General features: G+C 35.4%; 1 protein-coding gene across 1 annotated transcript; it reads left to right on the top strand.

Annotated features, from left to right (window-relative positions):
• Positions 1-24,400: 24,400 nt before the first annotated feature.
• TNNI3K (TNNI3 interacting kinase) lies at positions 24,401-205,390 on the top strand. The gene is given in 18 exon segments (XM_073007904.1): positions 24,401-24,485; positions 27,565-27,673; positions 38,486-38,571; positions 39,707-39,804; positions 59,078-59,188; positions 121,566-121,664; positions 126,174-126,312; positions 131,842-131,986; positions 132,075-132,179; positions 136,113-136,207; positions 136,828-136,977; positions 150,068-150,154; positions 150,708-150,764; positions 151,724-151,816; positions 151,906-151,963; positions 152,090-152,284; positions 152,999-153,103; positions 205,312-205,390. Coding segments are annotated over 18 exon segments (1,896 nt in total).
• Positions 205,391-222,361: the final 16,971 nt, after the last annotated feature.

Genomic DNA, 222,361 nt, shown 5'->3' with positions numbered 1-222,361 from the left:
AGTTATTGGTAAGGCTGTATTTCCTGAGTGCTCTTACCACACTTATGTCTGGATTTTTTTTTACCTAACTGCAGACCCACACTCCTGCAAGTTTTGATACCCTTCTGTTTGACAAAACTCAGTTTCACTTTTGCTTCAGTTTAATCACAGGTCCTTAGAAGATCGGACCTGTGATTGATTTGTCACAAATTGATGTCATATTAACATGTTAATATTAAAATTATTGTTTGGTAAACCAGAAGTGACCATCTGAAGCCCTCAAATATGGTATTTGTGTGTTTATTTTTTCTTTTTCAAGATTCTTTTTAAAGAAAATATATGATAGCTGTTGTTTAACATTTATTTACTTAGAGTGTTCAGAGGATGTTATGTGTTTATTAAGTGCTCACTACTGTATTTTACCTAATCTGAATTTTAACCATAATCCTGCACAATGCATGGATTCCAGTTGCTTTGAAATGGTTCTGTTCACAGGACTTATCAAGGTCTCTTGCTCTGAGATGTATTGCTTGGTGTATAGTAGCACACACATACCACCAATAGTGTACCTAATTCAACTGAAATGACAGTCATATACACAGATATGACCAAGTTCACTTGTGAGCAAGTAACAACTCCATGACTATTGCTGCCTAATAGCTATTATACTATCATTTGTAAGGCACATTCTGTTTTCTGGGATGTCGTAATGTGGAGAAAAAAAGATGAATTAGGAAATGATTCTAACCTAAATGTGTGTTTTAGTAAAAGGATCTAGGCAAAAAAAAAAAAAAAAAGTAAGTCACTCCTAAATTTAATCCCTGAATGTAGTGTACATGATGAGAGAGAAGTATATTTTTGATAAGAAGTGACTAAATTTTGTAACAATCTTAATTTTTCAGGCTTTTCATTTAGTCTCCCAATAAAGATTTGTTTTTTTTTCTGAATTTTATCAGCAATAGAAAAATAAGACCTAAATGGATAAGTTTGAAATTAAACATTTTGTCTCATTTTATAATTATTTTTATAAAATCATAGCACTTACATCATATACTCAGGTGTGTCAAATCCTGCTATTGTTTGTAACTATAATCCATAAACTTATTAATGGTTTAATAACTGTCAACAAGGGCATGAGAAAAATTCAACATTTGGTAATAATCTTTTACCTTAGGCATTTATTCTCTAAGCAAAGCAGAAATAAAAGATATGTATCACTGTGTACTGATTGAAATAAAGCTTTAAAAATCCAAGTGATACTCTGAAATCATCAAAAGTTTGATGGCATGAATCCAGGATTAATTCCCACAACCCCGGATGATCTAGACATCTTCCGTAGCTACGCAGTACTCCTAATGTTAAGATTACCAAATTCAGCAATAAAGCCAAAATCAAAACCGCCTGTTGTCACATATAGCTGTTAAATAAACTACACAAAATCAGAGTTGCTGTTTACATACATCATGATGCCTTCTGGACTTGAGCACCTTGGAGGCTCAGGATTAAGGCACCTCAGTCTAGCCTAGCAGAATTACAATGGAGAGAAACGAAAATTCATTAGTAGCTCAAAACCAGCTAAAGGATTTCAGATGCTCTTTTCCTTGTTCATCTAAATCAAGTCTTCATCTGTGTCAAGAACTAAATTGTTAAAGACCTTTTTAATTTGCTTAGTGCAAGAAAAATAATAGCAACTATATATCTAGTTAAATTGAGTCTTCTGTGCCTCTCAATTTTGTTTAGACAAAGCCTATTTCTATTGAGGTTGAGAAACACAATTCTAATACTTAATAAAATTGTTAACATTCCTTGCATTTAACTTTGTCATATTTTCCTTCCTCCAATACTAGTGTGCCAAATTCTGTAACATAATCACATTCTTCATGCTCCCATTTATCTGTATATACAGAAACTTCTGCTTAGGTTTTTTTTATACGTAATGAAAGTCTAGTCATACCAGTCTGGTTGAAGAATACTAGTTCTGTCCCTGGAAGAGCTGTCTACGTGAGCCATAACAAACCGAACTTGCCACGTCATTCAAACTTGCCAATTTGGCTGTAGTTTAGTAGACGACAACTTTGGGTCAGGTTAATATTTGGGGAAATGGAATAATAAAAGCTGCTGATTTTCCTACTGTATTGATACTTGGAGGATTGGAGGTGTAGAGGGAAGATGCCTGTAAATGAGTGACTATTATCCACTACCTGCACATCAACTTGATTGTTGACACTTATGTCTAAAGATGTTCATCCCAAGAGTATTATTGTGCATGCAAGTAACTGATTGATACTAACAGAGTTAACATTTTATTTTGGGCTGCTTGGATAAATAGTCTATCTTTTTGAAGCCTCTGGCTGCAGGAATCTCTTAGCCATCGCACATATAAATTTCAACCATTCACACAGAGCAATTCATTTCTGATTGCTATAGACTAGTGCAATCCATCTGCTAGTGTCATTTCCTAGCTATCTGTGCCAGAATTATACTCCTTCAATTGTGCTTCAGTGCATCTCTGAAACAATCTAAACTAAAATGTCTATATTCTTTGGCCACTGGCTTATGATGTGTTACTGATATGCTTGTTGAATCTCCAGCCTCCTTAAATGCTTTTTAAAATCTTTGCTACAACCAACACATTGTAGCTAAGTAATCTGCACATGTGAATGATTTTTTTTTAATTTCTTTTCTTACCAGTATCCACTCTTTTCTCTCTGCAGCACATTCAGATGGTTCAAGTGAGTTTTAATTTACCACTTCCTTGTAGGAGAGTGTCACATCGCCCAGAATAGAATTAAAGCATTTACATCCTGAAGCAAAAAAATCTTTTAAAATACAACTATGTCGAAATCAAGTAAGTGTTCATTTCATTTGCAGGTTTAGAAATGTTGCACTGCTTAATGAAGTTTACGTGAGTGGTTTTTTTCCTATTATTTTTAGCCTTGGGGTTTGAGAAAGTAAATTATGTCTGTCAATATGCTGTTCTTTAGAGAAGTTTCAAATATTTCTAGAACTAGAAAACTTGGACTACACAAAGAAATAATTACGAATAGATCAAATTGCCCAAGTTCAGATTTTGAATGTACAGGCACACTGACAAGTCATAAATTAAAAATGCACTAATTATATATCACTGGGATCAATCTTTAATGAAATTGAATAAGAAAGATCATCACTCATTATGACTAGTTAAAGTTGATAGAGCTTCTAATTAAGCATTATCCAGTCGAATAAAGAGCTGTCTATGGAAGCTAGCCTATGAGGAAGGAAGGAGAACGTTTTAGAGTAATTCTTTTTTACTTGTTGCAACAGGTGATTCTTCAATACAAAATAAATATTTACCATGAGTTCAGTGAGAAGAAGCAATTTACAAAATTAGCCATGTTTCTTTTGTCTTCAATTATGTATCTCTAGACTACAAACATGCTGCAATTTTCCATAACATAAAAATAAATAAGCAAAAACAAAAACAATACTTCTCTTAGCCATATTATTTCATCAGGATGTAGTAAGCCTAGTTTCATCTACAATGAAACCTAAGTTGTACTAGCCGTCATAATATACCCAACACTGAATTCTAGATTCAGATATGTACCTCCCTGCTTCGTATCCCTCCCTTACTGGAAAAAAATACATAAGCATCTCTATTTGGAGAGCTCTAATCTCTCTATCAAGTAAGATAATCTTTTTCATCTAGATAAATGACACAGCCATTCACCAAATTGCTCAAGGCAAAAACCTGGAAATTTTCCATGACTCTTCAGGTACTTCCCCTCATCCTTTTCATCCTATTTTCAACAAGTGAAACATATGAAATGAAAAACACATGAATATGAAAAACACAACCAAAACCCATCCACCTCTCTCAACTTGTTGAGCTACCACTGTTTTCTAGACGAATGCAATTTTTTTTTACATCCCATAATGCCTTATTGTATACTGTAATAACAACGATCTGACTTTTATAATTGCACATGAAGGCAAAGTTACAGAAAGCCTACAAAGGAAAGATTTAAAAGATTGGCACTGAGGTGTATGAGGCGTTGAAAGAAAAAGGAATACTGTGGCCATCTCAACCTTGCTTCACTAATTTAGTACTCTTTTTGTATCCCATTTTGCTTCCCTGAAGACTACCTTTTAGGACAAAGATTCATACTACTTTCTGACATTCTACACTTTATTTTCTCCATGAAGTTTTGCCTGGTGATAGTCTGCAATCTCTTTACCACCCACATTGTTGTCTTTTACCTTTTTCATATTTGCTACGTGTAATCAGATGTCTGCTGGAAATTTGCTTTCCCTTTAGATGCAGGCAACGTTAGTTGAACCTCTATTCTAAACCCCATAGATGTCAAAAACTTCTCTCAAATATCTGTGAAATTCCTGAGGATCATATATCTTCATAATTACTTTGGGCTGTAAGCTTCCACTTCTGTTGAGTTAGTTCTGTTTGGGCTTGCATGTGATTTTCTCACAATTCTATGAGCTGAGCACGTATTTTTCACTGTGAGTCTCAAACTTTTCCTCTTTCCCACAATTAGAGCATCACCATATCCCCTCCAGAAAAAGGCCTTCTCACACAAATTTTATGTGTAGCAAATTTCTCTGAATCATTGGAGCTATGGAGGAAGGTGCTGGAAGGAAAGAGAAGGATACATATCAGAGTACAGCATTAAGTAATAATTGTTCGTAGAAATCCTTTGGCATCCTCATCACCAAGACTTTCTTCACTAGCTATTTTTTTTATAATCCAAAATTATATCTAACTTTGTTTCTCTTCCTCAAACCAACTTCTTCCATCCCGTTACGAGATATGCACACATTGTTTACATTGTAGACATATAGCATTTATTTCTTCTTTCTCTTGTGTCATTAGTTTTCGTCCTTTAATGGATTATTCTCATCAGTACACAAATATTCTGTGATTTTTCCAATTAAAAAAAAAAAAAAACAAAACCCTTGACTACACTTCCTTCAGGTATTACTTTATTTCCTTGCTCCTTTTACACTAAAATTTTTAGAATACATTGTCTATCCTTCCATTCTTCAGTTCCCATCTTCCTATTTACTCTTCAACCCAATTCAGGCTTTTAGCAACCCTCTTCATTACCACTACTCCATTAAACTTGTTCTTCTGAAGATTTCCAGAGCTCTCGACTTTGCTAAATCCAGGGGTCATTCTTGGTCTCATCTTCTTGCCCTTTAAACAGCATTTATCTCAATTGATTACTTCTTTGACTTGCATTCTTTACCTGGATTCAAGGAACCCCAATTACTGGTTCTTTTTCTAACTTATTGGTCACTCTTTTTAAGTCTCTTTAACTGATTTCTCCTTATCTTCCTCACCTCGTATCACTAGAAGGTCACAGATATTTGTGTTTGAATTACTCTATCCACATTCACTCCTTTGGAATACCATCCATTCTCATAGCATCTATGTGTTATCAATTCTCAAATCTGTATTTCTCATTATCAAAATGTAACTCTCAAATTGTTAATATATGAATCCATAAATTGTGAACGTGGGTCAGAATTTAATTAATGAGGAAACCAGCAGGATTATGAAGTTGGTTTTATATTGTACCAGATGCTACAAGGAAGAAAATTTATATACAACATTATAAAGAATTTTGTCCAATACTAGAGTACATTTTCTTATGAGATAATAGGCTTAAGCAAAAAATCCAAAAGACAATTTAGCAGGAGTTTTCTCAAGTTCTTATTTTAGATAAGAGGTAGGGCCTGGAGACAGGGAACATAAGGCTGATTCACACTTAAACTATGGCAGAAAATATCCTTTCCAGAGGATGTATGCAGAGTAAATGACTTTAACTTTACTTCATCCTCTCCATTTACATAGGGCATAAACCGAGTAACCATTAACCTCTCTAGAGGGTATTTAAACCCCCGCAAATTCTGTAACGGCGTCCATGAGACCCTATGCTCTGGCCCACTCCCACATTGTAAAGTGTACTTTCATTTTGAATAAAGTTCTTCATTCTTTCTTCGCTTTGTGTGTTTTGTCTAATTATTTGTTCAAAATGCCAAGAACCTGGTCACTGTCCACCGGTAACAGGATTAGCTAATGACTGTGGGTTGAATTTCCTGAAAAGCAGAATCTGAGATGTACTTTAGAATGCAAAATATTCTTAAGGAGGGCCTGTGGGACTAACACTTGTACAAGGAAGGGGAGAGAGCAAAACAGAGAAGAAGAAAGTGAAGCTGAGATGCAATCCCAAAGACAGCCTTATTTGGCTAATCCCAAGAGGAGCTCTGGATACTAGAATAGCACTTCAGTGTTTCCCAAGTTTAACCTGGTTGGCCAGGATTTATACCACACATCAATTATCTTTTCTCAGGTGCCCAATTGATAAGGAATACAATGGACAAGATATCTTTTTAGGAATAAGGCAGTATGTGAAAGGGGACTGACCCGTGAAAGCTCTCTACTGACAGCACTTGCAGTAGCTGAGATAACAAGCTCTTCACTGAAGAAGTGATATGGGTGCCATCACAGTGTTCACCACAGTAACATTATAAAGTCCAACTCAATTCCAAGGTTCAATTTCTATATGTAACTATTTTAATGAAACATTGTCATGTCAAGTTGAATTATGACTTCCAAACTAATAATACAATATTGTACTTATTTTAAGTATACCCAATCCAAGAAGAAACTATACTTTAGTAGATATGTCAATCATTGATTTACAGAAGCTTTTTTTTTTTTGTAATACTGTCACAAATCTACATGATAATCCCTAGTGCCAGATTTTACTTTTGACTAGCTGAGCAAGCTAAAATATTCATAAATTCACATGAAGCCAGATGGCTTCCCACTGAATATGCATTTGAATGATTCCTGTACATTATTTATTCCAAGAAGTGCACAAAATATACCATCATCATAGCAGAGACTCCTAATAAGTTTGTTTCAGAAAGGAGTCAAGGAATAACAGGTGTCCAATGCTAACTATATTTTGCACTGAACCATGATTCTATGTATATTTGAGAATTACTAACAGCAGACTCCATATAGTTATTTTCTATTAGTCTCTGAAATATCAGGAATCTGAAAGAATGAAGGTTCAGCAAGAATGACTAGCATTTTGAGAAAAATAGGACTTAACATGGCTAGCATAACTTCTTAATAATTTGCTTAGTTATCTAAAATATTGAAATGTACAACACAAAATATTAACCATTTTTGTCAAGTCAGTATGTTTTTAGGGATACTTTTTTTTCAGATTAAAATCACAGATGTGAATTTGAAATGAAAATATAACTTAATCATTAAAAGCTTTTTCTCCAACATATTTGGGGAGAGAAGAAATGAAAATAGCATTTTTTTTCTCTTTTAATTCATAAAGTTTTCCTTTCATTTAAATCTGCTATGTCCCTTTTTAAAGTTTTCTGTTCTCTGGACGTCTATCATCATTGCTGTCCCCACCTTCTGTCTTCTCTTTTTTTCCTTCAAATGTAATAATCACTGTTGTTTTCTAAACCATATCTAATAATTCTACTGTCTAAAGTCAGGGTGGATATGCTTCTGATCCTTGTTCTTCAGCGTTATATTGCTATGCTTTCATGTATATCTTTGATTGACTTTGTTTGTTGGTCATTGTCCTTAGCAAAGTTATTTGCCGAGGTTTCCCTTGGCCTAAGATGAATGGACTCTCCTGTAGAGACTTTATATTTGCTTCTATCAGGAGACCAGAGAGGCATTGCCACTTAAGAACTACCTCAGATTAAGTTCAAGAGTGAGCTTCTCTGACTTACTAAGCTCTGTATAAATCCAAAGTGAGTATTTTTGTAGCAATAATTTGTCAGGAACCTTATTTTACTTTCTTTTCCTTCTCTTTTTTCCTTCCTTCTTCTTTTTTTTTATTTCTTCTGCTCTGCTTAACAGCAAGGCAAGCTGCTTGACAATTCATTGGTTTGGAATAAAGGAGGACGTATTTACTTCTAGTTGATCTTTATCCAAAGGCATATTTTTGGGAGGCTTTAGATTAATGTGTCAAGGACACCCTCTAAGAATTTCCGACCTGAGGAAACACTTGGCCACCCTCTGGTTCCTTAGAACCTAAGTTTAAGTGTGCGCTTTTGGCAAATTCCTCAGGGCAAAAACATATTCTATACCAACTATATTTCTTATACAAATAAATATCCACTTATATTTCTGGGTTTAAGCACTTTCCTGAAATGGTTTGTGTATACAACTTTATTGTTTTTAGTTCCTCATTGTTTTTTGTGATTATGACTTTTATACTTAGCATTTAAAATCAGTCAATTATTGTCACTTTTGTGAAACATAACTCTAATTCTGCATTATCTTATCGACTTACTATCCAACATTTTCACTATATTTTAGTTGGTAGAGGGTATGGTATGTTAGTGTAGGGGATAGTACTAGTAGATGATATATTTTATAAGGAATGTTACAGTCATGGAATATAATGATTATGAAAATGCTAAACATATGAAGAAAAAACAGCAAATAAAATAAACATTTAGACCCTTATCCCATTTATCCCCCATCCCATAAGCCACATGATGGAGTAGACAACTCAGCACCTAGCATGATGCCTGCTATGAGATGATAAACCGTGTTAAATCTTTTACAGAGGAGGTCGGAATAAACATAAGCAGACAAAAGTATGTTAAATGTATATTTTTTAAAATAGGAAATAAGCCTACATAATTTCCTTTTAAAAAGTCACCATTTATAGTAGATAGAACACATAGACCAGTGTTAGACCCTCTCTGACTTCAAATTGTCACAATTTGAAGTTAATTATGTGCCAGGATATTTGATCAGCACTAAGAATATCTTATCCCTTGCTCTCAGGGTTCTTCCAGTTTAGTTGAGGATAAGAAAGGAAAAAAAAATTGCAATAATTCCTAGCTAGAGCTACCATAAGTAAGGCTTTCGAATAGTCAGCCAAAGAAACTAACAAAAGCTACGTGATGAGGAAAGATCTCTTAGTCTGGTAGGTAAGAGTTCTCGGTCAATAGGAAGGTCTGAAAGAAACCCAGTCGCAGTGTAGTGTGTCACTTCAGAAATCACATGGAAGTGTAAGAGTGGCTTGGGAAAAGGTCTAAACTTGATTAATTTATAGTATTTTACAAAAATATGCAGGTAACTTCATATTTACGTAAATACGCAGGTACCTTAGAAATTAAACCTCTGACCAAATTATGATTAACAATTTATTTCAAAGAAGGGGAAAGAAGAGAGAAAGTGGTATGTGTTTGTGTGTGTGTATGTAATATGGGAGTGATAGTCCCAGTATTTGGCTACCAAATGACAAAATTGACTTTAGACATTGATGGATAGTAATGAATAGGGAAACAAATAATAATAATTAATGTCTTCCCACAGATCACTTCCTAATAAAACACTATAAATTAAAGGATATGGTGATTTATGTTATAGCTTTGCTTAACGATAAGCAGCACTTACTGAACTGTGTAGAACTGAAACAAGAGAGAACTGGAAAAAAGAAACTTCACAAATGCATTAACACAGTACAAATATTGTACAGAAAAGTATTTACTTTGAACCTGAAAAAACTTAAATTAGATTTTGAAACTTTAGTGTTTAATCCTATATTTTATATTCTCATTAAAACACGTATTTCTTGGAAATGTTTTTGTTTAGACATGAGTAGTTACTTTTGTCTTTACAAGAGTTTTTCCCTATCTGTGCTGAGCTAAAAATTCAGTATACAGCTGGTTTTTTTATTGATACAGTATAGAAACAACATCACATATGATAGTATTATATCAGTCTGATTTAAAGAACTAAAAGAAGGTGTTTATGGAGTAAACTACACTGCATAAACTTTTTTTTCATGGCTCTTAGTAGAAAAATAACAACAGCAACAACCAAAATATGTACACAAATGCACGTTTTATAGTCCATAGTCAGACATTAGCCAAACCAATAAAACAATCTTCAAAGATTTTCATTGCATGAAAACAAAATATAACTTTCTAGTTAAGCATAAAGCTCAACAAAGGAAACATGTAAAAATGAAACAACACTTTAGCTTTGTTCCTAGCACTGCTATTAACTCACCGTGATCTTCATTAAACCAAAAGTCAAATATATGAACAGCAAAGGCCACTGGGCATTGTGAATCTGAAATGGTGTGCTAGAAAGTGTTTTGAAATTTAAAGGAAAAGAAAAAAAAAACCTTCCTGACAGCTGAAAATATGCCTCCTATTCAGTTATGATATCTAAGAAAATTTAATGGAATTATTAAAGGAGCGCTTACAGAATATGTGCAATTACTGTCTTTAGATGGGACAAATATATTTCATAACCGATTTCTTCATTGCCAAGAACAGTTTTATTTCTTTGATCTTTCTTTCGTGATAATGAGGTAGATGTGTACAGGATTGAACATTACATTTCAAATGTAATCCCAACAGACTTGCAACAAGCAAATTTTTTATGTTATTCTTTATAAAATGATGCCTCTGTTTAAACCACTCACTTTCTTCAACATACTATGAATTCATATATAATTTGTGTATTTCTGCCACTTACAGAATACTGGCTTATACCACTCTTCAGGTACTTCTGTCCTCCAATAATTATATTGTGTTTTTGTGTGTTTTTTTCAAGCTTTTCTAAGTTATTTTGGTTTGATTACATGTTTCCTTTTTAACTCTTTTTATCTTTTCTGTTCATAGTTTCTACCATTGCTGCTACTTTATATAATTTCTCTGTCATTTCGTATTTATGGCTTTGCCTAATTTAGCCTCATCAATTTTTAGTCCCCTAAAAAAATCCAAGATGAAATTTAAATTACTTTGATCCCATCAATTTTGTTTAATTTGTTTACTGTGTAAACAAATTTTTTTTTACAAATTTTAATGAACATCATCTTAATAATTTCTCTGTTGTGATAGAATCTAAATTGTGTCCAGATTCTTAATTTATCATATTTTAGATATTAAATTATTAGTTATTTCCCACTAAGATTTTAAAAAATCTACAAGTAGCAAGACTTATTGCAAATCATGCCAGATTCGAAAATCCTTCTGTACTAGCCCATTGTAGCCCTTTCTTCCTCTTCCATAGCATGTGAAGGTTTTTCTGTTTGTTTGTTTGTTTTGCACCAATCATTTGATACTCATCAAAAGTTACTTTGTAAAATAAATTAGATTTTTGAATATCAAATTAGGTTATAAACTCTGTAAGCAAGGGCCCTACCTTATACTTCCTTATAGACAAGCTGTGTCAAAAACCACTTTTTGGAGTTTTATTTTACTTCTAATTCAAGGAACTAACCTCAGCAGATTCTGATTTAGTTGATCATGAGTAGGTTCTTGTAATTGTAGTTTGTAAAATCTCCCTGAAAGTCTGGTTTGTAAGTTATTGCTAGTGCACCAAATCCCTTGTATAAATTACTAATGCTAGCAACTCCAACTAATGCAAAAACCTCTTAAGGATTACATAAACAGGAAGATGAGGAAAACAAAGAGACTGATATTTGTGTGAATTTTCCTTGCATAGAATTTCAAAAGACTGTAGTACCTCTTTTCCAAACTTAGCAATATTTCTCTTACTGAAGTAATGGATTTTATCCAGTTCAATTGGTTCAATCCCTTTCAGCTCAGTTCAATTTTATTCAGTTCAATTCCTTCCAAAACAATTAAATTTATATCTGTACCTATCAGGAACTGTGTTGGGCTATTTCAAATGCAAAGATGCCTGCATTCAAGTTACTTATTGCCTAGGAGGAGGGATAAAAGCATTAATTCTATATTCTGTAGTAAATCCCTTAATAGACACAGATGCTGCATGGATGGCAACTTTCTTAAACTACATATATGTATTCTCTCTATATATATATATTTATATAATGTATTATAATGTATACATGTGTATTATATATAGTGTATATGCACATATATAAAATTATACTATAAACTTACCAAATATAAATATGTTTAGCCTTCAAAATGAAATAGTTACTAACAGCCATCTTTAATAACATTAAATGATGCAGCCCTGAAAGATCATCTCAAGGTGACTTTGTAGATTAGTACATGTCCAGACTCTGTAGAAGAAATGAGTTTTATATAATAAGTCAAAGAGAGAATGTATAGTCTTCAGAGGACCCAAACATAACTATTGTAGTTCGCTAATAAGTTGACTGTTATATAGCTGCACTGAGCATCATGGGCAATAAGAGTTTCAGAAAGATAATGATGGAGTTAATTTGTGAAAACTCCAATGTGATAATATGCATTTATCTCTCATTCTGATGTGCTTAAGGCCTACACAATTTCCAAATGCCTTGATACCCTTTACTACAGGCCTTATCATTTATTTTCTGGCTGTATATATGAACTAGGGAAATATGGGTGATAATTTTAGATAACTATTTGTGTAATCAGACCTAGAACTCAACCTGGGAAACTCTGGTCAGCAGTTAGGAAATTGTAACACTTGGTGAGCCAACTTAAACAAATAGACTCAAGACTTATAATCAAATCCAGTATATTATATTATGATTTAATAAACTTAGGCACCAGAAACATCACAGTTAGAATTGTCTTCGCATCATTTGCTTTGGACCTCAAGAGGGGGTGACCTTAAATTATAAAGTTAGTGGTATGGGAACAATGGGACCCCTGGGCAACATAGAGTGCTTCTAACACCTTTGCATGTACAATTTCCTCTGATCTATAATTCAGAACTTGCCTTTTAGTATTGAGGACAATTTCATTTTTAAAGTTTCTAGCTTGAGCTTAAGTCCATTAATTCACAATTTTTCTTCTCCATTAGTGTGAACTTCATGTGACCAAATTTTGGGTTTAAGAGACAAAGCAGGGTAGGAGATACAATGGGAGCACAAGGACAACATGGCCAAAATGTTTTGTGAAGTTGGTAAAGACTCCTCAGAAGAGCTGACATTTTAATTAAATCCTGAAGCAGGAATATGACTTTCCTGGAGATAAAGGCAAGAATACTAGAGTAATCACTCTCCATATTACCAGACAATTTAGGCTTATTAGTAGTGGGAACTCCCAAAAATGGCTTTCCATGAAAACAAGTGGTCTTGAAATTCATAATAATTATAGTCTACCCTTGATAATCCATGTTGAAGAAGGGGAGTACAGTTGTAAGGAAAACATGAAGTTTTTCACAAATTGTAATTAAAATGTAAATCTTTTTGTATATACTTAGATACTAAACTTGAATTCTGGTTGGGAAGGGTATATTATTTGGATGCCAATAAAATGAGATATAAATCTATGAGGACATATGTTGAATTGGAAGCACTTAACTTGGGTTTATTATTAAAAGTCTGCCTGGCATTGAGGATGCACTCAAATATTACTTACTATAACAAGCCTATAAATAATTGGCTTCAGAAACAATAGTCTCTGCAAAAAGAAATCAGAAATCTGTGTGGCCATACAAACTGCAACTTTCTATTAATTCACTGAATGAAATGTGTCGACCCATTAATGGGGTTATGAATGAAGGTTGAGTTTTTTGTACCCCTAACAGCATTATACTAACTCCTAGCACTCCTTTAAATTTTGTGCAAGATATTAAAGATTATATATGTGAAATTTCAACTGTGAAAAGAGTCAGTCTAGCTCCACAACCAAATATACAATGTATAGAAACAAAATACAATTGAATCAAAGTTAGTGGAGTGCTGAGCTTGCCAATGTGATGAAGGAAGATCATGAACCTTTGCATACACACAAATTGCTGATGCTATTTCTGCCACTGTTATAGAGAATGGTGACAAGGTGGTTAAAAAACATAGTACATGATAACTATAATCACTATTCTGCCATTAAGAAGATATAGGAGAAGATGTACCAAAAATGATGGTAACTATAGACAGACAGCTTACTGAGACTTTCTCTGCTTGGAGGGAATAAGTAAAGTACTGGTCCTATGGAATCACTCATCATGCTAACTCAAGAACTCAAGGATCATACATAAACTCAGAGACATGGTGCTTAGATAATGCTCTTCTGTCTCAGGACATTCCTTTTTTTTTTTTTTTTTTTTTTTTTGAGACAGGGTTTTGCTCTTGTGGCCCAGGCTGGAGTGCAATGGCGTGATTTCGGCTCAGGCATGGCATTTCCCTTAAAGTTGAAGAACTACCGGGACCGATTTTAATTTTGAGGGGCCACACTGTAGCAGACACAGCAACTTCCTGCTTTCTCTATCACTGGAGTTGGCTGCAGTAAGCAACAGGGAATTAGTCACGGAGTCAACAAGGGGGAACCAAGCAAACTTGTCTATCTAATTTTGCTACATAATAGCTACATGTCTATGGATTCTCTAACAACCATATTATATAGTCCCACTTTTCAAATCTTTAAATAATTTGTCCTGCCTATATCAAAATACATTTCTTTTCACTTTGAGGAACAGCCACAGGTAGATAATTGACAAGTGAAAAGAAAATTCTCAAAAAGAAGAGGAAAGAGCAAAGAGGACTTGGTCCTACATCTCAAATACAAGCTCAGTCACAGTAGAATAGGGCACCAGTCAGAGTCATGAGGTACCCTTTCTAGGCTCTAGCTTCAGTACAACATTTCTAAACATACTCTGGGCCAGAAGGGAACCTGCTGCCTTGAAGGGAAGGATCAAGTTTTGGCAGGACTCATCACCTGCTGACTAATGAGCCCTTGGGCCCTGAATAACCAGCAGTGATACTTAGGTTGTATGCTGTGTGCTTTGGGTGAGACTATGAGTCTTGCTGGATTCAGATGAGACTCAGCACTTTTCCAGCTGTCGTAGCTACAGGGAGAGATTCCTTCTACTTGAGAAAAGCAGAGAGAAAATAAAGGGGACTTTGCCTTGCATCTTAGGTATCAGCTCAGTCACAGTCAGGAAGAGCATCAAGCAGGCTCTTAAGATCCCTAATTCCAGGTCTTGGCTCTTGGACAGCATTTTGAGACCTGCCCCAGGCTAGAGATGAGACCATTGCCCTGAAAATTGAGTCCCAGGTCAGGCGACATTCACCACGAGCTGACTTAACAGCCCTTGGGTCTTAAGGGAACATTGGCAGTAGTCTGGCTGTACTCCACGTGGGCCAGTGATGGTAGTGGTCACAGTGTGAGGCTCCTCTCCCTGTGGAAAGAGGAGGGAAGACTGGAGAAGACTGTGTCTCATTGTTTGGTTGCCAGCTCAGTCAAAGTACAATAAAACACCAGGTAGACTTCCAAGGTTTTGACTTTAGTACCTGGCTCCAAGATGGCACCTCTAGACCTGCCCAGGACCTGGAGAATCTTGCCATCCTGAAAAGAAGGACAAAAACCTGATTGGCTTTCCCCCACTGATTGTAGAGCCCAGAGCCTTGAGTGAACATAGGCGGTAGCCAGGTAGAGGTTGCAGTGGCTCTTGAGTAAGACCCAGTGTGAAGCCCCAGTGGTGGCCACAGAGGTGCTTGTGTCACCCCACTTCCAGTTCAGGCAGCTCAGAACAAAGAGAAAGATTTTGTTAGTTTGTGAGAAAGTAAGGGAAGAGAACAAGAGTCTCTGCCTAAAAATTCAGAGAATTCTTCCAGATCTTATCCAAGACTATCAAGGCCAAACCTCCACAAGTCTGCAACAGCCAGAGCATTAATAGGCTTGGGGTGCCCCTGAATGCAGATATGGCTTAGACAACAACACCCAAGTCCTTTGGAATACCTGGAAAGTCTTCCCAAGAAGAAAAAGTACAAACAAGCCCAGACAGCAAAGATGACAATAAACAACTAACTCTTCAATGCCCAAAGATGAATATCCACAAACATCAAAGCTTTTCAGGGAAACATGATGTTGCCAAATGAACTAAATAAAACATGAGTGACCAATCCCTCAGATACAGAGATATTTAATTTTTCAGAGAATTTAAAGTAGCTGTTTTGAGGAAACTCAAAGAAATTCAAGATAACACAGAGAAGAACTCAGGATTCATTCAGATAAATTTAACAAAGAGATTGAAATAATTTTTTAAAAATCAAGTGGAAATTATGGAGTTTAGAAATGCAATTGACATATTGAAGAATGCATGAGAGTCTTTTAATAGCAGAACTGTTCAAACAGAAAAAAGAATTAATGAGCTTGAAGACAGGCTATTTGAAAATACACAGAGGAGACAAAAGACAAAAGAATAAAAAAGAATGAAGCATGCCTACATGATCTAGCAAATAGCCTCAAAAGGAAAAATCTCAGAGTTATTGGCCTTAAAAAGGAGGTAGAGAAGGAGATAGTGATAAAAACTTTATTCAAATGGATAATAGAGAACTTCGCAAATCTAGAGAAACGCATCAATATCAAAGTACAAGAAGGCTGTAGAATACAAAGCAGATTTAACCCAAAGAAGACTACCTCAAGGCATTTAATAATCAAACACCTAAAGTCAAGGATAAAGAATAAAATCCTAAAAGCAGCAAGAGAAAGGAAACAAATAACATATAATGGACCTACAATACATCTGGCTGAAACTGTTCAGTAGAAACCTTACAGGTCAGGAGAGAGTGACATAATATATTTAAAGTTCTGAAGCAAAAAACCTGTTTCCTTACCTTAGCATATCTGGTGAAAATATTCTTCAAACTTGAAGGAGAAATACTTTCCCAGACACATTAAAGCTGAGGAATTCCATCAATACCAGACCTGTCCTATAATAACTACTAAAAGGAGTACTTCAATCAAAAATAAAAGGGAGTTAATGAACAGTAGGAAATCATCTGAAAGTACAAAACTCACTGGTAATAGTAAGTACACACAAAAACACAGAATATTATAACACTGTAACTGTGGTGTGTAAACCACTCTTAAGTAGAAAGACTAAAAGATGAGCCAAACGAAATAACTACAACAACAAATGTTTAAAACATAGACAGTACATTAAGATATAAATAGAAACAACAAAAAATTAAAAGTGCGGGCACAAGTTAAGGTATATAGTTTTTTTTTTTCTCTGTGCTTATTTGTTTATGCAAACAGTGTTGTTATCAGCCTAAAATAATGTGTTATAAGAGGGTATTTGAAAGCCTCATGATAACCTCAAATCGAAACACATGTGTCAGATACACAAAAAATAAAAAGCAAGAAAACAAATCATACCACCAAAGAAAATCACCTTCACTAAATGGGAGGCAGAAAGGAAGACAGGAAGAGAAAATCACAAAGCAACTAGAAAATAAATAATAAAATAGGAACTAAGTCGCTGTTTATCAATAATAATAATGAATATAAATGGACTAAACTCTGGAATCAAAAGACAGACTGACTGAATGGATGGGGGAAATAAAAAGACCCAATGATGTGTTGCCTACAAGAAACATACTTCATCTATAAAGATACATATAGACTGAAAATAAAGGAATGAAAAAAGATATTCCATGCCAATGGAAACCAAAAAAGAGCATGAGTAGCTATACTTTTATCAGAAAAAAATAGATTTCAACACAAAGGCTAAAAAAAGAGTCAAGTCATTACATAATGGTACAGGGGTCAACTCAGCAAGAGGATATAACAATTCTAAATATATATGCACCCAACCCTGGAGCACTCAGGTATATAAAGCAAATTTTGTTAGAAGTAAAGAGAGAGCTAGGCCTCAATACAATAATAGCTGGAGACTTCAACACCCAACTTTTCAGCACTAGATAGATTGTCTAGACAGGAAATCAACAAAGAAGCATGGAACTTTATCTGCACTATGCACCAAATAGACGAGATAGATATTTACAGAACCTTTGGTCAAATGGCTTTGGAATACACATTTTTTTCCCTCAGCACTTGGGTCATTCTCAAAGATAGACCATATCTTAGGTTACAAAACATGCCTTGAAACAGTCATGAAAATTGAAATATTAGCGATCTTATCTGGCCACAATGGAATAAAACTAGAAATCAACATGAGAAATTCTAGAAACTATACAAACACAAGGAAATTAAACAATATGCTTCTGAATATCAGTGGGTCAATAGAAATTAAGAAGGAAATTGAAAGATTTCTTGAAACAAGTGACAGTGGAAACAAAATATACCAAAATCTTTGGGATACAGCAAAAGCAGAACAAGAAGGAAGTTTATAGCTATAAGTGCCTACATCAGAAAAGTAGAAAAACTTCAAATACATAACTTAATGATACACCTTAAAGAACTAGAGAAGCAAAAACAAACCAAAACCAAAATTAGTAGAAAAGAAATAATAAAGCCTAGAGCAGAAAAAAAATGAATCTGAATTAAAACAAAACAAAATGTCAATGAAACAAAAAGGCTTTTTTTAAAAAGATAAACAAAATGTACAATCTTTAGCCAGACTAACTAAGAAAAAAAGAGAAATTATCCAAATAAATAAAATCAAAAATGAAAAAGGAAACAATACAACTGTTGCCACAGAAATTCAGAGGATCATTATTGGCTACTATGAGCAACTATATGCCAATAAATTGGAAAATATAGAAGAAATGAATCAATTTCAAGATACATACAATCTTCCAAAATTTAACTATGAGGAAATCCAAAACCTAAACAGAACAATAACAAGTAAAGAGACCAAAGCAATAATAAAAAGCACCTCCCAGCAAAGAAAAGCCTGGACTCAATAGTTTCTTTGCTAGATTCTACCAAACATTTTTAAAAAGAAATAATACCAATCCTGCTCTAACTTTTCAGAATAATGGAAAAGGAAAGAATACTTCCAAACTCATTCATGAGGCCAGTATATCCTGATACTAAAACCAAAGACCCATCAAAAAATGAAAACTATAGGCCGGTATCAGTGATGAATATTGATGCAAAAACCCTCAATAAAATACGAGGAATCCAAATTCAACAACACATTAAAAAGGCCATTCACCATGACCAAGCAGGATTTGTCTCAGGGATGCAAGAATGGTTCAACATATGCAAATCAATTAATGTACTACATCATATCAACCAAATGAAGTACGAAAATCACATGGACATTTCAACTGATGCTGAAAAAGCATATGCCAAAATTCAACATTTTTCATGATAAAAATCATAAAACTGGATATGGAAGAGACATACTTAAACACAATAAAATCCATCTATGACAAACTCATAGCTAGTATCATTTTAAATGGGGAAATACTGAAAGCCTTTCCTCTAAGATCTGGTACATGACAAGGATGCCCATTTTCACCACTGTTATTCAACATAGCACTGGAAGTCCTAGCTAGAGCAATCAGAGAAGAGAGAGGAAAAAAAAGGACATCCAAATTGAAAAGGAGGAAGTCAAATTATCCTTGTTTACAGATGATATGATCTTATATTTGGATAAACCTAAAGACTCCACAAGAAAATGACTTGAATTGATGAATTTGGTAAAGTTGCAGGATACAAAATCAACATACACAAAAATCAGTAGCATTTCTATATGCCAAGAGCAAACAATCTGAAAAAGAAATCAAGAAATTAATTCCTCTTACAGTAGCTACAGATAAAATTAAATATCTAGGAATTAACCAACTATTGAAAGACCTCTACAATAAAAAATAAAAAACATTGATAAAGGAAATTGAAGAAGATACACAAAAATGAAAAAATTGTCCACGTTTGTGAATTGGAAGAATTAATATTGTTAAAATGTTCATACTACCCAAAGCAATCTACAGACTCAATGCAATCCCTATCAAAATACCAATGATATTATTTAGTGAAATAGAAAAAAAATTTTTTTAATTTTTATGGAACCACAAAAGACCCAGAGTAGCCAAAGCTATCCTATGCAAAAAGAACAAAACTGGAGGAATCACACTGCTTGACTTTAAATTATTCTACAGACCTACAGCATCCAAAATGGCATGCTACCAGCATAAAAACAGACACATAGATGAATGGAACAGAATAGACAACCCAGAGATAAATTCATATGTCTATAATGAACTCATTTTTGACAAGGATGCCAAGTACATACATTGGGAAAAGGACAATGTCTTCAATAAATGATGCTGGAAAAGCTCGGTATCTATATGCAGATGAAAGAAACTAGACCTCTATCTCTTGCCATATAGAAAAATTACATCCAAATGGATTAAAGACTTAACTATAAGACCTCAAACTATGACACTACTAAAAGAAAACATTGGGGAAACTCTCCAGGACATTGAACTGGGCAAAGATTTCTCAAGTAGTATCCCATGAGCACAGGCAACCAAAGCAGAAATAAACATATGGGACCACATGTGTTAAAGAATTTCTGCATAGAAAAGAAACAATCAACAATGTGAAGACAACACACAAAATGGGTGAAAGCATTTGCAAACTACCCATCTGATAGGGATTCATTAATATCCAGGATTTTATAAACAGCTCAGACAACTTTATAGGAAAAACATCTAATAATCTAATTTTAAAATGTGCAAAATGTTTCAAAAGATATTTCTCAAAAGAAGACATACAAATGACAAACAGGCATATGAAAAGGTGCTCAACATAATTTGTAATCAGGAAAATGCAAATCAATACTACAAAGAGATATATTCTCACCTCAGTTAAAATGGCTTACATCAAAAAGGCAATAACAAATGCTGGAAAGAATGTGCAGAAAACGGAATCCTTGTACACTGTTAGTAGGAATGAAAATGAATACAACCACTATGGAGAACAGTTTGCAGGTTCCTCAAAAAACTAAAAATTGAGCTACATATAATCCAGCAATCCCACTGCTGAATTACAGTCCCACTGCTGAATTACATATCCAAAAGAAAACAAATCAGTATATCAAAGAGATCATTTCACTCCTATGTTTGTGGCATCATTGTTCACATTAGCTAAGATTTGAAAGCAACCAAAGTGTCCATCAACAGATGAGTGGAAAAGAAAATGTGGTACACATATGCAATGGAGTACTATTCAGCCATAAAAAAGAATGAGATCCTGTAATTTGCAACAATGTAGATAGTACTGGAGATCATTATGTGAAGTGAAATAAGCCACACACAGAAAGACAAATTTTGCATGTTCTCATTTTTTATGGAGCTTAAAAATAAAAGCAATTGAACTCAAGGAGATAGAGAATACAAGAGTGGCTACCAGAAGCTGGGAAGGGTAGTGGGTGGTGGGGGGTGGGGATGGTTAAGGGGTACAAAAAATAGTTCAAAAGAATGAATAAGACCTAGTGTTTGTTAGCACAACAGGGTGACTATAGTCAGCAATAATTTAATTGTACATTTGAAAATAACTAAAAGTTTCTAGTTTAATTGTTTGTAACAAAACAGATAAATGCTTGATGTGATGGATATTCTATTTGCCCTGATGTGATTACTATGCACTGTATGCCTCTATCAATATGTCTCATGTGACCCTTAAATATATATATCTACTATGTACCCACAAAAATTTAAATTGAAAATTTTTTAAAAAGAAAATAAAAATTGCAAAAAAAAAGGAAAACTCTTATATAAGTAGAACTATTATTTTGGTTTCCCTCCCCCCAATTTTTTGTTTGTTTGTTTATTATATGATTTAGAAACCTCTAATTAGAGAAACCTCTAATTCTAAAAACAGACTTAAAGTTGATTACATTAGATTCTAAATAACATTTTTAAAAATGTTATTTGTCCAAAACAATAATTAGCTATTAATTGAACTATAATTATCACACAATATCATTTTTAAGCTATTTAATTAACTTTTAGGAGGGGTGAAGAAAGACTTAAGAAGGAATGGAAGTGGCCTGAGTCATGAAGTTTAGATTATTTGATGATTTTAATTCCTCCAGTAAACTTTTTCTGATTGAAATTTAGCCTTTAAAAGATGGACTTTCTCATGCCAATCATGTATATCTCATCATAGGACAAATACTGTATTGCAGTTACCTGTTTACTCATGCATCTCTGGCCCCATAAGCTCTGTGTATTTCTTGGTATAATACATATTTCTTTTTTTCTTTTTTTTTATTATTATACTTTAAGTTCTAGGGTACATGTGCATAAGGTGCAGGTTTGTTACATAAATACATATTTCTTAAATGGATAAATGGACTCATCAATCTGTAAAGAGCTAGACTGACAATTCAAAGATGTCATATAAATTTGGAAAAGAAATTTTAGCCAATTACAGAAATGTGACTCTTATCTCTATTTAATCTAGATTATTTAATCAAATTTATTTCATGTTTACCCACCAACAAAAGAAGTTACAGGAAAAACTAAGATCTTTGCATTTGCTATTATACTTTATTGGACACAGAAATAGCAATATTGTTTATTCCTTTTTAAAATATACTCTAGCAGTTAAAGATACTGAGAACACATCTTTAAACACATCTTTAAACACATCTGAGAACACATCTTTAAATTTCTTCATATTATAAATATATATTCATTATAATGTATTCTCAAGTCCTACTCATTTTTGAGGATTGATCTGAATATTACCTCAACATGTTCAGATTCATCATGGTGATTTATAAATCATCCAACATACTATAAACTTAGATATTCTAGTGGAAAAAAAAAGAAAATTGTTTGATAAATAAGACTCTTACAAATTATGCTTTTCTAAATGCAGAAACACATTATTTAAAAGAAAATCAAATAATTGTGTGCAATTGAATAGTTGTATGCATCTTAGGCAGCAGTCAATTTCTTTTTAAAATAATTTTATTTCGACACAAATTATTTAATCTTTATTAAAAATAAGAGAAAAAATAAATATAAACTAACTAGTAATTTGAGCTTCTTATGTTTAAAGCAATGATTAATTTGTCAACCAGATGCAACACATTGAAACTCTATGCTTCCCAAAAACATGGAAATATACTAATGACTCATATACTATGAAGAAATTGTCAAAGTATAAATTAATTCAACTCCTAAATGTGCTAATAACTGTTCCAAGTACATTAGTTTGATTTCATGGGATACATTTTCTTTATCATTTCTCTGTTGGAACCATAAAGGTAGAAGTGTCAAGGTCAATTTTTATGTTTTTCATTTTGAAAGCATCCTTTTAAGTTTTTATGAAGAAATCAGTATAAAATAAATATAAATAGCAGATGTATAAGTGTAGATTGGGATAAATAAATCATATGGACCCCAAATAAAGTAATGCAGAAAGAACATAAGTAAGCTTATTGAAGGAGTGTTAGAATATAACTATTTGTATGCAGAAGTGGTCTGATAAATCAGTTGAAAAGACAGAGGCATTAAAACTAGATTTAGGCAATTCAGTAGAATATCAAATGTAGATGAAACAAAGTAGTTGAAGAAATAATATTTACTAAAAGTGTTCTGACATTTTCTAATGAAGAAACGAGCAAGCATAAAAGAAAGAAACCTTACTATTAATCATGTATTTGAATTGGCTTTTCTTTATAAATTAGTAAATTTCCTTGAATACTTCAAATGCTCTTGTTAATGAATTATTATTTTTGCATTATTTGTTTTATATTTTTCCATAATTTTTAAAATTAATATTTTGTTAGAATTGTTTTAAGTTTACAAAAAAAAGATCAGAAAGTACAGTTACTATATACTCCCCCTACACACACACAATTTTTCTTATTAACATTTATATAGCATATTTGTTAATATTAATGAACCAATATTGATATATGATTTTAACTAAAGTCTATAGTTTATGTTAGTGTTGTGTAGTTCTACGAGTTTTGCCACATGAATAATGTCATGTATCCACCATTACAGTATCATACAGAATATTTCTCTACTCTAAAGATTCCCTGTGCTCCACCTACTCATCTCTTCCTCTCGCTCCTCTACCCGTGTAACCACTGACCTTTTTACTGTTTCTATAGTTTTGCCTTTTCCAAAATGTCATATAGTTGAAATTACACAGTATATAGCCTTATCAGACTGGCTTATTCCACTTAGTGATATACATTTAAAGTTCTTCCATGACTTTTCATGGCTCCTTTCTTTCTACTGCTGAATAATCTTCCATATTTTGGGTATACCACAGTGTGTTTCTCCATTCACTTATGAAGGAATATGTTGGTTGTTTCAATTTTTTGTGAATCACTTTTAGAATATGAGACTATACTTGCATAGCCAAATCATTTATTGCCCCAGGAATTACCACAGGATAGAACTCTTTAAGAATCTGAAATAATCTTTCTTTTGTTTATATTCTACTTATCTCTTTTCTCTTGCATGAAATTCAAAAGAAAAAAAAAATTCTGTTAAGTAGGCATCTCACTTTAAGTAACCTTAAAATAGTGCTTCTTAAATGATGTTCCATGTAGCGTCTACATTAGAATCATCAGAGTAATTTGTTAAAGCTCAGATTCCTGGACTCTACTCTTGATCTACTGAATCAGAATTTCTGGGGATGGAGCCCAGGTTTCTATTTTTTTAAACAAAGCTCCTCATGTTGCCTACCCTCACTAAAGTTTGAAAGCAGACTGCTTTTGTAATCAAGTTGTGTTTTTGATAATGTATGATATAACATGCTTTCTCCACTTTTGGACGTCTCAGGACTGGGGAGAGTAGGATTCAAGTTAGAGTATGTGGCCAACTCTTTATTAGAAAAAAGTAATTTTTACAGAAATGTACTGAGTATCAAGGAAAATATTTTTTGATTCTATGTTGTTTCTTTCCAACATTCTTTGGAAGAGGAATGCAAGGATATTATACTGGACAATTTACTTTTTCCAGCATTTCTTCATCAGGCTGAAGGTACCCAGAAAAAATTACTCTAGTACCTCAAACCATTACCTAGATCCAAATTCTTAAGGGCTTATCGATAAAGATTGTTTCCTTCAAACCAGGAAACAGTTATAGTTCAATAATGGTTAATATTTTGGGTAATATTTTGAGTAATTTTCTGCATTTCTTACATTGCTATCCTTCCATTTTTTTTTCCAGCAAAATGTATTGCGTTAGAATGTGGGGGAGTTCAACTGAGTTCCTGATTGGATTTTCAAACTCGTAGCAGAAATCACACCTTTGAAAGCCAAAACTTTCATTTGTAAAACGGCTTTTTAAGAGAATAAAAGTATTCTTGAAAAGCAAAAGAAAAAATTCTAAAAAGCAGTACATCAGACTTGTGTCCCAAGCAGGAAATTAGAAACACAATGGAAGATGATATAAGACCTAATTTTTCCTCCATATGTAGAAAAGATACATGTACACACACACACACACACACACACACACACACACACACACACACATTGATGGAAGATCTGAGATATTAGAGACAAATAAGAAAAGAGATGAAGAAAAATATAGTTGTCCTCTAGAAGGCTCCCATCTTTGTCCCTCTGGATTCAGAGTATAGAAACCATGACTATTTTAGGAAACCAAGAGGAGAAAGAGCTGGTGCATTATTTCCCAAGGTAAAGCCCTGGGGGATTGCAAGCCTTTTAAAGAAGGCTATCCAGTATGGTCTTCAAGATAAGGAAGAAAGAAGAGATTAAGCAGGAAGGTCCCTGAACAAAACAAAGACTTTCCAAACTGAGAAAATGGGGGTCACATAAGTGCTTAGAGAAAGCTGGTGGAACTGAAGATGTCTGGCCTTCAAACAAGGAGAATGTAGAGTGTATGGACCAAGGTAACTAGATGCCACTGCAGTACAGCAAGTATTAACAGCTGTGGTAGGCATGTACTGATAAAAAGGGAAAAGGAGAATACGTCCAGGTGAGGACAAAGTGTCTATGAAGCCAGATACCTGATGCGCCAACTGTATCTTATCAGTCTGGAAGCCTTACCTCTGAAACTTTGATTACTTTTGCTGAGCAAAAGATGTGCTGAATCCTAACTTTGCCTAAGCATTTATTCAAAAAGAGAGTTATTTGAACATTTAACTATAGAAAATATGAAATCCATATCTGTTAAGTTAAAGCTATATCCTTTGGATGTGAATCTGAAGATTAAAGTTTATACTTTCTAGGTATAAGAAGATTATCTGAAATAAATATACAATGAAAAATTTAATGTTTTCTTTCTAGGTTTCCCGTTTATTCTCCATCATAGCCTGGGTTCTTTATATCAGTAGAAATATGCATACAATATGCACACAAAGAGAAATGTCCCCATAAAGTAAATGGAAAGTGCATGAAAAAGAAATTCTGAAAGACAAATCAATAATATCTAGCTTGGATGTTAGAGTCACATGGTCATAACTGATTCCAGACTTCCAGCGTACTAGCAACTCTGTGTTTTCTCATCCATAATTTGTGAATAATATCTACCTAGCAGCACTGCATGAGATTAAATAATGAAATATATGTAAAGCACTTAGACTAGGGTCTGACACATAGCAAATGCTCAATCTTCTTAATCTTATTGTTTTTGTCATTTATTATTTTATGAATTGCTATTTGTAGAACTTAATGTCTTAGATTCTTATCTATGATTCTTATGGTCAGAATATTCAACAACATTATAAATCTTGGTCTATGTTGAGAATTTCTTCATACAAACATAATTATGTAGCTCTTATATAGGCCAAATTTACATTCATTTCTATTAGTTATATGCCAGAGATTATGAGTTTTTATTATTTATTTATTTATGTAGACACATTCTATTACCACTCTTTACCAACTGACATTATTTTGGCTTAGGAGAAAATGATCTTGAAAGAAGATCTGGGTAGTTTTAATAGCTCTTTTGTGAACTTCAGATGTAACTGAATAACTTTCTAGATTTATCTGTTAAATAAATGGTCCATGAAAGTATGTACGGGTAGATAATTGATGGAAGCAAATAATCCTATTGAAACATTTGCTATTTATTTTTGATACAGTTCTTTTAAACAGACTGATTAGTTCCCTTTATGATTTCACCCTTGAAAGCACACACGATTTTGTTCTTTGTCATTGTTGCATGACATTCCATTTGGCAGTTGGGCTTATTTTTAGCCAGACTATCAAAGTATTTTTCAACTGGGCTGTCACTGCACTTGAACTTGGAATCTTATAACTTGAAGAACTGCCCTGGAGAAAAGAAGAAACTTATAATAAATGGGAAATTATAAATCTAGACCAACCCAAACTTGTACTGGTAATTATTCTAATTATTCTTATTTCCTTAAATGTAACATGGTTCAATTACAGTTACTGATAACTAACAACTCATTGGAATATGTGTTAATTTGTATACAGAAGATAAGGCAGCATGTTATGTGAAAGTCTTTGAAAAACTGAACTCAAATTTTGTTTTCTGAAGATCTTTATAGGAAACAATAAATTTCTTACAAAAATATTACTTTAGTTCCTTGGTATAATGTTACAGAAAAAAACTTGGAATAATGCTGAATGTAGGGATTTTAGAATTATATCTTAAGTATCTAGTATTTAAAACCTAAAAACCGTCTTGCAACTAGAGATTGCTGTAATTAAAATGCAATAAAATCAAATGAAATAAGTCAAATATATTTTTCTATGTAAATATATTATCCAATAACAAATGGATTCTTAATTACTACAATTCAATATGATTGCATTTTAAATATAAACATCTGCATTTTAAACTCACAATCAGTAATTTAAATTAAGTATTGTAGATTCTAGAATAAAAACAGTTTTGATTACTTGTATATTATGATCTGTGTCTACATTTTGCAAAACACAACTATAAATCCATCTCATTTGTTCTTCTTTACTAGATGAATGGAAGAAAAAAGTCAGTGAATCATATGTTATCACAATAGAAAGATTAGAAGATGACCTGCAGATCAAGGAAAAAGAACTGACAGAACTAAGGCATATATTTAGGTAAAGTTGTAAGAGTTATTTCTTTGTATAAGTGTCTACAGTATTCACCTTATTTTTAAAAGTATCTGTGTATTTTTTAAACCTGTAGAACCTCAGACAAAAGCAGTCATGTTCTAAGCCTTAGGATGTCAGATAATCTCTTTTTGACCACTCATATCACTCTCAAAATATAAACATAATGTCTCACCTCCTTAAAAATATGACTTGTAATATGCCATCATTAAAGTTTAAAAATAAGAACCTAAGGGCTAGCCTTTGAATGCAAGCTATTGTTGATCTCAATAATCTTCTCTAGAATTAGATCATTCTTGTAAACCATGCCAGCAATGAAAAGCAAGATTTTTCTTCCCACATAGTGGTTGCATATTGGCCATATTGTTCTCTTTGAACTATGATGGTAAGTCCAATTTTAACAAAGCCTCTGGTCTCTTGACATTGAAAGGCTGTGCCTTAATGGAACTGAGTATCATTCTGCCCCTGAACAATCATATAACAACATATAATATTGCCTCCAGGATTTCAGTAGGTTTTGTTCCATGATAACAAGAGAAAAATAATCTAAGACAGTGTCACAACCTTGGAAGACACAAAATGTTCAGAAAAGAGGAGCAAGACCCTTATATACACAAAAAGCCTTCTGGTTAAATTGAATCTGACATTGAGAAACTAGATGCCCATTAGAGGGTCAGGAAAGTTACCTGCCTGCCTAAGGAAAAGTTCCACATATGCCAATTAGTCATGTTCATTTACAGCTGTGTTACGTAATGAACTCATCACTCCCTCTATTTTACTTAGGAAACAAGTGTAAAGCAATGACCAAATGTCATATCTTTAAAACAAAATTTTAGATACTGTAAACATATAAATATCACATAACTGGCAAACAAAATCATGCATGTATAATATAGTTTATATGAAATTTGTCAGTGGATTTAACAAGGCTTTCACGAGTGTTCAACTTATGGTTCAAAAAATAATTGATTCTCTCTATAGTTTGGCCCAAGATGATGAACCCAACAGTGACACTTGTGATGAGATACCACTGATCTAACTTTTGCAAGTAGTATCACATGCTGAGATATGGAACAACATTTGAAATTCCTATAGAAATATAACTGGTACATTAGTATGGGAGAATTATAAGTATGTATGTGTTTTGTTGGAAAAATATGAATATAGAACTTAATCATAAACATCCAGCTCTTATTGACTTAAATAAATATGCTAAATGAAATGTGATTACATTGAAGAAGTTTTCCTCAACTTTTAAAGGTCAAAGCCTCAGTTATTTAGTATTTTTTTTTAATTTAGAAAGTATTGCACAAATAGGTCAAGGTTAGCTTAAACTAGATGTATCCAAACCTGAATATTAGGCTTAACAATGGATTTAAGATGTAAGGTTCTTTCTCATACCACATCAACAACTACAACCTGTCTTGACAACTGCTATAACGGACTTTTCCTATGTTTCTACTAAACGCAACAAATGTGACCTGTTTTCTCATTAGCATTGGGGGTGAGAGGCAGGAATCTGTGTCAGGGAGCTTACAGTCCAGAATTTGTTCAGTGCCAGCTCATATTCAAGTGTTGTTCCAGATACATCAAATACAAGGCATTATTTATCTATCATATGTAGATTGTTGTCATTTCATGTGTGCCCAATAATATTAACTCTAGTGGATGATAAACTAAGGATTAGAGACAAGGCATTGGGAGTTGTCAAATCACATGGTCAGTAAATTCTGGAATGTGACTTATGTCAAGGTCTGCCCGACTCCATAGATAGCGCTTTTCCTACTATACCCTGCTTACAAAAACAAGATTTAGGACCTGATGTATTCATTGATTTTTTGAATCATTATAGATAAAAAGCATAGTTAAGTAAAGGTGTGTAGGCAACAATGAATGAGTACCATATAAAGTTTAGGAAAAGTGAGAAAAAATAATGTCTTGACCATATTATCTGAGTTGAGTAAGAAAGCTATGCAAATCAATGTAAGAATTTTGGAGTCATACAAACCTGGTTTTAAATGCAGCTTCTTCTATTTATAAGCTGTATGTCCATGGATATGTTTTTTAATCTCCTTAATCCTCATTTCCATCTATAAAATGAGGTGAATAATAATTACATCACAGGATATTTTCAAAATGAGGTAAATTAAATACTAAGTACAGGGCCCAACACATAGTAAGCATTGCATAATTAGAAATTTATATTATCATGATTGATTAGATAAATAACGACAATTTAAAGAACAGAAGCCTTTATCATAAAGTTAGAGTAACAAATAGCTTATTAAAAGTTAGAAAGAATGAAAGTTTTTATGAAGAGGACTATTTCAAAATTAAAATGTAAAGTATTAGCACAGTTTAGGATGATTCCAAAATCTGAAATGTAGCTTTTAATGATTTTGATTGAAAGGGATTTGAAGAATTTTGAGACTAGAGTATTAGAAGGCTCATCAAAATGGCTATCACATTTACTGAGGATAACGGTTAGATATTTTTGGAGAGGAAGACCAGTAACCTGGTCGTGATGACATTAAAGAAGCTACAGAATGTGATGATAAGGAAGTTGAGGAGAGGATTATCCAGTCTAGAATGATGTTTCTGCAAGAACTAGGGGCCTCTTATGTTAATGGAGATGGAGACTGTAGTACTTGCCAAAATTTTAGATTCCATGACTCCACCCTTTATCAAATGAATCAGAATCTCTGGAGATGTCTTCCAAGAACCTGAATGTTTAACAAACTCCCCAGATAAAACTATGCATAATAAAAGTGATACTTCTAAAGTTTGAAAACTATACTTCTAGAAAGATATCCAAGTTGCACTGAGAACTCTTCACCTGAGGTGATATCAGTGAAGGGATGAGGAATATGGGAATAGAAAGTAAGCAACTGATATGGTCTACAGAGAGTCAAGAGAACCAAAAAACAAACAAGCAAAAACAGAATAATATGCTTTTGTCTGATTTCGTCAAGGTAGATAGCATAATCTGGGACAGAAAAGTCAATTGCTTCCAGGGCAGAGTTCTAAGTGTTTTCTTTTCTTTGGAATAAAATGATGGATGAAAGAAAGAAAAGAATAGTGTGCTGAGAATATAAATTGTCTTACTTACTCATTCACCAAATTTTAAAGGTAGTTGGGAAGATCAAACATAATGTTGTATGAAATGACATTTAAATGAGTATCTAGAGCATTATAGCTGCTGAATAAATGTTAGAATCTCATTACTCACCCTTATTTATTTCTCTTATAATATAAAGAGCATTTCTATGATAAGCGATTATGTTATGTTGCCTGACATCAGCCTTTCTCTAAACATTTAGATAGCAAGGAGACTGTATACAATGCCCAAAATGGAACGTTGAACATTAACACTAGCGTCAAAGGTAAAGGATCACTGATGTAAGCAGAGTTTTTCATTTGCTAACCAATTTCTTTATGACATTCCTGGTAGATGCTAATTTCATTCATTATAAGATATTTTTCACCACATAATACACCATTGCTCTATTAGCTCGAATACACAATCTTCCTGACATAGCTTTTACCCACAATATAATAAACAGCAATATAGAACTAAATGTAAGACAGAAAGAGCTAAATAATTATACTGCTTATGCCAATTTATAGCAGCTTTGGAATGGCAGCTTGATGTGGGAAAGAAGGGAAATGGAAATGGAATGTTCTTTCATCTTCTGCTGTAAAGTTGCTACTCACTCACAACTTTGGACATTTGTTTAGGTAATGGATTGGTGGCAGGAAGAAATGAAGAAAAAGAGAAGGCAGGAGGAGAAGGAAAGACAGAAAAGGGCACCTTAGAGTACCATTGTCTGATTATATCCTCCTCGGTGCTGCCTCTAATCTTTATCAACATAATAACACTTACTACATGGTGGTGTTCTTATCCATTTACAGGTCTATCTCCCCACTAGTATATGTGTTCACTAAAGGCAGCGTTTTTTTCTTGTTTAACCTTATTTATATTTGTATTTATTTGTGAAACAAACTAATAACTTAGTGCTTACCATATGCCAGAAATGCTTCTATATATATTTTTGTGCATCAGCGTATATAGTCCTAATGGTGTATATGTAAAGTGCTTTAGCACAGTGTCTGACACATGGCCAAACCTCAGAAATGTTTATTAACACTTAATCATTATTGTTTATGTTAACATCCCTCTGAAGTAAGTGTTGCAATTGCCATGTTATACCTGGAGAAAATGAGGCTACTCAAATTAAACTGGCTTGAACTAGATTAAACAATTTGTATGATTTACCTAGGATTACACCCATCTTTATTTGATTTAAAAATGTATCATATTAATAATCTTGGTTATGAATATTATACAACCTTTTTGAAAAGATTATGGAAGTGATGGCTCTCCACATGTGACTTAAAACGTTTTCATTTAAATTATTTTGTTTCAATAGTTTTTATCATAATACATTTTAAGACTATGCTTTGCTAATTTCATTGTCAAGCCAACTTTGTATCTGCTTAATCTATAATATTATATGTAAAACTATGAGAATATTCCAGAAAAGTTATAATTTTCTTTTTCTTTTTTGAAACGGAGTCTCGCTCTGTTGCCCAGGCTGGGTTGCAGCTGCGCTATCTCAGCTCATTGCAAGCTCCGCCTCCTAGGTTCATGCCATTCTCCTGCCTCAGCTTCCCAAGTAGAGCAGCTGTGACTACAGGCGCCCGCCACGAGGCCCGGCTAATTTTTTTGTATTTTTGGTAGAAACGGGGTTTCACCGTGTTGGCCAGGATGTTCTCAATCTCTGACCTCGTGATCCACTCTCCTCGGCCTCCCAAAGTGCTGGGATTACAGGCATGGACCACCGCGGCCGGTCTAGAAAAGTCATAATTTTTAAACACTATGACATCAACATAATCCAAAACAACCTGTATTTTTTTGGCAATGGGTAGATACATCTTGGTCAGTAATTATAGTGCCTCACTTTAAAACTGACTGGGTTTAATTATGTACAAAAAATGATCAAAAGAATGCTCTGTTCCATTAAAAAGTCAAAATGTATAGAGGAAATGAAAAAACATGTTTTCTGAGATATACCTTTTTGTACCTTTTCTCTCTGAAAAGTTCTGCTGAGGCCTGTTGCTTTCCACTATACTCATCCTTAAATGAATTATCTTCTAAAATTATTTTTAGCACTATAGCCAACTATGAAATCTGGCTATTATAAGATGAATAGCTCTGGAAACTTTTCAAGCTGATCTTATTTAAGAGGAGTAGACCCTTTCTGTCAAACTACTAAGTAGGATATTGAAGGGGAAATGTCATCTTATAATTAACATAGAATGAAAATATTATTTGACATGTTTGGGTAGTGTGTTTTGCTAATTAGCCACAAAACAAAAAATAAGAATCATCAATAACAACAAAAAACCGGAAACCCAAAAGGAAACAAAGAATTCATAATGCCCTAAGCCAGTCTATTTCTCTAATTCGTTTCCTGTTTGTCCAGGTAAAACTATTTATGAACTATAACTTTACAGGAATATCTTGTGAAATCGTTGAGAAACAACTTGACCTCAATCTCTCTCTGTCTCTCTCTCTCTATCTCTCCCTATTGTTCTCCCTCTCCTTCTCCATCTCTAGCTTGCTATCTTTCTATCATTTTCTCTCCCCCTTACTCTTCCTTTCTTCTTCTCTTCCATCCTGTACTTCCATGATTCCTTTCTACTTTCCTATCCCTCTTTGGAAGAGCAAAACAATACAAAAAAAAAAAAAAAGTAAAAATAATCAATATCAATGCCTTACTAGAAATAACTATTATAGCAGTTAATATTTATAACAGTTTTACAAACTCTAACTCATTTACACTTCACAACAATCTTATGAGGTAACAATCATTACATCAATTTTATGATACTTAGCTATTCTTGCTGTATCTGTCACCCTAACTCTGTAATTGTTTATTGTATGAATGGCTGAATAAATGAACATACTTCACAGTATTCGTTTGCAGATTTTATTTGGAAGATATTGAACAAATATATTTCTGGATATTTCTTGGAGATATATATTAGAAACATATCTTATTATTTGTCTGCTTCTATTGCTTGGAGGGCATGGGGCAGGGAAGAATCTGCAATGAATAGGCAAGAAGTTGCAACTAGCCATTTGAAACTTAAATGATCAGTTTGGGAAACTAGACGACCCATAAAAAATCCTTACCTTCTTTCTACATTATTGGCTTTCCCCTAAGTTTCAACCAATGAATTAGCTTTAAAATGTATCTACCTGTCTGAATACCTTGGACAGCAGTGTGTTATTTTTTGGCCAACTGTTCAAATGTTACATTTTAATAAGTTCCCACTTGTGGTCATTCATGTCAGATATCTTCTTGAAAGGATGAGGTCATGAAAAAGAATTTTAATTGGATCACAAAACTGCACACTTTTCTGGGTAAAAGGTAAAGGCTAGGAAAAGAATTCATTATGCTACAAGAAAGAAAGTAACCTTTGGGTACAGAACTATCATTTTTAATGATTAAGAACAGCATTTACTATTAGAAATATATTCATAATAGTGGCTTTATTTTAATTAGGAACTTCATTCATGCCCCAGCATGCACGATGAGCTCATTAGGATATGTTAAGTTACAGTGTGGCATGGCAGGTGATGAAAAATGTAAGGGGAAATTAAAAAATAAATTGAGCTTAGGGTATTAGAATACATAAGTGATGCTCAATTGGCAGTGAATTTGACATACACAGTTACTTTAGAAGAGGCAAAAGAAGAGAAAATGAAATTTCTCTCCTAGGAATGATTGCTTAAATATCTTGAATATTTTAATTACATGTTTCAAAACAGAAACGTTTGACTAGAAGTTAATGGGAAGTGAGAATTAGGATTCAAATATAGCCCCCAAAGTAACTCTCATTTTAAAAATGTACATTCCAGTTATTAAAGTTGAACTAAAAATTGTACTATTAAAATCACATTTGACTGCCAAATATTACAGGAGTCTATTCTCTGTTGATTCATTTTGTTGACATTAGTAGAAGTTGCATGAGTTCAAGGAGGATATAATTCAAAAGGAGAACAAAAGCAACAAGGAGCAGCTCAGTTTAAAGCAAGGAACTCTAGGACTCTATACTGAGTCACTTATAGATGGTAAAGTCTAGTTCAAGATTCAGTTAGCTGAGAAATAATTGTTGAATAAAGAGTCATTAATCTTGCTTTCAATTTTATTTATGTAAATAATAAACATTTACTTAGTGCCTTTCTTTTTAAAAAATCAAGAATGGACCCTGGCATCTTGTATTTTCTGTTTATTCCATGTTCATTTGTTTTGCAAAGCTGATCAGAGTATTAGATATCAGGACTAACACAAAAGTCAATTTCAGGATTTTATCTAGTATGTATATTTCCAGGACTGATGCATTCAAAGGATCCAGGAATTAGTGAGTAGTTTATATCAAGGAGACTCTTGAACACAACCTGAAGTGAGCAAGTGAGCCTTAAGAGCAGAAGTGAGGCATGTAGTAGGTGTTTAGTAGGTGTTGTGCCAGACTTATTGAACGGATCATCAAAGTTAGATCACAGACCCAAGAAAGCAATTGAGTTTACCCTCTCAAATAAAGTGATTTTCATTTCAACTTTAACCTTTTTTCCCTCCTTTGCAGTTTTCATTCTTTGAATATCTCCACTGTTGAAAATACAGTAATATTAAAAGTTTGAGAGGTCAAGTTTAAATAAGAGAATCTCATGTGCAGTTCTGTGTTCTATGTATAATTTAAACTTTTCAGGGCACCTTGATAAATAAAAATTATGAATAGAAAACAGACATCTGAAAGTAAACTCATTTCACTCACACCCAAAATCTCATAGTATCTAAGGAGAAATTCAGGAAAATCCCTCCAAAAAGAAAGGTGGGGAGAAGTAGCATCTGATAAGATACTGGAAAAAAGAATATAATCCCAGTGTATTACAACTTCTGCCTGAAGCAAAGTTCTCTTGTACTCTGACTGGGTCAGATTTCACAGATAAAGGTCTAAACTCTGGTAAGGTACTGTGATATAGTCCCTGGTGAGAAGTGGAGTGATTCTATTAATGAAATCCTTGTCTTTGTCTGAACAAAGACCATTGCCCCAGGAGGGCCGTAGAGAGCCACAGGTAGCCTTTCAAAAGGAATGTAAAGCTAAAATTCTCGACCTCTTGAGGTCCATGATGCTCCCAGGACATTTTTCAGTAGAAATGAGATCATATCCTTGGCCTTACAGGTCAATTTCAAGCTGCCTCCTGCCTATTTAAATCTCTAGCAGCTTTAGAGAGATAGCATAGTCTTTGGTGAGTGAGCCAAAGTCTCATATCACTTGTAAAGTACTTACACTTGAAAGGTACTATAAATTTAGAACATTATCATCAAGGCACCCAGTTAAGAACATCAAAAGCTATTGGAATTTTAAAATAGAAAAAGAAAAAGTGCTATTCTCCAAGGTACTGCTAAAAAGAGAAAGGCTCTAAATCCAGGGTCATTGAAGAACCTCAGTGAAATGCTTTAATTAGAAATGGCAAGTCTTGTGGTTTGTTTTCACAGTCGTGGGAATACAGTATTCTCAAACTTTTTTTACCCTCCCACCTTTCTTGCTTTCTGTGTTTCCCTGCAGCAAAACATGTAGACAGCTTACTAATACTGGAAAACACAACTCAACTTGCTTTGGAAAGCCTTTTGTAGAAGTACAATAAACTCCAGTGTTTATAAATGTTAATAATATAAGCAGGGAGTTTAGAATTTCATGAAGATAGTTAAGAATTTAACTCACTTCTATCAGCAATTTCCCTCAGCTCAAAGAATACTGCAATCAAAATCATTTCTGATGAAAATACCACTGTTTCAAATGTCCACTTACAATAAAATGAGCCTACTTATAAATGATAGAGCTGTTTATGGTATTGCAGTAACTTCACAAAATAACATGATTCTTAGAAATGTGTAGTCTTTGGCTCAGCCAGGCTTTTAAACCCGCGAACCCAGATATATTATGGATGTCTTGGAAGAAAGTAAACTAGGTACTTGGAACACACTTGGAAATGCATTCACAGGTCGCAGAGGTCTTCTTTGTGGTTATGACTTCAGATAGTAGAGGTATTTGGCAGAGCTGAACTCTGCCTTTCAAGCTAGGTAGATTGGATTTTTGTCTTAAAGGTTGTAGGAAATCAGTGTCCATAAATAAAAAGGGAAAGAAAACTGTGACTGGAAACTGAGAATGTTGATGGACAATGAATCAGCTCTGAGCTGCTTTGGCTTTTCTTCCCTGGTCTTTCTATTGTCCAGCAAATGAAACATACTGTAAAACCACAAGAAAGAAAACAAAGTATTGGGTTAGGGGAGGAGAGAGAGGCCTTCTGATCCTAAGAAAAACTATGTAACCAGCAGCCTAAGCAAAACACAGAAGGATGGAAGGATGCACGTTCTTTTGAGCTAACCATAATGAACTTAATGGCAAATAGTGAAAGAGGAAAAAGCTTTGGAGCTCCTATGTAGCAATAAACCCCTGAGAAAATGCAGTTTTTCAGTATATATGTCCAATGTTATATAGCAATACCTGCTATGTTTTGATGTTTTCAAAGTGGAAAAAATCATTTCATCAGTGTGGTAATCCTTGAAAGCCTTGTTCTTATAGTTACACCAGGATTCAAATCTTATCCTGATTCTGCCTCTTACGTAGTTTCTTTTTTTTCCAATTTGAGCAAGTTATTTAACCTCTTTAAGCTTCAATTTCTTCAATTATAAAGTGAGTAAAATAATATATGTGACAATACGCATGACATTGTGCTGTGGTGAGGAATAAGTAAGGTTAAGTGCTTACTACAGTATCTGGCATGTGATATGTAATCAAAAAATGATTATTGCACTGTTGTTAACATTGCCAACTTCACTGTGAATATACAACTTTCTTTGTGAAGTATAACTCTTCGGGTAATTTTAGCATCATTTCTGTTGAGGCTCAGAAAATGACACCTCAAAATGAAAGCCCTACAAGCAGCCTTAGAAGCAAAACTTTCTCTCTGACCTCCTCCTGTCCTCTTGTCTCTGGCCCCTCATTTTCCCCAGAGGATAGCCATAGAGACTAGAATCCTTCTCCCCTCAAGGCAGGTCATAGAAACTAGAACTTACAGAGTTGTTCCTGTATCTTTGAGTCTTCATTCTGAAGGCTCTTATGTCTTGTGTGTCTTGTGCCTTTTAAAACTATGGTCAAATATATTTTATGCCTTTTCTTCTATTAATGTCCCCTTTATCAGTTGATTTCAGCAAACCTTCAGAGAGGCAAAGGGGAAGGTCTTTCTTGTCCCCTATAATTTCATGTCATATTTGACTTTTCTTGGCCTTTTATATTTGACAACAATTTTCTGATTTCTGATTTTCTGATTTTCATAATAATCAATTTTATATATGTATTGTATAAGTATTCCCTACTAACAGTGACTCTCAGGTTCCTAGAATATGTCTGACCTTGGTTTTACTTGTCTTTAAAAAGTGCCACTAAATTCACTATTGTGACACCTATTAGCTGTCAGTGATTCTGGAGCAACTATTGGAAACATAGTGTTATTTCTGGTGACATCATTACAATGTAAAACTACAGAATTTCCTCTCCATTTTAATTCTTCATATAGAGGGTTCAAGATTCTTTCTGTAAGTACAAAATAATCTTAGAAAAAATACATTTCTGAATTGATAGTAACAGAATTTGCATTTATAATTTTCAAATGAAAGACAATATGCTAAAAGATGAATTTTGTGATCATCTGTAAAATGTTTTTTTCAGCTCTGATGAAGCCTTCAGTAAAGTCAATTTAAATTACCGCACTGAAAATGGGCTGTCTCTACTTCATTTATGTTGCATTTGTGGAGGTGAGTAGTTGAAACTTAGTACTTCTTAAACTGGTTATATGTGTATATCATCAGTGACTTGAGCTGCTTAATAGTCTACAAGAGAATTCTATTCATGCTCAATTTTCTCTTCTGCTTTGCTTTTTCCAACCTTGATAATCTCAGTTTAGGCAGTAACTATCAGGCAGAATATTCCAATTGATTTAGCTTTAAATTTAAGCTTCATTGTGTTCCTACCGGAAACCAAGTCACTCAATTTGCTTGGAAATCAAAAATCTCTTTTCAATATTGGGTATGCCAGTCAGGGATTAACTTAAATTCAGAAGCAGTTAAAGATTCCCCAAAATAGCATCAAGCAGTTGCTTCACAATCTTCAACAAGAGTATGTGGAAAAGTGACAAATGCCAAAGATAAAATCTAAAATTAAGGATTGATCAAAGTGAAGATTAAGAGTTTAATCTGGCTTACACTTAATTTGTTTTGTTTATTAATGTATCTCAAGCACTTTGAATGGTGCCTGGCATATAATATCCACTCAGTAAAGTTATTGAATTAATGAATGAACCATTAATATTTATTTTTTTAACCCAAACTAAATTCATTGAACTTAACTTCTTAAAATGGAACAGAAATGTGTGTCAACTCTAACCATATTCCTTAACCATTTCTCCCAAACAAACCAAACAGACTCTACTTAACAGATTGTTCTCTCAACTTTAAATGTGCCTTCCCAACCTTGGTTATATCCTTCATATTTCTTTGATCTAAATAAGCTCTACTGTTAATAATGTTCAGATAAATCCTCTACAACTAGATTTTTTAATTTAAGCTTTTTCACTAATAGTTTATTATGGTGAATCCTCTTATGTGTTTATGTTTCAAAACCATCCGATGATGAGGATACTAAATAAAAAAATCTAAGATGAAGAATCAAAATACACAGCATTTGAATAAAGTTTTATAAACGGAAAAAACGGAAAAGAAATATCCCCTAGTAAGTAAGGTTGCCAATTAATAGAAAACTTTACAAATGGCCTGCAGAACGGCAGCTTGACATTTTTAAACAGCTGTATGGCATTTATCATTAAGTCAAAGAGAGTCTTAAACTCACCCCATCCCCACAACGATTTAGCTTTCTTTCATTTTTCTCTTTAAGGCAACAAATCACATATTCGAACTCTTATGTTAAAAGGGCTCCGCCCATCTCGACTGTCAAGAAATGGATTTACAGCCTTGCATTTGGCAGTTTACAAGGTATGACACTTTAATTGCCATAATCACTGCCTTGGAACTAAGGATAATGTGTATCTTTAGGGTTGGGTTTTTTTTTTTTTTTTTTCCAAATTAATAATCATGGAAAATTTTCAGTGACCAGAGGCATTAGACTACTAAAGGACTTCTTTCTCTTTATTGAACAGATATCTTCTGTATACTAGACACATACTCTTTTTAGTGCTTTCTCTATTTAGCTCATTTAATTCTCACAAGAATCCCACAAGTGAATATGATTATTCCCAAGGTTACGTGGTTAGCCAGGGGTTAGCCAGGATTTAAGACAAGGCAGTCTAGTTCTGTTGCCAAAGTTCCTCATCAGAACACCATGCTGCCTCTGTGCAGAGAGAGATGAGGCTGTACTTAAAGACAAAAGAAGCACATTGAAGCTGTATTTCTTTACTGCAAATTTTTCTTAAAAAACCTTTTTGCTTCAGCTGTTTTTTTTTTCTTATATTAGTCCCTGGCTCCAAACTAATCTCAGCACCTGATAGAATAATAAATAGTGGATTGGACAAACTGGGATACTTACTGTTGGAATTGAACCTTGAGATTTTCATAAATATAAATTTATAAAACATACAAATTATGTAATATACATTGACCATTTTATAATTATAATAACAATTTCTACTTTATATTTGTTATGAGCTAAATATCATACTAAGTTTAATGTACTTTAGTCATTAAAATAACTGCATATTAGGATTTATTTTACAGAAGATGCAATTAAAGAGTAAAGTAGATACCTGGACAATATTAGAATAGTGATTAAAATCAAGTACAGTTGGCTTGTTACTCCCAGAATCTCATTTGTATATTGCGTATTTTGTTCTTTCTCATTTTCATGTGTCTGTGACAGAATTTTATTTCAGTTTTGTGTGTGCAGGTGTGGGAGGAGGGACAACTTTTTGCCTGTATTAGGAACCCCCTGCAATATCTCCCTCCCCCAACTGCTAGAGAGTTTGTCATTGGGAGGAAAGAGGACCTTATTTTCCCATGATTTAGCTTCACAAATTCCTATAATTCATAGTGCAAATACTCTAAAGTTTTCATCTCTTTTCATGCCGAGTCAATGCCTAGTCAATTCTTCTAATTCCTTCTGGGCGAAAGCCTCACTTACGTGCTAAATTGTCTTTAATACCTGTTAATTATCCTGCTAAACTACAAAAGAGTCTGAGTTTCCAGTGTAGGAAACAGCATCTGATGTTGACTTTTCTGCTGAAAGGCAGGAGGTGAAAGTATAAGAGCTTCAAGGAACAGGAAGGTAGTGATGGATAGCCGTGGCACTGTATGAAACCATGAATTCTGAACCTCACCGTCTGGGAGATTTTTTCTGTATTAGTTCATTTTGCTAAGACTTAGCATGACACTGGCACACGAATGGGTTCTGAATGATTTAGTGCTACCATATTTAAAGAAAATATTTCTTCAACCTCTGTTTATAATAACTAAATTTCCATTTTTAGAGTTTTCTTTGCTCTATTTTTATGTTTTCTTCTATTTTAGAGAAGGGTGCATAAACTATAGCTTTTTCATAGCAAGTTTAAATGAAAATTTAGATTCTTAGGAAAAAAAGCAGGCAGAAATATTAAAAGGCCATAATAAAATGCATAGTTATTTTGCAAATTTCTTAACAAAGGTAAAAAACAAATTAAAGTTACTATTTCATTTTAAACACAAAAATAATATAAAGTAGTTGTTCACACTACCAGGCATTAAACCTGGTAATCATTAAATGCATTAAACCTACTCCTAATTATCCCTTGACAGAACTACTCCAGTAAGTATATAATTAATTTTGGGCTCAGTTCCCCACCCCCATATAGTATTAATAACCTTTTAATTTTAATATTATTTCAAACTTAAGAACAATTGCAAGAATAGTATAAGAAACTCCTTATCCAGGTTCATTAACTGTTTGCATTTTGTCCCAATTCCATTATTCTGGTTTTTTTAAAGAAGCATTTGACTGTAAATTGTATACAACATGCACTCTAGCCACTTCAGTCTTCATTTCCTAAGAACAAGAAAATTCACTTATATAACTCCAATGCAATTATAAAATAAAAAAACATTGAGATGATATTAACATCAATATGATATTATAATCTATAGTTCAAATTCAAGTTTTATCAATTGTTCCAATTGTGTCATTTATAGATTATTTTTTCTTGTCTGGGATAGGATTCAATCCACGATCATGCATTTTCAGTTTTCTTATTTCTGTAATCTCCCTCACTCTGAAATAATTTCTCACCCAATCCCTTGTATTTTATTATCTTAGTATTTTTCATGCATACCACTTATTTATACATATTTCTTTGATTTTTTTTTTTTTGGTATTGCAATTGAATTTTATTTTGTTCATAACACTCACAAAATGAATAATGTAACTCTCCCATCCTTTTGTTCACTACATCAAATAGCTCTTTCAATTATACACCCTGGCATGCTAGACCTGACTAATCGTTAGAGGAAAGGGGTCCCGATCCAGGCCCCAGGAGAGGGTTCTTGGATCTCCCTTAAGAAAGAATTCAGGGCGAGTCCACAGTGCAAAGTAAAAGCAAGTTTTTTATGAAAGTGAAGTAGTGAAAAGACAGCTACTCCATCGACGGAGTAGGACGTTCCTGAAAGTAAGAGGAGGAGCGCATCCACCCTAGGTACAATGCTCGTATATTTGGGGAGATGTGTCCTGCTACAAGGGTTTGTGATAACATATTAATTTTCTTAATTACTATATTTTGCAAGAATCGATATTATTATCTTTAAAGCAAAATTAGGAATGCCTTTGTTATACAGATAACAGGATATCTGGACACTCCCAAGTCTGGATCTGTTCAGTAAACATTATTAATTTGTTCCCTTAACCATAAACATCTAGAGGTTAAGAATGCCTAACTTTCTGAGAATGTAACCCAGTAAGTCTCAGACTCATTTTCCTATTTTCCTAGCCCTCACTCAAAATGGAGTAGCTCACTCTGGTTCAAACGCCTCTGACATCATGACTGGATATTTTCTAATGAATAATCTCTGCTTTCGTTAATAAAACCAAAGCAGATATTTAGCTTTTTAATACTACGTGAATGATTAATCCCCATACACCTTTTTGTTTGTTTGTTTTAGTTTGTTGGGTTTTTTACAGGGTTTAGTTTTATTGAGGTTTAATACGTACCGAATACAATTATCAATTTTAAGTCTACAATTGTTAACTTTTGAAAATGTATGTAATCATGTAACCATCATCACAATCATGTTATAGGACATTTCTACTGTACCAAAAAGTTCCCTCATGCCATTTTGCAGTCAATCTCCTTCTCACCTGGTCTCCGGAAACAAGTGTTTTCTATCACTATAGTTTTCTCTTTTCTAGAATTTTAAATAAATTTATTACATCCAGTATGTTTTATTTTCTATATGGTTTCCGGCACTTATCATAATGCTATTGGGATTCACCCATGTTATATATTCAGTAATTAATGTTTTTATTGTGGAATTGTATTCCCTTATATGGATATACCACAATTTGTTTACCATTTACCTGCTGATGGACATTTTTCCAGATTTTGACCATTATAAACAAAGCTGTTTTGAACACTCACATACAGGTACTTGTTTGAACATATGTTTTTATTTCTCCTGGGAAATACCTAAAAGTGGAATTGCTGAGTCACATAATAAGTACATGCTTAATTTTATGAGAAACTACCAAACTGTTTAACAAACTAGCAATTCCTTCCTACATTCCCATCAGCAAGGTATGAGAGTTGTAGTTTTTTCACATCCTTTCCATCTCTTGGTGTGGTCAGTCTTTTCTTTTTTTTTTTTTTTTTTTTTTGGCTATTCTATTGGATGAATTTTAGTATTTCATTATAATTTTAATTTGCATTTCCCTGATGACTAAAGAGGTTTTTATGTGCTTATTAGGAATCTTTTATTTTTTAATGTAGTGTCTGTAACTCTTTTTCCCATTTGTAATTTTGCTTATTATTTTCTTGAATTGTAAGAGAACTTTATTCTAATACAATTCTTTTACTGAATATACTTTTGCAAAAATTTCTCTCAGTCTATGACTTGCCTTTTCATTTTCATAATAGTGTCATTTGAGGAGTAAAAGTTTTCTGCATTTTTTAACTTATGACTGTAGTGATTACAATACACTTATAGATTCTCAACATTTCATAGTCCACCCCCTGTAAATATTGATATACTTCACTTAAAATATAAGAACCTTCCATTAGTATAGTTTCATTTTATCTTCATTCTTTGTGCCATATTGCCATATACATTGCATCTATACATGATAAGAACCTAAATATATTAGAATTTTTGTGTTAAACATTTATATCTTTTAAATAAATTAACAAGAGAGAAAATATGTTTTTCAGAAGTTTGAAAATAATAATCCTATGTATGGTTTTCTCTGTTTAAAGCTCTTTAAGATTTATTGAGTTTTTATACCTGTAAGTTTATGGTTTCATCAAATTCAGAAATTTTGACCATTAGTTTTTCAAATACATATGTTAGATTGTTTGATAATTTTCCACATATCACTGAGTCTGCTTTTTTTCTTCTATCTTCTTTCTTTCTGTTCTCCAAATTAGATTATTTCTACTTATTTGAATTCAAGTTCACAGACCACTTCTCTGCCATCTCCCATCTCATAATCCACCAGTGAATTAATTCATTTTGGTTATTTACTTCTCTGTTCTAGGCTTTTTATTTATTAAGATTAATTAAGATATAATTTCAATTTCTCTGCTATAATGACACATCTGTTATTTCATTTTCCCATATTTTCCTTCAAGTTTTTGAACCTATTATTAGTGACTACTTTAAATGTCCAATCTGCTGTTTTCAACATCTGGATTAGCTCAGTATTTGTTCCCTTTCGTCTTGACTACAGAGCACATTTTTCTGTTTCTTCATATATCAATTAATTTTTATCAAAAGTTAGAAATAATGTATTTTGTGTTATAGGAAATTTTTATCATGTCATCTTCCTTTAAAGAATGTTGAGTCTTTTTTATGTTTGTTTGTTTTTGTTTCATTTTTGGCAGGCAGTTGCATTTCTGGTGGATATATTTCAATCAAATCAGTCTTGATTGGATATTTTGTTAGGCTAAATCTATTTCAGTTTGAACTTAGCCTCCTGGCATACCTCTTTTTTTTTTTTTTTTTTTTTTTTTTTGGGAGACGGAGTCTCGCTCTGTCGCCCAGGCTGGAGTGCAGTGGCCGAATCTCGGCTCACTGCAAGCTCCGCTTCCCAGGTTCACGCCATTCTCCTGCCTCAGCCTCCCGAGTAGCTGAGATTACAGGCGCCCACCACCACGTCTGTCTAATTTTTTGTATTTTTAGTGGAGACGGTTTTTCACTGTGTTAGCCAGGATGGCCTCGATCTCCTGACCTCGTGATCCGCCCGCCTTGGCCTCCCAAAGTACTGGGATTACGGGCGTGAGCCACGGCGCCCAGCTGCCTCTTGGCATAGTCTTATTCTAGCATGTGGTTCACACTCCTGGACATGGTGCTTACTCCTAAAGTATGACTTTTTGGTATGTCACCTGAATTCCCAAGTCTTACTGAGAGACTCAGTAAAGTCTCTTCATTCAGCTGACAGGAGTTCCAAAATCCCCCAGTACTGCATGACCTCCAGTATCACCACCATCCACCTTTTAGCCATAAATCAAGTGATCTTTTCTAGATCTTCCAGAGTCTTTCTCTGTGCTTATGCAGCCCAGCTCAAGGATTCATGATGGATCTCCATGCAGATTTCTGCAGTGCCCTCTCTGTACAGCTGCTGCTTCTCAGTTACCCCGCTCCACAAATACAGCCACTTCATAATATCAGAACTCTCATTTACGCTCTTAACTCAGTGAGTCTTCCTATTATGCTTTGTGGCAGAAAAGTATTTCGGCAGAAAACCATGGAATCACACAATATCCCATGGTTGCCATGGGATATTGTGTGACTTGCTTTATATCTTTCTCTTAAAGGACACAGCTCTTTGCTCGTGTTCTTCAGTGCTTGAGAACAGTTACTTCATATATTTTGTTCCATTTTGTAGATTTTATTTGCAAGTAGAGAAAGTCTATATAAGTTGTTCTGTCATGCCCATATCTACTTTTGCATTGCTTCCAAAATGATCTGAATGAAACAAAAATCTATGCTATCAGTGCTCACTTTAACACTTACTATTGTCATTCATTGCCTATATAATGACATTCAAACTCCTAAATAAGAGACTCAAGATTCCTTAATTTATAACTTTTCTGGAATCACTTTCCATACTCTTTTCCTGTAGTTTCTGCCTGTTCAACCCTAATGGTTTTCAATGTAATGTGCACGAGAATCATATAGTAACTATATGTTTAAAATGAATATTTCCCTTTCTACTTTACTCGCATTTAAATTGGTACATCTAGGGTATTCTAGGAATCTAAATTTTTAACAAACAATCTAGGAATTTTGATGTAAGCAATCTAACTCTACATATTGAGGATTACTGTTCAAGCATGGCAACTCAAATTATGGTCATATGATCAGTAGCATCCACCTCAGCTAAAAGATTTCAGAAATGCTGCTCTCATTTCCTATCCAGTCCTATTCAACCAGTACTATTCAGGGATTTCTAGAGAAACTTAACCAATAGGATTGACGGATCTATCTATCTATCTATCTGTCTGTCTGTCTGTCTGTCTGTCTGTCTGTCTATCTAGAGACATATTTATTATAGGAACTAGCTCACACTATTATGGAGCCCGAAAGTCCCATGATCTTCCATCTATAAGCTGGAGAATCAGGAAAGCCGTTAGTATGATGTGGTACATGTCCAAAGACTTGAGAACCAGGGGAGCCTATAGTGTAAATGCTAGTCTGAGTCTCAAGGCCCCGGAACAAAGATCAGTGATGTCTGAGGGCAGAATATGGATGTCTCAGCTCAAATATAAACAAATTCACCTTCCTTCTACCTTTTAGTTCTATTCAGGCCTTCCAAAGATTAGATGATGTCCACCCATATTGGTGAGGGTGATCTTCTTTACTCAGTCTACTAATGAAAATGCTGGCAGAGCATGGTGGCTCATGCCTGTAACCCCATCACTTTGGGAGGCTGAGGCAGATGGATCACTTGAGCTCAGGAGTTTGAAACTAACAAGGTGAAATCCTGTCTCTACTAAAAATACAAAAATTAGCCTGGTGTGGTGGTGCACGCCTATAGTCCCAGCTACTTGGGAGGCTAAGGTGGTAGAATCACTTGAAGCCAGGAGGTGGAGGTTGCAGTGAGCCAAGATTGTGCCACTGCACTCCAGCTCAGCAATAGAGTAAGACCCTGTCTCAAAAACAAACAAACAAAAAAACTAATGCCTTCTGGAAATACCCTTACAGACACCCAGAAATCATGCTTTACTAGCTATCTAGGCATCCCTTAACCCAATCAAGTTGACACCTAAAATTAAGCATCACAATCAGAATGTATATTTTTTAAAAATCCCAGCTGATGTATTTGTAGACTAAAGTTTGAAGATTGCCATTTTGGATAACTCCATTCTTTAGGCCAAACAGTTCCACACATCTTTATTTTCGTTCTTATAATTTCTTCTGCTTAAATATTTTCTAATTTCTTTTCCTGATGCAAAATTATTGCTTATTTAAAACCAAGATAAATTGAATTTTCTTGAACTCGCAGACAGATATTATTGCACTCTCTTTTGGGTTTCAATTATTAAGTTTATATTATATTTTATTATAGCACTTATAATTATTTATTTGCATATTTCAAATGTTGGTCTGTGAACTTTGGACACTGGGACTAAGTCTTTTTCTTTGATTCCTCAGTATATGGGGCCTGTAAAGGATCCTTAAGAAATATTTGGAAATTAATGAGTGTTCAAACATTAGAAGAAACAATACTTGACATCTGTTGATATTATGTAGCTTAAGAAAGACTGTCAGCTTAGAAGCTAGACCAGTTCTGTTCATATCTCAGTTATGAGACTTGCTAATTATGCATATTTAGGCAAATTGAGTTTTCCTTCTGCTCCTCAATTTTCTAACCTTTAAAATGAAGCAGATGGAATTATCTATTTTATTGTGTAGTTTAGAGTTTTAAGGAAACAAATCATATGCAGTACTTAGCAAAATACCTAGCATATAGTAAGTACTTAATAAAAATTAACCATTATTATTGTTGAACTCTAACTTCGACATTTATTGGAAACTAACATGTTTTTCATTTTGCATAGAAAAATTAAAAGAAATGGATTGGATTTTCTGGATTATTACACTCTAAAGAGATGAGAAAAGGTATCAAAGAAATGGTGTCTATACTTAGATCAATGGACTCCAAACATCTTTTATCATGTAGTCTATAATATTAGCACCCCCAAATGCATACATGTGTTCATAAATTATATACATTAACAAAAAAAATCAGTTAATAGCTTAAGACAAAATCTACTCTTTGGAAGACAATCAGTGTTAAAGTTTGTAACTATACATTTATATTTCAAATAGCCTTTCTGATAATATAAAATATTTTGATAAGTTTATTACAAATATGATTAGATTAGAAAATAGATTTATATGGAGCTCAGATTGGTAGAAAAAAGTACCAGCTTTTTCTTTGCTGCTTCTTACCTTAGTAATATATATGTTGTGTATTTTCTTCACAGGACTCTCTTAAAGATATCTGCTAATTTTGTCTATTCAGTTAAAGTGTCTATTCAGTTAAAATTTGATATTAGAATTTATAAACCCACTTACTTTGGCTCACATAAGCTATGGCACATCCCCAATAACTAAAAATTAAAAAAAAAAAAAAGAGTGAAAGAGAGGCAGCTCTCAGTCCTTTCCTATGTAGAATTTTAAGTATTTGTATATTATACTTTGGGTACTATATGTGACACATGACTAGCTGATATATGAACTGAAGCTGCCAGTGTAAATTTACATGTTAAACATGAAAGAAACTTCATTCATCTTTACATATAAATGTATATAAGTAGATTTTCTAATTCTTTTTGTACCTAATGAATTTTATTACAAGATTCCTGTCACATTTATAATCCCTCTATAGGGCATACTTCTTTAGGTGGTATCTAAATTGTAATCCTAAAATGAAACACAAGACTTTGGGGAAAAAAGTGAGACCTCTGATATAGTTTAGAAGATCTTAATTGAGAAAGCTAATGAACAAAATCCTATTAGCCCATCTAATTTAGCTTTACATGTAACTCTCATTCAATACACAGACAAGTCACTTAATGAAATTTCTTTCATGAGAAAGAAGTAGCATTTTGATTCATTAACATTTTTTTAACATTTCATATGATAAAGGCAAATATTGAATGGTAATGGTCATTTATCCCATCCTATATATTTCTTGCAAGATCTAATTCCAATCATTCAGAAACAGAACTCATTTTATATCGGTGTTACAAAGGGGAAGGACCCGAATGGGGGAAAAAATCGAACTAAACCTATGTTGCGTGGCTTACCAGACCTACGTATTTTTTGTTACATAACTGTGCCCATCAGAAAACTCTGTTTTCTATCAATGGCGATTTGTAGCCTGAATCATTGTATTAATATCTTTTATCTTGACTTTTTTTTTTCCTCTTTAGCACATATATTTGATTGCAAAGTTGAAATTTTGTTTTCAACTATCCTGAAACTAAGACCCTAAGTAAGTGTTTCATACTTTCTAAATGCTATCAATTTAGACCAAGGTTCCACAGCCTTGGCACTACTGACAGTTTGTATTGGGTAATTCTTTGCTGTGGGAGGCTGTCCTGTGCATTATAAAAATGTTTAGTAGCATCCCTGTCCTCTGTTCTCTAGACGACAGCAGCCACTTCCCTCGTGCCAATTGTGAGTACCAATAATATCTCCAGACATCACCCCTGAGAGGCAAAAATCACTCCCAGTTGAGAACCACTGATTTAGAAGACAGATTACAATATTTATTAACTTAAATGGAGATTTTAAATCTAAGTTACTTTTTTATTTGAGCAAATAAAGGTTCCTGATTAAAGATTGCATTTTCCCTAAATGGGAATTTGACGAGACAGTAATAAGAAGAAGTACTTTGAAGAAGGAAAAAAAAACTAAAAAAAAAAAAAAATTCCCACTTTTTGCATATTTAACTAAATTCTCCAGTTAATGATGACTTTTAAACACTTTAATAGTAGATTTTCACTTAAGAAACTAGAGAAAATTTTTACTCATAAATTAGAGCAATCATTAAGATAGCTTGTTTATATGCACATTTCCTTTTAGTAATGAAATATTTCATAGTCTCTTTCTAAATGAACATATTCTCAATAAAATCTTTATAGGATCCTAGCTGAAGATGGTAATTTGTAATTTATGCTTCAATTCTTATACCAGACAGTAGTATTTCCTGGAAAACCTTCCCTGATCCCTCCCAAGTTTGGGTTAGATATTGCTGCATTGTACTCTCTTAGCACCCAGTACTTATTATACTGTGTATGCTACTGTATATTATTACTTAGCTAAATCTTTATATTTTCCTCTATATTAGGGGTCATGATCTCACATATTTTTAAGGATGACATAAGTAAATGAAAGTGTTGGATAATATAACAGACAATGATAAATGGGAACTTAAACTCAAGACTGAATATTTTTGAGATACGAGAGAGTGGCAAAGACTGTGGTAACTTAGAAAACATATGCCTCATGTAAAGGGAATGGTCACTCTTCAGCTTCAGTTAATCATTGTCATGTAACAATGTAGACCCATTATTTCCCTAAATTTCAGAGAATCATAAATGATGTGAAGTTTCCTAATATTTCAATGTTGGCCATTAATGCAGATTTTTAGTTATAAATACTCTACAGGCTGAGCCATATATATTTCCATTCCTCTTGTAGCCTGTTTGTAATCTCTGATAGTAATTATGAGCATCATCAAGGCAGATATCAGATCCAAGTTGCTTATCATCTTATTCTGAGTGCTTAGGACAACCCTTTATGTACACACATTAATAAATCGATGTTTTATAAGTGAAGAATGAAGTTATAGTTCTATGGTAACTGGGGAGAAGAAAAGTATTTCAAGGGAGGTAGAATCAGGTTGACAATGGGCAAAATAGTGTCCTATTTGGGCCACTAGAATAGGAAATTGTCAGATATCTCTTTAAGGGATATTTTAGTAAATTCTGGGGAGAAGAGGATATAAAACTGGGTTGAAAATAAATTGAGTTAGGGAAATGGAGGCTATAAACATTAATTGCTCTTCCAAAAAGTATAAGATTGGGCAATATTTGAGGAATGGCCAGATCAGGAAGGTTACTGAAACAGCATTGTCCTATCTTTTTAAACTCTTTCTCTTTGTATAAACATAAAAGTTCAGAGTTTGTTTAAATATTATTTTTAAACTTTAAAATATATATTACATTATAGCTAAAAACAAATTTTAAAAATTAGAATATTCATTATGCCTTTTCAAGTAGCATGTATTTACTTCCCCCGCCCCACTGCAATAGCTAGAGATTCTTATTATCCTCTTCCTGTTAAATCATCACTATATTATTAAATGAGAGATGATTTAAGGATGTTCAAGGGCCAATTGGAAGCATGCTGCAGGGAGAAAGACATTATGGAAAATGAGAAAATAGAAGAAGGAGGGTTGGCAGAGTTGAGGGTAAAAAATAGGTCTAAAGCAAGAGTACAGATACTCAATCTAAGAGTATGTTACTTCTCTTTCTTTTTTGTTTTCCAAAATGTCAAGCAAAGTCAAGTATTTCCACCACACTGAAACTCTTAAAAACTGATATCTTTTGTGAAAATAAATCCAAAATTATTTCAACAAGAGACGTATAGGTATGAACCTTTGTGAGTGAGCAGTTATTTTCATACTGATTAATGGATACTTTCACTGGGGATGTCTATGATGCATGAGGCAGCTCTAGTCCATTAAATTTTAATGCCTGGAACTAAGTACATTTCATACTGAAGCCCTGAATAGTTCCTTGTCCTAAAGGAAAACTTAATAATATTCTTCAACACCTCCAAAATTGCTTTTTAAAAAAACTGTTTTCCTTAAAAAACACATAAACTTTAACAATTGCTATGCTGGTGAAGAAAAAATATACTTAGAGAAACATATTTTAAAAACATTTATTTATATGTCCCTATTTTATATCCAGAAACTTAGTTTTCTTTCCAAACCAAGTTCAGCTCCTTCTTGGAGTTTGTTATGACACTTCAGAGAATATTAGAGGTGAATAAGATATTACAGAAAAGAATTTAGTCCAACTCTGTAACCCTACAGGTAAAGAAATGTAAGTATTTTATGACTAAACATCTCTTGGGACAGAGTGGGCTGAGTCATAAGGTGAATATTCTCATAGAGGTAGGCCAATCTTGGGGGTGATACATTTAATATGAATATAAGCTTACATACACCTGTAAGTATATTGAGTTTATAAGCATTTGCACATACATTATGTCATTTGATCTTTATTACAACCTTGTAAGATAAGTAAGGTAGGTATTATATTTCTTTTTATACAAATGAGGAATATAAGGTCAGGGCTTATACACGAAAGACAAATTATTAGTAGTTGAAGGATAATGGGGGGGAGGGGGAAATAACATGATGTATTAAGAAAAGCATAATATTAAAAAACAGAAGACCTGATTTCAAATCCCAGTTCAGCCTCAATTTAAAGTTACATTAAAGAAACCACATTTCATGCTATGGAATGTTAATTGGGTTCTCTAAAAACTGGTCTCTGAAAAGAATATAGGAGTACAAGAGATTTATTTAAAGGTGACACCTCTGAAAGGAAAAGGAAGGAAACAGAATTGGTTATGGGGTGCTGTCAGATCCCAATATAGATCTGCTAAAATCTCTGCCAGCCCATTGAGGAGTTCCAGAGGAAAAATTGCCTATGAAAGGAGTGCCACATGGGGTAGAAATGTTGAGTTCCTTCTTTTATCACCACCTTACTCAGTCATTGACTGGGAGTAAGGGCCACCCTAAGAAGAGACTGACCACAGCTCTAACACTGCAGTGGATCTTGAAATAACTGAGAAAGCTGCCAGCGAACCACCATCCTGCCACCCTCTTCATAAAGAGAGGTCTCAGTGGCATATCTATTTTTACCACACGTGAGGAAATGCTCATGATTCTACAATATATGATAAAAGGAAATTACCTATACGTAGAATTAGATCAATAGTGACCATAATAACAATTATTATGTGTCAAGCATTGTACTAAACGCATTACAACACTATCTGATTTAATCCTCACAACAATGCTATGAGAATGATACAATTGTATATTCATATTACAGACAAAAACTTGACAGCTCAAAAGGTTAAGAAACGTGTCACAAATGTAGGAAGTGCCCATCAATATGGAAACACGAGTTTGCTTTGCTGGGGTAGCTTGTGCTCCATCTAGTTGCACAAACACACATACATAGGACAAAGAATGGAAGGGAAAAGTACACACATAAATAATAGTGATTATATGGTAGTACTGTGGGTTATTGAATTATTTATTCATTTTCTTTGTTTTTTACATTTTCTTCTCAGAGGTATTCTGGTTGTCTGTTGAGGCATAACAAACTATCCCAAACTTGGTCCTCTAACAAAACTATTTTCTTATTCTCATGGCTTCTTAGTTCAAAAATTCAGACAGGATGCTGTGTGGATGGCTTGATTCTGTTCCACAATGTTTAGAGCCTCACCTAAGAAAATGTGAATGAATGGGTTTATTCATCAGCTGGTAGACTGGAATTCTCTGGAGGCTTAACACACTGACTGGGATAACTGGAAGGCTGAACTTAGCTAAAACAGTTGATTGGAGAGCCTTCATGAGCGATGTACCTTCTCCATGTGGACTGCATTTTCTTATACCATGGCTGACACAGGTTAGTCAGATTTGTTACATGGTAGATCAGGGCTCGCAAAGCGTGTTTTTCAGCAAACAGGAAGGAAGCCGTGTGGTCTTCTATGCCCTAGCCTTAGAAAAGAAATACTCTGCTCCATGCTATTGGTCACAATCCACCCAGGTTCCAGGGGAAGGGCCACTGAAAGCAAATATCTGTGGGTAGAGTATAGATGAATGCTCATAAAACCACCAGAAAATATATTTTGTCCATAATCAGAAGAAAGTACATTTTTATACATCAGTTTATTTTCTATACTGAAATAGAGTTGAAATTTTTTTTTTTGTTAATAAATACATTTTGAAAATGGATGTGATATGGTAGCAGAGGATTTGAGCTCTGTGACATAGTGGTCGCTTATCTTGACTTTATCCATAGCAATAATCACAGAGCTAACAACAAAGCAGGATATTAAGTAAGCGTTGTTTTAGAGTTTTATGGGTAGTACAGAGTTGCATTTACTACCATTACAACATGTTTTTATCCATTTACATACATTTTGGGAGATCAATTTTCCCTCAAATTCTATTTCTCAAGGATATAGCTGGAGTGCTTTTTTGTCTAAGCCTCGTTCTTCTGCACATGGATTTTCTTCTGTTTAAAAATAATAAATATGATACACATAAATACATTACAAAGAGCTTATTTATCTCACACTTATAGGATGCTTCTGTGTGTCACATTGAATAATAATGCTTTAAATTTAGCTAGAGAGTACATAAAGGAAACTTGCCAGTTCCCACAAGACTCTTCTCTAAGCAAGTCTTAACAGACTTTCTTTTAAAAACATTGCCATTAGATGTTTGTTATATATGGCAAACTGCAAGCAATAAATGAGATCAAACTTAGAGTATTTGAAATGTGCCCAATATTTGCATTTTACAGGAAATTTTTTTCCAGGAGGTGTGTACCATATTGCTGACTCTTAAAATTATTCCATTAGGACAAAATATTCCTGTAGAGTAAGAGACTTATCAGTTAAATACAACAAAAGTATGTCCTCTCAAGTTTTTCCTTGAGACTGGATCAGGAAAACTACTATGGAAATTCAGAAGTGAAGTACTGACTTTGGAGTCCAACAGACCTGGGTTTGCATTCTACCTTTAACACTTACAAACTAAGGTTCAGTTAGCACTTTAAATTCTTTGAGCCTGAGTGACACCGGCTATAAAATAGGGTTAATAATTATTTTCTCTCATAAGTAAATTGTGAAGCTTAAGTGAGAGGATATATATAGAACACTTTTCATGGAACTTGACTTATAGTAAGCAATTTATATGCAGCAATTACTGATTTATGTTTATTATCTTTAGCATAGCTGCATAAAAGTTTTATTTTGGTAGTATTCAGTTAAAAAGTATTTAGACCAATTAGAGGTCAATCTTGAGAAATCCAACGAAGGTATGAAAGGATAAATTATTACTCTTAACTTTTGACCTCACCATTTGCCCTTCTGAAGGAATCCTAATATACTTTAAAAAATTCCACAAATATTGACTGAATAAGAAGAAAATACAAAGATACTTGAGGAAAGGATAAATGTGTGTTTACTAAAACTGCCTAACAGATAAATGTTTCACATGCTCTGTGATTTATATAACATTTATTTTAATTGAGCCTAGTACAGTACTTGGCATAAAATAGACATTCATTAATAAATATTTGTTGAATAAAACAGTATCCCTCTTTCTACTGATTTATACAAGTTATTTATGTATTAAATATGTAAACCATTTGTCAGTTTTATATGTTGTGGATATTTCTCCAACTCATCACTTGCCTTATTGTGTTTTTAACACTTTAATTTGCTCAAATCTATCATATTTTCTCTCTATTTTAAAATATAACTTTATGCTTAAAAAGATCTTCCCTACTACTCTGCATTTAAATTTACGACCATCTGCAGGAAAAATGTTTTAAGGCAATGTTTTTCCTATTTATCTCAAGACTACTCATGCCTTTATCCTTCACTAAGGTTATTGGTAAAGTGAGAGTTAACTCCTGTGAACTGTTTTCTCTGGAGGAGGAATTCTCAGTTTCTGGCAGCCTATCCACGGCCAAACTAGTAGACTTTTCTCATTTCCAGTACTGGTACAGCCTTTTTCCATGTTTTATTCCTCTGTTTGTTTCAGTGCCTAACTCATGAAGCAGAGGGAGTGGAGTTAGAAGGAGGAGGTGAAGGGAAAGGGGAAAGAGAAGCTAAGTGATGAAATCAAATCAATATTTTATTTGGAAGGTACCATTCATTGAGATTATACTGAGCCGCAGACTCCCATGCCCAATAATAACAAATTGTATTGAGTATTGTGGTGCCAGGTACCTTTTAATTGCTTCACAGATATTATCAGAACAATTTTAAGGTGGATATAATTACTCTTTTCCTTTTATATAATCAAGAAAATTTGCAAAGAGGGGTGACAGAACTGCTCCAGTTCACATAGTCATTGTCAGAGCTGAATTTCTAATTAGGGAGGCTAATTCTATGACCTGCATCTTAACCCTGCATTATATGCAGCTCAAATTTAACATGTGAAAATGAAACATTTTACTTCTGCCTCAAAATCTGCTTCTTCCTGGTTCTTCCCTATCTCTCTCTCATTTTATTTCCCTATTGCTTATTGCACTTGGAAAAAAATGTAAATACCCCATACCATGGCCTAGAAGGTTCTGCAAGATTATACATCTTTGACCTCATCTTGAAAACTTTTTTTCACTTGTTTAACCATTCACTCAACGTTGGTCTTGTTGCTGGTCTTCGAACACAACAAACTTATATCTGTCTTACAACTTTTGCACTATTTTTCATATTTTAATGTTTATCCTTGAAATTGTGACTTTCTGCCATTTACCATTTATCTAAAAGGTCACCTCTGCAGTGAAGCTTTCCCTGATTAACCAGTTTAAAATAGCCATCTAATCATTTGTCTGTTTTCATCTCATAGCAGTTGATACTTTAAGCTACTGTATAGCAATTTCTTATTTGTTTAATTTTTGTCTCTTCATTCATATAAACATAGTAAAATATAAGCTCTGTGAGAGCAGGGATTTCACTATCTTTACTCACTGCACTGTCACCACTGCTCAGAAAAGAGTTTAATACACCAGATATGCTCAATAAATACTTGTTTGGCATATAAAGGGTGTATTGAAGAGAGAAATGCATGATCAAAACTGGATGTAGGAAAATGTATCTAATAGTATGGAGGATGGACTGCAGTGGGAAAAACTATTAGTCGAGGAGACTAGTTAGGAAGCTGCATAATATGGAGGATGATGCTAGAAATAAGGAGAAGAAATGTGAGAAGTATAAGTCAGTTAAAACCAGTACAATTCTGAAATTGAGCTGAAGGGACTCCAGGTCCCTTGGAATAAAAAAGTGCCATTCATATAAGTAAGGAATGTTATATGACAAGTCAGCCTGGGAAAATTATAAATGATAATTACAAGAACAATTTCGAATTTTGCATTTGAGATGCCATTAATAGGCCAAATATATGGGACTCAGAGTTAGCAGAGAAGTCAGGACCAAAGCTGCATTTGTCAGATTGTGTAAGAATTACCAAAGTGGGATTTAGGAATGGGAAAGCAGCTTAGGGCTAAATTTCCAAATCATACACTTTTAGAAGACAGTCAGAAACAAAGAATAGGCAACAAAAAGGAATCAAAGAATGTAGTTTTAGGAAAGCAAAGGAGACAAGAATTTTGAGAAGAGAGAGATGATCTAATCATAGAGAGAATGACTACAAAGACACTGGTTTTGATAAATAGTTTACCTTTAGAAATTGAGGAAGTGATTTGAGGAGACTGGTGAGGTCCTTAATGCCTCAGGTGGAAGAAACAGTCATGGTGACTTCTCCTGGTAATACAATGCAAAGAGAAGCGGAAAATAATCTGCCTTAGTGAGGAGTAGTGTGAGAAAAGCAAGATTCAATGTAGAATTAGTATGATGAACTCATTTGACATTTATGTGGAACTTGGGTATACCTACCTAAAGATTGCTAAAGAAATGAGATTGGAACTGTCAACAGATTCAATATCATTTTTTCAGAAGGTTGGAATATGAAGGCAAGAATAGGGATAAAATTAGCTTAGCTTCAGTGGAAAAAAAAAAAAAAAACCTTTTTTTTTTTTATAACGGAGAAAACATAAGTTTATAGTTCAAGCATATAGAGTCAATGCAAGAAGAAAGGTTGAAGATGCAATATTTATTTCACTTTCTTGAGAAAGCAAGTAGAAAAAGGAGAAGATTTGGAAACTATAACATTTATTTTACTATTTGTAGCTCTTTACCAAAGTTTTTTCATTTTTTAGAACTTCTTGAAGGCCTTTATGTAGGTGTGACAGCATTAAAAAATCAAACTTTGTCTTTTAATGGTAAAGTTTTCTTAACAAACAGTATTTGATATTATATGTATGTAAGCCATAAATGCACTGGCCTATCTTATGACTTGACTTTATTGTTACTTGGTGTGTTGATAGACCAAACATTATAGAAGTTGTGGTTTAAATTCCTACTTTGAGGCTTAAACATGGAAATCTTTGTATTATAAAGATTATATACAATACAAAATTACAATATTGAATTACAAAATAAAAAGTCAATGAATGTTAATTGCTATTAATATTATAAATATTATTTCATGTATTTCCAGAGGCAGAAATACAATACAAATAATATTATAAAAAAGTAAGAATAATTGTTGCACAAATTTTTCAAATTTAGAGGCTCAAATAATGGTTCTAACATATTCACTGGTAAAATGAGTCAAGTTAAGAAAGATATTATGAATTAATTGTTCATAGATTTAATGATATTATGTATTAGATAAGAAGAAATTACTGAACTATCATGAAACAGCCTACTGGGCTGCATGCACTTTGTTCAGTACTTGGTTCATGCTCTCTTCTTAGGTGGCATATTTCATCCTCATCTCTAAAAGGAAAAAAAAATAAATCTTTAAACTATTTCTGTAAATTCCTGACCTCACTGGGAGTTAATTCTAGTTGCTGGGAAAGCATATTCATTGGAGGAACCTACATGTAAAACTGAGTTTGTGGTTGCAAGAGTCTCACCATAGGTAATGTCCTGTCTGTCTGTCTTGTTCAAGTGGTAGAAGATTGATTAGAACTGAACACCTTTGTCATTTGGTCCTACATTCCCACCATCTGAGAACTATTCTCTGATATCTAAGGTGCTGTTATGCTAGAAATCACACTTAAGTTTCCTTTAAGCACCTGAACTGGCTGATAGACAATCAATACATCTAGTTGCACAGCTTTTGAACTTGTTACTAGCAGAAAAGTAACACTAAAGATATGTTTCCTTACAGGATAATGCAGAATTGATCACTTCTCTGCTTCACAGTGGAGCTGATATACAGCAGGTTGGATATGGTGGCCTCACTGCCCTCCATGTTGCTACAATAGCTGGCCACCCAGAGGTAAATCATGCCTTTAGCACCTGTGAAAACAAAGATTATTTACTTTTTGGGTTCTTGTTCTTAACTGTTTTCAAATACTGTCTTTGAGACTCTACAGGTTGGTTTATTTTTTAGCTATTGAACACATTCATTTCTTACTGGGGTAAAATTTCGCTGTATAAATGAGCTTTGGGGCGGGGCGCGGTGGCTCACGCCTGTAATCCCAGCCCTTTGGGAGGCTGAGGCGGGCGGATCACGAGGTCAGGAGATCGCGACCATCCTGGCTAACACGGTGAAACCCCGTCTCTACTAAAAATGCAAAAAATTAGCTGGGCGTGGTGGTGGGCACCTGTAGTCCCATCTACTTGGGAGGCTGAGGCAGGAGAATGGCGTGAACCTGGAAGGCGGAGCTTGCAGTGAGCCGACATCCGGCCACTGCACTCCAGCCTGGGCGACTGAGCGAGACTCCGTCTCAAAAAATAAATAAATTAATTAATTAATAATAAATAAATAAATAAATAAGCTTTGGCTAGTCAATTCAGTCAGTTTTCTAACAGTGTATTTAATCATCAGTTAACATAACAATAACATAGCTAGATATACAGAGGCTTTATAGCAGCTCAGTTTCCACAACTTGCCAAGTTAACCTTGGGAAAGTTACTGAATCTCATGACCTCCCTCTTTTCTTCACTTATAAAATAGGAATATTAGTAAGCCTATTATAATAATTAAATTAGATAATTTATATAAATCACTTTATCATTTGCTTAATGCAGAGTAAGGACAAAATGAAAAATCATTCACTCGTTTATCTACTTATGTATTACTTGAATGAATATATATTCACATCCTATTATGCACCAGATACTGTTCTAGGCGCTGGGATGACAGTAGCAAGAAAGTCAGGTGAAATTTTTATTTTGTAGAGTTTAGCTCTAAAGAATAAAATAGACAATAAAGACAAGAAAATATTATATAATTTTAATTAGTAGTAAGTACTATAAAAATAATAAAGTGAGGTAAAATGAAAACAATGAGAAAAGGGGGCACTATTTAAAATAAGCTATACAGAAAAGGCCTCTGAAAGGAGGTGATATAGGAAAACAGATTTAAATGTAATGAGAATGTCAACCATGTAAAAGGAGAGAAAAGAATTTCTAGCTTAAGGAATGGCACTTGCAAGGACCCTGAGGCCTAAAAAAGCTGGGTGAGATTGAGGGACATAATTGAGTCAGAATTTTAGAGTGGAGTGAGCTGGAGGAAGAATGATGGAGACAAGGTCTGGTGAATGGTTCCAAGCCAAATCACACAGTGTTTTAAAGGTCACAGGAAGGACTCTGGATCTTGTCTTAAATTTAAAGTATTAATTTTATATATCCTATTATGGGAAGAACTTCCATTTGCATGATTTGGCTAACTTCACAAATCCTCATGGAATAGTTTTTATTGCCACTGCCATTTGATAGATATAAAACTAAGGCTCTTATATAATAATTGTCTTGACAAATGACAAAGCTATTGAGGAAAAGAATCACGTTTGGAATCCTGATCATTTTACTCAAAATCCCATGATTGTCACACTTTATCAATTGTGGAAACACCAATAGCTCAACAATGTAAAAGATGAGAAGTCTCATATCCTCATTATTAAATAGTTATGTTTCTCCCTTTTAGTGATGTTGCAAATTCAATTATACCTTCTTCACTAATACACATACATATATGCACACAAACTGTGAACAAATAGAGCTGCATATAAAATTATACATGAAGCCTATAAAATAGATGTGATCCATCTCTCTTGACAGTGTCATTTCAAAGGGCTCTTACATACAATAAATATTAAAATATCTCATTGAGAGCAAAATAATTTCCTTCATGTTGACATTTCCACTCCTTTCCATATCACCTTATTTCCTGGAAAATAAATCCTTTTGGTGAGATTCATTGTAAATATAAGTGAGTTTGTGGTACTTGTGAGGAAAGGGGAAATTCCATCAGATTCACTTAAATATAAATGTTTTCCAAAAAAAGAAAGAAAAAACAGAGGCCACTGATAAAGTAAATGAGTGGTAAACATTAAGAAATCTGGGTGAAATAATTTATGAGTTAGACACTAAGTTCTAGCAAAACATGATCAACTTCTTAATGCAGGAAAATGACAGACTATGTCTTCAAAACAAAATGCTTTTTCTCCCTAATGTGTTGATTACATTTGTGAATGATAGCATTACAAAGGCTTCTAAAGCAAAGAGGTTAAGAGCTTAGTTTCTTCATCTTCTATTCAAATAGCTCTGTTTTCTTTCTTTCTAAATCATAATATGGAAGAAAGTATTATATTGATTTTACCAGACTTAGGGCAAACTTCACCAAAGTGTTCCAAATAGATCTCTACTCTTGCCTTGCAATTCTTCATAGGTTTTCTGACTTCCCTCATTAGCTGATATTTGATGACTTTTACAGTCAACAGCTAACACAGCAAAAAGCCAGTATAGATACATTAGCCTTTATTCTCTTCTTCTATGGGGGGGCTAATTAAATTACTGATCAGATAACAAAGAAAAGGGTATCCAAAAATATCTAAAATAATTATATTCAAAATGAATGTATTTGTTGGATTATTCTTTGAAAACTATTAGCATTGACTCTTGACCAATGTGGGAGTTAGGAGCACTGATCACCTGTACATTGAAAATCTATATATACATTTTGACTACCCTAAAACTTAACTATCTATAGCCTACTGCTGATTGGAAGCCTTATTGATAATATAAACAGTCCGTTATCACATATTTTTAATGTTACATGTATCATATACTATATTCTTAAAGTAAGCTAGTGAAAAGAAAATATTATAAAGAAAATCATAAGGAATAGAAAATATATTTACTATTTATTAAGTGGAAGTGGATAATCATAAAGGTCTTCATCGCCATTGCCTTCACATTGAATAGGCTAAGGAGGAGGAGGAAGAGGAGGGGTTGGTTTTGCTGTCACTGGGGAGGCAGAGATGAAAGAAAATCTATGTATATGTGAACTCGCACAGTTCAAACCTGTGTTGTTTAAGAGTCAATTGTAATTGTAGTAAATACTCACTGTCAATATATCTTTACCCATATGTATTAATTCATTTAACGTTTTTGAGCCCCTATTTTATCTATAAATGGTTAGAATATAGAAATATAGGAATGATACAACAAAATAAGACATAGATTTTCCCCCCAAATATTTTGTAATGTAACTGGGCACACAAAATAAATATGCAGAAAAAACATATAAGCAATTCAAAAGTAAAACAGCAATATAGTTATAAGTAAGGAGTAGGAAGGATGAGAGTAGGTTTGATAATTAGGAATACAGGTGTTCCTCAACTTATGATGGGATTATATCTGAGTAGATCTATCATGAGTGGCAAATATCATAATGGAAAGTGCATTTAACACACCTACCCTACTGAACATCATAGCTTAGCCTAGCTGACATTAACTGTGCTCAGAACTCTTACACTAGTCTACGGTTGGGCAAAATCATCTAACAGAATACCTCTTTTATAAGAAAATGCTGAATATCTTATGTAATTTATTGAATACTGTATTAAAAATGAGAAGCAGAATGTTCGTACGGGTACTCAAAGTATAGTTTTCACTGATATGTATCACTTTCATGCCATTGTAAAGTCAAAAAATTGTAAGCTGAACCCTCATAAGTTAGGGATTATCTATAACTAGAAACATAATAATATAGAGAAAATCTCAGAGAACACAAAATTAGAAGAGTTAAGAGTTTAGTGAGGATAGAGATTATATAAGTCCATTTTCACACTGCTAATAAGACATACCTGAGACTGGGCAATTTTCAAAAGAACAAGGTTTAACTGGACTTACAGTTCCACATGGCTGGGGAAGCCTCACAATCATGGCAGAAGGCAAGGAGAAGCAAGTCATATCTTACATGGATGGCATCAGGCAAAGAAAGAATAAATGAGACGCAAAAGCGGAAACCCCTGATCAAACCATCAGATCTCCTGAGACTTATTCACTACCACGAGAACAGTATTGGGGGAACCACCCCTATGATTTGATTATCTCCCACTTTGTCCCTCCCACAACACATGGGGATTATGGGAGTACAATTTAAGATGATATTTGGGTGAGAACACAGAGCCAAACCATATCAGAGATTAATGTGGACTCAAAGAGTTAGGGAAGGAGTTATGAGAGGGGATTTAAAACTGAACTAGTCTTTAAAGAATGATGAGAACTAGACAGCAAAAATAAGAGGGATCTGGCCCAAAAATAGGATGGAAAGAATGAGCTAAGCACATTCAAGGGACAGTGAGTAAAATAACATGAAACAAACTGTGAAGAGTCCCTGTAGGTAAAATTAGGTGTTAAGAATGGACCAGACTAAAGAAACTTGGAGAGTAGAAGTCTAAGGAGTTTAATTCAGTGCAAGAAGCAATTTCTGTGGTTTATAATATATAACATACAAGAATAGGTGGTGTAGTAGATTAAGAGATTAGTAGAATACAGAATTTCTCACTCTTTAAAGAAAGTTAAAAGAACCAATGTGATTCTTTTCCCCCATAGGAAATAGGGAGCTATTGAGAAAATATTTCGGCAAGAGAATAATTGGAGATTTGATAAGTAATGTGTTTAAAAGGATTTCTTTGACTGCATTATTTAGCATGAATTCTAGTGCGATTACATGATGATTAAACAAACAAAGATAAAAGCTTGGGTAAAGGATTCAATTTGGAGGAAAAATCAATTAGCTCCACACATGTTGATTTTCTGATGACATCCAAATTTTCAAGCGGAAATGTTCGTTAATCATTTAAAAACACACAAACGACATTTAATGGACACATTTGGGATTAACATAAATTTTTAGGGATTATATATAGAGGTAATATTTAAAACCATAACAACAGCTTAAAGTTGTATATTGGGCATAATGGATGGTCCAAGGACTGAGCCTAAGAGAATCTCCGCAGAGACCTAAGGAATTATTGAATAGCCACTGAAGGAAACAAAGAATTGCTCAGTGATGTGAAAAGGACTAAGATTATTTTAATATTACAATTAGGAGAGTTTCAAGAGTTAAAGGATCCTGGGTATCAAAAAGGTTAGTGTAGAAAGGTAGAGCACATTGGGATAAAATATACATCGAGTATTTCCTTACTATACTAAAACTTTAGGTGCTTATTCCACTCCTATTTTTTATTATCATGGTTAGCAGGAATAGCAACGGATCAGTGGGTGTTCCGTTTCATTAATAGTCACTATCTTTTATTGCCCACCTTTCTCTGTGAAACAATAGCTGATGCTAAGGCTGACAGGACTCTTTGTCTCCACATATCAAATTCAGACCTTCCATTAGTGTCTCAAGTGTGTTTGTCCTCCCATAATTGTGAATTCTATTAAACAATCTTACAATAAAATTTACATTGACTAGGCAGCTGTCTTCTTCAATAATAGAAGAGAACATGTGCTGCAGATTCCTAGACATGCTGACTACAATTTGGGACTCAGATTTAAATTTACTGTGCTTTGAAGAGTAGGCAAATATTAGTTGTCCCAGGTTTCAATACTTCTCTTTGACTGATACATCCATCTATCAATACATTTGCATATGCTGCTTTGTACAAGGCCTAAGATCCTGTCAGCAATCAATAAACATGCATTAAATCCTCTTCTACCCTTTAGGTTTGGAGAATGTGAGTCATATGCTTTCTTAGGCATGGAAAAGGAAAAATATTAGCTAACATTTGGTGGTACTTTATTATTCACATACATTTGTCATTTGGTGGTTTTGTGAGATAACTACTGTCAGACTCAGTTTATTAGTGAGGAAACTGAGGACTGGAGAAGTTGAATGACATCTACATGGGCATTCAGATGATAAATAAATAAGCTGGATAGGACTCCAACCTGGTGATCTACCTTCACGTCTGTAGTCTTATAAATAAAAGAGCAATTACTCCCCCGAGACTCTTCTGTTTATTGCTATAACACAGCTTATACCCACAAGACACAAAAAAAGTATTCAGAAAGTGAAAAAACAAACTGAGTATGTTACTATCTAAAGCCCAGGCATTACTACATATATGATTAAAGCAACATTAAATGATTCAAAACTAATTTTATAACGCATTCAATATATGGGCATAACCTATGGAAGTACAATGTAGGTGTATGAGCACACAACACACTCACACCACAAGTGTAAAACACTTTATACTTAGTCAAATAACTCTTTAAAAAGTTGTTTCTCTGGTGTTTCGTGCTGTAGTTTCTGCAGTTGCCAGAAGTCAAATCAGTTTTCTGCAGCCGTTGACAACTGTGTCAGCTGTTTGAGCAGTGAACAGAAAGGCATGCAGTAAACAAGTAAAACCAATGTATAATATATAGCGGTTGTGGAGTGGTTTTCTTTTTACATAAAAGTGTACTTTCATCTACACCTTGTGAGGTGAGAGCATTATTCATAGTTGAACTTATTCTATCCTACCATATCCCATTTTCAAATTGTAAACACTTATCCAATCGCTGCTTCAGAAATGCTTCCCAGTTATTTTGGAATTTATTTCTGATTTCAAGGAAATGCACTCAGTATTGTTTCAATTCATTCTTTACTAAATCATCTAAATGTTTCAGTAGAGAATTTTGTTTGCCAAGAAGCCTTGGACTCTGTGTAAGTTATTTTTTAATAATGGCTTTAGTTTTCTCTCCAAAGGCACAAATGGCAAAATGCTTAGAATTATAAAATATGGTTTCTCTCTATCTTTCTCTTATTATTATTATTTTTTTTAGAGAGAGAAAGTAGTCATGAGTTTTTTACCTAAACAGTAGCAGGTCTGTCCCAATCTTGTGAATAGGCAATAGTCCCTTGTGAACTCCATTTGGAATCAGAACAAATAGTGAAACAAATTAATAGTTAATGCTTTGAATAGATAACTTTGTACTGACCATATTAATTGGCTTAATCCTCAGTTGAGATTTTCTCCTTATTTTCCTCAGATGAGAAAATCAAAGTAAAAATAAGTAACTTGTCAAGGTGACAGAGCCAAAAATTTGTAGAACAGGTCTTCTCATGCCACCTAGCTTCAGAGCCGGCTCTCACTCACTGTGCTACACTGCTTCTCTCCTGATCCAAACAGTAGCCTCTCAGCTCACCTGACCAGAATTTAAGCTTTGGACATGATACATAGAAGCTTAGAATATGTGAGGAAAACATGCCATATCTGCAGATCTGAACCATCTCAAAGACCAAGCACATTAAGATATTCTGGTGCCTTTTTGTATGGTCCCCATTCTTTTGGGCTGTATTATTTTTCTCTAAAATTTCTGCATTACATTTTTAATAGCTTTGTTGAGATAAAATTCACATACCATATAATTCATCATTTAAAATGTACATTTCAGTGGTTTTTAGTATAGTTGCAGAGTTGTGTAATCATCATCACAATCTAATTTTAGAATATTTTTGTCACTCAAAAAGGAAACTTTATACCCATTAAGTAGTCAGTCTCACTCACCCCTCACTGCCAAGACAACCATTAATCTACTTGCCATCTCTACAGATTGCCTATTCCAGACATTTTATATAAATGGAATTATGTAACATGTGGTCTTTTTGTGACTGTCTTCTTTTACTTTGTGTAAAGTTTTCAAGGTTCATTCATGTTCAATAAGGTTGATTTCTATCAAAATTATGTTATGATTATATATGACTGACTGATATATAATTACATATCAACTGATAGTGTAAATGCAATTCTCTTTCTACTATCTGTCTATTTTCATTATAAATCAATGCTGAAAGGAAATCTTCAATGAAAACTTCAAGTCCCCAAACTGCACTTCTAGTCACAAGAATGTGCCTAAATTATCAGGCTAGGAACACCCCCATGAGAGAAAGTGGCCAAGTGGGGCCTCTTCCTGAATTGGCAGGCCACCTCTTACCTGGGTACTGGACAAGGCCCCTACTCCAGACGATTAATCCTCCTTCCCACCACAGGCTCACTGTTTGCATTCTTAAGCAGTTATGACTCTGTAAAAATGCAGAAGTTTCTAATGCTTCAGTTGCAGTTATCTTTTTGTAATTAAAATTTTAGTAATCAGTTCATAGGCTAAAGCTTTCCTAATCAAAGTCTGATTTATTGATCAGCAATATAGTATGACCAGTGAACTTGTTAGAAAATAGAATCTCAAGCCTACCTCAGACCTGCCTATAATTAGCATTTTAAGAAGATTTCCAGGTGATTCATATGCATATTCAAATTTAAGACACCCTCACCTAAAGAGTATTAGAAGAAATTAGATTTAAAAGAGATATCTGGGCTGGGTGTGATGGCTCACGCCTGTAATCCCAGCACTTTAGGAGGCCGAGGCGGGCAGATCACGAGGTCAGGAGATTGAGACCATCCTGGCTAACACGGTGAAACCCCGTCTCTACTGAAAATACAAAAAATTAGCTGGGTGTGATGGCGGGCACCTGTGGTCCCACCTACTCGGGAGCCTGAAGCAGGAGAATGGTGTGAACCCTGGAGGCAGAGCTTGCAGTGAGCCGAGATCATGCCACTGCACTCCAGTTTGGATGACAGGGCAAGACTCTGTCTCAAAAAAAGAGGAAAGAAAAGAGGCACTGAAAAGGGTGGGAAAGACAATCTTGCATTGCCTAAACTCTTCCCCCCTTCCTCGCTGGCGGCACGGCATGGCACAGAGAGAGAATCCATGTGTCTGGGAGAGAGAGAGAGAGCAAAGTGATCGTCGGACTTTGCATTGGAATTCAATGCTGGCCTATCAGAGTGGAAAACAATACAGGGCAGAATTCTGCCAGCCCACATGGAGGAAGCATTTAGACCAGTCTCAGCCAGAAGGTAAGCCTCCACTGCAGCAGTAGGAACCTGACTTCCAGCTAGCTCTACCATTGGTTGACTATAGTGCTGGGATCCTGAAAAAATTTGAAAGGCCACAAGGACTACAGTACTTGGGCAAGTACTGACGCTCTTCTGGGCTTGCAGCCAGTGGACTTGGGGTGCATGTGACCCGGTGAGACCCCAGCGGTGGTGATCAAGGGAGTACTTGCATCACCCATCTCCCAACTCCATGCAGTGCAACTTGGGGAGAGACTTCTTTTGCTTCGGAAAGGAAGAAGGAAGAGTATAGAGGACTTTGTCTTGCAACTTTGGTAACCAGCTCAGCTATGGTAAAATAAAGCAACTATCAGATTCTGGAAGCCCTCTCCTGATTCCAGGCCCTGGCTAGTGAACAGTATTTCTAGACCCACCCTGGGACAGAAGGGAACCCAGTGCGCTGAAGGAAGGACCCAGACCTGGCAGGATTCACCACTTGCTGATTAAAGAGCCCTCAGGCCTTGAATAACCAAGAGTGGTAGCCAAGAAATAGTCACCAAAGGCTTTGGGCAAGACCCAGTACTATGCTGGCTTCAGGTGTGACCCAGCGCAGTCTCAGCTATAGGAAAGTAATTTATCCTCCCTTGGCCTCCATTTTGTAGTTTTAGAAAGTGGATTATACTATCACGCACCATAATAGTTGTGTACGCGTGCGTGCATGTGTGTGTGTGTATGTGTTAAATGACAATATATGTCAAATGCTTAGACACTAACTAGCACATAAACTTTAGGAAGGTTAGCAATCATTTTTATTCGTTCTGTTTTGTTTCTGATTTTACTGTTATATATTTCTAAAGAAAAAATGTGGTATCCTAAGTAGAATAAAACATTAATGTACAATTTAACTTAGGGAAATTTAATATCCCCATTATATTGAGTCTTCTATTTCAGAACAAATTCTTTCCATTTATTCAAGTTTCTTTTTTGATGTTTCAGCAGAATATTCTTCTCATAGATTTGTTAAAATTTGTTCCTAAGTATTTTATCTTTTCATTGCAATGTGAATGACATTTTCTAATTTGTTATAGTGTGTGTATCCTATATACACACTATATAAAACATATTAAAAATCAAGAAACATTGGTTCTTGATTTTTAAGTTTAAACCATTAAACTTACCGATTTGTTTTATTGTCATATTTTTTAGATGAGTCTTTTGGAACTTCCTGGTTTACAATTAAATTTCAATATATGGTGATAATTTTGCTTCCCTTCCGATAATTAAACATCTTGTTTCTCTCTTTCCTAATTGCAATGGTTGATATTTTCAGAACAATTATCATTTTTCAATTGAATTAGCATCGTACTCCTGGAATGAAACACAATTGGTCATGGTACATTATTCCCTTAGCCTGTTGCTAAACTTGTTTTTCTAATATTCATAAGTGAGGTTGGTCTATGGTTTTCTTTTTTGTATTATGGCACTAGTTTCCAAGGCTGCCATCAAAAAATATCACAGACTGAGTGGTTTAAATAACAGAAATGTATTTTCTCACAGCTCAGGACAACAGAAGTTCAATATCAAGGTATTGGTGAATTTGATTTCCTCTGAGGCCTCTCTCTGTGGTTTGCAGATGCATTCACTGTATGTTAACATGGTCATATCTCTGTGTGTGCACATGTCTGGCATCTTGGTCTCTGTGTTCTAATCTACTCTTTTTATAAGGTCACCTGTGATACTAATTAAGACCCACCCTAATGACCTTATTTTAACTTAATTTCTTCTTCAAAGGTTCTATCTGTAAATAGTCACATCCTGAGGTATTATGGGGTTAGGGCTGCAACACGTGAATTTGAGGAGACACAATTCCCCATAACAATTATCCTTGTCAGATTTTGAAATAAATGTCATACTGAGTCTGTAAAAATAATTTGGAATCTTTTCTCTGCCTCTTTCTGTCTCTGTCTTTCTCTGAATCTGTTACGTAGCCTGATGTCATTGTCATTTCACACAATACAGCAATATTACCTTGTCTCTGATAAGTCTCCCAAAATTTCACAGTCAGAGAAACAATTCCTGTTTCTGTAGGAGTCCACCAATATGCACACTTTGGACTACCATAATTTGGATATGGAAAACATGGCAAGGGCCAAATATGCCAGCCAATGCACATCATTACAAATTATTGTTTAAATATCTCTCTAGTTAATGTCATTCATGATTGATAGGTATTATAATCACCATTCGTTGTCGTTAACTTTATAGGTTTCTGTACTTGATTTTCGTAGTCATGTGCAGTTCCACAATGCCAAAACTTGACATACCTTCATTTCAAACAGTTAAGTTTCTGAAACTAAACCTTTCTTTTACACATAGTCTTAAATATCTAAGACTCAATTTAAAAACACTGCATATTCTGTGGCATTCAATGGTTTTCTCAGGAGTTGAAACCATAAACTCTATACCCCATTACTGAGTGTGCCCTGTGTTACAGAATACTCTTTATTAAAGGCAAAAAAGCAGTTTACTACTCTGCAGGATTTTGGTCTGGAGATAAACACAAGATCATAGATCATGTGTTATTGTCAGTTATTTTAAGGTCTCAGAGCAATTCTCTAAGCATGTATCAATTGTAAGGAGTAATATAAAAGGATACTAGCTTGTCAATTTCTTTTTGTCACTCAGGTCTTTGCCATAGACTCTGTTGGCTTTATTAAACATTAAGTATTGCTTTCAGGGTGAGGTAGAAGAGCATAAGCAAGAAAAGCTTTATAGGCTAATAAAAATGTAAATGAGATGTTCATCAGCTTGCTGCCCTGGAAAATGATGGAAGAAACATTACCTGAAAAATTAGATTCAACGATTATTGCTAATCAAATCAACCTGAAATGAGAAATCCCTTTGTAACCATTTGTGTTAATTTGCATCCTTATGCCAATCTTTCTATGCACTGAATTTGCTTCCAACATCCTAGGTCCTCCATACATATATATATAGATAGATAGATATAGATAATGTATATACACATTTTATATATATATAGAAATATATACATATATGTATGTGTATAATTCATGTTATTAACATGTATTAGCTAAACAGAAATATTTCTGTTACATATTTGCAGCAGTTGATAAGAAACACCTATATATTTTAATAACATCTGCACTTAACCTTCTTCTTTTTGCATGCCATACTCACTACCAGGAATTTGAAGACTGAGTTGTAAATCAAAATTTCTATAGCATGTTAAAGTCACATCCTCAGAGTTTGGAAGCCTCTGAGCTCACTATGTCTCAGGAGGACAGGAAACTCTTCTTCTTCTTCCCCTTAATTAGGAATACATTGTAATATTAATATTTTTTACTTGACCTTTGAATATAGTAGTAAAATAACAAGTGGGGACTACTTGCTTTTTCTCAGGGATGATTCATCTTGGGATGGTGTTTAGACAGTGGCCTTTGAGTATTAGATATTCTATAAACATTGTGTGAGTTGTTCTTGATGACTCCCTTTCGTGGATCTCCAAAAACCCTTTAGAAACTTGCTGAGGGTTGTGTGGAGGGAGAGGCTAAAGCCCCCATAACTGACTCTCAGCAACTGTCCTCTCTCACAGAATGTCTCTTTTGCGGTGACCCTTAAAGGCACTTGGGGCATCTGCTACTTATCATTTGTTAGTCAATACATTAGGTTAGTACAAAAATAAATATGGTTTTTGCAATTATTTTTAATCTAAAAAAATCTGCAATTACTTTTGCACCAACCTGTTATTGTAAAGGATGGAACTTTTAAGCAAGGCACACAAAACCTTCTAAAGTCACTCTGAGAAGCAATTCAGAGTAGCTTCTAACTGCATCTTTCATTTTGCTGCCATTTTACTTTTTTCTCTGCCCTAAAGCAAATCTCAGGTTACTAACTAACCCATTTATGCCAGAAGTTGCACATTTTTGTGTGTGAAAAATCAGACCCTGGCGATGACCTTGAGCAGTAGGAAATAAATAACTCCCACAAGCTTAGCGTTCCAGTAATGGAACACTAGGCATACATGGGCTAACTCCCTCAACTCTGGGCTGAGTTTCTCACAATTACTGCAGATCTCCACATCTGCGCAGGTCTTGCCAATAGTTGAAGATCTTTTTTCTCATAATTTTTCCTGAAAATATATATATTGAGCTATTCAGGAGACTTGAGAAAAGTTCCAAGTTTAATAGGATAAAGGACAGTAGATACACATTTTTTTTTTTTTTTTGGTCCAGAAATATAAAGATTATTCCTAGTTAGCGGCCAGTATGTTCCTTCACTCTTCTCTGAATTCATTCTGTCATTCTGCTCCTGGACTTCCTACAATAGTACCTTGACTTATAAAGCCCGTGTCCAGATCTTTTACAGTCCACTTCATTCAAAACGCTCCTGAAAATTCAAGGGGCTCACTAACACATGGCTTTGGTAGAGGCATTCTCCTGAACAAAAACCTTTCTGACCTCAAAGTACACATAGCAAGGGATTGAGTAGTGATAATCTAGCTCTCCTACCTCTTCAGCCATGGGTCTTTATGCTCTTTATCTTGCAAAACATGCTCTAAATTAAATTAACTGCTACCCATTTGTAGGCCCTGTGCTTCTACATTATAGTCTCTTTATGGTTTGCCTTTTCTACCCATCCCCAAAGCCCAGATGAAATGCCACTTCATAAAACTGTTTGATCCATCTATCTTGAAGTTTTTCTATGCTCTGAACAACCACAACGTTTTATTTGTACCTTTCTAATAACATGTAACACCACCTGTTTCATGAGCGTGGTTTTATTTGATTATTTTATTATACTCTTTTTTGAGCACAGGAACTGCACACTAGAAATCATCATATTTCTCACAGGTTCCGATATTGTGATTTTTGCATATAGTAGATTTTTAATAAATTTCTGTCAAATGATTAAACTAATAATTATTCGAGTGTTTTAGAAATTATACAGAATGAGGAAAATTATTTCTCCTCTCCATAAAAGCAGAAGAGATTATAATGATACATTTCATGAAGAAAGTAGCTTACAAAATTACAAGCAATTTTCATGAATAGCTTCAAACAAATTAGTCTTAAAACCTATAAAAAGTATCACAGCCTTAAAAAAAATGATGACAATTAAGTGATGTCAGCAGTATGGCAGAATAGGTGTTTCCATTGCTTGTCATCTCACAGAAATATCAATTTGAGGAACTATCCACACACAAAAATATCTTCACAAGAGCAAAGAAATTCAGATGAGAGATTATGGCATCTGAATGGAGCAGAGAAATCAGCAAAGACACATTGAAAAGGGCAAGAAGAATAGCTTTATGTTATGCGTGTCACCCTTCCCTAAAGCCTGTGCAGTTCAGTACAAATAGAGATACCCTCCATGTAAAGGAAGAGAATAAAGTGAGTCCCTAACTTCATTGCAGGCCCCAGCACTATGCCTACCCCAGTGGATCCCAGAAGCAGGCCAGTCCCCATGGCCCCAGACTTTACTATGGCCCCCATGGCACCAGCATCCAGGCCCTTGTCACTGCCAAACTAGCCCCTGTAGCCTGTGGCCTCAGGTCTCAGGCTCATTCTAATATCAGACAAGCCCTCACAGCCCCAGGCTCCAGGCCTATTCTGGGCCCACCCCAGTGCCAGGAAGGCCCCCATAAGTCAAGCTACAGGCCAGCCCTAATAGACCCAGGTTCTAAGTCCTCCTATAGGAACTCAGGTACCAGGCTCACCCGTATGGACCCAATGTCCAGGACCTCCCCAGTAGACCCAGGCTCCAGGCCTGCCCTTACAAAATAAGACATCAGACTGACCCATGTGGACTTAGGCACTAGGCCCATGAACCCCCTGACCTAGGCAGCATGCCAGCTTGCCTGAGGACTCCAGTGGCAAGCCCACTGCAAACCCCAATGGAGAACCTAGTCAGAATCTCTGGACAAGCTGTCTGGTGAAGGGCTTTCCTTGCCAGTCTGTAAAGACTGGAAGAGGTATCTACTTCAAATGCGCAGATACAAATAGAAGGCTACAAGGATCACAAAGAATTAGGGAAACATGACACCACTCAGGAAACAAAGCACCAGGAACTGGCCCTAAGGAAATGAATATTTCTGAACTGCTTGACAAAGAATTAAAAATAATCACCTTAAAGAAGCTCAATGTGCTGCAAGAGAACACAGATAACAGAATTTCAACAAAGAGGTAGAAATCATAAAAAGAAATAAATCAGAAACTCAAGCTAAAGAACACAATGATTGAAGTAAAAAATTTCGCAGAGAACTTCAACACAAATGTGATCAAGCAGAAGAGAGAATCACTGAGAAAAACAAAACAAAACAAAACAAAACAAAACCGACTAAGGAAAAAACAGGTCATTTGAAATTACTCAGAGAACAAAAAGGAGAAAAAGAATGACAAAAGTGGAAAAGCCTACAAGACTTTTGGTACACCACCAAGTAAACTAGTGTATGCATTATTGAGATCCAAGAAGAAACAGAGAAAGAGAAAGGGGAAGAAAGCTTATTGAAAGATATGATGACAGAAAACTTCTCAAGTTGGGAGAGGGAAATGAATATCCTGATCCATGAAGCCCAAAGAACCCCAAAGATACAGAGGTATTCACTGAGACACATCATAATTAAATTCTCAAAAGTCAAAGACAGAGAAAGAATTTTGAAAGCACCAAGAAAAAAGTGACTCATCACATATAAAGAAACCTTAATAGGGGTATAAGAATATTTATTCAACAAAGGTGGCAGAAACACATAATAGGGACAGGACATTCTCTTCAATAAATGATACTGAGAAAACTGGATATTCTTATCTCACATCATATACAAAAATCAACTCAAAATTGATTAAAGACTTAAATGTTAAGGGCTGAAACTTTAAAACTACTAGAAGAAAACATAGAGAAAAGCCTTTTTGAAATTGGTTTGGGCAATGATTTCTTGACTATGACCTCAAAAACACAAGAAACAAAGTAAAAAGAGATTAATAGGATTGCATCAAACTAAAAAGCATTGGCATAGCAAAAGAAACAATCAACAGAATAAAGAGACAACTTATGAAATGGAAGGAAATATTTGCAAACCATACATATGATAAGGGGTTAATACTCAAAATATATAAGGAACTCAACTCAGCAACTCAGTAAAAAGACAAATATCCCAATCTAAAAACATGCAGAAAACCTGAAAAGATATGTCTCAAAAATAGGAAATACAAATAGCCAAGAAGCATATTTTTAAAATGCTTAATATCACTAATTATCAGGGAAATGCAAATTAAAACTACAATGAGAGCTTACCCCATACCATTATAAAATAGCTACCAAAAAGGCAAAAAATAGCAAGTATTGACAAGAATATGGAGAAAAGTGAAACTTGGTACAGCAGTTATGGAAAAGAGTATTAAGAGTCCTCAAAAAATTCAAAATAGGACTACCATGTGATCCAACAATCGCATTTCTGGGTATATATTCAGAAGAATTAAAATCAGCATGTTGAAGAGATATCTGCACTCCTACTTTTTAAAAAATGGTGTCTCATTCTATTGCTCTCTCATTCATATTGCAACATTATTCACAATAGCCAAGGTATGAAATCAACCAGTCAACCTAAGTGTCCATCTGTTTATGAATGGATAAAGAAAATGTGGATATAGACTACTACACATATAATATATATGAATATTATTTATCTTAAAATGAAGAAAATTCTCTCATTTGCAGCAACATTAATGAACTGGGAGGACATTATGCCAACTGAAATAAGCTGGGCACAGAAAGACAAATGCTGCGTGATCTCACTTCCATGTGAAATCTAAAAGCTTTAAACTTACAGAAGCAGAGAGTAGAATGGTGGTTGCTGTGCGCTGCATGTGAAGAAACAGGGATGTGTTGGTCAAAGGATACAAAGTTTTAGTTATGAAGAATGAATAAATTCTGGAGCTCTAATGTACAATATGGTGTTTATAATTATTAATATTATGTTGTATACTTTAAATTTGCTAAGAGAGTAAATCTTAATTGATCTTACCACAAAAATATTAACTATGTGAGGTGATGAATATGATCATTAGGTTGATTGTGGTAATCACTTCACAATGTATATATACATCAATCAAAACATCATGTTGCACAAAATAAATGCATACTTTTAATTTGTCAGTTATGCCTCAATAAAGGTGGAAAAATAAATTTTTGAATACTGAATATAGATAAAGCTAAAAGTTATATATGGGGGATGGGGAAAGAGTGTATGTTGTGGCTTGGAGCAACAAGTAAAAGGATTACATCTTCATCTTCCACATAGTGTGGTTAAACGGAAAAAATAAATATTTTTAAAAATCAATTATTTTTACATTGTGGATGTAAATATCCAAAGCAGCAGCTAAATTAGTCAAAGAGCTTATCTTTGGGAAATAATAATGGAAGGAGAAGTAAACAAGAGAACTTTGTTTCTCAAAGTTGACCTTGTAGAACCATTTTTGACTTAAAAAACGGATATATGCTGTTTTGATTTTTTAAAATTAATTAAAAATTATGATCACATTTTGTCTTTAAATTTTTTTGTTTAAAACTTATCCATTTCTTCTCCCCATTTAATGTATCTTTTGACCATTTAAAATATAAAAAAAGAATTTGGACTTAATCTAATGAAGAAGTTTGACCTAACAAAAGAGACTAATGGAGTTTAAATTTATTACACTCTACAAAAAAGAAGTCCAATTCACCCATAGGTAGTATCATTAGTCTTTTAGGTCTGCATGTCTCTCTCTATGAGTTGGCTAAACTTTCCCAATCTTTGTTCTAATCAATAATCTTGTCTCCAGTCTAACATGGAATTGCGCTCTCTGACATAAAATCAGATACTGACTTACAGTCCTGTGCTATATCACACAGCCTTGCCATAGATAGCTTCTGATCCATTTGCAAACTGTCAAGATAAATAAGTTTATTCAGATTATTTATATCTGTTTCCTCCACTAACTTCATACTTAGAAAATTATATCTGTCTAGTCCCTCTCCAACTTGATTTTTATATCTTTTAGCCTAATATATTGGCTATGACCAAATACATGACTCTCACACCGATAATGCTAAGAAGGGCTGAAATGAATTGTTCGAATAAGAGACTGTCACTTTGTTTAGAAGGGAGTACCCCATGAGCCATGTGATAACATAGCTCCTTGAAAATCTAGTCAATCACCATTTTATAGTAAAAGCCTATGAATTTTTGTAGCTTGGTGTCTTATTGCCTCTATTACATAGTTGCTTCTAACTTTTCTGGGCATCCCCAGAAAAGTGGAATCCTCCTGTGAATCAAGCAAATTTAGTAACCTCCAATTAATCAAGCACACTGAGCACATACCACATCTGCAGGAATAAACTAGGTATGGGATTAAAGAGATGTATAGAATTGAATCTTTGCTTAACATATTTTGCCATTCTATATATTTTTTTCAAGAGATCAAGTCTGAGCCCTCCCTGGAGAATTGTTGAAATAGTGCCTAATTTAGGTAACTAAGCATTTTAACCCTTTCTAACCTTTTATAATATTTGTAATTGAACAAAACCCAGTACCAATATATAAGTAATAAATTTACCTTCAAAATACTGCTGTCAAAATTATGATACAAACTCTACATCACATTTTTGCATACCTTTTAACCCAAGAAATTGACTTCTAGAAATTTATTTTACAAAAATAATAAGAGATTGAATTGCAGGGGTGCTTATGCAAAATAAATAAGCAAAATGCCCTAAATGCCCAGCATTAAATATTGATTAAATCAACACAGTACATGGATATGGTGGGACACTATGCTATCATTAAACATGACATTGTACAAAATTGTACATTGACATGAAAGGACACATATAAAAACTTCGTGAAACATGTATAATGTTATTTAAGCTTTGTTGTGACACTAAAGTTTTTTTTTTCTTTTTAGTTTTTCTTATTACTAGAATGAATGCATTTTCTTAAATATTCACCTTTACAGAAATGACTACACAATTAATGGCAACACACCTCTCCCCACTTACTCCTACCCAAAGACACCTACTATTGACATTTTGATGGATATTTTCCTAGATTGTTTCATGTATGTCTTTTTCAAAAGTAGGATCACACTAAATGCTTCTGAAGCATTCTTTTCTTATTTAAAAAATACAGCAGACAGCTTCTAAGTGTGCACCATGTTCTTTTGTAAACATATGTATTTTAAATATATACACATACGTAAAGAGAGAGAAAGAGGCTGTTTAAAGAATAATTATTAAGTGGATATCCATACAACCACCACCAGTTGAGGTAGATAATTTCTAGTTCCCCAGAGAATCTTCATGAGAACTTCTGATTTCATATCTGTCTCCTTCTTCTAGAGTAATCCCTCTCTCTCTATGATTACTATTCCTTTGCTTTCCTAGATATTAAGTATATGTATATGTATGTGTAACTTTGTGAATGTATATCTCTGTATAAAATCATTAATTATATATTTTTAATTTTTTCTGTTCTTGAACTTTATGTAAATGAAATCAAAGGCATATTTTTGTGGCTTTATTTATTGTGACTTCTTTGTGAGTGATCACTTATGACATTTTAACAATTTTCATATGCATGTGGCTGTTACATAGCCACATAATATATCTTTAAATAGGTCTTATGTGCCAGGGAAGGTTCTAAGCACATTATACAGATTATCTTGTTTTATGTAGTGGATAGGTGTCATTATTAGTTTGATTTTACAAATTGGAAAACTGAGTTCCAGAAAGATTAAATAACTCAATGTAGGTCACACAGCTAGTAAGTGGTGTAGGTTATATTCTATCCTAAGGTGATTGACTTCATAGTCTGTGATCTTAACCATAGTTCCAACCTGCTTTCTGTTGTGGATAAGTATGCTACAGATGCCTTCTGCTTATTTATGGTTAATGCTTTCATATATTAAGAATCCTCCAAGATTCAATTTCATAAAGATATTTTAAATTATTATCTTACAGTTTGATGGTTTGCCTTCAATATTTAAGTGTTTTACCTACCTAATACTGATTCCAGTTTATGGTACAAAGCAAGGGTTTAACTTAATTTTTTGACATGTTCAATTGTCTCAACACCTTTCATTGAAAAGCCTATGTTTTCCTTATTAATAATATAAAATACTAATTATGTCATATATCAAGTGTCCATTTAATTGTAAATCTGTTTCTAGATCCCTGTTCTGTTCATTTGATTTGTCTAGTCATTCAACATTCTATATAAAGTTGCTCAGAATAGTCTCTTAATAATTTTAATTTTCTATCAATAGTGGCATATTCTTTTTTATTCCTGATACTGATTATTTTGGTCTCTCTTTTTGTCAGTCTTATCAGAAATCAGAAGTTTAGTAATTTTTTATCTTTGCAAAGAACCAACTTCTGGCTTTGTTGAATTTCTCTAATATTATATACTTGTCTTTTTTTTAAAAAAATAAATTTCTGCTTCTATCTTTCTTAACTTCATATACTTTTACTACTCTTTTTCTAATTTCTTTTTTTTTTTTTTTTTGAGATGGAGTCTCGCTCTGTCACCCAGGCTGGAGTACAGTGGCCGGATCTCAGCTCACTGCAAGCTCTGCCTCCCAGGTTCACGCCATTCTCCTGCCTCAGCCTCCCAAGTAGCTGGGACTACAGGCGCCCGCCACCTCGCCCGGCTACTTTTTAGTATTTTTTAGTAGAGACGGGTTTTCACCGTGTTAGCCAGGATGGTCTCGATCTCCTGACTTCGTGATCCGCCCGTCTCAGCCTCCCAAAGTGCTGGGATTCTTTTTCTAATTTCTTAAAAGGGATGCATAGCTTAGCTTATTGTTTTCTAACAGCATTTTAGGCTACACATTTCTAAGTTCTGTTTTTGGTACATTTAAGTTTTAATATATTTTGTTACTGTTCAGTTTAAAACTTTTTACTTCTACTATAAATTCTTTTTGGACCCATAAATTATTTAGAAGTAGGTTTCCAACTTTACAAACTTAGTGTTTTTAAATTATCTTTATATTGATTTTTAAGTTAGTTGTACTGCAAACAAAGAAATTTGTCATTGGTTTTCCAGTGTGGGAAATACATTGAGTGCTGCTGTAAGGGCCAATATTTGGTCAATTTTGTGAATGTTCTCTTTATTCTTGAAGTGAATATGCATTCTGCAGTTGTTTGCTACACAGCTTATAGGTGCAAATTTGATCAAGGGCTTAATTGTGTCCTTCATATCTTTTATATTTTTATTGTTTTTTTTTCTTGGCTTTATTTATCAATTTTGTATTAAAAATTTTTCACCATGGTTGTAGATCTTGCTGTTTCTTGTGGAAGTTCTATAAGGTTTTGCCTAATATATTTTGATGCTATGTGTTATTGATATAAAATTTAACATGGTTTAGAGTTTCCTGGGGTGAATTAATGAATACATTACAATAAATTGAACTTCTTTATCTCTAGCAATGGTTTACTTTATCCATGAAGTCCAATTTTTCCCTTATCAATTTAATAATATGAGACTTTATTACTTAGAATTTATTTGACATATCCTTTTCTATCCTGTTATTTTAAGCCTTCATAACTGTTTTACTTTAAAGGCATTTTGTAAATAGCATAGAATTGAATTTTATTCTATCCTCGACAGATATTCTTTTGCCTGAAAGATTAATTCACTTTTATTAGCTATTACTACTTACATATTTGGAGTTAAATCTACCAACATATTTTGTATTTCCATTTGCTCCATCTTGTCTTACGTCAAATATTAAGTGCCTGTATATGTGATGATCTGTTTCTAGACTCTGTATTAACCTACTGTTCTACTAACCTACTGTTGTTTGTTGTATGTCAATACCACTGTGTCTTCCTTGCTGAAGCTTTTCAATGAGTTTTGACATCCAAGCATATGAATGTAATAATCTTCTTCTTCTTTAAGATTTTCTTTGTTACTTTTTGGCTTTTTACATTTTATTATATATCAAAATCAGGTTGGTAATTTTGTGATTTTTGATAGAACTATTTTTAAAATTTAAATTAAAATTTTTATTTGTTTCTTGCTGCTAATGAATAAAAATATAATTTTTGTACATTGGCCTTGTTTCTAGTGATTTTAATTCACATTTTAATGATTTATATTTACTATGGGAATGATTAGATTACAAATAGATTCTTCTGTCCTTAGTTTTCTATTTCTTTCTCTTTCCTTACTTCACTGGCCCTCTAGAACAATGTCAAACAGAAATGGTGACAAAGAATAGCCCTGTTTTATTCCTGATTTTAGGGATAAAATTATATTTCAGCATTAACTATAGAGTTTCTATAATTTTGTGTTTATTTTCTAAGTATGTATAGACATTTTTATCACATTAAAATTGTTTCCTTCTATTGTTAGTTTGCTAAGAATTTAAACAACAATTAATATTAATATTAAATTGTTAGCAAATGTATTTTCTCTATTGAGATCATTATGTAGTTTTCTTCTCTTATTTCATTAATATGCTAATTTACATTGATTTTGAATGCTAAATTAATTTTGGATTCCTAACATAAGCAACACTTTTTCTAACATGTTGTCATTTTTATACTCATTGAATTCAGATTGTTGATGTTTTTATTTATTTTTTAATTTACGATTAAAAATTATATATATGTATTTATCGGGTACAACATGATGTTTTGACAGATTCTTGATATTTTCTTTAGAAATTGTGCAACTGTATTTGAAAGACATTGTCCTGTAATTTATTTTCTCATAATGTTAGAAAACCCTGACCTCATAGAAGAAATTAGACACTTTTATTATTTGGAAAAGTTTTTGAAGATTTCTGTTATTTCCTACATAAATATTTAATAAAATTATCTAGTAAATTTATCTAGGATATGAGTTTTCTTTCTGGAAATGTGTTTAAATTATGAATTTGATGTTTTCAGTAGATATGAATAGTGGTTTGTGGGAATCAGTTGATACTGACACTGGCTCAGGGTGCATTTTGCACACTTCTTTCTAACTCTCTGCTCAGTGATGTCATGCAAGTAGCTTAAAATTAGCCATTGTGGGACTATTTACAACACAAAAATCAAAAAAAGTGTGGATTATTTTTTGAGAACTGAAGAAAAACTTACATTTTTCACTTCTTCCTATGTTCATTTTTTTAAAGTTGTGATTTGCAAGATATTTGATTTCACCCAAATCTCCAAATTTATTGGCATAAATTTGATGATAAGTGCTTCATTATATTTAATGATCTGCAGTAGTGATCTTTTTCATTACTAATATTATGTATTTGTTCCTTCTCAATATTTTTCCTCAGGTATGTGGTCAGAAATTTTTCAATTTATAATTATTGTTTGTTTAAAAACTTTTTGTACTTTTGTTATCTTCTCTATTATTTTTCACTCAATTTCATTGTTTTCTGTGTTTTTTTGTAACTGTTTCTTTTAGTTTTCTGAGGAAAATATAACTTGGAATGTTTTCTAACTTCTTAAGATGAATTATTAGATTATTTATTTTCATCCTTTTTTCTTGTTTAATATTTACATTTAAGACTATAGTTTTTCCTTTAAATACAGTGTTAGTGGTATGCCTGAAGTTTTTCTATATTTACACACTCATTCACTTCAAAATATTTTCAAATTTCCATTGTTATTTGTCTCCTGGGTCGTTTATTTTTTCAAGGCTAAATTTTCAAACATTTTGAAAGTTACTAGTTATTTTTTTACTTTGATTTGTAGTATAATTGCATTATGGTCAGAAATTATAGTTTGTATTATTGCAATGCTTCAAAATTTGGTGAGGCTTGCTTTATGACCAAGCATATGGTGGATTTTGGCAGATGTTCTCTGCATACATGAAAAATATGTCCGTTCTTCAGTTACTGCTTTAGTTCCCAATTAGGTAATTTTTGTTAATCACATTTTAAAAATTTTGTGTATACATACTGTTTTATGCATTTGTTCTAACAGTTAATAAAAAAGTTGCTTTAAACTCTCCCACTATAATCATGGATATCTAGTTTTTATTTCTATTTCTCAATATTCGAATTATATATTTTAAGCCTATACTAATAAAATACCTGTTGATTTAGAATTGCTACATTTTCTTGATGAAATGGCTCCTTTTAAATTATGAAATGTCCCTTTTTATCTTTAGTAATTCTCTTCGCCTGGATTTCTACTTTATCTTTTAGCAGTATCACTATGCCAGCTTTCTTTTGAATAGTGTTTGCATGAAATTTTTCTGTTGATCCTTTTATGTCCAAACTTTTTGTATCTTTATATTTAATATGTGTCTCTTGTAAGAAATATTTGTATTTTAAAATTCAGACTAATACTATTTCATCTGTTTATTTAATATTTAGTTTATTTGATATATTTGAGTTCAAATATATTGTTTTATTAGTTGATTTTGTTGCTCCACCTATTGTTTTTGTTTATTTTCTGTCTTCGTTTAACTTAAATATTTTTACTAGTCTCTGAGTGGTCACCTTAGAGATTATACTGTACATTCTTTACTCATTAAAATTCTGATATAACATTGTTCATTAAAGTATAATTAAATTTGCTACTTCCCAAACAGTGAAAGAGCTTTAGGATACTTTAATAATATACTTCTCACTTTCTTTTATTCTGTGTTTGTCATATATTACTTTTTGTGTATTTATTTAAAATGCTATGTCATAATTATTATTTTTAATATAGACTATTTATTTAGCTTTAAACATATATTTACCCTTTCCATAGCTATTTATTCCATTCTGTGTGTCTGTTATTCTTTCTGGAGTCATGTTATGTTGTTCCTGCCTGAATAATTTCCTTTAATATGTTCTTGAATATTTCCTTTAAGGCACATATACTGGGGGTGCATTTTCTGGTTTTGCTTGTTAGAAAAAAAATGACTTACTCACTATCAATTTTGAAGGATATTTTTAGTGGTTACTGAATTCTGGTTGGACAGGAGTTTGGTCTTGCTTGGTTTTGTTTTCGTACTTTTAAGACACCATTCCATTATTTGTGTCAAGCAACCAGTCATCAATTTTATTGTTGCTTCTTTGATAGTATTGTGTCTTTTAAAAAATCTTGCTACTTCAAATTTTTTCCCTTGGTGTTACCAGTTTTACTATGATATTACTAGTGATGATTTTCTTTTTATTTGTAATCCATCAGATTTGTAGTATTAATTGAATGTGTGGCTTCATGTATTTCATCATTTGAGAAAATCTCTCAGGCATTATCTCTTCAAATATTGCTTTATGTCGCATTCTCTCCTCTTGTGACTTGATTTTTTTTAATTTTAGAATTTTTTTACACTAATATAATATTTTCCCTGTGTTTTCTTTTTCTCTTTGTCTCTGTACTTCAATATAGATCAACATCATCCAGTAGAAATTTCTATGATGTAGAAATTCTGCACTGCTAATTTGGTTACCATAGTCACATGTTGAATACTTCAAATACTTCAAAAGTAGCTAGTGTGTTATGGGCTGAACAATGGTATTCCTCCTGATATTCATATGTTGAAACACAAATCCCCATTGGGATCATGTTAGGTGATGGACTTTTGGACTTTTGGGAGACAGTAAGATCATGATGGTGGAGCCCTCATGATGGAATTAAGGAGAGGTAAGAGAGGGCTTGCTTCTTCTCTCTCTTGGCCATGTGAGGAAACCAGGATGAGGGCTCTCACCAGAACCTAACCATGCTTGGCATCTTGTCCATTGTGTGTGTGTGTGTGTGTGTGTGTATAAATATAATATTTTCTTTATCCATTCACCTGTCAATGGATACTTCAGTTGTTTCCATATCTTGACTATTGTGAATAATGTGCAATGAGCATGGGGGATACAGATATCTCTTCAAGATACTGATTTCATTTATTTTGGTTTGGGTTTTCTTATAGCATGTCAGGGTAGTCATCTTTTTTGTGAGGTGCCTCTGGTCTATAATTTTTTATATTTCAACAAATAAATAAAAGCTACATGGCCTTTTATGACCTAGCCTTGAAAGTCACATAGCATCACTTATTGTACTCTATGATTAAAACAATCATAAACCCATCCAGTTTCAGAGGGAGGAGAAACTGACTCAACTTCTCAATTGGAGAGTTTCAAAGAAGTTGTCACTATGTTTTATAGCCTCCAAAGTCTGTTATTTGACTATAATTTATTTACCTTAATCTCATATGTAAAATACATTCTCCTCTTCAGTTTCCCTCCAAAAATCTCATTCCATTACCACGCTATGCCCAGATTTCAGGATCTGATCAAATAAATCAGGTCTAAGTGTGGATGAAGATCCAGTTTACTTCCTCCACTATAGTTGATCTCATTCTGAATCTCTACTAACTAAAGATATCATTTATTTGCCCCTCATATACTCAGCATGCAATGGTAGAGTAGGCATAGATATACCTATTCAAAAAGTAAAAATTAGAGGCACACAACAGATAACCTGATACTGAGTTTGAGTATCTTCTTCTCAAAGACTCAAACACTGCAACGTAGCCAGGTAGTGCAAATAGTAATGAATGATTGCAGTGAGTTGTCAGAGCTCTTGGTTACTTACATAGATATATAGGTAAGCATTTTAAAATAAAGAACTGTCATTTGTGTATGTCCAATTTAAGTATAAATATTTTGCACAACTGCAAATTGATAATTGAAATTTTTATCATGATATAAAATTATACTGATCTTTTGTTCACTCAAATTTGAGAGTTAAATCATCCAAATTTTTAGAGATATTATAAATCTGCAATAGACTTTGTCCCAGGTATCTGGTTAAATCATCTTCTACTGTAGTTTTTTCTCCTTTTCAATCCTTAAATCATAATAATTTCATACTTAATAAGTTTGGACGATGAAAACTGAGGCCTCTTTCACACATACTATATGTAATATGCTTCCCTGCCTTATGTGGACATTGCATCAGGGAATATTGTGACGATAAGAGACATGTAGACATCTCATGGCTAATAAACTCTCAACAAATATTTTAGTTGTTTTCATTTTAATTCTGAAGGAATCAGAAAGTGTCCATTTTGGTTTATTAAAAAAGCATCAATGTATCTTCTAAAATGCCGTAAATAAGATACCAATTGGCAGATTTATTGTTGATCTATGTTTAATTTAAACTTGTTTTTGGAATATAGGAAACATGGTGAAAGGAAACTGATAGCTTTGAAAAGATATATCATCTGAAACTCTATACTACATCACTCATTTTAAATTAAGACTTGATATTCTTCCTGAATTATATTAGAGGTGGAAAGAGACAGAGTGAGGTTCTGTTCTTCCGAGTGGGAAAAACAGAAATTAAAAACCTCCTGAATCATTGCTTTCATGAAATATGTCAAATTATTTGCCATTGTAAATGTAGCAACCTCTACCCTGAAGTGTGCTGAATGGTGACAAATATATGTGTTTAACTCCTTATGGTTACTGGTTTTTGCATCTTTGTGACAGAACATTGAAATTTATTTTTTGTTTAGAGAATTTATCAATATACATGAGTGTAATCCTGTGTATCTTGGTATTTTAAATGTGTTGTTAGTGTAAGTGTAATATTTTACAAACATATATCAAACAAGTAGGTTAGAAATCTTGAAAGACTTTTTTTGATACAGTAAGTTTCCACACCAACAGTACATCATTGGCTGAACCATTGTGAAATACATGTGGCACAGATGAAGCCACCTATCTTTGAAAACAACCTTTATTGAGTCTTTTCAATATGCCAGGTATTTTCTAACCATTTTACATTGATTGTCTCTTTATATTCTCATAACTCCAAAGATAGGTGGTATTATTATCTTCATTATAAACATGAGTAAACTAAGTCACCCTATTGAATGTGGGAAGATTCAAGGTGAAGGAAACAGTATAAATGAATTCACAGAGGGAAGAAGCATCATGGTATATGTAGAAAAATACTAACAGTTTTATGTGGCTGGACTTTGAAGTTTAACATAACAGGGTTTAGAGAGGGTGCTGAAGAGGCAGGCAGTAGCTCTTTGATGAAGATATTTGTATGTTATCTTCTAGAGCAAGAAGCCAATATTTACTATATTGTATAAACTAAAAATTGTTAGTTTATATTTACATATCAACAAATATATAAAGTTAAAGATGTACTAAATGGCATTTTCGTTAAAATTCCATTAATTTTTCTTCATATCCAAGAAGTTTTCAAAAATTTCTAGCTAATTTTATAACTTAGAATAATATATATTTGCTTCTACCTTGAATTCACTCTTTTGGCTTTAGCATTATCTTCTTTCTTTATCACTTTTGTGGACAAGATTAAATGGCATTTGTCATAATTTTCAAGAAGCAGAAATCTAAGCAACACACTGAACATTTAGGGGCATAGTAAGAAAGAGAAGATACTTCTGAAAAGACTTTTACTTGGCCAGAGATGCATTAGATCAAGCTTAGGGACCACAGGATGTGTTTTTCTGTGAGAAAAAAATGACTTTAAACAGACACCTACATATGTGCTCACATAGTCATATTTTAGAGTCTATTTAAGTCATTATATCAGAATCTCAGCTTTCTAAGGGTTTTCTTTCAACATAAACATAATTTCTAGGGTTTCATTTAAATATAACTAAGATATATGTTATTAGTGACACTGATAGAAACTCCCTGAATGGAATTACAGAATTATCATTTTGATGTTAGAAGATCGGAGCAAATAAATGATTTACTAGAGGACAAAGTGAAAGGCAGAAGAGAGCTTGGAGAGCAATATAAAATGCAAAGATGTTAAGCATAAAGCTTTGGAGCTCAGAGTTTAGTAAAGACCATTCTCCCACTAAAATGTTGAAATAGGATTGAGCAGAATTATTCACAATTCCTGCCTCGGTTTCTAGCTTGTACATCTATTTCATTGTATTTGGTGCATAGACACCAGTTATAAGGCAGTACACCGACTGGATAAAAGTGTAGGTATGCTCTGGAGGCACACAAATTTAAATTTAAATGCCAGTTTTGTTGTTTGCTATCTGGCTAGCCTTGGATGAGGATGAGGTCCTTACTTTATCGAACTCTACATTTCTTTCTCTTTAACATAATCATAATAATAGGATTGACTTGGTATGTTGTTTTGGGGGAATAAATGTAACTAAAGAGCCTAGAACCATGACTGGTATTCATCTACGGGATTCTATCTCCTTAATTAAGCATAAATATGCCAATAAAGTGTGAATGTTCATTTCTATGGAGAGGTATGCAAGAATTATCTTAAGGATATGACTATCTGTAAAATACATACACATATTTCTCTCTTATATGTGTTAGTTAAAAAGGATAGGCCAGACGTGGTGGCTCACGCTGTAATCCCAGCACTTTGGGAGGCCGAGGCGGGTGGATCACCTGAGGTCAGGAGTTTGGGATCATCCTGGCCAACATGGTGAAACCCCATCTCTACTAAAAATACAAAAATTAGCCAGGCGTGGTGGTGCACGCCTATAGTCCCAGCTACTAGGGAGGCTGAGGCAGGAGAATTGCTGGAACCCAGGAGGCAGAGGTTGCAGTGAGCTGAGATCGAACCACTGCACTCCAGCCTGGGCAACAGAGCAAGACTCATCTCAAAAAAAATGGGTGGGTCGGTGGGGGGGGTTGATACAGGAAGTTAAGAATGACCCAGATAATCGCAGAAAAGGTAAAAATAGAAAAAAGATTAACAGCTATCACATTAAATAGTTACATGGAGCGAAGGAATAACCGAAGAAGTTTAACTTTATAAATTAGTCACAAATCCCCCAAGAAAGATTTGATTGCAGAGAATTTATCCATTGTGTCCTTGGAGATACGCCTTCTCAGTGACCCTAATGTAACAGAGCAGCTAACCGAAATCTATGTTCTTTTCTTCCTCCTGGACATTCAGGAAGACTGAATTTTCCTGTCCCACTTGTAGTTTGAAGTGGCCTTGCAACCGAATATTCAATGATGGAGGGGTGCACTATTTCCAGGTGTGACCTCCAATAACCATACCTGCTTTTCCATGCACTTTTCTCCTATGGTTGACTAGACTAAAATCATCTCTCAGAGGAACCTTGGAAACATTTTAATAAAGACAGCAGTGACTTCTAAATGACTATGTGGAGGAGAGCCAACATGCCAACCTGTTTACCAAGTGCCTATTGGTAAATGTGCTAGAAAAGAACTTCCATAGTATACCTTGTTTTACTGCCCTTTGCTTTATTGTGCTTTACAGATGTTGCATTTTATATAAATTGGAGATTAGTGGTAACTCTGCATCAGTCCAGTGTGTTGGTGTCATATTTCTAAAAGCCTGTACTCATTTCATATCTCTATGTCACATTTTGATAATTCTCACAATATTTCAAACTTTGTCACTATTATATCTGTGATGGTGATATGTGATAAGTCATCTTTGATATTACTGTTGCAATTGTTTTGGGGAGCCATAAACAGTTCCCAGACCAAACGGTGAACTTAATACAAATTTTATGTATTCCGACTAATCCACGGATAGGCCATTTTCTCATCTCTGTTTCTCTCCTTGGGCCTACCTATTCCCTGAGACAGAATAATATTGAAATTATGTTAATTAATAACTCTGCAATAGCTTCTAAGTGTTCAAGTAAAAGTAAGAGTCACATGTCTCTCACTTTAAATCAAAAGCTAGAATAATTAAGCTCAGTGAGAAAGATATGTCAAAAGCTGAGATAGGCCAAAAGGTAGGCCTCTTAGCCAAGTTGTGAATGCAAAGGAAAAAATCTTGAGGGAAACTGAAAGTGTTATTCCCGTGAACATATGAATGATAAGAAAGCCAAACAGCCTTATTGTTGATACAGAGGAAGTTTTAGCGATATGGATAGAAAGTCGAACTAGTCACAACATTACTTTAAGCCAAAGTTTAATACACAGCAAGGCCCTAACTCTTTTCATTTCTATGAAGGATGAGAGAGATGAGGAAGTGCATAAGAAAAGTTTGAAGTTAGCAGAGGTTGGTTCATGAAATTTAAGGAAAGAAACTATTTCCGTTAACATAGAAGTGCAAGGTGAAGCAACAATTGCTGATGTAAACACTGAAGCAAATTATATTGAAGACCTGGTTAAGATAAGTGATGCAGGTGGCTATGCTAAAAAACAATTTTTAATGTAGATGAAACAGTCTTATATTGGAATAAGATGCCATCCAGGACTTTCATGCTAGAGAGGAGCGGTCAATGCCTGGATTCAGAGCTTCAGAGGACAGGCTGATTCTCTTGTTAGCAAATAATGCAGCAGGTGACTTTACCTAGCAGTGAATGCTCATTTACCATTCTGAAAATCCTAAGTCACTTAAGAACTGTGCTAAATCCACTTTGCCCATGCTCTACAAATGGAACAACAATGCCTGGATGACAGCACATCCGTTTACAGCATGGTATACTGAATTATTATTATTATTTTTATTTTGTTTGAGATGGAGTTTCACTCTTTCGTCCAGGCTGGAGTGAAATGGCATGATCTTGGCTCACTGCAACTTCCACCCCCAGGTTCAGGTGATTCTTCTGCCACCCACCACCATGCCAGGATACTTTTTTCTATTTTTAGTAGAGACAGGGTTTCACTATGTTGGCCAGGCTGGTCTCGAACTCCTGACCTCATGTGATCTGCCCGCCTCGGTCTCCCAAAGTGCTGGGATTACAGTCATGAGCCACTCTGCTTGGCCGGTATACTGCATATTTAAGCCCACTGTTGAGACCCACTACTCAGGAAAAAAAAAAAATTAATTCAAAATATTACTGCTCGTTGGCAACATACCTGGTCACCTAAGAGCTCTGATGTAGATGTACAAGGAGATGAATATTGCTTTCATGTCTGTGAAAACAACATCCAATCCATAGCCCATGGACCAAGGAATAATTTCAACTTTCAAGTTTCATCATTTAAGAAATACATTTTGTAAGGTTATAGCTGCCATAGATAGTGACTCCTCTGATGGATCTGGGCCAAGGGAATCGAAAACCTTCTGGAATGGGTTCATCACTCTAGATGCCATTAAGATCATTTGCCATTCATGGAAGGAGGTCAAAATACCTACAGTAACAGGCGCTTCGAAGAAGTTGATACCAACCCTCAAGGATGACTTTGAGGGATTCAAGACTTCAGTGGAGGAAGTAACTGCAGATGCACTGGAAATAGAAAAACTAAAATTACAAATGAAGCCTGAAGATGTGATTTAATTGCCAGACTCTCATTACAAAACTTGATTGGATGAGGAATTCTTATGGATGAACAAAGAAAGTGGTTTCCTAAGATAAAATCTACTCCTGGGGAAGATGCTGTGAACAATGCTGAATTGACAAGAGATTCAAAACATTTCTTATGCTTAGTTGATAAAGTAGTGGAAGTGCTTGAGAGGAATGAGTCAAATTTTGAAAGAAGTTCTACTATAAGTAAAATGCTATTGAACATCGTTTGCTACAGAGAAATCTTTCATGAAAGAAAGAGTCAACCAGTGTGGCACACCTTAGCATTGTCTTATTTTAAGAAGTTTCCAAAGCCATTCCAATCTTCAGCAACCCCCACATCAGCAGCCATCAACATCAAGGCAGGATCCTATAGCAGCAAAATGACTACAACTCACTGAATACTAGGATGATGGTTAGCATTTTTAAATATTTTAGCAATGAAGTTATTATTATTATTACTATTTTTAGACACAGGATCTTGCTCTGTCACCCAGGCTGGCGTGCAGTGACACAATCATGGCTCACTGTAACCTTGAACTACCAGGCTCACACGAACCTCCTCCCTCAGCCTCCAGAGTAGCTAGGACTATGGGTTTGTGCCACCATGCCTAATTTTTAAATTTTTTGTAGAAATGGGGTGTCATTATGTTGCTCAGGCTTGTCACAAACTTCATGCCTTAACTGATCCTCCTGTTCCAATCTCCCAAAATACTGGGATCACATGCGTGAACCACTGAACCCAGCTGACAATAAAATATTTTAAATCAATGTATATACATTGTGTTTTGAGAAATTATACTGTTCACACTTAATATAATGCAGAATAATGTAAGCATAACTTTTATGTGCACTGGGAAACTAAAAAACTGTATGTGACTTATTTTATTGCAAAATTCATTTTATTGCTGTGTTCTGGAACCAAGACTGAAATATCTTTTAGGTATGCCTAAAATATCTTTTAGGTATGTTGGATTTGAGACATACATTTGTGGGTTCATTTGTTACAGCAGCTAGTACTACCCTATTTTAGTTATTGATTACAATAATATGGTAATGAGATATAATGAAAATTAAACTAAAGTAGGATATCAGATATCTATTCTTGCTGGACTTTGATTAGGAAAAAGTGTATGCATAGGGAGAGGAGTTGCAAGTGGGAAAGGGATGTAGAGAAGGTGGGGATCCTATACCTGTATTGTGTTTTGGTCAAATTTACAATTTTGGTGTTGATTGTCAGGCAGGCTGCAAGTAGTGAGGGGTTCTTTAAGAGCCAGGTTGAAGTGAATGCACCATAGAAGACTACTGCAGGACTCACTTGAAGCTGACTCACACAGACATTAGGATCAGGAGGTTTTTGGAACATGCTTTCAGGATCAATACCCATGAAGAAAAAGAAGGAACCAGGACTGAACTGGGAAGAAGTTTGTGTGCTTTGTAGGGACATGGATGCAGCTGGAAACCATCATTCTCAGCAAACTATCGCAAGAACAGAAAACCAAACACCACATGTTCTCACTCATAGGTGAGAACTGAACAATGAGATCACTTGGACTCGGGAAGGGGAACATCGCACACTGGGGCCTATCACGGGGAGGGGGGAGGGGGGAGGGATTGCATTGGGAGTTATACCTGATGTAAATGACGAGTTGATGGGTGCTGATGAGTTGATGGGTGCAGCACGCCAACATGGCACAGGTATACATATGTAACAAACCTGCACGTTATCCACATGTACCCTAGAACTTAAAGGATAATAATAAAAAAAAAAAAAAAGAAGAAGTTGGGTTGTAATGCAGCCTTAATGAAAGCCCAGTCAATCCCATGAAGAGCTCTGAAACTGGATAACCCTTGAAGCTTTTCCAAGTTGTAAGGAGGGAGCTGTGCTTTTATACTTGCAAAGCAACTAGTTGTTGGTCTCTGTCTGCCCACTGGAAGGGGCACATGACTTTGAGCAAGGCAGCTCTCTTCAGCCATGGAAAATCCCGAGTGGGGCTGACAGCTAAGGGCTGTGCTGTCTGCTCTTGGTCCAACAGTATTCCCAGAAGCTTGGGGAATATCTTCTTCAGATATTACAAAACAATCTCAGTTGATCAAGACCTAGATAGAGTTGGTTAATTTTTAAAATTTGCAAAAGAAAGAACTCATTAAAAATACATATTATAGTTCAATATTTTGTTTTAATTTAATATATAAATACACATTTATTGTCATACTTTTAATATGGAGCCAAAGCTTATTCTTTCTTCTTACTATTTTTAAAATTTTAGTTTCAGGGGGCACATATGCAGGTTATACGAATATATTCCATAATGCTTGGGTTTGGGCTACTGAATCCATCACCTAAATAGAGAATATAGGTAGTTGTTCAACCATTTTTCCCCTCCTTTCTTCCCCACTTTTGGAAACCTCAGTGTCTATTTTCATCTTTATATCTGTGTGTCAATTGTTTAAATCCCACTTATAAGTGAGAACATGGCGTATTTGACTTTTTGTTTCGGAGTTAATTCTAAGTGTTAATTCACTTAACACTTAATTAAGATATGGCCTCCAGCTCCATCCATGTTGCTGCAGAGGACATAATCTTGAATGGCTATGTAATATTCCATGGTATGTATGTACCACATTTTCTTTACCCAATCCACCATTGATAGGCACCTAGATTGATTCCATGACTTTGCTATTGTGAATTGTGCTGCGATAAACATGTGAGTGCAGGTATCTTTTTTGGTAGAACAATTTATTTTCTTTTGAGTGGATACCCAGTAATGGGATTGCTGGATCAAACGGTAGTTCTATTTTCAATTTTTTGCAAAATCTCCAAACTGCTTTCCACAGGGGCTGAACTAATTTACATTCCCACCAACAGTCTATAAGTGTTTCCTTTTCTCTGCATCCATGCCAACATATGTTAGTTTTTGACTTTTTAATAATAGCCATTCTGACTTGTGTCAGATGGTATCTTATGGTGGCTTCAATTTGCATCTCTCTGATGATCAGCAATGTTGAGCATTTTTTCATATTTCTTGGCCACTTGTATGTCTTCTTTTAAGAAGTATCTCTTCATGTCCTTTGCCTACTTTTTAGTGGGGTTATTTTGTTGTTGGTGGTGTTTTGTTTAAGTTGCTTATAGATTCTGGATATTAATCTTTTTCTTGGATGCAGTTTATGAACATTTTTCCACATTTTGTAGGTTGTCTGTTTACTCTGTTGATAGTTTCTTTTGCTGTGTAGAAGCTCTTTATTTTGATTAAGTCCCACTTGTTAATTTTTGTTTTTGTTCCATTGGCCTTTGAAGTCTTAATCATAAATTATTTGCCTAGGTCAATTCCGGAAGAGTTTTTAACTAGGTGTTCTCCTAGGGCTTTTTTAGTTTAAGGTCTTACCCTTGTCTTTAACTGATCTTCAGTTAACTTTTGTATGCAGTGAGAGGTAAATATTCAGTTTCATTCTTCCGAATATGGCTAGCCAGGTTTTCCAGCACCGTTTATTGATTAGGATGTCCTTTCTCCATTGTTTATTTTGGGAAATGAAAGCACAATACTTGCTACCACAAAAGCACATGTAAGTACAAAGTCCATAGACCCTATAAAGCAACTGTACAATTGAGACTATAGAGCAACTAGCTGCAACACTATGACAGGAACAAAGCCTTACATATCAATATTAACTTTGAGCATAAAGGCTTAAATCCTTCTCTTAAAAGACATAGAGTGGCAAATTGGATAAAAATCAAGACCCAACTTTATGCTATTTTCAAGAGACCCATCTTGCATGTGATAGGTTTACTTTGACCCCTTAGGCTCAAAGTAACAGGATGGAGAAAGATCTGTCATGCAAATGAAAAATGAAAAAAAGAGCAAGGATTGCTATTCTTGTATCATATAAAACAAATTTTAAAACAACAACAGTAATAAGGGACAAATAAGGGGATTATATAATGATGAAAGGTTCAAATCAACAATAAGTTTAACCATCCTAAATATATAGTCACCTAACATTGGAGCACCCTTACTTGTAAAACAATTACTACTAGACTGAAGAAAAGAGATAGACAACCATTCAATAACAGTGAAGGACGGCCAGGCGCAGTGGCTTACGCCTATAATCCCAGCACTTTGAGAGGCCGAGGTCAGGAGATTGAGACCATCCTGGCCAATATGGTGTAACCCTGTCTCTACTAAAAATTCAAAAATTAGCTGAGCGTGATGGCACATGCCTGTAATTCCAGCTACTCAGGAGGCTGAAGCTGGAGAATCACTTGAACCTGGGAGGTGGAGGTTGCAGGGTTGCAGTGAGCCAAGATCATGACACTGCACTCCTGCCTGGGGACAGAGCAAGACTCCATCTCAAAAAAAAAAAAAAAAAAAAAAAAAAAAAAAATATATATATATATATATATATATATAGTGGAGGACTTCAACACCCCAATGATTGCATTAGACAGCTCATCAAGGCAGAAAACCAACAAAGAAATTCTGGACTTCAGTGGGACACTTTACCAAATCAACCTAATAGATATCTACAGCATAAGCTACCTATCAAGCACAGAATATATATTCTCATCTGCACAGGGAACATTCTCTAAGATTGATCATAGGCTCAATCATAAAGCAAGTCTTAATAAATTTCAAAAAACTGAAACTATACCAAGCATCTTCTCAGACCACAAAGGAACAAAATTAGAAATCAATACCAAGGAGAACTCTTAAAACTAAACAAATACATGAAAGCTAAAAAACTTATTCCTGTATGACTTTTGAATAAATAATGAATTAAGGCAGAAATCACAAAATTATTTGAAACAATGAAAAGACTCACACCATATCAAAACCTCTGGGCTTCAGTAAAAGCACTGTTATGAGGAAACTTTATAGTGGTAAATGCCTACATCAAGAAGATAGAAGGATCTCAAATTGACAACCTAATGTCACACCTGGAGGAGCTAGAAAAAAAAGAACTTAACCTAAAGCTAGAAGAAGAAAAGAAACAACTAAAATCAGAGCAGAACTACATTATATTGAGACCAAAAAGTTATACAAATAATCAATGAAATGAAAAATTGGTTTTTGAAAGGATAAACAAGATTGATAGGCCACCAGCCAGATGAACAAAGAAAAAAAGAGAGAAGACTCAAATAAGTGAAATCAGAAGTGACAAAAGTAACAATTGATTCTACAGAAATACAAAAGATTATTAGAGACCACTGTAAATATCTCGGTGTACGCAAACTAGAAAACCTTGTGGAAATGAATAAATTCTTAGAAACACACCACCTCCTAAGACTGAATCAGGAAGAAATTGAAACCTCAAACCGAACAATAAAAAATTATGAAACTGAATCAGTAACAGGAAAACTACCAACCATAAAAAGTGCTGACCAGACAGATTCACAGCTGAATTCTTCCAGATGTAAAAAGAGGAGATAATATCAATCTTATTGAAACTATCCAAAAAAATCAAGGAGGAGTAATTCCTTCCTAACTCATTTTAGAATACTAATATCACCTTGGATACCAAAATCTGGCAAGTACACGACAAAAAAGGAAAACCACAGGCCAATATTCCCGATTAACATAGATATAAAAGTCTTCAACGATATACTAGAAAACTGGATCCAGCAGTATATCAAAAAGAAAAATCACCACAACCAAGTGGAGTTTATTCATGGGATGCAAGGATGGTTCAACATGTGGAAATCAATAAATATGATCCACCACATGAACAGAATTGGAAACAGAAACCAAATTATCATTTCAATAGACACAGAAAAGGCATTTGATAACATCAAACATCGCTTCATGGTAAAAGTCCTCAACAAATGAGGCATTGAAGATACTTACCTCAAAATAATAAGAGTCATCTATGACAAACCATTAGCCAACATCATACTGAAAGGGCAAAAGTTGGAAGCATTTTCCCTAATAACTAGTACAAAACAAGAATGTCTATTCTCACCACCCCTATTCAACATAGTACTGGAAGTTGTAGACAGAGCAATTAGGCAAGAGAAAGAAATAAAAGGCATCTAAATGGGAAAAGAGGAAGTCAAGTTATCTCCATTCACTGACCGTATGATTTCATATCTAGAAAACTAAAGATTCCTCCAAAAGACTCCTAGACCTGATCAATGGCTTCAGTAAAGTTTCAGGGTACAAAACTGACATACAAAAATCAGTAGCACTTCTTAATACTGATAATGTTGAGCTGAGAATCAAATCAAGAATGCAATCCCACTTCCTAGAGCCACACACAATCTAAATAAATAAATAAATAAATAAATAAATAAAACACCTAGGAATACATCTAACCAAGAATGTGGAAGATATCGACAAGGAGAACTACAAGGAGAACACTGATGAAATAAATTATAGATGACAGAAACAAACAATTGGAAAAATATTCCATAATCATGGATTGGAGAAATCAGTTACTAAAATGTCCATACTGCTCCAAGCAATCTGCAGATTCAATGCAATTCCTTTCAAATTACCAATGTCATTTTTCACAGATGTAGAAAAAAATTCTAAAACTCACATGGAACCGAAAAATACCCTGAATAGCCAAAGAAGCCTAAGCAAAAAAGAACAAAACCAGAGGCATCACATTACCCAACTCCAAACTACACTACAAACCTACAGTAACTAAAATAGTATGGTACTGGTACAAAGATAGGCATATAGATCAACAGAACACAATAGAAAACCTAGAAATAAAGAATAAAGCCATATACTTACAATTAAGCTTTTTCCTTTAAATACAAGTTACCAGGTGGGTATTCCTCTTTGTTGATTAAACAACACTTGTAATGAATTAGCTAAAGTTTATTGTTTTAATTTTTTTGAATGAACCAAGAATTTAAAGATACATACAAAGATATCTGAACTTAGAATTTTGGTAATTTTTTTTATATAAATATGTCTTCTATCTTTTAGATACTTCTCGTTCACTTAACTTTAGGGAAAGACCACCCCGTTCTATACAGAGGATAATCAAGTGCTATAACCTCTACTTCCTCACTGTACTTTCCTCTCAGTACTTACAGATAAAACAGAGCTAACCTTAAGAAAGCTCTAAGTCAGTTGGTCCCCAGTCAAACATTATTTTTCTTCAAGATAGACATTTCAAATTGTAGATCAGCTTGTTGTTGAATAGATTCATTTTTTTTTGTTTTTTGCAGTTAACTTCCAGCTGCAAGAATCATTACTTTTGAACTATGTATTGAACTATGTATGGTACATGGCAAATTTGGAGATATTTGATATTTGAAAACATAACTTTTAATCATTATTCTTCTTTCAGAAATGTGAGCAATTAGGAGTTAGAATGAGTTATACTAATATGTTTTCAGGTGTCATAATCACATAAATTAATTCAGAACTTGTAGGCTTCTAGCTGTCAAGAAAAAAAAATCTGTCATATACAGTGAAGATTTTTAAAAATTATTATCTCTAATTAGTTTCCTCCTTATTGAAAAAAGTCATTATTCCAATTATAAGTACCCTTGATTCTAATGAACTAGGATTCCATATGTGACACCTTGTATTTTTCTATGAAAATAGCTTAAAATATATTAACACAGAAGAATATAAAACATGAATATGATAAACATAGATTTAAGCCCTTCTTCTCAGGGTACATTCCCAGGGCACATTTCATGAAGATATGAAGAACAGTAAATTTTTTTTAGTGTGCTTCGGAAATGTCTGTTATCTGGTCCAAATCTGAATTCTCTTTGTTCTGGGTGACATTTTATCATGTAAATGGGAATGAGTCTTGCCACAGGTCTGCAAATGAAATTTTAGTCTGTTTGAGCCTCTCCTCTGAATATTGAAATTTTGTGCACAGAAAGATCCCTTGCTTTTTATATAAAGGTATTTGCTAAATGATTATTATAGTGTATTTTTATGTTGGTGTGTATTGTGAAATAATTTACAAACTTTATAGCATTCTGGTCTAATCATTAGTATTTTAAATATTAACTGTGAATATTTGTATTATGCCTCATTAACATGATAAAGTTAACAGTCTTTAAGTTTGATAACCTGTGTGATTTCTATTTCATATAAGTTGTATTTAGATTCTGTGAGTTCTCTGCTCCCTTGTTCTTTTAAAAGATGAACAGCTTTTCTGAGAATACTGGTTACTCCACTTCTTGTGTTGAAAATTACTTACGTTTATTCATTCATTTTTTTAAAAAAATTATAAAGCATATGGACATGGAAAGAACGTCAGGGGAGAGGTACAAATACACACAAATTGTAGGACCTCTCTTCTGGAGATTATTAAAAGGATAAATAGGATAAAGGATATATCATGGATAAATCACTATCAGTCTCATTTGTTAATAGCAGTGCCTGAAGGTCCTCCTAGCTTCTTGGTAATCCTCTACTCTGGGACATGTTCAACAGCATTTCACATTGGCTGGTTTGGGTCCAGGACAATGCTTTTTTTTTGGGATACAAGGTTTATCACAAAATATGTTTATGAAATTGTAGCAGAGCTGAGTGTTAAGGGCAAACAAAACATAAGAAAAAGATAAACAGGGTATCTTCTACTGAGGATATTTATGACTGATCTTGCCTTTGATCTTGCCTTTGCGGGTTCACTGGAAGTTGACAATGAGATCTTGTATATTTTTAATCAAAATAAACACAAGGCGGAGAGGAATTTAAATTATTTAATGAGGAAAGATTTAAAACAAGAGGTTGATTTCTGATTATCCTGGACTATTTTCTAATTGGCAAAACTGTCCAAGTTAACCCTTATCAGTGGTCCTTTTGGCCATCTCTGTCTTGATCATCACCTTGCTGGGATGGTTAGGAAAAGAAGAAATCCTGACATCTGTTATTTTCACTAGCTACCAACTAAAAATTCCGCATAGGAGAAAGGGGAAATCTGAAAATGAAAGTTGAGGGTTGCTGTTTATTTCCTACAATACTGCTACTGTCTCTTCTATTATTTCCCCGTTACCCTTGCCCCAATTTTTTAATCTCTGCCTTCCTTGTTTCATCAGTGGGGCCACCTGAGCTCCCATGGAAAGGCTCAGTTCTGTTTTAGAACCAATCTGTACCTAAGCAGACAGTATTCAAATAGCCTCAGTCACTTTTTAACCCAGTCTTTTTCTATGAAATTGAGAATGGCTCACGGTTTGGATCCTAGAACCTGAGATTCTTATGGTTTATATTTTTGGAACTTCCTATACCTCTTTTCCTGGATAGCTCCTACACGTCCTCCTAAGATGCAAAATTCAATACAGGCATTATCTCTTTGGGGAACTCACTTCCCATCCCCTCATCCGGTCCCTCCTCTTTGCTCCATAACACCCGGTTTATTGTGTTCTTCTCTCACTACGAGAAGAACCCGCGTTCTTCTCTCACTACGTTGATGTCACATATTTTATTTATCCACTCTATACAGTAAACTTAAATCCGGGACCAGGACTCTCTATCTCCTATGCTTGGCACAGAGCAGGCATTCATTAGACACTTAGAAGTGAATTACAGGTTGACACAGTCTGAAGCCACCCTGGACGCAGTTTTCTCACACCAATTCCCAGGTCTGGCTTTCTGTTTAGGCTCCTCTTTTCCTGTCTTCATTTGGTCAGGCATTTTCCTAAACCCAGAGTCTTGGCTTTTAGAGCCTCACTAAAGTTTAGCAGATTGTCCAGAGGACAATCATCTGCCTGCTGGACTACAGTAGTACTCTCAGGAGTACCAGCTACTGCATTCTCTCCATAGATGCAGCACTCAGGGTTGCCCTACAGAGCTAGACTTGCCTTGCTTTCAGACATAGTGCTGAGCGTGATTTGGATCCTCTGCCATCTCAGGGCCTGCCTGGTGAAAAGCTATTCTCTGTACTCTGTGTTGATACTTTAATCTTAGAGCTGGGGAGTGAACATTTATGAAGAATTTACTTTAGTTAGGGCTTTCGCTTACTTTATTATTACGTCATCTCATTTAATCCTCACTTAATGTTATTAATAAGAAAAACAGAGATTAGGTAAATTGTACCAAATCATACAGCTATTGTTTCAGAGTCTAAATTTTAACCTCTGATAAGACAGAAGTCTTAACCGATATTCTGGAGAACCCAAGAGAGGGAATCTTTAAGAATATTACCTCAGGGAGCCGGCGCCCTGGCTCATCACGCCTGTAATTCCAGCACTTTGGGAGGCCGAGGCGGGCTGATCCCGAGGTCAGAAAATCGAGACCATCCTGGCCAACACGGTGAAACCCCGTCTCTACTAAAAATACAAAAAATTAGCCAGGTGTGGCAGCGGGCGTCTGTAGTCCCAGCTACTTGGGAGGCTGAGGCAGGAAAATGGCCTGAATCCAGGAGGCGGAGCTTGCAGTGAGCGGAGATCGCGCCACTGCACTCCAGCCTGAGCAAAAGAGCGATACTCCGTCTCAAAAAAGTAAATAAATAAATTAATTAAATTTAAAAAAAAAATTACCTCAGGGAAACTGACAGGAAAAAGTTCATCGTTTGTTGTTTTTGTGTGTGTGTGTGTGTGTGTGTGTGTGTGTATATCCATCTTTGGTGAACATTTAGAATATTGCTAAGGGTGTATTTCAGAAGAACTAGAAAAGAAAAAAGTTGTGTTTCAAAACTTTCAAGGTAAGTGTATTCTTGGTTGATTCTGATTAGCACTGACATTTTTTAACTCAAATTTTCTTTAACAAAGAACATTTTGTTAAAATATTTACAACAAATAAACTCGCTTTCTTTGTATCTATCTCATTTGCATAGTATTGATCTGCTTAAAAATTTGACCAGTTAATTTACTTATCTGAACAGGCTACATAATTTTTAGATCTCAATGAATAAAAATGAAAGTAGAGTCTCTTGTTTAAAAATGGGGGTGTGGATAATTTCAAGATGGCAATAACAGAACATTAAATCATAAAGTGCATGAAGTCACTCTAAGTACAGGATCCTTTGCACCTGCTTGGGTTGCACACCTTGATGTCACAAGCACATTTATAAATATTCCTGAGAATGTTCTTAACAGAAAAGTGATCAAAATCATAAGAAAATGAAATGCTGATAGTGAAAAAATATATATGTAATTGTCTTTGTTCCCTCTAATTTGATTACAATTTGGGTAGAAAAGTATATTTAGTTAAATCATAGTGAACAGACTCCACAGGCTCTTTAACTATAGTTTACATTTTGCTAGAGCTTAGGGAAATGATTTGAGTCATTTATATCTTATACTTAGGAAATAGGTCAAAGGAAGAAAAGCAATTTGAAACTTTTGTTTCTACCTCACTCCCTGCTTATTTTGTCATTAAAAAAATCATGAAATGCCTCTATGAAGCCTCTGTTAATTGTGACCAAAATTCAAGCATATGAAGAACATTGCTAGAAAGAAAATACAGCCCATTGTAACCTCTTTCTTACGTGAATGCAGCATATAATCTGTGATTTGCATACGAATTTTTCATGGATAGAAATTAGGTTTTATTTTGACTTAGTAATGTGAATTTGTCACATAATGAAAGAGAGCTTATACCAGCAATTTTACAAGTAAAATTGTCTTTAGAAGAGAAAAAGTAACCAGAAACAGTGAAGATTCCATTATTAGTCTAGTTTAAATACTATTTCTAAGACTGATATTTAAAGACATTATGTATTTTCAGCCCAGTGAAGAACCATTAGGGAATGAATAATACATCTATTGTGTATTTAAAATGTATCAAGTATTTCCAAGCAGTAAAATGTATTATTATTGTGTATTTCAGTCAACCAATTAATGCCTGCATTTGTGTATTACAATGTCAGGGAATTAGTAAACTGGATGGAGACTTGGTTTGGTAAATGCTGTAGGTTTGGTTCTCTTGGTGTGATTTTGACAAATAAAACCAAGTTTTAGTTTAGTTTTGTTTTTTTTTAATTGGATTTGTAAGAAAACAAGATAGCTTGCTCCATTATTATTGCTTTCCTAGAGGCAATTTTGTAGCTATGATTATAAATAAACTTCTGTTATCAAGTCTTATTTCCCAAAAGACAGGGGGAAATATCTATCATTGATTCTCCTTTGTGTTAGTTTCATAGTTTCTGGCAATATGTTAAGAGTTCATGCTATCTGTTTAGACTTTTTAAAGCTTATCTTGACTTTCTAGAAGATTTCTTTTGTGTTCTACATATTTTTCTTCAAGGAAATTTATACTCTAGGAGATATGAAAATAGACTAGGGAAACAGCAAATCAAGTCAATCAACATTTATTGACCACTATGCACAAGGATATAGGATAGTTGTAGAAATTGAAAGAAGTATAAAATACAGCTTTATGCCATCTAAGAGTTTACAATCTGTTAAAGAAATCAAAATTTGAAATTTAATAATATATATTCACTGATTCTTTTACACAATTATTAAACAAATATTTACCAAGCAACTAAAAGGTTCCAAGATCTGTGTTCAATGTTGGTAATTTAATGGTGAGTAAAATTGTATATAATTCCTAGCCTCACCACGCTTGTGGTCTAGTGAAAAAGACTGGCAACCAAATAATCAACAGGAAATGTAGAACTGCCACTATGATAAAAGCTATGAGGAAGGTCACCATGATGCTATGTCTAAAAGAGGGTAACTTGATCTCCTTTCTTCTGCCTTTTCTCCGTTACCCTGTTTTGACATAGTAACCAGAATGAGATTTTTAAAATGTATGAGATATGCCACTCTGCTCTTCCAAAGACATCCCATATTATTCGAACAAAAGTATTCATTTCCTTTCTAACCTTAATCTCCACTCTTTTTATATTCATTCCTCTTCAACCTTAAGCTTCTTAGACATGCCAGGCATGCTCCTGCCTGGGATCTTTGACGTGCTTTTCTCTACCCGGACTTTTCTTCATTCTCAGTTATGTAATGTCTTACTCCCTTACCTTCATAAGGTTCTGGTTCAAATGGAAGTTTCTCAGGGACGCCCTTCCAAACCATCCTATCTCTGAAACTCTCTAATCACTTCCCTCTTTTATTTTTCTCCAGCACTGATCATTATATAACACAGTCTATCTTTTATTTCCTTTTCTTTACTGCCTGTCTTCTGGCTAAGATATAAGCTCAACAAAGACACATAACGTTGCTTTTGTTTTTCATTTCATTATTCTCAGTTCCTAACACAGCATCTGCCTGGCACATACGCAACACAATATTTGCTGAAAGAATATATTCATGGTCGTGGAGGTTGGGAGAGAATCACTGAGGAATTGAAAATCTGAGTAGGTGTTAATCAAGTAAAGAGAGGAAGAAATAATAATGATAGTACCGGTTGTAGTAGTAACAATTACATGTAGTGCTTACTATGGACTAAGTGGCTTACAAATATTAACTCTCAATCTTTATAACTGCCCTGAAAGGTAGGTAAAATTATTATTTCCACTTTAGAAATAAGAAGCTGGGGTACAGAGAGATTTCTGGGCAGAGGAAATTTAGGTATAAGGAAATAGCAGGTATAAGAGCTTTCTCGCTGGAGGAAATGCAGTGAGGAGACGTGAAAAGAGGGTATGTCAGGAGCTGAGTCAGGGAATATGGTGGAATGGAAGCCTAGAGAAAATGACTAGGGACCAGGTGACTAGGAGACTTATTTGTAGATTGACCACATGTTCCTGATTCTTCAGGACACTCCTGCTTTATGTCTGTTCTTCTGAAGTAATTAAGTCAACCCTCTTTTATTCTCACAGTGTCCCTGGATTAGATGGTAAACTGAGTTAAGGAGTTCTGTCTCTCTCCAAAGAGCAATAAGGAGACATTAAGAAGTGGTAATCAAATTTACAATCTGAGAAAGTAAAACTGGCTATAGTGTTAAAAATAAACTGAATTAGATGAATTTATGCAAGGAAATTTATTAGGAGACAGTCATGTCTAATAGTTTCCTGGATATGGGTTTGCAATAGCAGAGTTGAAGAAATAAGGAGACGTTTGCAAAATATTTTAGAGGGTGAAATCAAATTAATTTGGTGACGAGTTCCATATGATGAGGATGTCGGAGAAGACGGTGTCACAATAACTCCTAAGCTTCTGATTTCAACAACTGGATAAAAGACATCCAGATCACTGTGATGGTGAACAATAGAAGAAGACCCTGTGTCTGTGCATGTGTAGAATGTGGGAGTGGAAGGTTGAAGATCAATAAATGTGAAAATTTTAAATGTTAATTATGTGATAAATTATCAAATGAGATGTCTAGTTCATGAATCGTATTCCATTGTTTGGATATGTCAAAAGGTTTACCTGCCTACCTGTTGAAGAACATTTGGATTGTTTCTAGATTTTAGCAACTACAAATAAAGCTGCAAATGAATATTTCTGATTAGGTCTTTGAATGGACGTAGGCTTTTATTTCCCTTGGGCAAATATCTAAGAGTACAATGGCTGGATCATTCGGTACGTTTATGTGTAACTTTTTAAAAAATTGACGAATGGTTTCTAAAGTCTTACTATTTGACCTTCCCTTCAGCAGTGTATGATAATTCCTTTTTTGCTGTTGTTGTTATACTTTAAGTTCTGGGATACATATGCAGAACCTGCAGGTTTGTTACATAGGTATACACATGCCATGGTGGTTTGCTGCACCCATCAACCTGTCATCTACATTAGGTATTTTTCCTAATGCTATCCCTCTGCTGGCCCCCCACCCCCCAGTAGGCCCTGGTGTATGATGTTCCCTTCCCTGTGTCTGTGTGTTCTCTTTGTTCAACTCCCACTTATGAGTAAGAACATGTGGATTTTGGTTTTCTGTTCTTGTGTTAGTTTGCTGAGAATGATGCTTTCCAGCTTCATCCATGACCCTGCAAAGGATATAAACTCATCTTTTTCTTATGGCTGCGTAGTATTCCATGGTGTATATGTGCCACATTTTCTTTATCCATTCTATCATTGATGGGCATTTGGGTTGGTTCCAAGTCTTTGCTATTGTGAACAGTGCTGCAGTAAACATACATGTGCATATGTCTTTATAGTAGAATGATTTATAAACCTTTGGGTATATACCAGTTTCTCCACATCCTCACTGATACCTAATATGGTCACTTTTTAAAAATATTTTAACCATTCTAATAGGTGTGGAGTGGTATTTCATTCTGGTTTTAATTTACATTTCCCTAATGGCCAATGAGTTTAGCATATTTTCATATGCTTATTTGCCCTCCGTATATCTTCTTTGATAGAGTGTCTGTTAAAATCTTTTGACTATTATATTATTTGATTGGAAAATACTTTATTTCATCACTATATTTAGAAGATGTTTTACTAGGTGTAAAATTTTAGATTATTTTTCTTTTATTGCTTTACTACTATTATTTTACTGTTTTCTGACTTGCATTTTTTTCTGACAAGAAATCTGTTCTCCTAATTTTTGGCCTTCAGTATGTAATGTGTGTTTTTATACTGGCTACTTTTAAGATTTTCTCTTTATCATTAACTTTGAGCAATTTAATCATGTTGGTTTTTGGTATAGTTTTCTTCATGTATCTTGTGTTCAGAATTCATTATATTTCTTGCATCAGTGAATTTATATTTTACATTAACTTTGGGAAAATTTCTGACCTTTTTTTTTTTTAATATTTTCTCTGTCTCTCCTCCAATTACATGCGTATTAAGATGTTTGCTGTTGTCCAAAATCTCAATGATACTCTTTGCTTTAAAAAAAAAAAAAATTATTGACCAAGCACAGTGACTCATGACTGTAATCTCAGCACTTTGGGAGGCTAAGGCGAGCAGATAACTTGAGGCCAGGACCAACCTGGCCAACATGGTGAAAACCTGTCTCTACTAAAAATATAAAAACTTAGCTGGACGTCATTGTGGGTGCCTGTAATCCCAGGTAATTGGGAGACTGAGGCAGGAGAATTGTGTGAACCTGAGAGGTGAGGTTGTAGTGAGCCGAGATCATGCCACTGCACTCCAGCGTGGGTGACAGAGTGAGACTATGTCTCAAAAACAACAACAACAAATTTTGCTCTCCACATTTCATTTTATATTATGTCGATTGCTACATCTTCCAGGTTACTAATCTTTTCTTCTGCAATGTCTAACATGCTGTTAATCTCACCTAATATGTTTCTTGTTTTATATATTATATAGCTTTCATTTCTAGAAATTTGAACTTTGTCTTTATATCTTCGTGCTTGTACTATCTAAACTTATGGAATATAGTTCTAATAACTATTTTATTGTACTTATTTGAAAATTCTAACATCTGTATCAATTGAGTCAGCTTTGATTCATTGATTTTTCCCCTCTTTTAAAGTCGGTTTTTTGTTTTTTTGTTTTGTTTTGTTTTTTGTTTTTTGGGTTTTTTTTTTTGGCCTCTTTGCTTTTCTGGTAATTTATGACTGAATTCCAAATACTATCAGTTTTTTGGTATTGGGTTCTGTATATTTTTGAATTCCTATAAATATCCTTAACCTTAACCCATGTCTGTTCCTACTAGGATGCAGTTAACTTAACTAAATTTGATCCTTTTAGGTCTAGCTTTTAAGATTTGTTTGATGAGAATGAAGCAGTGCTGTGTAGAGCTAGTAACCGAACACTTAGGGAAGGCTCTTATGAGTACTTCATCTTAAGTCTCTTATGAGACTTCCATCATAAGTCTCTTATGAGTACGGCATCAATCAGGAAGTTTTCCAGTCTGGGTAGTGGGAATAGAGTATATCCCTGTACCTGTGTGAGCCCTGGGCACTGTTGCCACTAATTGTCTCTATTGGTCCACTTCCCGATCAGTGGTAGTCTCTTCAGATGGACCTGCTGATCAATGCTCTGCTGAGTCATCCAGGGGAACCCTCTGGATATTTCTGTTGTTCTTTCTTTGCACAGCTTTCTCATCTTTACTAATCTATTTTATGAACTATAGCCACTTTGCTTTCTCCAGACTCTCAACTATGTCTTCTCAAGAAAGGTGGTTTGCCTCGGTCTCTCTGAATTTCCCCTTTTATATCATGGCCTGGATACTCTCTAAAGATAATAAACTGGGGCAATTGTAGGGCTCATCGGGTTTGTTCTCATTGTCTAGGAACTATTGTCCTTCATTGCCTGATGCCTAATTTCATTTGTTAAAAATTAATGCTTCATTTTGAGATTGTCTCAAGTAAGAGTAATCTAGTCCCTGTTACTCCATATTGGATGCATGAAGAAATCCCTAAGGAGCTTTTTAAAATATAGATTTGTGGTATCGAGAGATTCTGATTCAGTGATTCTGGAGGGGATATCTGCAATAATTTCTTTTTAAAGGCCTCAGTGTGACTCTTAGGTTACCAGGACATTTAATCGCTTGTCTAGATAATTAATTCAATAAAGTTCAAGGTCTAAAAAGGTTTTCTGAAGAGAATACACTTTAAATTAGATTTTAAGAAAGGGTGGGATTTGGTGAGCACGTGCTGTGTGTCGGGGACCAGTGGATGAGAAAATGAGGAAATGGATAAATTTGCTCATCCTCCCCTGTTTGCTTAGAAAACTTCTATTTCAAGTTTTAGGTTTATACCTCTCTATAGCTTTCTCTTTCTTCCCCAGACAGAATGTAAAATGTACAGCTTTTTGCCTTTGTTGTGATAGTTCACACATTATCATCAAATTTACATGTACCTTATATCACAGTTACTTTGTTTCTTCCACTAACCTGTATATTGCTTTGGAGTAATTAATTTATTTTTGACCCCCAATGCCTAGCACAGTGGTTAGAATAGCTAGGTACTCAAAAATATTTATTGATCTGAGCTGTTGCTCCTCTTTTAATATTTACAAGTAAGTCATAAGTAACTATTCCAATGTAAAAGTCATTTCCAACCTGGGTGTTTTAAATAATGAATTGAGAGGCACAATAGTATGTTAAACTATTTATTGTTATATAAACATTACCCCAAAACTTTGTGGCTTAACAAAACAAACATTTATTATACTGCAGTTTCTATAGGTCAAGAATCTTGGAATGGGTTCGCTGGATCCCCTCAGAAGACTGCAGTAAAAGTGTTAGGTGAGGCTATAGCCATGTCAGTGAGTGTTTGGAAGATAATCCACTTCCATGCTCCTTCACATGGACTTTGGCAGGCTTTAAATCCATGCTTTCTGCTATCCAGAGGCATCAAAGTTACCATGTGGTTCTATCCGTAGGGCAGTTCACAACAAGGCACCTGAGGGAGAGGTCAAGAGAATATAAGACAAAACCATAATCTTGTTGTAACCTAATCTTGGAAGTGACATTTTATACCTTTTGTATATTTTAGTTGTTAGAAATAAGTCATTAATTATGTCAACCCCAAACTCAAGGGAACTACTTAGCCTCATGTAGAACCAATGCCACTTATATTTTATCAAAGACAATATCAAATATATAGAGAGATCGATTCATAGACAGATTACTTGTTATGTCTGGAAGATATGGACTCCATTACCCCAGGCAACTTAGCATGATGCTATACTCATGATTTGGCTTCATCTTCATCTAGGAGCAAACATGGCCTGGCAAATAGATATGGTAGCAATGCTATTCTCCAAAATGTAACAACTCTTTTCTGTGGAACAGTGATTTTCAATATGTATTCTCTGATGTCTAAGGTTCCAATGGTACCTTGGAGGTCATGCAGGGAACAAGAAAGGGGTGCTGAGTCAGACCCCCTACTATTAGGTGCCACCTAGCTCTACTCTGTCATAGTACTACTCAGGTTGAGTTCTGAGTTCATTGAATAAAAATGTGAAAATATTTGAAACTTTTGCAAAACTTGGCTCCAAGAGCAATGGTTTTTGACCATAGCAAAGCAGAGCAGTTTAGTCATGTGGGCTCTGGAGCAAGCCTGCACAGTGTGTTTGTATATAGGTTCTGCCATTTCCTAGCCATGTGTTGGGTTATAGAAGTCTGGGCTTGAGTCCCATCTGCAATTATATCTTGTTCGTTTCTGTTTCTGAAGCCAAAACTACTTGGGCGCATGTGATATTGTGCTTCTTTTTATTTTTATTGTAGGCTTCTATTATTTAGCCACCCTGTATTTACCTTAACATGGTTTAATATGACCAATGGAATGGTTGATGCATTTACCACTATTATGCTTACTGTTTTCTATCCTAATAATAGGTTTCTGACTAGATGATGTGTGTTCTTCATTTTGATAAACTCTTCCTCAGAAGGAAAATTATTCATAATCCATTTCTGTATCTGTCAAAGCACAGTGTTTCATAACCAGTTAAACATTTTTACAACTGTGGAAGCACCAATTTCATGAAATCACTTATTCTAAAATTTTTGCAGACCAACGTTTTCAATTTTATTGTTAAATAGTCTGTAAGGTATAACTGATTACCTACATCCGCTGTCCTAAAATGAATTAAAAAACTATCTTGCAGTGTATCATATAGTCAGGTTTCTGGTTTTATTAATGAAGGAGTTCCAAAAAAGGCGCACACTGCATATTCTACACATGTACTTGCAACAAGATTAACCCTTAAGCCCAAGATTTAATTGTTAATGTTGTCTTTTTTGTTTTTATATTCCAGCTGTAATATAAAATTGATATTCATTAAACAACGATATAACTTTTAGAATTCTTATTACTTAGTGTAAGATGCAAAATATTTGTGTCCCTTCTTATGTTTTATTAGATGACTCCAACTCACCTTTTGAGTGTAATTTAGAGTTGATTTTTCAAGTAGAGGCAAGTCACTGTGGTTTTCAAAATACTTTGGCAGAAGAAATTTTTTTTTTCTGAGAAAAGAGAGGGACAGGTAACTTGAGTAGGAGGAGGAAAGTCATGAACAAAACTGATTGTCAGACGCTACTTTCATTCCTCTGTGAATGTGAGGTTGAAGATAGGTGCAATATGAGGAGGAATGTGAGAAGGAGGGAGTTTAACTTGTACTCCAGTTTCCAAGTCTGAACAATTGCAATGTAGTGAAAACTGTGGGGCCTGTGGCAATTTGTATAAATAAATCCCTAAAACAGAATTTTGGCTTTTGAAATGCATAGAACATGATGTGGTCATAGCGTCATGAATGTTGAAAGCCTGTTTTCACAGCCAGGGACTTTAAAATAAGAACTCCACATAAGAGAATGATGGGGGAAAAAGTATACATCTAATGAAGCAAATAGCACAGCAAGATGATGATTAACTGAACAACACAGAAAATCTGCCTTTCTTTTCTTACAAATATCTCTCTTGTGGGCTACCTTGACAGGCATTCTTTTGTTCTCTGCTTCTTACATGAGTCTTTTCTTTCCTTCTCTGGTTCCCTTCCTCCTCAGTTTTAAACCATAAATATCCTACAAGTATCTCTTCTTATTTTGGTGAAAGGATGTTACTTGCTAGTTTCAATTATTGCCTCTATAAAATGTATAACTTGTATCTTCAGCCTTGCCCTATTCTCACTTCTCCTCCCTCAGCTTTTCTGCTTGTATTCTCATCACTTCCTGAGAAGTGATGCTAAATTTATATAACTGATGAAATTATTTTATATACATAAGTTAGTGTGTGTCTCTTAAGTTTTATTTCCATGACTTTATAGAGCTTCCTTTTAATTTATTTTATGATATTATCTTGTGGAATCATCTTCTGTGTAATTTTAAGATCCAATTTAATTTTAACCTGTGATAATAAGAGAAAGATCACATAAAAAGACCTCATTTCTGTGACAGCCTGAAGAAACTATTTTCCAATAGATTTTTGTACTCAAATACTTAATTAGAGATATGTCAAGAAAATGATAGTCATTATAAAAATATTCAACCAATGTTATAAGTGAAAAACTCTATAATCACATGACATAGAGAAATCTCAGCTAACATTTGTAATGGCTGTCAAGGAGTGGAGATATATATATATATATAATTAAAAATAGAAAAGCCTATAGAAATTAGAGCATAGAGTCAAAAAAGGGCTTGGTAACTCTAAAACAAATGTTACCATCTAAAATGCTTTCTAATCTATATAAGCCTTCAATACAAATGAATAAACAATTCCTAGTAATTTTAATTGGCATAGCTTTCAGTTCATTTGTTTGAAACCTTGAGAATTATGTTCAAATCTTGATTGAGAGATCGACCCCAATGGAAACAGTTTTTGGTGTTGAGTAAGAGCACAGTTCTGCCAAAATAAACTAGCTATTACAAGTAATTAATCTAAGAGAGAAAAACTCAAAGTCATTTTCCTACTTTATAAGTTCACGAAGTAAACAAAGTTTTATCTTCATGTTCATCTCCCCTTGTAGGCATCCTCTTTTATAGTCATTTGTTGACCATTTCTTCTCATCTTTACTTATCACCAGCCTCCCATATGTCGTCGTTATGACTGATTCTACCTTTTTTTTTTTTTTTTTTTTTTTGAGATGGAGTCTCACTCTGTAGCCCAGGCTGGAGTGCAGTGGCACCATCTCAGCTCACTGAAACCTCCACCTCCCAGGTTCAAGCAATTCTCCTGAGTAGAATACTTCCTGAGTAGCTGGCAGTATAGGTACATATCTCCACACCTGGCTAATTTTTTGTATTTTAGTAAAGATGGGGTTTCACCGTGTTGTCCAGGCTGATCTTGAACTCCTCAACTCAGGCAGTCTGTCCACCTCAGCCTCCCAAAGTGCTAGGATTACAGGCGTGAGCCACCAAGCTGGGCGACTCTACCATCTTAATATCTCTGAAATCCATTCTCCATCTCCAGGCCAATGCAACTACCTCATCTCATTTTATTCATTTTATTCTTATCTCTTAAAAACAAAACAAAACAAAACTTACTGCAGGATGTTACTCACGGATTACCTGTTTCCAGTCTTGCTCTCTCTTCAATCCATTCAACCCATACACGTTTCCTAGAAAGATCCTTCTAAGATGCAAATTAAATATGTTTTACTCTCTTTCTTAAAGTCTCTTGTTGCATCTCTATAAGGAAAAAATCCTAAAATTCTCATTTTAATATATAAGACTCTTCAAGACTCTTAACATATGACTTAGAATATGTTTAACTTTTTTTTCAGTCAAGTGCAAACAATTATATAATCATGGTCCTTTTTACAAATATGCTGCTAATATGACTATCACTGAAAAACCTTTGGAAAGCTGTCTCCACGATAGAACTTTCTGCAATGGGAAGGAATTACTAGCTGGCCCAAATAATGCCACAGAAGACAAAAAGCAGCATGGGTGCCTTTTGGTGCCTTTGGGCTCTCATAAACCTGAGTTTAAACTTAAGTGTTTTTCCTTACAAGCTGTATAACTCTGAGCTTCACTGTCCTTGTTTTTAAAATGGGGCTATTAATAACAATTCTGTAAGACTGTTGTGAACATTAAATGAAATAGATACTCTTGGCCCATTGGCAGACACTTTCTTTTTTTTTTTTTTTTTGCCTTCTAATGCTTCATTCAAAATAACAAGAATCAAAAGGCAAGTGATAAAGATTCGATCAATGCAAAGACAATATCAGCCAAGGGTAAAGGTGGCTGGGAAATAGGGAAAAGATACACAACAGGACTATCAGTTGCCAAAGAAGGTAGATCCAGTGTTGAAAGAAGTCTGAGGAAAACGTGTGTGTGTGTGTGTGTGTGTGTTTCTAGTATTAGGAGTAGAAGTAGTAGTCATAGATGAAATCAATCAAGACATATATAGAGAAAAATAGGTATAGTTATCATTTCTGGAACATTTATTCTTACATGCTAAGCATTGTGCTAAGTTCTTTACATGTATTAATTAATAAATACAAGAGAATTACAGGAAGCAGAGAACAAAAGAAAACACTAATGTCAGCGAGAAAAAGTAACACTTAAGAGATGAACTGAGAAAAAGTCATTTCTATGGAGGAATAATAATAAGTAGGCAGAGAAGTAGAAAGAAAACTCGAAAATTGTGGTGTCAAGCAATCTAAGGGAGAATAAAATCTTAAGGAAGAAGTAGACAATAGTAACAAATGCTGGATAAACAGTCAAATAAGGAAAAGGACATGTTATATACTTTCTAATTTGGTCTTGAGGTCTCCCTCACAAGAGGACTATAAACACTAGTCCCACCCTGACAGGGCTTCGTGGATTTTCACAAGCTACCTCTTTATCTTGGCAGATAGCCAAATACCTAAGTGTCCAACCTGTGACCAGGTACTCCTCTCACAGGAAACTTGTTGATATTTACAGACCTCTTTGTGGCTCTTATCTGACCTGTGCCTAGTATTTTCCTACAAAGACAGTCACTCTTTAGGAGAGCCTTGACTTAGAAAACAGGCTCAATGTGTCAGTCAGGTGAGACACAGAGGAGGCAACTCAACAAAGTACATGAAATAACAGAAGCTGTCAACTGCAAACAATAACACAGTCATGGTCCGTTTTACAAATATGCTGCCAATATGATGATCACTGAAATACCTTTGAAAAGCTATCTGCTCAACAGGACTTTCTGCAGCGGGAAGGAATTACTAACTGGTCCCAAATAATACCACATAAGACAAAAAGAAGCATGGGTGCTTTTTGGTGCCTTTGTGCTCTCATAACCTGAGTTTATAAGATAAACTTACAGATCTCAGAAAGAAGAGGGCAGCACACCTTACAGGGCCAATGGGAAGTGGGGCCAGGGGCAGTTCAGGACACATACACTCAACCAGCAAGTGAGGAGCAAGAGAGAGAAAGAGAAACCATTATGCTAAAGCCTTTATTGGGTTCCAGTAGGAATCCAACAGTTACACAAGTGGGTTTCCTGAGGGAAGTTCTAATTAATGGGTTTAGAGTAAGCAGGCACTAGCTCTGTGGGGCCTTGCTGTGATCGAGAGGGGTCACTGCTGCTTATCTGCTGCTCAGTTCACGGTAGGTGTGGGCATCAGAGGAGCAAGCCAAGCAGATTATGTGTAGGAGATTGGTCAGGGTGGTGGGAGAAACTATAGAGAAAGGAGCAGACCTTCTGAAAGGTCAGAAAGCTCTGCATAGCTTCAGGGGAGAATAAGCTGAAGGCAGCTGTTCCCTGACCCTGAGCCAGGGGGCAAGGAGTAGGTACAAGTAAGTGTAGGGGAATTAATCTTAAACAGAGTTGCTTACTTATGTTGGCCAGGAACTGACCTTTGATCATCCGCATGCATGAGGTTCCCCGAAAGTGGAATAATAAATGTTAATTACCCACAGACTGTGTTTGCTCCAGGCTTTTAGAATTATGTCTACACTGAATAAAAGCAAGCAGCTCCAGCTTATCGGTGCTGCTGCACTTTAGCCACTAGAGCCCGCAGACCCCTAGCTGCTCTTAACTGAATACCTATGTCTGAGTACTCCCTTTCATCCGTCGCTCAGTCAGGGTCTGCAGTACGGACCCAGCGATTATGTCTAGCTGTCCCATAAGGAGAGGGTCACCAGGAGATTGTCATACATGGCAGGTATCTGGATCAACCACATTGAGGAACTGGGAAGAGGCAGAGAATTAGAAACTGTGTCCCTGGTGACAAAGTCCTGCTTGTGGTATAAGAAAACTTATATTCGAAATGAATCCTGAGACAACATAAAATTATAAGAATCCACTACAGGCTAAAAAGCATCCATGAGAATGGGCAATTAGGGGACCTTTGATGTCATTTTCCAGAGAAATATCCCTGGAGTGGTGAGGTCTAAAGACAGATTGTAGCGGACTGAGGAGTGAATAGGAGGTGAGGAAAGGTAGAGGAAAGTTGGAGATGACTCTAAAAAATTGTCTATGAAGTTTAGGAGGAAGGACAATAGTTGGAGGGGACAATAATTGAGAACCGGTTTTTGAATGTCAGAGCTGAAAATAACTGGAAAAAAACATATCAATCCTAAATCAACTTTCATGCCAATGTCTTTAGGATCATTTTGAATTGATAAGTCATAGACTTTGGAAAAACAATTTTTCCTCTAAAGCTTTACTAACACAGATTTTCCACTAAATGGAAATGGGTGTCATCCCAATACAGCTTCATTGTTCTCTCTATAAATCTCAATAATAAAGGTGAGACGCAGGCATTGAGAAGAGAAAATTGTAGCTTTAAGCAAACTGTAAATCTTAAGGAAAACATTGGTATAAGCATGAATTTGAAGAAGATCCAAAGAAATAATAGAAAATAAATTACCACTTAAAGCAAAGAAAAATTTAATTTCCAAGTGTAGCTATTTATTAAAAGTCTGCTAGGTATGAGACACTATATTTGGTTTGGCAATTTCAACTGAGATTGATTGTCATTTTATTTCATCTAGAATTTACCCTATTCTATTTTCTCTTCCATGGGACATTTAGTTCCTCTTTATATGGTCATTCATTTTTCTCCTTTATCCCTACCCAATGAGCTCCTTAAAATAAAAGATAGAGAGGGAGCTAAATGGAACCAAGTCAAATAAGTTAAAGTTATACTGTAGCAAAACCATTTAATAAGAAATAACAGTGAGGGCCTTTGCTATTATAAGCATTACTTTTGGAATTTCTGAAATTTTGAATAAGGTCTGGGTATTTTAGTTATAAGGATTAAATTTCAGGGCCTCAGGTGAAAAATCCTTTTACCTAGAGTCAAAACTTCTTACACTTTATAGAGACAACTTGGGTACATGAGTTTAAAATTTTATGGAAGAGTTAATTACCAAAAAGATTACATTGTGTCACTAAGTTTTATAGGCATTCAGAAAATAAGTGATTAATACAATGGCCTATTTTCAATAGCTTTTCATGGAAAACATGGGAACTGAGCTTGGTCATGAGACTGGGTGTGTGGAAGCAGAGAAAAAGAAGGGGAGACATTGTAAAAAGAAAAAGCAGGCTGGGCGCAGTGGCGTACGCCTGTAATCCCAGCACTTTGGGAGGCCAAGGTAGGCAGATCATGAGGTCAAGAGATCGAGACCATCCTTGCCAACATAGTGAAACCCTGTCTCTACTAAGAATACAAAAATTGGCGGGCATGGTGGTGCGCACCTGTAGTCCCAGCTAATCAGGAGGCTGAAGCAGGAGAATCGCTTAAACCTGGGAGGTAGAAGTTGCAGTGTGCCGACATTACACCACTGCATTCCAGCCTGGAGACAGAGCAAGACTCCATGTCAGAAAAAGTAAAAGCAGAATGCTTAAATCAGTATTTAAATTACAAGCTAGAAACTGGAGGAACTTCACTTGGATGTTTTTTGAGAGTCAACTGCTAAATAAAAATATCTGTAAAGGGTAATTCATATAGTAATTGTTCTATTGAGATAAAGAGATCTGACTTATTTTCTGTGCTCATAAAACAACCACTTAATGGGGGGCAATTTATAGTCCTTATCCTTCCGTCAGTAAAATGTACCAAGTTACCAGACCATATTTGAACCTTAGTTCTTTAATAATAATACTACTGATATTTATATATTTAATAATATGTACATAGATATATTTTATAATAATATTGACATATAAAATACTACTACTGAGATATATATATCTCAGTATTATTCTTATACATGTATTTCAGTAGTAGCATTTAATATATATATCTCAGTATTATATATATTGAGTATATATAATATATATCCCAACAGTAGTATTTTTTATATATATCAGTAGTATTATTATATACTTATTATATTAATAGTATTATTATATGTCAAATATTTATTTTTATATATCTCAGTACTATTATTAAATATAATAAATTTATATATATATTCTATACATTTAATAATATTAAATATATATTCAATAACAGTAAGATAAATATATATTTATGTCAGTTATATAAAGCTAAGTATGATACAATTTATATCCTTAAAATGTTTAAAGATTTATATCCTTATAGTATATTAAGATAGCTGTCATAAAATCTGTTTCTAATTTGCAATTTTACTAGTTATTTTTTTCTGAGAAAAAAACATCATGACCATATAGTCTCACAAAAAAAGTCAAAATAATAGAATATATACCATGGAAAAATGTTAATAATATATTTAAAACTCCAACCACAGGTCTTGAAATATAGCAAATACTTGGGATTTCCTGAAGATTAATTTGAAATCAATTATCAATAAATGTTTGATGAATTGTTTAAAATTTCTATCGTATAATTAAGTCCTAATTATTGTTTATATTACCTTATGCCTGGTGGTATATACACCTTCCAAATTTTCACTTTAACTGTACTGGAAATACATCCAGTTTAACAATTATTGGATGCCTATTACCTACCATAGTAGGGAACAAAATAGATTCAGTCTGTGACTTCACAGAGTTTCATGTAGTGGAAGGAGTGTAAAGTTGATTTACCAACTTTTTCAGGTGCTAAAGCAGATGAACCATGAGTAAAATAACTTGATAGGTATATACTGAAGCCTACATGTTTATATGAGTGTACTTGTCTTAGTCCACATGGCAGACAATATACCATATTCCCGTTAGAGTGCTGGGACATACTCTCCCTATCATTACTCCAAAGGTCATACAAATTAGTACATGTATTCTACTCATTAGCTAAAACCAGATAATTCTAACATGCATTGCTCTCAATGGTTAAATATTTGCTTGAATTTTAAAACAAACTAAGTAAAGCCTACAATTCAGTAATGACTCTGTTTGGTTTCATTAAAACTTACATTTTGACAGTTTCTCAGAAAACCAACACTTCATAATTAATGAATATTCAGCCGAAGGTTGACCTTCTGAGTTAACTGGAGAAGTGCAAACTTAGGAGGAAAAAAAATGGCTTTTGACTGTTTATTAAAGACTAAGAGCTCTTATCTTTTAGAATGAAAGTTCTGGAAGCATGACTAAGAAATTGGCTCTATAGGTTAACATTTGAAAGTCCGTTTTACATAAACATTCATGCTGTCTACTTTATGCTATATTTAAAATAAGAGAAATTGTAAAAAGCTTAATCTACCTTGATTGCTAGGGGCCTCCTTCAAAGGTTCCTGAGATTGAACTCCCAGGCATGTGAAGCCTAAAGATACCAAGCACTTGTTATAAATGGCTCCCACATTCCTTTTCAGTCTAAATCTATGGAACCTCTACTGACAGATGGCTTCTTCCTATCTGGGATTGAATTACTTTATTTACTTAAAGGTTAGTGTTAGTACAATCAAGGTCAGAGGAGTGGACTGGTAAAAACCAGATTTGATGTCAAACAGACCTGCATTTGAATTTCACTTCTGCTCCCCAGACACTCAGTTTCTTCATCTTTAAAATAGAGAGTAGCACCTCTTTCTGTGTTTTGGCATGAAACAGAGTAGACTGAATACCACTGATACACTTGTTTCTGGGCCTGATACATAATATTCCCTCCTAAAAGCTTATTGTGGTTTTAATTTTTATCTTATAAAAACAACTCACCGTACACAATGTGTATTCTGCTGATGATTAGTCAACAATATTCAAGTATGAACAAGAAACAATTATTGTGAGAATGTATAAAATCCTATGCACCTGCTTATATTTGGACCCATCAGAAATTTCAGATTTTCCAATAAAAATTCCTTATTTTATATGACAACTATTAGCATCTCTAATGCTATCCCCTCGAGTGAATAAATTATGAAATAAGCATGTAAAATAATAGTTTTGGCTCATATTCGCTCAATAAATTGTGTTTAATGGATAAATAGATGACTAAAAATTAACTATTTCAAACCATGAAGCACTCAGAAACAAAGCTTGAGGCAAGAGACTAAAGATTTAGTTTCCTATTGACACTGACTTGCTCTATGACCTTTAAATATTTCTTAATTCCTGGTTCTCCATTTTTTTATCTTTAAAATGTTAGGGTTTGATATGTAATGTCCATAGTCCTTCCCTAGTTCTGTAGGTCTATGATTCACACAATTGAGGAAATATAACTTAAGAGGCAATTTGTTCATAGAAACAGAAGAGGTGACAGGACATAAGTCCCTTGAGCTCTTAAATTCCATCTTTCTGTTTTCTCTTCTAAAAGACTTTTGAAAAATTTTCAAAATGTGTATTATTTAACCAACTGAAGAATAGACAGTACATTAGCAAAGTCCACAATGAAAATGAACACATTTGAAGGAAATTATTTCAATCTGTTGAACAGAAAAGAGAGAGTAGGAGATAGGTTTTTAGGAGAGGAAATTTGAAATATCAGCAAGTTTGTTGTGAAGGGTTGCAAAATATGCTCCCGCAAAATATGCTACTTTGGCATATTGATTATTTTGAACTACAGAAAATTGAAAAGAAACAGATATAGGAACTCTTTGCTCTCCTTCTATTTGCCTAAAAGAGGGACATAAATTTATGAAGGATTCCTTCCTGTCTTCTCTACCAGAAAGGACAGAAGTTAATCACAAGAGAGAACTCTAAGCACTTATCAGCCCAGAGAAGTCACCAGAGGAATCTATATAACAAACTTTGCTAAAACTAACTTCTATTTTCCGTTAGTTTCCTCCATATATTTACCTTCCCCCAATGTGTTCCCAGTAGAAGTTCAAAGTTATATTTCTTTGTCTTATTACTGCTCTACAAAGTTATTGTAAATTTTTGTTAAGATTATAGGAGAGCCCAAGTTCTAACTGCTACTTTGAGTTACTCATCACTAAGCAGTCTCATTTATGTGCAATATACATGTTAATAAACTCCCGTTTGTTTTTCTCTTATTTATCTGCCTTTTTATCAGTCTAATTTATATGGCCTCAGCCAATAAACCTAAAATGGATAGAAAAAATTTTTTTTTGTCCCCTACAAATACCAATCTATGGCTTTCCATGATGACAATTGGCCAACAGTTCCTGGTAGAGTTTTTTCATTTGTTCATTCACTTCTCTAACAAATATTTATTGTATGATTACTATTTGCATGACCACATGCTAGAGTAAGATTATAAAGATGAATCTGACATATACTTTGTCCTTAAAGAAATTTCTCTTTAGTAAGGATGTTAAGGCATGTATATAAATAGAAAAATGTTCTAAATTATATGAGTGAAAGTTATGTGAGATTTTTGAGGAGGTAATATTTAATTTCAGCCAGGCAGATGGCAATGAAGGGAGGGAAATTGAGGAAATCTGGGAGGAGATGGCATTTTAGCTGGAGATTAAGCATGCATATATTAGGCAGAAGGACATTTCTGGCTGAAGAAATAATGTGAACAAAGTCTCAAAGGAGCAGGAAGCTGGATGCAGTTTGACTCTACAATTGGGTTTAGGAAAGAGACGAATGAGAAATACATTTAAAAGGAACACTGTCAGATTGAAGGAACCTTGAATGTCATACTAAGGAGATTTAGTCTTTATTTTTCATAAAAAAAAAGAAGACACTGGAGGTTTTGGATAAGGTGGATGGAAGAAAATTGTGTTTTAGGGTGGCAACTCCTGAAGAAGATTTGTGCATGGTGGTTGTAAACTGAATCTTAATAGGCAGATAACTCAACTAAAGTTCTTAACCATAATCATTTTCTTGTCCAGGCTGCTGATGTGCTGTTGCAACATGGAGCTAATGTCAATATTCAAGATGCAGTTTTTTTCACTCCATTGCACATTGCAGCCTACTATGGGCATGAACAGGTAAGTCTGACAGTAGGATTTCCAAAGGTTAGGTGTTGCTTAAGTGTAGGCTTTTGTTGAATTGTCCTGTCTTCAAAGAGTTTATATTTAAAATATCTTTGAATTATTTTTGCCATATTCTCATCAATCCATCCTTGAGGAACTTGTAGATCCATATAAGCATTACGGTTGTCATGCTATTCATTTTTGCTGATGAGCTTAGTACACAAAGAGGCAGAATAGTACATTGGTAAGTGTGTGACCACAGGAATCAGTCAGCCTAAATTTGAAAAATCCCTAGTGTTTTGGCCAGGTATAGGTTATATAATCCCTCTGATCTTAATTTATTCACCTACGAAATGGGGAAAGATATTAATAGTAACCTCATAGGGCCGCTGTTCGGATGCAATATAAATTGTTTGGCAAATGCTCAGTAAATGTAGCTGTGATGATGCTAATGACAATAACAATAAACTCATAAAGGCTCTATAAAAACAATTACTAATGTGCTTTATAATTTACTTTAAATATGTGATTCTATAACAGGTCCATATGTATAAAATGTTATATTCTGTAATAAAAAATAATATATATAGAAAGCTTTAAAGTTTTTAACATACTTTTGTTCAATATATGATTTTATTTAACCTTCACAACTTTATGAAATTATTGAGTTGCCACATGATAGAGCTTATACCATGGGATAGGCACTCTAATAGAACCTTTATCTTTTTTTCTAATTTTTCCACAACCCTGAAATTGGCTGTTATTGCCCATTCCTTTTTTTTTTTCTCTAGACAGAATCTCGCTGTGTCACCCAGGCTAGAGTGCAGTGGCGCGATCTCGGCTCACTGCAAGCTCCGCATTCTGGGTTCAGGCCATTCTCCTGCCTCCGCCTCCCGCGTAGCTGGGACTACAGATGCCCGCCACCACGCCCAGCTAATTTTTTGTATTTTTAGTAGAGACGGGGTTTCACCATGTTAGCCAGGGTGGTCTCCATTTCCTGACCTCGTGATCCACCTGCCTCGGCTTCCCAAAATGCTGGGATTACGGGTGTGAGCCACCGCGCCTGGCCTATTTGCCCATTCTTATCAATGGTATGCATGAAGGTCAGTCAGGTGAGGTAGCATGCCAGAGTCATGCAGCTATTAATAATAAAGAGAAGAGCTGGAATATGTACTCAGTTCTGTCTGATCCTAAAGCCTATATTTGTTTTGCTGTACCAAAGTACCTCTACTTATTCTTCTTCAACCAGTGAGAAAAATTATCAAGTCCAGACAATTTTCCTAAATGGAGAAGCCAGAATTCAAGGCAACATGTTCTAACTCCAAAGTCTGCTGATTTTCAACCTTAACATATCCAAAGACAAAAATTGTGTGTTTCTTTAAAACACTCTCCTTTGGCAGTGAGAATACTCAAGGGACTTAAAATAATCAGAGAGAGAAAGAGAGAGAGAGAGAGAGAGAGAGAGAGAGAGAGAAACAAATGTAACTGGATAACCAAATATAACTGTTCATTGAATACTCCATTTTCACTCCTCCACAATTCGTTTTTCTAGACTCCTTCAATTTTAGGATAGAATTATACCTTTTTACCTTCCTGGAGGTCATGTCACAGCACCACCTGAGGGTTCCAAGTTGAAGATGAAACTTACTTGTGTCCCTGTGCTCAATAGTCATTGTGGCTTTATTCCTCTGCTAGCTGGCATATGCCTGGACACTCTAAGACCGGTGAAGCGTGACGTATAGGTAGGAAGATTGCTTATTTCATTGATGTGCTGCTCAGAGTGCACTGGAGTGCAGTGAAGAGCTGGGCACCAAAAATACTTTTAGAAGTACAGGCCCAAAAGCACAAGTAATGGAAAAATCCCATCATTTCCTAACCTCAGGCACAGACAGGATATATACAATGCATGTTATTTGTAGAGTCATCCTCTTTGACGATTAACCTCATCACCCAGCAGAAACATAAACAGCCTGTATGCATGTTGGGTGGAGAACTAAATTTGTTTACTTTCCCTGAAAATATAGTCACAGTCTTATAAAATTATGCTAAAATGTGGATGGCCCTTTTATGATAAGGGACTCACTTTCTGTGTGTGAAGGCAGCACATAAGTAATTTATGGAGGCTATTGTCATTTGCTAAAATATGCTGACAAGGAGAATGGTACATTCAATATATAAATGTACGTAATGTGCCATGTTCCTTGTCATTTGTTTATTTACTTATTTTTTAAGAGGAAGAGTAGATGTTTTGTACCAAGAGTAATATTTTCTAGGTATGTAATAATAGTCCTTAATAGACAATCGATTTCAGAGATAGTTTAAATCTGTCTATTATAAAGTCACATAATCAGAATATATGGAGTCTGTTTAAGTGGAAATGTCTGCTTAGGCGTGCAAGGTTCTTGAAACTAAACTTCTGCTGTTCTGATTTCACCTGAATTAAGTCTTGATCTGTCCATTAGCCAACAAAGAGATAAAATGCACATGCTCCAAGTTGGGGCTACCACTTTTACTAACAGTTATTGAATGCCAGGTACTTTTCTGAGTGCTTTTCATGCTATGACTTATTTAATCCTCACAACAACTCCAAGAGGTGGAAATATTGTTATTCCAACTTTAGCAATGAAGAAACTGAAGTATCAAAATGATAAACAATTTGTTCAAAGCAATATAACTGATAAATAGAAGCCTGATTTACAAACCCTTGCTCTTGTCCATTACACTCAATAGGAACTCAGTTCCCCACATTGTACCCAGCTAATATTTTACCTAGAATTTCTATCAAATGTCTACCATATTCTTGCGAGATTTATACTCAAGACATGTTTATTTGCTGACTCATGGGAAGTAAAAATAGTTTTAGAGCTTGAATTCACTTTTGTGCTGACACTTCAGTGGTCAAGACAATTGAGAGGGGTCAATTGCTATTTGAACCCTAACTGCTATTTTAAGGACTCAGGCGCATCTTAACTTAACCTCTTAGTATCACTGAGATGACTTTTGAAATTCTCAGGAGAGGCAATGTCAAGTTTACATAAATTATTTGGAAAGTTCTTAAGTATATATGCAAGTGACTCAAAAGAATTCCTAAATTACCTAAAACAATCCCAGGAAGACCCCTACCTGCTTCATCACTTTATCCTTCTCTGACCCTATGGATGTAGAGTCTCAGTGAATTGGAAAAGATGTCAGGGCTACTGTTCCTGTCTCCAGTTCACTCACATATCCAGAAAAAGGCCCAAAACTCCGGTAGCAAGATGGCCAGTAATGGTATATGACTGAAGCTGCCATGAAAATCAAGAATCAAGTCAACTACCACTGACTGTGGCCAGAAGGAGACTTTGGAAGAGATCATTCAGAGAAGATTCTGCATGACTCTAGAGAGGGTTATTTATGAACAGTGAAGACCTACATTATAAAATTGACAAGAGAGTTGATACTAAAGAGAGCAAATGACAAACGTAGGTTTTCAAGGTCAAAAAATATGGAAAGGATTTTTTTAAAATGTTTTCAAAGTTCCCTAGCATCTTGTCTAGCCCCACATTAACTCTGAAACAGAAATGGTAAACGACATTGTCTCAGTTCACCAACAAAAATAAAAAATAACATTTACAGAACAAATAGTGTATGACAGTCATTGTGCTATGCACTTTAAACAAATTCCTAATCTAATCCTCATGACAACCCATGAGTTAAGTCTTATTATTCCCATTGCACATATGAAAAAACTTGGGTATAAATAAATTAACTAATTTTTCTCAAGAACACACAGCTGATATAAATCAGATTCTAGATTCAAATCTAGGACTATCTCAAACTGCACCTTAATTCTTAATCAGTATATGATATTACCCCTCAAGTTAACATAAGGTCAGTAGCAGGCACTATTTATTGGCTGCTTAGGCAAAACTATCATTTCAACTATTACCACTTTGGGCCATATATTTTTTTCTTTCTTGCAGACTCTTTATTTTATTTTACTGTTCAACCTCTCTCCTAGAGGCTGTGCTTAGAGATGCTCCTATCCCCATCCACTGTGTGTTAGATCTTGTTTAGTTGAAGCCACTCACGGTAAATCTTTCCCCTTGTCCAGGGATTGGTTTAGAAAGTTGCAAATGACCTAGTCCGGACTGAAGAGATATGGGAAGAGGGTTTCTGGAGAGTTTTTAAGAAGGAATTTCTAGATTTAAAAAAAATGTCCCCTTGTTCCAAAAGGTAGAAGTCATCTCCTGCTGTACTCTGTGGACCTCAGTTTGTAATGACTGGAGATGCTGCAGCTCTCTTGCTACCATGGGGTGATCCATCCTACTTGCTGAGCATGGCAGAACAGAATGATGGAAAGAACTTGAGTTATTAAGCTGTTGTATTAATTAACCCTAGAATTATTCCAGTTTTGGACTTCCTGCTAGGTGATATAACAATAAATTTTTTGTGATTTACGCCAGTTGGGTTTTTGTATACTGCCAAAAGTTTTGCATTATTGTTTGAATTTTGATACTAATTTCAAATGAATAAATCCTTTAGGTAACTCGCCTTCTTTTGAAATTTGGTGCTGATGTAAATGTAAGTGGTGAAGTTGGAGATAGACCTCTCCACCTAGCATCCGCAAAAGGATTCTTGAATATTGCAAAACTCTTGATGGAAGAAGGCAGCAAAGCAGATGGTAAGATTATATGTTTAAAAGACCTTTGCTATCATTTGCTTTATGCATACTTTTTACTTGTAATTCTCTTACTAGGGAATAATCTTGAAGTTGACTAATCCTGTAGTCATGTACTTATTTACTCCACAAGTCATAATTTATCTTAAATATATTTATTAGGCCTACATGCAAATCCTTCTTTACATGTTTTAGCTCAATTCTTAATATATTAGGTGCTCCAGTGAAAGTAAAGGGTTCTCATAGATAAATTAGTTGTCTTTGCTGTTGTTCACTGATCTTTTATAAATTGAGACATTATTTACTTCTAGCAAATTCTCAAATCTTAATTATATAACCTGATGAATATTTATGTATGTATACATCCATTGAAAACCACCCAGATCAAGATTTAGAATATTTAATCACTCTGAAATTTTCCCTTATGCACTCATCTTAGGGAAATAGACTTTACCACCAAAGGTAATTAATATTCTGACTTTTATTGCTATATATAGTTTTATCTGTTCTTGAAGTTTGTATACATTTATGACTGACTTCTTTTGCCCAACAAGATGATTTGGACATATATCCATGTTGTTGTATGGATCATAGTTTGTTCTTTTATATTGTTGAAGATTACATGAATATACCATAATTGGTATATCCATTCTTCTCCTAGTAGACATTTTAATATTTCTAGTGTTCTTTTGTTATGAATACAATTGCCAGTAACATTCTTATTCATGTCTTTTTGTGGACATATATGTTCATCTCTCTTTTATATATATATATATATGCACATATATATATGAGAGAATTGATAATTCGAAAGGTAATAATGCATATGTTTAATGTTTTAGGAAATTTCTAGACAGTTTTCCAAAATGTTTGTACTGTTTTAAAATCTTACAACAATATATGAGAATTTCAGTTGCTTGCCACAGCATCCCCAATATTTGATATTATATTACTATACTTTTTAATAGAGTTTGAGTGTAATCCATTTGGGGAAAAAAAGTTTTAGAATACATAGAAGGACTTGAGAATCAGTTGATGGAATAGAATTTCCTTTCATTTTTATTTTCTTAATTATAAAATAAATTTTGGAAAGTTGATTATAACTATTGAAAAATTTCTTTTTTTCACTTTTCCTCACAAACTTTATTTTTTGACAAAAATTCACTCAGAGTTGCATCTTGCCATTAAATTCTCTCAGGCATATCCAACATTCTTCCATTGACCCCCAAGAGACCCAATTAAAAGCCCAGCTGTAAGAACTGCTGGCCTTTGCAGCAGGAACAATACACATTTCCAAAAGGACACGGTTGTCAAATCTCTAGAACTGCCAGTTCCTTGGTCCCAAATTCAGATTGATATTTAGTTAATAAAGCTAACCAATGTTTTTTATCTACTCATAAGGAATACACAAAGTCTCCTAGAGACAACTGTGGCAAGAGACTAGGATAATTTCCAGTTTCTAAGTTGTAAACAGGGGCCACTTGATTTTGTAAAATTTGAGAAACATAGCTTGCATTGTTTTCTATACGCCAGTATGCAGTAACTCAGACAGCTACTTTAGAACATTATTATAAACAACCTATGTTGTCAGGATGTAAAGAATGCTGTTCCTTGGACCTTGTTTAAGTAGTCTCTTTCATTTTGTTAGTTTAGAATAGGCACAGGTACACCTGTGTGAACCACTGAACACATAATCGTGTTTTTGAAACTGCTTCACTTTTCCAAGAGGTCAGGAACTGCATCACTTTTTCCTTTTATTATTGATGCCAACCTTAGCTTTTTATTCCTCTGCACAACTCCAGAGCTCAGTAGTGTCAAAATGAATGTCATTTATGATCAGCATGTCTCTAGGATCAAAAGACTCCTCTGCAAAAGGCATTGAAATGTGTAATACTACAGCCACATCCCCCTTACATGCCAGCATCATATGATACAATTTTTAACATTTTCTTTGTGGTGCATGCAAGTATTACATGCCTCCTACTCAACTATTTTATAAAATCAAGAGACAGCATGACTCAGATTTTTAAGTATTTTTATTTCTTTCTAGTACACATTTGATATTTAAGTTCCATTTGCACTTCAACCAATTGCAAAAAAAATAAACCAGAAGATCTGCTATGCCAATGGACACTGTGCAGGACTTATTATCAGTGAGTTCACTTATTCTAAAATGTAGCTAAGCTTCCAAATGATTTATTTTAGATCTGGACCCTGCCTGTGGTAAATGGACATAGCAGAAAGATTAAGTAAATAGCCCCAAAAGAGTACAATTTGAAATCCAGTATTTACAGTATGTTTCCATGGTAACAGAATGTCACAAATGAAAATAAATTCAGGTTGCAAAATTACTCAAAATGTAATTCTGAAAGCACCTTCTTTAGTTCAGCATGTTTGGAAGGCTGACCTATTCAGTTAGTTATGTTTTAAATCTCTGTTCTGCTTCTTTGTATCTCTTAGGGTAATGAAAAAGAAGTATAATGCCCCCTAAATGAGATTGAAAAGGTTAAAATATTGATGGACTGCATAAGAAAAAAAATAGTGATACAGTCTTCAAAATATACCATTTTGATAATGTTAAAAATTGAAAAATTTAAATTTAGAATTAATAATTTTTGTCATCTTAATCATAAATGCTATATTTCTTTTAAATAACATAATCCTTGCAACTGGATGGAGCTGGATATTACAGAAAGCCACAAAAAATTTCTAGAACATGCCCAGCCATAGGAAGTGTTTTATTTTTTGAAATATAGCTTCTTGGATGTATTACACAGATCTGTTACTGAAAGCTTATTAAAGACAGACCTGGGAGTAGTTTTAAAGATCTTGTAGGACCTGCTGATATTGCTTGGTTAATCTGGAAAATTTTATTTTATTTTTAGAGTCAATAAGCAGAAGTAAAGAAGAAACAGCATCCATTCACCCAATATTCAATATTTCTTTCAAAAGACATCACTATATACCCACTCTCTTGTAAACAGAGCACCAGGCACTAGATATTTTCCCAATAATGATTTACATGTATTTTTTGTGTTAAAGTCTCCTTTATATGTTTCTCAATAAGATGCTAAGTTAGAGCACATAGAATGTTATCCATGCATTCAATTTTTCTAAGATATAATAATATATTTTCTTTTTTGTCTTTGCAAATTGGTCCAAGACAAAACTAAATACATCACAGTGACTGAAGCAAAAACAGACGTGTATACACATAAATTCTATGTCTGATTCCATATTTGTCCTGGCTTGTTCCTTCAGTTGGTATTTACATCTTCTTTGAAGGGAATAATGTTTCAGCCACTGCGGATAATTCACCAAGCAAATAACCTAATTTGAAGTTTACTGATTCAATTGGAGAGGAATACTGGGTGGGGCCAAGGATGGCCAAAGGCAAATTATAAATTAATAGAAGATTGCACTGCATTCTGCTTTGCATTTTTCCTTCTGAACCTTAAGAATTCTTATGTCACGCTCCAGATGCCCTGGACTCCTGACTGTTCTCAAATACTGACTTGTGGCATTGACTTTCCCTGGCTTAGAACAGAATGTGAACAAAGGAAAAGGTTTTTTAAAAGGGAGATAATCAAAAGAACCAAGAACATTCTTCTGAATGAAAGATGTATTTTTTCAGCTACTCATTAATAAAAAAAGATTCAAAGGTTTGTTTTTAATAACAACCTTGGGAGGAGAAGCTCAATGACTTTGTTAAAGATTTCCCTTTGGCTTAAAATCTTGTAGGAAAATAAAATGAGGATGATTGTCTACAAATACAGCAGCTACAAGGCCTAATTAAGACCCTGTCTAGATTGATAAAGCAATCCAACAATAAAACAAATGGCTTTAGAGCAGTTGATTCCATTATTTTAGTTTTAAAAATTATTAAAGCCAGATTAGGAATTGAGCAGTTTGATGTTCCATTGTTATTACTTCAGGACTGTAATTATTGACTGTTTAACTAGACTGTAAGTTGTTTGAGAGTATAGACTCTGCATTTATCTGTTATTAGCTTTGGACATAGCAAATTTCTAAGAGGGACATTAGTAAAAAGGTTAAGTAACTTTTATTAAATGTCTAGTATATGAAAGGCTTCATGCTTGATAGAGGCTTTCCAATCATGATCCTCTTTATTCTTTTCAGCATCCCTGGAACAATGATCTTATTATATTCATTGTTACTGATAAGACATCCATACCTCCAACACTAGCTTAATGGCTAATACATAGTGATCATTTGATTCTTGTTGAGGAATGAGAGTGTATCTGTCAAGTTTTTTTTTTTTTTCTTTCAAGTATTAGAAACTAACTCTTGCTAATTTAGTCATAAAATGAGTAGATTAAAGGATATCATGTAGCACATAGAATCTTCTTCAGAACAGAATAGAAAGCCATGTTTCAAATTCTCACAGTGAGGAACAACATCCAAAATCATGCCCAAATGTGGTCCTGTGAAGAGGCACTGCCACCCTTGCTAGGCACACATAAATTCTTGTGCTTCTGATGCCAACAATGCAGGGCATTGAATCTGTGGTTGGAATTGCTACCATGGGAAATTGGATGGAGCTACTGCCATGTTGCCAAGATAGATTAGGCCTTGCTTTTTATGTCATCAGCTCTGAAGTCAGTCTCATATGATGTGTTGATTGGAGGAGTCTACAGATAGGTGTCCAGACCAGGGAACTGTTGAGAGTAAAAGTGTCATTAAGAATTATTCCAGGATAACAAGTCTAAACCAGGACATATGGTCACCCTCTGCTAATTCTGTTCCCTAGCTGCAAAGAGATCATGGAAAGCACATTTTCTGCTTCTATGATAGAATGTGGTCTTGGCTTCTCATTAGTACTTGCAGTATACGGAATTACCCAAACATCAGAAGAGGTTATAAGGCTGGGTGTTCTAAAGAGTAGGACAAATGTGCACTACTGAATGAAGAATTGAATTTTAAATAACCTGTCTAAAGTAAAACAATTAATGAGGTCTGCCTAAGTCTAAAGCACTTTTCCTTTCATGATACCATGCTTTGCATAGTGTACTATGGTAATTTTCAGCTAAGGATATATATCAGAGCTGTTTACAATAGTATTGTAAACATACAGGTTGTGGGGTCCCACTCTAACCTACTGAACCCAAATCTCTGGGAATGGTGCTCTGGCCAGGATCTGTAATTCTTAACATCATTCAGAGAAAAAAAAAAAAATCAATTTGAAAGGTGATCCTTGTGGAAACAAGGCCACGTGTACCTTTTGGATGCTATTAGTTTCCCAAACTGTTCCATTGTTTGAGATAGATTTGATTTAATGTGTTCCATAGAATTTGTGGAAGCTAGAAGGAAACCTGTTTAATGTGGTAGTAGGCAATAGAATAAAATTATAATTTTAAAAATTGGTCGCCCTTAACTTCCTTTATTATTATCATTAACTAGCATTTCCAGGAATCACTCAGGTACTTAGAAATGTCCGTGGTACTATACATATGAAGGTTGAGAAACAAAGAATTCCAGATAACATATCCTTTTCTTTCTTGCTGATAACAGTGAATGCTCAAGATAATGAAGACCATGTCCCGCTCCATTTCTGTTCTCGATTTGGACACCATGATATAGTTAAGTATCTGCTCCAAAGTGATTTGGAAGTTCAACCTCATGCTGTTAACATCTATGGAGATACCCCCTTGCACCTGTGAGTATTATGTAGCGTTCCATAGGTCCTCCAGGTATACTGCATGTACTTGCTTACAATATTAACAAGATATTTTCTTCAAATCTAGGGCATGCTACAATGGCAAATTTGAAGTTGCCAAGGAAATCATCCAAATATCAGGAACAGAAAGTCTGACTAAGGAAAACATCTTCAGTGAAACTGCTTTTCATAGGTAAAAGAATATTTAAGTGCAATAGCTACTAAACTTAGCCGACACTCTAAAGCACCTGAAGTTGTGTGCATAAAGCAAGAACAAATAGTGGCAGATGTTGCAATCAGAGAGCAATAGCAGAGGTAGGGCAGAGGACAAAGAGCCCGAGCTAGATGCATGGAAGAAAAGGTGGAGGCAGATGCTGCAGTCAGTACAACAGATGGGGCCGAAGCCAGATGCTGCGTTCCTGGCAGCAGCAACAAAGACAGGGACTGATGTTGCCAAGGCAACAGGCATATCAACATCTGTAAGCATATTGCTTCTATTCCTCTTCACTCCATGGAAAGCTGCCAAAAAGGGATGTTCCCATAATCCTCCTCCAACAAGAATCTCATTACCAGAATTCATCAGCATTAAATGTGACACTTTTTTCCTTTCCACTTAAACCTTACGTGAAAATGTGTCTACCTATCTAAAACATCCATCTGTCAGCCTGTAAAAGCCTAGTCAGGGTGGCCACTCAAATACCTAAGAAAGCATTAGCTCTTCTCTAGGAATTCATGAGAGCCCTTTACGGTGTGCTCTAGAAAACACACTGAAGGAACAGCTGGGATTAGAAAAGTTGCAACCAAAAATAAAAGGAGAGAGAAAGAAAAGAAAGAAAAGGTTGCTAATAAGTCAGAGCGATAGTTCCCTAAAATGCCCAAAAGGAAGGTGGATGTTTTATAAAATCTAAGGCCTTCATTTTTAATGAGTAACTGTTTTGCTATAACAGTAAAAGCATAGTTTGTAGTAATTTGTATTTAGTAGGTCTTGAAAATTAGTTCGTTTGCCTACACATTACATATTTTTTATTAGTTTGTAACCTCTAAAAATGTATTTGAGACTAATTTGTTGTTCACATAAAGTTTTTGCATTGCATTGATGAATAATAAAAATGAGGAGACTCTTTTTTTCTTACCAAACTAAAATTAAGCTTGTGCTTCTGCATCAGGCATCAACCTGTCAAATTTCACATACATTTCTAGATTTTTCTTGTCAGCCAAAGACTCGGTCAAAAAAACGATGAAGTAAAACCACCATTTATGGAATAGTGACCATATGCCAGATGATTTGCATCCATTATCTCGTCTAATCGTCACAACGTTTTATGAAGTTGGATTTATTATCTCTCTTTTACAGAGGAGAAAATTGAGGATCAGAAAAGCTAAGTAACTTGCCAAAGTTCCTTATGGATAGAAAACAATGTTGCAAATGCCTACCTAATTCTAAATCCTGTGCTTTTTACATTTCTTCATGTTCTAGTACCAAAATATTTTGTCTGTTTTCTACACACTCAGTAACAGAACAGATGCAAGAACTCCTTAGATCATACCTTCAGTCAAACGGTTCAGTGGAATCTGTCCCTGCAGGGGACAGTTGGCAGAACTGATATGTACTGGTTGCTGGTATTCTCTTTCCCATTAGGTCATGCCTGTTACAGCTGACACCTCAGGCTAGTTTTCAAATCATTTTGCTACTTCATGCACTAAAATTGAAACCAACTGTAATCAGAGGGTGACTGTCACCTCCAAAAGATTGTCTATATGAGAAGATTTGTGAAGTGAGTTGAAAGTATATACCCAATTGTTTTATTTTGTGTAAGCCTGTGGCTACTCAGAGTTAACGGATTAATGTTTTTGTTGTATTCATTTTAAGCAAATATTTATAAAAGAATCTCCTTTTACATGAGGAATTCACTCTGAATACGAATTTTTCCATGTACAATCATAGTATTTTGCACAGAGTAAGCACTCAGCACATTTCTGTTGTGGGTTTTCATATGTATACACACACATATATATAAATATATATGTGTATATAGATGTACACATATACACATATATGTGCATGTATATATGTGCATGTATGTATGTATATCTATACACTCATATGTATACATATATATGTGCATATATTCAGAACTCATTTTCTGTAAGTAGTTTCTTTGAAAAAGAGCAATGAATCAATATTAAATGTGTACTGTTATGGGTCATATTTATAATGTAAATAGTTAATGACATGATATATTGCACTGAGATGGTAGTTTTTTTATTCACTCAATAATTCAAGAAAGAATTATTAAACACCTACCTTGTATTGCTGCTACTAGGGACATTAAGATGACAGGATTCTTTCCATCCTTAAAATAGCCCTATTGTAAGGTATCAAGGTAAACAGAGGTGTATCCAGTACCGTATAACAGTGTGATAAGCACTGTAAGATTGAAATTACAAAGAAGCAGAGGGGTCAGCAATGAATTCTGCCTTTGGTTCATTAGAATACTTCATATTCATTTTAATCGGATGAAGAATGAATGGTATTTCACGAAAGAAAAATGACTTAGGCAATGCCATCCCCGGAGGAGGAAATGCTAAGACCCAGTGAACTCCCTCTTTTTTCTAGAACCAAGTCCCTATGCCCTTCCTTTAGCCATTATTTAGTTGAGGCTTTGCCCAATGCTAGTTCGTTCCAGTCACTTATTAAATACCTCATATCTCTTCATGATTTGAATATAGAGTATTGTTAGTTAACAAGTGATAGCAAAAGCAGGGGTATGAGGGAAACTACAGGAAAAGAACATTTATGAGAGAATTACTAATCAAAAAGTTAAATCCAGTAGTCATTACTAGGCATGTTAATTTCATACAAAATCTTTTTCTCAATGCATCTTAGCTTTCCCAGTAAACAGTAGAAATCGGAATTTCAGCTAAGTATTTAAACAAATCTATTTGCAAAATTTATCTTAAAAAATCTTATTTCCTTGCATCTTGAAATTTATTAATTTTTCCACAAATACTTTCTCACAACTGGAAAGAGCTGCTAATGAAATGTCCTCTACAATTTGTAATGTGATTAATTCACTTGAAATTTCAGCATCAATTTGGCAACTTGAGAAAGTATTGTCTATCATTGTTTTATAGATGGTAAAACTAAAACTCACAGAGGTCATAGAACTTGTCCAGGACCTCTGGTTTGTGTGTGGCAGAATTCTGGATTTTGAGTTCACAACTAATGCTCCTTCAGTAAAATGAAAGCTTTGAGATCTTACTCTCTGGTCAAGGAAGTGTTTGAAGAGACAGTAGATGGTTTTACCGGGAATAATTTCAGATTGTGGCCTGGATTTGACTAAAACTCTCAGAACCCTCCTGAATTTCTAATTTGATTGTCCTGCAGAATAATTCCTAGGTCCTGCAGCTAAAAATGCATGAATCTCTTATATCCTATGTCCTTTTATGAAAAATAACTAATATCCCTGAAAACATTTGATAAAAAACACTGGAAATTTTATACAGCTCTTTTCTTAAAGATCCAGATGTGAGAATCTTTAGAATTTTTCTCACCATATATCCACGTTTTTATTTAGCCTTTGTAGATGGTGCTTGTTTATTTTTCATCACCTCCTCCCTTCTCTGTTTCTTTGGCTCTCTCATATACATGTGTGCGTCTGGAATGCCTGACTTAATCAGGGCTACATTTTTTTGTTAGGACTGCCATAAAGAAATGCCACAGACTGGGTGGCTTAAGCAACAGAAATTTATCATCTCACAGTTCTGGAGGATAGAAGTCCAAGATCAAGATGTCAACAGGTTTGGCTTCTCCTGAGGCCTCTTCCCTTGGCTTGCAGATGGCTGCCTTCTTGCTGTGTCTTCACATGGCTGCCTCTCTCTCTGTCACCTGTGTCTTCATCCCAGATTCTTCTTATAAGGATGTCAGTCATATTGAATTGGGGCCCACCCTAATGACCCCATTTTAAGTTAAGTACCTCTTTAAAGACACAATCCCTAAATACAGTCTCATTGTCAGGTTATGAGGGTTATACCTTCAACATATGATTTTTTGAGGTGTAGGGGAGAGGGCACAATTTAGTCCATAACAAGGGCCTTCTATCTTTCTTGTTTTATGTTTTTTCAGTGCTTGTACCTATGGCAAGAGAATTGACCTTGTCAAATTTCTTCTTGATCAGAACGTCATAAACATCAACCACCAAGGAAGGGATGGACACACTGGTAAGACTGTGATGAAAACATCACTAGTTCTAGATGCTTGTCAATGATTAAGAATAACGGTATGCAAAGGGATGTGGGGGCATTGGGAGTGCTCAACTGCAGTGGGAAAGGGTATTTTATCAACTGGCATCATTTATAATTGATAATGACTGATAATAATGAAAAGCAGACTGACTTGGTCAATTTTATTATTGTGTTAAATTATTTGCAGTCAATGCATCCTCTTATGACCTGCACTAGGGACAGACTGATCACACTGCTCTGCCCTTGATTTGGTGATTTAAAAAAAAAAAAAAAAAAACCTGTGTCAGGTCTTTGTTCTTTTACTCGTGGAAAGATACTAACACTTGTTCTTGGTAATTACGGTGGATGTAGAAATACTATAATTGTACTGAGGAAAAGACAGTCTCTATAGAAGACTGAGTACAATAGAATACCCGTTTTGCTTAAAGTAATGTCTCTTTTGGTCAATAATAAAATGAGTTCTTTATCAAAGAAATCAATCCTTACTTCATACCTTTGGAAATAATGCTATTATGTGGTGATAACTGTCTTTTGAAAATTTGGGGTGCAGTTTTTCTTTTTTCTCCTTTTGTTCTTTCAATTCTTTTCTGTTACAGGATTACACTCTGCTTGCTACCACGGTCACATTCGTCTGGTTCAGTTCTTACTGGATAATGGAGCTGATATGAATCTAGTGGCTTGTGATCCCAGCAGGTCTAGTGGTGAAAAAGATGAGCAGACATGTTTGATGTGGGCTTATGAAAAAGGTATATTTTTAATCATCGTGTCTCTATAGTGATACATTGAACTGTGTGCATAGATTATGTCAGTGCATCAATAATTACTTTGCTTGCATGACTTGAACACTCTCATTTCTTCTGTAGATTTTACTTGAGTTTCTGGGGCCTTGGATCAAAGAGTCCAATACACTGTAATCAGAGAAGGCAACTCCTAGGCTGCAGATGAGCCAAAGGCATTCTCAGTATTGGCACTTTGAAAGGGAATAGTCACATTTCTAAGTACCAGAGAAACAAAATTGTGATGGCTAATGATAGTAGAGTGGGCTCAGAGCTAATCTTTATTTCTTATATGGGGGAATTTTGATGTGGTTTCAAATTTATAAGAAAGAAGTGAGTACAATGGGGGAAAAAAGAAATATTTGTCAGATCTAACCCTGCTGACTATGCCTGTGCTAGAAAAATGTGAGGGAGCCAAGTGTAAACTTATTTGAATATAAACTTATTTGCTTAAGTATAAACTTATCTGAGCTCAAAGTGGTGAAAACTTGAGATCTGGTATGAGAACAACTGGATTTAAATCAAGCCATATTATTTGACCTTGTGCAAATTATTTAATATTTCTGAGCTCCATTTTCTTCATCTGAAAAATAAGGATTATAACTTCTACTTCATAAGATTGTAAGGATTAAATGAGATAATATATGCAAATTGCTTAGAACAGTGGCTGACACAAAATAAATACTAATTGCTATTTTAGTGTGATTGTAGTGTAATAGTAGTAACTCAGAAATAAAGATGATTGATAACAAATTCATCATTTCAAAGGAGAAATAACCAAAGACATTCAGATGGTGAAAAACATCTTTGTAATTGTTATTGAGATATATTTGCCTCATAAGCGAGTTCTCCATATACACATACACTCCTAAGGAGTTTATATTTTTATGAAAGAATACATAGTCTTTTATGAAAGAGTATATATTGTCTTTGAAATTACTGGTTATAATTGAATACTTTTAAAAATATACCAGATTTTAAAGTCACATTTTAATTGTTATTTTAACTTTTGATGACTGCATTGTCTTTTTACGATATTAAAAATATGTAAAGAAACATAGTTATCTTTTTAAATACTAGAATCCTAAAAGATTGTACTGAAAATAGCAATTATTAAGCTATAAGATTTCCTAGCCTACCAAGTTGATTTAAAAGGTTTTCTGACTAAAGTGGGATATGGGCCAGGCACGGTGGCTCACGCCTGTAATCCCAGCACTTTGGGAGGCCAAGGTGGGCAGATCACGAGGTCAGGAGTTCGAGACCAGCCTGGCCAACATGGTGAAACCCTGTCTCGACTAAAAATACAAAACTTTGTTGGGTACAATGGTGGATGCTTACAATCTCAGCTACTCTGGAGGCTGAGGCAGGAGAATCATTTGAACGCTGGAGGCAGAAGTTGCAGTGAGCTGAGATCACGCCATTGTACTTCAGCCTGGCAAGAGGGTGAGACTCCGTCTCAAAAATAAATAAATAAATAAATAAATAAATAAATAAAGTGAGACATGAAAGTCCATCAATGAAAGAAGAAATATAGTCTAATGAATGAAAATGAGGGGCTGTTGTAAGCATGCAGTAAGTGTATAGACAAGGAGAAGGAAAAATGTACAGGTCTGAAGACTGCTAGTAGAAAAATAATATGGGAGTTACTTTAATAAAGACAAGTGAGCAGACATAGAATATTAAGTAATGAGTTAGATATAGGCCTGCTGTGTTTTGGTGGGCTTAGTTTGCTTTTTATTTGAATATTGTATAAATACAAACACATACACCTTTGCACGTATTATAACTGTATAGCTCAATGAATTTCACAGATTGAACTCACCCAGCACCCAAATGAAGATACCGAACATAACAAATCCCCTAAAAGCCCCATTGACATTCTCTTCCAATCACTCCCCTAAGGAGGTTACTGTGCCTTCTTGTGGCATAGTTGTTTTGCCACTTTCTGCACTTTATATAAATGAAATGCTATGGTATGTACTTCTTTGTGTCTGGCTTTTCTCAGCCAGCAATATGTGGGATTCATTCACATTGTTGCAGGCAGTTATAGATTGTTCATTCTTATGTTGTATAGTATAATGTTTTGTGACTATATCACAATTTTTTAAATTCATTCTACTGTTCATGAGCATTTGGATAATTTTCAATTTGGTGCTATTAAGAGTATTGTGTTATGAACATTCATATACCTAGATATATGTCTTTCATTGAACATATGGTTGCATTTCTATTAGATATAAAGGTGTTGTACTTTGTATTAAAAATATAGGTAGCTCCATATCTAAATATCAATTGGAAAATTTTAAATATTCTGAAATCTCAGGAGGCCTTACTAAATTCTATCTCCTCAACACACTGCATGTATTCAAGTTATTCTTAGACAGTGTCACTCAAGAAATGTGAGCTTCACTATAAGACTGTTTACAAAGCATTAGTCTTCCGGAAGGCAGCTCAGAAATTGCTGCTGCAGCTATCTCTTCACAGGGGTTGGCTTTGTTTGTTTTTAGTTGATTGAGAGTGATAGTCGAAAACTGGCTTTACTTTTATTTTTCGTGGAATTCCACACTTTTATGAAACAATGAATCATTGTGTAAGCTTCTAAGATTTCCTATGAAATGTCAACAAAGATCCTTTAGCTTAGAGGACTTGCCCACTGGCCTCTGAAACATATGCTGTATTTGTCACCGTATTTGTTCAAACTAATGTGCCAGGCATCAGTGTTGCATTCCATTATTACTATGAATTTTAACAAATTGAATGTTCTTGCTCAGAAGACAGATGGATGTTTTGCATATGTTCTAGGGCAAAGCAAGTCAAATGACAAAATGAAATTGTTGCTATTTTTCTCTTCCTAAAAAAATGTTGCATTGTTTTCATGTGTTCAGAGAGAATTGAAGTGGCCTTGTTAATATTGTCAGCAGTGCACCTGTCCCTGTATCCTTTGAAACAAAAAATGCTTCCCTGTCTCCTTGGAGAGGGAATTACTATATTAATTGATATGGCATACTAAGGAGTTCCCTGAGCAATTTCAAGGTAAAGTTGAGGAAGGACTAAAACTTTATTTGATGTAAGAATGGCCCCATTGTGGTTTACCATGTACCCTATCATATCCCGGGAGAGATAAACAAGAAGGGAGCTTCACAATCAAGGGTATCTATTTGAATAGGTGTACTTTTGGATACATTCAATTTAAACAGTCCATCCTAGTCTAATCTTTTAACAGAAAACTGTGGAGTCTTTCTCAGCAGCACCCGTCTCTGTCTGAATGGCTTTAAGCCAAAGTTTTCACCTGACCCAAGCTAAATTTTAGCTGACCTTCTTTCTACTATTCGGATATGGCACATTGAAGTGTGATTTGGAGTTCTGGAAGAGTTATATATACTCTTTTGGAATATTTTCAGAAAAGGGTTTACTCACTATGGTTCCCTGTGGAATCAGATATAAAGAATGCTTTCTATTTGCGTAGCTCTTCTAACCTAAATATATCAAAATCAATCTTGAAAATAATTTTCCTGGTGACCTTCATCCTACACAGAAGCCTACTATTTAAGTTTCAATATTTATCTGCCAGACTGCTTAGAGCTCCAATTTTACAGTATTTAGAGTGTTTCCCCTCCCCATCTCCCCCCTTCTTCGTTTCTACTATTCCATCTGAAAGTGTAGCGATCGCTGTCTCACTCACTTGGATTTGTTCTGCCCTTTCCCTGTGGTACAAAGGACCTGTATGAATCAATTTAAATTGGTCAGAAGAAATAGCCAGCAGCCTGCTTATGTTCAAATCCTCTGCCCTAATCACTAGTATGGAAAACCCATTGAAAAGACCTACACATAATCTTACATCCATTGCATTAAAGATGAAACTGCCGAATTGAGAAGATCTCAGCCAATTAGAATTGAACACATAGCTCAATAGTGTGTTTGGCAGTTAGATTTGAAAAGGCCGCCTTTGACAAAGAAAAGCACTCCTTTATATCAGGTTGTTTAGGGTCAGAAAATAACCCAAACTGAAACAGAACTAAAAACTTCTTATTCACTTCAGTACTGACACCAGTTAAAGTAATACACAGAGGCTCCTATCACAATATCTAATTACCCAGAATACAATATTTGTATACGGCAAAGGCGCCTAATTCACAGTGACAAGAAGCTGGAGGTGGAGAATTAGTGAATAAGTGAGCAAAAACAATAAAAATCAAGGCTCCTCTACCATGATATATACTTTGTTCATTCCTTTTGACAAGTGTAGTATTGTGTGAATTATTTGTAGTAAACGTACTATAGTGTATTCTCTTAAAGTAATGAACTCTTACAGTAATGAGTTTCTACAGGTTTTAGACAGTAAAAAAATAACTGAGAGATGAGGGTGGGAGAGGAGTGCAAGTAAGAAGAGAGAGATACATTACATTATTTGATAAATTTTCACCAAAGGATTATGAACTCCCACGCTTTTTCTATATTGAATTCCTATCTATTTCAAGTTTAGTTACTTAGTTTAGTGATACTAGTTCAGTGTGCAAGAGTGGATTGGGGTAAGGAATCTATGTGTGAATTTTTGTTTTTGTATACTGGTTATCTTCTTACATGTTTAGCTGCTCTCTTCTAAAAAATAAGTAAAATAATCTCAACTGTCATTAGAATGGAAAGAACCTTCATCATTGCAGGGAGATAACTCACAAAAATGTTTTTTGAAATATAATAAGGTAAGAATTCACATACTTAAAATGGATAGTAAAAGAGAACTTACGTTCATTGAGTATCTTTTACATATGCATGTATATGTATATATAATTTAATCAAAGTAACCCTTTAAGACCTAGGGCTGTTGAGTCACACTTGCCCAACCCATGCAGTTGTTGAGTAGAGCATCAATACCAAATAGGGGATCTGTCTTATTGTAGAATTCAAGCTCTTACCAACACACTGTAAAATTAGATCTAAGCCAAAACTCCATCCTTATTATTTAATGACCTTGGGCAAGTTCTTTAACCTCTTTCAGCATTTACCCTCAAATTCAAAATGAGGATATTAATAACCACTTTACAGAATTCTGATGAGGTTTAAGGATAAGATTTAAGTGCTTGGCACATAACAGAGTCTCAATAAGAATGGCAGTAGCTATTATTGGTAAATGCAGAGCAGAGATTCAATCGAATCCACCTAACTCCCAAACTTCATGGTCTTTCCTAATTTATAACATGCTTTAGTGTACAGTTAGAAATTGATATATTAGGATAATAGGCATCCACTATAAACCCTCTAATGAAGGGCTTATATTCTTGCCAAACGCCTCTGGACAATCCCTGCATATATAAAAGTGTGTGTTTTGTTATATTGGTATTTCTTATTTATGGCTCAAGTTATACCATTAATTTTAAGCTTCAGAACTGAAGCAAAATAAAGGAGATTTTGAAAATAACTAATCAAAATATTATGAAAGTAATCCAAAGACATTATTCTAATGTGCGTAGTTGCATGCAAATATATAAAACAATATTTTAAAACTATAGCACAAATTTGCAAGCCTCTTTCCTACAGCAGGGTTTTTCTCCACGGTCAAGGAGGAATGTCAGAGAATTTGTGATCATATTTTCAAACTACCACACCAACTGACTGCTTGATTTCTTTGCTTGGATATCTGAGGACCCTGCAAAACTCAACAAGTTCAAAATTGAACTTAACATTTTTTTTGTCCTCATGATTCTGTTTCTTCTACTATGTATCCTTTATTCAATCAGCCATTTAATGGTATTACCATCCACTTTGTCACTTAGGTCAGAAATCTTGAATGATGCTTAATTACCTTTTCCTCCTCAACTTCTCCTCCCAGCATACATCCTATCCATTCGATCAAAAAGTCTTCTTTATTTTGTTTAATAAGTACATTTTTAATCCATCCTTTTTTCTTTTTTTTACTATCACTATTTTAGTTCAGATCGTCATAATACTTTTTCTAATCCATTTTAATAACCTCATAACTGCCCTTTTTTGTCCTCAGCATTTTAAATTTTCCAACTGTAGACAGAGATATATTCAAGGTGCAAATAAGGCCATATTATCCCCCAGTCTAAAACCTTTCTCTGATATACTGTCACCCATAAGAAAAAGTCTCAGCTTGATATCATAACATACAGAGACTTTATCGTCTTGTGTACTTCTTGCCCCTTGAACCTCATATCCTCTTACTCCTGTTACATGGGCAACCCCAGATGCCACAACCATCATCATACTCACTAGATCACCAACATTCACTCAGTGTTCACTCTCTGTCATGCATGTTCTAAATACTACACATATATTAACTTATGAAATCCACATAATTAACCCTGTGAGCCAGTGTCAATTCACTTAATAGGAATAGTATAAAACTGCTCATCATCTCTACACATATCATGTTATTTCATGTTTCCAAGACTTTTCTCATGACAGTCCAATCTGCTTTTATATCCTCTCTGTCCTCCCCATGTCACCCCATTCTTTAAATTTATGATTGCCACTTGGTCTTCGAGACTTAGTTTATGGAAGTCTCCTAGTCTTATTGAAGATTTCTAGAAAGTCTTCCCTGACATTCCAGTCTAGCACACACATCCTTTCTTTATATTTTATTTTGTTATGTGCACATCTCTATCTCTGTGTTTACCACTTTATACTGAAACACTCTCTCCCCTTACCAAATTGTAAACTTGTTGAGACCAAGCATTTGGGCCATTAATTCATTGTCTTCCAAAAATTTGAATTCAGTGGATGACTCCTAATAGATGTTCAATGCATGCTTGTTGAAATCAATAAGAGAGACAGGAGGAAAATATAGACATATATTTTCTATATTTCAATAGACATAACATTCTTTTCCATGTTCTACTACATGGCATCTGGTGAGTTGATATGCTAAGAAATACTAACTACCACTTTTCTGTTGTCTCTGTAACTGTTTCTGTAAATATCATAGGTTCCTTATTAACTGCACAATCCTAATATTCAAATAAATAGGCAAAATATTTTAAAGAATGTTCTAAAGCTCCTCTTTCCATGCATTGGAACTGCAAAATTTTATTCTGGCTGGAATGCTTTTCTCCTACCTTTTTGCTTAATCAGTTTGTCCTCATCTTTCAAGTTGAGCTTGAAAGACAGTCTCAACTCTCCTGACTCTTCCAGACTGTTGTAAGAGTCACCATTATACACGTTCACATTTTGTACCTTTTATTCCTAGAGCTTGGCTAAATAAAATTTGAGTGAAATCATATTTATATAATTTTTTACACTAGATAGCATTGAATATAAGAGTAAATAATATTTCTACTTAAACCCTCTCTCTCATACCTAGTACCATTCATTCGTGCAACAAAAATTTATTGCCAACCTAACGTGTGATAGACACTGTGCTAGGAGCAGTAAAACAGATAATATCTCCCTGATTTTAGAAAGTTTGCATTTCTAACTTGAAGACACAGGCTGCAAGCAAGAAAACAAATAGAAAATACGGGTTAACAATAAGTGCTATGAATAAAATATAAAGGAAATGCAATGGTGAACACAAAATTCAAGGATACTATCTAAAACTGAGTAATCATGGAAGGGGAAGGCCTCTCTGGGAAGACGTTATTGGAGCTGGCCCCTCATAGGTGCACAATGAATATTTGAAGAAGAAAAGAAAACAGAAAGGAAGGCAGAATGAGAAAAAGAGAAAAAGAAAGGACAGCTAAATAATTTAGTTTGGATATAAAAATGTCTTGGCAAAAGCATTCTTCATGCCTGTGGATTCTTCTCTTAAGGTAAAGGACTAGTGACATCCTTACTTGGGCTGCTGATTAAGGGACAAGAATAATGGGTCAAAGGGGATGTGAGTTCCCTCTCTGTGATAATAAAATTAGGACATCTTTCATGTTTAAGTGATGAGAAGATGTAGCAAGTCAGAAATTTTTGTTGCCTCTGATCTAATAATGAACAGTGTATGGGACCAGGGTGGTCAGGAGGAAGATGAGCCATTGAAGGACAAATGTCCAAAGCTACCCTCTGATTCCACTTTTCAATGCTTCTGGAGAGCTAGTTTTTAACATAATGGGAAGGGGATATATTAAAATATTGAACAAAGCCTCATATTTATCATTGCTGTGAAAGTTTCATTATTTGGGCCAAGTATAAGGCAAGGCCCAGGCTGCTCCTTTGATGACCTGGGCATGTAAGACATGAGGTCAATGAGAATTCCTTCTGTAACTGAGACTAAATCTCCATGTTCTCTACATAGCCATGAACGCAAAGGGCCTCTGGGTCACCATATCATGGAGATCTTAGTACTGGTATCATTTACCACTAATCTCCAGATCTAGTTCTTAAAATATTCTCATAGCAAGAGGTTAGAATCAGCTTTCATTGTTTTTAAGTTAAAATTGTGTGGGACAGATAGACAACCTTATAGGGAGATAAATCGTACTTCCCTTCTTAAATAATTGTAAAGCATCTGTTGTATATATGACCATGATGTAGATATTAAACCGTCTTTGTAACAGTCTCTTGGATTGACTTGTCATCTTAAACAAAACCTAGGTTTTAAAATAACTATTAAGAAACTTGAAAGCAAAGAAGATTTAAGAAGGGGAGAAATCACACCAAATATAAGAAGTAAAGGAACACAAGCAGACAAATTAAAAGGAAAGGACTGAATTTGGAGAATACACACAGGACTGGAAGAGTGAGGAGCAGGAAATGAAAGAGATTTCAAGCTGGGAGAGGAATCACATTTGCCAAAACCCTCAGGTGCTCCCGTGAATAATACCCTGAAAGCGCAGATCATCATTAGAGCTGCATTAGGCTAATAACATAGCAACCTTCTATTTTGGTAAAATGCTTGGGTGTAGATAGTAAATTCTTAGATATAGGAAAACATTTTATTTAATTAGTGGAAGTTTGATTATCTCTGGAGGTATTCCATTAGTGTGCCTTGGTTATCTGGGTGTATCCATTATCGAGAGTTTGGCTTAACAAGTCCATTTAGTGAGCTCCATTAAGGTTTATTTTTCTGCTTAACTCCTTGTGGCCAAGTGTCCAGGAGCTGGGCTTTAGGGGGTTTCGGGTTTCTTTGCATGTACTTTAGTGGCTTGTCAGAGCAATTCTAGTCATGGAAAATTTCCCATACGTGGGTGCCTTAGCCCACAGTTAGCAGGAGGTGGGAAATCAGGCGGAGATGCCTTCCAGAGCTGAGGGGGCCTCTTGGCATTTCCCTGGCAGCCTCATGCTTATCATCAGCCAGAATCCAGGCACTCATTAGGCTCTTGATGAAAAGCATTCCAAAGAAAATGCCAGCAAATTGTGCCACTGTGCTGGCAGGAAATGAAAACTGCTCAGAGCAAGTGGAGCCAAGAGAGCTGTTGAAATGAAAGGTAACATCAAGGGTGTGATCACTAACTCACACAGGCACTCAGGATTCAGGATGCAACTTTCTGCTTCACTGGGGAAAGCATGAGGCCCTCTCGTCTGTCAGCTGATGTCAGTTCTATAGAGGGGCTGAGATAGACTGGAAGGTGGGCTCTGTGAATTAAGCTTTGTTGTGCTTGAGTAAATGCTAGGGGTTTCGGTTGTTTTTATTCCCCCAAGAAGTCTCTCCTAGGAAAAACAAAAATAAGAAAACGTTTTTGTTTTTGTGTTTTTCCTGGGCCCAAACGCTTGAAGACCAAATTAAGTAAAAGGAAGATTCCAAAAGCACTATAGGTCCTATTAATGTGGGATCAAAGAGTGTGAAGGGAGGAAAACAAACAAACAAACAAACAAAACAACCTTAGAATCTGTGAATCTAGGAAGGAACAGATGAGGGGTATTATTATTATTATTATTATTATTATTATTATTTTAGAGACAGGGTCTCACCCAGGTCTAGCCCAGGCTAGAGTGCAATGGTGTGATCATAGCTTGCTACAATCTTGAACTCCTGGATTCAAGAGATTTTCCCACCTCAGTCTCCCCAGTAGCTGGGACTACAGGCAGATGCTACCATGTCCCACTAATATAAAAAAAATTTTGTTTAGAAATAGGGGTCATGCTATGTTGCCCAGTCAACTCCTGGTCTCAAACAATCCCCCCATCTCAGCCTCACAAAACAATGGGGTGTGAGTCAAGGCAGTCGGCCAAATTTTAATTCCAAAGGAATTTCTGGTCTGTGGAACTACTTTTATCCTGAGGTTAAAATGGCCACCAAAGCAAGAAAAGGTGAAACACTCAACAGCAGGCAGTACCAACACACAAGCAAGACACAGGCACACTGAAATCTTGATGAAACTGGATGTGGTAGGTAGAGTAATGCTGCCTCAAAGATGTTCAGTTCCTGTTCACCGGAACTGTAAGCAGGCTACCTCACATGGGGATAAATCAAGGAGGTAGAGTAATGCCCCCCGCCAAAAATGTTTAGGTCCTGTTCGTTGGAACTGTAAGTAGGCTGCCTTACATAGGGAAGAATCAAGGTTGTTATTTAGCTGACTTTAAGAGATAGATTATCCTGGATTATCCTAGTGGGCTCATTGTAATATGGAAAAGCGGGGCAGAAGCAGAGGTCAGAGTAATATGATATGAGGACTAAGCCAACCATTGCTGGCTTTGAAGCTATAGGAAGGGGGCTACAAGCCAAGGAATGTGGGTGGCCTCTAAAACTTGGAAAAGTCAAGGAAACCAATTATCTCCTAAGGCCTCTAGAAAGAAATGCAGTCCTGCTGACACCTTGATTTCAGCTCAGAGAAAACCATGTTGGACTTTTGACCTCCTGAATTATAATAAATTTGTGTTGTTCAAGTCACTATGTTTTTCATAACTGGCAATAGCAGCAATAGAAAATGAATAGACTGGTATTTAGAAGATTCATCTGAAGTTCCAAAAAGGAGTTTCCAAGTTCACCTACAATTCTTGGGGCAAAAAGTAAAGTGAAAAAGCAGTGACAAGACCCAAAAGGCACATTGATGTGTTAGAACTGTAAGGCATATTACATACATCATCTTAGGTAATTTTTACAACAATCTTACAAGGGTGGATTATCATTTCTAACCTGTAGATGAGGATCTTTTTAAAAAGTAAAACAAATCACATCCTTTAATTAAAATGCTTCAGCGGCTCCCCATCTTGCCTACACGACAAGAAAATCTGATTTCCTTATCCTCACCTGTAAAGCTCTACATCAGTCATCGTCAAAGTGCAGATTGCTGATGAGCATCACCTGGGACCTTGTTAGAAATGCAACACTCAGCCCCTACTACAGACTTTTTCAATCGTAATCTATTGGGACGGGGCTCAGGAATCAGTTTGAACTTGCACTCCAAGTGATTCTTATACATAGTAAAAAGTTTGAGAAGCACTAGTCCACGTGAAGTACACTTGACTACCTCTCCAACCAAATCTGATACCACTCTCATCCTTGCTTGTGAAGCCACACTGGCCTTCTTTCATTCTCTAAACATGGTATGTTTGCTCCCATCTTGGGACTACTACATTATCTATTCTCTCTGCCTATTAGGTGCTTCCTGTAGAAATGTGTTTGTTGGCTAATGTCCTTAATATCTTAAGGTTTCCCTGATTGTGAGCTCACTACGGTTCAAAGAAAGAATGCTAATGGGACTGCCTCCCACGTTATTTCATTATAACTTATGTCTATGATTTGAGAAAATTGGAGATCCACCAGTCATGAATAGAAAGCTGGAGATGATTAAGAATATGGACACTAGTTTTTCAACTATGTAGATTTAAGTTTTGCTACCAGTTTTAGCAATTGTAATCACAATGCATTTTTTTTCTTTTTTTTTTTTTTCTCGAAGAATCTTAGCCTTGTTGCCTGTGGAAAAGCTTTTCGTGCTTGTAAATACATAATTTTTCCACCTCATAATCTTGAATGCACTGTTGATTTAAAGTTTTTGGGGAAGGGAAAATTTGAAAGGAAAGCAAATCTCAGCATATACTCTCTATATAAGCTAGGTATATGCTTAATTCATGTTAACTACAGATCCTTTGTGATGGATAAGTATTTATGCTTTTTCAATTCCTTAAGTCTGCCAGTTTTACAATGAGCTCTGTTGTATTTCACAAATCCTGTGGCAAGATCTTTAAGGTTGGCTGTTTTTCTCTTTTGTAAATTCGCTTCATAGATTATTTTTGTAGTGAATGTATTAAAACAGTATCGAAGTTTAATTTTATTGAAAAACATTGCATTACTCAGAGGATCATTTGACATTTTTTATCCTTCAAAATAATAAGCCCCTAGTGTAACTAGTAAACCCTAGAATGTTGGTGGTGTTATAATAGAAAAGTATTTCTCATATAGGACTCCAGGGTGGGCATTTCTGCCCACCTGGATGGCTTTCTTCAACCCTCAGAGCCTCGGAGCCTTCTGCATCTAGCCAGCAAATGGGAAGATTAGAGAAGGCTCACCTGTTTCTTAAGGCACAGACCTGGAGGTTACTTCACTTTTGCTCATATTCCCTTCATGAAAATATGTCACAAAGCCACAGTTGGATGCAAGATACATAGGAAAATGTCACTGGGTGGGCAGTCATTCCCGGTGACAAAATCACCCTGTGAAAGAGGAGTACAACTATTGGCAGGCAGCCAGCTGTCTCTGAAAACCTACGTAAATTATCCTAATACTGCAATTCTGAATCAAATGTACTGATCAATCGCAGCAAATACATCTCTCTTTCCTGGTTACTACATGTACTTTTTGCCCTTTCAATCGTGCCCTTATTATATACTCCCATAGTACTTAGTATTGCCTTATTTAGAAATTCTCATCATTTTGCCGATTATTTGTTCAACTACGTTGTAAGCTTCTTAAGGGTAAGACCATAGTCACTTTGTTCACTGCGTCACCAGTACCTGTACCCAGTAGAGTGCCTGACATAGTGCTTTGCATATGGTAGTCTTAAGAAATTATTTTGAACCGAAGAATGAATGAACTAAATTTCTATTGCAATACATTATTTCTCATGATTTGTCCTATGTTGTAAGCTACTTCCAATAATTTTTGGATTTGAGAGTAGACTGAATAACTTAAACAAAATTTAGGACTCTTTGTTCGTTGTATCTTTTCATAAAGGGAATGATGCCATTGTCACACTCCTGAAGCATTATAAGAGACCGCAAGATGAATTGCTCTGTAATGAATATTCTCAGCCTGGAGGAGGTACCCTTTTCTTATTCAGTGTTCATTGTTGTATAATATTGTGCCTAAAGGTAAACCTGTGTTTCTGTTACTATCATTCTGGGCTAGGGAGGAGGGAATAGCCTATGTCAGATTAGATTTATTTTAAGTAACCTTATGTCTGGGAGAGGCTGAACGTAAAGAAGCCTCCATTTCAGCTATTTTCTAACTCACCAATCTGCAGCTCCTCCAAGTTTAACATTTCCCAGACTGGATGTTTATGAGACTTGTGCACGACTAGGAAGGCCTGGATAAGCTGAGAGCAGTCGTTTTCCATTTCAGTAATCTATTACTGAATACTCATATCCAGACACAAATCTGCTAGAGTCTGCTACAACTTGGATTTTCTAAAAAATCTTTTTATGCACTTTCTAAATAAACACTTGCAGTACAATTTCAGTATCCAGAGAAAGATTTGGGCCTGAAGCGATAGTTTTACTTGGTTTCGTCACCTGCTTATTTTTATAATGTTGAACTTTTATGTAGAAAAAAACTGATTGCTACTTTCAACTCTATTATATAATTTAATTTCTAGATGGCTCCTATGTGTCTGTTCCATCTCCCTTGGGGAAGATTAAAAGCATGACAAAAGGTACTAATAATCTGGGACAATTGTTATATTTCATTACTAAGGATAACTATTGCTTCAAATATAACTTTCAATTTTGTCTTACATATTACAAATGATGACTATTTTACAAGCACAACAAATATTATCGACAGACCATTCTTTTCATAATTAACCTTACCTTTTATCTCCTTTCAGTGCATGAAGATATAATAACAGTGAAAATTTCACATGACTATTAAAGAAAAATCAAATTCTCACAGGACTGTTTAGATGTTTCTGTTTTTTATAAAAATGAATTATAAATATTAATATTTCTTTAAGAAGAATTGGGGCTAGAAAACATGTATGAAAAATATATATTATTTTTCAAAATATCCCCAATAAGTAATATTTTGGGACCTTTTTTGAATGTATGCTTCACACAGAAATGAATAACATTGGACCAGGAAAGTAAAAACTTTGATTCGAATGTAACTATATATTTAACTATTTGGAATTTAAAGTCTTTAACAGTATTTTTTTTCTTAGTGTTTCCTTAGAATAATTCATAGGCTTATTTCCTGTCATTTAATTGGCATCCCTTTGAGATTAGTTTATGGATATTTGGCTAAGCCTATTGGAATAGACTGAAGAGAGTTACCAGATCAGAACCTTTCTCATAATGTGATATGGACTGGACTCCAGGGTTGCCATGTCATGCAGGCAAGCTGGTTGGTGATCAGATCAGGAATAAACCCTGAGCACTGGTAACAAGGAGTGAGTAATCAAGACGTAGAACTAACATGATTTTAATGCAGCGGGGCAGGGATCATTTGGGTTAAGGTTTTAGCATCTTCAAGTAGTCAATTACAGTTGGAAAATTTAAAATTAGATGTTATTAGGAAATTATGTTTTTTAGTTAAACATATATATGCAGGTGTATACACATCCACATGTGAGCTTTTCACCTTAAAAAATAAAATGACAATTTCTATTTGCAGAGAAGGCAGATATTCTCCTCCTAAGAGCAGGATTGCCTTCACATTTCCATCTTCAGCTCTCAGAAATTGAGTTCCATGAGATTATCGGCTCAGGTAACTTAAAAAAAAAAATAAAGGTCTGGTTTAGTTGAATGAGTTCAAGTTAATATGTTTATTTATTTATTTATTTTAAACAATTGTAGGTTCTTTTGGGAAAGTATATAAAGGACGATGCAGAAATAAAATAGTGGCTATAAAACGGTAAGCAAGCAAATGAAAAAAATTAGCATCCAGGTGGAATTGTGACCTTTGAGAAGCATATGCATGGCAAGCCCCTTGTTTGGATCCATCTGTTTACTGAGAATTTTCTGTTGCTGCCATTTCCAGTTATCGAGCCAATACCTACTGCTCCAAGTCAGATGTGGATATGTTTTGCCGAGAGGTGTCCATTCTCTGCCAGCTCAATCATCCCTGTGTAATTCAGTTTGTGGGCGCTTGCTTGAATGATCCCAGCCAGTTTGCCATTGTCACTCAATACATATCAGGGGGTTCTCTGTTCTCCCTCCTTCATGAGCAGAAAAGGTATGGGTCTTTTGTTCTGATTTATCCTTGGACATACCATTAGAATTTTGGAATTACTCTTGCAATACTTCAGAGGCTTTTTCATTGGATGAGCCTTCAGCTTTTGAAATCTGAGTGCTGCTAGCAACTGTGGCATTTTTAATATTGCTAATAATTTATGCCTAATAATTGTCTTTCAATGAATAGAAGTACTGTGTGCTTTCATAACAGAAATTCAGTTGAAGATAACAAATTTAAGGAATTTAAGTTGGAAACTGGAGCTTAAAATAATTAGGCTAAATTTGAAATACTGATAAAGAAGATATATGTAAGCTCAGAATAAAATAAAGTTTAAAAAAAGTGATCTTGCACAAATCCAGTATGAATTCACTTCCTGAGTTTATGCATATAGTAATTAGAATGTAGTTTCATTCAGTGATTAAAATGGATTTCATTTTACAATATTACAAAGAAATTAAGTATAGTATTATAAATAAATTATAAAGCCAAGTGTAATGTCTTAAACAAGAGATACCATGTATCTTAACTGATTCATAATTAAGCATTTTCTGATGTAGGAAAGCTATTTTTTCAGATTTGTTGAATTTCTAGCTTAACCCTCAAGAAGGAAAAAATGGTTAATATTTTACAAAATAACAACTCTCACACATCATTTTCTTTTTTGGTATTCATTTTGACCATTTCGTCTCTATTAAATCTATTTTTAAATTGTAGGATTCTTGATTTGCAGTCTAAATTAATTATTGCAGTAGATGTTGCCAAAGGCATGGAGTACCTTCACAACCTGACACAGCCAATTATACATCGTGACTTGAACAGGTATTTTTATCCTAAATAATGAACTCAGAAGGGTATAACTAACTGTGAGTTTAATACAGATTTCAGTGAAGATATATTTTAGACTTATTGCAGATCAGGGTGCTCTGTGGGTAAGAGGACAGGCTACCATGAGCTTAGGCGATAGAAAGTTTTGTCATTGTCTTTTAAGGAGTAGAAAGCTATATAACTGCTTCTCAGGGATCTTTTAAATCTATGAAGAATGTTCACAAATATAGTAATATCTGTAAGATGCATCAGCTAACTAGTTCCCAGGTCAGTAAGGTCAGATCAAGCAGTGAGCTAAATGGCTATTAAAAAATGATATGTCTCCTATAAAGTGAAGTGTTGGAGTAGCTCCTGTTATAAAATTATCTGAAACGTACTTTGTGCTACCATTTTTGTATTTTTATATTAGTAAATTCAGCTTAACCACAACAACTTATTTACCTAGTTATCAGGTAAAGAGGATTTCTTGTGAAACAAATATGAAATCAGACTGTTCAGTGGTGGAACCCCAAGGGATCTCAAAACTTTTCCTAAATGGTGAAAACTTTCTCTGAGTAAAGTCCTATAGGAAAGGCCAATATACAAAATGGAGCAGTGTTGGGTGAAGGTAAAGTGGGGAGGAGAAAACTCTATTTACTTCCCATTTCCCACTGCTAAGGAGAGAGATTCCTGCGCCACCTCTATGGAAGCCCAAAGGTACTGTAGAGAATAGTTGGACAAATACTGATTTAGTTTATGAAGCAAGTCAGATTATTCTACATCAATCACTTTCATTTTATGATAATCAATAAGATTCAGATAAATTGTGTATACAGTCCTTTATAAAAGCTTTACAGTTCTGAAGCTACTAAATATTAATTACTCTAGTCAGTCATTTGGTCAACAACTATTTGAACATCTATGTTTAAAGACTATTTCCAGCACAGTAGAGCTTACAAAGTGCGATGTTCATAGACTACATTTAAGGAGTTTTCACACTCTATGTAGAGGAGAAAAATACTTACCTAAATGTATTTTAGGTATAAAATAATAAGTTATATGCAAGATATAGTAAAAAAAATTTCAGGAACAAGAATATTAATTGCTTCTGAGGATTCTAACGACAACTCCACGGAAGGGATGACATATGAGCTTGGTCCTGAAAGACGGGTAGAGTTTGGAAGAGCATCCTGTAGGCTTATGGAAGACATTAATAAAATCATAGAGATTACAAAGTTAAAGGTATATATAGGAACTATAGTTTCATTTTAGTGTACAGAGTGTATAAATGTATGTAGTGTGTATAATGTATGAAGTGGACAATTGGTAAAAAGTATAGAAAAATATAACAAGAGCACAGACACCAGGGAATGCTATTGCTAAGGTATTTCAGATTTTTTTTCTGTAAGGAGACAATGAAGATGTTTGAGCTGAAAATCACAAATTTGGAGCTATATTACTGAAAGATTAATCTGGCATCTGGTAAAATATCAACTTGAAGGGAAAGTCAAGAAACTAGTGAGGCAGTTGTTGCAGTAATCTAGATAAGAAGTAATGAAAAGCAGAATTTCACTAGTGGCAGTGGAAATGAAAGGAAGAGTCATGTCAACTTTAAATAACAAAATACAGAGTTTATTCAAGCTCAGAGCTTAAGGATCATTACTCATGAGCATGGATTCAAGTTGTCCTGAATACATACTCTCATTAGCAGTGATTACAAGTTAGTTTTTAAGAAAAAGCAGTTTTTAAGTTGTTTACCAAGAATTTACATTAAAATAATATAAGCTTTTGATTGACTATACCTTGTTCTTTAATCAAAAATTATAGGAACATAAAGATAATGGGTAACACAGCTAGTCAGGAACAAAATGTCTTTACATTATTGCCCCAGGGGAATGGAGATTGGAGACATGACTAAAATCCCATGCTCATGTCTCTCTGGGCCTGATAAATTTTGTGTTGCTCATACAGCTCAGACTGCCCTCAGCTATTTTTCTCTTCTCAGGTAGATATGAAAGATTGGAGAGATAAATCAGATATGTGAGTGGTAGAATCTTAGATATTGAATGTAAACATATATAAGTCTCAATGTATTTGTAATTATTTACTAGTTTTCACATAAAAGTCATTTCTTAATTGTTAGCTATTAGTTCTTTACCTTTCTTAATTTCAAACCAAACATTTACGTTAACAAATATTTAACTGTTTCAGAAACAGATTTAGATGATAAATTAACATAATATAAACTGATGATTTTGCATTTTAAGAGTATTATCTTTCCATCCCAAACATTTTTGCACATGGTGTTAAAACAAATGTGTAATCATTGCAATAAGTAATCATTGCAAGTTTTCTCTAGCTGTAACTCTTCATTTGTGGGGCCATTATATATTCTGTTGCCCTGTGAGTTATGTGCAAGTTGTTACCACCAGTTGTTGGGCAGGATCAAAAATATAAATGTTGATTAAAATAAAAACAGAATGTTTACTATATAGCCAATATAGCTTTATATCTCCAATTTGTGCTGCCTCTAATCTAACCTAAATGCTTAATTGCATCAAAAAGTTTTAAAATTTTATGAAACACCATTTTGTAGGTGCCTTCATTATGACAGAGTCCCAAACTGTTGTATCAATTATTTGTAGACCATTTTCTATCAATCTTTAATCTGGTAGCAACGGCAAAACATTGTTTTTCAGATGCATGCATATGTAGCATTGTACATGGCTCAAAAGAGCCTGGGTCCTTTCCCTCAGAGAGCTTACTGCACCACTTGGCTGTATAAGACATATACCCAGAAAGCAACTCAAGTTCCACTTTATATAGAAAATAACTAAGGGTCAAAATGATGAAATAGTAACTTTCAGAGGATTTCAAATAAGTCAAAGATGAAAGTGGAGTAGAATGCTTCTTATTGTATGTGGAGCTAAACGTAGAGTTTGACGAACAGGCATTAATCTTTTCTCAGGGTTTTCACAGCATACTAACCTCTGCTTTAGCATAGTACCTGGAAAGTCTCACTCAAAGAAGTAGAGAGAAAGATGCACATCAGAGATTGGGAAACTCATACACTTATTTGCATTTGTATTGACATAGTCTGTTTATATTTTTATATTCTCCATTAGCCTGGACAAGTCAGGGTTTCAGGGTCAGAGACTGCTCTCTTCATCTCACATTTTCTGAACTGAGCATTGTGTCTTACACAGAGAAAATGTCTAATTAATATTTTTTAACTGAACCAAATTCTTGTGGCATTTCTATGAATGTCATTTTACAAAGCAATGACCTAATTGGTGTAAGTATGACTACTTGTGTATAGCATCCAACTTGCCCAATAACTTTTATAATGTTAAAGGGAAAAGGATGTTTGAGCCCACAGGATAGGGCACTTTTATATTTGAGTTTGTGGTTGTTGCAATTATTTGAGTGAAAAAAAAAAAAAAAGGACTCTATTTTTCCCATGGCAAGCAAAGCCAACTGAGGGTTTTACCTTCCAGTTCTGAAAGTTAATTTTGATCTTCAGTAAATGTCCCTTGGTATCTGCAGGAGATTGGTTCCAGGACCTCTCAAGGATACCGAAGTCTGAGAATGCTCAAGTCCCTGGTATTAATCACTGTAGCATTTGCATATTTCCTATGCACATCCTCTCCTGTACTTTAAATCATTGCAAGATTACCTATAATATCTAGTACAATGTAAATGCTATGTAAATAGTTCTTGCACTGTATTGTCTAGGGTATAATGACAAAGGAAAAAGAGTCTATACATCTTCAATACAGACACAATCTTTTAAACATTTTTTTTGATCCATGGTTAGTTGAATCCACAGAAGCGAAACCTGTGGATTTAGAGGGCCAAGTATATACACTAAGGAAAAGTTCAAGGAAGGAGTAAGAAAGTAGTTATTTTCAATGGAAATGATGATAATGATAATACCTACCGTTTATTTATCACAATATGAAAGGAGCTTTGCTAAGCCTTTGTCATGCTTTCATTTAACCACACAACTCTAGGGGACAGTTATTATTATTTCTGTTTTACAGACAAGGAAACTGACTAAAGAGACTAAGTCTGTAGTATTCTGTATCTTCTACTGTAACAACAACAACAACAGCAAAACCATGTCAGAAGAGAGAGATAGAAGGAGCGTACTGATGATATTGAATGGGCATCAGCAATATTTATCAACCTTACTCTCTGTACTTTAATCTTTTAAAAAGTCAATTCCTGTGACCCAAACAATTTCTCATATCATCGTTTTATGCTTCTGTGTTCCTGCTTTATTTCTTCTTTCACACTCCATGTTCTGCTGGTGTAGAACAGATGTTGCATAGAAAGCATGCAGATAGTTTTTGTTTGGCCCATAGCGTTTAAATATTTTGAAAATGTTCATAATTCAAGCAGGAATGCACCTCTCTAATTTGCTGTAGACCTCACCACCTACCAACTTATATTTGGCCTAATATATACATTCATTTTGTGGCATTTGAGCTTGCTAGTAATTATTTATAGCTTAAAGGATTTAAAGCTTTTTACTTAATACTAGAAGCTGTGTGTTTTTCTTGGAAAAGTATATTTTTCAAATTGTTGGAGATTGAAGCAGAAACATCACTGCAAACATACATGGATCAAATATATGGTATTCTCCTTGTATAAATATATAGTATTATATATATTGTATTAACACTGTAAGGAATTAAATAGTGATAACCTCCATCACAAGGTGCACATGACATTCACATGAAATATGTATATGAAATCATTTTATAAACTGTGAAGCACCATACAAAATGCATTTTTTATTACTCTTAATCCCTCATTTGTTCCCTTTAATATTGAGGATGGAAAAACAATCCACAATTAAAACCACCTTTGCAAAGAGTATAACTGAGAAAATTATGACTGAAAGATCTGACTTGACTCCACTTTGCTTCTAACCTGCAAGCTGTTCTTGTTCATTCCTGGACATAGTCCAAAATAACTTTGGGAGGAACTTGAAACTAAGACAATTATAGCTCTTTCCCAACACAAACCTCTTTCTTGCCTGGGGACTAGACTGCCTTCACAGGACTAACAAATTAGCCACAAGATTAGAAATAATGGTTTAGGAATCACATAGCTGGAGGCTGCAAGATTTGAAACCTCCCCAAATTGCCTCTGGGGATAACATCACTATTGCAAAACCTAAGATCAGTGCTTGAGGTATTTTGCCGATGCTGTACAGGATGACTCGGCTGGTACCACCCAGACTGATAAACTGGGTCATCTGGTCTCCTGTCCCCAGGATAGTGACTCAGCATCGAGAGGACAGCTTTAACACCCTATGATTTCATATCCAACCCAACCAATCAGCATTCCCCACTTTCAGACCCCTACCCACGAGGTTTTCCTTAACAATCCCATCCCCACGTTTTTGAGGAGATTGATTTGAGTAATAACAACACTCTTCTCTCCTGTGCAGCTGGCTGTGCGTGAATTAAACTTTTCTCTATTGCAATTCTCCCCTGTCTTAATAAATCAAATTTATCTAGGCACCAGGCAAGGAGAACCCATTGAAGGGTTACAACAATATTCTCATACATACAGAGATTTTTTTTTTATATGATATAACTAATTAGTTTGGGGTCTGGATCTGAGAAGGATTCACTGTTTTTGACTGTCAGCTTATTCTGGTGGGTATAAAGGAAAATAATGAGTGATAATTTTAAAATAGCCAACTTTCCAATGACAAATGATAGGTAATTTAAAAAGACAGAGCTGTTATGAGCTAAAAGAATCTTAATTTTTAAGATGACATTTAACTAAAATAGTGAAGATTTTAGGAAGTGCCAAAGAAAAATATTATTGATAGAAAATTGTAATAGTTGCTTTTAATTTGACATAGGCATTTGCCTCTCAGTTGAATGCAAAATATAAAATTCCTGCATGTAAGAAAACACAACAATTAAGTAAAATAAACAAATCATTAATTTTCTAATTTTGTGTTCCTGAAATTCCATATGTCACAGAATCCCTCTCCCAGCTATTTCTTTAACTTGTGACTTTTCTAATAAGTGCTTATACAGAAAGAATTTTGCATCCATTGGCAAATATCATCTTCAGGAGACTTCTGAACACCCATATGCAGACCAATTAACTGATTGTATTACCATACTTATAAAAGTCCTGCAAGAGAACCCATTAAAACTCATGAAATCCTTGACAGCCCTGTATCTGTGATTCTCTAGTATAAAACCAGTCATCACAAGTGGCATTTTAAATTTTATCAATTCTTTTTACTCATTTGCACTTTAAAAATGTCATTTAATTAAATAATATAAAATACTTATTGAATGCACAATATGATCTAGGGTCTATGCCATGCCCCAGGGATACAGGTGAGAATAACAGATCATAACACGTTTTGTAGCAGAGCTTAGAGCCTAAGGAAGCATTTACAAACTTTCCTGAAGAATCACTTGGGGGCCTTCATTAAAAAAAAAAAAAAAAGATTCAAAGCCACTGAAGGGACTGACTCAGAATGTCTTACATTGGGCCTGAGAATCTACAATTTAAACAAGACTACCAATTAATTCTTATGATCTAGGAGAGGAAACATTGTTCTAGTGCAGTGATTCTCAACTTTGGCTGCACAGAGTCTCTAAGAGAACTTTAAGAAAATCTCGAAGCTGATTATATCAGAATCTCCAGGCTTAGAGCCCACGTATCATATTTGGAGAGAGAGCACTTCAAGTTATTCCAATATCTAGGCAAGGTTGAGAATCACATTTTTGTCTGATGTCAATTATTCTTCTTAATCATTTGCCATATAACTTCATTCTTCTCTGCTGACAGAGTAAAGTGGGAATACTAGGGAATCAAGTCACAATGTAACTCCAAATGTTTTCAAAATCGTCACCCTAAAGTCAGTCTAATTGTTCATTCATTCATACATGTGCATATCTACTTACTCAGTAATGAATGTCAAAGACAGAGATCCACACACCCACGGTACCTATGGCACAGAATAGGTCCCAAGATTTGGCAGTTTCCCTGGGAGTTCTACTATACAAGGCTCCTCCAGGGAAAATAACTTCTAATTTATGAATGGCACTAGAAAGTTCCCTAGGAGTGTAGAGTCTTCACAAGTAGCCAAAGCAGATACAAAAATTTCAATACCAGACAATTATATTGCACATGGTTTATGTGAGTACTTTATACCCATATAATACAGAATTATATATAATAGATACACATATAGAGAAGGATTCATATATATGTGTACATATTCTGTATTCTTCTGGGGTTTATAGCCTTGAATACCCACATGAACGGCAGTGTGCACTGCAGTTGTCTGATATTAAAACTTTTATTTCTGTTTCGGCTATCTGTGTAGATTCTACACTCCTGGGAACTTTCTGATATCACCCATGAATTCTAAGTAATTTGCTCCCGAGGAGCCTAGCCCATATAACACAACTCCCATGGAAACTGCTAGATCTTTGTACCTATTCTGTGTCATAGGTACCATGGGTCTTTGGATCTCTGTCTTTTGAATTCACTATTATATCAATGCACATATAAGTGTACACATTTATATATAAATGCCCATATAAACATACACATTTCCATATGTTCTTGTAATGCTTCCAGCCTTTTAAAACTAGAAGAGAGAAGTCAGCTCCACAGAGGGTGAGTTCAGGGATGATTTTCAAATCTCCTCAGCATGAGAAATAATCACTATTATTGGGAGTACATAGAAGAAAAGTTAATTCATAATATACAATGGATGCCTTAGGGATTAGGACTACCTGTAGTTCTGAAATGTTTATGTCCAAAATTGTAATCTGATTTCAGATTTTCAAGTTAAATTTTTTCTTTAAAAAAGCAATCAGCTGCAATCAGACTCAATTTTATTACTGCTTTGAGTAATGAAAAAATTAAATTATATAATTTATTAATATTTCCAATATGAAATTCAGATTAGTTAGGGTAGTTTATCTGCTCTAATGATAGAGTCCATAATGTATAATGATTCCCAATACAATTGAAATTTGCATCTTGATTGTGTGGATGAACAAGTTGTTAAGGTGGTCCCTATCCATGATGTTACTCAGAACCTATCTTCAATATGTGACTTCTAGGGTCTCCTTGAGGATCATCCAAATTCAAGTGAGCATTAATGAGGCAAGACTATATAAGATGAGAATGACATGTTGTATGGGCCAGGCATTAGCATGGCACACAGTTTTTTGTTGTTGTCAGTTTAATTTTATAATATAAATATATCATTTCATCACCTCAGCTAATCCCCAGGGGCATTTACACAATTCATAATGACCAATGTGACTTGACAGTGAAACTGAGGGCTTGGCATTGGGTGGTACAGTCAGCTCTGTCTTGGTGGTACCATATGAGGTCTTGGGAAATATAGCCTAGCTGTGTGCCTAGAAGAAGAGGGAATGAGTTTTAGTGGTCAGCCAGAAGTCTGTGCTACATTGACCCTATGTACACTGTCAATAACAGGTAATAGGAGTCTGAGTAATGGTTATACTTGAGAAATCTGATCTGGATTTGCATGAGTCAGTTATACAAATATAATGTTAGTTGCATATTAAATATTTTTAGTTTATTAATGTATTTTCACAATTTATGAACTAATAGCAGTAATTGGGAAACAAACGAAAACTACTTAATAAAGCATGCTATATATGAACTAATTTTGAAATAACTCTTCTCATTCACTTTTGTTAATTTAAAAACATGAGAGTAGCTTTGGGAGTGTGGGGACATATGTCTATGAATCAAAATGTGGCCCAAGAAGAAAAACCTGTGACTATGTCCTTGAAGCAAAATATGGCTCAAGAGGAAAAACATGTAACTATATAAATATAATAGTATTAAATAGGCTATATACACCTTAAAACATTAAGTCATAATCTCATGCACTGTATGTCGGTAAACACACATACACATACACACACACAAACTCATTTTTTTCTTTAGGAGTAAATGTTAAAATAAAAAGACTATGACCACCGTATTTAGAGAACCTTGTACCACATCCAACAGAAGGGGCTCCTTAACCATTTAGTTCTACAAATTACTCTAATCCTATTTATGAGCTGCACTCGGTTGCTGATGTCCAGTCATAATTTCTGTCCCCATTTCTGACATGCTCAGTTTCCATCTGAAGTCAGTCTGTCCTCAGCTCCCCGAACCTCCGGAAGAAACAGTGAGTTCTCTCTGACTCAAGTTTCTACCCATTATTTACACAGAGATTCACCATCCCACTCTTCCTGGTTTTTCTCTGAGGGTAGATTCATGCCTGCCTCCTCAATTAATGCTCATAGTTTCCAGAGGGCCAACTATGTTCCAAACATTCTCTTGACATTTCATTTTGGTTAAGATTCTCCCTCCCATACTTCACTACTAGAGTGTCCTTTAGTCCTGACTTGTCCTCTTTTTGTCCCCCTACAGAAATAGCTAAAGTTTCCTCACAAGGCCAGTTAAAATGTTGTTCTTCTCTCATCTGCCTTCATTAGAACATCTCATTTAATTTTGGCTGCATTCACTAATTCTAAAAATAGTGCTCTTACTTAACACCCCATTAAATAAATTCCCTTAGACACATACTCCCTTTAAATGAAAACAGGTGTATTTAAGTCAGAAAACGTCATTCGTTTTCCCCACACTGTCATATTGCTTGCATAAACCTGGACAAACTTATCATCTCTCCCAGTAGCTCCCATCAGAACATTTGCCTCATTCAGCCCAGACAGACAAATTCCCCACTCTCACATCTTCTGTATGCCATTTGAAATGCTACACAAGACAATGTGTGCGTGCAAATAAATGGTTCTGTGTGTATAACAGCACAGAAAAGTACTAATTTGACCAAAACTAGAAATCCTACGATACCAACATTTACTTTTTATTTGATATAGAAATAGTGCTACTCTACACTGGAACCTGGCATCAGGATTACTTATTCCAGTGCGTTCTAGTGGTTGAAGTGGTTCACTCTGCAGCCCCTTTCCTTAATACAACACTCACACCCTGCGAACGCCCACAGCTAGTGTGGCAACTGTACCTTCCCCATAACAATGTCACCTTCCCTCACCCACAGACTGAGCATAGGGGGAGAAGTGAATCCCCTCCTGATCCTCTAAAACCTTTCAAATGCTTTCCTGTAACTGGTGGTGAACTCACTGGCCTGCAATTTTCTGGTGTTACTGGTTTCTTACATTGCCATTTTCTATTCTTTGGGGATATGGCCTGTATAAAGTCGGCTTTTGAAAATGTCAACAAAAGCTTTTCTCTGTTCGGCTTCATTTCTTCTCTGCTCTCATTTCTTGGGAGGCACTGTGAATGCCCTCTTGGCACCTTGTCGATTTCCTAAGCAGCTAACCTTTCAATAATGATATTAATGCTGCCGTGTGGTAATCTGTGCATTTCTCACTTCTTCGTTTTCAACCCTTGCTTGCTGAGATTCGTTTGTGTTGTTGTGTTCTTAAGATTCTGGAGTTTAATTGAGTGCAACCTGACTATGGACCCAGAGCCAAAATTTCTAGCTAATAAATGAGAAACAATCTTAATAAGTGGAAATTTCTTTCTAACTGATTGAATTTCCAGTAGCTAGCTATACTTTGAATTTGGCCTAGAAAAAGAGATACAGATAATTATAAACCTTTTTAAAGTCCCATTTAATATTTTCTATTTCAAAATCCTCCCTATTTGGAAGAAAGTTTCCAAATAATATTAGTCCTCTCTGGTTGGGACTACAGCGTGGACACCTCTGAGGATATGTGTTGATGTGGGCTATCACCCTATTGGAAGACCACAGGAGAACTAATTGAGGGCATAGGCGCTGAAGCCAGACTAAGCATGTTCACATCCCAGCTCTGCCACATTTTACCTGTGTCCTTGGTTAATTTCTTCAACATATCAGTTTTCTAATTTCTAAGGTGGTTATATTTATTCCTACCTTATTGGATTTAAATGAGAAAATACATTAGCATTATTAGCATTATTTTTCTTCTTTATTCTTCTGAAAGAATCTTTTCACTATTAAATATTCTTGCATGCCCAAGTTGCTTTCCTGAATTAAATGTTTCTAATTACCTAGCTCTCCTTTTTGATTGTATTACACAAACTTTGCTTATAATATCTCAGATGGATAATTTCTTCTTGCCATAAAGATCTGGAAAATAATTGGATTGTTTTACTGTAGATCTCTTTCTATAGAGAAGGTCAAGGGGATTCAAATAACAGATTACTGCCTTCACTAAGACCTCTTACTCCTTCTTTGTTTGAACTTGAATCAGGGATTCAGTCTGATACTCCCATTAGACAGATGCAGATCTGGAATAGAATTTGATTAAAAATGTAGCTGAGGGTTAACGAGGTTATTTGATTATCCAAGATCCTTCTCAGTGATTCTTCTTCCTAGGGCTCCTTCACAAAACTTAAAGGTGCAATTTGAACACCATCCATTTAGACATTCAACCATCATTTATTTGGAAACATAATGACAGAGAAGGGGAAGTATTATCAGAGGCACATTCTGGAGACTGAAAAATCCAAGTAGGAGAGGCTCTATTTTTACAGAGGATGTGTATACTACCTATGTGGTTAGGCAGCTTTTCTTCTCTATACTCAGGTAGCACCCAGCGACTCAACTCAGCAATTGTCTTCTGACTATAAACAGCCAGGGAGGATGTTTTCAAAATTATCATTGAGAAGGTTGTTGTCCCTTATCCTTCCTTCAATAGTGAAAGAAAAGGAAGAATTCATTCTATCACACCTTCTTGATTCCCATGAGACAATCGTTTTTGTCATTTCTATTCCTGTTCTTACTCTGTTGCTGTTATGTCACTTACTGTTTTCTGCCTCAGATTCCTCATTTACAAAATGGAAATAATGATGCCCATGTCTACCTATTCACAGAAATACCCTTGTGATTAACAAGAGTACCAGGACAATAGTCAACTAGGACTTTAGAGAAAGATTCTACAAGAGATATTTGTATACAATTTATATTAATTACATAAGCAGGGTTACCAGAAAGTCTTGGACTAAGATTCATTTTGTATCCAGTTGCTGCATCAGTACTATTTGCAGAAGAGTCTAGATTATCTTTCTCTAACTGAAGGTGAAAGGTTTTGTGGTTACCAAATGATGTGGGAAACAGCATAGTCGCTTTCTGAAAGATGCAGTGTTTCTTTGGCCAGCATGGAGGAAAGAGCATGCAAGCCTCACAGAATGATTAGAACTCTTTAATCCTGGAGGGATAGTCTTTGTATCAATTATGTTTCAAGCCTTGTATGTGAAGAACTGTATTCTCAGTCACTAAATCCTCATTTAAGGGCTTTAGCAACCTACAGAAAGTTAGTGAAAAGCATGCCTGGTGCCATAGATGAAATAGTGTTAGAGCATTGACGATGTCTGCCTTCTTTTCTTTAGGGAGGGAAATCCCCCTTCTAAATTCTTAAAATAGCAGTTGGCTTTCATTAAATCTATTCAGAGTTAAGGGTCTGGGGATCTTGAGTGACCTCTTTCTTTGGGAATGAAGCACATTTTAATAAGCTTTTTCCTGTCCATGGTCTCTGAAAGACTTAGCCTCTGGCAGGCCTCCTGAATTGCTGGGTTTTGTAAAGGAAAAGATTGATTACAGGCTTCAAATTCTTTCTCTTTCTTTAATTTCTTTTTTTTTTTTCTTTTCATACAAAGAATGTGAAAGACATTCTGAGTCTTCTTCTATTGAGATATGGGTGGCCTTGCAGGCAGACATTTAGCATTGAACTTTTATTAATCTTCTGTGGGTTTGACAAAGTTTCTTCTTTTTTGCTTTCTAAATATGAGTGAGGCTAAAGAGCTGTTACTTGCCCAGCTTGTTCTTCAGCACTGTAAGCACTAGAGAGGAAAAAGAAGAATTTTTTTGTTCTTGTTTTGTTTTCTGGCTTTCTTGGTGGAACTGCCTCTATAGCCTCCACCTGAAAAGTTTCATTTATTATAGGTCGTAACACATGCTATTCCCTCAGACACAAACGTTCGCCCCTGCGTTACCTCTCTCTTCTCCTCTGTGCCCCTCCTCACACTTCCTCCCTAAAGCTTTCCTTCTCACTCCTGTCTATCCCAAATGTTTCCTTCAGGAAGCCCTCCTACACATTCCCACAGCACATCATACTCTTGCTTATTTCAGGAGAGCACTTCTTACACTATTAAAATTGTTCATGAACTTGAGAGTGTTCCCACTATACACTAAGCTTAATTGGTATAGGAACTGTGGATTTTTCACCATTTTATTCCCAGTGCTTTGTACAGTGACTGGGCCCTAATAAAAATTCAATTAATAATTGTCAGATGAATGAATTAATAATAATCAAGGAACATAAGAATAACATACATTAATGTTTCTTTATGCCAGGCATTGAACTCAATGCTTCACAGACATCATCTAATTAAATCTTCATAGCTCTATATGATGACAGTTTTGAACACATGACAGAAAAAGGCTTAAAGAGACTTAGCAAATTATCTAGGTGATAAAGCTGGTAAGTGACAGACTAAGGTTATTACCCACACTAGATAGTTAGATAATCCAAAATACAGGGATATGTAGTCATTTAGCCCCACGAAACAGGAGCAGTAGTCAGATAATCCAAAATATAAGGATGCTTAGTCATTTAACCCCACAAAACAGTAGCAATAGTCAGATAATCCAAAATATAGCGATGTATAGTCATTTGGCCCCACAAAACAGGAACAGCACTGACTGAATAGCAATGCAATGTATTTGTCAGATCGCCTTACCAAAGGAGCTGTACTTTCTAGAATTCATAGCTGAAATGAGAAGGTAATGCTCACTTAATATTGAACAATTCTGTGGCATTTAAGAGTATGAAAGTCATTCTTTTGCTCAATTAACACTGCTATTCCACAAGTCACTTCTCTGGCTATTTTGTGCTGTAGATAATTATTTGCATGCTAGTCACTAAAGCCTGTCCATAAAAAACAATGAGAAAGGGAAAGACAATCAGTTGTTTGACTGATCTGATTTTCTATTTTACTCAGGTGAAAAGTTAGTCAAACAAACTGGTTTTGCAATGTAGCTACAGCTCAAGACTATCTGATGATTTTGAAGAAAAATACAACCTCCTGAAATTGTAGTGATTTCCAGTCACTACCAACCATGTAGATTTGAACCAATACTTGCTTTTTCTAAATCAATTGATTTTCCCTCTCACAGGCAACATTTTTATTTTCTAACCTGCAGCATTTCTATGCCTGACTGGAATATTTTTGCATTTGATTAATGTTTTCATTTGACTTTCAATGAGGTCTCAAAACAGTTTGGCTTGTCACAGTCAAATTATTTAAATATTCCTCTGAAAAGAGTATGTGGGAACTAAAATCAGATTCATGTGAACCTGAAAAAACAGTGGCAACATTTCCTGAACTTGTTAAATTTTTATGTCTAAATTAATCATTTCACAATTTTGTTTCATGTTGATGTTCAGCTTCTTAAATATAGTGATTATTGGATGCCTTAATGGAAAACTTTTAATTTTTAGCTGACCCAGAAGTTGGCCTCTGATAAGGATTTTTGTTCCCTTTTTAAATATTCTTTACAGTTTCAACAGGACCAATATATTGTGCCTTCTACTCATATTAGTAAAAATTATTTTGATTTATCTAACCTATCCTTTTCACTTCTCAGCTACTCCTCACTCCTCCTAATTGATCAGAATTATCTCAACTGTGGGTTAAATATGGTCAACATTCTCTGCCTTCATTCCACTATGCTCTGTGAAAGAAAGCACACATAAAATAGTACATACCATATTATCTCACTTATATATAATTTTAGAAAATGCAAACTAATCAATAGAGTTGAAAAGATTAATGTTTTCCTAGGGCTGAGGAATAAGAAAGGAGTTGATTGCAAGAGAGACGATGAATCTTTTTCGGGTGACAGAAATATTTTGTGTATTGATTGAGATGCTGGTTTCACAGCAGTATATAACTGTTAAAACTCATCAAATTGTAGTCTTTAAGTAGATGTAGTTCTTCCTTCTAATGTGGATACAAGTAAATTGCCTAACATGCGTGGTAAACACAAAAATATGAAATTCTTAAAAAGAGGTGTGCAAAGTAATGTGAATTGGCACCTTTCCAATCATGAACAAAGGTAGTTGTCCTTTTCAAAACCTTCAAGGGAGAAATAATCATCTGCCACATAATTTCATCAAGGATATCAAAGACAATTCCAGCTAAAGGAGAAAAATCAACGTAACTGAAATGGAAGAGAAAAAGGTTTACTAAGGTGGCATTGATGAATTCAAATCTGTATCACACTGAGGTCAAGGTAGCTGTCTGCAAATGTTAAGAGTTCAGTCCAAGCACGGTAAACATTGACAGGAGGGAAGATGAGAGGGTGCCTTTGAGACTGTGCACTTACTTTCTATTCTTGTAGGTTCTGGTCTGATACAAAAGGTATTCAGTGACAGATACTACTCCTTAGACAAATATGAAAGTACATAAATTGGATGACAAAGGAAAGGCCTAGAGTATTTATATATCATGTGATATGCCTTGGTTGTGTTCCCACTCACATCTCATCTTGAATTGTAGCTCCCATAATCCCTCTGTGTTGTGGGAGGGACCTAGTGGGAGGTAATTGAATCATGGGGGTTTGTCTTTCCCATGCTGTTCTCGTGATAGTGAATAAGTTTCATGAGATCTGATGGCTCTATAAAAGGGAGTTCCCCTGTACACGCTCTCTTGCCTGCCACCATGTAAGATGTGACTTTGCTCCTCATTTGCCTTCCGCCGTGATTGTGAGACCTACAGCTGTGTGGAACTGTGAGTCAATTAAACCTCTTTCCTTTATAAATTACCCAGTATTGTGTACGTCTTTATTAGCAATGTGAGAACAAACCAATATATCATCAAACAACTGGTAGATTGAAGACTTCAGACCTATTCACTATTGAAAACTGGCAGATATAACATCTGAAAAGAAAAAAAAAATCTACCCTAAGATCATACCATTTATTCAGAGTAATGTGTTACTAGATATGCAACACTGAAATGTGGAACGTGGGGGTGCAGCTAGAATGAGTTTTTCCTTTTACAAAATATCATTTATGAGAGAACACATCTATGGGATCTAATGACATTTGATATTATAACTCAGAAAAAATACAATAAATTAATTAATTTACAATCAAGTTTAAGAAAGGAAATCATATAAATAATATAATTCATGTGTAATAAATATAAAATCAGACTTCTTCAAAATTAGAATTGTGGGACATTTTTACGTAGTCTCAACAAGTGAAAATTATACATCAAATAACTGGTCTGTGAAAAATATTTTCTTTTGTACTCTGATCCAAGGTCAGCTTAGCCCAAATTCAGACAATTTGATTGGACAATTTAAAATTAATTGACAGAAAGAAATTAGTAGTGTGAAAGTTAAAGCTTCAAAATAAACACGATGAAGGTATTTGTGATAAATTAAATCATCCCTTGATGACTATAAGTGACTCACAAAAGTGTAGTTTACATGGATCTTATTTGGACAGTAGTTTGTTTACTTTGCTAACCTTAACTGTATATTAAGGATATGTACTCATTGTCAGGACAAGGGATGTTTGGGAGTTTCAGAGAGCCATTTGTTTACTTGTAAATGTTAAAATTTCTATAGACAGGCTACACAGGATATATTATCTATATTCATTCTTATTATTTGGCAAATACATTTAACGGATAGATTTTGCTGAAAGGAAGCTGTAATTGTATAACTTCTACGCTTACCTTTGTTCAAATATCTCAACAATTGAACAATACAAACAACTTATGATATATGTTTTCTATTGTGCTTCACATTCTTTAGAATATGTTAAGGAAAAGTGTGGTCTTTTGGTATGTAAAACCTACCATGGTGAGAATCAAGAATATACTCTGGGTCAAAGAAACAAAAAAAAAAAAGCAGTTAAAAAAGAAACAAGCAAATACATTTAAATATTCATATTTTCAGCATTTGATTAGTGAAGTGCCTTGAAAATCATATTTTGGTCAAATGTTTGTATAATCAGCAAGAATACACAACTTTATATACAAGAAATTCCTGCTTTGAAGATCAAGTTTCATAGCTAGGATTTGTTTCAAAAAGAGAACCATAGGGACTTCCCAAATTGAAGCTCATGTCTCAAAAGCTGGGCTTGGCTTGCCCAAAAAAGCTTTCGGTATCATTTCTTACAAAGGAAGTTACCATGAGCTTTGGTCAACAATACAGAGATTGGGAATCAAGATGGCAGTTTTAAGAGTAGTGGGAAAATAAAAGAGAACCTGTTACCAAAGTATAGCAGAAAGACTGTGCACTTTGAAGTTGGAGGTATCGAGGTATAATCCTAGTTCTACCACTTCAAAATACTGCAATGATTAACAAGTTATTTCTTTTTTTTTTTTTTTTTTTTTTTTTGAGACGGAGTCTCGCTTTGTGGCCCAGGCTGGAGTGCGGTGGCCGGATCTCGGCTCACTGCAAGCTCCGCCTCCTGGGTTCACGCCATTCACCCGCCTCAGCCTCCCCAGTAGCTGGGACTACAGGCGCCCGGCACCACGCCGGTGAATTTTTTGGATTTTTAGTAGAGACGGGGTTTTACCATGTTAGCCAGGATGGTCTCGATCTCCTGACCTCGTGATCCACCTGCCTCGGCCTCCCAAAGTGCTGGGATTACAGACATGAGTCACCGTGCCCGGCCGACAAGTTATTTCTAAACATCAATTTTTTCATTATAAAATAGGGACAATATCTACCTCATAGTGTTTTAAAATAGCTAGCAGTGTCTGGCACATAGTAGATATTCAATAAATGTTAGTTCTTGGTCCCTTTGTCTTAAATGGTTCTAGAAATAATTTGTTTGAATGTATGTTTATTAAGGTATCAACTCTCATATCTTTGTTACAAGTAAGTTTCAAATAATACCTTTAAAGAACACTTAAGACCGGGCGCGGCAGCTCACGCCTGTAATCCCAGCACTTTGGGAAGCCGAGGCAGACAGATCACGTGGTCAGGAGTTCCACACCAGCTTGGCTAATATGGTGAAACCCCATCTCTACTAAAAATACAAGAAGTAGCCAGGTGTGGTGGCACGTGCCTGTAGTCCCAGCAACTCAGGAGGCTGAGGTAGAAGAATCACTTGAACCTGGGAGGCAGAGGTGGCAGTGAGCCGAGATTGTACCATTGCACGCCAGCCTGAGTGACAGAGCGAGATTCCGTCACAAAAAATAATATTAATGATAATTTTTTTTCTGTCTTCCCACTCTCCTACCCAACAAATATTATTCCTCTTGATGGCCACAATATGCTTTGTTTACATTAATCCTCTTGAGAAATAGCAAGAAGCAGAGGAAGAGGAGGAGGAGGAAAATGCAGATGCAATGGCAATTCAAAGAAAGTAATAGTCCAAGGTCAATATTAAAAATATACCTTTTAACAATCAAACCACAACTAATCAGTCTCCTTCTCCTCATCTCGTCCACAACATCAGACTATGTCTTATCTCAGCCACCTGAGATCTGGTTAGGTAGGAAGGAAACATTGGGTCACCATAAATAATTTGTAGGTGGAAAACTGAGAATTGACATTATCCTACTTTTAATTTTACATTTATTTATCTTGGCATAGACTTCCTGACTTATCTGAAAAATATAACAAGGAAAACGTTTCTCGTATTTGAATATTTTCCTGGTATATTATATTTATTTTTATTTTTTGAGTCTTGAAAAATATACCATCAAACTACAGGTACAGAATCTCATACTAACCTTCCATACTGCCAGAGTAACATTTCTCAGGAATGTCTCCCCACCAATAAATAGCTGGGAAGTCCAGCACAGTACAGGAACTTCTTGATAGGAATTCTTGACCACCATCTGTGACATTCATGTGCTGCCTGCAACAGGCAGCTAACACAAATGTTTAACCATCCTGAAAGCACCCATGCAACCGAGAGTACTTTGTTGGATGGAGAGATCATGCCCCCACCTCAGTATCAGCTAACTGCAAGGGAACAGACCACAGATACAAGACTCTCTGACAGTGTTATGGAGAGTGGCTTAGTACAGGAGCATTTGCCATATGTCAGGAGGAAATTAAAATAGCACAAGCTGGAAGTAATGAGGGTTGGATCTGAGACAGAAGCCATGGGAAAGCAAAGGAATCTAAAGATTATAGATTTACGGTAGAGGTGAAATTGACTGGGTCTGGTAAATGATCCCAAGTAAGGTTGGGAAGAAGAAAGAATGGAAAGATGTCAATATTTCAACCTAGTTGTCAGGGTAGATAATGATGCACACAATAAGATGCACATAAAGATATTGAAACTGATTTCAGCCATTTTGTTTGAAGTGACAGCTAAATAATCATCTTCATAGAAAATTGTGAAGAATATGGTAGAGGGCATTTGGAAATTTCATGAACCTTAGTATCTTTTCGAAGCTTTGTTTGATACACCTCTCCTCTTAGACCAGGTTAGGTACTGCCTTTCTGTGTCCCTATGACACTTGTTTTCTTCCTTGTCTTAACACTTATTTTCCTTTATTGGAATTTCCTTTTTTTATTCTGCCACCTCACTTAGAATGTAGGCTGGGCAAGATAAAGGGCCAGGACCGTTTTGCTCACCTTAGTACCATTATACCAAGCATAGAGGCTGCTAAATAGAAAGTGCTGAAAAACTGTTGAATGGTTAACCATTCCTTTAGACCCTTTAGAAGTTGGAAAGGGCTAGATATAAATTTCAGGAAAACAAAAGGTTATAGCTATGGTCATGGGATTAAATGACTACTTCATATAGAGATTTCAATTAGAAATAGCGGTGGGGGTAAAACATTAATACAGGGTTAAGAGCCATTAGAGAAAGGAGAGAGGAGTAATCATGGAGATAAGAGAAAAGGGACAATTTTAGGTAGTATAAGATGTCAAAAGTATCAGTTATCTCAAAAAATCTAAGGCACTGGGAGAAGATAATGATATTACAGGCATTTGAAAGGTGGTGGGTAGTGAATAGCACTGGCAGAGCAAAAATAAAGGGTCTCATTATTAGTCCAAAACTAGGAAGAATGAGTTTGAGAAGAATTGAAGAGAGCATCTTAATAACTCCCACAACCACTGGATTCTTTAATTCAGTATTTTCCTAAAGGAAAACTTTGGAATTCTGATCAGGTGAGATATGCCATGGAAAAAGGCTCTCTGATGAAAGAAGTTTGGGTAAGATTGAGTATTACCTCTCACTTTTAGGGATCCTGAAAATTAATTAGTCTTACCCATTAATATACCAGAGAGAAAAATCATATTTCCTGGACTTTATTTTGAGGTACTCTGCTTTGATTGTATAACAGCAAATTGGCTTGTATTCTCTAATTATAAAAGGTACAGGGGTGGATATTGTCAGTATTTAACTCTGAAATGTTTCTGGTTCAGATGCCTCTGTACATTTGAGAGTCTCAACAAATGGATGTCTTTTAAAGCTATGGAATAGATGAGATCATTTGTGGAGAAAGAAAAGAGAAGAGAAAAGGACCTAAGACAGAGGAGTGGGTGCTCTCAGAGAAGACTGAGAAGGCCTGAGAAAGGGCAAAAGGAAAGCCAGCAGCAAATGGTGCTATGGTAGCTGAGAGGGGAGCATCTTTCAATTAGTCAGAAGTTATCACTATGCTGCGTATACATGATAATTTAAATAAGATGAGCAAAACATACAAATGTCCCTTGATTTAGGATGGTACAGCTTATTATTTTTTGACTTTACAATAAGTTTATCAGGGTATTAAATGCACTGTCCACTTAAGATATTTTCCACTTACAAGTCTGTCATACGTGAATAACTGGATTGTAATTGGAGGGGGCCTTGGATCAGGGAGGGAAATTAAGGATGGGAGCTACTAGAGCGGGTGTCCATGATGAGGGAATAATCTAGTACAGAGAAAAGTAGATGTTGCAAAATAGAAAGATCTAATTGTGTGAACAAAGTCCTAGCACTTGGCTCAGGGTCTGGCAGAGGTAGAAGCTCAGTATGAGTCTGCTGAATTACAATAAATTACTTAAACCCAGCAGGTAACAGAACTGGGATTTAACTCCTCATCTCTGACTCCTAGTTTAGTTCTCGAGTCACTAGACCGTGCTGTCCATAGCCCTTAGTCCAGTCTGCTTCTCATCTATAAAGTCATTTCTCCCAGGTTCCATCAGTAGCCCTACTGCTTTAGATGCAGAAACCCTTGATTCAATTTCTTGCTGGAATGGATTTCTCACAAATAAGGATAATCCTCCATTTCATGTTTACTCACTTGGTTGACTTCCTGTTTTCCACACTCTTCCCAAAACAGGCTTTGCAGTTTTTATTTTCTGAGACATTCAAATAATGTGAGTTGGTATTGTGACCGAGTACCTCCTGAAATGCATAATTTTTCCCCTTTATCATTTTTGAAACAAATGGATGAATTGCAAAGGAGCTACATTAATGAGATGTTTAATTTGAGGTTTTAATTTTGCAAATGTTGGGAAGCATAATTAAGGTTCAGGCAGTATCATAAGTGTCTTCAGGAATACAAAGTAACTGTTTTTGCATCTAGAGTTTTGGGGAACATTTTCTGCCTAAACACAAGCCACTTATAGCTGTTTTCCTGTGTTCTAAAAGCACCCCAGGCTCTGTGAAGACACAGAACATGTAGTACTCATAGAGGTGGCAAATAATCAGCATGGCTGTCATTGTGACAATTAGCAGAAAGCAGTGTGCTGAGAGGAGTGAGGGTATAGGTAAAAGGCAGTGGGCACTGGCTTATATTTATTTTATTCTCATAATTGCAGGGCAGTTTTCTTCTATTTTATTCTATATGGTATCTCAGATAATTAAAGCAGTGGAGAAGGACAGGAATATTGAGTTAGATAGGGATATAGATAGGATGGAAAAGCATTCTAGACAAAAAAAAAAAAAAAATGAGCACAGAAAGGATTTGAAAACTTAAGTAAAAAAACAAATTATTCTCAATCATTTTCTTTGTATCAGCATACCATATAATTTAAAAAAAAAAAAGAGAGAGAGAGAGAGAGAGAAAGAAAAACTTATATGGGCCTGGAACATCTATCAAAAGAACGTGAGCTTACTTTATGAGGTGGAGAAAGGGCTACTTGTGTTCAAGCACCTGAAATGGCTGTTTCTTTAGCAGACCACAAAAGAACTAGAAATGGAAATTAATTTTCCAGGCAATTTCTATCTCTTATACTATGTCTAAACACACAAGACAGTTTGAACAAAAAATAAAGTGGATCAACTAACAAATATTTACAAAATTGCTATTTCTACTTCTTTTGGAATACTATTATACAGCAGCAGTACCCAACCTTTTTGGCACCAGGGAGCAGTTTTGTGGAAGATAATTTTTCCACAGAAGGTGGGGAAGTGGGGGAGGCGGCCCCTGAGGGGAAGCAATGCCAGGAGGGGAATAGTTTCAGGATGAAACTGTTTCACCTCAGATCATTGATCATTACAGATTTGCTCATAAAGACCACACAACCTAGATCGCTTGCAAGCATAGTTCACAATAGGGTTTCTGTTCCTATGAGAATCTAATGACCCTGCTGATCTGAAGAGGCGGAGCTCAGGTGGTAATACTGACCTGCTTGCCACTCTCCTCCTGCTGTGCAGGCCAGTTTCTAGCAGGCCACAGGTTGGGGACCCCTGTCATACAGCCATGGGATAAAAATAGTGAAACTATATTGATTTATTGGACTTGTATCAGGGTGAACCATATGAAACAGCCTTTGGTCAAATATTGCCTTTGGTCAAATATTGATCAAAATGGTTGCAAATCAACAATATTATCTGGTTCAGGGTAATGCTATCTTTAAGCTAATGGAAAAACCTCCTCTTATGATCAAAATCAATTAATATGCATTTATTCCATATTCAAGACTGCACCAAATGTGTCAAATCTGTGGTTAGAAAGCTTTTGGGTGTTGCAATCTCTTTTAGTATTAAAAATTAGGAAGACCTCAAGGAATGCTGTTGAATTTTTAGAGCATGCTTAGCCATGGTTCCCTAAAGTGAGTAACTCTTATAAATAATTTTTTATATTTTATTTACTATATGAAGGAAATAATGTACACAGTGGTCCATTTCCAAGACAAAGTGCCTTGAATCAGCTTAAGCCAGCAAACTACAGAAGAAACAGGATATACTAGGCCCCTACTTGGATAGCTGATGCCTGCTTGTTGGCAATCCCCTTTTCCCCTTTAGTTGCCCTCACCTGAACCAAAGAAGTTTAGTCTAAGATGAAAGTTTACTAGTCTGCAAAATAGCTCACTTTTGTCTGTTCTTATCAGCCTGCCTAGCTATTTAGGTCATAAGTCAAATACTTGAACCTCTGAGCTAACTAGGATTGCAATGTATTGTGGGCTGCAACAAAATGCAGCAGGACAGCCCTAAAGAAAACACTTAGGCCGGGTGCGGTGGCTCACGCCTGTAATCCCAGCACTTTGGGAGGCTGAAGTGGGCGGATCACAAGGTCAGGAGATCGAGACCATCCTGGATAACAGGACAAAACCCCATCTCTACTAAAAATACAAAAAATTAGCTGGGCGTGGTGGTGGGCACCTGTAGTCCTAGCTACTCGGGAGGCTGAGGCAGGAGAATGGCATGAACCCGGGAGGCGGAGCTTGCAGTGAGCCGAGATCACACCACTGCACTCCAGCCTGGGCGACAGAGCAAGACTCCGTCTCAAAAAAAAAAGAAAACACTTAAAGCCCCTACACAACAACTGATAGGCAACATCTGGGAAGACTGTGACCCCATAGTACCGAGCCTTTGAGGAACCAGGGATTACAACAAGCAATTTAGGGGATACACTGCTTGTTGTAACCATGCTGGGGGTGCCTGAGCATCAGACACCTTGTCTTGCAAGACCATCATTATAAGTCTCACTTTCAGTGTTCTCAAGGTATCTGAGTCCATTCTTTGGGTTTAGACGGATAAGTTTGTTTATCGGAACCTGGTGGCCTGTATGGGGAACTCTGTGCCTGCATGGAGTGGGACTCCAGCCAAGAGGGGAGATGTGTCCCACCTGATTTAGGTGGCCTGCTCTGCCCAAGTGTCTTGGCTCCCCGCAGAACCCATAGACAATTCTGAGATTGTTATTCAGGAAATTATGAAAGTGTCACGGGGAGAATAGCTGGCACCACGGCAACTGGGGCAACCTTGTGTATGAGCCAAGGTAGGAAAACTGGACTATATGTACTGTCTTGGTGGTTGGGCATTTTCAGAGGTCAAGTGTGTGTGACTGAGATGTATCTAAGATACGAAGTGAGTGCAGAGTCCCAATCCATAGTTTCGTCTTCCCGCAAGGGAAACGGCTGGAGACAGAGAAGTGATTCTCAGGGTATGCAGGAAACCTACAGTGTGGGAGCTAAGTACACAAGGAAAAGCTCAGACACAGAGACTAACTGAAAATGTGAAATAAGAATTCTAGGCCTAGGGAACAGAGGAAAGAGGGAACTGAAGAGACCCTCTCTGAAATTTCCCCAGAGGGAAAAGCAAAACGTGATAAAGTATTGCTGTTTTATCTGGCCCAAAGAGCCCATTCATCAGCCTTTGGGCTCTTGGCCTAAGTTTGGCTCAGATGAGGATTGGGTGTGCCAAACTTTAATTCTTTATGTGAATAATAAAACTCCATCTTTACAAGAGGAGATGGGTTATGCTCTTTGTTAGATTAGTGAATTAACCCTCATGCTCCCCCTTAAAGAGGCAGAAAAAGAGCGTAATAAATAGCCCTCTCCCAATGAAAAGCCCTTGGATCCCCTAACATGCTTGCCCCATCCCATACATCTCACAAAGTAGAGGACAGGGAGATCAGGGGGCAACAGGAAGGCCAGAGTAAGACTAATCTGGGGGTCATGAAGGAGCTAAACCCAATTCTCCTTTAAATCCTTATCCAAACTTGAGGAAAGAATTAGAAAAATGTAAGAGAGATATTGAGAATTTCCCCATTCCTTCTAAACAGCAGATGTCTAACAGGTACCCTCTTAGAGAAGTCCCTATGGGACAGGGAGAAGTTGGATTTGTGAGTGCACTTCTAAAAATTACTGAGGTTAGGAATTTAAGAAGGGAATGAAGCCACTCTTGGAAGATCCCCTCGGATTAGCAGAGCAGGCAGATCAATTGTTAGGACCCAGTTTTTATACTTGGGCTGAGATAATGTCTATCATGAATATTCTCTTTACTGGGGAAGAGAGGGGAATGATTAGAAGGGCAGCCATGACCATCTGGGAGAGACAGCATCTTACCGGGCAAGGAGTCTTGCCAGCTGAGCAGAAATTCCCAAATGCAGATCCCAGATGGGATAATCATGACCCCAGGGAATGGGTTCGAATGCAGGTCCTTAGGGAGCTAATAATTAGAGGAATTAGAGTCCACTCTTAGGACACAGAATGTCCCAAAAGCATCCGAGAACCAACAAGAAAAAGAGGAGATTTCCTCTGCTTCTGCAGAGGCTCGGGGATCAAATGAGAAAATATTCAGGATTAGATCCAGAGGACTCAGTAGGGCAAGGCCTCTTAAAGGTTAATTTTGTGACTACAAGCTGGCCTGATATTACTAAGAAGCTGCAAAAGATTGATGGATGGAATGAGGAAATGATTGAGGAATTACTGAGGGAAGCTCAGAAGGTTTTTGTAAGGAGAGAAAGAGTTAAGCTGCTGACCCTGAAGGCAAGGGAAAGCCAGCCACACACGCAGCTGTGTGTGGAAACTGACTGCTGAAAGTTGTTGATGAAAGCTGCTGCCGAAATGACACGGGGGAGCCATGGCACACCACAGCTCGGCTCAGGCACAGAGAGAGAAAGAGGAAGAAACTGAGTATGAGGGAGAAAGAAACAGGATGACAGAGAGAGAGATAAAAGAAGAAAATGAGTGAGAGAGAGACTGAAAAAGACAGAAATTAAAGAGAGACACAGAAGGTGAGACTAGAGAGAGAGAAAATGTAAAAGGAAGAGTACAAGAGGAGGAAAGAGAAAGAGAATGACCATAAAAGACAGGAGACAAAGAGACAAAAATACAAATAAGAAGTAGCTGCCACAGCCCTGCTCGTAGAGGAGAGTAGAAAGATGACCTTCAGCAGGGCCCTGGTAGTGAGCACCCTACGTTAGGTCAGGAAAATATTAAATCAAAGAGCTGAAAGATGGCTGACTGGTTCCCGAATTTTAAAATATGAGGCCATATTACTAGAAAAAGATAAATTGTCTTAACAATAGATACTTGCTTGAATTCAGCCAGTTTCTTATGAAAAGGAGAGGAAAATGAGGAGACACCAAACCATAACTGTTTAGATATCATAGAATATCAGACTAAAGTTAGAGCAGACTTTAAAGAAACTCCACTACATGATGGGATGAGTCTGTCTGTGGATGCGTCATCCCGAGTGATAGACAGTAAAAGACACAATGGCTATGCTGTCATTGATGGAAACAAACCATCCTTACATGGAAAATGTAGATTACCCAATAACTGGTCAGACCAAACCTCTGAATTATATGGGCCCTAGAGCTCCTACAAGACCAAGAAGGCACTATATATAGTGATTCCAAATATGCCTATGGAGTAGTACACACCTTTGGAAAGATCTGACAGAGTGGGCCCTAACAAATAGCAGGGGGAAAAAATTAATACATAGGGAACAGTTTTAAAAAGTTTTAGAAAGCCTCCTACTTCCAGCAGAGGTAGCCATGGCTCATGTAAATGACCGTTGGAAAGGAAACACTATAGAAGCTGTAGGAAACAGACGTGGGGATAAAGCTGCTAAGCACGCCCTCCTGGAGGAAGAAGTTAAACTGTTCAGCCTAATCCCAGATATCCCTAGGATGGTATTAAGACCCTAATTTTCTAAAGAGGAGGAAGAGCTGAGCAAGATACAGGCCACCCAAACTGAGGATGGGAGATGGATGCTCCTTGATGGAAGAGAAATAAGCAAAACCGTAATGAGAGAACTGATGTTCAAACTGCATAGGAGAAGTTATTGGGGTCCTCAGGCCATGTGTGATGCAATATCAAGAATTATGGGTGTATGGGGATTTATACCCTTGCTAAATAAGTGTGTGGGGGTTGTATGACCTGCCAGAGAATAAATAAAAATGTAATTAGAAAACAGACTACCAGAGGGAGACCTCCTGGGTTAAGGCCATTTCAAAGCATTCAAGTAGATTTTACAGAAATGCCCAAAATAGGGAGACTAAAGTATCTACTGGTAATGGTAGACCACCTCTCCGGCTGGGTGGAGGCCTTCCCCTTCCCAGCTGCCACTGCTGGGAATGTGGTCAAAGTAATTTTAGAACAAATTATACCCAGATTTGTCCTGATAGAAAACATTGATTCAGGCAATGGGAGCCACTTTACCTTGAGGGTGCTAAGAGGAATTTTGGAAGATTTACACATTTGATAGTATTACCACACCCCTTGTTATCTCCCCTCCTCTGGAAAGGTCAAGAAAATGAATCAGACTCTCAAAAAGTATACTACTGAACTAATCTTAGAAACTAAAGGCTAGGTATGGTGGCTCACACCTGTAATCCCAGCACTTTAGGGGGCCGAAGCGGGTGGATCAAACTCAGGAGTTTGAGACCAGCCTGGCCAACATGGTTGAAACCCCATCTCTCCTGAAAATACAAAAATTAGCCGGGAGTTGTGGCAGGTGCCTGTAATCCCAGCTACTCGGGAGTCTTCCGCAGGAGAATCGCTTGAACCCGGGAGGTGGACATTGCAGTGAGCCTAGATCATGCCATTGCACTCGAGCCTGGGCAACAAGAGCAAAACCCAGTTTAAAAAACAAACAAACAACAACAAAAAAAACACCCAAAAACAAAACCAAAATGCCTTGGTCCAAATGTCTCCCAATAACACTCCTTAGGATTAGGACAACCCCAAGGAAAGACTTGGGATTTTCCCCTTACAAGTTATTATATGGACTCCCGCATTTAGGTAGGACTGCTGGCCTTCCTAGTGTGGAAACCAAAGACCAGTTTTTAAGAAATTATATACTGGTCCTATCCTACACCCTGTCATCCCTTAGGTTGAAAGGACTTCTGACTCAAACCCCGCCTCTTGAGTTCATGGTTCACCACTTTCAGCCTGGTCACTCAGTGCTAATTAAGACTTGAAAAGAATACAAGCTCCACCATGCTGGGAAGGTCCCTTTCAAGTGCTCCTGATCACTGAGACAGCCGTATGAACAGCTGTACGGTGCGGGAGGTAGGCGGTGGACACATTACACTGGAGTCAAGAGACTGGTAAAAGAACCCCCGGAAGGAAGGGAAAAGGATGAATGGGAAGTGTATAGATCACCTAAGGAACCCTTAAAGCTAACCCTAAGGAAAACCTAGAAGGAAGCTATGGGCAGGCTGTGTCATTGGGGGTGGATGTGGTTAGGATTAATCCTACTACCAAGGGTGAGAGGGTTCACAATTATTGGATGGAGCCCAGTAGAAAAAGAATATCCAATCAAACCAATAGTCAACATAACTAGAACCTTCACCCCCCAGACCATAAAATTTGATGCCTGCCAAGTCTTACATTGTGGGAATTTAGGGAACCAAAGGTAGGTCGCAAGCAAATATCTATGTTGTGAAACAGGTTGCTACTGGGGAAAGCCCTGTGCTGGCTGAAATGAGGTCTAGTGGACCACCCAATTTTGAGGTTGGATGAGCCATTCTTCCAAAAACAAACCCTTAAAGAATAAAATACATTTGTATAAGGGCCCTATGCCACCTAACTGTAGAAATGTATGCAATCCTATATGAATTACCGTAAACAACCCAACTACTCTAGACCAGGAACCTTGAAGGTATGGATTAGGAATAGACATCTGAGGAAGGGATGCCATGGGATGGTTAGCTTTTAGGCTGGTCACCAACTCCACCCAGGCCCACCTAGGATTACTATAACTTCCAATCCCACTACTTCCTTTAATCCACCATACAGTGACCCTTAGAGAGTAGAAATAATTAAGGTAACTGACTTGAGGCAGACTTTACAAATTTAGACTGGATATGGGGATGTAAATACCTGGGTTGAATGGGCCAAATTTTTGGTACTAGCTCTTAGTAAGAGTGACTGTTATGTGTGCTCTGCTGGGTGGCCTGAGGCACACACAGGTGGTACCATTCCCCCTAGGATGGGATATTAATCCCAACCAAATTTGTTGCATGTTGGCTGTATACTAGGACAGGGATGCTTGGGGAAATGAGACTTACAATAGTCTATCATTGCTCTTTCCCACCTTGCAGAAATCAGACCCTAGAGCAATTCCCTCTTTCTCCATAGGAAATATGAACCACTCCTCTTGCCTCTCTAGGGAGGGGGCAGAGTTCAATAAGCTCATGAGAGAACTTTCAGCTTATACCCACATCCTAAATGGTGAGTCAAACAAAGGCAACTACTTGACTCTTCATATACCCTGGACTGATGTCTGGTGGTATTGTGGAAAGAGCAACCTCCATGTCCTACTATTATTCAATTGGACTGGAATTTGTGCCTTAGTTCAACTGGCGATTCCATTCACCCTGACATTCCATAAGATTCCCAAGAATCCACTTGGCCACTGAAATCAGAGAGATCTAACAAATTCTTTTGATCCTGACATTTATATTGACTCAATGGGAGTCCCTAGAGGAGTACTTAATGAATATAAGGCCCAAAACCAAAAAGCTGCTGGATTTAAATCAGTACTCTTCTGGTGGTCAACTATTAATAAAAATGTGGATTGGATTAATTACATCTATTATAATAAAGATTCATCAACTATACTCGAGATGCTCTCAAAGGAGTGGCTAGCCACTTAGATGCCACCAGCCAAGTGGCCTGGGAGAACAGACTTGCCCTAGACAGGATCTTAGCAGAAAAAAGGGCGTGTGCATCATGCAGGGTGGAAAGTGTTGCACTTTCATTCCTAACAATACTGCTCCAGATGGAACCATCACAAAGGTGTTCCAAAGGTTAACAACTTTAGCCAATGAATTGGCATAAAATGCCAAAATTGATGACCCATTTACTGATTGGCTAGAGAGTTGGTTCAGGAAATGGAAAGGAATGGTAGCCTCCATTCTGTCATCCCTTATAATAGTGGCTGGAGTCCTAACAGCTGTAGGGTGTTACATCATCCCCTGTGTTAGAGGGTTAACCCAAAAATAATCGAAATAGCCATCAACAAACAAATGCCCATAATGTATCAATCAACTATTACTAGAAACTGAATCAAATCTATTCTCTTACGATGAGAAGAATCAACAGCTCTTGAAACAGGTGGAGAACCAAAGCACACAAAAATAAATGTGGAAATGGGACCAATAGGAGTAAAAAGAAAAAAAGGATGGAAGTGAAGGAAATAATGTATACAGTGGTCCATTTCCAAGACAAAGTGCCTTGAATCATCTTAGGTCAGCAAACTACAGAAGAAACAGGATATACTAGGCCTCTGCATGGATAACTGATGCCTGCTTGTCACCCACCCCCGTACCTGTCCCCCCACCAACACTCTGCTTAGTTGTCCTCACCTACCTAAACCAAAGAAGTTTAAGAAGAAAGTTGACTAGCCTGTTTGATCGTGGTGGATAAGATTTTTGATGTGCTGCTGAATTCAGTTTGCCAGCATTTTATTGAGGATTTTTGCATCAAAGTTCATCAGGGATATTGGTCTGAAATTTTCTTTTTTTTGTTGTGTCTCTGCCAGGCTTCGGTATCAGGATGATGCTGGCCTCGTAAAATGAGTTAGGGAGGATTCCCTCTTTTTGTACTGATTGGAATAGTTTCAGAAAGAATGGTACCAGCTCCTCTTTGTACCTCTGGTAGAATTCGGCTATGAATCCATCTGTTCCTGGACTTTTTTTGGTTGGTAGATTAATTACTGCCTCCATTTCAGAGCCTGTTATTGGTTTGTTCAGGGATTCAACTTCTTCCTGGTTTAGTCTTGGGAGGGTGTATGTGTCCAGGAACTTATCCATTTCTTCTAGATTTTCTAGTTTATTTGCATAGAGGTGTTTATAGTATTCTCTGATGATAGTTTGTGTTTCTGTGGGATCGGTGGTGATATCCCCGTTATCATTTTTTATTGCATCTATTTTATTCTTCTCTCTTTTCTTCTTTATTAGTCTTACTAGCGGCCTATCAATTTTGTTGATCTTTTGCAAGGCTGGTTCAACATACAAAAATCAATAAACATAATCCAACATATAAACAGAATCAAAGACAAAAACCACATGATTATCTCAATAGATGCGGAAAAGGCTTTCGACAAAATTCAACAGCCCTTTGTGCTAAAAGCTCTCAATAAACTAAGTATTGAAGGGACGTATCTCAAAATAATATGAGCTATTTATGACAAACCCACAGCCAATATCATACTGAATGGACAAAACCTGGAAGCATTCACTTTGAAAACTGGCACAAGACAGGGATGCCCTCTCTCACCACTCCTATTCAACACAGTGTTGGAAGTTCTGGCCAGGGCAATCAGGCAGGAGAAAGAATCAAGCGTATTCAACTAGGAAAAGAGGAAGTCAAATTGTCCTTGTTTGCAGATGATATGATTGTATATTTAGAAAATCCCATCATCTCAGCCCAAAATCTCCTGAAGCCAATAAACAACTTCAGCAAAGTCTCAGGATACAAAATCAATGTGCAAAAATCACAAGCATTCCTATACACCAATAACAGACAAGCAGAAAGCCAAATCATGAGTGAACTCCCATTCACAATTGCTTCAAAGAGAATAAAATACCTAGGAATCCAACTTACAAGGTATGTGAAGGACCTCTTCAAGGAGAGCTATAAACCACCGCTCAATGAAATAAAAGAGGACACAAACAAATGGACGAACATTCCATGCTTATAGATAGAAAGAATCAATATCGTGAAAATGGCCATACTGCCCAAGGTAATTTATAGATTCAATGCCATCCTCATCAAGCTACCAATAACTTTCTTCACAGATTTGGAAAAATCTACTTTAAAGTTCATACGGAACCAAAAAAGAGCCCACATTGCCATGACAATCCTAAGCCAACAGAACAAAGCTGGAGGCATCATGCTACCTGACTTCAAACTATACTACAAGGCTACAGTAACCAAAACAGCATGGTACTGGCACCAAAACAGAGATATAGACCAATGGAACAGAACAGAGCCCTCAGAAACAATACCACACATCTACAACCATCTGATCTTTGATAAAACAAAAACAAGAAATGGGGAAAGGATTCCCTATTTAATAAATGGTGCTGGGAAAACTGGCTAGCCATATGTAGAAAGCTGAAACTAGATCCCTTCCTTACACCTTATGCAAAAGTTAATTCAAGATGGATTAAAGACTTAAATGTTAGATCTAAAACCATAAAAACCCTAGAAGAAAACCTAGGCAATACCATTCAGGACATAGGTATGGGCAAGGACTTCATGACTAAAACACCAAAAGCCAAAATTGACAAATGGGATCTAATTAAACTAAAGAGCTTCTGCACAGCAAAAGAAACTACCATCAGAGTGAACAGGCAACCTACAGAATAGGAGAAAATTTTTGCAATCTGTCCACCTGACAAAGGGCTAATATCCAGAATCTACAGAGAACCTAAACAAATTTATAAGAAAAAATCAACCCCATCAAAAAGTGGGCAAAGGACAGGAACAGACACTTCTCAAAAGAAGACATCTATGCAGCCAACAGACACATGAAAAAATGCTCATTATCACTGGTCGACAGAGAAATGCAAATCAAAACCACAATGAGATACCATCTCTCACCAGTTAGAATGGCGATCATTACAAAGTCAGGAAACAACAGGTGCTGGAGAGGGTGTGGAGAAATAGGAATGCTTTTACACTGTTGGAGGGACTGTAAACGAGTTCAATCATTGTGGAAGACAGTGTGGCAATTCTTCAAGGATCTAGAACTAGAAATACTATTTGACCCAGTCATCCTGTTACTGGGTATATACCCAAAGGATTATAAATCATGCTACTATAAAGACACATGCGCAGTGGCTCATGCCTGTAATCCCAAAACTTTGGGAGGCCAAGGTGGGCAGATTACTTGAGGTCAAGAGTTTGAGATCAGCCTGGTCAACACGGTGAAACCCCATGTCTACTGAAAATACAAAAGTTAGCCAGGCATGGTGGTATGTGCCTATAAACCTAGCTACTTGGGAGGTTGAGGCAAGAGAATCTCTTGAACCGGGAGGCAGAGGTTGCAGTGAGCCAAGATCGTGCCATTACGCTCTAGCCTGGGCCACAGAGTGAGACTTCATCTCAAAAAAAAAAAAAAAAAAAAAAAAAAAAAAAAAAAAAAAAAAAAGAAAAGAAAAGAAAAGGAAAGAGGAGAAAAGAAAAGACCTAAAGCCCTAAAGCCCCTACCCAACAACCAGTGGGCAATGTCTGGGGAGACTGTGACCTCATAGTACTCAGCCTATCGAGGAACCAGGGCAGACACCTATGTACTAGGGGATATGTTGCTCGTTTTAACCTTGCTGGGGGTGCCTGCCCATCAGACACCCGATCTTGCAAGACCGTCTTCAAGAGACTCACCTTGGCTATTCTGTGGGTCTCTGAGTCCATTTTTTGGGTTTGGATGGGTGAGTTTGTTTCTTACACTAGAGTAGTGTTGCTTATATTTGAAAATTAATGATATATATGTGTGACACATATATATTTAGTCCCTAGACAAAGCTTAATGCAGATTTGGATTGTTAGACTATTAAGTGACCTTTTAAAGTTCCAAATAGCAGAAAACCCTTACAAACTGGCTTAAGCAAAGCAGAAATGATTTTTCTCTTATATAACTGAAAAATTGGGAGTAGGTATCATTTAAGCAGGTCTAGATGTAGGATTTCAAATTATATATTTAAAATTGGTTCTCTCTCCATCTCTAAGCACTTTTTCTTATTAGTTTTATTATTGTTGGCTTTATTCTTAATCTGCACCTGGTGACCTGATGGCTACTCTTGCAGTGGAAAGTAGACTTGTACTTCTACATTACCAATACATGTCTTAGATACCAAATACCAACACATTTCTTAGAATTGTGTATCTTTGGCTCTGATTGCCCTAGCTTTGGTCTCATCCTTATTCCTAAACCAATCACTAGAGATTGGAGGATGTCATGTTCTGATTGGCCAGACAGTTCATAAACCACTCCTAGAATTCTAGATCTACATGAACTTCATGAACTAATAGCATAAAGGGAGACTCCCCAAGGAAAAATCAAGAAGTGTGAGTGTATGCTGACTAGACGAAAATTACAGTTTGCCAACTGTATAATTGCCAAGCAATAACACCCTGGCCACCCAAGGGACTATGACACATGAGTTGCACCTCCGTACTCTAAAGACCACATGATGAAAAGGGTGCATCCTTACCTTGTTGTTGCAGTTAATTCCCCTGTTCATATATTCAGCAAGAATTGATTCAGAATGTACTCTGTATTATGTTTTGTATGAGGAGATTCAAATTTAACTTAGATGTAGTTTCTGTCTTTAAACAGCTCTAAACCTAGTAGGAAGGCAAAATTGCCAAATATGATACAATGCATCATGAAAGGACAGAGGAAAGTGTAACTATGTGCAGATAATGGGAAAGGATTCAAAGCCACTGTGATACTTGAGCTGGGATTTGAAGAAATAGGAATTTCCAGCCAGAGCAAAATTAAATTAAATTAAATTAAATAGTAGTGTCTGAAATAAGCCAAGATAATTTGGAGCTTATTTGAGACACTTAAACTCTACTGCTATATGAGTTGAGAGACAAAGATACATGAGGATCAGGAGGGAAAATTTTGAGTACCCATACATACCACAGACACAAACACCACTGGGCTGAGGAAGGTCAGGAGCAATTTAAAGCATTATGAGAATTTAGAAAAAAATTATATACAACATCCCAGACCACTGTTTGTGCAACTTTTCTTAAGAGGTATTTAGACTGAGAGAAGTCAATTAAAATGGGTAGGAAAAAAAGGGTTCGTCAATGCCTTTTAACGAGAAAAAGAGGAATGGAAAGAAATTCAGACAATTGCAGTGATACCTTTGGGAGCAGAGAACTGAACCATTTCAATATCTTGTTTTATAAAGAAAGAAGAAAAGCAAACAGCAGAAAGTTTTTGAATAGTTTTAAGTCTTAAGAGAAAGTTGACCTTGGTAGCACTTGGAAAAGGGATGTCAAGAATATTGGAAAGTTTTAAAGTCTTTAATTCAAGATTCACTCTTGCTTTTCAAAGTTGATGATGAGTCTAATACTAAAAGGCAATTTTTAGGTAGTTGTTCTGTACTAACAAAGGCATTGAGTAAGTGAGGATAGACTCTATATTCATAGAAAAGCTTTCATAGAAACATAGATATCTTCCTATAAATCATTCAAGCCCATATGTGCGCATGCATATGACACATCAAATGCCATATATGGCTGATTTTCCAGGTCATAGCAATTCTAGTACTTTGTACAGTTCTTTGCAATGTTCTAAAGATTTTTTAAATGCATTCACAGTGAGAAGAAAAATGTTTTTCCAACTTTTTATTTATTGGTTTCAATACTTTACTATATAATTCATACGATTGTTATTTACAAGTGGTATTGAATCTTTAATAACACTATCAGTGAAAAGGCATGTACCTGTCTGCATTTTGTAACAAAAAAAAATGTATAAATAGATTGCCATTGTTTGGTAAATTCTACTGTTCAGTTATTGGAAAGCTAAATAATCCATACTCCATTTGAACAAGTTAGAAAAGAATATTTAATGAACTACAGAGGAAAGTACTTTTAGAGTACTAAACATTTTCATAAATGTTGCTGGAGAGGCAATTGCTCAAATATAATTCTCCCATTAGGAGGTTAAGAAAGATAGTAACAGCTTAACATAGAGAAAATAACAGAAGAAATAAGATGTCAAATATGATCAGATTCATTTTTGCCATGTAAATTCAAACAACAAAATTGCTAGGTAATTATTTCAAAACTCTTCTCATTTTATGTTTCAATATTTAATTCTTCAAGCAAAGGTCTACCATTACCTCTAGGATCTGGATCACCCATAGCATTTGCATCTGGAGGGGAGCTCATTACTTTAACAGGGAAGAATGCAATTTCAGGTGTATGCTTACTTCTGCCATACTGAAAGGCATTGATAGAAATGATACAAAGTTTAAATATATATATATATATATATATATATATATATTCAATATTGAATAATAAACTTGGTTGGAATAATCTGGTTCTCATCCTTTAGAGTTTTTAGTTTATTTCTTCATTTATAATAGCTAAATTTTGTTCTACCATAAAGAATTATCCAAGTGTAGATAGACATAAACACAACTGGGTCAAGTGATCTGACTTCTTGAATCAACTCTTGCAGTAATTATGTGACATTTGAAAAGGATGGAGTGGGGCAGTAGTAAGAAGTTATTTCAGTAGACAACCCAGGAAACCTAATGCCTGCTTTCATGGTGATTATACTGTTCTTCTTTTAGAAGTTCCGCAGGAATAGTTATATAGAGAGAACTATAACAAAGCAAGGAATAGTAAGATATTATTAGCTGAGGATTTACCTCCAAAACCCACTGAAAAAAATGTGTTTCGGCCAGGCGTGGTGGCTCAAGCCTGTAATCCCAGCCACTTTGGGAGGCCGAGACGGGTGGATCACGAGGTCAGGAGGTCGAGACCATCCTGGCTAACACGGTGAAACCCCGTCTCTACTAAAAAATACAAAAAACTAGCCTGGCGAGGCGGCGGGCGCCTGTAATCCCAGCTACTCGGGAGGCTGAGGCAGGAGAATGGCATGAACCCGGGAGGTGGAGCTTACAGTGAGCTGAGATCGGGCCACTGCACTCCAACCTGGGCGACAGAGCGAGACTCCCTCTCCAAAAAAAAAAAAAATGTGTTTCTGGTATGGACCATTTGGAGAAAACTAATTTTTCTCCTATTCTGGAATTACACGGGAGTCTTGAACAATGGCAAGTTGAATCAAAACTCAAATGTGTAATTATTACCCCTTCCCCAATACTGATATGTGATTCCGTGGATTAGTCTTGCCAATTTTTAACTCTGTATGTGTAGATTCATAGACAGTTTTCACATCTGGTTTATTTCATTAAACTTTTTTGGTAGATTCTTCAATTTTAACATTTTAACCCACTTCTGAACTGCTCAGCTTGTTGACAGAAACAGTTCTTGTGGCTGTAGGACTGAAGTCCCTGTTTCCTTTCTGGCTATCAGCTGGAGGCTTCCCTTATCCTCTAGAGTAAGCTTGTCCACCCCACAGCCCACAGGCTACATGTAGCCCAGGACAGCTTTGAATGTGGCCTAACACAAATGTGTAAACTTTCTTAAAACATTATGAGTTTTTATTTTTATTTTTTTTAGCTATCATTAGTGTTAGTATATTTTATGTGTGGCCCAAGACAATTCTTCTTCCAATGGAATTTTAACAACGCTATAGTATTCCATTACACGAATATACTTAATTTTTCATTCTGATGTTGATAGATATTTAAACTATTTCTGTAATAAGAATATGCTACTCTGAGCATTTTTTACATGTCTCTTGGTGTGTTCTAGCTGTGTGCTTCTGTTGGGTATTTTATTAAGAAATGCAATAGGAAGATTTCCGAAGAGAAAAAGTGACCTGTAATTCTGGAGTCACATCTCTTGGTTTCATTCTCATTCTGGATCATAGCCCCTTAATTCTTCACTGTATTTAGCTGTTTTTGAACCTTCAAAAATACTTTATACAGTTTATCTCAGAAGTGGTTTTCATCTGCTATTATCAATAGTAAAAATTTCATGGTACATCCTCTTTTAAGTGATTTTAACTTATCAACATCAGGCTTGAGGTTCAATTTCATAATATAGAGTTATATTTTGTTCTGAATTGTCTCAGTTCTGAAGTAACATTTGTTTCTCTCCTCTTCCGTGTTACTGCCAAAGTTTCAATATGTCAATACTAATTAAATTAGACATCGCTCAACATAAAGTGAGGTTCGATAGACATTTGATTTATTATTATTGTCTATTATTAACATTAGATTCAAACCCATAACAAGTTATCAGAGGGGCAAAAACAATACTGTACTGGCTGTAGCTACCAAAATATCTACATGAAAAATGAAAATGAACCAGTGGCTTTGTTTACGTAAACTAAATATTTGTATTTGGGGACACACCTAGATAATTGACTGAAGTTTTATTCTTGTATGAATCTTTGGCATCATGTATGCAAACTCATGGAACTTCTGCTCCTTGTTAAGAATTCTTGTACATAGTTAATGAGAAACATAGTTGAAAGACTTGGCTGAAGTCCATGCTGATGAATTACCATGGATAATGAAGAGATAGCTGAGTATTTGTTTTTAATTTTCTACTTCTTATGCTTCATTTTGCCTGCATCCTGTTCTTATTACCACCATTTGAGTAAATAATTGAAATTTCTTCAGTCCTTTTTATGTGTTATCTATTTAGTACTGTGTGTCAGTTAAGAACCTGGACCCCCCCCCTCACAATGTCCTTTTATTTGAGCTAGATTGACTACTTCATACATAAAAAGTCAGGAACTTCGGATATAGATTGTAAGAAGAAAATGCATCTCACCTAAGAACAAGAGGCAATGTGTATCTCAGTCGCCTAGAAAGCTTTCATTAAATATGAATTATTACATCCATCTTTTTCATCACCACCAAGGGTATATCAGAATTTATATCTTCCCCAAACCCAAGCCTATTGAGACCCACAACCTTAGGAAATATTGGCTCAATATTGCTGTATGAGTTGTTTTTTGTTTCTCTATCTATTGCTCTATCCCTTCTACCTCTTCTTGCCTGTTTAATTTCATCAGGTTTGACAGCTTAACTTTTCATATCCAGTTTCTCTTAACTTATCTCCTTCCTCTTGAGAACTTGATATCTTAAATATTTGACTGTGCTTGCTAAAATCTAAGTCACTCGTCTAATTCTCTTGGCCTATGACAGTAGTTATCACACTTCAGCATACATCAGAACTATCTGGTCAGATTGTTAAAGCACTGATTTCTGGACTTCACTCCTGAGTTCCTGATTCAGTACGTCTTAATTGGGGCCAAAATGTTGTAGTGCTAACAAGTTCCCAGGTGAGACTAATGCTGCTGATTTGGGAACCACACTCTGAGAACCTCTGGCCTATCCTGATCTCCCAGACTATGGACTCATTTTGCCTAATTTCAGTTCTCTATGTTTCATCCTGTTTATGAATCTCCTATATTTGTGGCTCTGATTCTTATCTATGTTTATAGACCACTATAACCCTGCTAAGTGAACTCCTGGTTATGATTCTGGTTTTCCCAGTCCTAAAGGGCAACCTAAAAGTTAACTCTGTTAACTGATTTGATGATTGGTTGGTTCATTTATTCATATTAATTTCATCATTCAACCCATATTACTTAATGCCTAGTATGTGACAGTCATTGACTAAGATTTAAAAATATTATTATTAAGAAGTTTACATCTTAAAAAAAGAAAGACCATTGAGTGAGCTGACAATGTCAACAAAATACAGTGTCTTATGACAGTGTTAAGCACTGGCATCTACAGAAACACAGAGATGAGAACTCTAACCCTGCCTGGAGGATAGTACTGAAGGCTTCTAGAAAGAGATGATGGCTAAGTTTAACTCTTAGGTACCAGTTGGATTATTCAGGTGATGAATAAAGACAAGGCATTAGAGATTGGGGAGCATATACAAAAAGTTGTGGAGAGCTTAGGTATCTCAGTGTGACTGATCAAAGAATATAGATATGAGTCTTAAAAAACCATGAGGCTGAAGTATGTGCCAAAATATGCAGGGTGGTTTAAACCAAACAAATGAGTTTGGAACTATAAGGAGTCGTTAATTTTAAGCAGGTAAATATTATGACCTTCTTTACATTTTTAGAATTGAAAAGTGGTAAATAAACTAGTCTTAGGTGATAAGCAATGATCTAAGCAATTGATAATGAGAATAAACCAAAGTAGTGAAAACTGATATGTGGAGAACGAGAGAGGTTTTTAAAACTGTTTACAAAATAGTACTTAAAGGACTTCACGACAGAGAAAAACACCAAGGATTATCTCACTGGCTTTATGACAGAACCAACTGGCACATCAAGAGGAAAGATTAAAGAGGCTAGTTAGATGGAAAAAAAAATGAAGATTAGAGAAAGTATTCTAGAAATAGAAAGAAATAAACATGATTTCCTATGATCAACTACTAGACTCCCTGTAAACAACTTTTAGTGATGTTAGAATAAGCCACCTGAGGTGCTATTATTCTCTCGTGATTTTCAAAAAGTCAGTTGAGCACTAATCTGAAACTTCTACATGTCAACATTGGACTTTTGCTTACTGTAAGCATGTTCATATTTAGCTATATTCAGGTATTGGGTTTTTCTTGCTGGTATAACAACCACAAATTTAGTGCATTAAAACACCATACATTTATCTTCTCACAGCTCTATAGGTAAAAAGTCTGGGTAAGCTGGGCTAATTTATTTGCTATGGGTTTTACAAGGCCAAAATTGAGAGATGGGTCAATTGATCTAGGGAGGCTCTTGCTGGAAAGAACCCACCTCTGAACTATTCAGGTTGTTGACAGAAACAGTTCTTGTGGCTGTAGGACTGAAGTCCCTGTTTCCTTTCTGCTATCAGCTGGAGGCTTAACTTATCCTCTAGAGTAAGCTTGTCCACCCCACAGCCCACAGGCTTTGTTTCTGCTATCAGCTGGAGGCTTAACTTATCCTCTAGAGTAAGCTTGTCCACCCCACAGCCCACAGGCTTTGTGTGGCCCAGGAAGGCTTTAAATGTGGCCCAGCAAAAATGTGTAAACTTTCTTAAAACATTTTAAGTTTTTTGTTATTTTTTGTTGTTGTTTGCTCATCAACTATCATTAGTGTTAGTGTATTTTACATGTGGCCCAAGGCAATTCTTCTTCCAGGGTGGCCCAGGGAAGCCAAAAAATTGGGCACCCCTGCTCTAGAGGTTGCAATTCTTGCATGTGGGCCCCTGCATTTTACAGTCAACAAGACATTTTAAATCTATCTCATGCTTTAAATCTCCCTAACATACTTTACTGTATCTCTTCTACCTTCAGCTCCAGAAAATTCTGTGTTTTTAAGGCCCCTGGTGATTAGATTGGGATTACCATGATATTTCACAATAATCTCCTTATTTTAAGGCATGTGACCTGAGTTACATATGCAAGATTATTTTAGCCATGTACAGTTTAACAGATTTATAGGTTCTGGGGATTACAGTGTACACATCTTTGAGTGGCCATCTTTCCTACCACAGTTCATATTAAGGCTTTGCATCTACTAAGAAAACAGAAACCATAGTCAAGTGTGAATGGCCTATGCCATTTACCATTCTAACTGCAGAATGTCTCTGCTTGGGCTCCAAAATGGCATAAAGAACCTCCACGAATGTCTCACATCAAGCAAATAATTTAGAGATGTGCTCTTTGCTTTTTTCTTCCTTATCCTCTTTTGGTACTCCATTTGTCAAAGTTAGTGTCTTTGGTATCAGTGAAAGTGTGTTTCCATCAAAGCCTTCCAGCAATAAATCAGTTGTCAATTTGAGCTATTTTTAAGCTAAAGAATACACAGGATTAACATGTATATTTGAAGGCATGATGTTCAACAAAGCCAAAGTTAATAGTACAATCAGTGAAGATTATTCTGCTAACATTTTTGCCATCTCCTCTGCATTTAAAATAAATGAAAAATAATTCAGCTATTGATGGTGTAGTTAATATATACTAGGAAGTCTACCAGGGGCTTCTAAGATTGAGAAATATGTAATTAACTGAGAACTCCTTGGAAAATGTAATTGTATAAAATCTTTTATCTTGGTTATTTTGCTACTCTGCCTTGCAGCAGGAATTTCTGCCATATCAGATACAAGGAAATGTGATTCTGATGCCTAAGTGCAAAGGAAATATTATAACAGTTATCAATGGAAAATTAAATTAGCATTAAATTATATAAATATTTTATTCAGGAAACAATTTTTAAGGTCTTATGATTAAAGATTTGCATTTGGCACAGTCATAGGTTTTGTTGCATTGTTTTTCTAAAAATACATATTTGAGTGCAATTTAGGCTGGCTCTTTCTGTCGTCTTATTCAGACTTACACAGTTTCTCCATTTTGAAGTACTTATACATTTCCTTCATTTTGAAGTGAAGATAATGCCTGGCAGCTGCTGATCTTATACTTGACTTTAAGTGAAGAGGAGATACCTGGTCTCTAAACTATGTCCACTTTCGTATTATTTGTACAGAATGGTACAAATTAGAACCTTTTTCCAGGTCCCACCCAAGGAAGATGGTCTAGATCTTCTATAAACTGAGGTAAGGGGATACCACTTATGATGCCTAAATAATAATACAGAACTTTAGCTTTATGACAATCACCTGCTCCTTTTGCAGAGCCTACAGGTATATGCCCATGGTTATCACTAAGTTTCCCTTTCAAAGTTCCATAATTTCACTCACCCTCATAGATCACACTCGTGAATTTGACCTACTATTGCGGTCACTGCTTATAACACCACTACCACTCCCGTACAGTAACAATCTTTCCCTAAGAAATCTCAAGACTCCTGGAGAACCCTTCTCAATACTTCAAGTTACTTTTCTCTAAATATCATCACATACATAATAGCTAGATGTCAGCACCCTTATGTCACATAAAACAATCTACCTTGTTTCCACCATAAAATTTTACAGTGCATGGGTAGGACATTAAATGCCAAACCGATGACAATTTTCAAGTAGGGATAGGCTTCCTTATGAAGTGTTGGCTTTAGAAAATACCTCAGTGCTCACTGAAACTCATTTATATATGGCACCTATTAGTCCATGGACTAAATCAGCTCATTCTCTTTTGTTCACTCTTGCTTTCTTCTATAAAAACTGAAGTTAATATTGCTGGCTTCATAGCATTTCAGTGAGTAATAAATGAAGATTTATCTGCAAAATAACTTCCAAATTACCCAATGTACAACAGATAGCTAAAAAATGTGGTTCCTTCCCTCCGTTCTCTCTTTCTTGCTTTCGTCAAGTTTGTGCTTTGATTTTCCCAGTCGTTCATTCTTTCCAAGAAATCTAAGTCTATGTGACACATTTCATCTGCCCAAAAATCAAGTTCAGAAAAGATAGACATTCTAATTCTGGGTTCCCTATTGATCATCAATTACTCAAGTTAGTTACAAGTCATAGGCCTAGAAAGTTAAATCCTTCTTTATTTAGTGTACCTGGATTTTTAAAAAGCAGAAGTCCCTGCTTCAAATCCAAATGCAACATGGTAATGTGTTTTCAGAGTCCTTCAGACTAAGATTATAGTTTAACATTTAAGTAGATAATTTCATAATCTAGGTCCGTATAAGACATTTTGTTGTGCTATTTTGTAGAAAACCTATTTAAACTCATCACACATACGCCTTAATTAGAAAAAGCTTTGTCTTCATTATGTATAAATGTAGAAGACTTCAAGAAAGATGACACTCATCTAATGCCTCCATATAATCAAAAAAAAAAAAAGAAAAAAAAGTCTTCTTAAAGGTACCAAAATTAGCTATTCTGTCAAATAAAATTTACATTGGCAGGGCACTTTGCAATTTATAAATACTTTTCTATTTATTATTTATTTGATCTTATCAACAACTCTGTAAACTAGAAAAGACATTTATCACTGATTTGCACTTGAGGACACTGAGGTTAAGAAAAGTTATGTTAATTGCCCAAGGTCATGTAACTAGGAAATCCAGAAGCCAGTATTCAAACCTAAGTCTGACTAAATAAAGACAGAGCCCAGACTCCCCATGGTTATCACAAAGAGCCACCCAAATCTCCTTACTCAATAAGCAGTGCTCTTTTATCTAATAAGTGTTGCTACCTTGCTACCTTTTTTGAGGTTATATTTAAATATAAAGAAGGATTCTTTATTGCTTTGATTTGCTTAAGATTCCATACATAATTCTTTGAACTATGTATCCTACCATAAGGATAAAACTATTTTATTTTCTATTTGTTTCTTTTCTTTTCTTTTCTTTTTTTTTTTTTTTTTTTGAGATGGGGTCTCACTCTGTCACTGGGAGATGGTGCAATGGCACCATCTCGGCTCACTGCAACCTCTGCCTCATGAGTTCAAGCAATTCTTCTGCCTCACCCTCCCAAGTAGACAGGTACCTGTGACCACACCTGGTGATTTTTTTGTATTTTTAGTAGAGATGGGTTTTCACCATGTTGGCCAGGCTGGTCTCGAACTCCCGACCTCAAGTGATCCACCCACCCCGGCCACCCAAAGTGCAGGGATTACAGATGTGAGTCACCGTGCCCACCCTTTCTTTTATATTTCTTATTACATTTGTGCACATCTCAAATTTGAAAGCCAATTTTTATGTCAGGATTTTATATTTTTTAATATTATTCTTTTATTGACAATTGGATAAGTTAGTGACTTTACTATGAAAGACAATGAGGTTGCACCAAGATTCCAACTGATAAGGCAAAAAGATAGTTAAGCTGCAAGAATTTAAAGCATACATGTAAGAACAATTTTGTTTTAAAATAATTCTTGATGGATGAATATAGTAATAGAATTCTATATGACAAATTCATTCTGATAAAATATACAAGAGGACCCAGGCTCTTAACCACATCGATAAAGAAGTTTCTATTTTTTAATTGTATATTGCCATTTATAGAATCTCATTTTACATTTTAAAATTAAAGTATTATTAATCCCTAATTTCTTGTTTTAAAACTGTAGAACTTTAGATGTCCCAAAGAGCTTATATTAATTTTCCAAAATCACGCAACTAGTTAATGGCAAACTGAGATTAGAACTAACATTATCTAACTCTGATTCTTAATCCAGTGCACTTTCCACTACTCCAGGCTTCCTCAATATATGAATCTCCAAATTTTCATAACGCAAATGTATGTCTGTTGAGAAGAAAGAAAATATTAATTTCTAAAAGGATAAAAAAATCTAGTTTTATTTGCATTTCACTACTTACCTCAAGTTACACTACAATTCTTTCATTAACCTGGTTTCAGATCTTGTCTAATATTTCTAGAAGAGCTCATCAGCTGCAAAACTAAACCATGAAAGACTAGGTAGAAACTTGGCATCGAAGAAGAGAATTTTTTTAAAGCCTGGTATTCTTTATAAGATACACTAATGTAATAGCCAAGATGATGAGATAACTGTGAAAAGCCAGTAGGGATCTTGAATTGAGATGTATTCTTTGAAAGCCTAACTATGCTCTTATGGTGCTCTCAAAATCAGTAGTGTCTTATGAGGAATCACAGCCTGAGACTGGCTTTGAATGATCTCACCAAGAGTTTCAAACAGACTGATTTCTTTCAGTGTTCACTGTGTCCTGTGGTGATTAAGAGATTGTTGAAAAGAAAAGGTTTTTCTCTTTAACACATGGTGGATTATTGTGGAAATAATTTTTTTTTTTGTCTTTGTGTAGTCATACCTTAAAGCATACATTGCATGCTAAGTTTCAGGGCTCAAAAAGTTCTAATGGTCTTTCACGTTTCAATTTTATGCCATAAAATTGAAGTTGCTGGCAAAATGCACAGCATCATTGGCTTTATCAGCTCCTAGGCTTTTATGATGTCTATATAGTGTAGGCTTTTATAGTTGAAGATTTCTCAATAAAAGATAATAGTGTGACCGTTTCATTAAATAATAAGCATAACTATAAGGCCTCTGAACAGGTAAGGCTCTATTTAAATGCTAATTATCATAATTATAAACCATTTGGGATACAGTGAAATGTGGATACACTGAGATACAACTTTTTTATCTAAAAGAGAGGGTAATAACCATGGGTAAAACTTGTTGGTTCTTGTAAGAATCAACCTGAGATAACCCTCAATTAGAAATGTTTATATACAAATACAGCCAAAAGGGGTCTAACACGTAGGTCAAATAGGTAAAAAATTATTTGGTGTACATCGAAGAAGGACCCCCTCCCCCACCCCGACACACAAGTCTTGTCAAGAAATAATGGCCTTAAAGACCCCTGACTGCTGCCTGAAATTCTGCCAATGCATTTATTCACTAACCTTTTTTGATTGCCTACTATGTGTCTTGCACTGAGGGGATAGAAAAATGAATAAGAAACAATTACTGCTTTCTAGAAGACAGTAAGATAGGTGAAGAATGGAAACAAATAATTATTCAGAACAAAGAAAATAACAAGGGATATAGATAAGGTAAGGAGATGTTAACATCTAAATGTTGGGGGAGTGAGCATAGAGGAAGAAGAAGAAATAGAGAAGGTGAATTTGAATCTTCTCTTGAAGGATGGACAGAATTTAGACACATAGATATGTAGACATGGGAGAAGGGGCATTTCAGACTGAGAGAACTGGGTAAATTAGAGTTGTTTGTTATTAAGAGATATAAAGTAAAATAGTTTACATATTGTAGAATACATAGTTCAAAGTATTATGCATGGAATCTTAAGCAAATCAAAGCAATGAAGCATCCTTCTTTACATTTAAACATAACTACAAAAAAGGTAGCAAGGTAGCAACACAGATTAGATAAAAGAGCACTGCTTATTGAGTAAGGAGATTTGGATGGCTCTTTGTCATAACAGTGGGGAGTTTGGGCTCTGATGTGTCTTCTTTACATCTAATTAAATCTCTACTTTGCATCCAGAGTAACTTTTCCAGACTATGTAATTAATTCCGTTATTCTTCGGTAGATTGTTATATTAATCCCCTCCCCAACTCCAAGGAATCATGCCTCCTGGTTATCACACACTTATGTAGTCTGTTCCTACCCTCACTGAGGACTGAGACAAGTGACTTAATTTAGGTAGAGAAACACCAGCAAACATGACACAAGCAGAGGCTTGATATATACTTATTCATTGGAATTTTCCCTCTGGAATACTGCCATTACCATGTGAAGCAGCCCAAGCTGAGAGTAAGGAGGAGGATGTGGATGCAGCCAAGGTAGGAGGTTGCTAAAGATTTGGGGATTTTAAAATACCTATTAAATATTGTCTCACCTTGACTCAATGACATCAGGCCACAATATTTTGTACTGTTTTTTCATCACATTCAATCCTTTTTTTTCCTTTTTTTTTCTTTTTGAGATGGAGTCTCACTCTGTCGCCCAGGCTGGAGTGCAGTGGCATGATCTCAGTTCACTGGAACCTCCCCCTCCAGCAATTCTCATCCCTCAGCCTCCTGAGTAGCTGGATTTACAGGCATATACCACCATGCTTGGCTAATTCTTGTATTTTTAATAGAGATGGGTTTCACCATGCTAGCCAGGCTGGCATCAAACTCCTGACCTCAAGTGATCCACTTACCTCGGCTGTACCAAAGTGCTGAAATTGCAGGCATGCGCTACCATGCCCAGCTCATCACATTCAATCTTAATCCCCTGTTCTCTAAATATACACCATGAGTTCTCTGTTGTTCAGGTAAGAAAATATAGGTAACTCAGTGAAAGATAGTCATTGTGTGTAGAAGAGAATACAAAACAGATGTTATTAGTGATGTCAGATTAACAATACCACCTTGATGAATTGATTGTTGCTAATAAATTCAGTCATCTATGTGTTTATTCTTTCATTCACAGAGTAATCATTTATTCAGACATTTATGAAAAGTTTACCATGTGCTGGACACTGTAGAAACAGAGAAAGGAATAAGACAGGCTCTTCTAAAAAGCATAGAAATAAAAGTGGATATATTGGTTACACTCAGGCTTGTCTGAAACAAATGAGAAATTCCTAGATATTAGTATACAACAACATTAAATGTAATTTATTTATTTTACTTTTCTAACATCTTCTCAATATAGTCACACAATACATTTCACTGTATAAAGTACATTTTACACCTCTTCTTAATCCCAAGCTAAATTAAGAAAGCTATTGTTTCTGAAATAGTGGTAATCAATTATAAAGGTGTTGTTATGGTAGAGCCACATATTCTTCCTAAATTTTAAGAATATTGTACAGTCTGATATGTTAATGTTTAAGAAATTAACTGATATCTTCTGATAAAATGTATTTAATGCACAGTACATGTGCCATTACATTTAATAAAACTAAATAAAGCAGCAACTTCCATAGAAGTTAATTGGAGGCACTTTAATTCTATATAAAGAACGTTGCATATTTTGAATGCAAGTGCCAGAAATTTAGGCTTATAGTAGGGTTCTACATTCCACTTGGTGTTTTAGTGTGCATCCAAATTATTGTATTATTTAATGTTACTTCTTTTTTTCTTTTTTTTTTTTTTTTGAGACGGAGTCTCACTCTGGCTCACTGCAAGCTCTGCCTCCCGGGTTCATGCCATTCTCCTGCCTCAGCCTCCCGAGTAGCTGGGACTACAGGCTCCCGCCACCGCGCCCTGCTAATTTTTTTGTATTTTTAGTAGAGACGGGGTTTCACCGTGTTAGCTAGGATGGTCTCGATCTCCTGACCTCGTGATCCACCTCCCTCGGCCTCCCAAAGCGCTGGGATTACAGGCGTCAGCGCCCGGCCATGTTATTTCTTAATAATGCTTCAAGTGTCTTTCAAAGAGAATAGAAAAGAATGTGTAAAGTTAGAACAATATATAGATTTCAGTAAAATCTGTTGCAATCAGTTATTTTAATGGTGTGATTGCAGATAGCGTTGATGTATTTATCATTGCATTTAGAAAGCTTTAAGATACATATCATGCATTGGATTTCACAATGAGTACATCATTTTCCACGGATATTTGCTGTATGATAGCAGACTAGGAGCACTCTACAAGTTTTCACCTCATTAAAACCTACTAAAAAAACAAATGGATCATCAAATACAGGCAGAGTGACAATTTTATAATGAAACTGTTGTGTGTATTAGTGTTGTACTTGTGGCATCTGAGTTAATCACAGATTTAAAATCCTATGAAATTTTTACTTGAAAACATTCTGTCCATATATAACAATCTATGCTGGTTATTTTACAATTTTGATCAATAACAAATCATTCTGTGTTTTCTCTAAAATTTGTATCTTGACATTGTGATGTAAGAGTCTAGTCGTGTTTCATTTTAAAGAATAAAATATGCATGGAGTTTCATATGAAGAAATTATAACAATAAAAGAAACATAGGACCATTTATCTGGCATGCTAATTTTAGCCTTTATTCCATCCAGTTATACTTGGGATTGTGACTCTGCTCATAAACTTGTGTCAAGCAATGGATGGAAAATTTTTGAGTAGTGTTGATGCCTTTCACATTGTTCTGCTTCTCTTGCTATTCAGCAATGCCCATGTTGATGTACCTGTATATTAGCATATATAAATTGAACTTAGTTTAAAAATGCTGATTGCTTGTTTTAGGGCAAATGCTATGTTGGTACAAAGGATCTAAGCTGAAAAACGTATCTATTCTGTCATCATTGAACTTGAAAGCTTATAAGAAAAACAAGCAAATCAATAGGTACAAAAGACATCTGCCCATTCAGGAAATTCTGTTAACTCTCTTGAATGTGTGCACAGAATTAGACTATTTCTGACTATCACCACCACTGCCGTCTTGATCCAAATCACTCTTATCACTCACGTGGACTATCATAGTAAATTCCTGATTCATCTCGCTGTTTCTGTTCTTGCTCCTCCCAACCCTTTGTCCTAACCTCAAAAAAGTAACAAAAGTCATTAAAAAAATAAAAGTCAGATTATGTTACTCCTACACTCAAAACCTTCTAAAGGCTTTCTGAATCATTTGCAATAAAAGTCAAATGCAATTGTCTACAAGGCCCTACATCATCTGGTCTCTGTGAAAACTCTGTCAAATTCCTTCTCTTTCTGGTTTACTCTATTCCAGCCACAAGAGGGCGTCTGTTTTGTTCCCAAACACTCTAAGCATGCCCAATTTTAGGCCTTTGCACTTGCTGCTCCCTCAAGTTGAAACTGGCTTCCCCCACTCCATATGACTGTCCTTCTCATTTCCTTCCGCACTCAAATATTATCCTATTAGTGAGTCCTTCCCTGACCATTGTAGGTCAAACAGTCACCCACACCCTTGCAGTTTTTCCTGTTTTTCTTCTATTGGGTTGTATTTTTCTACACATAGCTTACATCTATAAATGTTCATTGTCTTGTCATACTATATGTAAATACTCTCAGTATAGAGATTTATATATTTTATGCACTGCTACAACTATGGCTTGAAAAAATGTCTATTTTTCTAACATTTATTATTCCTGCTTTATATCACATTCATTACTATAACTGTTATTAAATTTTATTAATTTCTGATTTTTATACTCTAGTGATCTTTATATATTTATAAATTTTTGATATTTTCTTTTCTATATCTTTCCTATATAGACTAAATTTTCTTTGTTTTTCTTTTCCCAGTGATTTGAACAATATATATCCCATTCTTGGTTTTAAATTATGGTCATCTTTATATTTTTATAAATCATTGTTAAGCCTACTTTATCTACTTAATATGAGTGAGATAAGAGTCCTAGCTTTTTGCCAATCTACAGCTACTACTGGTATGCAGACATTCTGGTTTGCGTTCCAGAAGGGAATATGCTTTAGATAGTTGTCATGAGGAGTTTTGTGGACACAAAGAACAGAAAAAATCATCAGTGTGGGAAGGGGAGGTCTTCTAGGATGGCCCAGTCTAAGATTGATCCCAGGTTCCACCTCAAAGTTTCAATGCTGAGATCTTTGGAGGAAGGTGTTGTAAGTGGGAGTCACATTTACCCTTTTCACCAGAGTATCTCTAGTTCTCAAGCGTCCAAATATAGCACATGACTGGGGAAAGGGAGCTCACTGGGGAAAGGGAGCTCTTCTTGCTTTAGCATGAAGTATAGCATAGCACTAAAATTCTAAGACGTGAGGAATGTAAAAAGCAGAGTCAAATTTTCAAGTGAAGGATTGGTAGCAACGTTGGGTGATAATAACCTTGTATGTCATTGTAGGCTCTACCAAAAGGGACCTTAGTGTGGTGCCTTTGAAGGGCTACACTAATGATGGAGAGTAATAAGCAGAGCTGAAGAAGGAGCTGTGGAACTAGCACAGAGCAACTGAAAAGAAGTCTTGGTTAGCATGTATGACATAGTTTGGGGTGCTTAGAAGTTACTGGAGTAGATTCTTCCAAAAGGTAGAGGCTTTACACTAGTAGGTGTGACAGTGGGAAGGTGGCTTATATAGTCAAATCCAAGAACCAAATTATAGCTTTGCATTCCTCTGATAAAACGCAACAAAATTAATATGCTTCTGTTTCCCCTTCCTCTTCTACTCAATATTTTCTAGTGTAATTGAAATTGGATACATGAATTTTAATTGATTTTTTTCTTATTCTTACATTAAATATCTTCTTTTTCAAGAATAATTTTTCCCCGTACGATTTAATTTTGTCATATTTACCACAATCATTTAGAAAAAGGTCTGACTGGTAGTAATGTGCTAAGAAATTCTTTTATACTATGTTTTCTTCATTTCTGTCTTTTTATTTTCTATTTATTTCTTCCAAAATATGTCTTCGTGGAAGACTCCATGATGTGTGTATATTTTTAGCCTTTGAATATCTGATGATTTCCTCCCATTGTTTTAAGATAGACAAAGAATTGACTAGGATGTCTCCAGCTCTTACTCTCACCTGAACTCCAGGATCCTATGGCTATCTCTGGGTCATCTCCACTCGAATGCTTAAAAGATATCTCTGTTAATATGTTACATAAGGTAACTGTGTAACATATTAACAGAGATATCTTTTAAAAATTGAAATTTCAGGGGCATAATAATGGCATTTTGATTATTCAGGGAAATACACTTGTTCTTAGGTTATATGCGATAAAGTATTAGGTGTTGTAGCAACTGTGAAAATGTACTGCTCAGATCTCCTGTAGATAGGAGCAAAATTGATTACCCTGGTGGCTATATGTCAGGTACCTCCCTGATCAAGCCAAGGTACCCTTCATGCTGCTTCCAGTCAGTGGCTGTGCACAGTGGGTGGACTAATGCAGGCCCATGCCCTCAAGAAGTGGGACCCCATTAACAGATGACTTTGGCTCAAGACTTCCCATTGACCTGGCCAAAACTTACTTAGAAATGTGCTGCGTTCTGAAATGTTTCTCCCCAATCTCCTCTTCTTCTCCCTGTTCTTCACAGGAGTCTCAAGTATCTCTGAGTCTTCTTCTGCTGCCCCAACCGTTTATTTCTTGCAGCTCACACAATATATCTCTTGTAAGCCCAATCTTATACTGGCATCTACTTCACAGAGGGTCTGAACTAACAGGGTTACATGCTATGATGTCCAAGTAGTTTAGGAGAAAAGTGTATGTGTGTGTGTGTGTGTGTGTGTGTGTGTGTCAGAGAGAGAGATGAGAGAGAGAAAAGAGAAAGGAAGGAAGCAAATATCTCAAAATATTAATAATTGATACATTTAGGAGGAGAATAACTTGTATTAATTGCATTATTCTTTTTAAGATTTGAAAGTTTTTAAGTAAAATGTGGCTGCTAAAAAATAAAAATTTAAAAATTACAAAAAATAAAGAGATATATGAAGTTCGACATGTGTGTTGACGAGACATCTATTTCTAACTTCAATATCTATTCTCTTCAGTAACAAATCCCTGAATTTATTTGAGGCACATTGCATTCAGCCTAAATTTTATTTCAATTAAAACATCATCTGACTTTTATATTCAAGCAATGGAAATACAAGTAAACATGTTATATGGGACTGTGGGAAGTCTTCCTAAAAGGTAGGAGGTCTCTCCTTTTCACCCTCTCCTTCAGGGCTTCCTGAACTGTGTATGTGATTGCTAGAGCTCAAGCAGCCATCTTTTGAACATGAGGCAATGCATCAGAAAGGGCAGAGGAGCAAGAAAGAAGGCATCACAGTTCCTAACGAATGAAGTTACCGCATCAGCCATAGAATCCTGCCTTTACGACTCTGAAACATAAAAGAGAAATAAACTCTTATTTAGTTGAAGAAGTTGTTATTTGGTGTCTTCAATTTATTTAGACAGCTCATTCTAATGCTTTTTTTCTTTTGTGATAATTTTATAATTCTCTAGTAATTTTCATCTTCAAAAACTAATTTGAGGTGATATGAGATTTCAAAAGCATTTTCAAAAGAATTTTATTATAGTCCAATGTGAATTATCTATCTTTATTTGAATGTTAAATATTATAAAATAGTCAATTTTACATAGCAAAGAGCATTTCTAATTGGCTAAAAATTTAAGGAAAATGGTTGGCATTTACAGCTCAACCTAATCTTACACTGATATTCTGTCCAAACTAACGACACGATTTCCATCTCAACCTCCTAAACAAAATTCTCCCTAGCCCATTCTTCTAGATGCTCAAGGGGAAAACACACACACACACACACACACACATAAAAATCATCATAAACTCCCTTTTATTTAAGTCAGTTTCTTTCTTAGATGTTTATAGGATACCTTCAGTCATTGCAATGTTTTATAATTCGCTAGGGTATGCTTAGGTGTGGCTGATTGCTCCTACTTAGCAGGTGGGTAATAATCATAAAGAGGCATTTAGATGCTTTCTCATAGTTCCTTTTTGTTTCTGCTGTTGCTGTTTTAAAGTTCTGGGTTTAAATTAACAAAGAATAATTTTTTAACCAGTCCATCTATATTAGTTTCCTGTGGCTTCCGTAACAAATTATCAAAACTTGGTGGCTTAAAACAACAGGAATCTATTCTTTCACAGTCCTGGAGGGCAGATTCAAAGTTAAGGTGTCAGCAGGGTGGTTCTCTGTCTACAGGCTCTAGGGAAAATTCTGTTCCTTGCCCCTCTTGTTTCTGGTGGTTCTTGGTCACATCACTCCAATCTCTGCCTCTTTCTTTGCATCACTTTTCCTCTGTGTGTCTGTGTCTTCTTTTCAAGAACACTTGTCATTGGATTTAGGACCCATCTCGATAATACAAGATGATCTCATCTCAAAAAACTTAATTACTTAATTATCTGTTAAAACCTCTTCTCCAAATAAGATAATATTCACAGAGTCTGGGGATCAGGAGGTAGTCTTATCTTTTGAGGCCACCATTCAACTTACTACACTATCCATGCTACAATTAGGGGTGTTTTCTTTGCAAGATCAGCCAATCATTGATTTCTGCTATTGTGTATTGAGTGTCTATCATAATGCTATTGTGAATTTGTGTATATGTGTGTTTTTGATGTGTGTACATTGTGTATGTGTTTTGTTTTTCTTTGGTGCTTCAAAAGGAAGCTTGAGGGTACCCAATACCCTGTGTCTACAAAGTAGATATTCTGCATATATATGAAATGATATAATCCATTATTTTTCAGGCAAAAGTTTCCATCTAGTTCTCTGCTCTCAGGCAGAAAATTTGGATAACCTACACAGGATATTACCAAAGTAGCATAACAAATGAAAGTTGCTGAAAAAAGCTAAATATGCTTTCATTTGTGCATTAAATACACATCTCTGGGGTGACTATGATGTTCCAGGAATCATGTTAAGTATAGAAATGATTAAGATACATATATATTGTATTCACAGATTTCATAATGTATTAAGAGGGTGTGATACAACATGAATGGCTATACATCAAAGAAGAAAATAATAAGGATCCAAGGAGTGAATACATTCAAATGCCATGGGTGTTAGAGTGAAAAAAGAAAAGACAAAATAATTTAGGGGAGACATGCACTTTGATTCCTTAATATATAGGTATGAAATGAATGAGTAAAGAGATTTGGATGCATTTTTTATGCATTTGCAACTACAAGAGAGGTATAAATCTTTGTAGTAAAAGCCAAAAATTAAGTAGAAGTTCTACTATATTTGGAAGAGTAAAACTGCAAATAAATCATTTGCTATGTTTAAATTAATATATTTTAAAACTGCTGTTTGAAATTGAACATTTTAGAATTCACATAATTCATTCTATGCATCTATTTGTTCAAAGAAAAGGAAGAAAAGAACAATGTAGGACTCTAGAAAGACTGCCAGAGGAAGTTACTGGGATTTGCTCCCATGCAGTGTCTTCCTTGAATTTCGCTTTGCCTTTGAGGATAAGAACAGGGCTTGAGAAATACTTCAAAGAGGTTTTCTGGCCAGCTATGTTTTGCCAAGCTCTCACAGCTTTCTCAAAGCTTTCAAAATTATTAAATACCAACATACATCTCCTACACTTTTACTTTATCAGGAGAGAACACTGCAAGCAGCATCACAGCCTTCAGAATTCTTTATCATGTCATAAAGCAGCTGCATTCAAACTGCAATGCTTCCACTCAAGCCATAACAAGGCAACGTTGACATTAAGATGCAATGTTCCGCAGATGCCAGTTTTAGCAATAGCTATAAGTGTCAGAGAACATTATCACATGGTAACTCTTTCAAGTTTGGAATGTGACTTTTATCAATCTTTGAAAATGATTTCAAATTTACATGCCACCTTAGATGGAAAAAAATGACTAATTCTTATCTATATTGTCAGGAATTTTAATTAGTTTTGTTCTTTTTCTTATCTTAACCGATTTATGCTGGAGGTTGCAATTTTTTGAATTTTTGCATGAGTGAAAAATGAGACCTTGGCGATGATCTTGAGCAGCATGATATAAATAAGTCCCACATGCTTAGTGTTCCAATAATGGAACACTAGGCATAAGTGGGTTTAAAAATATCTTTTCTCTATCCATAGTCAGCATCAGTTACTTATCTGCTTTTAGGTGGAAGAGCAATTACTGGAATTGTCTTGAGTCTCTGTGAAGTCTAAAGGCTCTTCCTGATATTTGACAAGCCCCAGAACACTGCCAGCATGAATAACGTTTACTGAACATCCAGTGTGTAAAAATCAAAATCAAAACCTCACAGACTTCTAATCGCAAAGATTTAAAGAACAAAAAGGATGATTCATGTTTTAAAGGTGCTTACAGTCAAGTGGGGGTTCAGAAGTACACATAAATGATGAATGATTACATTTATGTAGTGCTTTGCAAATTACTAAGGTCTTATAGACTTATTGCTTCATCCTTACAATAACCTGGCAAGATAGCGCTTAGAGATAAGAGAAATTGAGGTAACATATCTAGAGATAAGCAATTTGAGGTAATTTTTTAAAAAGAAAAGCTATTTATTGGCAGAGCTGTGGTAAAGTCTAAATATTTTTTATCTAAATTAACTGTTCTTTCTACACTATAGTATGAATTAAGTGCTGTAGAATTTAAATCGGAAAGAAAGATGATTGTAAAATGAGAAAATGGTAGAGACTTCACAAGGATGAGAGCCTTAGCTTGATTGCTTAGGATAAGAGGACTGACATCACCTGAATACCTGGCAGGGGTAAAGACATAAGCCATTCCGGGTCATTGAGGAAGGGGATGTGCTGGGCCTTCTTAGGCCCACTGTGTAGCATTTCACCCTCAGCACTCTTAACATGGAATGGCGTCCTGGTCACCAAACTCCCAGGTTTTCAACCTTCTGAAAGCATTTTTCCAAGTTGGTTAAAATTTGAAAAACTAAGAGTCACATGCAAGTTAAGGAGGAAAGAAGAGCCCTGGATTGCTTTTATTATTATTATTAATTTATTTTAATTTTTTCAGCACAATTGCTTCTTTTCAGAAACCTACTCCTCATAATAAAGGGCATTTTAAATTGGAGTGATAAATATGTACTCACTCACAGCCTTTAGAGTCATAATGTGCTAATACCTTCTATAAGAGTTAATATCTTAAGGTGATTTCTACCTAAGCTTATGTATTCTTTTGTTCACTATTTAAGATTGTTCACACATCCCCTTTAACTAAAATAAAGTGAAGGTATATGTATATTTTTTATCACTCTGTGAGGAATATCTCATTTGATTTTTTTATTTCTATCCTATTAGAAAGCAACCAATTAATTCTCCAATGCAGGTATTTGATTTCCATTATTTATTTCTTTATTGAGAAAACACTATATGTCAGGTTTAAGATAGATGATTTTTTCCACAAGTATTATTTCATTTCTTCTTTATTAAAAATCTCACATTGCTAAAGAAGAGAAATGTGAAGCTCAGTCAATTAATTTCTTCTCCTGGATCACTCAGTGAACTAAATGGCAGAGCTGATATTTGAACCCAAGTCTCCACTTCACAGTCCCTTACTCTTTCCACATTCCACAAGAGCTCTTTAACCAAACTTCAAGTGCCTGAGTTTAGGGCCACTTCAACTCATCATCTGCTGGAGACCAGCCACTGAAATTAATGTTTGCATTTGTTTTCTTGACTATACAGGGTGTGTGGGTAATCTTTATAAGATTCTTGTTTCCATTACCATGGAGTTAAATAGAACAGCTATACATAAATCAAGACAGACACACACACATACACACACACACACACACACTAAATTCTTTAGGAACGAAATGTTCTGCAGCAGGGATAAAGTACAGAATACAAAGTATCGGCAACGTGCTGGATAGCCCTTAGACATCTTTAGAATACTAATCATGTGTCACTTCCACGATGCATACAAAGTCTCAGCAGTTTTTGGTAAACTTGGATAAAATCACTGGTAACTTTCAGCTTTGTTTCAGTTGGTGGATTCCTGAGTAACCTGATCACATAAAGACATCATCATGAAATATGCATAGGGTTGAACTGTTTAGTCACACATCACATTTTCTATTAACACATTCTCATTAGATTTTCTAAACACTATCAGGGTAATTCATCCTTTCATGCTTCAGCTTATCTCCTCCTTCAGATGCCACAGGCTGCTTCCACCACTGCTTCCCCTCCCAGCCCTCCCACATGCACACACCTCACCTCTCCCCTTCATGTAGCCCCTCTTTGTCTCTCTATGTTCCAGACTTTTCCTTAATCATCATTTTTGTGCCCTTTGTTGCACATACTTTCGGTAGCTTATAGACTGCAGTCTTCTAACACTCATTCTCCTTACTTCCACTAAAAACAATATTCAAAACAGATGTTCCCAAATTAATTCAACAAATTAGAAATCTAGGCCATACTTTCTAATTTAACTTTACTTAAATCATTCTGTGTGACCTGTCAAAGCATATGTGGAGGAAAGTAAATGAATTTGGAAACCAGCAAAATGTGAATTCTAATCATAATTCTGACACTTTATCAAATGTGTGACCTTATACCTCAGTAGTAAAGATGAAATATTAATATTACCATATAAGGATACTATGGAGACTAAATGAGATGAGGAATTCAAAGTACCTCGCTGTGTTATCATACTGCAGTTGCTTAACCTTTCTTTGATTACATTTCTTCATATGGTTTAACTGTTTAGTCACACATCACATTTCTCCTTACACATTCTCATTAGATTTTCTAAACACTATCAGAGTCATTCATCCTTTCATGCTTCAGCTTATCTCCTCCTTCTTCATATTTAAAATTGCATAATAATTATATATCTCATTGGGTTGTGTGAATATTAAACTGGTTAACACATGTTGCTTACAGCTATGCCCAGCACAGAGTAATACTTATCATTATAATTACTTAATGCCTAACATCATGCTTACCATTGAAAGGAGAGCTCCTGTAGTTCTACAAATAAGGTATTAGAAGACAAAGTCTTAGATTATTGATTTGTCAACTGGAGATAAGTGCACACTATTGAATTGAGTAATACCTAAAAAGCATAATGGACGCATTAGAATAGATTTGAAAATAGAATTGTTAGGACATGGTGACATTTTATGAGGGGGCTGAGGAAGAGCTTGGAATCAAGGATGGCCCCCAGTTTATAACTGGATAACTAAATTCATGGTGATATCCTGCACTAAGAGAAAAGAAACAAGATTTGGTTGAGAAGAAGGAGGGCTCAAAGGCATTATGTGGTGTAATATAAAGCCTAAAAGATTCCACTGGATTTTAACCACACAATAGTTTACACTAGAAAGGTTTATTGGAGTGGTAAAGACAAAATGAGACTGTAGTGGATTGAAGAGGGGATGGTCAGTGAAGATGTAGAAGCAGTAAACCCTTTAAGAGTATTGATTATAAAGAAGAGAGAAATAGAGGCTGGGCACAGAGGCTTGCACCTGTTGTCCCAGCACTTCGGGAGGCCAAGGTGGGCAGACCACTTGAGGTCAGGAGTTTGAGACCAGCCTGGCCAACAGGTGAAACCCCATCTCTAATAAAAATATAAAAATTAGCCAGACATGGTGGCAGGCACCTGAAATCCCCACTTCTTGAGAGGCTGAGGCAAGAGAATCACTTGAACCCAGGAGGCGGAGGCTGCAATGAGTTGAGAGATCTTGCCACTGCACTCCAACCTGTATGACAGAGTGAGAGTCCATCTCAAAAAAAAAAAAAAAAAAAAAGGAGAGAGAGAGAGAGAGAGACATAGAATGTTTCTCAGAAGGTTACTTTGAAGAGTCAAGATGTTATATCAGTAACTATATTGATTTTTCATAACTATAGTGTTTCTTGAGCTGCTATAGTTTGCTCAGATAGGGACAAATTATACAAAGTGGCTTAAGAATAGTTTTAATCTACCTGGAGAAATATGAGATATATGTAAAGAGAAAAAAAGGTAGTAAGAAGAGAGAACATATACTAAGTGCCATATGTATGGAACTGAAAATAGTTATAAGCATTTAGTCTCAATTGGTGCAGGCTAGAATATTTGGGCAAGGATTCAAACAACAGGCAAGACAAGTTTGTTTTAAAATAAGGACGAGGAACACGTAGGTCAGGAAAGTCATGAGGCGGGAGTCATTGGTGTGAGTAGAACTTCAGACAGAGGGGCCTGGCTTCGGCATGGCAGTCAATGATTAGAGGGATAAAGTGAAGAATGTTTATTCAGCTCATTTCCTCATCCTGACTGAGCTTGTTGGAAAGCTGTGTCCTGCACAATATCCAGCAATGTAGTAAAAGTCAAATAAATATTTCGTAAATATTTATTGAGTAAATATTGAATTTATAGAAAACCTATAGATGAGAATTTTCCTGGAGTAGCACTAAAAGGGGAAAATTAAGTCACAAATTGGATATTTATAAAAAATACGAAACAACAATTTGGTCTGATAACTAAAGAATTCAATTCTAGGGAAAGTTGCTGCTAAATATAACCACCCCATAAAATTCTCCCATTCTTCTCATTCTTTCTTGCCCTTTACTCCTCCAGTGTCAGGAATACATTTTAATTCAGTATGAATTCATTGGTTTCCAATAACTCTCTGGCATGGTTCTTGCTTTGGTAGAGCTTATCACCTTATTGGAAACAAATGCTATGAAAGCCAGGATGAGAAGAAATCATCAAGCAGGGTCCTGCAATATGGGGATATTTATTTAGAAAAAAAGTTGGAAGTAAATTCAAACTTGGAGGAGACACCATGAACAAAGGGAAGGAGAGAAGCAAGAAGGAGCTGGAGGGTATTCTGGGGACAGTCACATAGCATTGACGAAGGGTTAGAGCTAAAATAGCCCTAAACCGTCATGGTTGATAACTTACATTCCTGTGACTAATACTTCTAGCTCACAGGGATAGACTATCTGGTGTCTTGAAAAAAATAAACAGCTTCTCTTCTCAGCAACTGAAGAGACGCTGAATGGTTCAATGAGTTTAAAAAAAAAATAGATATGTTCATTTCTTGTGAATTTTCAAAGTGTCCTTGATGGAAGGCATATGGGACTAAATACATTTTTAACCTGCCCTTTTGCAGACATGTGGCCATTTAGTTTCCCTGTGTTCACTAAGGGGAGATGGAGATACCATAGTAAAAGCTATAGTTTCAGATTAGTCCAGTAGGTAAAAGCAGTTTCCTTTCTTGAGTTACCAACAAATCCCTGCTTTGCAAGGAACTGCAAACACATTCCCCTGAAGTCATACTTTTAAAAACACTCATTTGTGGCTCCTTCTGAGAGGTTAGAAGAAAAGACTCCTTAGAGGTCAAGCTCTGCAGGAGCAAAGCCTCTGCTCATCAGAGATAGAGCTGTCTCGCCTGCTCTATTGGAGTTGCCCAAGTCTGAGGCTTCTCTTCTTAATACAGAAAACCTTGTTTGTTGATAAAACCCAGCTCTCCTCACAGCTGTTATTTTTAAGCTCAACCCTCCTCTGCTTGACACATGATACCCCTACGCCAGGGTCTTCTAACAGGAAACTTTGCACACAAAATGTCAATGGCATCTTTTTTTTTCCTCTTACTCATCTTTCATATAATTTTTCCTTTAATCTCTCCTCTCCCTGGCCTTGTTTTGTTTCCCTCACTTCCCCACTAGTGTCTAGGATTGAATTTTAACACGCAGAGAGTATTAACAGACCTTTTATGTCTGGGTGTTGAATAGGTGCTCAGAAGGTCCCTGGCACATTGCCAAAGAGTTAGTCTTGGATCTGGTTTCTTAAATGTGAGTGAGAAGAATCCAGTGACACTTTTGTACAAATGGATATCCTGTAGTTTGTGCCTTTATCATCTGTATCTCCACACTTCACATAGGCTGGAGACATGCTTAGATCCTCAGTTCAGGTAAAAAAGACTAAGTACTATAGGAAAAAGAATAGTTATTAGTCAAATGATTGATTGGGTGGCCTTGGGGGGAAAAACATCTCTTCACATTCTTCCTTCATAGAATAAGGGATCATTTAATGATCTTTTCCTTTCAATTCTAAAATATTGCTTGCTGTATCTCCTTTTTTTCTGTCTGCTACATTTATGCTATGTAGACTTTCATATTGTTTTCCTGCCTGTCCTTTGGTTTGGAAGAATTGTGTTTGCTCATCACATGCAAATGTCCAGTGCATTTCAGGGCTTATGTACAGAGCAGGGATTGCATAGGGACTTTGTAATTTTTAGTATATTCAAAACTGAATATTCAGAAAGGTGGCTAGGAAGCAGTATTTAGGTAATACTTAAAGAGCAAAAGTTGGAAACTTCTTTGATTTTTTTTGACTTGATGACTTTATTTCAGTAATCAGGCTAGCTAATTATTACCTTTTCATACTTAAATGTCACATATATTTTGCCATCTTCTTTGTCCTCTAAAGTTTTGACTATATGCTTTATGGGAAAAAATCTCCCACGCTGTTCACCTGTGACCACCAAATCCAAGTTTCACAACCAATTGTTGAAATTCAAAAACCTCTGCTCATCCACAGTACCAATGCACTAGAGAAATGTTAGTCCCTATGAAGAAAAATTACCAATTTTGTTCCAATATCCTTCCTCCCTTTCTCAATTTTAAATTAAAAAGAAAACAAATTATATGTAATGAATTCATAGCTGTCATTTCCTGTGTTGTTACCTTGATTGTCACTTCAGCATTCAAAAATGTTACATTTTGCAGTTTGCATACCTAAGATTCTTCATAAGATTATACCACGTTAAAATGAATAAGAAATGACTGTAACTATACACAGAAATGAAAATTATATTTGCTTGTTTATTCTAGAGCACTTGCTCATAGAAACCTCAGAATCAATATCATGCATGTATGTGGTTAGATTTATTCGGTCATTATCATTCTTCCACTTGCTTTTTATGGTGTTGAGCAAATAGTAAGTGAAGAGTATGAGTTTTTTCCCACAATACCCTCAATAAATGGGTTTAACCACAATACAAATCTTATAATCCACCTCTTCAATCCCACTGGCAATGGGACAAATCCACTAGCTTTAGAGGTAAGCCTTCAAATACACTTCTACTGACAGGTTGAAGTTTGTTTTAGGAAAAATCAAGGTTCTACAATCCTTTGCATTTATTGGAGTTTTCAGTTTCCATGGTTTCCAAGAGTTCACTGAAATTAGGCTTTCCATGTTTAGAAGTCATGATCGGGGCTTTGGTAAATTCCTTTTCTCTAACCTAGATTATGTTTAAGATCTGTATATTGCTATTCCTGGATGAGTATTGGGAGCTATTGAACAGTCAACATGGCTCTTCACCTGCATGCCTCCTTTAAAGAACCAAGGATTCTTTAGAACGAGAAATTTCAAGGCAATCTGTGTGAAGTCAAACTAGGGTTGTTTTCTGGCATCATAAAAAAATAAAATTACAATTTGTATTTGTAGTGAAGAACTGCCTTCAAAGAGATTAATAGCAAAGTCTACACTTGAGGTTCTCTGGCCTTTGGTAAGGAGGGGAGTGCCCTGATAAAGTCGAAAAATCAGACTTCCGTAGGCTTCATTTATCTTGAGGAGAATTCTTCTGGACATGGTAGGACTCCTGAAGTAGTTTATGTTAGGCCCCAAGGTACATGGAGGTGTCAGGAATGTAGGGTGAAGTGGCCTGATGCAGGGGCTCATGCCTGTAATCTTAGTGCTCTGAGAGGTCAAGGCGAGAGGATTGCTTGAGGGCAGGAGTTCAAGACCAGCCTGGGTAACATATTGAGACCTCATTTCTACAAAATGTTCAAAAATTAGCCAAACATGGTGGTGTGTGCCTGTAGTCCTTGCTACTCAGGAGGCTGAGGTGGGAGGATTTCTTGAGCCCAGGAGTTCAAGGTTACAGTGAGCTATGATCACACCACTGTACTCCAACACTCCAGCCTGGGCAACAGAGTGAGACCCTGTCTCTGTAAAAACAGAATGTCTGGTGAGGCTTTATTTGGCTATGAACTTAAAGTATGTGATTTCTCATGTTACTGTACAATTGTTATCATGTTTCTATCTGCAGCCCAAACTGTGTAACAGCCTCAGGTATTTCCTGATAGTCCAGTTACCACATAACATACATGAATAAGGAGCTAATCTCCCTGAGCCCAAAGGTACTGTCTCTGTTATCCTGGGGCTCAAAACCAGGACCTCTAGCAGTTGTCCTCAAGAAGATAATGACTTTATGATCAACAATTGTTACCTAACTATGTAAGAAGCAGAGATTAGATAGGTAGGTAGATGATAGATAGATAGATAGATAGATAGATAGATAGATAGATAGATAGATAGAATCAGATAAGAAAAAGACCAAAATAGGAAGCATATGAGACTATATTTGCGACTACAAGGAACTGATCTAGAATGACTTGGAAGAGTTTTTTAGGAAAGAGTACAAAGATCCAAAGTAAGTGGATGTGAATTGCACTTCAAGGGTCTAGTCAGCACCTTGAAACAAATTGGAATCAGTTCAGTGTACGGGAGTCTTATGTTCAGGTATCCCACTGAGTTTGGCAGTGTCAGCTGCCAAAAGTTCATGAGGGGTTTTCAAGTAAGACTCAAGAGAAGAGAAAAATGTAGTTGCCTATTCTGAAGGTCACCAAGGTGAGACTCCCCAGAAAGGTCTGTGGCAGGAAGAGAGTCCTGAGCTATCACGCAGCTCTAAGGGCAAATTGTGGCAGCCAGCAGATCGGAAGACCAGGACTCCTCAGCATCAGGTTTGAATGATTGCTTGTCAGGCAGATGTGTTTGTAAACTAATGACTTTCACAGTGTGATGAGATTGAAAATGAAGCCTAATTGCTTCCACTGATTTAACCCTTGGAATGCTTCCAGGCATGCCGATAGCCATGTGTCTTTAATCATGTGAGTTAATCACCTTCAGGGATACATCAGAAAACAGTGGCTTATAGGAAGCCTGGGAAGCATTGCAGTTGTGTTATTAAGCCTACACTTCTGGGGGCTGTCATCTCTTCAAATAAGGACGCTGAGAGGTTGGCCATGGTGCCCTTACACTAGTTTTGTTAGTAACGACTGACATAGGCAATTACATGGCTCTGTAATTCAGAAAAAATGAATTAATATTTATGAATTTTTAAGTGACTTAAAAGAATTCCTAATGGTAGCAGAGTGAAAGTAGCAAGTCACCTTGATCCTTCTAAGGCCACCATGAACTTCAGTCCAGCTCTGAAAGAAAATCAGAATTGGAAAATGGTCTAATAATCAGGCCAGTCTGATTAATAGTGACAATTAGTATTGGACTACAGTGCATAACCAACTGATTATGAATCATTTGAGCGCTTTAGGTAAATTTTCAATACAGGCAATTAAAATGAAAAGACTCATGATCCTTACATAATGACTTCATTAAATTAATTCAGTTCTGAGGTTGGGGAAAATTTTATTTTGTAGAAAGGAACCAACAGAATTTAACTTCCATTCACTTTTGGTTAAAAGAAATCTGGAGAAAACATTTATAAGATTTAAACACAACACACACATATGCAGACACCACATTGCAAACAGCTTATTCATCTCTGAACGTGAACTGTGTTACTGAGGAAGAAAGAACTGAAGGTCAGAGCATGGATTCTATTCACATCGCTTATTTGGATAAAGTAAATCTTGCCCTCAGTTATATTTTGTATTCCACTAAGTGCATGCATTGTTAAGGTTAAGAGAACATTATTGTGGAGTAATCTGTGAAAGACAGACACTTCAAAGAGATAAATACTCACTTCTGTTACATAAACAATTGACTCAAATCATTTGCTTCATGGTAAAAGACAAAGCTAGAGCCAAATCCAAATACTGTGGTATCAGTGCAGTCAGGGGAACAAAGATTCCTTTAGGTGAAACACAGTCATTCAATCAAAGCAGAAATAGTTTTGGAGAATTAGACAATAAGAGTGGAAGGAAAAGAGACTCTCTAGGGCTAAGAGTGACTTGAAATATTCCACAGTAAAGTCTGTCTCTATTGTGAGTTTTGAGTCATTCGGACACTTTGCTTCCAAGATTCATTACTTAATACCTAATGTATACAGCTTTATTGTTTACAACAGTGCATTTGCACTTAAGTTGTACAGACATGCTGTAAGCTAGGTATTATGTATATTAATAATAGCTAATACTTATTTAGCAGTTCAGAATTTACCAAATTCCATCTATCTCTTTTTCATTTTCTTCATTCCTCTTACAATTTTTGAAGATGAGAAAATGAGTCTCAAAAAGTTAAAGTATTATAATTTGGCCAAAATCACTGTACTGGTAATAGCAAAAACTAGGTATTGATTTGTCTTTGACTCTAGGTCCTCTTTCTATGTAGTACCTCCTGTTCCTCGTATTTCTTAAGACTATTTTTTTCTACTTGGTTAATGATCCGTTTTATAATAAATTCTTACATTCACTATATTATTTTCTAGGTATCTCAGAATGCAAACCACTTTAAATTTTAGATTATGTAACTTGATCATTCTTTCAGTTTGCATTTCATTCCCAATCAGACCACACTGTCTTTCTGAAGGCATACACTGCAATTTCCAGCCCAGAACTTAGCCTTCACAGCAGAGACAGTAAACTGAGTAAGAAGTTGGTTGAGCTAGAACTTCAACCCAAGTCCTACCATCTGGGGCAAGAAGCCAAGGAGACTGAGGGGCAAGAGATGAAAGGAGATAAGTTACAGTAAAATGTAGAGATTTGTTCAGATCTCCAGATTAGTAAATGTGCTTCTAGTATATCATATCTCCTATAAAGCAGGGTGATCAAAAGGAGCAATAAAGCCTTCTGAGCTGCTGACACTGCCAGGTTGGCTGGGCATGCTCATGAACTAAGCAACTTGCTTCTGAGCTTAAGCCTCACTTGACACAACAAAATTGCAAGTTAGCAAATGGCATGGAGTATAGAAATCACATTTATTTAGATGAAATCAAAATGTTAAATGCAGAAATGCTAAAAATTACCTTAAGCATAAAGGACTTGTTGACTTTTATCTACTTAAATTCCTTTAATTGTCTTTACCAAACTCTCTGTTATCTAAAAAGCATTCCTCAGTGACTCTTCACCCTAAAAGATGCTTCTGGAGTGTTTAAGATGCAAGTGTATGTATGTGTGCGTGTGTGCACACATGCATGTGCACAGCTTATGTGTACATGTTTGTATATTATAGTGTAAGTTAACTATTTTCCTTGACCTCAAAGGTAAGGGCTGAGACACTAGCTCAACTAACTACTGAGAGGTTTGCTCATCTGTCAAATCAAATCAAAATTTTCTGATTTGTCAGATTCAAATTAGAAGGATCTGACCCATGGGGCTGTTTCCACGAATGTTACAATGCTCATGAATATACTCTGCAGCATCATGTATAACAGAGGACTGTCTTTCTCTCTCAAGATTTTATAGAAGAGCAAATGGCTGTAAATAAACCTCTTGGGTGATATTTCGAAGGAAAAGAAGTCTGAGAATTCCTATCACCCTTCTATTTCTCTCTCCTGATCCTGATGATTGTCTCCCTGGTGTTGACACTCTTCATGTGCCCGGCTTACTTCCCAGGTCAAATTGCACTTTCCATGTTTGCAGTGATTATGCTTCCTTTACCCACATTTCTTTAAAGAGCCTATGACATAGTATCCAGTCTCTTGAAGGGAGGAAAGTTAGTCTTTGCCTGCTTTGCGTTGGTGGAACAGAGGTATATTAGATTTATTTCTAATTAGCTTATTGATTTCAGTCTCATCACCTTACAGTAACATATTAAAAACAGGTATTTTGGGCACTAGCTGGTAGGCCTGACTTCACCCGAACAAGATTTCTGGAATTTATTTCCAGACATCTAATTATAGCAGTCCTGACTCCTCCTTTGGGTATGGTTGGTATGAGAATCAGCTTCTCCTAAAACAAGAAAGTTTTGGAGACTGAATCCTGGCTCCACCTCTTTCCAGCTATGGTAAGGGACACTGATTTCACCTCTCTAGCCTCAATTATCCATCTGTAAAATAGGTATGCTAATACCATCTCCATAGTGGCTCCATGAGGAATGGAAAAACATTGAAAACACCAGTGCCTGCTCACAGGAGACCCTCACTCAATATTTACTCCCTTCTCTCTGCACTGCCACCCTCTGTGCCACTGCTTCCACATTCCCACAATCTTTACACTGCTCCAAACTTGTAGCTCATGACATCTCTCAGTAATAAACTCTTGAACTCATCTTTAATAATAATTGCACCAGCTCTGTTGTCCTAGCTGGCTTCAGCTCCAAGCTCTTCTCCTTCCCTGGTATCCTCAAACCTGACATCGCTGACCCTTCACTCAACCTCCCTGACTCTAGAGGCTTTGACTCTGGGTGTGATGCCCACTGAAGCTAGGTCACTGTGACTGATTGGCACAGGTTCTCTCAGCTTCAACCCTGCCTGCTCCCCTTCATGAATTTCACTCCATATAGGAAGCACAGCCTACTTCAAAGTGGGAAAAAAAATGAGTGAAAGAATCTTAGAGATGGTATTACAATTTAGTTTTCGTTATTACTGAGTGGTTAGAGAAGGAGTGGACAAATCTAAGACTAACTTGAAGTGAATAGAAACTTTCACTTTATTCTAGCACTTACTAAATTGCTCTCATTCTGCAAAGTCACTTTCATAGCATCCTTTTTGATATTTAGACCCATTTATTGCTATGAACTCGCATTGTCCTGTGTTCCTAAACTGTCACTGCATCCTGTGTTTTGTTTGACTTGCTACTGTTTTTTAAACATAAGAGTTCACTTTGAATGTGACTTCAATATGATAAATGTTATAGTTGTTTATCAGGTGTGTCTAATCTTCCCAAGCATAACTCTGACTCAAGTTCCACAGACTCCCAAGTAAGCCACTATTCTATTCATAAAAGTTGCCAGGTTTTCTGGCTCTTTCTCACTGTGTATATTATTGCTTTGTAGTCGGAAGGCCAAGCTAGAATTTTGGAGGTTATCTTTGTTTTTGTTGTTGTTGTTGTTATTGTTGTCATTGTCTTTTAGCCTTTAATATTTTAACTGCTCCCAGATATAGACACTTCTCTCAGATGTTTTGATGGATCCACTCTACTGCTTTCTTTTTTCTACTCTACCTTCGCACTTTAGTCATTTGGTAACTGCATTCTAAAGTTATTCGAAAATACCAGTCTGTGATTTCAGAGTATTAAAATATATACATAAAAACCCATACTAGTGCTTTCTGACATCCTGCATCAAGTCCAGAATTGTTCTCTAATTTCAAATTCCCTAGCAGTTCAACACCACTTTCACCCAAATATTCCCTCATTATTTTTTAGCATGCACTGATTAATAAGTACATTTTTAGTATAATTCCTATTGCATACTACATACACTCCCAATTCTTGCCCTTTGCCAAGATCTTTTCCCAATCTAAAATTCATTTCCCCCTTTGTCTCTTCCAGCCTCATCTCCTTTACACTACTGTATAAATTCAGTCTTTGCCTGTCTTGTTCACCACTATTTTCCAGTATACAGAAATTTTCCTGGCACATGATGAAGTCTCAGCACATATTTATACACTTACCAACTGACTATTCTTCAAAGCCTACTTCAAAGCTAATCCCTTTCTTAACCCACTCTATCTAGTAGT

This window comes from Chlorocebus sabaeus, chromosome 20, assembly GCF_047675955.1.
Source record: "Chlorocebus sabaeus isolate Y175 chromosome 20, mChlSab1.0.hap1, whole genome shotgun sequence".
In the NCBI taxonomy this organism is placed as follows: Eukaryota; Metazoa; Chordata; class Mammalia; order Primates; family Cercopithecidae; genus Chlorocebus; species Chlorocebus sabaeus.
The sequence above is the reverse complement of the archived record's forward strand: the minus strand, read 5'-3'. Positions and strand labels throughout refer to the sequence as shown.